Raw genomic sequence first — 272993 nt, 5'->3', positions numbered from 1 at the left:
TCCTCCATTAATGCGGGAGTCTAAACTGGAGTTTTTAATCTGGAATCTACTTTGCAGGATGGAGGTAGTGAGTCCTATATTTTACATAAAATTTTGTGTTTATATGTGTGTATGAATTCTTCTGGCAGAAAATGTACAATTTTTATCATTTTACTGGGGATGAGGCTGTTATTTCCCCAAAAGGGTGGAGTTTCCAGAGGCAAGAAATGACATGAGGTAAGGCATGAATTTTGGAAAGTATTGGTTGTACATTAGCAAAATATAGCAAGTAGTTAATTTTAAGTCCAAAGGGAATGTTTCTAGTTTTTATCATCAACTCCTTGCTCTAGGTTTTTGGTAAATCCTCATTATCAGATGAAGACAGTTTGCATGTATTCTTCATATGTTAAGATGTTATATCAAGGATGGATATTAAATATAATTAACTGTTTCGTATTGAGAAGATCATATGTATGTTTTATTTATTGTTGTAAGGGTCTGTTAACTGATTTAAGGCATTTAATTGTCAAATAGTATTATTCCAAGAATGCAAGGGTGGTTCAACATCAGAAAATTTATCCAATATAACTTATATTGACAATTTATAGGAGAAAGGATATGATTTTTCAATAGGTTCCAAAAGGTCGTTTAATAAAACTTAGCCACTGTTGTTAATAAAAATCTTAAGTAAGTACTTTTGGCAAAATGTCTGACTAAGCAACTACATTCATAGTGGGTGTCCTTCTAGTAGAACCAGCAAGCATTTCTCTAAAATATAACCAAAGAACAATTTTAATATATAACTAATGTTAAAAAGAATAATATGGAAATCTTCAGGTAAACCAAATTGAGAAATCAAAGCTATAGTGGTAAGTGTAGACTGATAACAAAGACTGGTTGAAGAGATTTAAGACCAAGATGTAGATCTCAAACTGCTAGAGAGTTGATCCCTGACAGTCTAGCTGGGAGAGATCTCAGTTAAAAGCAAAAGAAGAAAGAAAAGGCATGAGGAGAGTGAAGAGATGTAGCAAACAGAATCTGTACTCCAAGAACTGGAAATAATGGATGAATCAAAAAAAAAGAAAAAAAAACCATTTGAATATATTTATTTTAAGAAAGAACTCATACTGCAAGGGTAGATAAATTGATGCACTGATAAATAAATTGATTTATTGAACAGAAATCACTTTGTTATTCATAGTAAAATTCTACATGACCAAATTTATATCCATTCTTACCTAGGGAAACTTTTGCACATGTGCAAGAATGTCCATAGCAGCATTGTTTATAATCTTCCCAGATTGAAACAACTAAAATGTCTAACAGCAGTACAGTTTACTGACATACAACACTGAAAATGAATACTTGTCACCTACATGCAGTAACATAAATAAATTTTAGAAACATACTGAGGAAAAAGCAAGTCAGAAAAATACCTATAGCATTATTCTAACTATATAAAATTCAAAACAAGCAAAACTGAGTTATTTTGAGATAGATGACACTGGTGACACTTGAAAGAAGAACAAGGGCATAATTAACATGAAATTCTGGATAACGGTTGCATCTTGGAGAGGTGGGTTTAGGCAGAGAGATGTGGTCGGGGAGGAAGGAGCACAGAGGGAGTGTCTAAGATTCTGGTAATTTTTATTTCTTAAACAGAATGGTATGTACATGTGTGTTTATTTTGTTAGGCTCATACCATTCACTTTAAATTTTAAGTTGTATTGCATATTTCAAAATAAAATGTTTTAAAAGAGGAAAAAACCCTCAAAATAAAATAGTAATATAAGGAAATTAGCTAAACATGATAAAGGTTTTATAACAATGGACAGATATCTAATACATAGTAAAACACTAACACCATTGCATTAAATTAGGAAAAGGTTAAATTTACCCTCCATCACCACAACTATTTGTTTGGTTTTTAAAGTTTTAGGTAAGTCTAATACAAGAAAAATAATTAGTATAAATCTGAAAGAAGAATAAGCAACAATTTCATTATTTGCAGATAATCTGGCTGTATACTCCAGAGACTTCCCTAAAAATCTTACAACATCAATATTTGATTGGTTACACAATAAACATACAAAAATCAAAAGCTTTTCTCCAATGTAGTAATATCCAGTTAGCATTTGAAACAAAAATTTCTTTAAATTCCCGTATAATAGTGACAAAATTTATAAAATGCTTTGAAATAAATTTAATAAGAAAGGTACCGGCAAACCATTATTAAACTACAAGAATCAATCTTGAATGATCATAGGGACTTATATATCCTAGATGGGAATATCTAATATTTAAAATAATTTTTCCCAAATTAATAAGTAAATCTACTGCATTTCCATTTAGAATGTTGTCTATTTTTTTAACCCCTTCTCTATTTTTTTCCTAACAGGATAAAATGATCTATTCTCAGGTGCGAATAGATACCTGAGACTAGCCAAAACTCTTTTCCAAATTAGTGAGGGAAGACTTGCCTTGTAAATATTGATGCTTAATTAAACCCACTTAGTATTGCAATGGTAATAATCAGCTAGATTAGTAAACCATATAAAATTCCAGAAAAATGATGAGAGTATTATGAGAAACTAATAAATGATAAAAGTACCATTTCAATTTGTTGGCTAAAGGGTAATTTATTTATGAATATGCTGACATAATGAGCTATCCATCTGGAAGAGAACAAAGTTATATTCATAGCTGATACCATTTTGAAAATTCAGTTTTAAAATATAAAAGTATAAAATATAGAATAAAATTTAGGAAAATATTTGTGTAGCCTTGGTATATTGGAAAAACCCAGAAGCTAAAACATCAAGATAGACATGTTTCACTTCATAAGATAAATTGTTTTTATATGGCAAAAAATTCTATATACTTAAACGATTTTAAAAAACAGCAAAAACAATTTTCCATGTAATATGGCAAAGGGCATATATCTCAAAAATACAAAGACAACTTATAAATTAGTTTGTAGGGAAAGAACCAACAAAATTCCTGGGGAATAAGGAGGAACGAGGTCTTTTATAATGTATTTTTATTATAATTTTAAAATTTTTCAGCATAATATTTAGGGTCAGAATAAGGCTACCTGGGCTCGAATTTCAGCTTCACCTCTTGGTAACTAAGTGACTTTGGATAGGTTGCTTAACCTCTTTTTATATCAGTTTTGTCTATAAAATGGAAGTAATTATAGTACCTTCCTCATAGGTTTATTGTGAAAATTTCACATACAACTAGTAACTGATACTCAGCTAGCAGTTAATAAATTATTACTATTATAATTTTAAAAAATGAATTGGGGATGATACTAATAATGGTCCCTTATATCTTTGGAAACTATGCGAAGTGAAAAAGATGATCTATGTAAAGCACTTATGGATCTTCACATACTGGTATGTAGTAATAATGTTAATTATTATTAAGGTTTATTACAATAAGAATAAAATTATTTTTATTATAAGTGTTAATTAGTATTCTTATTGTTAAAAATTCAAAGTGGCATAATTAAAACATTATGGTACTAGCATCAAAACTAATGAATAGAATAGAAAGTTCAGAAAGAGACAATATATAAGAATTTAGTTTATAACAAAGGTTTTACTTCAAATCATTAAGGAAAGGCAAAACTATAGTATTGATGAGTGATGCTCGGACAACTAGCCAAATCTCTGGGGAGAAACAGATTCATAGGTCTCATCAAATACCAGGATAAATCTAGATAGACTAAAATTTGTAATGTAAACCCTAAAAATATCAGAAAGAAATAAAGGTGAACGTTTATAAAGTTTCAGAAAGCTTTTCTAAGGATGGTGTCAAAGGCAGTAAGTAAAAAAAAAAAAAAAAGATATCTTTGAATATACAAAATAGAGAACTTTGATATATTTTTGAAAATATATAAACATATTTCAATTGATACTGGTTACCCAGAAACTTAAAATTGGTTGGGAAAGGAATAAGATTTAGGTTTTCTTTGTACAGACCTATATATTTCTTATAATTAAAAAACTCATTAAATAAGGAGAGCTTTAAAGTCTCCTAAAATAAGGTTAAAAGGCAAGCAAAGAGCTGGAAAATATTTATAACATCCGTAACAGTCAAAGTGAAATATCATACCTTTAATACACAATGGCATTGTACCATCAAGATGTAAATATCAAGATGAATGGACAATTAACAGGCAATTCATTAAGAATGACCAATGAATATATGAAAAGATACTAAACACTACTAAACAAGCAAATACAAATATAAAGCAAGATGTTATTTCAAAAATCAGATAGGCAGATATTAAAAAGAATGATGCAGTATTGTCACGAGTATGTGGAAACAGGTGCTTTTATGGAATGCTTATGCTATGAGCTTTCTGGTGCATAGTTCCAGCAGAATCTTTAAACAAAACAAACATATCCTTTGATACAGTCAATGTCCTGGAAATTGATCCTAAGAAAATAGGTAAATGGGTATAGTTGTATTACAGAATTGTCAATACCAAAATGTTTTATGTCCTTTAATAGGGAATTGGTTATGTAAGTTGTGATACATTCATGCAATGAAATCTACATAGCCATTAAAATGATATTATAGGTATAGATTTATAGACATGGAAAGATGTTACCTATTGTGATATAAAGAAAACATGTTGGCCAGGCTTGGTGGCTCACGCCTGTAATCCTAGCACTCTGGGAGGCCGAGGTGGGTGGATCGTTCAAGGTCAGGAGTTCGAGATCAGCTTGAGCAAGAGCGAGACCTCGTCTCTACTAAAAATAGAAAGAAATTATCTGGCCAACTAAAATATATATAGGAAAAATTAGCCGGGCATGGTGGCACATGCCTGTAGTCCCAGCTACTCGGGAGGCTGAGGCGGTAGGATCGCTTAAGCCTAGGAGTTTGAGGTTGCTGTGAGCTAGGCTGATGCCACGGCACTCACTCTAGCCCGGGCAACAAAGCGAGACTCTGTCTCAAAAAAAAAAAGAAAACATGGATTGCTAGAAGTAAAGCATATGGATAAGAAAAAGTCTAGAGGGAGACACACCAAAATATTAACAGTTGTTCTCTAGGGTTGGGACCAAGGGTGATTTTTCAAAAAACCTTTCTTTTTTTCTCTATTATTTGAATTTAAAAATAATGAACAAGTGCTCTATTTATCTATTATCTATCTATCCATCTAATTTTCTCCAGTGGGAGAGCAGAAGATCCTGTCATTGTTTCTGCCTCTCTTATTCTTACCTCAATTACTCTGTAATCCACAGCTATTTGGCTTCTGCACCCACTTCTCCACTCAAACTAGTTTGCCAAGGTCACCAATGACTTCCTGTATGTCAAATCATTTCTTATCTATTGGCCCTCTCTGGTTCTCTCTTGTAAACCGTTCTTTCCTTTTTAAAACTTTTTCCTCCTTTGGATCCTTTGTGTGATGGTTAATTTTAGGTGTCAACTTGACTGGATTAAGAAATACCTAGAGAACTAGTAAAGCATTATTTTGGGGAGGGTTGAGGGTGTTTCCAGAGATCAGTATTTGAGTCAGTGAACTGAGTGGGGAAGATCCCCCCTCAATGTGGGCAGGAACCATCCATTTGGCTGAGGGCCTGGATAGAACAAAAAAGAGAGGAAAGAATTTCATTTCTGTCTCTTGGAGCTGGTACACATGCTTCTCCTTCCCTTGGTCATCAGAACTCCAGCTTCAGACTTACACCAATACCTTTCCTTCCCCCTCGCCCATCGTTCTCCGGTTCTTGGGCTGAGAATTTCCATCGGCTTCCCTGATTCTAAGGCTGTAGGACTGAGACTGAGCCACGCTAGTGGCATTCCGGCATCTCTAGTTTGCAGATTGCCAAATCCCCTAATAAATACCCTCTCATTTATCTATCTATCTGTCTACATACCTTTCTATCTATCCATCCATCCATCCATCCATCCATCCATCCTATTGGTGGTCTCTCTGGAGAACTCTGACTAATCAACTGTGTCACTACTTTTTTCCTACCTATTGAGCTGTATCTTCGTGTATTTTACTGAGTCCTCTCTACACATCCCTTACATGCAGATGTTTCCCAAATGTTCATCTTTGGTCCTCATTTCTTTGCATTTTCCATACATTATATGCATATGTGTACACATATATAAAAGTGCCAGGGACAACATCCCCTTGATTTAAAACTACCTCACAATTTGCATGTTCAAAGATCCACATACCCTATAAAAGACTTGTATCTAAAATATGTAAAGAATTCCTACAAATCAATTAAAAAAGACAAACACCTTTCCTTCACCCCTCCAATACTATTCTCCTTTTACTGTATGTTTTTCCATGAACGGTATCACCATCCACCCTACCACCTGAGACAGACTCCTGGAGAATCATCCTAGGCCTAAGCTTCTCTCTCTTCCTTATTCCTTGTGGCCAGGCTATTGATCCCACATCTTTAAGATCTTGTGAATGAATAATCCATTCCCTTGTCTTTGTTCCCATTCCCGTGCTTTATTTCAGGCACACAAGACTTTCTCCTGGATTTTTTGTGGTAACCTTCAGTCTTAACCTAGGTTCCCCAAAAGCAGAATCTGGAGCCAAAAGGTGTGTTCAGGTTTATTTGGGTAGTTCATCCTGGGGAGTAGGAGTGGAGAAACAGAGAAGGAGGGAAAGCCAACACAGTTTGCTGTATCAGGTTGGCCACTACCACAGACGACTGTTGCTCAGTCCCGTGAGAACTTTTTGTCTGGCACGTGAAAGGGAGAAGCATTGATCTCTCAGCTTCTAGCCCCAGTTGTTCAAGAGCAGGTCCATGATATTAAGTCCCTGGCAATGCCAGGTTGCACTTGCATGAATGCCCAGCAGTTTTGATACCTCAAAGCCTCAGAAATCCCTGGGGTAGGAGATGAGTGGTGGTGGCACATCCTCCAGCAATGGCTTCACTAAGAAGAGGGACTGGGAGGATTTAAAGTAGCTTGTATGAAGAGTCTGATTTACCTTCTAACTGATCTTCCTGTCCTCCTTCTGCTATCCATCCTGTATAGCTAGAGTAATCGTCCTAAAACAAAACAATAATTTTCCTGCTTAAAATGTTTCAGTGTCCCTCCTAGAGACCTTCAGAAAAATATCCGCTCCTTAGCATATTATAAAGGCCCTCCCTTTATTGTCTGGCCTTTTCCTGCCTCCCTAGGGCCATCACTCACCACTTGCCCCCATGAACACTTCCCAGAACATGCCCTACTCTTATTCTAGCTCTTTATTTGTACTGCATCCTCTCCCTAGAATGCCCTTCCTCTCCTTTTTTGCTCTCCTTCAAGAAGCCTTGATGCTCTGCTCTTCCCAGGCTGAGTGAGTTCCCTCCTATATGTTTTGGCAGCACCTTGTGTTTACCTTCATCATATAATTTGTTATATTCTGTTGTTGCATTTTTGTCTGATGTATCTGTTAAACTAGATTATCAACTCCTAATATAGAACCTAACAGATAATAGGTGCTCAATAACTTGAAATTGTTCCAGTCTCTATGGGAAAGCTGTATATGGGGAAAACAAACCAACTATATCACTAAAATGAAGACTAACTAGATTGAGTGGATGCCTAAATAACATGGGTGTTTTAGTTCCCCTTAAAAGGTGTTACTCTATCATGTTCCTCTAAGATGTGCTTTAGGAAGAATGCATATTTTAATCATTGTGTGGAGGAGTGTTAGGCAAAGAGATGAGACAGGTGGGAGCTCTGAGAGACTAGAAGGGTCCAAAGAGCTGTCTTAATTGCTACAGGTGGTAACAGCCCTTCACAGATCACCTGCCTGCAAACACTGTGACAACTGATAACCTGTGTGGCCATTTCTTAGAGAGAGTGTTTCAGCCCTCCGCACAACTTGCCCCCACAAGCTGGAGCTGGAAAAGCAGCCACATGAGCCTGCATGAAATTGGGCTGAAGGCCAGTGGAATTTTTGTACAGTTTGAAATTGTGACATATGGCACTAATATTATACGTCCCCAAGGTTTGAGTCTTGCTGCCAAGAGGTGTGGCATTGCTATTACCCTGGAAAGTGTGGCAAAGACTTGGGAAAATATTGTAGGCTGAGAGATTATTTTTCACTTCCAACTAAATCTGGCAGGCTGAATTCATTTGCGAAAGAATACATTCAGCTTGATTTGTTTGGCTTTTGAAGTTTCAGCTTGCATAGAATTAATTTTTGCCAAATCTATTATAACTTTATTTTTAAAGAATAATTGTATACTTTATTTGATTAGAAAATGATAAATGCTTATGACTATTTCTAGTTTTAGTGTTTCTAATAGTTACCTCCCCAACTCTAAATAAATAATATAAACACTACTATTTCTTCAACTGTCAGTTTTAGACATTATTTATTAGCTGAACTTCTGAGGAAGCTAAAAAGTATTTAGTCTATTTAAGCTATGCCTCTTCCTCTCCCCGCCCACCCCCCCCCGATTTAAAACAATTGTTATTTTTGTTGTATTTTTTATTCTACTAAGTGAGGCGGCATCTCACAGCTACTAATGGTGTTAGATAATATTAAACATTTGAGTGCTTACGGTGTGCCAGGCACTGTTCTAAACATTTTACACATGTTAATTCATGTTAACGTTACATCAGAACTATGAAATAGATTATTATCCTCACTTTTCAGACATGGAAACTGAGGTACAGAGCAGTTACATGACTTGTTCAAGGTTACCAGTTAATAAGTGGTAGAGCTGGGATGGCTGTATTATGCTCTGCTGTTCCCTGTGGAATAGGCTATCAAAGCCCCTAGCCTTTTCAACCTTGCTACCAGTCAAAGCCAGGTGATCCTTGCATCCAGTTCCAATGAATTTTCATTTCTTATCATCAATTCTTCCTTCTACTGCTCAAGATCATACTACATTTTAATTTCCATGGTTTTTGGACATGACTTTCTTGTACAGTTCTTTCTTCTAGTATTTCTTTTTTTTTTTTTTTTACCCCGCCCCCACTTCTAGTATTCTTACTGTCTTCCTCCCTAATTAATCCCTTCCTTTCAGATCTCCATTTTCCTGCCCTCCTCCCTACCTCTGACGCTGAACTTGGATTGTCTCTGTGGTTCTGCAATCAAGGCTAACAGTTTCTTTTTTTTTTTTTTTTTGCTGCTTTTCGTCCTTCTGTGAATTTTGGGTCCTTGTTTCCTCATTTGGTTTTATCTTTCAATAGGCTTCCATCTTCTTTCCATCTCAGAAATGTGCTCAAACCTCTTGTCTAGATTGTTTCTTCACTCTTTATTGGAATTATTGGGTAATCATTTGTGTTTAAACTGCATTTTGAATTAGAAATCCCACTTGGTCCACATTCTCAATAATCAAAGCAACACACACACACACACACACACACACACACACACATATAATCTTAAATGTGTACAAATAGCATTGCCAGGTAAAAACAGCATTTGTTTCTTTAAAACTAAATGGCTTTGACCTGGGCCCAGTGGCTCACAATTGTAATCCTAGCACTCTGGTCGCCTGAGGTGGGAGGATTGTTTGAGCTCAGGCATGAGCAAGAGCGAGACCTTGTCTCCACTAAAAATAGAAAAATTAGCCAAGTGTGGTGGCATGTGTCTATAGTCCCAGCTACTCGGGAGGCTGAGGCAGGAGGATCGCTTGAGCCCAGGAGTTTGACGTTGCTGTGAGCTGTGATGACACCCACTGTACTCTAGCTGGGGCAACAGAGCAAGATTCTGTCTCAAAAAACAAAACAAAACAACAAAACTAAATGGCTTAGATATAGATGAATATTTACTTGAAATACCTAAAAATTGGAGAAGATAATTTCAGAACATCATTCTCCACTTCCTAACCACCCCAGGCTGATAACACAGAGAAAACTTTGTTATCTGATCCACCATTAATTAGACTCCTCTATCAGCTTAATCACACTTATAGCACAATAATAACTGATGCTCACATGGATGTCCTTAAAGCAATACAAGACCTCAAAGCACCTTCACAATTATTAGAAAAAAGTTAAATTATGTTTAAGATTAATTTTAGTGCAAGCTATTTTAAGCTAGGTCTCTAGGCATTTGTGATCAATGTGTTTATTGCCCTGCCACAATACAGAAGGAATTTGAGGTGGCTTACATAAATACATACTACATAAGACAATAAAATAAAACAATGGGGGAAAGAGTAGGAACAGTAAGATGAAGCTAGGATTGAGGTTGGGACTCAAAGTGACTGCAGAGGGTGGCTGGTGCATATGTGAGAAATGCACCACACATTTTATTCTGAGCTTCTAACAGCTGACCAAGAACCAGTTCCACAGCCAGCAGGACCAGTTCTTTGATTCACAGTGCCCATAATACAAAAACAGTTTGCTGTGGAGAACTATTGCGGGGGAGGGGGGAGAAAGAGCGGGACAAATTATTTCCTGTGGGCTGTGGTAAAGAAGATATATTTACTGTAGAGAATGATGTACTCCACAACTTCATTACAGTAAATACAGCAATATGATGCATTTGGGAGCTTTGGTAATACGAACAAGCAGAACTCCATAGGGTAGAATTATAAGTGACTACTCTCCTGCTCCCCACACCACAATCGCTAACCATTTAATGCCTGTTGACTTCCCCACCCCTCATGTAACCCTTTGGGTTTCATTATTCTCAGAAAGCAAAACGTTTCTGTTCATTTTTAGTCACTGGAATAGTCCCCTTTCTGTCATTGTTATGTTCAGTGCACGGAGATAATCAAGACTCTGAACTTCATTTGAAGTTAAACCTTTTCCTCCCACAGGTTGGGTTGGACGTCTGTGGTGGTAAGGGAAGGACAGGTTATGCATCTTGCTTCTTTCCAGGTCTTAAAATTTTCTTTCTATGCTTTGCTAAATTCTTGCCTTCTACTCCTATGTCCTGGATTCCTCTGATTTGGGGAAGACAGAAGTCAGGGCCAGGAAATATCTTACTTGACTGGTGGTGTTGTGCCTCTCTATTGATTGATGCAAGTGTAGTGAGAGTCCTGGGTTCTTTCTGGATTCTTCTACCTTAGGTGGTAGATCCTTCAGGGTATGTCAGAACCCGTCCACTGTGCCCTTACATCCAGAAAACCCATATCAAGCCCCCTAAATGATCAAGCTCTTACCCTATGCTTGAGGTAAGAGGGAAACATTTTTCTTCTTCCACAGTGGAGGAGGGAAGGAAAATGTCACAGCACTGCAAAATACATTCTGACATTTTTTTTCCTCCCTCCCTCCCTCCCTCCCTCCCTCCCTCCCTCCCTTCCTTCCTTCCTTCCTCCCTCTCTCCCTCGTACCCTCCCTTGCTCCTTTTCTTCTTTTCAGAGACCAGTATCACTATATTGCCCACGCTGGGCTGGTCTTGAATTCCTGGTCTCAGTCTATCATCTCTCCTCAGCCTCCTAAGTAGCTGGGACTACACGCACAAGCCACCTAGCCAGGCTCCGGATTGTCTTTCTTTGCCTCTTCTACAAAACCTTTTTGTACCCTTGACATGGTGTTGAGCTAAAGGTTGAAAAATTAGTGTTCTGACACCTCCTTTGCAAGTCTCCTTTTCCTTCTGAAACAGATGCAAAACAGTCACATTTTAATATCCTGTTAATCTTTGATAAATTCTTGCAGTGTAAGTGTATAGAAAATATTGTTGAAGTACCTTTCTGCTTTGAGGCCCAAAATAATGTGGTTTAAGTGTGAAATATTCCACTAGTCCAGACAGATGGCATTTTATTCCATTGATTTATCTATTAATATTTGTCCCATTTAAATTATAACATTGATAACCTATTCCTTTCAGATAGATTAGAAGCATTTGTGAACCCAAAGAAAAATTATTAAAATTACTGTGTCCCATCTTTTGGGGATAATTACTATTAACCTTGATTCATATCCTTTTATATTTTTCTTATGCTATAATGGACATCCCTTGCCAGCACAATCTCACTATCTGACTATTTGTTTTAAGGATTTATAAAAGTTTTTCCTAAAATTCACAAATGGACAGAAAACTTGTTATATCAAATCCACGTTGCCACAACAGTAAAACTTCGATTTGCACACAAATTCAAGGGAGAAAATAGAGTGTGCTGCAGTAGATTTTCAGCTCATCTTTTGATAATCCTGAATCTTGTGCTTGCACAGTTTCAACATGTGCATTATCTCATCAGATTTCTCACATTATTCTATGAAAATGTCTTCTAAGAATGCTGAAAAGACTGAGGAAAGTACATGATCCCATGAATTGCAGAAAACGATTGACAAAGGTGATTGAACTGCACAGCAAATTTTTAATGTTGATGAAATTGGGCTGTTTTGAAAACAAATGCCATCTTGTATGTTCGTTTCAGAAAAGGAGACAAAAGTGCCAGAACATAAAACATCCAAAATAGGCTTACAGTGCTTTTCAGTGAATGTGAAGTTAAGCTAAAACCTCGGCTGTTGTATCATTTCAAAAACCCCAGTGCCGTTCAGGGACTCTACAAGAGTGAATTGCCTGCTGTGTGGTATTCAGCTCAGAGGTTGGGTGACCAAGTGATTACATGAGGAGTTAACTGTCTCTATTCATCAAAGAGTACACAAGGATGGAAAACTTGCAAACAAGGCTCTTTTGATAATAGACTAAGCTCCCAGATGTCCTTCTAGTGTTGACAATTATGGAGATAATATCACAATGGGCTTTTTGCCTTTCGGCATTATGTCATTATTGTAGCCTCTGCACCTGAGTCACTGCAGCCTTCAAGGCATATTGTTTGCAGATGGTGATGCAGTATGTGGCACTTATATGCTGATATATGGTCTGAGGATGCAGGCAACACTGCTTCAGCCAAGAATTTATGGAGGAGATTTGACATTGAGAAGGTCTTCAAATTTATCAACTGGGTTTGGCATGTATCATAACAAACAATGAATGGACTATGGGAGAAACTAGTACCGCAATTTGTTGCTGACTTCCAAGGTTTCAAGGAAGTGATTAACGCAAAGCAAAAAATCCTAAATCTTGTGAAGAAGGCTAGCTTTAGTGAAGTGGATGGTACAAAGAACTTATGACCAAGGAACTTGCTCAACTTGATGCTCATTCTGTAAAGATCCCAGGAAGAGAAAGAAGAAGCGCCATAAATACCCACTGCCAGATCTTTAGAAAACTTAGAATTAATGCAGAGAAAATGATTGGTCTTGCAAGTTTTGTTTTGATGTGGTCCATGGCTTTATCTACCATTTCAGATAATGGTTCATAGCCATCCACTTCTAGTGTCTCACGTGCCTAAAAGTGATGACTGTCCAAGATCCTTGGGCTTGAACACAAGTGAACCGCAGGCATTTGCTGTTTCACTCACTCTCTGCCAGCTCGTTCCCACTCCCATCTACCCATCTCTGAGCAGCACCAATGTCTACCTGACTGCACCCTCCATCCTCCTCTCCCTAAACCACTCCTTATTTGGTTAATAATCATTTTTTAAAATTTTCATGTTTGCTTATTTTAACTGTTATTTGTATTTATTACATAACTTTAAAACAGTAGTTTTTACTTTACATTAAAGATCATGCTTGTGGAATTACACAGGAAAACTAATTTCTTTTGGATAGTGTATTATATTGTTGCATATTACATGGAAACATACCCACTAAAAAGCCCATTAAGGACCAGCACTGCCTGTAGTCCTAGCTACTCGGGAGGCTGAGGCAGGAGGATTGCTTGAGCCTAGGAGTTGGAGACCAGCCTGGGCAACCTAGTGAGACCCTGTCTTTAAAAAAAAAAGCCCATTTAGTATTAAATAATTATGCAGTTGATATTTTATGTAATGCATTTATACAGAAATCCTTGGGTATTACTATATAGGTGTTTAAGAGGGTTTAGTTAAATTTTGGAATATTGGTTGGGGTTTGTGGATGGGCTTAAAACAGAGTGTTTTTTTCCCATTTAACATAACAGAATATATAGCTTATCCTCTCACTGCCTCCAGATTTGTTATCCAACTGTCAAACCAGGAAATGATTAGATTCAAATAACAAGCAATGCCTGCATATAAATTATTATTATTATTACAAAAAAAATGGCATACAACCATTGATTTGAACCTGTTTTTCACAATGATGTATTGTGACTGTATCTATATGTAAATAAATATGCCTTCAATACCCATAGCTCCTTTCTGAAGGCTTTCTGTCCATGGCTTTCTGCTGAGGGAGCAGAACCTTATTGTTTCTTATAAATAGGGAGTTGCTTCTTATTAACTGACTTTACCATTCTAGTCACAAATGATTGAAGGACAGAAGGTTCTTACTTAATTCAGGATTTGCAAACTCAAGGGCCAGTAAAGGCCAGGCAAGTAACAACTGAGGTAAGCAGGCGGATGTAAGAGACAATGTTGGATACTGCAAAGAGCTAGAGCGAACGTGACCAATCTTAAAGGGCAGGCCAATACTTAGCTTTTGCCAACCTTTGTCATCAGGAATAAAAAAGAGTAAGTGTTGCCAGATCTTTGGATTTTTAAGAAAACCTGAAAATTCCTATTTTTAAATGAAATTTTCTGCTCTCCTGTGTGGGCCAACAAAGTGCAGGACAAACAAATCATGTCTATGATTCACATGTGTCTTGTTTTCAACTTCTGACCTTTCTAAGGGTAGTTAATGTGTGAAAGTTCCAGTGATCTGTATGACCTATGAAATGACTTGTCACAAAAGCTTGCCCAATCAGGGATGATGACAATGAATACAATCAATCACATTTTTTTGAGAATTTACACAATATATACAAGGATGTAGTCAGGATAATGGGAGTAGAAGGTAGAAGACCCTCATGGAAGAGATTGGTAGGAGGAAAATAAAGCAGTAAATGCCAAGAGTAAGAGAAATTTATTATTATTAGAAGCTAAATAATACAGAGTAGAGGCAGAGGTAGTTGGTTAGTAGGAATAGTAGAAACAATTAGAAGCAGATGCAGTCAGGATTGATAAATTCAGAGTGATGACAGGAGGACAAATACTCTGATTTTCTAAGCTACTGGAGCCTGAATAACTCTCTAATTCTTTTAATTCCATTGTAGTCTGTAGTAGGTCTTAATGGATGGTTGCACTTGAACTTCCTCTGAGGATTTGTTTTTTGGTTCCATTGAAGCATGACCATGTAGATAAGATTCTCAACTTCCTTTTGTGCCATTTATATTTTCAATAATTATTCACTTCCTGGAAGCAAATTGGAATGTCTCTCTTTTTTATAACCCAAAATTTTTGACAGTATTGATGTACAATAATTTATTTAATTAATTCCTCATCGCTGAATATTAAGATTTCCAACTTCTAATTTATATATAATTTTTATTACAAAAGCCTTTGTACATTCATTATAGTGTACTTGATATTCCTTAGGATAAATTCTTGGAGATGAAATTTCTCAAAGAATATGTGGGCATTCTAAAACTTTTGATACATATTGCTAAGTTGCCATCTAAAAAATTTTTATGAATTTATACTCTGCATTCGCAATTTACAAGAGTGCCAGATCTTTATCCCTTTTCAGTACTGGGCATTATTTTTCATTTTAACCTTTATCAACATTTTGGGTGAAAAATGCTGACTTGCTTCATTCCTGATACACTTTATTGCTAGTGTTATTGAACATAATTTTTTTGGATATTAATTGTCCAATTGTATTTCTTTTGTGAATTACTCTTTCATGTTCTTTGTTCATTTTCCCAAGAGTATAATTTTTTTGGCTTGTTAATAGTAATAGCTATTATTAATTTAGAGTTATGTGCCATAAATTATGCTAAGAACTCTATAAACTTTATCTCATTTAAACCTCACAACAACCTTTGCGGTAATTTATTATTCACACATGAGAGAAATGGAAACTGGATTCAGAGAGTGCTATCGTCTGAATGTGGCCCCCAAATTCATATATTGAAATTTAATCACCATTGTGACAGTATTAATTGGTGGGATCTTTAGGCAGTGATTAAGTCAGGAAGGTAGAGCCATAGTGAGCGGGATTAATGCTCTTACAAAAGAGGTGCGAGGGAGCTGCCTCCCTCCTTTCGCTCCTCCGATCCCGCCCACCACGTGGGGGCGCCGCCCTTCTCGGCTCAGGACGGGGCAGCAACCAGGAGCCATCTCGGGAGCAGTTAGCAGCCCTCCTCAGACACCAAACCTGCCAGTGCCTTGATTTCAAACTTCACAGCTTCCAGAAATGTGAGAAATAAATTTGTGTTCTTCATAAATTACCCAGTTTAAGGTATTTTGTTGTATCAGCACAAATGGACTAAGACAGGTTTATTATGATCAAACGGTAAGCAGCGTGATTTGTACCTAGGTTTTCCTGAGTCAGGTCATGAGGTTAGTGTGCTTTCATAGTCCCTGAGCAGGGTCGCTGTCTATGGCTGTGAAGATTATGCCGCAGTTGGCTCCCGGGGAGAGTAGGGAGTGAAATACAGCCTTTACTTGTCAAGCTGCACACTCTGGCACGGGGCTACATCAGGCTGCAGGAAAGCAAACCGGTTTGTAATTTCTTAGACTGTATTTCTCATAATTTTCACAAAGGCATAGTGTGTTCTAGTGAGGAGGCACCGATTGCCTAATGAGGATTGGATTTATTTAGTGGTGGGAATATGGCTCTCCTTACCGCCCCCAGACCCACACAGCTGCGTCATCTGAGGACGAAGCCTTTCCCAAATTTCTTCAGGGAACTCACAATCCCATCCTCAGGAATTAGATTGGCTGTAAATTGGTATAGCAAGAGAACCAATCTCTATTACTTATATCAGTGTATTACATCCCGTAAGGATGTTGGGACCAAAAAAAGAAAAAGAAACTAATGCCAAGGGCCGGCGCGGTGGCTCACACCTGTAATCCTAACACTCTGGGAGACCGAGGCTGGAGGATTGCTTGAGCTCAGGAGTTCAAGACCAGCCTGAGCAAGAGTGAGACACCTCTGTCTCTATTAAAAAAATAGAAAGAAAGAAAGAATGTAAATAAAATTTAAAAAGAAATTAATGTAGAGTATGGCAATAGTGATTTTAGCTTTAAACATTGTTCTTTTGTCAGATATTTAAAAATTACCCACAATGTTTTCATCCCCAGACGTTCCAGGTCATGGTGCAATTGTGGCACATCCTTCAGAGAGCCCCTATGAGCTGCAACCTCCCAGGGCTGCCTTTTTTAGGGAGTGATATCATTTATTGCTCCTCTCCTTATGACAGTTGAGTTCGCTTTTGTCTAATCCAGAAGCACGGTATTTCCAAAACAATGAATACAGATGCATGCTCATTTTGTGAGTTACATAATTTAAAATGTTGGAATTAACTTGAATTAAGATGAAACATATCATTGCTGGTGAATGTTCTATGTATTGGAAAGAACATGCACCTCTTATTATTATCCTGGATGGAGCTGGAGCCCATTCTGTTAAGTGAAGTATCACAAGAATGGAAAAACAAGCACCACATGTACTCACCATCAAATTGGTATTAACTGATCAACACTTAAGTGTACATATAGTAACTAATAACATTCATTGGGTGTTGGGCAGATGGGAGGGGGGAAGAAGGGATGGGTATATACACACCTAATGGGTGCAGTGCGCACCATCTGAAGGCTGGACACGCTTAATGCTCTGACTTGGGTGAGGCAAAGGCAATATATGTAACCTAAACATTTGTAGTCCCTTAATATGTTGAAATAAAAAAGCAATGAAAAAAAAAAAAGATTCAAAAGATCTGGATTTAAACCCCAGCTCTGCCACCTACTGGCTGTGATATCTTTGGTAATTTTCTTCTGTGCCTATACTGGTAAAATGGGGATCACAATGTTCTTTTGGTTGTTGCCAGGATCAAGTAAAATTTTGCATGCAAAGATGACATCCTCGAAATGTTAATTGTATTCTCTCATAGGTATAATAAATGTGTCAATACCTTCAAATGGTGAACAACCTATGGAAGCCTCATTAGTTAGGATCATCAATGTGATCCACCAGAAATAAAAATAAGGAACCTCAAAAGAACAGTAGGTTCTTGCACCCTGTTTTCATTTTTATTAAAATTCTCATTCAAGTTATAGCAGTGTAACCTCTAATAATTTGCCTGACTAGCCATATGTAATTATTTTTTTTTTCTAAGAAGTAAAAACTTCTCAGATCTTTCATTCTCATCAAGCACCTAGGGCAAAAGGCATGGAGTAGGCCAGAGGACTCATTTTACAGATGAGGAAATTACTTGTTCTCTCTAAGCCTCGATATTTCCTCCTGGGAATAAGAGAGCTAATAGAAAGTATGTTTCCCCACTTTCTTTTCTCCAAGGGAAATAGTTGGATGATTAATGAGATAATGAATGTGAAGAGAACTCCCTGGAGGAAAGACATTTTATAAACATTAAGTGAAGACTGGCTGACTCACTCACCCAACAGCTCAGAGGTATGGATAAATCTTTTGGTATGAATCCTAGCTACTTAGTCTACCTACCTCATGCACATCTTAAAAGCTGGATTCTGGAGCATTTCCTAAATGTCAAACTGATCCTACTTATGACAAAATTTATCATCCAGTTTGTAATTAACACCAAGTGTTTATGAAATTAGATGATTCATCTCTCAATGCTTTTTCAGGGTGGGAGGCAGAGAAGTGCTCAGGACTAACTTGGAATTGAATAGCTTATATAATGTAGCCAGGAGCTGCTTTGCTTGGCTTTTCATGGTCTTTCAAAATAAAAAGTCCTATTCCAGAACCACTCCCTTTAAAACAAATTGATGTTTTTATATATGAAGCTTTTCTAGGAGAATGGAAATGAATTGGTAAAATTTTAAAAAGCCAAAAGCAAAAGATAAAAACTCACAGCTGGAAGAATTGAATGAATACCATACCCAGCCGTTTTCTAAGGTCCTAAAGTATGTCAGGGATGTCAAGATGTTACTGTAGATGTGGCTGGAAGCTCTGTGTTATGCCTCTGACTCTGTGGGTTGAAATGGAAAACAATTCCAGAAGAACAAATAAAGAAGTGATTTTCCAACCCAAATCTTGTGTTAAATGAGAGTCATAGCATTTTTGTTAGATTAGAAAACCAGTCAAGAGACATGCTGCAGTTAATATACATTTAAGATTGCTATGTATTCTTGGTAAATTGGCTTTTTTTCGGTCATTATAAAATATCCCTCTTATACATGTATTCTAGGGCATGGCTCCCTTGCTCATCTTTATTTGTCAATACTCCTCTACTGCATTTGCTTTCTGTAATACAACTTTTTTGGACATTTCTTGTATGCTGATGGTTCTCATAATTGTTGTAGATTTAAAAATTAGTTTATTAAATGGCATCTCTGATCATTGGGATAAATTTGGACTTTTTAGTACATGGTGTTGGACAAATGGGTGGCCATTTGGAAAGAGAGAAAAAAATCAGATTCATATCTCATACCTTATACAAGAATAACTCCAGAAGGGTTAGGGGATTTAAATGTGAAAAATGAAAGCATATAAGTATGTGAAGAAAACATGGGTAAAATCCTCTTTAACCTTGTCAAAGGTATAGGGAAGGACTCTCTAACCATGACTCAAAATCTAAGGTCACTAAAAGTAAAGATTGAGAAATATGACTATACAAAATTTTTAAAAACATCTTTCATGACAAAAAAATACACATCCTAAACAAAAGACACCTCACAAACTAGGAGACACCTCACAAACTAGGAGAAAATATTCATGACATACATGTAATATTACAGAGACGTATACAGAGTTTGCAGAAATTGAGAGACAAAAGACCAAGACCTAATGGGAAAATGGGGCCAAAAGCCATGAACAGACACAAAATGTTTAATATACCTCAAATATGCGAGAAAAAAGTTCAAATAGACTTATAATTATATAAAAATACTGAGGTACAATTTCTCACTATCAGACAGGTAAAAATTAAAAAAGCATATCAGCACATTCTGCTAGTGAGGCTGTGAAGACACAGATACTGCCTCATAAATTGCTGGTGAGAACATGCACTGGAAGGCAAGTTGGTAATACCTCACAAAACTACATATGTACTTGCTTTTTGACCCAAAAGTCCCACTTCTAGGAATCTACCCTGGAGATAAACTTTCCCAAAATACAAAAATACACATCAAGGCTATTTATTATAACACTGTACTTCCAAAATATTGGAAGCAAGGCAAATTTTAACACATAGGAGAGTGGTTAAATAAATTATGGTACATCTACACAATGGAGTGCTGTTCTGTAAAGTAGAATGAAGAAGCTATCTCTATGAACAGATAGAGTGATTTCCAGGACATACCCCTAAGTGACAAGGAAAAGTACAAAAGGATATATATAGCATGTTACCCTTCATGTGTGAGACACTAGGATATAAAGACATAAAAAATACATATATATCTGCACATTTATACAAAAGAAATACAAGAAAGCTAATGAGAAACTAAAGAGATTGGTTACTCACAGTAAAGGTATAGGAAAGGTATCAGAAGAAGGAATGAATGGGGACAGGCTAGTAGAGATAAAGAGGAGGAAACCCTTTTCTGAATATACTTTTTACATAGGTTTAACTCTTAGAACCATACTGATGTTTCACCTACATAACTTTCCCCTAATAAATAGTTAAAATCAACCAGGACATGGGAGAAACCCAAAATGGAATGTAATCAGTAACACATGAACCTAACCATATGACAAATGACTGTCACAATTGCATTGGAGTGAATGAAGAATAAAAGAACTAACCTAAATAACTTTGGAAAACAATATTTTGGGCCGGGCGCGGTGGCTCACGCCTGTAATCCTAGCTCTCTGGGAGGCCGAGGTGGGCGGATCGTTTGAGCTCAGGAGTTCGAGACCAGCCTGAGCAAGAGCGAGACCCCATCTCTACTAAAAATAGAAAGAATTATATGGACAGCTAAAAATATATATAGAAAAAATTAGCCGGGCATGGTGGTGCATGCCTGTAGTCCCAGCTACTCAGGAGGCTGAGACAGGAGGATCGCTTGAGCCCAGGAGTTTGAGGTTGCTGTGAGCTGGGCTGACGCCACAGCACTCACTCTAGCCCGGGCAATAGAGTGAGACTCTGTCTCAAAAAAAAAAAAAAAAAGAAAACAATATTTTGATTGGATGCTGTGAGACTAAAGAGGAAGAGAACTATATAAAATTTGGTATCTAGGTAGTAAACTTGTTCCTCTTATGTATAGATTAGCAACTGTGTAACTACTTTTGTGTATACTAGTATTAAACAAATAAGTGAGTATATTGCAGATAATGAAAGCAGGGTCTCTCGCTGTTGGAGAAAGAAGTTACAGATAAATAAAAGGGGAAGAGTATAATGAACCTCATGGTGTTTGGATTGGAATCAGAGGTATCAATATGGACTCATGATGTGTAACATATATACAGATAGATAGGTGTAAAAATAAATACAGGCATGTGTATGTGTAGGTTAGCTTTCATACATATATTTCCTAGCTTTGTCCACTGAGAGGGTCTATGAGTAATGATACCACAGTAACATGAGCACTCCAAGTAGCAAAATTTTGGTTTGTAAATACTATCCTCCAATGAAAGGAACCAGACCTCCTTGGTTGGACAAGTGGTTGATTCCAGATTGGGGGAAGAGAAAATAAAAGATTAGACTGGAAAATCTTGTAGTGGCAGACAATAATGAAGTGCTAAAAAGAGAAGGATGAGGCTATGTCATAAGGATACAGGAGCTCCTGATAGCCAAAAAATGGAACAATTTGAGCAATAAAATATTCAATGATAATGTTGGATTATAACAAGTAGAATACAATATATATCCTTGATTCCATACTGTTACAAATAATACAGATAAGTAAATAAATACATAAGGGAGAAGGGGCAGCTCTTCCCTATAGAAAAATTCCAATTAACAAATGTAGAAGATATGAAGGAAATACAAAATTATTCCTAAATAATGATAAAATCATTGGGCAAAAGTTTGAGGATGTGAGCACAGTCTCAAACTATCTCTATTAATTACAAAGGGAAATAATAGTAACTTTGGAGAAGAAAAACCTTGTAAATTCCACCTTAACCAATGATCTGGGCTAACATCACCAGTAATAAGGCATGACTTCATTTACCCTCTGATACACACTGAGAAAGACAAAACATTACTTATGTAGTATTCTTGCTCAAAATGCATAGTGTCATAATCATGAGAAAACATGAGACAGATCAACATTGAAGAACATTCTACAAAACTGACCAGTACTCTGTCAAGAACGTGAAAGACAAGGAAAGAATGAAGACCACTGCAGATTATATGAAGAACAAGGAGGCAATGTGGAATACCTGATTAGATCCTAGAGCAGAAAAAGGGCATAGGAGGAAAACTGATGATGGAATTGGAACAAGGTCTGTAGTTTAGTTAATAGTATTGTTACAATGTTAATGATCTGGTTTTGATAATTAAACTAAGATGTTATTAACTCACTAAAGGTAACTGACTAAGGGGTATACATGAACTCTGAACTATTTTCAAATTTTTTGTAAGTCAAAAATTGCTTCAAAATAAAAAATTAAAACAATTTCTTTAAAATTTTAATCTAGATTCAGAAAGGAGAATACATAAATATATGTGTGTAGTTTGCCATTTTGAAATGAAAAAGTGTACATTGACTTTATGATTAATTTTTTTATTATGGTAAAAAACATATAACATAAAATTTGCCATCTAAACCATTTTTAAGTGTACAGTTAAGTAGTGTTAAGTATATTCACATTGCTGTGAAACAAGCTCCAGAGCTTTTTCATCTTGTAGAACCAAACCTCTCTATCTATTAAACAACTTCCCTTTACCCCCTCGCTTCAGCCCTGGTAAGCACCATCATCCTACTTCCCATATCTATGAATCTGACTGCTTTAAATACGTCATATAAGTGGACTTGTATAGTATTTGTCCTTTTATGACTGACTTATTTCACTTAGCATAATATCATCAAGGATTTTCCATGCCGTAGTGGATAGCAGGATTTCCTTCCTTTTCAAGGCTAATATTCCATTGTATGTACGTACCACATTTTGCTTCTCCATTCATCTGTCAATGGACATCTGAGTTTCTTCTACCTCTTGGCTATTGTGAATAGTGCTGCTATGAACATGAAAGTGCAAATATCCTCCTGGAGACCCTGCCTTCAGTTCTTTTAGATATACACTCAGAAGAGGGATTGCTGGATCATATGGTTTACATTCACTTTTACTTTTCATAGTGAAATGTATCACATACACAAAGAGTACGTTATACGTATACATACAAATACAAATGTGATGATTACTTTTATGTGTCAACTTGACTGGGCCATGAGATGCCCAGATATCTAGTTAAAACATTATTTCTGGGTATGTCTGTGAAGGTGTTTCTAGAAGAGGTTAGCATTTGCATTGGTGGACTCAGGAAAGTATATTGCCCTCCCCAGTGTAGGTGGTCATCACCCAACCTGCTGAGGGGTCCAAATAGAACAGTAAGGTAGAGGAAGGTTGAATTTCTTCTCTCTGCCCCACTGCTTGAGCTGAAACATCGGTCTTCTCCTGCCCTTGGACTGAGACTTACACCATCGGCTACTTTGGTTCTCAGGCTTTTGTACTCATACCAGAGCTTCTCCTCTGACTGTCCTTCATCTCCAGCTTGCCAATGGCAGGTCATGGGCTTCTCAGTCTCCGTGAGAAATTGTAAGCCAATTCCTTATAACATGCGTTCTCTCTCTCACCACCCCCCCATATATATAACATAAATTTATTTCTCTGTTTATATATATAGACATATATATAGATATAGCCAATATATGTACCTCCTAGTGGTTCTGTTTCTCTAGAGGGGCCTGAGTAACACAATACAGTATGGATGAAATTTAAAGAATAGTAGTAAAACAAGCATTCATTTCTCACTATCAAGCTTAAGTAGTACCAATACCTTGAAATTCCCTGTGAGCCCTTTTTTGATTTTACCACCCATACCTCCTACCAAAGTAACCACTATTCCCAATATTGTGTTAATCATTTCTCTCTTTTCTTTATGGTTTCATCATATGTGGTCTTTTTTTCCTGAATAATGTATTGTTTAATCTATGAAACAGTGAATTTCTATGGTGTATAAGCTAGATAAAACTCTGTAAGGCTATAATCAAGGTGTTTGTAGCTGAGCCATCTCAAGGCTCAACTGGGAGAGAATCTGCTCAGTCCCATGGCTGCTGGCAGGGTTTAGGCACTTGCTGGGTGTTGTCTGGTGACATCAGTTCTTGGTCATAGGAGCCTCTCTATGCAGCAGTTTATAGCATGGCATCTGGCTTCCCCCAGAGTGACTGAGGAAGGCAGGAAGAGAGAACAAGCAAGAAGGAAGTCAGTGTCTTTTTTTGTAACCTAATTTTGGAAGTGACATATTGCTGTATTCTATTGTTAGAAGCAAGTCACTAGGTCCAGCCCACACTCGAGGGGAGGAGATTACACAAGGGCGTAAGCACTGGAAGGTGGCGTGTCATTGGGGGTTCCCTCAGAGGCTGCCTACCACAAACAACCAACAGCAACCGGGAGGTCAAGAGAAAGCAGGGTTGGAACTCAGGGAAGGACAATCACTTCTATTTTAGACATATTGACTCTAAAATGCTGATGACTATTTAGGTGGAGATGTCTTTCTAGAAATTAGATGTTGAGCCTGAGGCTCAGGTACTAGATCAGACCAAGAGGTGGAGATTTATGTATCTTCAGCCTGTCAGTGGCAGTTCAAATCATAAGGATAGAAGCAAATATCACTCAAAGAAAATGTGCAAGCTGAAGTGGGGAGCACCAATATTTAATACACATGCATTTAAATTTAGTCCACAAAAGAGATTTAATTGGGATGACAGAGGCAGAAGGAAAATCAAGAGTGAAAATCACAGAAACCAAGAAGGAGAGGGTTTCAAGAAGAGGGGAGTCATCAGTGTCAACAACTACAGGGAGGTCTGCTAAGATGAGTATTGGAAAGTATTCACTGAATTGGAAATTAAGCACTGGTAGCTTTGACAGGGCTGGTTTTCATGGACTGATGGTAATAAAAGGCAGATGCTTTGATTGAGGACTGAATACCAGCTAAGGAAGTGGAAACACTGAATGAGTTTAGACTATCCTTTTGAAAAGGCTAGAAGCATGTTATACACCATTTCTGGTTTGAGTGTAGTGGTACACTCACATGGCTATTTGAGAGTGATGAAAAGTTGGCATTCAATAAAAAGGCTGAATTTTAAAATATTTCCTGTTAACTCTCTCTATATAAAAGATGATTCTAAATTTCTTGAGCATGTATTTGTTCCTGTGCTCTTTAAAAATGGAAAATATTTCCACAGTTGCTGACCATATGAAATGCATTTCCCATCACCAATCTCATAAATATTCAGCTATTGTACCTTTCCCCAAACATCCAGAGATTTATTCATTATATTGAATTGCAATCTCACCCTTCCTTTCTGCTCCTTTGTAAAGAGAAAGATAATATTTCGGCAGTTTTTGCAGTGCCTCAGTCTTGAGGGAATGTAAATATAAGCATAATTGATTTTCTGAACTTGCTTTTCCCCGCTATGTTCCAGTGCTTTATGCATTATAGGTGGAATGACTGACAAATCAGCCCTGATTGCTAATTAGAATGCAGAATATATATAGAAAGCATAGCACATATATCCAGTTTGCTCTCAGTGCAAACCTTGGAAATGCGAAACCTCTCAGCACTCTAGAGTTTGTTGTCTATTTTCCTGCTCTTTTGCTTTGATTCAACCATTGAGGGATTACACTAGCTCTGTCTGCCAGGTCAGGGGTGATTGTTAATTAAATGGTGGAGTTCACTTTCCCCCACCTTGAGTCATCTTTCTCTCCTCTGCCCCCTCCGAAGTGACACTCTTTCCTCAAAAAGCATTTCTTCCCCTCCTGGTGTTGGCTGGATAATGAAGGCAGGTGCTCTTATCCCTGTTTGAAGCCCAAATCTTCAAGGTAATTTTACTTCAAGGTTTGGCGAAATAGGAATTCTCTCCTCTCCCCTTTCTAACTCCTGGAATAAAGAGGTCTTTTTGTGTCAGTGTGGGTAATGGCAAGGCAAGATCCCTGGGGTTCCCATTCTTCCACGTATCACCTCAGCAATCAGCCCTTGCCCTGAAAGGAGAGGCCATCTTTGCCTTTGTGTTTGAAATGAGAGTTCACTATTCACACCAGGAAATCTGTGAGCACCTGCAGGCTGAAAAGTCAAGATTGATTTCCTTTCACCCTCTCACTAATCTGAATGTCACCTCAGAAGCTCCCAAGATTTAATTGGTCTGTGACAGCTTCATGGTAAACACAGCCCTCTATTGAATGATTAAGAATATTAATGAGGGGGGGGACACGGGCAACTCTGAGGGGCAGGGATCTTCTCCTCCTCCTGGGACCTTGTCATTAAACATTTGAATGGAACTTGATTCTTGTAAGTGTTTTAAACTGATTTCTCTTTGTTTATTTGAAGGTGGCATGGAAGCATCATAGCAGATTGAACTATATGAAATTGCCAATATTTGTATGTTTTTGAACTTTAAAGATGGTAATTTCATAAGGTTCAGCTACTGTCGGAGAAATGGAGATTGAAGCCTGTAGAAATGAAATGAATTCTGAGTTCCCATCAAGAGTCTTTGTCCTTATAACCAATGGATTAGGAAAGTCATATATTTTTTCATTAACAAAACATTTGTTTCATATCCATTCTTCGCTGCTTAAATACCCAGTAGGCAGATCAGCTATGCATGTAGGGACCCGCAGAATAGGGCATTATGTTTTCTCTGATTTAGTTAAAAATCATTTAGCATAGAAAGTATAATATATATATATATGTGTGTGTTTAGTTAGTTTAACTTACCTCCAGGGGCAGCTTGCTAATATTTGAAGTACCCTAATCAGAAATACACACTCACAGGGAGGTTAGTTAGCATTTGAAAGACTCTAATCAGGTAGCTACTGTAAATGTTTAACTCTCAGCCATCTCAATTAGCACTAGAGGGTCTATTAACTAGCCTGAGGGATGCTAGCAATAATTTTAAATTAGTGAAATAAGTACTCTTCAAGATAAGTATATTGGCTAGAAATAGGGCATAGGCACTACTGCCCTTGCATGAACAGAGTATAAAAATCTAGGGTGCACTTGACCCAGGGCTCTGATTCCCATTAGAAGGTTGGCTGAATCCTGTTACAGGGATATGGATGCATTTGCCTTTAGTGAGTCTTTCTTCAAAAGTGCCTGTTTCAAGTGCTTACAAGGACACACAAAGGGGAATTCATGGTGCTTATAATACTGGATATATTGTTGTATGTGATTGGGTTTGTCTTCAGAAAAAAACATTCTGACAGCAGGATAGAGGATGCATTGGGGTGTTCAGGAGCTGGAGAGAGAGTGAAGAGCGTGAGCCTAGATTGAAGGCTCTGGTAGTTACATAGCAAGCCCTGAACTAAGGTTGTGGCAGCATGAGTGGATGGAATAGACAGGATAGATTAGAAAGATTTGCAAGAGAAAAAGAAATGAATTCAGTGAGTAATTGGACATTGAAAGAGGGCATGTAGGTGAAGAGGAAGCTATAAAGATAGCTTCCAGGGTGTCTGATTTTCATGGTACCATTTACTAAAATATAGAAACAAAGGTAAGAAAGAGGTAGGGGCATCACTTGAGACTAAGCTATTTTTGAATAAGATAAATGTGAGATGTCTATAGAACAGCCAGGTGGAGTAGTCCAATAGGTAGATATATAACATGTATACACACAGGTACACATATCCATACTTGCTGTCTGGAGTTCAGAAGGGAGACCTGGGCTGGAGATAGATATTTAATGCAGTCAGCAAACATGTATTAGTCATTGTCTATACTCCAAACCAAGGTTGGGGTGATCCTTGCCCTCATTATGATTTTGGTATTTGACAGATACCAAAATAATGGGGGTACATTTGAAGTCTTGAGAATGAGATCACCTAGGGAGAGTGTGGAGCTAAAAGTGCAGAAGCAGGAATCTGTGGGTGATTAACATTAAAGATGCAGGAGGAAAAAGGACAAATGAATATAACTGAAAATGGGAAGAATTGGCCAAATAAATAAATAGGAAAATAGGAAGAGAATGAACCAAGGAAATAAAGGATAACAAAGTTTCAAGAAAGGAATGGTATCAAATATCGTAGAGACCAACTATAAAAAGGGATTAAAACATCCATTCACTTTGACATGGAGGTGCATGAAGGAGAACGTTTTCTTGTAGTGGACTGGAGGCTGAGGACTGAGGAGAGAATGAGAAGAAACAGAGTGGAAATGAGTCTTTAAAAAGCTTGACCAGAGAGGGATAGCAGAGATTACTGGGCAGGCCATTCTGGAGAGAGAGGGTGGCCAGAACTCTGCTTCCTACTCTATATGATACGGGGGCAGAACTCTATGAAAGTGACTTTTAGGGAAATGAAGCAGGGTGAAATAATCCAAAACCAAAATGCTAAATAGTAAAGGAGATACTAAAATAAATTATTGATTTAAAACCTTGTCATTTTAAAGAAAACAGATGCCCCAGTAGCTTTATATTTTAGGATACAACTTGAGAAGCGTTGGCTTCCCTAACACAGACCTATCATGGAAGCCTTAAGTAGACAGAAGGTGTCCCATGAACGTGCTTACTGCGGTGGCGGGCTGGAGGAGAGGCGCCATGACCAGAGAGGCCCTTTCATCTCTGCTAGAGCTTTGACAGGCCACTTTATGTGGGACATGGTTCCAGGAATGACATGCCATTACAAGTGAGTCAGCATTTCTGGGACTGTCACAGTTTTACTGGAAGTACCACCTTATCTTCCTGAACAATTACTTTCAGGAAATATGATGGAAAAAAATTTCAAAGCTCTGACCTCTCCAAATTTACTATATTATTTTTTCAAATCCTCTGTAGAGTTGTTCAGAATTAAGAATTGTTTTCATTAGAAAGTACGTGTGGAGTCTATTGGCTGTTAAAGGCAGCCAAATCCAGCCTCAGGACCAAAGGTGAGACATTACCTAGTCTGGAACTAAAAACATAGCTTTTGAGGTCAGATGGGCTTGGGCATAAGTCCTAATTCTAATTCATTAGCTGTATGACCTTGGACAAGTTACTTAGCCTCTCTGAGACTCAGTTTCCACAGCTGTATAATCAGAGATAATAAAAACAACATTACAGGAATGTTGTGAAATAATATACATGAAGTGTTTTGGAAGAAGTAGTTTGTTCAGTCACTAATAATTGCTATGCTTTTTTTTTTTTGTATATGAATTTGCTTGACTTGATTGGTTACATTGAGTAGTATTTGTTCAGCATCTATGGTGGGCAAAATACTCTGTTTACATATGAGGCAAAAAGATAAGAAATAGCCAGTATAAATGATGTAAGTAACTCTTCTTCATTTACACCAATAGGTCAAGAAAGAGTGGAGTGAGATTGTTGCAGGAGGAATTTAGACTAAAGTGCAGCAGAATACAATTTCAAACCACAGTAGAATGCCATCATGCCATTATATAGGGAGTCAATAAGAAATCTTCAGTGGTGATTTAAAAGAAAAGGATAGTAATTGTTATTTTGAGATGATTTAAATGCTAGAAAATGATGATGCTATTCCTACGGTTTCATGTTATCTTTATTGTTTTATACTCTTAGAGAGGCCTGGGCCACTTCCACATTTTGAAGCACCTAGAATATTTATTTTCAAACAGAGAAATGTCAAAACAGGGTTAAAAATTGTGGTCCGTTTAAAAATATGTTTATATATATGTATATATATCTATTGTCTATGATCAATTAATTGTTTTAACACAAAAATACAGCATAGTATAAATAAGCTTTTCATAAGATGGTCACAAGATTTATAAAAACCTATTTCAAAGTATACCATAGGCACTATGAAGAACATCTTTCAATCTTGTCACTGTATCCATCATAAGCATACTTTGGATGGTACCACATTAGCCCTTTCTGCATGTGAGGTCCAGGCCAGTGGCCTTCCTGCTACAAACCCTTGGGATGGACTCTGACCAGTACCTCTGAAAGCACAATCCTTAGCATATCATAGGTGCTCAAGAAAAGTTTGTTGAATTAATCAATGAATTCCCATGCCCTGATTACCACTTAGAAAGCTTGCTGAAGATCTTTAAAACTAGTGTGCAGCTAGATTTGGGTAACAGCTTGAGATTCCATTTATTTTACAAAAGAGAAGAACACGTTTCCTTTGTTGGGCTTTTGCACTCTTTATCTGGGTGACTGTCTTTTAATCAGAGTGCTCGGTGCTGAGCAGAAGAGGAGAAGTGGTAGATGATGAGGGACATGGACAAAGGAGGTCCTTCAGGTTCAGTTTGCATGGGTTGTTGACTATTCAGAGTGCTTGAGGTTTTGGGGTTTTTGTAATGCACAAATGACACAGCATCAACTCTGCAGTATACAAATAGGAGAAGTCAATTCTATCAGCAGTAGCATTTGAGCATTTTTAATTTCCCTAGAAATTAAGAGAAACCCATCTGTTTTTTTTTTATTTTTATTCTTTCTTTCTTTCTTTATTTTAACAGGCTTAATTTCACTTTATTTTTCTTGTATAAAAATGCTATGTTGTAGCCACAGCTGGAGCCTGGGTCCTCTGCACAGAGACTCTGGTGTGGGTCTTGACAAGATGGTCAGTGAACTCCTGGTAGGGAGACTTGGTGAATACTGTCTCTTTCCAGAGATCAGGAGTCAGATAGCTATAGGTCTTGGAGATGGTATCAAAGGTGGCCTTTGCGAAGTTTGCCCAGGGTGGCAGTGCAGCCCCTGGCTGAAGTGTAGCAGTCATCAATACCAGTCATCATCAGCAGCTTCTTGGGCACAGGGGCTGAGAAGTACCAGCACAGAGCCGCAGCGGCCTGTCACCTTGCAAGGTACAGTGTGGGGCTTGCCACGGGAACGATGGAGAGCTTGGCCAGGATGATGGCCCCTCAGATAGCAGTGGCTACCTCCTTGGAGCACTTTACACCTAGACCGACGTGGCCATTGTAGTCCCCGATGGCAACAAACGCCTTGAACCTGGCGCGCTGGCCAGCGCGGGTCTGCTTTTGCACCGGCATGATCTTCAAAACCTCATCTTTGAGAGATGCCCCCAGGAAAAAATCAATGATCTCAGACTCCTTAATGGCAAGGAAAAGAGATAGATCTTCTCCAGGGATTTGATTTTCATGTCCTTAACCAGGCGATCCAGCTTGGTGATGGGCATCCACTCCTTGGCCTCGGCCTTGCCTCCGCGAGCTCCGTGGCCCCGGCCCAGACCACGGCCGCCACCTCGGCCCTGAATGCGGCTGCCGAAGCCTCCACGGAAGCCGCCGCGCCTCCCATTCCAGGGCCCCCGGGGCCTCCGGGGCCTCCGGGCCCCTCAGCTGCACCGGCGTCATCCGCCATCTGGTGTTTTCTCGGAGAAGAAGCCCATCTGTTTTTAAATGCAGGGCTTTTCTCTAATGCATAATCCCTATTTGTACTGATAATTCAAAGTGCGCTAACACCAGAGACACAACCGCCATCTTTAGACTTCGTGTATCTAGGATAGATTATGCCAACTAACCTCATGCAAGATGCTTGCTGTCATCGCCAGACGTCCTTCTCATCTCAATATGATTCACCATTGACAGAGGAAAAAGCAGGGGAAGGCATTTAAATCCTCCTTAAATTGATGAGGCTTAGCAGGCTCAGCTCTGAAGCCCTCTGGGTCCCGAGGGCCTGGTTTTGCCATTCTAGATGGAATAATGCTTCTGTTCGTTCCCTCAGAGTAGGTAATTAATTCCTGGTAGTGTCCTGGAGAGAAGACGAAGGCAGGTTGCTTTAGTTTTGAGTCTTTAAAAGACTCTGGTCTCTGTTGCCCATGGGATCTTTAAGCATTCTAGTATAGAAGAGGTAGAAATAGCAGCAGCAGTAGTAGTAATAATAAACCCATTATACTCTTGAAGTTAGAAGTTACTCATGTACAGAAACTTGTGGAATCTTTTAAAAGTGTGACTCATCTACACATCATCCTCCCTAAAAGTGAAAGAAGAAAGCAGATTCATTTCACGGAGGAAATTCAATTTAGTGACCATTTATTGAATGTTCAGTATGTGCTTGATTCTCTATTAGGCATTTTGGCTGGCAGAATATAAAGACGATTCTAGACTATGGTCTTTGTATTTAAGCTCAAAGTCTAAACATGGGGGCAGAAATGCGCCCAAGGAAAGGAGCCTGGCATGTCTCAGTCTCAAAGCCCTGTGCCCTGTCATCGTGCTGCAGTCTCCTGTGTCCTTCCTTCCCTCCCTCCTTTTCACCAGCATTTACTGAGTGTTTATTTTGTGTCAGGCCAGAGGCTAAGTGCTAGGGACATGGACATGAATAAAATACTGGGAATGTTCTCCACAAGTTCACAGTCTCAAAGGGGAGCCTCTCACTTCAAGGTAGCAAGAGGCCCAAGAGCCAGGGCTTGGGAGAAAGCCACTAGGAGTGTCCCTGTGTGTGGCCGGGAGCCTCAAAACCTTCAGCCTCCACATCTTCCTCTGACTCTCTTCCCAAACACTTCCACTGAGGAGAAAAAGAGGAGTGGGGTCTCAGAGGAGACCCTCCAAAGGTTCTTGGTAAGTTGTCTGAATTATTAGCTTCCCTTTCTTTTGCTTAATAACTATTATGGGCTGAATTATCCACCCCCCCCCCCCCAAATTCACATGTTAAAATCCTAACCCCTAGTATTTCAGAATGTGATGATTAACATTTAAGATGCAGGAGGAAAAAGGACGAATGATATATGAGTGAAAATGGGAAGAATTGGCCCCCCATAGTATCAATAAGCTGAGCTTTAAGTAAGAGCTTCATAAATACTTGATGGATGACTGTTCACTTCATCCTGAGCATTCTGACTCCCAAGTCTGTTATGGGCACAACCATTCCTGTTAGGTGGTTAAATCTTGTTTTATATAGATGATTGCATGTGTGTAGAGTATATGTTTGTGTGCATGTACCTGGAGTAAAAGAGGTAGGAAAAGAGGGAAATAAAAAATAAGAGTGGTTTTCTTAAATCCATTTGGAATGATTAAATCCAGAAACAGAACAAGAGGTGTTTTTCTGCTCCACTCTGAGGGTTAGGCACATACTCTTCAGTGTCTGACAGGAGCCAAATCCTTCTGAGGAGACAATAAAAGAGACGGTCAATTGGGGCAACATTTAGAGCTGCTCTGTGGATTTGCCTGGCATCCTCTCATTCGGCCTGAGACGAATTTCTGTGCCAGACATAGGGGATCTAGAGAGAAGACATTAAAGCCTGATTAATTTATAGACCTGCACATGACTGTGTATCTTCTGGACTCTGAACCAAGGATAGAGGAGGAAGTGCTGGGCCTCAACACCCAGCTTCATGAGGAACAGCTAAATCAAAGGGCTGCACACTGAGTGGGAAGTCTGACGCAAGAGGCATCATATTTAAAATACCACTTGGCTCTCTGGAGCCTATTTCATAAATGGAAGTTTGTTAAAAGCCCAAGGATAAAGTGGGTGAAAACATACTCATGTCTCAAATCCAGCCATAATGTCTTCTTAATATCTGTGTGTGAGGTAGAAAAAGGTGCCCCTTCCTCAAGAGACTTTACTGCTATTTGTCTGGAAATTTTCATAAGGAATGGTCATATCTATGATCAATAGAATCTGAGTATCTCCCCCTGGAGTAGTTTAGTGCATAATCTACACGACCACGTGCTACGGCCCTACAGGAATTGTCCAGAGTTTGTAAAAATATGGTGGTGTGGAGGACAGAGGAGTGAATAGGTAGAAATATAAATTTAGTTGAATTAAAAAGGGATTCTTATCCAGAATCTGTAATAAGATGTAACATTTATGTAATCGCCATCATATTCTGAGTGGCATGAAAATGTTAAAATCTAATTAACCTTTAATGCACTCATCTGGAGATTGTGATGTCAATTTTAAATGGATCAAAGTGAAGGAAGGAGAGCAAGTGCCTGGTGTAAGACTGTTGGGTGAATGACACGGCTAAGGTTTAAATGTGACTTTCTCCAGGTCTCTGTTAGAAGGGCTTGCTTTTTCTCATTTTTCCCTGGCCACTTAGATGAGACTTAAGCCAAACTTTAAGATACAAGTGAAAAGTGGAAAAGCCTGAACACATAAATAGTTTTGGAGATGGTTTATGTAAATTCATAGATGACAGATATGTCACAGTAACCAAGAGAGATAAGGATGCCCGAGGAACATCCCTGACTATTATATGTAGAGGTAGCAACCAAGGATGGCTCCTGAGGGGGCCACTGGCAGAGTTAGAGAACTATGTCTAGGGCAGCTGTATGTGTGTGTGTGTGTGTGTGTGTGTGTGTGTTTCCTATCACCCTGGGCCACCCTAAAGTTCTTATTAATGGTCTCCCTCCCTTTCTCCATCCCTCCTGCCCTCTCTATTCCCTTCTTTCTTCCCTCTCTCCCTTCCTTCCTGTTTTCATTATGAATTTTACAATTTCCTGCAGACATAGACTATTGCTGAAAAAGAACAAACACAACTGGCACTTTATTTCCAATTGCTTCAGAACCATGGAATGTTCAATGCAAAGCCCTCCTCTTATCTATTTCTTGGAACATCTGTGATGATCCTTGCTCTTACAATTGAGGCCTCCTTATTGGCTAGTGAAAGTAGAAGGGGCAGCCCTACTTAAATACTAGTTTCAATGTTAGATTCCAAATTTTTCTTCCCTCATTGATTCATTGCTTTATTGATTGAGTCTTTCATTAAACAGAAGTAGCAAACAGCTTTTGTGTGTGAAATATTTGACTAGGGTCTCTAGAGATGGATAAATCATGGTTCCCAATCTCGAAGAGTTATATACTAATAATGATGATGATGACAGGTTAATAAAATGATAATAACAATAAAAAATAACATATATGGAGGGCTTACTATGTGTGAGGCACTGAGCTAATTACATTATGCCTCAAGGCCACATGTGGCCTTCTGGATCCTTGAGTGCAGCCTTTTGACTGAATCCAAATTTTACGGGACAAATCCTTTTAAAAAAGGAATTTGTTCTGTGAAGTTTGGATTTGGTTGAGAGGCCACACTTGGGGATCTGGAGAGCCACATGTGGCCTTGAGGCCACAGGTTCCCCACCCTGGAGTGAGCTTAGGCTTCAAAATGATGTCTGTACTGGGCTTGAAGGATGGGCAGAGTTTTGGTGGGTACAAAATGAGCATTCCAGGTGGAGATACATGTCATAGATATTTGCTGATTTGGTTGCTCTGCCTCTATTATTTGTTCTTTTGATACCCAACATTGTGATTTATTTTTGAGGGAATTCACTGGATAAAGTTGGCAAAATTATTGACAAAGGTGTTTTGATTTTCTCTGGCCAAAGGAGGGTCAACTGAATACTCTCTGAAACTGGAATCTAAGCTGAGTGGGGAAAAAAATCTGGGCCTCATTTCTCATATATTCATTCTGATGGTGCCCTGAAGCGATTGTTCAACAGTTCCTGCTACTCTGTGACCCCCTTCCCTGAACTGGTCTGGTCTCTGCCCTTTCTGAGCCTAACTTTTCAGCTTCTGTGAAGTTCCACACATCCTTCCAGTGTATCTTCCTTTTTCCTAAGGTAGCCAGTTCTGGTTTTTATGGCTTGCAACCAAGAACTCTAAGTGGCAAAAGTAAAGGCATGTGTGGGGCACCCTGCAGAGTGCCGAACCATCCGGATTGTCGGCAGTGCAGAATGCATGAAGAAGAGTGGTGAGAGATACATTTGGGAAGGTAATTTGGGGCCAGACCGTATGAGGTTGAATGGCAGGTAAAGGAGATTGAACTTCACTTGGTGAAAAATGGAGAAGTATTGAAATATCTAAGCTGGGTGATATGATTGTGTCTCTCTTTCAAGAGATATGATTGTGTCTCACCTTAATCTGGCAGCAGTGTGGATATAAAAATAGGAGAATGGATATTGGAGATAGGGAGACCAGTTAGGAACCTATTATAATGGTCCCGCGGGGCTCACAAAGGCTTGGACTCAGGGTGTGGAAGTGGCAGCGAGAAGGTGTGCATGGATGAAAGAGCTTCTTGTTCTTCTGTACGGGAGCCAAAGGCAGAGAATGCTGATTTGTAACAGAGCCAGTGGGGAGCACATCCCATAGGCACACAGAGCTGATGAATTCTGCTGCATTGCACCTTAAGCGCCCCAGAGAAGGAGGCTGGGGCTCGTAAAGAGGAATGCAGCAACTCGGTCTGGAAAGAAAATCGGTTGGATTTGGACCAAATTAATATCTTGAGTTGTTGATGCTGAAATTTTGACCACTCCCTTGACAAATAATTTTTGGTTGAGGTAGCAGGCAAGGGAGAAGTTCCCATTTGGAAGATTTGGTATTTCTGTGGTTTCTTCTCCTAAAAAAATTAAAACATAAGCCCCATTTTTTAGTGGTTCATAAAAAGTTACAAAAGGAAAAAACATTATTGAGCAATAAAAGGTGTGTTTATGTGTATTCATAAGAAGTGGGCTAGAGGCCAATTCCCATAAATGCATTCAACTTGTACCTCAGTGCTGAACAATTGCAAGAACCCTGGAGGCTCCTAATTCACTTAGAAAATGTAATAGAGGCAGCTTCTGCAACCTTTCCAGGCTAATAAACTTGATGCAGACTGAATTTGGGGCGCCTACCCCTTTAAGTGTTGACAGTAAGCAAAATTGGAACATAGCAAAAATGGTATTTGAAGTCCAATTCTTTCTAATCTCCTCCCTGGTGTGGCAAATACCTGTGTCTCCATGTGTCCCCTTGTGTTTCTAGCCAGTATTATTGGCTCTTACTTAGCCTATCTCAATTGCAATATCCTCTGCTTATCAGGTGTGGGGACACCACTTTTAACTGACATTTTGTCATCCAGGCACTATAGCAAGTCATTTTCCATTGTGAAAACTAGACCCTTGATATCCACAAATATAAGACTTCCTTAGAGGAAGCAGGGATGGTGCCCTACTCAATGGGCTGTAATATTACTTCCCCGTTCTCAGAGCCCAGAGTAGGGAACTGGGAGGGACACTGTTGGGGAAGTAAGTTGGGGGGAACCTTATCCTTCCCCATGAAAATCGCACAACAGAGGCAACTGCTCATTTCACACAAGAACAAAGCTAGCTCTACCTTCCAGAATAGGTGTTCCCTAGAACATACAAGGGCTTCGGAGGCCAAAGATTTTGCCTTATGGTTGCTTGACTCCTACTCAGTCACATAGAAACCTTCTGGTCAAACAGGATGTAAGGCCCTCTTGCAGGCAGAACCTATCAGGGAGAAAATGCCTCAAATACTAAATTTTCCTTCCTTTTAAGTATGTCTTAGATAGTTGAATGCTTTAGTTTTTTATTGCTTCTGTAACAAATGTCTATAAATTCAGTGGCTTAAAACAACATACATTTATTATCTTATAGTTCTGGAAGTAAGAACTGAGCTAAAAGCAAGGAATTGGCAGGGCTGCATCCTTCTCTGGAGGCTCCGGGGCATGATCTGTTTTCTTGCCTTTTTCGCCTTCTAGAGGCCATGTGTGTGACTTCGTGGCCTAGCATCACTCTGGTGCTAACGCTTCTGCTTCTTCATTTCACTTTTGAGGACCCTTCTGATTACATTGAATCCACTCGGATAATCTCCCTGTTTTAAGGTCAGCTGATTAGCAATCTTGATTCATCTGCAATATTTATTCTCCCTTACCATGTAACGGAATATTTTCACAGGTTCTGGGGATCGGGACTTGGACATCTTTGGGGGGCTGTTATTCTGCCTGTCACAGTGAGGAAGGATTAAAAAAATCTGCCCCCTTCTCTTCTGTGTTCTGGTTATTCTTAAAACCTTTAAAAATTCTTAAAATGTATTCAAACTAGTTCACAGACGTTAAAAGTAGCACACAGAAAAATACTTTTCAAATGACTTCAGGGTGCAAGGCCCTGTGGAAGGAGCTACTGGAAGTACAAAAAAGATCATGTGGGATAACACTGCCTTTGAGGAATTTTTACACACAACTTGAGCGGATGAGGTGCACACACGCAGAGAGCAGAGTAGAACAAGACTTGACAAATGCCATGGACTAGTTCAGCTAATTTGTGCCATGAGAGTTCAGAAGAGGGAGCATCAATCTGAATCCCATTGACTGAATGTTTCCCCTTCTGACCTACAGTCACTCCTTCCGGTGGAGCATTTCAATAAGGCTTCATGGGAGCAAATCTCTACTTTTTTTTTTTTTTTTTTTACTGTAGGTATCCTCCAGCCTGGGGGCTGGGAGTGGAGGAGCACAAATGCCAAGTCTCCTCACCAGCTGGCCCTGGACAGCTAGAACTGACATGATCCTCCCTCTATGCTTCCCAACGCTGGGGAGATTTTTTTCCCCTTTCCCTCTAAAGCAGCCAATTCTGAAGCTGCATTTCAGACTGATAATAAGAGTTGGCAGAAGTCTGAGAGCAAGAGAGCAGTTCATTGGCGCAGCAGCCGTGGTAAACAAGGAAGAAGAGAATCATTTTATGAGGATGGGAGGGAAAGAAGGAGGATTTACTTAAAACCTGTGAGCATTTTCAATTGTGACTGCTGGAAAGAAGTAAACAGCAGCTAGAAATGATTTCTACCCCAAATGGTTTGGGGTCTTTTCAGCTGCCTTTACCTTTGTTTTTTTTTTTTTTTTTTTTTTTTTTTGAGACAGAGTCTCACTCTGTTGCCCGGGCTAGAGTGAGTGCGTGGCGTCAGTCTAGCTCACAGCAACCTCAAACTCCTGGGCTTAAGCGATCCTACTGCCTCAGCCTCCCGAGTAGCTGGGACTACAGGCATGCGCCACCATGCCCGGCTAATTTTTTGTATATATATATTTTAGTTGTCCATATAATTTCTTTCTATTTTTAGTAGAGATGGGGTCTCACTCTTGCTCAGGCTGGTCTCGAACTCCTGACCTCGAGCGATCCACCCGCCTCGGCCTCCCAGAGTGCTAGGATTACAGGCGTGAGCCACCGCGCCCGGCCTGAGCTGCCTTTACCTTTGAGCAGCTTCTGAGACTTGACATATTTGGCAAGGAGACGCTTGAAGAGGGATGGAATGGATGTAAGTGTCTTTGGGGGTAGCTCATATATACACTTTAAAATGGAGTCTTTGGGATTTGCTCCTGTGCCTCCACGATTTGTGGAAAAATGTACCACCTAGTAATACCAGAAATTTGCTATGGTGACTGCTGAAGAGGCAGTCTCAGCGGCAGCTTCCTTCTCCATCATGACCACCCAGCCTCATAAAGAACAACAAAGGCTGAAGGGCTGCCCCATGATTAATACCAGCAGTTAAGACGGAGAGCTTGGTTTTAAGTCTGCTGGGAAATGCAGTCAGCGGCGAGTCAGGTACTGTCCCCTTGGCTTCCTTTGAATCGATTGTAACTTCTTCCTGTGATAGTGGCCTGGTGATACTTAAAGCCACAAATTTATTTCCTTCATTATTTAGAGTGGCAGTAAACTGTATTTAGGAACTCAGGTGCATTACCTAAACCATGGTTGTATAGGGAAATGACTTCCTTTTCTCCAACTAGCAAGGCAGCCCATAATAGGGCTGTCAGTCAAAGACAAATGAGGGAATATGACTTGTTTTTGTCATAGAAAAGCAGGTCTGTAACACAGACCTGCCCAGAGGGAAGGAACTTTAAAGGTTACCATTCTCCCTTTTCAAGAATGTATTGCTTCCACATCCTGGATAGATACTTCCTATAATGGGAATCTCACAACCTCATTAATAGAGCAGGGGTCAGCAAACTTGTTTAGTAAAGGACCAGATAGTAAATATTTTAGGCTTTGAAGACCCTAGAGTTTTTGTGGCAACTATTCAGCTCTGCCCGTGTGGTGTGAAAGCAGCTATGGACAACATGTAAATAAGTGGGTGTCGCTGTGTTACAATAAAATTTTATTTACAAACACAGGTGGTGAGCTGGATTTGGCATAATTTGCTTGCCCCTGAGATAGACTATTCTTTTGTAGGACAGTTGTTAGTAGCTCTACCTTGAGCCAAAATCCACCTCCCTTTAAATTAGTGAAAACCTTTTATATCCTATGTCATATATTACTTTGCTTAAAAAAAATTTGGTTGATTAGCCACAATTCTGCCTTCTGTATCTAAATTATTCATAACCCATAAATTCTCCAATGTGCATGATTTTGTTCTGAAGTCAATGTGATTAATTGATTGTTTCATTCATTCATCCACTTCTTAATCACTTATTGAGTACTTGAGTAGGCGTTGGGGATATAAACATAGAACCTCTTTGCCCACTCGGAGTCTTGTGAGAGAAGGTAAGTAAGTAGAAGGAAAAGCTATGGTGGATATATTCATAGGGGTCCAGGGGAGCACAGAGGGGCAGCACCCACCCAGAGGGGCGGTGCATGGGGAGGTGGGGAGGGCTTCCTCAAGGAAGTTGCACTTGAGCTGAGTTTTAGGGAATTGTTCAGGTAGAAATTGGCAGTGAATTCTGGAAATCATATGTGAAAAGGTATACAACTAAGAGAGAATGTACCTCTGTATTTCAAGAACCACAGGTAATTTGCTATGACTTCAGTGCTGTGTACTTGAGTATGAGTGTCAGGTGGAGAAGAAGGTGGAGGTAAAGCTGGAGATATAGGCCAAGGCAGATCTTGAGGAACCTGCTGGTCATCTTAAGGCCAAAGAGGGTCAGAGTACGTGTAACTCTGTGCTACTGAACCTAAAGTACTTTAGCAAAGAGTTCTCTGAGTTGACACAAAAATTCTATTTTATAACCAAGACATCCTGGCCTCAAGCCAGCAGTCCGTGGTTTTTGGAAAAGCTGAATTTGAACAACTACGATGGTTCTTTATAGTCATATCCAGCATATACATTTGCAGTATGAATTATAGGATTTTTAGGCTTGTTCTAGAATGTTGATTAACAGACATCTTTCCTGTCTAAAAACAAGTTGCAGGGATTTGCCTGGAATTTATTGAAAGATTCTAAACCAAGTGGATACGTTCAACACAGATAGGCAATGTTTCTGAACTTATTCTCTGACACTCCTGGAACTTCCTCATTATTGATTTTACTTTTGAGTTGTGTAGAATGGTGCCTTGGGTCTTTGCACATGCTCCTTTTTCTTTCATGCATGTTTTCTCCTCCACTTTACAACTGTTGGACTAAACTTTCACTAGTCCTGTGAGTGAATGATTTTCCAGCTCCCTTCTCTCTCCTGCTCATTCCTTGACTTTCCTCTGCGCTCCATGGCTCCCTGTGCAAGCACTGTCAAAGAATTCAAGGCATTGTATTATTAATATTATTGTTTTACTTGTTTCTCCTCAGCTAGATTGTGAAAGCAGAGACCAAGCCTTATTTCATTTTGTGTTCCTACAGGACACACATAACTTGACGTGTAGTAATAGTTGCTGAAACAATGTTGTTAAGTGATTAAATGAATGCATGAGAGAACAAAGGAGATTTACCATAAGTCCAGAGTCTTGATTAACACTGGCTAATCCTTTGGTTATTTGTAGATTACTACCAATGCAGAGTGGTGCAGGGAAGGGAGGAACACAGATAGTTGCTGTGACATAGAGCTGTACTGTTTGATACCAAAGTCCCTAGATACATATGGCTATTGGGGCCCTTGGAATGTGGCCAGATGTACTATAAATGAAAAATATATACTGGATGTTAAAGACTTAATTAAACAAAAGTAAAATATACCATTAATTCTTTAAAAATATTATTTACATTTTGGATAGATTAGGTTAAATAAAATACATTATCAAAATTAATTTTACCTTTTTTTTTACTTTCTTAATGTAGCTATAAGAAAATTTAAAATTACAGATGTGGTTCATATTGTGGATCATATTATATTTTTATTGGACAGCAGTGGTATCTTAGTTAGTTTTCTGCTGGTATAACAGAATACCACAGACTGGGTAATTTATGAGTAGATGTTTATTTGGCTTATGGTCCTGAAGGCTGGGAAGTCCAAGAGCATGGTGCCAACATCTAGCAAGGCCGAAGGCAGAAGGTAGAAGCAAGCACACAGAGGGGAAAAGGAGGCTGAACTCCCTAGGTAACTAACTAACCCACTCTCATGATAATGGCATTAATCCATTCCTGAGGGCAGAGCTCTCATGGCTTAATCACTTTTTTTTTTGACATTTAAAAGATTTTTAATGCCTCCTTAGAATAATTGAATTGAGATGCAAAGATTCTTTCATCTATCCATTTATCTAGTAAGGATTTACTGAGCACTGATGTGCCAAGTTAGGGATGAAACCATCCATAAGTGATATTGTTTGCTGATGGCAGACAGCTACGTGTCCACCAAGGATTTGTTCCTGTTCCAGGCCAAGACTTTTTTTTTCTGATAAACATTATTTTTAGAGCAGTCTTAGGTTCAAGCAAAATTGAGAGGACAGTACAGAGAATTCCCATATGCCCCCTGCTCCTCGCATACACAGCCTCCTCCACTATCAACATCCACCACTGGAATGGTACATTTCTGACCATCAATTAATCACTTCTTAAATCTCCCACTTCTTAAAAATGTCAGTGGCAATCAAATTTCAACATGAGTGTTGGAGACATTCAAACCGTAGCAACTGGTATAGAGAGTAGACTCTCCTTGGGGAAATGGGTGCTGTACTCTTCCATCTTAGAAGTTTTCCCGATGTTCTTGCATTCAAATTGTCAGCACACCCCAAGGGCCATTCAGACTATAACGCTAGGCCAGCTAAAGGGAAGCCATTTTGCTTCCCATATGCTTCAGCTTGTTCTGTCTTAAAAGTTTAGAATTAACCTGCTGCCTGCTTACACAGCTGCTGGGCACAAGATTTGAAAATGACTTTGAGGAAAAACAGATCAAGTGTCCAGAACAGGCCAACCACAGACTGCTGATGACAAGATCCACTAGATGACCTGTTGTTTGCTGGTAACCATTGAACAAGTCATGATGACTTGCACAAAGATTATTTTCTGCCATGAACCCCCTCACCCTCCACCCTTTACCCCTTCCCCTTATAAGTTGCTCAGTAGGCAGAGGAGATGAGATGGTCTTTGAGATGATTGTCTACCATCTCCTCAGGCTGCTGACACTTGAATAAACTACCTTTCCTTCACCAACACTCGCCTCTTGTGTTTGGTTCTCAAGTGGCAGGCAATCACCAGGTCCTGGTACCAGACCATGTGTTTTCATGTTGTGCTTAGAAAATATGATCCTCACACAGCTTCATTGCTAAGGCAATAATAAACTTCTTGAGAAGTTGCTCTGTTCTACAACCCCGTGGCAAAACCCCACTGGAGATGTTCATAAGACCTAAGAAGGCAGGAGCCATTTGCTCAGCCAGTTCCTGCAATACAGACACAAAGCCAGATGCTGTAGCCTGAAATCTGGTTGGCCCCCTTGAAAACTTTGTATGCTCTGGTACAAACATCTATTACAAGTCTCAATAGGCCTTAGTTAGTTGGCAATACTCAAGAAGTTTGGTTTGATTATTTCTTAAGACCCATGAGATCAGCAGAGATAATGGTGTGAGAAGAATGGTAGCCAAGTTAGTTGCTGTTTTTGTGGTTGTTAGTAACAAAATCTTATCTTCGTTCATATCACTAGAGAGGATATGAAGCAAAGTTCCAAATTATTAGCACTGGAGTTTTGCCAATGTTATGTGACTTAGGTAAGAAAATAGGGTGGCAATGGAAAGTAGATTTCCTTTACTTAATTATGTTTCGCTTAGGCCAGAACTAAAATTGCATTTCCTCTGTACACATCTCTTTTGCTCTTTCCTCAATCAGGGATGTCCTTTGAGCTTCCTCCATTTGGAAATGTACTACTTGTTCTTCAAAATCCAACTCAAATAACATCTCCTCTGTTACACTTGCCTGCTTGGGTCTCTTGACGTAGAATTTTACTTGTATCTGAATTCCACCATTAACAAAACAAATAGTATTTGTAATTTGTCCATTTATATTTCTCTCCCCATTTGACCACATGCTCCTTGAAGATAGGGACTATCTCCTCATCATTTTTGTATATCACATGCCTGTTACTCTCTCACACTGCCTAGTGCATAGTAGATGTTCAGTAAATGTTTGTGGAATAAATACGTAGATGAATGAATGAGTTAATCTATTGTCTGAGAACAGTAGTAATTATAAAAGCACTGGGTGACAAGACTGTTTTCTTTCAAATGCTGCTTGCCAAATCTACATGCAAATGATGGAGAGCAGAGTGCACATTTTGTTTACATTTGTATAATGACCACAATTAAAATAACAAACAACAAGAGGCTGTTTATACCAACTGGAATTCCTGAGTCTACCACATCCATCATAAAGCACTGTATGGAAATGCTCTGATGCTACACATGATATGATTTACCCCAACCTTTGCCGCCTCCAAGGGCAAACTCCTCCTATGTTCCAAATGTCACCTGTGTATAAAGCCACCCCAGGGCAGATGGAGTATAAGTGATGGAGATAGGAGTGCAATTCTATAATCAGGTCAGCTGTGGGCATGCTACCAATTTCTGATGCTCTCTATATTTTCTACGCTATGAAAGAATAGGCAATACAGCTGGACCAAGAGTAAAAAAAAAAAAAAAAAGTCAGCAAAGAGAAGAAAAAGTTAGCCTGCTTTTTAATTTAGAAATTACTGGATTTTTATGTCATCCTTGCAGTTACCCAACTGTGGGATTTGAATAATACCTGAAAAATGTAACATAATCCATGTCTTTTTTTCATATTTTTGCATTGGTGCGGCTCCAGTTTTCCAGATGGTGGCATATATATAGCACAATAATACAGGTAAGTGCACACTGTTATGCCCCTACTTTAGGCCATACAGTTAATAGCCAGACTAGAGCCCAGAGGCAAAGGATCATTTACATTTGTTTCTTTACATATGAGCTTTGATACCCTCACACCACATTTCTGTGATCAGTGAATTTCTAGAAAAATCAAGAATTTTGTTTGTTATAACAGTCCTTATCAATTTTATAGAAGTTCCTTTAATACAAATGAAAACAGATTGAGCTGAAAAAAAAAAAGTCCTTACTAAGGTATAAAGGACATTCTATTGTCTTAGGGTGTTGTAGGAAAGGGAGGGTAGAAATTTCCCCCAGGTTTATTGACATATAAACTGATATGACCAGAAATCATTAGAATATGAATGACATTTTAAAATAATTCAGGAAGAGCCTTGCTTTGTGCCATTTCTTATGATTATAGGTTGGGAAGCTGGAATAAGATATCAGAATTTAAAGCCTGAGCTTGTTTATGAAAAGCACTAAGCAGCAGGCTTTTCGGCTTTAACCTTTTTAATATTCTGGAAGCTAATTGTCCAGACCATCTCACCCTTCCAGGTTAATGAAGTGACTAACAGGCCACAATAGAAAATGACCACGCGATCAAATTATGACAAACAAGTGAAAACAGAAAACAAAAACAAAACAAATGGAAAGGTTGGAAGTTACATAGGCTTTTATTGTCTTTCAAAGAATGTACAGCAACATTACCATTCCTTTGTCTGCTTGTGATGGATTGCAAAAAGAATCAGAAAAGGCACAACATGAATCTGCTCTTAGGACAATGATTGTAATCAAAATAGGAAATGGTACAAATGTAAGCCATTCTCCTTGCAGTTTAAAGATTATAAATCCCTTATTCATCTGTTATGATCCAGGGGCCTACTTGTGATTTTTATGGTTCTTTACATGCTTGGAATTTTAAAACTGTAATGTGAAGGGGCTACAGCTGTTCTCTTTTTGATTTTGATGTTTAATCCCCGCTTGGAGCATTGCACCCTGGTCTCTCCCTCTGCCCATCTGCAGCCTGAGCCTGCTGCCAACACCTCTCACAAGAGAAATTCTGCCCATTCTGGTCTCTTCCCCTCCAAGTATTAAAACACATCACCTACTCCTCTAATGGGCTCAGGAAAAATTTAGGATCGCTTGCCCAAGCGTTTTGCTCTTTCTAGGAGAACTGAACTATTCTCATGATCATTATGCAACATAAAAAGAAGTGGGAGACACAGTAGGTTTGGACCCTGAAGACCTGGACTTGTATCCTCAATGTGCCTCTTTCTAGGAGTATAACCTTCCTTCTCTGAGCTTTTGTTTTCTCATTAGGAAAATAACTGCCCTACCCTACTGCATGGGGCTCCTCTGAAGATCAAAGGAGCTAATGCATGTGAAGTGCTTTGGGAACTGGGGCCAGCTTTTCAAAGGTAAGATGTTGTCAGTATTGATATCTGGCAGCAAGGTGAAAAAGCCAAGTGGGACATGGTAGTAATAGTGATTTGTAGCCTGTAGATTTCCTAAGTACATCGAATGCTTTGAGCTAGAGCTAGATTTTTCCTGTTTATAAAAGACTTTTAACAGTGACTCTTAACCTCATGGTCCCTTGGGAGGCCCAGTTCTTCTAGTACATTTGGGAGACTTTGGATATAAAAGAAGTTATTTTCTTAGCTGTTTCTGAGGGAACAGTAGAGATGATGCATGCTCCAAGGTGCTCAACTTATTCCGTGAAGAATCTTGTTTATTGAGTCTTTTGTTCTCATAAACATTTTTCATTTTTTTCTTTTCATATTGAGAGTCTTCAGTGATGGTCAAGATAAATATTCGCATCCCAAAGTATTTACAGTGAATGAAGTTTTATGTTTATTTTTTCCTGATATTCTGTTTTGTTAGGAATTTTAGTCAAATCAAATTTTCTAAGGTCTGCTATTCAAAGTTTAGCCACTCTTGTTAGGTAGGTAGTGAGGGGCCTCTGGCTCTCCCAGGGAAGGGGAAGGGGCAAGTGCCAGGCGGAAAGGTACTGCCAGTCAGGACTCAGTGCACTAACCACAAAAGCTGCTGGAGATTTCTTGGTCAGAAGAGTCTGGAAGATGACCAAAAGTAACCTCAGGCCAATTATCATGTCATTAGTGTAAATCCACATTGTGTTCCCCTCCACCCCCCAGCCCCATGGGCTTTCAGAGCGGCTCACGGGAAATCTGAATGCACAGTAAGACTTAGGTTATATAACTAACAGCTGTCCATCAAGGTGATGCATGAGCCACACTGCCCGGGAAGGTCCAACCCAGACAATATGAAATGAAACTTTAGTTAATAGCCAGCACTTCCTGTAATAACAGGGGCCTGTTTGCTGTCTGTGGCAAATGTATCTTGCTTTTGCTCAATTACCTTTGCCTCTTGCTTGCTTTGCTATCTGTGTGTCTTAACATTCTTCAGCAAAAGTGCACCAAGACCGAGAGCAGATTGCAGACTGACACTCTCACTAACCAAACTATTACTGGCCATATAGTCATTTAGATAAATGAGAAGGATCACAACTAATAAAATAGAACCTACCTTCTTGCACACTTGGGTGAGCAATTGAGGATGATGGCTTCATGGAAAGGTTTGGTAATGTTGGGGCTCAGAAACCAATATCCCAAAATATGGTGTTTTGACATGCTGGACTCAAGAAGCCTCAAAGTCTCTCTCACCTTTCCTCTGCACAAATTTTTCCCAGAGAAGCTGAAGTTCCTTTAGTTGCCTAAGATCCAGACCTACCAAGGAGAACAATTGCTTTTTATTCCCCTCCCTCTTATCTCATTATCCATTACTGGAAAGAAGAAACCACACCTGAACAGACTCTTTTACAGGACAATGTCTCATCTCTCAGACTCGTTCAGATTCTAGGGAAACTGTTTACTCAGTTTTATGCTTATCATCTCAACACTTCTTTAATTCACATGTTTTTTCTTCATCACCATACTCATATTTTGAGAATGACATCAAAGCTTGACTATTGATACAAATTTATCAGATACACCCTTTTCCTATTCTTTGATGAGCCCACTTTTCCCTGAAATAACTATCCTTTCAACTTTATTATACAATCTGCCTACTGAGACTCTTTCTCATAACATTTACTTTGTTGGCAAGTAATTAATGTTTTCAGCTATGCTGTGATGTCACAATTCTGTTTCCTAGTCACACATTACCCCTTCACTTGTGGTTGTGCCTTCCTGCAACCCTTTCTATTCATGAAACATTTCTCATTTCCCATGGTCACTGCTGAAGAAAACCCTAATACTCTTAACTATTGGCATCTTTGAGTTGGAAGTCTTTCCACATTTGGGTAACACCTTTCATTTTGTGGCTATTTTGGTTTTGCATTTTCTAATTTCATTCATGTCTAATTTCTTTCATTTCTAATTTCTATGGAGGGAAAAATAATATCAAGCCTGCCTTTTACCAGGTGGTCTCATGATTTTAAAGAATCTCCACACATTAAAATTCCATTTTTATGTAATATCATTTTAATAGAAATACTCGTTTTATGGAGGGAAAATTTATGATAAAAATTTGAATGATTCTTAGGAGCCTCTTATACCCTTTTTATTGCATTTTGATATGGCTTGATTCATTAACAAAGGTGGAAGAATTGGAATTGTGGCAAGTTTTATCTCCTATCATATTTATCAAAAGAGAATTTTTTTCAATAAAAATGTTAGAGAAAATTTCCAATTTTTGTTTTCTGAAAAATACATTTAAAAAAATCACATGACCTCAGACTCAATTCAAAATTGGAATTTTAAAGCTGCTCTTTCAATTCATTTACTCTCTTAAGAGTTCCAGGGAAATAAGATCTGATATCATTATTTCTATTTTGCAGATAGGAAATAGAGTGAGTGATTTTCAGAGAAACAATGTAGTTTGTCCGGCAACTTCCTTATAGGAACTAGGCTAAAAAACCAAGTCTTTCAGATTTTAAATTCAATTGCTCAACATTCTCCTACTCTTTTCTTCTCTTTCATCCTCCTTTTCTTTTCTATAAGTATTCATGGAGAATTCACTCTGTCTTAGAAATTGGAGAAGGCTTGGTGATAAAAAAAAAAAAAAATCCCTGTCCTCTAAAAGTCCACACTGTAATGGAGAAAAATAATGTGTATACAATTCATTCTTATATGACATGATATGACTAGATATATTCTGGTGGTATTCACAGTGTTTTGTGAATATTGAGACAAATATGATAAACTCTGCCTGGGTGCTGGAGAAGGGGGAAATGAGTAGATGAAGGTTTTATTAAATGAGTGGCATTTTGAACTGAAGCTTTAAAGATTCAGGAAGAAGGGAAAGGGTGTGGGATAGGGGAGATCATCAGGTGTGGTACCCGTAACCCATGAAATACGGGGTGCTGCAGGGCGGTGCTTCTTGAGAGATGCGGCAGGAAATTAGGTAGTGCTGTGTCTTAAAGTCTCAGTGCCTTCAAAGTGGTCTGGACTGTCCTACAGAAATGGGAGCTGCTGGTGGTGTGAAAGCAGTGTAGGAACCGGCACTTGTAGGATTTGGAAAGGTTGCTCTGGTCACAGTGTGGGAGAGGGATTGGAGTGAGGAGAAATTGGGAGGAATGAGGTCCATTACAAACTATGTGATGTGACCTCCCCAAATTCATATGCTGAAACCTGAACCTTCAATGAGATGGTACTAGGAGATGGGGTCTTTGGAAGGTAATTATGTCATGAGGGTGGAGCCTTAATGATGGGATTAGTGCCCTTCTAAGAAGAAACACAAGAGAGTTTGCTTCCTTTTTCTCTTCCCGCGCAGTGAGGATACGGCAGGAAAGCGTGCATCTATAGGCCAGGAAAAGGCCCTCACCAGACACTGGGTGTGCCAGCACCTGCGTCTTGGAATTCCCAGCCTCTAGACCTGTGACAAATAAATGTTTGCTGTGTAAGCCACCCAGTCTACGATGATTCGTTACAGCAGCTCGAACTGACTGAGGCAGGGCTCACCAGGAATAATAGCAGCTCACAGGAGATGCTAAAAAGCCTGAACTAAGGCAGTGGCAGTGGGAATTAAGGGGGCGGGTGGACACATTTAAGATTTTGATATAGAATAGAAAAAAAAATAAAGACTGCCTCATAAAGCATATGAAAGAAAGTGTATTTCTATTTTAAAAAGCTCTAGAATTCTGGTAAAACACAAACATTTAAAATTGTGATCATTTGGACCACAGCTCAGGAAATACCTCGAATAGTTGTTTTTTTTTCTATGTGAAAGGCAAATGACAAGAAAATGGGCAGAAAGCAATTTTATTTTCAAGGAAACCATTCCTCCTTTTTGTTCTGGGATCACTTCATATCAGTGCAATTCCTTATGTCTTCTGGGTCACAGTCATGCCCCTTCTGTGCTCTCAACATCCCCCTCCTGGCTGTCCTGCGCTCACACACCTACGCAGTGCCAGGGCTGCTCCTGCCTGCCGCTGCAGAAGGGCCAGTTGGACAGCACTGGCAGAGGGGCCTCCGGACAGCCCCTTCGGCTCGTGTTCACTCTTGCTGGGCAGGGACTTTTTACTTTTCTTCTATCTCAGAGGAAGGACGTTAATATTTAGAGTCACCACTATGTGTCACACACTGTCTAGGCAGTTAAAATACATGGTTAATTTAAGGCTCTCAACTCGGATGAGGACTATTACATTTCACGGCTTCAGTAACAGAGATCCAGAACACAAAATGAGAAAGCCAATGTTTTCTATATTGTTTCATATTACTGTCCTAATGTCCGTTCTATGTCCTGGCATATAGTTGGATGCTCTCATTTAATTAGCACTATAAGGAGGTGGATTTTCTCATCAATAGGTAATTCTCTGTCATACATGCTAGTGGGTAGGGATTCCTCTGTCTCTGGAATATAAAAATAGTATTGCATTGCAGCTTTTATTTTATTTTATTTTATTTTTTTGAGACAGAGTCTCACTCTGTTGCCCAGGCTAGAGTGCTGTGGCGCCAACCTATCTCATAGCAACCTCAGACTCCTGGGCTCAAGCAATCCTCCTGCCTCAGCCTCCTGAGTAGCTGGGACTATAGGCATGTGCCACCATGCCAGTCTAATTTTTTCTCTATATATTTCTAGTTGTCCATATAATTTCTTTCTATTTTTAGTAGAGACTGGGTCTTGCTCTTGCTCAGGCTGGTCTCGAACTCCTGAGCTCAAACGATCCACCCACCTCGGCCTCCCGGAGTGCTAGGATTACAGGCTTGAGCCACCGCGCCTGGCCTGCGTTCCAGCTTTATTCGGGGTTAAATGCAGTATGTGTGTTAGTTCAGGAACTTAACTTTGCTACCACTTATGTTTTTATGGGATAATGTGACTCTAGGGACTAACACTAGTTATAGATGTACCCAGTACATCCTTGGCTTCTGTGTTAAGTACACATGTGTCACATTAACAGTAAATCACAAATCTCAGTGCTCTTTAAGTATCTTACCTTCATACTAGGAGAAAGTTCAGTCTTTTCCTAGGATTAGTCTTTCCAAGTATTCCCAGGAGACTCTGTTGTGCAAAGTACGTCCTTTGGTGGTCACCATCTGTCTTAAACCAAGGCAAATTCTATAGTTCTGTGGATTAAAAATGCTTTTATTAGGGAAACAAAGCCAGGTTCAGCAGATGTACCTATCTCCATGTTGATCTTTCATCTTGTAGGAAAAATATCAAAGGGGATAGATACCAACGGACCAAAGGACTTTTATGGCCACTTGTCTGGGAAAGCCAATTGCCCTGTCCTTGGGGACACTGGGTCCATGGAAACTTACAGCCAAGGTGGAAAGGCTGAATTCCTGTTCAGCTCATCCTGGCAGGAAAAGGGGAGAGCTTGTAGTTCCAGCTGACTTATTGTCCAGACCCGTGCTATTCAACAGAAATATAATTTGAGTCACATATGTAATTTTGAATATTTTAATAACTTCAGTAAAAAAGCAAAAAGAAACATAAAATTAATTTTAATGATATGTTTTCTTATATCTAAAATATTATTCCAACATAAAATTGTTATTGAGATATTTTACGTTTTTTTATACCAGGTCTTTGAAATTAAATGCGTATTTTACACTTATAGTACATCTCAATGCAGATGCTAAATTTTCATTGGAGATACTTGATCTGTATTTAGATTTCATAAAATTTATAGTTAAAAAGTCAATTTTCATACACAAGTTATTCTAAAAATACTTCAAAGTTTTCTAATAACTGAATTGAGTTTTGGTTTTAAAACTTAAATTTAACCTTAAAAAGTTAAATTAAAAAGTTTAAGTTTAAATTAAAAAATTCAGTTCTTTGGTTGCACTAGCTGCATTTCAGGGGGTTGATAGTCTCATGTGACTGGTGGCTACGATACTGGACACAGATCTCTCAGGTTCATTTTTGGATAATCTTGGGCATGTGTAATACTAATGTTACTTGGGACCCACAAGTCCCTAAAAACAGTAATATAATTATAAAACACAGAGAGGTAGTATGTCAAGTCCCTATTCTAGAGTAAAACTATCTGGTTTGGATTTCAACTTTGCTACTTTTTAGCTGTAGGGGAGTTACTTCACCTCCTGGGCTTCAGGTTACCTATCTGTAAAAAGAAGACAGCATTTCCTCTCTCAGCTTTGTGATGAGGACTAAACCAGACAATGCCTGGCTTATAGCGAGTTGTCAATACAGGTACGGTATTATTGCTTCAGTGTATTTTGTATTTCATTATCTCATTTGCTCCTTACTAAAACCTTATTAAATAGGGAAAGAATTATTACTGTTTTTTTTCAACAGAGCTAGAACTTGAACACAGGTCTTCAAAATCTAAGCCTAATTTGCTTTTCATATGATGGTTACTATGTTATCAAGCTAACTTGAATTGAGTGGCACCTGTGAGAGGTGCTGTTCTTAGGGCCCTGTATTTAATAGCTGTACCACCCCAGTTTTCCTTTCTGGCTTTAAGGAAGTGAGGCAACTAATCATATCTGTAAACTTGTTGTACAAATCTTAGAGAAAGGACTGACTTGCTATCAATGTCAGGGATTCAGTCCTCTCATTTCTCACTAAATATTTATCTTCCACTTCTCCAAACATTTATTTAAGAAGGAAGTTAACGTCTTGATTATTAATGCATATTAATTCTGAACATTGCCTTAGATTGATTGAAGATCAAAACAAAAGCGCATATCCAGTGTTTAATTTTTCAAGGTCCCCTATCATTTATTACATAATGTACATGGAGAATGATTTTGAGCTCTGATTAGCTCCTGTGGTTTGGGTGTTTCTGGCTTCTTTTCATCAAAATACTATACAAGCAGGATATGCTTACATTATAACTTTTGGATGCTCTTTGGGTCTGTTTTATGATTTTCCTTCCCTTTGATGTCTTGTCAAAAATAGGCGCCTGCCTCCAGGTGTCATTACATTCCATCTTGACAATCTGCTGCTTGTCAAGACTGCACAATAGTTTTTTGTATCCATGTCCACGAGCCCAGGGCCTGCTGAGTGGATCAGGGAACTTGTGAAATATCTGATTGAACTTAGACTCCGTCACACCATCTCAATGAATCAAGCCACTGTAAATCACAGCTTTGCTCTGCCAGTGGCCTCTCAACTTTCAATGCATTTTGATTTAAGGGATGTTGGTCTGTGATCATGTCATATTTCATGAGATGATATACTGTGAGTACAGGAAAAGAATGAAACAAAATAATCAGAGGAGAAAGTTATGGGGAACACAAGCAAGAGAGATAAGGGACAATGCATATATCGTATTGTTGTTACTTGTAAGCACAGGTAAAATATTGTAATTGGTGTCCTGTGTAACAGACACTTAGTGACCATCTGCACTTCCTGTGCCAGGGTTGCTTAGTGGAGGTAGTCAGAAAAAAATTTTATGCCTCAAAGAATTCTTTAATAAAATGCTTCTTTTGGCCTTTGTCTATGTATTATAAGAGCCATTATTTGTGATGCAAGTATCAGAATATGTATAGTTTTTCTTATAAACAGAGAAAAGAAAAGCCGATCTGAACTAGTTCTTTCTCTGCAGAGTGATAATAAATAAGAGGATTTTTAAAAGATTATTTTCTTATTATCAAGAAACATTGCATAACATTAAGGAAAAGATAATAAAATCACCCATAATTGCTCCCACTAAAGATAATCATTCTTAATATCTTGTTCTATTTCTTTCCAATCTTTTATATGCATATATTTTATAACCTAGTTATAGTTACACTGTATATAGTTTTATATCTTACTTTTTTCTTTTAACATTATTAATTTTTAAAAAGTTTTATTTTATTTTTAATTGACAAATAATAATTGTATATATTTATGGGGTATAATGTGATATTTTCTTACATCTATACATTGTGGAATGATTAAATCAGGTTAATTAACAATCTGTCACCTCAGATATTTATCATTTCTTTGTGGCAAGAACATTTAAAATACTCCCTTTTAGCTATTTTGAAATATATTAATATATTGTTAGTAACCATAATCACTATGCTATGCAATAGATCACCAGAACTTATTTCTCTTGTAACTGTAACTTTGTATCCTTTGACCAACACCTCCCTTTTCCCTGTTTCTCCTCCCCCCTACTCCCAGCTTCTGGTAACCACCATTCTACTCTTCTGTGGATTCTACTTTTAAAAATTCCACATATGAGTGAGATCTTACAGTATTTGTCTCTGTGCCTGGCTTATGTCACTTAGCACAACGTCTTCTAGGTTCAGACATGTTGTTGCAAATGACAGAATTTCCTGCTTTTTAAAGGCTGAAGAGTATTTCATTGTGTATATATACCACATTATTTTAATCCATGAGTCCGTTGATAGTCATGTTGGTTGTTTCCATAGCTTTGCTGTTGTGAATAATTCTGTGATGAATGCAGGAGTGCAGATATCTCCTCAACATACTGATTTCAATTGCTTTGGATATCTATCCAGAAATGAGATTGCTGGATCAAATGGTAACTCTATTTTTTTGAGAAGTTTTACTGTATTATTTATTTTTAATAGACTACTGGAAACATGTAAAATATTTAAAGAATAATATAATGAACACCCACCAATCAGCTTAAAAATTCAAACTTTGCAAATGTCATTGAAGAAACCTGGTAGCCCTCTTTAATACTTTTTCTCTTTGTTCCTACCCACCTCCCAATGCAGAGGTAACCATTGCCTTGAATTTTGATGTTTATTTTCTTTTTTAATCGATACATAATATTTTACATATTTATAGGGTACATGTGATATTTTCCCCTGGTAATTCTATTTTTGCATTATGGAACCTCCATACTGTTTTCTATAGTGGCTGTAATAATTTATAATAACACCAACCATATACAAGTGATCCCTTTTTTCCACATCCTTGACAACACTTATTATCTATCATTTTTTTGATATCAGGTGTTGGGTGATATCTCATTGTGGTTTTAATCTGCATTTATCTGATGTTTAGAGATGTTGAGCATTTTCTCATATATCTGTTGTCCATTTGTATGTCTTCTTTTGAGAAATATCTATTCATGTCCTTTGTCCATTTTTAATAGGGTTATTTGTTTTCTTGAATTGACTTCCTTGTATATTTTGGACATTAGCCCTTTATCCAATGTATGATTTGCAAATATTTCCTCTCAATCTGTGGGTGGGTTGTCTCTTCACTCTTTTCTAGTAGCTTTATAGTTTCGGGTCTTATGTTTAAGTTTTTAATCCATTTTGAGTTGATTCTTGTATAAGGAGTGAGATAAGTGCCCATATTCATTCTTTTGCAGGTGGATATCCAGTTGTCTCAACATCCTTTATTCATGGGACTGTTCTTTCCCCATTGCATATTCTTGGCACTTTTGTCAAAAATCAATTAACCATAAATGTGTGGGTTTATTTTTGAGCTCTCTAGCCTATTCCATTGCTCAATATTTCTGTTTTTGTGCCAGTATCATGCTGTTTTGTTCATATAGCTTTGTAATATATTTTGAAATCCAGTAGTATGATGCCTCTAGCTTTAATAGTATAAAATTTTTATATATTATTAGGTTAAGTGTTAGAGAGACTGAAATAAGTTATTTAGTCTATTACCTATGTTCAGAAATTTTAAGTTCATTTTATTTTGTTTTTCAAAACAGCTATTTTAAGTCCTTTGAAATTTTATTAATGTACCCTGAAATCCGATTTATTTTTTCACTATTTTAAAATATTATATTTCTCTGTCTATTTTACTCTGTATTTGGGTTTCTCCTCCTTACTCTATTCTCAAATCTTGTTGGCATCATTTCAGATCTTGAATGATGGCTAGTGACTCACTACCTTGTCAAATATGTGCATTTGTGTAACATAGCTTAAGGGGCAAGGAAAATACAATGTAAAGGATTAAGAGGAAAGAGACAACTTAATGATACAACTTAACTGATGATATCAGCCATACCACACATGACTATCTCTATAAGGACTGAGAAAGTACATTATCAGTTTTACTTTTAAATTTGCATTTATGTGGTATTCCATATCTGTATGTGGCATGATGATTATAGGTGTATGTTATAAGCATGCTTGGGTAGATCTGCTATACCATAGTCAATTATGAAAGAACAAGGCAGGTGAAAGAGGCAGCAATGGTTATTTTATATGCTGTTTAACTAAACAAGACAAATTTGAACAAGAGTCAAATCAAACTTGCTGGGAACATTTATTGCTGCCAGTTGAGATTAATGAAGTATAGAATGTCTTTGCTAAAGATGAGCTGAGGGGAGTACAAGCTCGTGCCTTTAGTGACAGGTCTATGTTATCCAGCTGTCACAGTCAGACTGGGTGGATGCCCTTGCCTCTTCTTCTGGGACATCTTGGTGGTAGCGCCTGTTCCCTAATGACTAGCTTTGCTGCACAGTTTGAAGCCGTTTCATTTTTGTTTTTTGCCTTCGAGCAGTTCTCAGTTTTTTAGTTTTTAAGAAACTATCCTCTAATTGGTATAGAAAATCTTCAATTCGTCCAACCTACAAGAAATAAACAGATACAACAAGATTTGTTGTTAATTTCCTGGGCATATTCATGAAAACGATGAGGTATTTAAAATTAAATGGCACATATAAGTCCAGGTTGGAACAGAACTGGCAGAAACAGAAATGTTTAAACACAATAGCCTCCTTTTTTTCCATTTCAGGTTCCCATGTTTTACTAACATGAAACAGACATGTAGGAGTTTGCTTTATCACTTGGTCCAACATACTGAAAATGGAAAAGATGTTCATCACTATACTGTTTTTAATGGCCAGTAAGACCAGGGATTTCAAAAGGAAGTGCATAGTGAAAAATTAAGCTATGGCAAGCCCTTTCCCTACCTCCTTTATAAAAAAAAAAAAGAATGAAAAAGAAAACAAACTTACCCCCATCAAAGCCAGAGATTCTAGCATTTACGTGCCCCTAGCCAATATGGGAGAAAAATGAATATGTCACATTGTCTCAGCAAAAATCATTTCTCCTTTAAATGAAAAGGAAATTCTGAAAAACCACATTTTCTTAAAAAATGCTACACTCCAGGGAATAAGGTAAAATAGTGACATATATAACAATAATTATTGAAAAAAATATTAGTCTTTCTCCAAAGAAAACTTATTCAATGGCAGTTGGTAGAATGTATTATACTGTATCAGAAAAAATATAGAATAAAAGTTTACGTGTATGCTGAATTGGGCTCTCATGAAAGTCAGTAGATATAACAATTCATACTTAACCCTGATTCCTAGGACCTGCATTTATTATTAGCCTAACATTACTCACTGAGGAGCTCATTGTCATAAAGTTAGCTCAAAACCAGAGCACTTACTATTCAAGGTACATGAACATATCATCTACTTAAGATAAAAGCACTTACAACTTCAATTTTCCAATTTTGAGTTCTACTTTTAAATATCTTGATTTATTATTCAGAGTGATATCCAAAAGATAATTCAGATTGTCAAAAAGAGAATAATAAATGGTAGCACTCATCCATATGTTATGCTTAGGCCCTATATCCCTCACACCAGTGATATAAACTTTCCATTGGTTTCCTTAAGAAAATAAGATAACTTATTTATATGAAAACCATTCTTTTTGAAAACCTTTTTAAAACTACTTCAGGTAAATTTTTTCAAAAGCACATTGTTGTCCTTTATGATTTCCGATCATTGTAGGACACATGAAAATAATTTGGCAACTATCTTTGAATCCTTTCATGAAGTCAATGCCCTATTCTACACACACACGCATACACACACTCCAATTTTCAGCAAAATAATAAATTAAAAGATTAATAGAGTGCAATCAATGCAAATATAATGGATAGCACTTTACCATTACTTCAATAGTTTAGTTGATGACTAATTCATGTTATTTGCACTGACAATGTATCATTTAAATCAAAACTCTTTACAATTAGAATATTTGCAATTAGCCCAAATATAATTTAATGTTACAATTCTAATGCAGCAAAAACAGTTTCCTTCAATGAGACAGAAAAATAATTGTTTTTAAATATCCATTAGGTGGCTGCTGTCTTTTTTTTTTTTTAATTGTGTTTATTATGAGCAGTGTTGACTAACTGGGTTGCCTTTCATTAAAAAAAGACAAAGAAGAAACATAAGATATATCATTGGAATAAAGAGTTCTGCTGAATTAAGCCAGAAGGTCTAGAGCACACACCACGTGCATGCCATACCTGGCCCCTATGTTCGCCTCCCACGTAGTCTGTCTCCATGCTGTGCTTTCAATTCGTCTCATGACGATGCTGGAAAGATCTTTTAAAACATAATCTGATCCCATCTTTCCCTTGCTTACAGTACTTTAAATAGATTTCTAAACCCTTAACAGGGCCTATACAGATCTGGTTAATCTGGTTTAATTTGCTTCTCTAGCTCTAACATCGTTCCATCTGCTTTAGCCATGTGGTGCATCTCTCAGTTATCTGGGAACAATTGTGCTTTGTTCTGTACGCCCTGGATCTTCCTTCATGTTCTGCCCCCAATGGAACGCAGCAATCAGAACCCTTACATAGTCTCTAGACTTCAGGTTAGACATCAACGCTTCAGGGAAGTCTTCCTTTAGAACTCAGGTCATGTTGGATGTTTCAGTAACATATTCCCATAACAGCTCATTCATCTCTTTGGGTATCGTAATTTTTTACTTAATTGTTTATAATGATTTATGTAATATCTGTCTTCCCATCTGGACTTTAAGCTCCATAAGGCAGGAACTAGGTCCATGTTTTCCACTATTCCCAGAACTTAGGATATGGTAGACCGTCAATAGTCCTACTCTGATAAAAGTGTTGGAGAGATTCAGAAAGAAATGTGATTTTCCATACTCAAAAGTGATGCTTGGTATGGAGTATATCAGAAGGCTTTCTTTTCCCCTATACATTAAAAGCACTACTTTCCTATGCCACCAGTCTATTACAATTGCTTAGCTTTGGAACTGTCAAGGCAAGATAATAACAAGGTGTCATCTCCATACTTGAAATAGCCAGAGGTAGAAAGGGCACTGGATGAGGAATCAGCAGGATTGTTGAGCTCTGCTCTTGGCGTGGCTTATAACCCTGTTCTGTAACCCCAGGGAAGTTGCTTGGCCTCTCTGAGCTCCAGTTTTCATCAGCATTTTGTATTAGGAGAGGGTTGGCCTGGATAATCTCCAAGGGCACATGCAGTCATAAATTTCCATGACTTACATGCACATCAGACCTAAGTAGTCCAGTCCTAAAGATGAGTACTCACATTTTCAAATCAGAGGTTATTCCCTTAGATTACACCATTAGAGGAATGACACAATATGCAGTAAAGTAAGTCAATTTTAGCTTCTGTACTTACTGAAGTGTAGGAGAGCTGCAACATGTTTTTAGTAAAGCTGGTTCTTTATTTTCTTTTTTTAAGTCAAGGAAAGAAAAATGCTTGTTGAAGAGAAAATAGATTCATATAACTAGAAGAACAGATTGCAAATGATAGAAATTTCTATAAAGCCCTTAGGAAAATAAAACACAAAGAAATACGTAAATATGTAAGGAAGAAAATGAGCCAGTTTTTGGAGCAGAGGCTTTATTAGACTCTCTTTTTGGTACAGAATCTCCTTGCTTAGCTGCATCAGATAGGCAATGTGGTCATTCTGGGTCTAATTTTCCCATTGGTAAAATGCACAGATAACATTTTCTTGTGTACATATGCGCCAATGCTGAATTGGCATTACAGTGATATGGACATTAGACCAAAATCTTGCAGAGTATTTTGGGATGTCCAGTGATTGAGGGGAACCAAAGGTCTTGGTAGGAGAGCAGGTTCTGACTTTTAATATGGCTGTTGGTCATAATCCACATCAAAGAGTAAATGAATTGTCATCAACTAGTTTCTCAAGGTCTTTTAATTCATATTCAAACACTACTATTATGGGTTGAACTCTTCCCCCCTCAAATTTATATGTTAAAATCTTAACCCTCAGTACTTTAGAATGTGATCGTCTCTGGAGATAGTTTATTTACATAGGTAATCAAGTTAAAATGAGGTCATTGGGGTGGGCCTTAATCCAAAATGATTGGTGCCCCTATTAAACAGGGAAATTTGGAAACAGATGCGCACACAGGAAGTACACCATGTGAAAATGAAGGCAGAGACTGGGTGATATTCCTATAAGCAGATACCATAAAGATTGCCAGCAAACCACCAGAAACTAGCGGAGGGATGGAACAGAACCTTTTTCACAGCCCTCAGAAGGAACCAGACTTGAAGACACTGATCAGAGTCCTCTCTCCAGAATTGTGAAACGATATTTAAGCCCCTCAGTTTGTGGTACTTTGCTATGGAAGCTCTAGCAAATGAATATAACCTCTAAGCCATAAAATGAAAGGAAATGCAATTAGGTTATAATTTTCTGGTCAAACATGATTTTAATCCTTTCAAAAATTTGTTTCCCATTGATGCTCCCTACTTGGGTGGAGCGCCCCCCCCCCCCCCCCCCCCCCCCGTACAGGCTTAGCGTGTCTCTTGGGAGCCAGAGTGGGCTCTTGCCAGTAACAGCAGTGAGAAGAAGCTGATCTCAAATATGAAAGAACAATTATCCTGAGAAGGAAGATACTAAGCTTGAGTTTAGGGGTCTCTATTAAATTTCATGTAGTTTGAATCAAAGAGAGAGAATTAGGTATGTTTATAAGGGTTTGCTTGCACATGTTCATGCCTTAGGAATTGAGTGCTCAAAGGATTATTTTTTAAAAAAATAAAGCTTTAAAAGATGTTTTTTAGAAGCAAGAAAGTTGAGGAAATAAGAATCGAACTCTTCAGGAAAAAATGTCAGGTTTATATGTCTGTAGTGGTGGTTACAGAACGAGAATGCGTTTTCAGCGATTAGCAGTTCAGACCAAAATCTCTCGGCAAAACAGACATTCACCCCACCACAGTGAATTTGATAACAGTAGTTTCTTTGCTCTGTTCCAGTTTAATTTCCAGACCAAATGCTTTTAAATATTTATCACCCAAAATAGTTTGAATTTTAATTCTTATTAGAATTACAATTGTTTTCAAACAGGCTTGAAATTAATTTCTAAAATAAACTTAGTTGCTGAAATGGAGTTGTTTCTACCATTCGTAATATAGCAGGTTTTCTTTAGCTTTTGGCTAGTATTCAAACAGATAGACAAACCCCTATATTTGTCCTTTTCCATTTGGTGAATATGGTATGTTATTCAGTATTTTAGTCATAAGAGTACAACATGAAATCTGGGGTACTTAGCCCTGAGATTTTACAAAACATGAAAAAAAAAAAAGGCCAAACTGTATTACTAACTCTTGATCGAAAATGCCCATGCTGATAATACTTTTTATGTTTAACATAGAGTTAAAAAAACTATTATAAAACTTTGCCATCACTTGGCCCAGGAAATAATGTGCTATGGTGCAATGTCTATGTCCTCCTGTCCCCGAATTCATATGTTGAAATCTGAATCTGCCGGTGCCTTGATCTTGGATTTCCCAGCTTCTAGAATTGCGAGAAATAAATTTCTGTTGTTTATAAGCCATCCAGTCTATGGGATTTTGTTGTAGCTAGCCTGAGCAGACTAAGGCACCATATACCATGGTTTGTCAAAAATTCATTTTTCAATATTTAATGGTACAATTTATCTCAAGGTTTAAATATATTTTATTTTGAGGTAATTATAGATTCATATACATCAGTAAAAAGTAATACAGGAAGAACTTGTGTACTTTTTACCCAGTTTCTCTCAATATTAACATCTTGCAAAACTATAGAAAAATACCACAGTCAGGATATTGACGTGGAGACAGTCAAGATAAGGAACAGTTCCATCACCACAAAGATCTTTCATGTTACCTTTTCATAGCCACTTAATTTTCCCCCTGACTCCACCTTCTCCTTAACCCCTGGCAAACACTAATCAATTCTCCATTTTCATAATTTTGTCATTGCAAGAAGTTATTTAAATAGAATCATATAGTATATAACTCCATACTTCTCTAGAGATTTATTAAGATTGTTGTATCAATGGTTCCTTTCTTTTCACTGCTGAGTAGTATTCCATGCTATGAATGTACCACAGTTTGTTTAACCCCTTGAAGGATATCTAGATTATTTCCAGTTTTGGGCTATTACGAAAAAAGCTACTATAAACATTTGTGTACAGGTTTTTGTGTGAACATGAGTCTTTATTTCTCTGGAATAAAAGCCCGGAAATGCAGTTGCTAGGTTATATGGTAGCTGCATATTTAGGTTTTTTTCCCAAAGAAATTGCTAGATTGTTTTCCACAGTAGCTGTACCATTTACATTCTCATTTAGTGTTGCCACTATTTTTCATTTTAGCCATTTTGAGATATGTAGTGACATATTTTGGTTTTAATTTGCATTTCCCTAATGGCTAGTGATGTTGAACATATTTTAACATGCCTGCTTGTCATTCACTTTTGTAAAATGTGTGTTCTTATCTTTTGGCCATTTTCAAATTGGATTGACTACCTCTTTATTGTCAAATTCTGAGAGCTCTTTACATAATCTGTATATTAGTCTTGTGTTGGATGGAGGGTTTGCAAATATTTTCTCTCAGTCTGAACTTGTCTTTTCATCCTTTTTAACACAGTCTTTTATGAATAAAATTTTTAATGTTTATGAAATCTAATTTATCAATTAGACTTTTATGGATTGTGCTTTTGGTGTCAAGTCTAAGAACTCTGCATAGATCAAGATCCCAAAGATTTTCTATTTTTTCTAAATGTTTTATAGTTTCACATTTTACACTTAAGTCTGTGACCCATTTTGAGTTAATTTTTTTTTTTTTGAGACAGAGTCTCACTTTGTTGCCCAGGCTAGAGTGAGTGCCGTGATGTCAGCCTAGCTCACAGCAACCTCAAACTCCTGAGCTCAAGGGATCCTCCTGTCTCAGCCTCCCGAGCAGCTGGGACCACAGGCATGCACCACCAAGCCCGGCCAATTTTTTCTATATATATTTTTAGCTGTCTATATAATTTCTTTCCATTTTCAGTAGAGATGGGGTCTCGCTCTTGCTCAGGCTGGTCTCGAACTCTTGAGCTCAAACGATCCGCCCACCTCGGCCTCCCAGAGTGCTAGGATTACAGGCGTGAGCCATCGCACCGGCCTTTGAGTTAATTTTTGTATAAAGTGTGAGGGTTGGGCCAAGGCTCCTCCCTCCTGCCCTCCATGGCTGTCCTTTCCTCTGCTCAATTGGTTTTTCACCTTTACAAAAAAAATCAGTTGAGTATATTTATGTGGGTTTATTTTTGGGTTCTCTATTTTGCTTCACTGAGCTATGTACCTATCCCTCCACCAATACTATAAAATCCTGATTCCTGTGGCAATATAAAAAGTCCTTAAATTGGGTAGACTGATTCCTTCCACTTCACTTTTTCCAAAGTGTTTTAAGTAGTCTGTTTGCTTTGCTTTTGCATCTCAATTTTAGAATAATCTTGGCTGTACCTATGAAAAATCTGGCTTGTATTTTAACAGGAATTATGTTAAACTTGTATATCAATTTTGATTGCTGACTATACTATGCCAAGCCTGTCAATCTATAAACACTGTATGTATATCTCTCCAATTATATAGATCTTTAATTCCTTTCAACACCAGTTTGTAGTTCTCAGCTTACAAATCCTGTATATGTTTTGCTAGATTCACACCACACTGAAGTATTTCATCTATTTGAGCAACTATAAATAATACTGTGCCTTAAATTTCGGTGTTCCTGATTACTGCTAATATACAGAAATACAATTGAGGTTGTTACATTTATCTTGCATTTTTACATCTTTGCTGAATTCACCTATTGTTTTGAGGGTTTTTTTTTTTGTATATTTATTGGGACTTCTACGTAGATATTTATTTATTTAACTTCAGCATATTACAGGGGTATGAATATTTAGGTTACATATATTGCCGTTGCCCCACCCTAGTCAGAGCTTCAAGCATGTCCATCCCCTAGATGGTGCTCACTGCACCCCTTAGGCGTGTATATATCCATTACTTTTATGTCATCTGCAAATAGGGGCAGTTTTATTTCTTCCTTTTTGCTGTACATGCCTTTTATTTCCTTTTCTTACCTTACCGCAGTGGCTAGAATTTCCAGCATCATGTTGAATAAAAGTAGTGGGAGCTGATATCCTTGCCTTATTCCTCATTTTAAGAGGGAAATAATTCGTTCTTTCACTAGTAAGTGTTATGGTAGCTGTAGAATTTTTGTAGTTGCTCTTTCACGATTCGAGGCGATTCTCCTGTATTCCTAGTTTTATGAGAATTTTTAAAAATCTTAAATGAGTATTGAATTTTGTCAAATCCTTTTTTTTTTGCATCAATTGATATGACCATGTAATTTTTCTTCTGTAGCTCAATATGGTAGATCACAATGATTTTCAAACATTCAAACATCCTTACATCTATAGAATAAACCCCACTTAGTTATGGTATATAATTCTTTTTAACCATTGCTGAATTCTGTTTACTAAAAATTTAAAGATATTTGCCTTATATTCATGAGAGATATTGTTTTTTTTTCATTTTTGTACTTTTTTAAAAAATCTGATTTGGTATTAGGATAATACTATTTCGAATTTCATAACAAATTGGAAAGTGTTTCCTACACTTGTATTCTCTGAAAGAAGTTGTGTAGAATTAATGTTAAATCTTCCTTAAGTGAATGGTAGAATTATCCAGTGAAACCAGCTGGGCTTAGAGATTTCCTTTTTGGGAGTTTATAATTATGGATAGTTATAGGGCTACTCAAATTATTTTACATTGGGTGAATTGTGGTAATTTGCATTTTTCAAGAAATTGGTACATTTCACCTAAGTTATCAAATTTATATATGTAGAATTATTTGAAGTATTCTTTTATTATCCTTTTAATATCAGCAGGATTTGTTGTGATATTCCATTTCATTCCTGATATTGGTGATTTGTGTCTTCTCTTTTTTTCCCTTCATTAGTCTTGCTAGCTGTTTTAAAATTTATTGATCTTTTCAAAGAATTAGCTCTTTGCTGCATTGCTTTTCTCTATTTTTCTGTTTCATTTCCATTGATTTCTAGTCTCATCTTTATTATTTTCTTCTTTCTGCTTGCTTTGTGTTCATTTTGCCCTTTTTTCTAGGTATTTGAAATAGGGCTTCAGTTATTGATTTGAGATTTTTCACTTTTTTAATGTATGCTTTTGATGCTGTAAGTTTCTCTCTCAGTGCTTTTTAGCTGTGTCCTTTAAATTTCGATATGTTGTATTTTCATTTTCATTCAGTTCCATATATTCTTTTACTTCCTTTGAGATTTCTTTTTTGATCCATGGACTATTCAAGTATTTGTAGATTTTCCTATTACCTTTCTGTTATTGGCTCCTAATTTGATTCCAATGCAGTTGTGAACACATTTTTTATGATTTTAGTTTCTAGAAATTTATTAAGGTTTGTTTATGATCCAGAATATGGTCTATTTTGGTACATGTTCCATGGCCACTTGAAAAAAATATGTATTCTGCTATTGGTGGGTGGATTGTTCTATAAATGTTGTTTAGATCCTGTTGGTTGATGGTGCTATTGAGTTCTTCTATATACTTGCTGATTTTCTATTTAGTTGTTCTATCAACTTGTTGAGAAAGGGGAGTTGAAATATCTAACTATAATTGTGGATGGGTCTCTTTTTCCTTTTAGTACTATCAGGTTTGCTTCATATATTTTGCAACCCCTGTTGTTTGTGCATATATGCATTTAGGATTGCTATGTCTTTTGGGTGGATTGACCCTTTTCTTGTTACAGAATGCCCCTCTCTGTCTCTGATAATTTTCATTGCTCTGGGGTTTATATTGTCTGATACTAATATAGCTACTACTGCTTTCATTTATTAATTTTTGCATGATATATCTTTTTCCATCCTTTGACTTTTTTTTTTTTTTTTGAGACAGAGTCTCGCTTTGTTGCTCGGGCTAGAGTGAGTGTCGTGGCGTCAGCCTAGCTCACAGCAACCTCAAACTCCTGGGTTTAAGCGATCCTACTGCCTCAGCCTCCCAAGTAGCTGGGACTACAGGCATGCACCACCATGCCCAGCTAATTTTTTCTGTATATATTTTAGTTGGCCAGATAATTTCTTTCTATTTTTTTAGTAGAGACGGGGTCTTGCTCTTGCTCAAGCTGGTCTCAAACTCCTGACCTTGAGCGATCCATCCTTTGACTTTTAACCTGCCTATGTCATCATATTTGAAGTGAGTTTGTATACAGCATATAAATTGTATCATATTTTTAAATCCATTTCGCCAATCTCGGTCTTTTAATTTGGTACATTTAGGCCATTTAAATTTAATGTAATTATTGCTATGTTAGCATTTAGTCTACCATTTTAGTTTTTGTTTTCCTTTGCTTTTGCCTTTGTTTTACTTCCCCCTACCTTCCCAAGGGTACTAAAACATTATTTAGAATTCCATTTTGATTTACCTAGAGTGTTTTGCATATATGTATACATGAAATAGGATCTCACACTGTTGCCCAGGCAGGAAGTACACTGGCATGATCACAGCTTACTGCAATCTCCAACTCCAGAGCTCAAGTGATCCTCCTGGCTCAGCCTCCCAAGTAGCTAGGACTACAGGTGTGTGCCACCATGCCTGGCTAATTTTTAGATTTTTTTGTAGAGATGGGGTTTTGCTATGTTTCCCAGACTTGTCTCAAACTCCTGGCTTTAAGGGATCCTCCTACCATGGCCTCCCAAAGTGCTGGGATTACAAGTGTGAACCACCATCTCCAGCCCACTTTTGTATAGCTTTTTTAGTAGTTGCTCTAGGTATTGTTTTATATATACATTCTTTTTATATATGTAATAATTTATTATAGTCCATTGGTATTTTCATTTTAAATTTGATTAAAATGTAGAATCATTATTTTCTTTAATGCCTCTTTATAATTATATTTATAATATGATTATATTAAATATTTTCTTTATATACATTTAGAACATTATACAGTGTTATTATTTTTGCTCCGCTCATCAATAATGAAGATGAGGACAGTCTATTGTTTTCACTAACATTTTTGCTTACTGTGTTTTCAGTCTTTTTGATGTTTCTAGATCTTTCTTTTATTGTTTTCTTTCTGTTGAGAGAACTTTCTTTAGCCATTATTTTTGGGTAGGTCTGCTGGTGATGAATTGTCTTGGTTTTCCTTTTTCTGAGAAAGTTTTGATTTCTTCTTCATTCCTAAAAGATATTTTCATTGGCTTTAATAATGCTGTGGGTTGATAATTCTTTTCTCTTAGTACTTGAAAAATATTGTACCACTTACTTTTGGCCTCCATATTTTATTATGAGAAAGCCACTGTCATCTGAATTATTTTTTCCTTATAGGTAGTGCATCATTTCTTTTTCACTGCTTTCAAAATTTTTTGTCCTTAGTTGTGAGAGGTTTGAGTATGATGTATCCTGGTGTGAATTTCTTTTGGTTTATTCTGTTTGGTATTCAACTCAACTTCTTGAATTTATAATTTTATGTCTTTTGGCCAAATTTGGAAAGTTTTCAGCCATTATTTTTTTTTGAGTACTTTTCCAGTCCTGCCCACTTTTACTCTCCTTCTGAAACTTTGATGACATCAATATTAGAGCTGTTGTTGTAATCTCACAGCACAGGTCCCAGAGACTCTGTTCATTTTTATGCCAGTTTATTTTCTCTTTGTTGTTAGGATTGGGTAATTTTTATCATCCTATTTTCCTTTCACTGATTCTTCCCTTTGTTTCTTCCATTCTGCTGTTGAGCCCATACAATGGTGTTTTGGTTTCAGTTATTTATTTTTCAGCTCTAAAATATCCCTTTGGTTTTTCTTTATATCTTCTATTTCTTTGCTGAGACTTTCTATTTATTTGTGGAGACTATTTTTTCATTTAAATGTGTTTATAATTGATCATTAAAACATTTTTATGATGGCTGCCTTAAACTATTTGTCAGATAATTCTAACAGGTCTGACATCTCCCTGTTGGCGTCGCTTGATTGTCTCTCTTCATTCAATTTGAGATTTTCCTAGTTCTTGGTATGACAAGTGATCTTTGATTAAAATCTGTACATTTTGGGCATTCTGTTATGAAACTCTTGCTCTTATTTAAACCTCTTTGTTTAGGTGGATTTTTTTTTTTTGACACTGATATAGCAGGAGAAGGGAGGGGCACTGCTTTGATACTTCCTGGATAGACATTCAGGTTCCTAACTCAGCCTCTGTGACACCTGAGAGAGGGGCTCCTCATGTTTTATGGGTGGGAGTAGGAGTTTAAGCTCCTCATTGATACCTCACTAGCTTGCAGGGGTAGAAGTACCTCATCACTGATCTCCATGTGGCCTTCACCAATACCACATTGTGGAGAAGACTCATTTCCATTGCTGGCTAGTAAAAATCCTGGCTCTCTACTGGTCTTCCTCTGACACCTTACTAGCAAGAGTTGGGGAGGAAAAGGGAGACCTACTGCTTGCTGGAGATAAAAATCCAGTCTCTTTACTTTGTCTTCACTGACACCCCCGTTAGGGTGGGAAAACTGGGACACCTTGTGGCCTGGTGAGGATAGAAGTCGAATCTCCTACGTGGCCTTTGCTGACATGGCTGGGGGTAGGACCAATATTTGTTTTGTGGTGTTTGGCTGGAGTAGAGAGGTTATTGTCTGAAAGGTTTCTGTTTTGACAGGTTGCCCTTTTCTTTGTACTTTGGCTAAAGAGAAAGGGCTCTGGTTGGGTTTCTTTTTTAGTCTGTACTTGCTGGTGTTTCTGGGTTATCAGTTTCTTCACCTTCAAATATGGGATGTATGAGGCAAAAAAAATAAAAAATAAAAAATTCCAGTGAACTCATTGCTGTGTCATTCCTTTGGTCCCCATGTCTCTTGCTTGTCTGCCTTTTTCATTCTACCTTTTAGATTGTTATGCTTGTTTTATTGTACATATAATGTCCAGGGTTTTTAGTTATATATAATGGGATGAATAGAGAAAAGCACATCTACTCCATATTATCAGAAGCGGAAGTACTCTATCATGGGTTTCTAAAAAATGATTTTTTTTTTACCCCTGTACCTCAAGAAGATGAGCTTTCATTTCTTGAATTGGTTTGCCTAGTTGCTTCTAAATATCTTTATCAATATGATAAAGTGAATCCCTCACTATAAAGCTAAAGGGGCCTTCTCTTTGTAGGAGGTTTGAGAAGTTAAAAGCCTCTCAAATTCCTCTTAAAAAGAGATGGGTCTAACTGTATCCTATCTCTAGGTTAGGATCTCTCCAACATATGCCCAGCAGTCATCTTTTCACCAGCCATTTCATGTTCCTCTCCAGAGTCTCTTTCCAGTAAAAAGCTATTTTAGCAGAGGACACCTTAGTTTTATACAGTTTTGATGATGCTGAGAGATATGAGTATATTTTTTCTTATGAAATTTGTGTGTATTAGATTACAGTCTTGCCTCCTCCTCCACGTGTACCCATTTTAAGAGTCACAATCACAAGGATAAATGACCCATACTTTCCTTTTAGAGCTGCATGTAAAGGCACTTTTATTTTTGCCCTTCTCCAAAAGATGAAAGGTGTAATGAGTACACTATAAATGACTGAATGAGCTACAAGTCAATTGCTCTGAACTCAGTATTAATCCCACTTTCAATACAGAATGGAGATGTCCTATGGTTCATTTAGTTACCAAGTGGTGTAAGCTGTTATTCTGTTATTCTCCAGAATTATAAAGGATTGCAAAACTTAATGTATAAAAGGCATGCAATAAAATGCTGGGCTGCCAAGCAAAGAAGACACTTTTGGTAATTTAAAGGAAGCAACTTGTAGAATGAACTGCAAACCTAACTCTTCAGTTCAAAATACAATTGAGAAATATGCTCCTCTCTCCCTCCCCAGAATATTACACTGAACCTTTTTAAACAGATGCATGTTGAAAAGCTTTTACAAAGATAAAAACACTAATAGGTTTGGAGTAATATGAGGATTTCCAATTTTTGTTTTAGTTACTTCCAATATTAGCTCATAAGTGGGTCAGGCAGGGAGAAAGCCCAGGAAGTGAAGGAGGTAAACTTTGTTCTGGTCCAGTCCTAGCCTCAAGGCTCTCTGTGTTGTGATGGTAAAACTTGGAAGGGTTATGGCAATATGTGTTCCAAACATTGTGTTTTCATTGAAAGCCTGGTGTATCTCGGAATGCTGATTTGGATAATTCACCAGAAAGTGACCTTCAGAGCAACAGTAAGTACGCTACAGAAATGACTAGATTTCTAAGCTGTTTTCTTGAAGTTCTGAAGTTACAGGAAGAGGGAAAATGGTGAATTGTCAAAGCAAACCTAAACATGGTATGTCTACAAAGGGAAGAATGGTGAGGGAGGACAGTAAGAGCAGCATGATTCAGGGAAGAGTAGTGGATGCCAAGGTTCAGATCTGGTCAGGCAGCCACCGTGAAGCAGTGCGGGCAAGGCTCCAGAGGGGCAGCCGGCTGTGACCTAGAGATGGACAAAGGTTGCCTACAGCTGCCTCTGATGCTTCTATCCCACTTACTGCCAAAAAGCAGACTCGAAGGTGGTCTTGTTCGCTGTCTTACAGAATCTGAACTTGGGTCAGGCATTGTGCCATTGACTTTTAGATGCTTCATTTGGTTTAACAGGAGTGTTCTAGCTAACGATTAAGAACAGAGCCTTTGACCTAAACACATCTGATTCAAAACCTAACCCTGTCACTGCAAACTTGGGCTTGTTTCTTGTTAATTCTACATAGTTATTTTTCTTCATCTTTCAAAGGAGAGGTAATGATGTTTCTCTTATAGGGCTGTCGCAAGCATTAAATGTGATAACGTGCTGAAGTGCTAAGAGATGAACAATAATCACTGATATTTGTCATCATCATTAACTTATTTATCTGAAATAAATTTTTCTATAGCTTGTTCCAATTGTGATAGTTATTCAAAAGCAAGCTTCAGACAGGCTCAAATAGTTTGGTAATTTGTCGAGTAGCGCAGTGTATTAGGTACATAGATGTGAATGATGGCAGATTAGTGTTGTCCGCCCCCTGATAAACTCCTGTTTAGAAATGACCAAGCTTCTGGATAGATGCTCCCTAAACGAGGACCATGCTAGGATTTGACTCCTACACAGAAATACTTCTGCAGCAGAATTTCCTGCCAAATCATCAAAGTTTTAGAAGACAGTATTTTCAGCCAACAAAGCATATAAAAGAGATGTTTCCAGTTTTGGAGCCAAGGCCAAGTGCAGGTGAGAAGTGGGTGATTAGCAAATGCAGCTGCTGAATATGCTAAACAAATTATCCCCATACTTTTTCCTTCAAGTTGGAGAAGGAAGATGTTGGTTTAAGTGATAATTGAAATTCACCATCTGGATTTGGAGCATTGCACTGTGGAGGGGAAGATGGCCAGACCAAAGTTTTCAGCTTTCTCCACTCCCTGAGTCAGCCCTGGGCTTTGCTGTATATAACAGGTGAGGATGAGTTCCTCTCTTCCAAGGTCTGATTGCCCCAGGAATCAGCCTCTGGCTACAATCATGGCGTTCTGCTAGGACTTTGGTTAAGGCTCCTCCACAACAACTGCCTGCCTAGATGCCCATTGATACAGATTCATTTATCCCAGAACCACAGTGATCCAGTCCCAGGAACCTGGCCTCCTCTTAGCCTCTTGGGTCTTGGTCCCCTCCCTGCTTGTCCTCAGAGCCTTTCCTACCCCCTCCAGCGTGATCAGCAATAAGAGCACTTAGGTTTCCCGGGATGATCTGAATTGCGTCTTGGACAGAACTGCTTAGCAGTGCTTGGTGCAGGCACTGTAAAGGAATTTGGGGATATGCTAATGAGGAAGCCCATAACCAAAAGGTAGAAGATTCACAATCAAATTGCAATAAATCTGTGGAGACTCCGTAAAGAACAAGATACACAGGAAAAACCTGATTGCTGGAAAAACTGCTTTGCAAATGAGAGTTACGGCTGCTGAATCTTTGAAAAGACGGCAGTGCTCTCAGAAGGACTAACCTAACCACATATTAGCCCAAATGTCTGGCTGATGAATGATAGTGCCGCATGTGCAATCTCTCTCAGAGGAGTTTCTGGAAGGATTCAGGTTTAAGTGCTGATGTGAAAAGTAAATAAAATGTTCCAATTTGTTCTTCACTTTCCCTCCTCAACCAACTGCCCCTGCCCCATCTCCCAAATTTGTATTCTCTCTTGTTTGTTTAGCCCAAATCAACAGTCTTGAACAGAGCAGAGTTGCTAAGTAACATACAATTCTACAACATTTTCATCTTAAAAGACCAAATTAGTACATCAATAAATGCCATTTCTGTATAATGACAATAAGTATGATTTATAAGTTAAGATTCTGAGGTAAAAAGGAACATAAAAAGCTAAATAATTGTGAATAAATTCATATGGATGCTTTAAAGATATCTATCTACTTATACTCCATTAGTTGGATTCATTGAAGCTTATGATGTACTATGTTATAATATTAGATGGAACTTTAAAGTAGCATTTCTCCTCATGAAAACTCACAGATCCATACTTATATGCTAGAATATCTCTCCTTACTTTTAAAATAACAAAGTTTTATTTTCCTCATTTAGTCTCAAATCAGTGATCCAGAGGCATATCTTTAAATCAGGACAATACTGTGTATTAGGTTAAATTCTGATCTTTGCAGTGTCAGATTTATGCTTTGTAAATGAAGAGCAAATAATGTTTTCTTCTGAGCTGCACACAGAGTATTTTTCACCTGTTTGATTCTCTGGGGAGAAGAAATGGCAATGTTGCAACTTAGGAGTTGGTACATTTTTTTCAAGACCCTTTTTTCTATTTATTTTCAAGGGTAGTTCATAAAGCTTTAGTGGACCTTAGGATTGAATGGTAACAGGAAATCACAGGATCTGAAAGTGGTAGGGGTATGACCACATTATGTTTCTCAGAAGGCCGTGCCCAAGGTCCCATGAGTGGGAGCTGAATTAATGGTTAAAGATTTTCAGATTTAGGCTCTGCATTCTTTCTGGTTATAGATGGAAAACTAAGGAACAGAGGAGGATCCTACACAAGTGGGTTAGAAAGGCAGACTAAACCAAAAATTCCTTAACAACTTCTTTGGTTTAGACTGAAAGAACTTTATTTTGAGAATTGAAGACAAACTGGGCTACTTTATGGCAAACTCCACTTTGGTTGGAGGTCACCTTAATTCCCCACTTGTCCTCATACCTGAATGCTCAGCTATGCAACAACAATGCTGGTCTCTCAGGTTTTTTCAGGGAGCTTGGGCTTCTAGCAAGAAAGAGTTTAGGCTTAGGATCAGATCAAGTCCTGGCTCTTCCACCTGCTGGCTTTATGACTTTAGGCAAACTGCTAAATGTCCGTGTTTAGTAAATTATACTTTTTACCTCACGTGAGAATTAGTGAGTTGGCATGTGCAAAGTAAATAGAAGAGTGTTGGCACATATTAAGGACTCAGTAAACTCTTGCCCTTTCATTTTGATGGTCTGGCTTTCAAAAGACTCATTCATCTAGAGCCAGAAGGGAACTTAGAATCTTCTAGTCCAATATCCTTATTTTACAGAGGAGAAAACTGAGGCCCAGGGAAAAGAAATGGCTTCTGACATAATTTGTAACAGATTACGTATCCAACTGGCTATTTCAGGGTGTGTGTATGTTTTTTTGTTTGTTTGTTTGTTTTTATTTTTACTATACTAGCCTCCTTGTAAGTAAGCATTTGCCCTTCTTCTGAACAGAAGAGATAATCTGACTACTTCTCACCTCCGATCACACCACCTGGGTTCAAGGTTCAAGCCATGATTACTCTTCTGAGTAACCGACTAACTAGTCTCTCTATTTCTACCCTTCTCCCCTTCGATCTGCTCTCAATTTATCAGCTCAGAGTGTTTCTTGGTAAAGAATTATGTCCTCTCTTACTTAATCTCTTATTAGACTTGTTCATTCTCCCCCTGTCACCCTGTCCTTCTTTCTGTTCTGTGTTCATGCTGGGCACACTGCAATCTCAGGGTTTAGCAAGTGCTGTTTCCTTTACTTGGAATGATTTTCACCAGATATTTCCATGATTTTCTTCCTCATCTGGCATTTTCCATTTTCCTATCGTGCTTCTTCCCCACATAGCATTTATTACTTTATAACATATTCTATATTTCATTAGGTAGTGTATTGCCTACCTTAGTAGAGTGCAAATGTTATGAGGACACTACTTTTTCATAGCTGTATCTCCAATGTCTAAAACAGTGTCTGAAACTGAGTAGGTGCCCAGTAAATGGTAAATGTGTGAATAAGCAGTGTGTCAACAAGACTTGTAGGATGTTCAAAAGGGTGTGTTTCCTCAGGTGTTTTTATCATAGGATAAAGCTACATAAAGTGTGATATCCTTAATTAAATATGCTGTGGCATGGGACTTTCCAACACAGAAAAATTCACTTTTTTTTTTTTTTTTTTTTTTTACATAATCTGCTTATTTTTGTATCTGCATAGCTAAACCAACAGGCACGTATCTTTCTTGAGTTAATTTCTGGAAAGGAAATATTCTGCAAAGCCAAAACAAAACAACCACTTTCCTAAAACTCTACATAGAATATATTTTAGTTCTGTTGAATCAGAAAAAACACATTTGTTTCATTCTCTCTCTTTCTGGGTTCCTAGAGAAACTTCAAAGAAAACAAAATGTAGACAGGAGGTCAGCAGTCATGAATCAGATTTCATCTTGATAGGCTTTTTATAGACCTATAACAAAGTAGAGCCCTGAAAATTGTGTTAGGTAATGGGGATTCTGACAGACCCCTTAACTATGTGGAACTAGAAGGTTCTGCTATAATTCTGCTGCTTCAGATGAAAATTTCAAGTGTTTTCATTAGGTACAACAGCTGTTTCTATTACAGATAACAGATCTCAGAGGTGGTGATGCTGATATCAACTTCTAGTGGGCTCAGAACACAGTGTAGCTTGTACAATTAGGTTTTTTTTTTTTTTAATTATTTTTTTCTGCACACGCAAATTAACTCTGTAGCAGTAAAAGGAAATTACTTACTTGCTACCGGAATTGTCTGAAAGTGATACGATCATCTTTTCTAGAATCACATTAACCAAATTAAAAGCCCTTGGGAAAAATTTGGCACCCTGTTCCTTCTCATTCACATCTTCCTAAAGACCTCTCAGGAGCTTCCATTTAGAAAGCTATGATCATTACCCCGACTTTTAATTTGGAAAGATTGGCTGCTCACCAGTGAGTCTTTCTAGACACCCAGTGGTGGAGGGACTCTGCTGTGTTACAGTCTTGGAGGCCTTGACTTTACTATCCTCTGCTTGCTTGAAGGTATGTTTTACAGCCTGAGACACAGAGCCACAGTCCTGCTACCAAACCTGTTTCCAGGATGTTCGCTATCATTTTATTCTCCACCTAGTGGAGTCTGGTCAACCCATAGAACTATGAGATAATATTGAATTGTTGTTTTAAACTGCTACATTTGGGGTGGTTGGTAACACAGCAATAGATAAGTGCAACAGAGACAGAGTAAGAAGCCACAGGAAAAGTGCTGCTATGAATGTGGGCATCAAAAGCACTAGCTTAGAATGAGGTGGAGTTAGTGGTTGTCTACAGGATATAGACAGATGTCAATCTCTCTTCCACCTTTTTAGCTGGTCCCTAAAATATAATAATTAAACTGTTGTTCTATTATCTTTTGGATTTATAAATATTTACTGTACAAATGCAAAATTTTGGGGAGGGATAATGCTTTAAACCAGAGTACAGAAAACTTGTTCTGTATAGGGCCAGTTAGTAAATATTTTAGGCTTTGTGAATTAGTCTAGTCTTTGCGCAACTATTCAACTCAGGCAAATTGACTTAGACAATATGTAAATGAATGGCATGGCTGTGTGAAATAAACTTTATTGACAAAAATAGGTGGTGTGCTGGATTTGACCTGCAGACCACAGTTTGCTGACCCCTGTTCTAAACAATTACCGCTATAGCCAACAGTGATGATTGCTTATATTGCTTGAATCTCATCAGCATGAGCTTTGGCTGACCTCTAGCTCCAATCTCACCTTTTTAGTCTCCGTTGTAGGCTTCTCCTCCCAAATGTACTCCTCAAGGTTCCCTTCTCTCTTTATACACTCTTTCTCAGCCATGTCACCCACTCAAATGATTTCAGCTAACATCAATTTGCCATTAAGAAATCTCTACCTTCATTCAGTCTTTTATCTAGAACTCCAGGCTCCTGTATTTCAGCTTGGATATCTTGCCAGCACCCTATGTTCAATGCACTCTTGTGTCAGTTATTAACCTATAGTCTCTCATTTCTTACTTCTGTCTGTTTGGGGGTTCCCAGGAACATCTCTTCAACAAACCTTCAATCCAGAAACACACGTACTTTTCTGTGGTAGCAGCTGAATCTGTTTTTTCCCAAAGTTGCAAATTACCTTTATTACCACACCCCCTCCCCATCACTTCCCACAGCACCAGTGGGTTGGTGCCCTCTCCTGAGAGGTCTGGGTCTCAGCCCTTCAGGCTTCTCCCCCAAGCTCAGAGACACTAATACTAGTTGAACAGCATCTTCTAGTGGAGAGTCTGAGTTTTGGCTTAGTAGGGTCCCTGATCCAAGTTTCTAAGTTTTACATTCCAACTTCTCTTTGATTCCACAGCCCTAAGAGGTGGTAGTTGCTTTAATTGCCTCTTCCATGATAACTTACTGTTCTCCTTTGCTTTTTTCAGTTACCTAGTTAACTTCTTAAGGCTGGCTAACCATTATTTATATTAAATTCCCATTCAAATATCTGGCATAGTTTCTCCCAACTGACCTCTAAAGGAGTTTGTATTCTCAGCCAAAAGCTGCTGCTGTGACAGTGTCTCCTTCCTTAGTAACTGGCACCAGCAAACCTTTCCCTATCCCCTGTCCAGTTTCTCAAGCAAATATCTGGGCATCATTCTTAGCTTAATTCTCTCAACTCCTATATCCCATCAGTGAACAAGGCCTATAGATTTGGCTTCCTGAATATTTCTTATATCTACCTGTTTTTCTCCTTCTCTATGCCCACCACCCTAGACCAATCCACCACCACGTCTCACCTAGATGAAGACCACCACCGTATAACTGGCCTCCCCACATTTCTGTAGTCCCTCAATCTGTTCTCCCCACCACAGCCCTAAAGATGTCTCAAAAAACATTTTCTAGCTAAATGCACTCTGAAACATTCCAAATCCCTAATTTATAAGTGTTCCATGATTTGACTTCTGTCTCTGCACTTCATTTGGAAATATCTTCTTTACTCTTTTGCTAGTTTTTGAATGTGCCATTCTTTCTTTGCATTCTTGGTGCAAACTGTTTCTTCTGTTTAGAAATATCCCTTTTCACCTGGATAACTATAACACATTCATTTAATGTTGTATAAATATCATTTTCTTAGAGATGGCTTTTCCAACCTCCCTGACCAGGCTATTCTCCTATTTATTTCCATAGATCATTGAACATGTCCTTTTCTCTGTAATATTCAGTAAGCTTGTAAGTAACTGTCTAGCCTATAAAAACCATATCGGCAGGGGCTATGTCTGTCTTGCCCAACACAATATTCCTAATACCTAGCATTCTTTCTAGCACAGGAGATACATATTCAATAACTATTTGCTGCTGTCAATTGATTTCTGTTTTATATATATACCACTGACTCTTGAGCAACATTTGAACTGCATGGATCCACTGATAGGTGGATTTTCTTCCAACTCTGCCACCCCTGAGACAACAAGACCAATGTCTCTCTCCTCTTCCTCCTTTTCCTGAGCCTACTCAACATGAAGACAATGAGGACCTTTATGATGATCCAATTCCACTTCTAGTAAGCATATTATCTCTTCCTTATGATTTTCTTGATAATATTTTCCTTTATTAGCTTACTTTATTGTAAGAATATATTATATAATACATATAACATGCAAAATATGTGTTATTCAACTGTTCACGTTATTGGTAAGACTTTTGGTCAACAGTAGGCTATTAGGAAAGTTTCTGGGGAGTCAAAAATTACATGAGGATTTTCTTCTGCACTCCTGACTCCTGCATTATTCAAGGGTCAAATGTATATCATAGGGCCTCTGAATTTATTACAGAAGACACATGTTTCCTCAGATGCACCAGAATCCCTGAGAGATGGCTGTTACCTTCTAAACTGAAGTTACTTTGGTTTGCTTGTCTCATTCATATCTCCTGTTACCAGTCTCCTTTTGTGGAGGAGATAGAATGGGGAGCAGATTGATCAGAATTTACTACTTTGAGCTGGACTGCACACTCAACATTACTGACTTTTCATTTTCAGATAGTCCTATATAGTGTCACACAAGTCTCCTGAGTACCTGGGGCCAGGTACATCTCAGTACTTAGGCATTTAAACTCCAGTAGCCAACTAAGGGATGCTGCTCTATTTCTAACAACCAGTATGTTACTCCTCCACCAAAAATATCAATGCGCTAGTTTCTTTGTAGTTCCCTGGCATGTAGCCATCATTCCTCAAGTGGCAAAAATGGGGGAAATAGTAGGGGAGTGGACTAAAACACTGATAAAAGAGCTTTAAAAATTATATTAATAACAACCAATAGTGAAAAAGCAGATAATGAAAATAGAATATGAAAATGAGCACGATAATGATGAAGAATCATGAAAGTGTATCACCACATTCAGTTGGAAAAGTAGAAGACCTGAGGGAACAGATTAAATAAATCCATATTTGATTTTGGTCACACTTCCAGAGCGAGAGAGAGACAGAGCGAGAGACAGAGAGAGAGAGAAAGAGCTGCATTAATTTAAAAAAGAAAACAAATGAAAAACAACCCAAAGAACTTTCATTTGTTTTTATCTTCTAAATAGATTTGACCCAAGATGGAAATTTCTTTGAGAATAACAAGCCTTTTTCCTTCAGCTCCAAGTTTTACCTTTTGGATTGTATTCCACACACGTTCTTTATCGTTTCTTCTTCCTTCAAGGGTGTCCATAGCATCTGCCATTAGTGACTGCAGCTGTGGCACCAAGATAAAAATTATCAGTGTGGAATTCACACAGAAATAACTTCTCTAAATACACAGATTAAAACCTAATTAAAAAATCATTTGTACGCTGATGATTTTATTACTCATCTTTCCTACAGTGAACATTGCCACCTCATCTCTGCCTGTCATTGCCGAGTATTATTGCATACATAAAATATTGAAACAATGAAAAGATTCTTCTTGAAAATTTGTAGAAAACATATAGATTTTAATGTAGTAAGTGTTGATGTTTTGTTAAAAACAGATTTGGGTTGTAAAGAATGAAGGCGGCAGTTAATTCTCTCAGGAAATGGCATGTCGTACATGAATGCGTTTTAGTATTTCCTCCTGAGGCTAATGTATCATAATTCTAGGCATCATGCAAAAGCTCACCAGAGGACAGTACTATATTTGTGCTGTTTTATTTCCTCTTAAAGAATCTAGCTCATTTAAATTCTTTTCTTTGTTGAAAATTTTGAAATAACCAAGTGTTTCTTTTTTAGGTCCCACGCAAAGACAAGTTTTAAACATTCTACCCTTTGCCCAAAATAGGGACCTGCCATATTCCGATTTAAAACAATCCCATACACACAGTGCATATGTGACTGCAAAGTAAAGCTGCATCAAAGCATGTGATATTCAAAGGTTTAAAAGAAAGTTCTCTAAAAGAAGAACAAATATCAGTTCAGTTCCCTGTGACATTAAAGTATGGACCCTTGGCTAATCTTTCTGTGGTTTAGATATTACAGAGCTTAAGTAGAAGGACAGAGAGTTGAGTCACTCAACAATCTTCTACTGAGCAGTCACTATTTAAATAGCACCATATAAGGTGTTACAAGGATTCATTTTCTAGGTTAGCTCATGCTTGGAAGTCGGAAAGTAAAATCTATTTCTTAAGGTGACAAAATCTTGCAAGATATATAATTTTTAAATATTTGGCACGCACATATACATAAACATATATTTAATTTTTTTCTGGTGGGCATGTAAATATGAAAATATCCCATGAAATCCCATTTTCCAAGGTTTCAGAGAGTGAAAATTACACGTTAGACAGGGATGTCAATAATGCTAGTTTGGTGTTCTTTGTGTATATTTTGAAAAATAACTATTTCCAGGAAAAAAAACCCATAGATGTGTGGTTAAGAAGACTTAAGTGCAGAGAACTCCCCTGTATTTTTCATTTAAATCTTGAATGTGTTTTTCAGGAAGACAGGATCAACATTTTGCTGGCTTCTTAAATTAACATTTTCTTTGCTTCCTCTTATCTCAGAGGAGCATTAATCATCTAAAATTGGCTATAATATGCACTTTGAAAGCTCCATACTTACTGCACTCCTGAATGCCTTATGAATGGCAGGATAAACACTTAGCCTTTTAGAAGGCGTTCTTCTGCACACAACCATAAAGGTTTATACAGTACTGTTGCCAGTTTTGACTTGGTAATTCCTTGATTAATAGACATTTCATAGTTTTCATTTTTAGTATGCATAGTTTTATTATTTGGTTAGTCAGACAATTTCATACACTTACTCTGAACATCAGTATTTATTTAACACTTTTAACTGGTTTAGATGAACATTATAAATGTTGGCAGCTCATTTCTTGATTACATCTTTAAAAGCTCAAAGAGGGAGGGTTCCTTTAGTTATCTGAAAATTACAGGTAATCAGTTTGGGCTGTTTTCATCCTTACTGTGTGAATTCCATTCAGGTCTGTAATTAGTTTTAGCTACTCTCAATTAAAGCTTCAAAGTAAAGAGCCCTTCCTCATAACACATTAGGGTCTCCAACCAGAGTAAGTTTTACCTTTCCTTATGGGCAGTACACTATTTAGTAATTTCTTTTCAGATGAGGTCCTATCATTTAGGATATTAATTATGGTTATAACATACACATCTGTTTGAAGATTGTTTCTGTGAGACATTGCTTCAACTGGTTTTTGACTGGGTCTGTGTAAGGATAAAATGTCTGGTTTTCTGAGCTAACTGCTTAATTCAGTTAGAAAACAGCATTTTGACTGACTACACTTCCGCTTCAGATAAACAACTAGTGTGTGTGTTGGTTGCCAATATACATCATAACACTAGCAGTGATTAAGAAAACTCTAAAGACTATTTTGTAGCGTCATTTTTCTACACAAAAATTACTGTTTTGTCCAATCATTTTTCCACAGATGAGTATCATACATTAACATATCTTTGAGTTTAAGAATTAACTTATTAAAATCTCATTTTACTCAAAACAAAATATCTGACACACAATACGAATAATCAGCCCTTTTCTATGTTTTCACACATCACAAAGTTCTTGCTATAAAAATGTGAGCTAGTCAGTGTGAGCAAATAAAAACGAGACACACACACCTTCCTACATGTTCCATTTTCATCATGAGAATGCTGTATGAGGGTTGGGGAGTTTGCCCTCAGACTACCTTTATTACCATAATTTTTTCCCAGACCATATCATTTTGGCTCAGGGCCCGTGAAAGCCTTAAACAAAGAAAAACAAATACTTACCAATTCTGCCTCTTGTTGACTGATGTCCTGTAGATAGGGAATGGTTGCTAGCTCTGCCATTGCTTGATTAATCACCTGGGACTGCTCCTTTACTCTTTGCAGCTGGCTGAGGAGGCTGGCGTATTGCAACTTCTCCATCACACCTGAGCATGCACGGAAACTCCCCTAGTCTCACAGTAAAAAGCAATGTTTTAGAACAAAACCACAGAAATAGACCTCTCTGTGGGGAAGGAAGTCAGGGCTTGTTATAATATATTTACATCTTTTGAAGCTATGGTATCTAGTACAAGTAAATGTTTCCTTCTGTCATTTTAGAGAATTGTCTTATATCCCCCTCTTTTTCAAGTAGGTGAGGGAGCCGTTTGCAGAACTGTTGAGATGGGTTTGCTGGTTGTCCTGCATTAGGGATCTAGGCTGAAGGGAAAAGAGGGGACTGAAATTGAACCTGCACTCCTCTCTCCCACAGGGCTGAGTCTGCCTAGAGAGGGTGCCTTTATGCCACCAAAACATCACAAGAGCTAAGAATTGCCTACTATCTTGTTTATATGAAAGAAAAATTTTTTATCAAAGTTAAATCCTGAAAAATGCTGTATAAGTTGAATTCTCTTTACCCCAAAGGCTGACGTTAAACCTCCAGCTCTGCTTTTATCCTCAGTGTTCCTTGGACGCCTTGTACACTGGCTTATCTCCTTGTAGGCTTTACTCTGTCCCGTAAGAACATCCCAACAATGGACATGATCCATCTTGAAACAGACTACTGGGCACATTTGTAGGGAACGCCAACCCATGAATCTATTGGGGGGCTTTCTTAACATGGGCACACTTGGAATCACTGTGGCCCCCTGATATGTTTGCAACCACCATCCACGAAAGAAGAGACATTACCTTCTCTAAAAAGTTTAATACAAATTGTAATGCTTATGATAGGAAAGACAAAGTTTACCATAATATTCTCATGTTTATCTTTAGGAAAAAGTACTTCTGACTTAAGGTGCATAAAAGGGTTAAAATAAAAGCCTTGGGTTTCTGCTGTGTTTAGAGTGTGAAAAGAAAGGAGAAGTCACAGGAGGACTTAGTTTGGCAATTGCACTCTACAACCTGGTGCTCAGAAGGGGAAGGCTGGGGGACCAAACACTCCCTTTATGGCAGGGCTTCTGCCAGACCACTTGGCACCAGAATCACTGGGCTTGTTTGTTAACTAGGCAGTTATTAATAGCAAACTGAGCTGGGCCTCACTCAGTGAATCACAATCTCTTGGTATGTGGCCCTAGAAATAGGAATTTCAACCAGGTGCCTCCCCAAATATCAAGTTTCTGTTTGAAAACAAACCACTACCTTAAAGCTTAGTATTTGAGTACGGACTATTTTAGTTGTGCATATTTATGAAATAGAATTTCTTACAGAAATTAGAGAAGGCAGACACGATTTCTTTTTCTTAAAAGAAAGTCTCTAAAGAGAAAAATTGTTAGAAAGAATATTACTAAAGAGGATCTGAACTTCAACTTGATATTAGAAAGCGGTTCTTTCTGAAATGTCATACTCATGTTTTGATTGACAACAACCTCTGACGGCTGGCATTTTTCTAGAATCTTGGAAATAAATAAAGGTTAGGTACTACTGCATTGTATTTTCTCTATTCCTCCCTGACACCTATCTATGCTGTTCAACTAATGTCTTTTTATTTATACTAATTTGTTCTTTCTGATTAATCATTTATCTGAAAATCTACAAACCTGTAAGTGTGATGATTGCAAATGGTGGATTTGGGGTCCCTTCCCTGAATTGATGAAAAAGCTAGCTTACCCATTCAATTTAAACATGTAGCTAAACAATGGCCTTCTGTCAAATACAGCAAAGCAAGTTGGAGGAAAAACAGTTTTCTTTCTGAAGAAAAATTGCTTTCTTTGTCCTTCTTTAGAATAAACAATGGAGCTAGTTGTAGGAAAGTGGTGCTGTGACTCAACTCCAAAGAGCAGAAACAACTGCAGCTTGCTTGGGAACATAATCTATCAGTGTAATTTTTCAAAACATCAGGAAAATGAAAATAGTGGAAGGCAACAGTGCTTTGTTAGCTTGATTGTTGGATGCATAGCAAAGCAGGAAGTGCTTTATATAAGTAAGATACTAGGGAGAGAATATAGTTAGCTGCTAATAGTCACCCATCCTCCCCTTTCCCCAAGGCAAATGCAGTTTTGGTTATCAGAAAACTACAGATTAACATTTTACCTATATAAGATAGAGGTTTCAGAAAGACAACGTGAAAAAGAAATAAAAATCAATATCTAATGCCAGCAGAACATTTTAATGCTGTTGCTTTAAGAAAATGAAGGAAATAATAAAAAAAAAAAGAAGGAATTAGCTTAAACATCTAATGCTAGCAAAGGCTAAATCTAAAGGGAGGTAGCCCTCCCAGTGGGACTGGAGGACGATCAAAGGGCTCCTTAGCTGCAGGAGAGAGTGTAATAAAGTGGCCACGATTGAAGCTAAAACCTCACATGGGTACCATGAAGGTTAGGTAAATAGCAAGTTCAAATGAAGGCTTCAGTCAGAGACTTGTCAAGATTTAATAGCAGTTATGGATAAACGTTTGGCAAATAAGTGGCACTATATAATACCGTTGAAAAGCAGAGTCCAAGTATTTAGCATGTATATCCATTTGGCATAACATATAGAAACATTAACTGCAAAAAAAGAGGTAGAAAATAATAATAATATTGTTCATTTCGAATGTGCATATGTAAACATTTTTTATGCTTCAGTTGGAAGAAATTAAAAGTAAAATTAATGAGGTATTAAAAACATGGTTAGGTCATTTTTTGGCAAGTCAGCCTGTGAAGAAGGCTTCATGCATGGCAAGAGATTTTATTATTTTAACTCTTTAACATTTAGCCCAGGAAGCACAGTACATAAGGTTTGAAACTGACAGCAGCCAATAAAGTTAATGAATGGAAAAGCATAGTGTCATCCGGCAGCGTGTGCAATAATTAGGACAAAAATTCAGAGAAGAAAAAGTACCATTAGGGCAGGGCTGCTGGCTGGATGGGGTTGATGATGTTCAGCAGAATTACCAGCCACCAGGAAGGTGGTAGCATATTGTAGATTATAACTCTCAAAATGCTAGAATCATCCTTGATGGGTCATGTGTTGGGAACTTAGTAGAGCAATCTATAAAGATAAGGAAACTGGTGTCAAAAGTGTAAAAAGAATCATTGTCTGAGAGATAGAAACCTCAGATCAGGAAAGTCATTCTTTACCAACTGCCTACTGCCTCATGGCAAGAGGTGAAAATTCATGTTCTCTAGGTAGTTTTTCACAGTTGATTTTCTGAGTCCAATTCATTTGTACACTTACATGTTCATTTTTTAAAAATTGAATCCAGCTATAGAGTCATTCCCATGTTGTTTTATGTATGTTTTGCCTCCAGCACAGATCATACTTTTAGTTCAAAGAGATGTAATATGTCTTAGTGAAAGAATACTGGAACGATATTCTGAAGCTCTGATTTTGAGTTCTAGCTCCTAATCCTCTAGCTGTGTGAACCTGAATAAATCACTATCCTGAATCACAGTTTCCTCATTAGTAAAATGAAGGTGACACAATGTCACCAAATTGTGAGGGTAAAATGGGATAACGTAAGGGAAAATGCTTTTTAAATTGCAGAGCACTATATTTGTGCTTCTCCTAAACCCTAGTCCCTAAGTGGAACTTTCTGCATGCGATCATCATATAGTTAATCATCAGAACTACTCTGTATATGTTTCCTAATATGTTTGAGTTAGGAAAATTTCTTAACCATAAGATATTTTGGGGATTTGAAAGCAAGAGTAATTTGTTAGCTGTAGAAATTTTTTTTTTTTACCTATTTTATACTTAAAATGCTTCTGTTGAAGGTAAATTGCTATACTATCTCTTCATATATAATTTGTGCAAAACAAAGACATGTACCTTTTATTTCAATGAAGGAAATTGAAAATTGGAACAACCAATAAAAAATTCCCTGTGCTACTATAATTTACTATATTGCCAGGTTAACTTTTTTCCTAATTAGATTTTAGGTAGATATTATAAACCTAATATTTATAAGGTAATTAAATATTCAATATGTTTATAGGATGGATCATGAGAATTCTTGGCATTATCTAAGCATTATTTAGAAATGGACGCATTTATCATCATTTATGTGACTTGATATAAATGTGGTAACACTTAAATATTGTGTAACTGATTCTGGTCATAGTATTATGTCAAGCACTAGTATTATCTTTTGGGTCTCCTGCTGTTATGAATGCTGAAGTTTGGATGCATTCTCTTTTCATATTCCAAATCCATTTCCATTGAGAAGCATTGTAAAAATGAATTAAAAATCTCTGAATATGTATGACACAATGTATGTTTGTGAGCCATTAGGCCTGGATGAAAATGTGGTTGTTTCAAACAGACAACTCTTTACCCTGGTAGAAAAGTAAAATTGAGTCTCAGTCACCAGTATTGAGAATAATTGAAAAATCTAAAATTCTTTAGGATAAATATGTTGTCCAAGACATTGGTCACTGTCTTCTGATGGAAGTGTATTGGATATTGGCTCTGCTCTACCAACACACATGAGGCTAATTAACTCATGGTCAGAGACTGCAGCCCTGAGTCCAGTCCATGGCTAGAGATGACATCTCCAATCCCACCAGAGAGAAGAGATCTGAGCAAATGAGTGATCTAAGGAAAGTGACTTAAGGAAAAGACTTCAAAATCCACAGGACACTAGCACAATCTTTGTATTAGAAGAAAAATATGTAATTTCAAAGTATACAGCTTGTCTAAAGAAAAAGAAAGGTCTATAAAACATTCTTCTTGTCAAAACAAACTGAAACCAATACAAATAATTAAAGCTAGAATTCTTAATACTTTACGAAGTGCTTCAACATAGATTACGTATTTATGGTCTCACAACAACTCTATGAGGTGGGCCTAGCAGATGTCAGTCTATTTTATGAATGAGAAAAAAAAACAGTTTAGAGGTTAGTGACTTGCTCTGGATTACAGAGTCAGAGCATAGCCTTGGGCAAAAGTCTTCATCTACAGGTGTCACAAACTAGGGTAACAAATAATAAGGACAGTGCAATTCCTAAATATTCAAGCGGATGGCATATGATATCTGAAGAAAAAACACACCTTGAAGGATCTTAAAAACACTTGAGAGCTTCTTGGGTCATAGTTAATGGTACCATGTAGGAATAATTTCTCATCTCTAACTCATTACTTGCTTCATTAAACTAGGTTACCTTTGCAGCCGGTTTTATACAATCCTGCTTTATGAAGCTGTGGCTGGGCAAATAATAAGATACCTAGAAGCCAATATTTAGATCTACTTGGGGTGCCTGGGAACTTTTGGGCTTATTCACTTCAATTTCATGACAACTCTTTGAGATAATCTTCCAGAAATTGTTATTTCCCATAGAAGGGAACATAGGAAAGTTGATGAAATTCCTTGCAGCTAGCAAAGTGGTACTGAGACTCAATCTAAAAATGACAGAGTTATTAACTAGATGCTAAGAATCTTGTTAATTATGGTTTTAAAATCTCCTTTATAGACACATAAAGATACATGCATGTACAAATTTCCAAGTGTCCAGAATACCCTTTCAAAGATGAGAAACAAATGAGTTAAGAACATCAAAAAAGTACATGAGGCCGAGATAGGCCCAACCTGTGTTCACACTCTGAGACCTGAACTGAGGACAGACGGTGTGGTCAGCTTCCTGCCAAGTCATAAGGTGAGGCAGGCATTGCCTCAAGAGTTGGGGTGCAGACAGAGCATCTCCACAACACCCGAGATGAAATAATGTTACACGGGGATGGCTCTCATCAGGGAAGCTGCCACTGCTTACAAGGGCCTGATGATGGCACTAATGATGTATGTGGGTCCCTAGGAGGGCATTTTGTTATGGTAGCCTGAGCCGACTAAAACAGAGATGGATTTCTTATTAATAGAAATATAGGGGAGATAATTGAGTGAAACATGGTTGTGGGGAGGGGGACGCTGTGTGGTAGGAAAATTAGCACAAATGTGCTTTTGTATTTGTAATGCATAGAATTACAAATCATGCAAATAGATTAGGTGTTTTATAGCTTTGCTAAAATGCTGAATAATGTTATTGAGCAGATAAACTGCTGAACAGATGTTAAGTAGCTGTTTGTGATGACACCTTTGGTTCCCTTTGTAAGGTAAGAATATCAAATCAATGAAGAAGCAAGAAAAAAATTCTTTAAAATTTCCAACTTACAGGCCTTCTGAAAAATATTAAAAGAGGAGAAATCTGTAGCCTTTATAGCCTGTTAATAAGAAGTTCTCTTTATGTACTTCCAGCACAATGGCTTAAATTTTATAAAATAGCACAGTAATTCAGGTCTTATTTTAGGCTTTTTAAGACTGAAAAGTAGAAAAGATATATTTTACCTGGATCATAGAAAGGATTTAGATAATTTTTTTTCCTTACAGCTATACAAAGATCAATTGCCAATGTTTAGAAAAGCATCCAATTCATCAGTGTGGTGTGGAGGCACTAGCTTGAAAAGCTCTGAATTCTTGTGTAGGTAACGAGATAGTTACATGCAATAGCTCAGTAAGTGAAACAGAGAAAACATTGTGCTTGCTAAAATTTTGTTATTGATTTGAAGGAAGAAATTCACTGCAAATTTAAATTAGATATGAGGAAGGCATAAAGAAAAGGCTCTTTAAAGAGATACTAGCTTAATAAATGCTTGGAATTACAAAGTGTAGCACTGTAATATGTTTTATAGTATAAAAGGAGTAAAACCATTAGCTAAAATTTGCTTGGTTTTACAAATGAGATTTGCTATGAATGTTTCTAAAATCCCCCAACACTTGCAATATTTGTACCATAAACTTTTTGTACTTCTAGAATTCTCTAATATTTGCACATTGGACAAATATAAAAGATACCTACATTCAATTGGGTGCTTCTAATAAAATCCAATATTGGCAAGATTCGCTTCCCCATTGTCTCCATGTGTCTCACTGTGTCTTCTCTGGTCAGCAGACCGAAAGGAGTTTTATGTTCTAAAAATTGTAACAATAAACTTTTATACTATTTTTTCCAGTCATCCACTTCAAAATGCTTTCTTTGGCAAGCTATAAACAGATATCTCAATGTTAATAGATATGAAATCTTTAGTATAGAAACTAGTCCCATCCGTAGACCATATGTATAACAATGAAAGATCTATGAGGAGACAGACAGAGGAGACATTGCCCTTTAGAGACTATCATTTATTCATTTTGTTGTGTTTCTTGATTGAGAGATCTCAGAGACAGCCTATAATAATTCAACTGCCTCTTCAGAGTATGTTTTTCCTGAGTTGTGGAAAAAATGTTGTCATAAATGTGTCTGATTCTTGTCTTGTTCCTCCCAGGTATTATTCAAGTGTGCAGATCCTATTGACTTTGAATGTAGCTCGAAGTTCAGATAAGCCTGAGAGTATACAGTGCCAGACAAAACACAAATTCTTAATTATGTGGTTAGAGCTGAAGAAATAAATTCAATCTGATCATGAATTCAGCCCATAAGTTTGAGATTTCAACTCCATGTGAATATTTTCTTGATTTTTAAAGTTTCAACTAGAATTACTAAAAACAATTTAACTGTAATACTCTTTAGAAAATCTAAGCTCTTGGCTAATTGCATGAGAAAAGAGGGGAACAGAAATCAACACAACAGCAGATAATTCAGGTGATTTAAGGTTGTCATTGGCTATATTTTTTATTTAATGTAATATTTTGTTGCATAGTTTTCTTCTACATTTGCTAATTGATGATGATGAAAGCTTGCATTCTTTAAGTGTCCCATGATTAGGTGATAGCAGTGGTCCGGGTGAAGTGGTTGGAGTGAGGGAGCGGGCACCCCAGGATTGTGTGTTCTTGGCGGGTAGCTTTCCTGGAACCAGAGTTCCAGATATTAACTAGCCCACAAAGAAGATTGGAAGGAGTTCATTTTAACCCAACAGACATTTTTGGGGGCCCAGGCCCAATTATACACTAGGCCCTGTGATGAGTAGGGCTTAATGAGTAATGCACAGTTACTGCTTTATAGCCATATTGCAAGACAATAGTAAGTCCAGATGATTTACCTGTAAATGTTGGCAGCTTCCTACTTGATACTTTTTCCAAAAATTTCCCATCTTCCTTGTTTTTGAACCCAAGAGTCAAGAGATACTGTTGGGGAGGAAAAGATGACCAGCCAACTGTCTGAGGCAACACGTGGAGTCCTTGAAGATCTGAAATACGACAGAAAAAGAACTAAGGGACTTCATTATGGTTTTATTTTCAGGGTATTTTTCTCCCTAAATTTCATGCATTATAACTGGAAAAATGATAAATGCAAGCATTAAAGGTATGAAGTAAAATTATATGCACCTAAAGGTCAAATAGATAGTACATAAAAATTATATTAATATTTCATTATTTATATTCTTCTCAGTAATCTAAACATACACAAAACACAGCAGTAAAATATGACTAGATTATGTGGTCATCTTTCCCCATCTTCAAAATAATAGATATTCGGGACCAGCTTGCAGGCTTAATATTTTTCTCTGTGATTCCTTTTAAGAGAATTTGATTTTTCTTTTCATAGTTTGAGATGTAACGAAATAATGTTATATGAAAGGAAAGAAAAATTACCAAGTGAGAATTAAAATATAAGGCTAATTTAGTTACCATCCTTTCTATAGTTGTAGACAGAAATTTAAAATGATAAATGCACTGACTATTGTAATTAGACTTGGAAATAATTTAAGTGTCATGAAAATGGTTCTATAGCAGCCTCAATTCTTAGAGATCCTAAGAACTAGTACTTATTTTCTACCTGTCCCTGTCTAAGAGTTTTGTGTGCATTGTCTTTTTAAATCTTCACAATAACTTTACAAGATTGGTGCTATTGTCCCCATTGGTGAAGAGTTGAGGGACACAGATGGGAAGTTATTAATACTTGCTCAAGAACACAGCCAGAAAGTGGGCAAAGCAGGGTTCACACCCAGGCAGTCTGATTCCAGACACCATAGGCTTAGACATTGCATCTGCTTCAGGATTGCTTGGCTCTGGATTATTTTGGAGGTAGGCATAAATGTCAACCATGGGATCTTGGAGGCAAGATTCACTTTACTCATTTCCATTTTGAGTAATAAGGCTTTGGTTTGGTATAATAGACTTCTCAAATGAAGGATGATGAATAGAGAGATTTAATAAGCTGTCCTTCTTTAACACTGCCAAAAAGAGGAAAAGGTGAAATCCCAAATATCCTTGAATTATGATTTAGTTAAGGTTAATTTTTAACATAGAAGAAGAACTCAACTGGTAGTGGTTCAAATATAGCTTTACTATTTATCTGTAATATTTCTTTAAAAAATAGGACAGTACACCATGAGTATTTTATCCACTAGCAGAACTGTAAGTGCAGAACCCTTTGTTCAAAGTAAAATTTGCTGATATACCCAACATTTAAAGCCAGTAAAGAGTAGAGATGTTCTGTTTGGATCCTGGAACACTGACCACCCAGCCTCGTTACTGTACCGTATTCTATGGCCCCACACACAATAGCCACCTTGAGCTTTTCCACAGAACCCTAATTTTTCAAAGCACAGTTTGTAAAACACTGCAGTAAGTTATTTGGCACAGTTTGGTTAAGTAAATAGTGTATATCTGTCAAACAGAGTTAAAATGTATGCTGAATATTTAAAGAATTAAAATATAACAAAATACCTTTTAAACACAAACACTGAACAAAAACATACTAAACGTGCTTTAGTTGTCTTTCTTTGGTGACTTAAGATTAGGCCACCCCTTAACGTTAATGAGAGTTAACACTTCTTCTGTGGCATGCACATTATGAGGAGGATCTTTGTCACTTGTGGGGGGCAGGGCATCTCATTAGGCCCACCTTACAGATAATACAAACTGGAGCTTCATTCAAGAAGTTACAAACTTGCCCAAGATCACACAGTGAGCAAACAGAGGGACCAGAATTGAAAGTCAGGCAGCTGTATGCCTAAGTAGGAAGGCTTACTTCTTGAAACTATCCCCATGACAATCTAGAAAAATCAATGGGAAACAAGTTACAGAAGCATGGAAATACCAGCAAATCTAGAGAGATGGTAAACTCTATCTAGAAGAGTACAGCAAACACTCAAGAGTTCTCAAAACGAACAGGGTAACTTTTAGCCACTTCAGTATGCAGATTGCAGTAATAGATGCTTCTTTAGTTTGTGTTTGTATTACAAAATACCTCTTTTTTAAAAAGATGGCTCATTTTTATAACCAAGGTAAAAATATGATTTCTGCTTTTTCAATCTCAAAAGTGCAGGAAGTTTCTTTGCTTTTGAAATCTGCAGCAGATAATCACAGACATACCCTCTGTTTGCAGGCTAATACTGTCTTCCTCAAGTATTCATAAGAGAAGAGTTTACTAATTTTACTGAAGTTGCCAGTAACCAGGTTGTGTGAAAACGCAACTGAGTAACCTTGAGATTTGGCATTTTTCTGGTGACGCACTATTGCCAAAACCAGCCAGATGTTTGAGGAGTCTATTGTACAGATGACATAGAAATTCTGTGTGGTTGACCTCTTCTTGCTCTTAAATATTTGGTGGGCAAAGAGGAGACCAATACTAATACTGTCAGGGGTTAGATAGACTAGGAACTAATGTTAGCACTATAGCTAATTTATTATAAAGTATACTTGCAAAAATATAAGTATTTTCTGTTCCTTTTGACCCTATATGTTTCATTCTCTGAGTATTGGATCCATTATTAACTTCCAGTTGAAGTTTTAAAATGTGGGAGGCCCCTACATACATACTGTTAAGTTTAGAATTTTTTTTCAAGTATCGTTTTCTCCCATTTGTATGCAGAGTAAATTGCTGTTATATGAACATTTAGCCTAGCAGGTGGTCTATGACCCAAAATGACGACACACTTACCAGATGTTGAATCTCATGTAACATTAATTTGAGTGCTAATTGTTCTCAATTTTGTGCTCATAAACCTCTACCTACGTCCGAAAAGCCCTGTGCCTCTGATGGATATGAAAGTTAACAAGATTATACTATCCTTTGGTAGGAAAGTGGAATTAATTAAAAAATGTCTTCTTTGCTCCTGTCATGTCAAAAGAAACTTGAGAGAAATAAATCCTTTAATGCATTCCTTTGCAATTGATCACAATTGGAGATGAAATTTAGATGACTATAACTGAATTTATTATTAAAAAATCAGTTTGCAGGTATGATGCACTTCCAAATTTTTATCATTAGGGAAGTGGATTCTTTAAGAAATAATATCAAAGGCAGATTATGCAGATTAAATTTCTTTTTTTTCTTTCTTTTTTTTTGGTGAGGGGAAGAGACAGAGTCTCGCTGTGTCGCCCTGGGTAGAGTGCAGTGGCATCACTGTAGCTCACAGCAACCTCAAACTCCTGGGCTCAAGCGATCCTCCTGCCTCAGCCTCCTGAGTAGAGTAGCTGCGACTACCAGTATGCACCACGATACCTAATTTTTCTATATTTAGGAGTGACGGGGTCTTGCTTTTGCTCAGGCTGGTCTCCAATTCCTGAGCTCAAGCAATCCTCTCATCTCGGCCTCCCAGAGTGCTAGGATTACAGGCATGAGACACCACTCTCGGCCTCAGATTAAATTTCTCAATCTTTCCATTCGTTTTCCCCCAGGTGAAAGATGTCTAACTTTGAGGAAAAGAGGTAAACAGTTTTTCTTTATCAGGAATATTTCCTTGTACCACGGAAGGGTGGAATTGACCAGTTTTCAAGTCCTCAAGCTATTCTAGCTTTTTGACGTCTCTGCAGTGTTGCCTCCTCCTTCTTAACATCACCTCCCTGGAATTCAGTGACTCTCGCTTTCCTACACACACGTATACATACTGGTTCTCTTTCTCCCTTTCTCCTCCTGCCTTCTCATTCAGTGCTTCTCAAGGTTGTTTCTGGCTCACTGATATTCTCTTTGTACATACACTGTAGGGAATTTCTCTAGTCTTGTGGCTTTAGCTATTATTTCTAACCAAAAAACTGGGGATCAAAGCTATAGTCTCATCTGCAAATTTTCATCAAATTCCAACACAGCATTTCCAAATATCTACGGGGACATTGCTATTTGCTCATCATTCCAAAAGTTACCTCAAGTAGAGCAAATACATTTCTCAAAAGTGATTTTTATGATCTCTACAACTTCCCTTTTCCCTGATTTTCACCAACATATTCTGAGGATAGCCATTATTCACCCAGTTATCCTGGCTTAAAATTTTGAAGCCATTGCTGACTTTCCTTTCCTCTCATTCCCTGCCATTTAGTGAGTCTCAAAAGCTAATTAAATCTGCCATTGCAATAATCCACATCAGCCCCTCTCTTTGCAGTATCATTGCTATTACCTTGGTCAAATTTCTCATCATTTAACATCTGGATTACAGAGTTTCTCAACTAGCCTCACTGCCACAAGTATCATTTCGTGCTAATACATCTACACACCACTGCCCAGTGAATATTTTTGAGACATTGCCTGCCTTTGTGATTGTGACTTTTCCTTCCTGGCATTCAAGCCTCTATACTGTGTTCATCTGCTTCACAATCTATACCTCTAGCATCAACCTTTATAATCAGTTTGGCTAATTTCCCTAAGTTGCACCAGCCTGTGCTTATCTTGCTTCTGAACTTTTGTTTTTGATTTTCCACTCAAAAACACCTACCACGTTTCCCCATTTTTCCTTTACTTAATCAATCACTATTTTCCAGATGTGTCTAATTTAAGTTCCACCTTGCCTGTGAAGGGTTTCCTGAATATTTCAGTATCTTCCCTTGAAACTCTTTTTTTTTTTTTTTGCAGAAAATTGTAAAATTTTATTGAGATAATTTTAAGTCAAACATCCAGTATAAGAGCAGCTTGCATTGTTTCACCTTGTCTTCGTTTAAACCTGTGGTTGCCCTTCACCTGCTTCTGGCACTTGAATGGGTTCTAGATTTGACACAATCTCCCCCCTTACGTCAGGACCATCTCCACATTTACCTCCAGTCTTTGTCTGAGAGAATTCCAGGAGAATAGCTTCTAAGTCAGGTTCTTCATTTTGAACCTCAGGTGCTCCTTCATCTTCTCTCTCCTGACCAGGTGCAATATCATGAGTTTCATTTGGGGGCTCCTCTTGTTGAGGTTGCTCCTCACTGGGCTGCTGGGCAACCACAGGCTCAACTGGCTGAGAAGATTCTTGTTCTTCATCTCTTCTCTCTCCAGATTTAGATGTTGAGCTTACTTGCTCACTCATATTTCACACTCTCTGGCTTCTTCTTACATCTCCAGCCTCATGTCTCATCACTGCTCTTTTCACACTATACTTCGACTCCACGGCCATTCTTCCCTTTCATGCATCCATTCATTTAGTCAATATTAAATAAGTCTTTACTGAGCACCCTCTGGTCGTGCTTCACCTCTCCTCTTTATCCCGGATCCTCTTCGCGGCTTTTCTGAGCCTGGGTCATTTTCTCTTTCCCTTGAAACTCTTAAAGAACATCTATACTATTCATCTAGAGTGAATCTCCTGTTTCATGGGGGGATGTCTTAAAACTTGACAAATTTTAATCCTCTTAAAGATCATATCTTCAAGTTGTGTTCATGTCCAAAGCATCTAGTAGGTGCTCAATCAATACTTGAATTGAATCTTTAAAAACAAACTTTTCCAAATCTTGAATTTTTAATTATCCAAATGAAAATAGAACTTCAAAAAATCAAAACTAATGAAATGTCCAAAGCCTCTGAAATATGATTTATTTTCTGTCAAACTTAGAAAAAAAAAATCACAGTCTTTAGTCTTCATTTTGCCTAAACCCCAGATGGGTTCTATTCATCTTATGAAGGGTGAGTGAGGTAAAATAATCTGTACCAGCTAACTCTGTGGAGTAGATGCCCAAAGGAACAGAGCAGCTCTGCCTGAATGAAAAAATTAGTTTCATAGTCAGTTTCTACAGCTTGTTCTCTGGGAAATATGGACTCTTAGTCACAAAAGAAGATTGGACTAATAGAGAGTTTGGCTTAGTGGAACAATTTACAGCACCAGAAAAGCATTTGCAAAAACATGAAATATTGATTGTGGATGAACAGACTCATCTATGTATGTGAGGGATAGCTGTATTTGTTATGCAGTTAAATACACATAAAATAAAATTTGAACTCTCTGAAAGTAAATTATGAAACATAGATACCATTATCATCTGTAATTTATGTTGGACACTTCATCCTAACCACAGCCAACAGATTGTGAATGAAAATTTCAAAGCAATCTCTTAAAAAGGAAAAATCATACAGATTTTAAAACTTTTTTAGAAATATGCAAATTTATTAGTGTTCTATCATTACTTTTCTATAAGTTTCATTTCCTTCTCTATTTTCTGGTGTCTGTGTCATTTCTCTGCCCTTTGTTCAGAACAAAATGCTCTGACATTTAGGTTAGAGCAAAATCTCATTTTTAAGGATCCCAGTTGTTCAATGTGAGATGGGACCGTGCAAGTTTTATATGGATTTTTTTTTTTTTTACTGATCTGTTTCAGACTTTAGCTACTATAGTACCTTCATAATACCAATACTTTGTCATTACTTCTTTCTCAATCATTTTCTGAGTTTTATCTTGTACTCCTTTTAATGCCAATACTTCTATCTTGGAAGTTATCCACAAATTCACATCAGCAAGAAAATAGCAAAAGGCAGCAACTTTGCAGGGAAGTTATCATTATTGCCCCCAATAAATAATATGGTTTCTACTTTTAAAAACATAGATAGCATTTTTTATTTTTGCATTTGATGTGTGAGAAAGCTGTATGTATAATGAATCTTTGTATAATAAATTATATTTTCCCTTTGACCTTTGTGATAATTTGAGAATTGTAGATATAAGTGGAAAAAATTGGTTTCCATTCCCAATGTTCCTAATTTCACTTCAGGCTGATGGTCTACTTCTCCAAGATCAACTTTTGTATATTTAAGTTTCCTCTCACAACTCATATAAAAACATATAAAAGCCAAATAATCTCACAGGATTTTTATATAGAGTTCATTTCTCTTTCATTTGGAATTCTTATTGATTCCAAAGTTTATGTTTAATCAGCTGTATTGGATCTTTATTCTGAGCTTTATTACATCGAAGTTCCTTAATTCCACCCTTACCAATGTAGATTAGAGATAATCCAAACATTAAAGGTACTGCTATTCCCTTCAATATTTAATAGACACACTATCAGTGAAATAATACAGTGTTATAATTCCAATAAACTGCTATCTTATTGCACTATATAAGTGTTGGAATGGTTATTGGTTGCTTGGCTACCTGGCAAGCATTTCTCTCCTCCCTACCTTTTTATCCATTAGGGAATTCTCTCACTCCCCTCCTACTCTAAAAGTGAGATCCAATTGACTAAGTCAATCAACCCATGATATTCTTTCAACCCCAGTTATTGGTTCAGTCATAAGCATGTGATGCAATTTGGGCCAATGCCAAAAAATGAGCTACAGGAAATGTGTGGAAGAGGCATTCCTGTTCCTTGGGATAGGGTAATTTGGGGTGTAATGGCATTTGAGAAATTTGCTATTATATTGAAGAACCTAGCACTTGGGGGCATGGTGTGGTAGTGGAACACCATGTAGATAGAACCTGAGTGAGCTGTTGGATCAAGCTGTGCTCAAAGGCAGTCCTACCTGTGGATTTTCAGTTTTGTAAATCAATGTGTTTCACTCTTCCTTCTGTCCCTTTAAAACTTAAATATACTGAGGTCAGTTTGAGCTGTGATTCCCACATCTTGAAACCAAAGATTTCTGATAGAGGGGTTTAGCTAGGAGTTCAATATATCTTAAAAATAACATAGGACCCTTATTACAATTAAGATGTAAGACAGTCATAAATCCTTTAAGTTGAACTTCTAGGAAGAATATTTTTCTTATTTATAAAAGATAACAGTTTGAGGATTTAGAATTATTAATTTTTATAGCTAGCACAAAGGTAAAAAATCAAATACATCTTGGTATTGCCATTATTATGATAACATTATTATAACATTATTACTGATAACTAGATTTAAATTTATGAGAATAATAAAAAATAATAAATATTTAACATAATTTTCTTGATCTGTATCATAATTATTATTTTTCAATTTTTGGTTAGATTCTACACCTCACAGAAAGTGACTCTTGGCTTGAATAGTTAAATAATGCACAATAAAAGTCTTATATAATCTCAAAGCCTTAATTTTCCTTACTACCCAGACTAGTAACCTATTTGTTTAGAATCTGGAAGGTGACTTAGGACAACCTCTGGCTAATTATAATGTCATAAGCTTAAATCTACGTTACTGTTCACCCCCTGAAATGGGCTTTCAGAGAGGTTCATGGAAGATCCACATGCACAGGAAGACTCAGGTCATATAACTCCCAACTGGCCATCAAAGTGGTTCCATGATGACATCTGAACCACGGGGAGGTCCCTATCCAGACATTATAAAACAAGACCCAGACCGTAACTAAGGTCTCTTTTTGCTACCACAAGGGGTCCGGTCATCATCTGTGGTGTATGTATCTTGCTTGCTTTGTAAACCTATATCTTGCTCTTGTTCTATAATCCTATCTTGCTCCCCTCAATAAATTTCATCTCGTGCTTTCCTTACTTTGGTATGTCTGGTCATTCCTTGGCCAAGAGCACAACAAGAACCGAAAACACAGAACGAGATTGCCAAACCCTACACTATGGTTGAAGGGATCTCTTTTGCACGGGCACTCCGTATAACTTAACTGTTGCACAATCAAGCAATAGTTCTTACCAATTTTTTTGTCTCACTCATGGGTACTATAGATGCTATAAAAACATTAGATTAATTAATAAGAAAATAAGGAGGGGCAGAGGTAAGAGTCAAGGGATTTATCCTAGTGGGATGGAAATTGTTAAATTGTTATTAACTAATAGGGTGAATAAAGCAAAAATTGATAGGAGTGAAACAAAGGAGAAAAAGGGGTGAGTCAAAGGACTCATCCTTTCAGGGCGGAAATCTTTAGATGGTTACTAAGAAATGGGGTAAATGCAATGTACATTGATGGGGTTGAAACAAAGATCTTAATACAGCATTACAGAAGGTTGAGTGGACCAAAGGGACCCTCTGCTAGTTCCTCAGTATTAAAGGGCCCCAAACAAGTCCTCTCTATTTATCCCAGTTTGGGGATTTTAAAAATCTAGAAGGCAAAGATTACAATAAGAAAACTGACCTGTAATCATTTGTGGCAATAATCGGCAGAGTAAGCAAGATAAAGATTGACAAAAGGGTCATGGTCCCTTAGCTTGATCCCCTGTTGGGAACCAAAAGCCTCATGCAAATGAGTAAATAAAATAGTCAGGGGGTGAAGAGAAGTTTCCAGAACTTCTTTATATGCGGGCATCATGCACTGTGGTCGCAAAACTTGTTGGTGAAGACCTAACACAGACTACAATTAGACTGAGAGAATATAGAAATGCAAGGGGTCATAGTAGTGTCCTTTTTTATATTATGTGGTCTTTGTCCCCAGTTCCTGACATAGCTTCTAAAATGCCTGGAATTTCCTGAGTGATGGGAGCATCTTTTGTTATTCATAAGCCCCTTTCAACCTTGCCTGAGATCATGCTAATGAGATGACTCTTGGTAGGCCCCTAGATGGCTTCAGGATGAGGGCAGGTTACCAGAGCAACCAACCATGTAATTTAGAGGCTTGGAACTTTCAGCCCCATTCTTCTTTGGGGAGAATGAATGAAACCTCCATAAAAACCCATAGACAACAGAGTTTGGAGACCTTCCACACTGGTGGACACATGGAAGTGCTGGAACAGTGGTGTACCCAAAGAGGGTGCACCCCACCTCCCCACCCCCAATACCTTGCCCTATGCATATCTTCCATTTGGCTGTTACTGAATTGTATCCTTTATAATCAACCAGAAAAAGTAAGTAAAGTGTTTTCCTGAGTTCAGTGAGCAAACTGTTGAACCTGAGCAGAGGGGTTGTTAGAACTGATGTATAGCTGGTTGATGAGAAGTACATTTGATCCCTCCAGGACTTGCAACTGATGTTGAAACCATCCTAATGAAAAGCAAATGTTAATCTCTAAGTAAAATATAGACTTTGAATAGAAACACAGCTAAGCATTAACCTGCTCGCCCTTTAACCCTCTTCCTCATAGTTAGCTACTGCCCACCCTTTAGCTCCCTTCCTTACAATTGCCTACTGCTTATAAATCACATAGACCCTGTCACAAGGTGCTAGCTCCCCTTAATTGTTTCTATAAGATAACATCTTTAACATTAAGAAATCTCAAGTCTCCACTTGAGATGTTTGCCAGGCCCTGGATTCTAATGGGTATGCTGCTGCCAGCCAGTCTGAAGACCCCTGGGAGGAACTGAATCAGCACAACAGATGTTTTCCAGATCCCAAAGGATCTGCTGATACCAGCCTGTCTGAAGATCCCTTCTAAGGAGCTGATTTAGCGCAAGAATGCTGTTTCCACAATTGGGATTCCACTACCCCAGCCCTAGCTAATCAGCAACCCGATCCCTCAGCCCTTTACCCATCAAAATTCCTTTAAAACTCCCAGCCTAAGACCTCTGAGGAAGGTAAATTTGGTGTTCCCTCTCACCTCTTGGCTTGGTGGCCAATCGATTATTAAAGTCTTTCTCTGCTGCAGCACCTGCTGTTTCAGTGTGTCGGTCTATTACCATGCAACCAGAAATTGAACCTGGCAAGCCTGTAACAGTATCTGAAATGGTTGCAGTTTTGTGGTACTGAACCCTTTAACTTGTGGGATCTGACATTAACTCCATATACATTGTTATCAGAATTGAATTGAATTGTTGTACACCTAGCTGGTGTTGGAGAATGGGAGAATTGGTTGGTTTCAGAGAAAACTCCCCAGAGATGGCAAAACAACAAATAGCAGAATTAGCTTTCCATGACCTTGAGAAATAGTACTATCAGATGCAAAAATATAAAATGTGTTTGAAGTACTAAAATATAATAAAAATCACGAGAAGAAAACTAGATTAAAAATGGCTTTGAAAAATATCTAAATAGAACTTCTAAGAGTGAAAAAACACACTTATTGAAATCTTGATGAATATATTAAAAAGAAATCTAGATAGAGCTAATGGAAGGATAAGAATGTAGATCTGAGAAAATTTCAAAATACAGCATAGACAAAAACACATGGAAAATTTAATAAGCATCTTCAGTGACGTGGAGGACAGAATGAGTAGAAGTAACAAATATTCAGCTAAAAATTTTAAATGAGAGAATACAAAGACTAAGGGAAGGGAGTATTCAAAAAGAAATGGATGACAGTTTTTCACAATTTATGAAAGACATGATTCCTTAGATTATGAACACAGTGACCAAGCAGGTTAAGAAAAAAAGTTTATACCTAGACACATCTTAGTTAAACTGTAAAACATCAAATAAAGATGTGATCTTAAAAGCATCAGAAATAAAAGAAGATTATCTACAAAAGAATAAGATCTGACTTCCCACCAGCAATGATACAAGTCAGAGGACAGTGAAATAATATCTTCAAAGTGCCAATTTTTTTGGCTTAGAAATTTAGACCTTGTTGAACTGTTACAAGAAGTAGAGTGAATTAGAGACATTTTAGACAATCAGAAATGATGAGAATTTACTTCCAACAGACTCTCACTTTGGGAACTTGCAAAGGATGTACTTTAGAAAGAAGGAAATAAAATTCAGAAGGACTGAAATGCAAGAAAAATTGGTAGATGTGTATATAAAATAAATATAGAGAAATGTTGACTATGGCCATAATAACTAATGGGGGGACAGGGAAAATATCAAGTTGGGATACAAATATGGGATCTATAACATTAGGGAGTGATTTTAGTTAAAGCATTCTAAGACCCTTATTAAATTTCATTTCTCAGAAGATAGCTATGTATATAAAATATCTATGATAACCTTATTAAATAAAAATGTAATTTATAATTTTCAAAACTGTAGAGGGGAAAAAACCTTGAAGAATATAAAAGATGGCAAGTTAGAAGGACAAAAAAAACAAAACAAAAAAACAAAAACCCCATGGAATAAAAGCCTGTAATATGACAACAATGAAACAAACAAAATCAACAAAGATCTATTTAGAATTTATACAATTTGTCAGGCAGTATTTAAACCAATGGGATATATCAGTGAACAAAATAGACAAAGATGTCCATATTTCAGGAACTTTTACTCTGGCAGAAAAACTCAAGAAACTCAGGAATTAAAAAAGCTCACTTGTTAAAAGACAGAGATTGACTATATAAATTAGTAAAATAAATAAATAAAAGTCAGCTATGTGTTATATTTAAGAGAATATTTTAACATAAAGGCACAAAATGTTGAAAGTAAGAGGAAGTGAAAATAAATACCAGAAAAATACTAGCCAGAATAAAACTAGTGTATTTATATTAATATCAGATAAAATAGGTTGTAATACAAAAATATTATTAATATTAAGGTAAAGAGTATAATTACATAATGATAGCATTCAATTTGTAATCTTAAAAGTATAGACATATTGATGCTGGAACATAAAAAGTAAAAATTGACAAAATTACAAGAATACATTGACAAGTCCACCACCTTAGTGGATTATTTTAACATTTTTTTCCCCATATACTGATGTTAAGCCGACAAAAAATTTGTAGCATCCAGAAGATATGGGCAATTTTCTAGCTTGATCTAATGGAAACACAAAAAACCCTGCATCCAAGAATGGGAAAAATATATTATCCTCATGCATAAATGGAATATTAAAGAAAGTTGACCATTAAGGCATAAATCAACCCTTAACAATTTCAGGAATTATCATAATTTAGATTATGTTTTTGAACATGATGCAATTGGGTTAAAAATAAATAACAAAGATAGCTAAACATTTCCATACATCCATATATTAAAAATTGCATATCTAAGTAAGCCATGGCTCAAACAAGATTTCATAATGGAGCTTAGAAAATATTTTAAGATGAAACATAATGAAAACATTTTTCAAAATTTATGAGACACAACCAAAATCATTCTTGGAGAGAAATTTATAGTCTTTACTAAAAAGGGGGGAAAAAGTTAAAAATTAAATGAGCTCAGAATCCAATGAAGAAAATTAAGCTATAAGATAATAAGTTCCCCAAACATGAAATTAAGAAAATCAAAAAAATGAGTAGAAAGTAATGAAATATAAGAAGAAAGATACGATAGAAAGGTTCAATGATGTCAAAACACCTAGCATAATACGAACAGATGGGAACTTCCTTAACTTGATAAACAATATTTATCAAAAATCTACAGTAAACATTATACTCAATGGTGGAGCTTTAAGAGTCTTTTAACTCTGAAACAACATGTGGATGCCCTCTGTCACTTCCTTTATTCAACACTGTGTTGTGGTCTTAGCCAGAACAGTAGAACAACAAAAAGAGTGAATGAATATCTGTATGTACTGGGGTAAAGATGGATTTCCTAAACAAGACACGAAACCACAAGTCATTAAAATTATAAAATGACATTAAAGTCTAAACTTTAGTTCACTAAAAGATACCATAGAAAAGACAAACCTTTTATTGGGATAAAATATAAAATACTTCAATAAATCAATAATAAAACTATCCATAAAACCCCAAATGAACAAAGAATAGAAACATGCAAATTGTAGGAATATATAAATAGTAAAAATACCATTTTTATGAATTTGAAACATTTTGGGAACAATTCTATATAACCTTTAAGGAAGTATAACCATAGGACAAATAATGACAACAATGATGTTCAACTTGATTAATGATCAAGGAAACTCAAATTAAAGCACACACATGCACAAACACACACACAATATTATTGTCCACTCACCGTGGAGAAAAGTTTTAAAAGTCTGACAGATTGATGATGACATGTCAATAGTACTCTTATACACTGGTATTTGGATGGTAAAATTGTAGAACCACTTTAGAGAGAAATTTGGTAATGTCTAACAGCTGAAGATACTTTTACAGGCATAGAAATTAATTCTACTCCTTAGTATATGCTTCATAGAATCTTGTGTACATGTGCAGAAGAAGACCATACAAAAATGTTCAAAATACCCTTATTTATACTGACAAAACATTGGAAACAACTTAAATGACCAGCAGTGTTAGATTCCATCTATAAATTTTGGTAAATTAAAACAAATATTGAAAACAAATTAATTAGAGCTTAATGTATAAACATGGATGAATCTTATAAGTATAATCTTGAACAGTAAAAGAAACTTGCAGAAATATGCAAACAGTAAAGATAATATATGAATTTGAAAAACTTGGAGGGTAAATCTACATATATTTTACAGATATATATTAACATATGTATATCCAAATGTGGATATAGTAAAAGCATAAACATATGCATAAGAATGATAAACACTGGAAATTAAAAAAACAATTCCACTTACAATAGCATCAAAAAGAATAGTACATTTAGAAATAAACTTAACCAAGCAGGCAAAAGACCTGTACAGTGAGAACTACACAATATTGCTAAAAGAAATTAAAGAAGAGACAAATAAATATTAGTGCAAAATTGGTGCAAAAGTAACTGCAGTCTTAGCATTGTTGAAATTTGCCGTTTGCTATTGGAATATATTCTTAAATTATATACATCATTTTAATGCACATTTATCACTTTATGTTTTTTTGGTAATGACCTATTATTTGCTGTTTATTTTATATTTATTTTAGACTATGGAAATGATGTTAGACAGAAAGCAAATTCGAGCGATTTTCTTATTTGAGTTCAAAATGGGTCGTAAAGCAGTAGAGACAACTCACAACATCAACAACACATGGCGGTTCAAGAAGTTTTGCAAAGGAGACGAGAGCCTTGAAGATGAGGAGCACAGTAACTGGCCAAGCAAATTGGAAAGGTGAAAAAGCTTGCTAAGTGGGTGCCACATAAGCTGACCGAAAATAAAAAAAATTGTCATTTTGATGTGTTGTCTTCTCTGCTTGTATGCAACAATGAACCTTTTCTCAATGGGATTGTGACGGGAGACAAAAAGTGGATTTTATATGCCAACCGTCAACAACCATCTCAGTGGTTGGACTGAGAAGAAGCTCCAAAGCACTTCCCAAAGCCAAACTTTCACCAAAAAAACGTAATACTTACTGTTTTTTGTTCATGGGATTGGAAGAAGATATTGTTAAGATATCAATAGTACTCAAAGCAATCTACAGATGCAATGAGATCAAAATCTCAATGAAGTTCTTTTGCAGAAATAGAAAAATTATCCTAAAATTAATACAGAATCTTAATGGACCACAAATAGCCAAACCAATCTTAAAGATGAACAAAATTGGAGTTCTCACATTTCCTGATTTCAAGACTTACTATAAAGCCACAGTAATAAAAACAGGGTGGTACTGGCATAAAGACAGACATATAGACCAAGGGAATAGAATAAAGAGATCAGAAATAAACTCTTGCTATATGGCTAAATGATTTTTGACAAGAGTGCCCAGACCATTCAATGGAGAAAGGGCAGTCTTTTCAACAAACGGTGTTTGGAAAACTGGATATCCCCAAGCAGAAGAATAAAGCTGGACCTTTACCTTAGATCATCACAAAAATTAACCCAAAATGTATCAAATAACATAAGAGCTAAAACCATAAAACTTTTAGAAGAATATGTGAGGAAAAAGCTTCATGACATTGGATTTGGCAATGATTTCTTAGACATAACATGAAAAGCACAGGCAGCAAAAGAAACAATAAATTGAACATCATCAAAACTGAAAAACTTCTGCGCCTCAAGGAACTTTATCAACAGAGTGAAAAAACAACCTATGGAATGGAAGAAAATATTTGCAAATCATATACCTGACAAAGGATTGATATCCAGAATATGTAAAGAACTCCTACAACTCAATAACAGTAATTAAAAACTCAATTAAAAATGAGAAAGGACTTGAAAAGACATTTCTTCAAAGAAAATATAAAAATGACTGATAAGCACATGAAAAGATACTCAACATCACTAAGGATGCAAATCAAAACCACAATGAGATACCACTTCATATCCATTAGACAGCCATTATCAAAAGAATGGAAAATAATAAGTATTGGCAAGGATGTGGTGAAATTAGAACATTTATGCACTTCTGGTGGGAATGTAAAATGGTGCAGACACCACAGAAAATGATATGGCAGTCCCTCAAAATATTAAAAAATACAATTACCATATGATCCAGCAATTCCACTTCTGGGTATATACCCCAAATAATTGAAAGCAGGGAAATATTTGTATATCCATGTTTATAGCAGCATTATTCACAGTAGCCAAAAGGTGGAAGCAACCAAGTTTCCACTGATGACTAAATGGGTAAACAAAATGTGTGTGTGTGTGTGTGTGTGTGTGTGTATGTATATATATATATATATATATGCACAATGAAATATTATTCAGCCTTAAAAAGGAAGGAAAATCTGACACAACATGGATGAAACTTGAAGACATTATGCTAAGTGAAATAAGCTACATACAAGTGGAAAAGTACTATATAATTCCACTTACATGGGGTACCTGGAGTAGTTAAATTCATAGAGACAGAAAGTAGAAAAATGTTTGCCAGGGGCTTGGGTAGAGAAGGGAATGGGAAGTTATTATTTAATGGGCAGAGTTTCAGTTTGGGAAGATGAAAAAGTTTTGCAGACGGATAGTGGTAATAGTTGCACAATGGTGCCAATGTACTTAATGCCACTGACCTGTATACTTATAAACAATAAATTCATGATAGTGGTTATCTCTGGAGGGGAGGAAGGCAATTGGGCTCAGGAAAATCTTGGAAGCTTCAACTATACAGCACTTTTTTCATACTTTACTTCTTAAATAAGGTGGTAATTATGAAGTGTTTATTATATTATTCTTTATATCTTTTAATAAATTTTGAATGACAAATAACTAAAAAATGGAAGCTGCTTCTTATAATCTCAGGATAGGCAATTTGGATCAACTCGCTTTCTGAAGACAACTAATACCCCTAGAAGAAATCTAAAAAATAGATCTTTCTAAAAACGTCAAGGAGGTAATAAGATGGTAAAGAATTATTTAGCAGAGATATGGGAAAGAGAGATATCTAAAGAGATATCTAAAGCATTTGGGTTGCTTTTATCCGGGGGTCATTTTCTGATGTTAATGAAGTGGCTCAGAAGTTGAATAGTGCTTTAGGGGAACAACACAGAGAGCAGTATTACTAGTGTCTGCACCCTAGGAATATAGGTGAGCCAGGAATAATTAAGCCAGTCTCATTATCAGTAATGGAGGTAAATTAAGCCATTTTCAGTAATTAAGATCAATTTCATGACCATAGATGCAACATCCTGAACAAAATACCTGTAATATTTTGTTTATGGGCAATTTGTAATAAGAATAACTGATCATAAACAATTTAGTTTATACCAGGATGACAAAGCTAGCATAAACCAAATTTTTGGTTTAAAAAATTTAAAAATAAGTCAGTGCAATTTATCACATTAATTTAATTTAAAATCAGTCAATGTATAATAACTTATCACATGAATTTAATTAAAAGACTAAAGGAGAAAAATCATATAATTATCTCTTATAGAGAGATAATTTTTTGTACTACTTATAGTACAAAAAAGTAAGGAAAAAGATGAAAAAATCTTAGAAAACTGGGAATTTCTTGCTAATTTATTAAAAGCATATCTACAAAAATCCTAAAGCAAATGTTATATTGGATAAAGTTAAAAGCTTTCCTTTATAATTAGAAACAAAAATAAGAATGCTTTCTAACACCTTTTCTTTGTATCAGTCCTATACAATGAAGAAAGTCAAAGAAAAATATAAAATATTTCAAAATTAGAAAGGAAGAAAATCCATAGATAATATGTAGAAAATTGAAGAGAATATATAGGTAAAAGACAAGAATTAATGAGTGTACCAGTTTACTGAATATAATAATATAAAAATTAATTGCATTTCAATGTACCAGCAATAAACAGAAAATGAAATAAAAATATCATCTACGATAGAGTAAAAATATGTTCATCTTTTTCTCTATTCAGAAAACTATAAGACATTATTGTGAGAAACATAAACATACAAGTAGGTGGAGAGATATACCATGTTCATTAATTGGAAGACTCAAAATTAAAAAGATGTCAATTTTCTCCAAATTGATCTATAGATTAAAATTGCAATTAAAACTCCAATGTTTTTTTTTTTTTTTTGGTGTGGTAGATCTCAATAATATGTTATACATTTTATATGGAAATGCAGAGGGCCAACAACAGCTAAGACACTCTTGAAGAGGAAAAACAAGGTAGAAAGACCTGCACTATGGGATAGCAAACAAATTATAAAATTATGGTAATTAAGACAATGTGGTTTTGTACTAGGGTAAACAAACGGAAAAATAAAAGTGTTAGAAACAGACCTAAACATATCCAATCATTTGTGACAGAAGTGACATTACAGAGCACTGGGTGACATGATGATCTTTTCAATTCAAATATGTTGGGGTACTTAAAAATTGGTATGGAAAAAATAAAACTTGATCTCATGCCTCACACCGTATGCAAAAATCTATTCCAAATGTATTATAGACCTAAATATGAAGAGCAAACCAATAAAGCTACTAGAAAGTAATATAGGAGAATATTTCCATGACCTTAGTTTAGGAAAAAATCTCTTAAAAAGTAAACCAAGTGCACTAGCCATGAAGGAGCATAATGATAAGTTAAAATTTAAGCATTCCTATTTATCAACAGATACTAGTAGGAGACAGAGTGAGAGAAGGTATTTGCAACACATATAACTCATATGCCTCTTATATAAAATGTATAAAGAACTCCAAATTAATAAGTAAAATGCTGACAACCCTTTAGAATAATGGGCAAGATACTTGAACAGGCATTTTATAAAACAGAAAATCTAAATATCTAATAAACATATGGAAAAGTGATCAATCTCATCAATAATCTTTTCTCTCTCTCTCTCTCTCTCTTTCTTTCTTTCTTTTTTTTTTGAGACAGAGTCTTCCTCTGTTGCCTGGGCTAGAGTGCTGTGGCATCAGCCTAGTTCACAGCAACCTCAAACTCCTAAGCTCAGACAATCCTCCTGCCTCAGCCTCCCAATTAGCTGGGACTACAGGCACGCCACCATGCCCAGCTAATTTTTTCCATTTTTAGTAGAGAGAGACAGTGTCTCACTCTTGCTCAGGCTGGTCTCGAACTCCTGACCTCAACTGATCCTCACACCTTGCCTCCCACAGTGCTAGGATTACAGGCGTGAGCCACCATGCCTGGCCATCAATAATCAAGGCATTGTAAATTGAACTCATACTGAGATAGCATATTGTAAGTATAATTATTAGGTAGATAGTGAGGGATTCCAGGTCTCCTAGGGACAATAGTGAGTGCCGTTGCAGTTCACCCTGCAAAATGGGCTTTCAGAGAGGCTCACGAGAGATCTGCATGTAAGTAAGACTCAGGTCATATAACTGCCAACTGTCCAGTGAAAGTGGTTCTATAGTGACATCTGAGCCACAGGGAGGTCTCTATCTGGACACTACAAAACAAGACCCAGACCATAACCAAGGTATCTTTTTGCTACCACAAGGGGGCTGGTCGTCATCTGTGGCAAATGTATCTTGCTCTGTAAACCTATACCCTGCTCTTGTTCTGCAACCCTGTCTTTCTTCCCCTCAATAAATTTCACCTCATGCTTGCCTTACTTCGGTGTGTCTGGTCATTCTTTGGCCATGAGCACACCAAGAACTGAGAAAAAACAACAAGATTGCCAAATCTGACATAACAGCTGTAAAAATGACTAAAATTAATGAGTGAATATCATATGATAGTGAAATGTATGACACGGGGAAATTTAATACGACTGGGGAAGTTTAAATTGGTTTGTCTCTTTGAAAATGAGCATGACATAATCTACTAAAATTTGCTCCTATCTGTCTATCTATATCTCCTATACTGTATGACAAAGCAAGTCTGATCCTAGATATAATGCAACAGAAAACTTATATAAGAATGTTCATAAAAGCATTATTTGTAACTGCCACAAACTGGAAACAACCCAAATGTTTATCACCAGTAGAATACATATACAAACTCTGGGATATTCATAAATGGAATATTATATAGCAATGTAAATGAATAAACTAATGCTTTTTGCAACATGGATGAATTTCATAAAAAATTATTGAGCAAAAGATGCCAGATACAAAAGAGCATCTACTCTACTTTATATTTATAATGTGCCAAAGTAGGCAAATTAAAGTCTAAAATTTAGGAATGTATAGTTGGGTGGTAACGTTGTAAAGCGAAGTAAGGCAATAGTTAACTCTAAGTGTCAGGAGACTAGTTACATTGGTAGGCAGTAGGTAGTGGTTTAGGATTGAGAAGAGGCCATTGAAGGATATCTGGAGAACTGGTAATGTTTTGTTTTTTTTTTTGGATTGATGTTTATTCCATAATAAATTAGTAAGCTGTATATTTTTAAAAGCATTTTTTATATGTGTGTGATATTTCACAGTAAAAAACAAATAAAAGCAAGAAAAAAGTACAAATGGTTTGGATGGAGTTCTATTTTAGCTGTAAAACATAGTGATTATCTATGGATCACAAGATCATCAAGAAATGCTCGTGCCCATAAGGTGTGGTTAACTATGAGACAAGTATTCAAGGAGAAACAAATAGTTCTAGAATGCTGAACATGAAAAGCTAACTAAACAAACAAAAAAATAACGCTACAAAATAAAAAAATTTAATTCTGTGGAAAACTGACTTTAAAAATGAAAAAAAAAATGTTCTCAACTCGAAGTTATTTTATATGATTGAAAGTCCAATTTTTAGGGATTTTAATGCTCAGCTGCATGATTTATTAGATGGCAGTGCCTAATGATTAACTATAATATTACAGAGAGGCTAGATTAGACAGCATAAGTAAGTGATTCAGGAAGAATAGTGTTAATATTTGAGTATTTACCTCACCTGCTAAGATGAATTCCGCTTGTTCAGAAAAGGTCACGGAGCTTTCTCATGCAGATTGGGTTTCCTGGGTAAGAACTTGAGAAACTGGTAAGACTACCAAGATTGCTGGAAAGGGATTCATTGATTCGTAAGGGAATAAATTTGGGGAGTGTATCTGGAGAACTTAGAGTGGGAAAGGAAGTTTTGAGTGTTTTTTTTTTTTTTTTTTTTGAGGCAGAGTCTCACTCTCTTGCCGGAGCATCAGCCTAGCTCACAGCAACCTCAAACTCCTGGGCTTAAGCGATCCTCCTGCCTCAGCCTCCCTAGTAGCTGGGACTACAGGCACGTGCCACCATGCCCAGCTAATTTTTTCTATTTTTAGTTGTTTGACTAATTGCTTTTTATTTATAGTAGAGACGGGGGTCTTGCTCTTGCTCAGGCTGGTTTCGAACTCCTGAGCTCAAGCAATCCTCCCACCTCGGTCTCCCAGAGTGCTAGGATTACAGGTGTAAGCCACTGTGCCCGGCCTGCTTTGAGTGTTTGTGTTTATATATGTGTACATTTTACAAAGTTTTGCTGAGCATTGTGGTATATACTGCTATAGTTTGTATGTTGTCCCCCTCCAAATCCAATGTTGAAATTTAATCCCCAATGTTGGGGCCTAATGGGCTGTGTGTGGTTCATTGGGATGGATCCCTCATGAATAGATGAATTGGGGATGATGGTGAGCGAATTCTTGCTCTATTGGTTCCCAAAAGAGCTGATTGTTATTGAAAGAGCCTGGCACCTCCCCTTTTTCCTTGCTTCCTCTCTCTATGTGTGATTTCGGCTCATGCCAGCTCCCCTTTACTTTCCCCTATGAGTGGAAGAAGCCTGGGGCTTTCACCAGATGCCCCATCATCCAGTCTGCAGAACTGTGAGCCAAATAAACCTAGTTTCTTCATAAATTACCCAGCTTATGTTTATTCCTTTATAGTAACACAAATAGACTAAGACGAATACCTATAATACCTGTCTGCTTCCCGCCATGTCCATTCTCACTGCCCTATCCTGCTCCATCCTGTCCTATCTGCCCCAACTCATTGTCTTTTCTTGAGAGGCTGTAGTAAAAATTTATAGTGCTTCCACTTATTTTTGGATTGTTGACTGGTGTTTATTTAAATGCAACCCTGCCTGCCTTCTTTAATCAGATCCCCTAAGAAAACATACTAAGCAGGAGGCTTTATAGTTCCAGGTAGGCTCAGTTTCAGTGGATGATGGAGACCAGAGGCAAACAGTGCTATAACCTGCCACTGTAAAGGACAAGTGAACTGCTAGTGGAGAAATGCTTACTTCCATCAGGTAGAGCAATGCCAGAACACCACACTTGCCATTGGAAAGACCAACATTTTAATATATTAGGAACAGAGAATTTAGCTCCATATGTGAGGGATTTCTTTATTTTAGAACTGATTTTCTGATTCTAAGAAGAATTCTGTGGTTTCAATATGAGATGATTTATCTTCTTTATAACAAACCTGGCTGTAGCACTTTCATAAATATTGAGGATGTAGGCTCTTTAATTCTATAACTTTTTCTATTTGAAAAAGCTAGTTACAAAGAGGAAAATAGTCTTATCTTGAAAACTCTTGATCATGATAAAATTATAATAATTTAAAGAAGAAAGAATAAAATGAGAAATTTTAACTTCATGTTTTAGAGAACGTAACAATGTATTATCCTTACTGGTAAATGATGACTAAACAAGAACAAGGTTATAAATTTCAGTGAAAGCAATTTTTAAAGGTCTGTTTTAAAACCATATATTATTCCTCTGAACATACATATTTACTCTTGGGATTTAAATTACATTGGAAAGACAAAATATGACTCTATCCACCTAAATGTTAAAGTAATTGATATCTGATCCACAAAACTTTTCTATTAAACATTGCTAACCACAGATCCATTATTGAATATTTATTTATTTAGCAAATAAATCTTGATATTTTCATCAAGAGGAGACAGGATATGCTTATTGTATTACTTTATTATTATTAAAATACAACCATGCAAGAATAAGAACTATGAAGAATTGCATTATTTCATTGGAATATATGAATAAAATCTCAAGCAAAATCATTATAAATGAAAACATAATAATTCTGGGGCTGGTAAATTATTGTTTGTTTTATATACCCTGACTACTCTGCATGAATCAAACTGAATTTTTCCTTAAAAAAGAAAAATGGATAGCTACATTACCGAAAAAAAAAAAAATCAGTAATTTTTTTCTCCATGAAGGATAATACAATATTATGCTATTATAATATGAATTGAAGATTTGGGTGGGTATTACCATATCCCTGAGGTAGCAAAGGATGCACAGTAAGTTCCTGAGCAGGTATAAGCCTGGTTATCCTACAAGGCAGATTTGAATTTTAACCTACCCTCCTCAGGTTTATAGAAATTATAAGGGCAATATAATCCTACTATCTGCCACTGAAGGTGAATGGATCTTCTCAAGATAAATCACTGTAAAATGAATTTCTAATTTAGTTGGCTTATTCAATAAAAAATTTTAAAATACTTAGACTTAAATACATTTCAAAGTGAGTTTTAATTTTATAATTTTTCCCCCTTGCATCTGTTTTTCATGTGGAAATCCCTGACAAGGGTGCTGTGAATTGGGGGCTGGCTAGAGACAAGACACTGCCTGGAGGATCTCCATCATGAATATTCTCCCTGCTCATCGCCAGCACCTCTGCCAGCTTTTGCTGGGCTTACGGCACTATCACGTGATCAGGGAGTAATGAGCTCAACACTGTGTAGGCTTGATGAAGGTGACCTAGAATTGGGCAGAGTTTCTGAGTTGGAGGTTTGTTTGCCAGCCTCCACTGGGAGAATTAAATGTGTAAGTCTCCAAGTTTTAATGATAATAACTACTTCTCCAGCAAAACTTTGATAGGTACACTACTCATCCAAGATCTTCAAGATACAGATTGTATGACCTTCGTCTGTTGATTGTTTATTTAGATGAAGGCTATAATTTAGAAATTCTTACATTTAGCCTCCATTTCTCTTGCTGCAGTGAAAACTTCATAATTGTGTTTTATCTCCCATGGGGCATCAGTATCTTTCCTGAAATAGTATCTTCTTTCTGTGGGTGGGTACGAGCACATGCTTATGAGAGCATCTACCGATAGCTATCTGTGGAAGGGTGAGTGAGTGTAAGGTAGAATAATATACATATCTACAAACTCTGAGTGTTTTTGAGGATGCAGTTGATTGCATATGGAGGAGTGTTTATCCAATCACTGAGTTAGCAAAAATTTGTTCACACTGTAGATGGAGTAAGAAGCCGCCTACTTGTTATGATATAAGGCAGCTAAATGTATTAGAGGAAAGATACCAGATTTAACAAAGACCTCCCAAATCTCAGTGGTCAAAAGCAAGAGAATTACGGTTTTTGTTCATGTGGGTATTTAGTGGGTGACCTTACACATAGTCATTCAGGAATCCAGCTTCTTTTGTCTTGTGATTCCTTTAGTCCATGGTCCTCTCCCCTCAGCCAGTAGATGGGGAAAGAGAGTTTTGCATGGATGGGTTTTAGGGACTAGGCCTGGAAATGGCATATATTATTTATGTCTACATTCCATTGGCCATTCCACTCAGTCACACAACCTCTCCTAACTGTCAGGGAGGCTGGAAGTGGATTCTAGGTATGTGGCTAAACAACTAACCAGTCTTTGCTACATTCAGTGGCAAGAACTTCTATTTCCAAACTGCTCTCCATCTGTTTTTTCCTCCATCATTCCTTTAATTTGAGTCAGCCTTCCATTCCACAATTAGAGCTTTGGTTTTAGTTGAAAATATTCTCTAGGAGAGAAGAAAAATATAGCCCAATATTCACCCTGACATATAAGTTACAAAAGTCAGATGCTTCCATAGGAGCAGGTGTATTCTCAGCATCACCTAGAATAGTGTTCAGAATACCTCTGCTCAGTGAATGATTGCTGAATAAATGAATAGATGAACAAAACACCCATCTCTATTGTAGATCCTCTTCTTGTTCTAAGGATCCTAGGATTCTGGAGCATGGAGAAAGGGAGAAATGGCAGTGTAACGTAGCAAATTGGAGAATAAGCTGCAACTACTTCCAGTCTTCTGGGGAGTGGAGGGGATTTCTAGAGTAAGACTCATCAAATGGCTGGGTTCATAGCCAGCATTCCAGGAGGAAGAGGGAGTTTCCAAGAGTGGCTCTTGGTTGGGCCAACTGGGGTGGTGGGGGTGATTGGTGTACATGTGAAGAAGAAGCTACAGCAAGAGATAGCATGAGGAACCCCTATAGGTGCCTTGGATCATGTAATGTGCCACATAAATGAGCCCATCAGGTCCTGCTCAAGCCACTAGAGCTGATCTCAAGTGGCACTAGCCATGGGATCAGCAACTGTACCAGCTTGCTCCAGACTGGAAAGAGAGCTCCTGCCTCACATGTGCACTGACTGCTTTGGGCACTGGGTATGCTTGAGCTCTGTGAAAGCTGAAATCAGACCACAAGGAGAAGAAAAAACCATGAAAAGGGTAAGGAAGCTGGTCATTAGATAGTTCGTGAAGAGAGAATATGTTTTAGAAAGGACTGGATGGTACTAACTGCCCTGCGAAGGGACAGAATGTATTTCTGGCTCTGGGCAGAACAAAGAAAATAGGTAGGTAAAAAGTACAGAGTCTTGTGTTTGCACACATCTGCTGTGTGGTTGTCCAGTTACACTGGCTGCATGAATATTTGCTGAAATAAGTAACTAAATACATTTTTGTCAGGATAGAAGCTTCTTAAATTCTATCTACAAGGCTGACAAAAGGAGGAATCTGCTTTTTGGGAAGTGCCAAGAAAACAAAGTAGCTACTCTTCTAGGCCCCCTCTCCTTGTGTTACTCACTTTCTTGCTATTACCTTGGCTACTTATGCCTGCTCCAATCACGTCTCTGCACCTCCTGGTAGAGAAGTCTAGATGTTAAAAATAACACTTGATCTTCCCTCTCCCCATGCTCCGTACCCTCAGTCACCTTGGAATTGCCTGGGGGAAAAGAAACTCTCTCTCTACAAGTGTGCACATACAGCTAGTGACAGTTATTTCAACAATATCCCAGCAGTCGCTTTGGGTACAACCCTTTAATCATTTGCAGCAAAGGTAAATAGTATCACCAATGCAACAGCCTTGTTAGCCCAAAGCACAAGTTCCACAGAGCAAAGAACCCGTATCAGTCTCAACTAAATTTAAATTCTAGACTCCTTTCTCTACGTCACCAGTTCACTTCCAGAAGCCCTGTATTTCCTCTCTAGGTTTTCATATAACACTGTCACACTCTAGAAATTAGTAATTATAAAATAACAGAGACGATCATGAATAACATAATTATCTTCTCTTCTGAAGTGTAAGATCCTTTAGCATGAATTGTCTTGCCAACAGATCATAATTCATCTTGATAACAGGTTTGATGGAGTTACATGGGACATGAGTCTGGTTCATTAATGTTATTATTGTTTTTAAACTCTCAGTGGCGTAATACTACTTCCTAAGAATTAATCTTCATGACTTCTCTATGAAGTAGGTAAAATGTAACTAAACTTACTCTTCTAGAAGAAGAATTGGCAAACTGGTGATCTCCTCAATAACTCTCTCTTCATTACCAATGGGTCTGAGAGCAGCAATGGAAGTTGCTGAATCTGACTCATTTTTCCATGATGTTAAATAGATATGTATGACTTTTACATGCTACAAGTGCCACCCTCCAAAAACATACCCTTAAATATCCATAAAAATAATGAATAATTTATAACAATTAGCAAAATGTGTGAGTTCTGAGATATTTTTACCTACTTTCTTATGACATGCTCAAAGTAAGTAAATCATCATGAATGATCATTATAGTATGTATTGTTCTTTCTTCTCCCTTTCTCTGCCTTCAAATTTCCATTGTCCCTTGGGGATTTACTATTTGATCATCACTAGCTGGATTTACTTAATATCTTTCCTCTGAAGAGCTTGAGGCATTGTGGAGAAAAATAAGGAATCCATAGGACCTAAGTATAATGCTTCTGTCACATGGAAATAGTGTAGCTCAATGGCAAGTTCATGAATTCAAATCCTGCCACCACTGATTTGCTGTGCATTTTGGGGAAAGGTATTTATCTTCTCTGGTTACTGTTTTCTTGTTCCTAAATGGTAATCACCATACTTCTTAATTATGAGAAGAATAAGAAATAATGAATGTAGAGTATTTGGTACTTTCAAAGTGATCGATAATGGAGTACATTATTAATTTTATAAACCAGTGCCTCTTTCCCAAAGTTCCAAAAAAGCAATGAAGGGGACTTAATAGGAGGGTCTGATATCAAGTGTGTGAATTTAGAAATTTTGCTTAACATGGTAGTCACTGTTGAGTGGCTCCTAACAACAAAAATTCTCCTCTTAATCCAAAATAACACTTGATATATAGTAGATAGTAAAACATATTTTTTGAATGAATGAATAAAAGCAAATGACTTCCAAAGACAAAAAGAGGAAAGAAGGATAATACCAGTGTCATCTCCTCTATGGGACCCTTGGCTATCTAGATTTCATTTAGATACCAGTAATTCAAGAACATAAGGAAAGAGGGAGATTTGGGGTGTCAGATAGTGGAAGGAAGGTAGAAATAGAAGGTATTGAGAAAAAAATCCATCATCAGGAAAACACTATAATCACCTAGTTTACTGATGAAAGATATGGGGCAAGGCAACATTTTACCAAAGGTCATTCCTTCATGTTTTTAAGCCTCAGAGTTTCTAGGTTTTACTCCCTCTTAAAATATAGAAACAAGAAGGTACAAGAAATATTGTGCTAGACCTGTAAGGCTAGCCGTACTTTAAACCTTACAAATAACTTCCCAATTTCAACTCATCAAATTAAAACAGCATACTTCTAAAACAGAAACAATAAATAAACCAGAAAGTCCTTATATTTATTTTAATGGAAATAAAGTATCAGCTGATCACTTGAAGATATTAAACCGTACCTGTGTAGATGTACTCCACATACGCAGGATGAGTTTTTGTGAAAACTTCTTTTACTTTTTCTATTTTATCAGCTCTTATTTTTGTTGCAAATGGTGTGTACATAACTGAGAAAGATTCAGCTCTGGTGATGGCTTCTTCAATCATGGCCTGAGAGGAAACAACCCATTTGGCATCAATAACAATGTATGACTTTTTAAGAATGTAAAAAATATAATTACCTTTATGGATGATTTAAAAATCTATATACTGTACTGTGAAGATAACATATTTTGGTCTTGAATATTCATTAGAACGAAATTTTAATTAGTTCTGGAAATACTATTTCACATTAAGAAAACCAATTAAATGAAGAAAGTTTGTAAACAGGCACCTCTAAACTGAGCTTGTTTTAAGATAAAAATAAAAATTCTATTTTCTAAGGTCTCATTTTTTTTACTAGATTTTAAAAGTCAAATTCTTTTTAAAATTTTTATTATTTTTTAAATTGCAAAATATTAATTAAGGGGATACAAATGTTCTTCTGACTTGGATACCTAGCATAAAGCTTAACTCAGAGCTTTTGGTGTGCCCATCACCAGGATAGTGCTCATTGTACCCAATAGGTAAGTTTTTATTCCACTCCCAACCTCCATTTCTTGGTTTCTCATGTCCTTTATCTCACTTTGTGCCTGTGTATACTCATCTATTAGCTCCCACTTATTAGTGAGAACATACAGTGTTTGCTTTTCCATCCCTGATATACTTGTTAGGATAATGGTCTCCAGTTCCATCCATTTTGCTGCAAATGATATTATTTCACTCCTTTTGATGGCTGAGTAGTATAATACTCCATGGTGTGTGTGCGTGTGTGTGTATAGATACACATACCATATTTTCTTTATCCACTCATGTATCGATGGGCAGATAGGTTGATTACACACCTCTGCAATTGTGAATTGTGCTGTGATAAACATTCGAGTGCAGGTGTCTTTTTGACAGAATGACTTCATTTCCTTTTGGTAGATACCCAGCAGTGGGATTGCTGGATCGAATTGTAGCTCTACATTTATTTCTTTGAGGAATCTCCATACTGTTTCCATAGAGGCTGTACTAATTTACAGTCCCACCAATAGCATATAAGTGTTCCTTTCTCTCTGCATCCACACCAGCATCTATTGTTTTTTGACTTTTTAATAATAGCCATTCTGATAGGGGTAAGGTAGTATCTCATTGTAGTTATAATTCATTTTCCCTGATGATTAGTGATGTTGAACAATTTTCATATGTTTTTTGGCCATTTGACTATCATCTGTTGAAAAACTATTGTTCACATCTTTTGCCCACCTTTTGATGGGGTTGTCTGTTTTTTTCTTGCTGATTTGTTTCTTTGTAGATTCTGGATATTAGTCCTTTGTCAGATGTATGGTTTGCAAATATTTCCTGCCATTCTATATGTTGTCTATTCACTCTGTTGATTATTTCCCTTGCTGTGCAGAAACTTTTTAATTTAATTAAGTCCCATTTATTTGTTTTTGTTGTTGCTGTTTGCCTTTGGGGTCTTAGTCATAAATTCTTTGCCTAGGACAATGTCTAGAAGAGTTTTTCCTATGTTTTCTTCTAGAACTTTTATAGTTTCATGTCTTATATTTAAGTCTTTAATCCATCTTGAATTAATTTTTGTATATGGCTAGAGATAGGGGTCCTGTTTCATTCTTCTGCATATGGCTATGCAATATTCCCGGCACCATTTATTGAATAGGGCTTCCTTTCCCCACTGTATGTTGTTATCTTCTTCATCAAAGATCAGTTGGTTGTAGGCTGATGGTTTTATTTCTGGGTTCTCTGTTCTGTTCCATTGGTCTATGTCTCTATTTTTATATCAGTACCATGCTATTTTGATTACTATAGCTTTGTGGTATAATTTGAAGTCAGGTAATGTGAAGCCTCCAGATTTGTTCTTCCTGCGTAAAATTACTTTGGCTATTCAGGCTCTTTTTTGGTTTTAAATGAAGCATAGTATTATTTTTTCTAGATCTGTGAAATATGATGCTGGCATTTTCATGGGGATTACATTGAATCTGTAAATCACTCTGGATGGTATGGAAATTTTAACAATGTTGATTCTTTCAATCCATGAGCATGGGATGTTTTTCTATTTCTTTGTGTTATATATGATTCCTTTCATCAATATTTTATAGTTCTCCTTGTAGAGATCTTTCATCTCCTTGGTTAACTATATTCCCAGGTATTATATTTTCTTCGTAGCTATTGTGAATGGTATTGAGTCCTTGGTTTGACTCTTCACTTGTCTGTTATTAGTATATAGAAATGCTACTAATTTGTGCACATTGATTTTGTAACCTGAAACTTTGCTGAATTTGTTTATCAATTCCAGGAATATTTTGGTGGAGTCCTTAGAGTTTTCTAGATATAAGATCATATTGTTAGCTAACAGGGATAGTTTTAGGTCCTCTTACCCAATTTGGATACCCTTTATTTCTTCCTCTTGCCTGATTGCTCTGGCTAGGACTTTCAATACTGTGTTGAATAGAAGGGTGACTGACAGTGGCCACCCTGTCTTGTGCCAGTTCTGAGGAGGAATGCTTTCAACTTTTCCCCATTCAGTGTAATGTTGGCTGTTGGTTTGTCATATATAGCTTTATAATTTTGAGTTATGTTTCTTCTATGCCTCATTTTTTGAGGGGTTTTTGTTTTTACCATGACAGTGTGCTGGATTTTGTCAAATGTTCTTTCTGTATCTGTTGAGGTGATCATATGGTTATTGTTTTTGTTCCTGTTTATGTGGTGAATCACATTTATTGATTTGCATATGTTAAACCATCCTTGCATTCCTGGGATCAAATCCACTTGATCATGGTGGATTATCTTTTTGAAGTGTGTTAAATTCAGTTTGCTAGTATTTTGTTGAGGACTTTTGCATCCATATTAATAAAGGATATTGGTCTGTAGTTTTCTTTTTTGTTGTTGTGTCCTTTCCTGGCTTTGGTATCAGGGTACTGGCTCCACAGAATGAGTTAGGGAGGATTCCCTCCTACTTGATGTTATGGAATAGGTTCTTCATGGTAGGTCCAGTAGAATTTAGCTGTGAATCAGTATGGTGCAGGGCTTTTGTTTTGTTTTGTTTTTTGGGAGATGATTTTATTACTGCTTCAGTCTCACTGCTTATTATTGGTCAGTTCAGGAATTCTATTTCTTCCTGATTCAGGCTTGGGAGGTAGTGTGTTTCCAAGAATTTATCCATTTTCTCTAGTTTTTCTAGTTTGTTTATGTGGAAGTTTTCATAGTATTCATGGATAATATTTTGTATTTTGCAATATCAGTTATAATGCCTCCTTTTTAAATTCTGATTGAAGTTATTTGAATCTTTTCTCTTGTATTTTGGGATAATCTGGCTCGTGGTCTATCAGTTTTGTGTATCTCTTGAAGGAACTTTCTTTTTTCATTGATCCTTTGTATTTTTTTATTGTTTTGGTTTCCATTTCATTTAGTTCTGCTTTAAGCATTGTTATTCCTTTTCTTCTAGTGGATTGGGTTTGGTTTGTTCTTTTTCTAGTTCCTTGAGATGTGACATTAGGTTGCTAATTTATAGATCTTTCTGTCTTTTGGATGTAGGCATTTAAGTCTATGAACTGTGCCCTTAGGGCTTCATTTACTGTATCCCACAGATTTTTGAAAGCTTGTGTCCCCTTTGTCATTCCACTTGAGTAATCTTTTGATTTCCATCTTAATTTCATCATTAACTCAAGGATCATTCAACAGTAGATTGTTTAATTTCCATGACTTTGCGAAGATTTGAGTGTTTCTCTTGGAATTGATTTCTAGTTTTATTCCAGTGTGCTCTGAGAAGATATATGGTATGATTTTGATTTTTTTGAATTTGCTGAGACTTGTTTTGTGGCTTAAGATATGATCGATCTTGGAAAATGTCCCATGTGCTGATGAGAAAAATGTATATTCAGTAGTTTTTCAGTAGAATGTTCTGTAAATATCTGTTAGATTCATTTATTTTAGAGTCCTGTTCAAGTCCATCGTGTCTTTATTCATTTTGTGCTTTGATGATCTGTTCAGTTCTGTCAGTGGAGTGTTCAAGTCTCTGGCAATTAAGATGCTATTGTTTATTTCTTTGCTTAGATCTAGAAGAATTTGCTTTATGAGTCTGGGAGTGGCTGTCTTGGGTGCATATATATTTAGGATTGTTATTTCTTGTTTAATTGCTCCCTTTACAATTATATAATGATCATATTTGTCTTTTTTAACCACTGTTAATTTGAAGTCAATTTTATCTGATATGAGAATGGCTACAGCTGCTCGCTTTTGGTTCCATTTGTATGGAATATTTTTTCCATCCCATTACTTTGAGTCTGTATGAGTTCTTGTGGTTTAGATGTATTTCTTAGAGACAGCAAATACTTGGGTTGTGTTTTCAACCATTCAGCCAGTCTATGTCTTTTAAGTGGGGCATTCAGACTGTTCACATTGAGTGTTAATATTAATATGTGGGATGCTGTTCTGTTCAACATGTTGGATGATACCTTTGGCTATTAAATATGAAATGTCTGATTTCCTTAAGTATTGACAGTTGATATCGCTGACATTTAATTTTGACACTTCTTGTTTTATTTTTATTGTGAAGGTACATTCTCAGTCTTTCAAATGCATGTTTTGGCTTGTGATTATCTTTAAAAAAATTTTTTTAAATCAATTTTTGTCAAACCATGGATAGGTCAAAAATTTATGTTATTTTGATTATGGAACCAATGCAGCACAGACAGCTCAAAATATCAACAAAGTGTTTGGAAAGGATGTGGCTAATGAATGTATAGTACATTAATAGTTTGAGAAGTTCCATTCTGGTGATTTTAATCTTGAAAATGAGCCATGTGGGTGACCTGAGACCAAGGTGGATAATGATAAGCTCAAAGCTATAGTGGAAATGAATCCATCTCAACCTACATGTGAATTAGCAGCAAGGTTTGATGTTACTATTCCACCAATATTGGACCATTTGATACAAATGAACAAGGTAAAGAAGCTGGATAGATGGGTTCTGCATGAATTAAATGAGTGTCAGAAGAGAAATCATCTGGAAGCTTGTCATTCTTTTCTGTCACAACAAAAGGGTGAACCATTTCTACACCATATTGTTACATGTGATGAAAAATGGATTCCTTTTGACAGTCACAAGCATTTGGCACAATGGTTGGATAATGATGAAGTGCTAAAACATGGGTCAAAACCAAATATTCATCACAAAAAGCTAATGGTGTCTGTTTGGAGGTCCAGCACTGGTATTATCTACTACAGCTTCATGAAACCTGGTTAATTGATTACAGTGGATGTCTAATGCAACCAACTGGGCAAAATGATGAGGCTGTTTGTGATTAAGCAGCCAAGATTCATTAATAGAGACAGGACAATCTTCTTGAAAGACAATGCTCAACCACATATTGGACAAACAATGTTGCTCAAACTACAAAAGCTGGACTTGGGGATTCTCTGTCATCCGCTGTTTTCACCAAACCTTGCACCAACTGACTACCACTTCTCCTAGGCTTTGGACCACTTCTTGCAAGAAAAAATATTCAATTCTCAACAAGCTGTGGAAAACACCTTTCACAATTTCATTGCCAGTCGCTCTCCAGGATTCTTCACTGGTGGCGTAAACAAGCTACTGTTAAGATGGCAAAACCATGTCAATAGTTTAGGCACATACTTTGATTAACTGTACTCTTTCTTGTTTGAGATATAATAAACTACACTTTTGTTTCAAAATTGGACATTTCATATTTAATGACCTAAATATGTTGTTTTTCCTCTTGTACTATTATTTATAAGAGCTGTGAGCTAACACTTTTGGGTATTTTTACACTGGTGGGTATCTATTGTGCTATCGCATGTGTAATGCACTTTTGAGCATTTCTTGTAATGGAGGTGTAGTAGTGACAAATTCCCTTTAGTGTTTGCTTGTCTGAGAAAGACATTATTTTCTTCATCATTTATAAAACTTAATTTTGCAGTATTCAAAATTCTTGCCTGGCAGTTATTATGTTTAGGGAAACTAATAACAGGACTCCATTCCTTTTTGGCTTGTAAGATTTCTCTTGTGGAGTCTGCTATTACTCTGGTGGATTTTGCTTTGTAAGTTACTTGATATTTTTGCCTCACAACTTGTAGAAGTTCCTCCTTTGTGTTGACTTTGTCCAGTCTGATGACTTCATGCTTTGGTGATGCCCTTTTTGAAATGAATCTCCCAGCTGTTTGTTGAGATTCTTGTATGTGGATGTCTAAATCTCTAGCAAGACCATGAAAGTTTTCCCCCATTATTCTTCAAATAGGTTTTCCAGAACTTTTGCTTTTGCTTCGTTATCCTCATGGATGCCTATGATTCTTATATTTGGCCATTTTACATAATCTCATATTTCTTGTAGACTTTGTTCCTCTTGAGTCTTTGTTTATTTTTTACTCATTGGGTTAATTAAAAAAAGTTGTCTTTAAGCTCTGATATTCTTTCTTCTGCTTGGCTGAGTCTATTATTAAAAATTCCCACTGAGTTTTATATTTCCCTAAATGATTTTTTCTCATTTCCAGAAGATCTATTTGGTTTTATATATATATAATCTGTTTAGTAAATTTTTTATTAACTTCCTGAATTGTTTTTATGGTTTCTTTGCATTGGTTTTCCATTTTCTCTTGGATCTCATTGAGCTTCCTTATGATCCATATTTGGTATTCTTTATATGTCATTCCAGTATTTTCATTTTGGTTGGGATACATTGTTAGAGAGCTGATATGCTCCTTTGAGGGTGTCCTTTCACTCTTGAGTTTTTATACTTCTGTAGTTCTTGCACTGATTCCTTCTCATCTGGAGCTGCTGTGAGCTGCTGTGAGCTGTTTTTGCTTCTGGTTTTTGGATTTTCTTTTGTTTGGATGGGGCTTTTTCCCTCCATACAGTACCTCTCTGTAGCATATGTTGGCTAATGACCTTTGGCTTTGCTTGTGAGTACTTTGATGGGAGTCTAGGTCCTGAATGAACACCTTGGTTATAAATATCCTTAGTGTGGTGGTTTTCTCTGTTGCTAATTATTTGTAGGCTGTACCAGTGGTGTACTATGTGTGTGGGCAGAATTCATGTCTCTTGTTGACAAGGGGAGAGGGAGGTCTTTGAAATCCTTTCTCTTTCTCCAACCCTGTGGTCTTCTTAACAGTGAAAAATATATTGGGGCACCCAGTTTAATCTCTGAGACAGTAGGGGGTGCTTGTGGGTAAGAATCAGCCACACCCTGTATGATTAAGTCAGTAGAAGCCGTAAAGTGCTGTACTAGTAGTCCTCTCTGCCAGTAGGTGGCAGTTGCAGATAGAAACCTGCTGCAGTGGTGTTTTTTGGGACCTGTTGACTGGCTCTATTTGATCAGGAAAAGAACTTGGATGCCCCAGGTGGTGGGTGGGATCCTAGAGCTCCCAGCAGACTCCTTTTTCTCCACCACAGCTGAGGTGGGTGGAGGAGTGAGGCTGGGTGGGGCTGGGTCAGGTGAGCCTGCCCTCAGGCTCCTTAAAGGCAAGCACAAAAGCTATCTCAGCAGAGGTCAAGGGTCAGCTCCCAGGCCACTGGGGAAAGCCACCAGGGAAGGGCTGAAGCAGCGCCATGTAGCCAGTCTGCTTGTTGGGCAGAGGCCATCTGGGATTCACAGTCTTGTGGCAGGAGTGGGTTTTGCTGTTCTCTCTCTTCCCTTGCCCCATGTATCTCCTTCCAGTGCCTGGTTACAAGAAGCAGCCCAAACCAGGTGAGCTCACCAGCAATGGTGCCACAGGCTGGGAGCTTCCCAGCCCAGGATCCTGCCCCAGACTGAAAGTGACACTTTCCTGTCAGCAGGGAGAGGTGCTTCACAAGTGTGCTGTGGACCCTCACTGCATTCTCCTTTTAGTTCTGCCCATGTGGGCCTCCCAGGATTAGTTCATAAATCTCCCCTTCATGCCCCTGAGCAACACAATCTAGTCTGGGGGGTATACGATCCACCCTGCTGGCCTGTCCCCTGGTCCACCAAGTTTAATCCCTGACCATGCCAGGGAGAAGCATGCTGGTCCTGAGTTATCCACGGATTGCTTCAACAGGCTTAATGTCCCTCCACTTCAAGGTATGGCCTGCTCTGCTGGAGCAGCCTGGCAAGCAGAACCAGGGAGGGCCGGCAGGCAGGGAGTTCATATTCCTAGCACCCCTTGGTCCATTGTGGGGTCTTTAAGAGGAAAGGCATGAGCCCCACTCTGTATGGAAGCCTCAGTTTTGTAGGCACACTAACAGAAGGGAAGCAGCCAGTCCTGAGTGTCCTAGTTCAATCATATTTGGGGCACCTGTGCCAACTCACATGGGAACTACCACTTGGCAGCAGGGGGCTGGAGAAGGGAGGAGGAGAAGGGTCTGAATAGAGGAGAGCTGTCATTCTGGTCCTCTTTGTCCCTGTTCCTGCAAGGCACCCCACTCTGAACGTCCAAGCTCTGAGAATCACATAGTTCCCCTGGGACCCACTGGCCCCCACCATGGCCAGTGCAGGCTGGGCAGGAGTTGGGAAATGTTTGTGTGGGGACCAGTGACATGAAAACTGAAGGGCTGAAGCTCCCTGGGGAGGACAAAGGTGCACAATGGGTGGAGAAGCAGTATGGCGCTCACTGTCTTGGCTTGGGTCTGTGGTGAGAGGGAGTGACCCCGAGGGGGTTGGCAGTCTGGTGCTCTGTTTTCAAGAAGCTCCCAGTTCAATGGCAGCAGCCGCTTTTGGGTTTGCGAGGGCAGAGAAGCTCTCTAGCAGCTTGGAAGCCTGCAGTCTGCCACAGGTGTGAAGCAGGAGAAACAAAACCCCACCTATCCTTTCCATGGAGCTTCAATTCTCGAGGGGTTGATCTCTGCTGACATCTTGCTCCTTCCTGTTCTGCTCTACAACTTCTTCCCATGGAATCTCTGGTAGGTTCTGGCACTTATCCCTCAGAATTACATCTGACCTATTTTCTTTTCATCTAAAACTTTTCCTTCTTTCTGAGACTATCTGGCAATCGATGTCTCTAGTCAGCCATCTTGCCCCACCCTCCTCACTTAAAAGTCAAATTCTTAAATCTAACATTATAATTAACTTACTCTTGAACAGACATTGGTGAGCAATTTGTACAAAGAGAGATTTTCTTAAAAGACTAAATGAAATAGATCTAAGTATTTTCTATAAATAATATGGCAAACTAGATAGAAAACCTTTTTTTTCTTCTTACAATGCCTTGGAAAGACTTTTGAAATAGAGAAACCTTTCTCAAATTCCTCCCAGCAAAGCTTCCCTTCCCTCCAGATCACAAGAGGCATTTAAGATAGATTTGGCTATTTAAGAATTTCTTTAAATTATTTTTGCTCATGTAGCATTCTTGATAAAGTCTTGCCATCACCCTGAGCTTCCTGTTTTAAATAGGTCCTTACTATTTGTAACAGACCCCAAAAAAAAGTTATGTGAAGTTTTAAAAGGAATTTATTCCTTTCTTACAACTTTTCTTCTAACAAGGCTTGAAATGTTAAATAAAAAGTGGAGGTGTCTATAGTTATCTCACTTTTTGTAAAATGGCACAAAAGCATATTATTAAAAAAATCATATTTATTTATGAGAATAAGACTTTTCCTGACAACCAAGGGTGCCAACAACCAATAAGGAGAAATAATAGATATAAACTTTCCAGCAGAGAAAAACCCATTTGACAAACAACAATTTATATTATTACCAGTATGCTATTTTATAAATAAGGTTTTTATTGACATTAAAAGCAATATGGAGTTGATTTTAAAGTGAGAATTCTAATGGAACTTGTTTACTGCCTACTCCATTCCTCAGTGACTTCAAATGACCTCTATAATCATCTACATTGTTTGTAAAAAGAGCAGCTTTGCAAGGATTTCCTGGATGCAAAGTGTCCTCCTTTCTCTGAGACTAGCTTTAAAAAATTACATAGAAATTTATGGTGGGTAAAGTTTTGAATGGAATTCAGCAAATTTCAGAATGACAGTGCCTATCACACTGTCATTTCCAAATTTAAGGAAATGAAAGAGGAATAAAGAATAGAGTTGTGAGGCCAAACCCAGAGCCAGCACTCAGACGGAGCTAGTGATGGATTGTGTGAGTACCTGACAAGGCCTGGATGCCAACTTTGGAAGCCTATCCAGGATAATACAGGTAACAAGTCTAGAATTCAGAGTTGAGGATTAAGAACTCAAACAAGGTGTTTAGGCAACAGGTACTCCAGCAAAAGTAACGATCCTTCATATTGAGAAGGAGAAATAGTTTCTCCAGCTTGGCGCTTACATACATGATCACTGCTGGAACCCATCCTGGGGTGCCCTGTCCAGACTAAGCAACTGCGCAGTCACACCTACGTGCGTGGAGAGCTGTGCGAAACTGGAAGGCTGTTCCAGACCTCAGTTCTCAGCCGCTGTTAGTTCCTGTATTAGTTTACTAGGGCTGCCGTAATAAGGTACCACAGACTGGGTGGCTTAAACAGCAGAAATTTTTCTCACAGTTCTGGAGACTAGAAGTCCAAGGTGGAGGTGTCAGCAAGAGTGGTTTTTTTCTGAAGGCGTCTCTCCTTGGCTTGTAGATGGCCACCTTCTCTCTTCACATGGTCATTCCTCTGTGTGTGTGTGTGTGTGTGTGTGTGTGTCCAAATCTCCTCTTCTTATAAGGACACAGTCGTATTGGATTCGAGCCCACCCTGAATACTTCATTTTAACTTAATTACCTCTTTAAATATTCTGCCTCCAAATACAATCTCGTTCTGCAGCACTGGGGAGCAGGATTCAACATATGAATTCTTGGGGGATACGATTCAGCCCATACTAGTTCCTAACACATAAGCAGCTTTTCTGATGGTCTCTCTGAATATCTTGGTGGAGGGTATTTTGCTTTAAATTCTGTACCAAAAAATTTAGTGAAGGTATCTAGTCCTCCGGTTTGCTTCCAGAAAGACGTGAGCAGTATCCTAGTCAGGCCAGGATAGAAGAAAATGCTCTTTCTACCCTATTTCTTTTCCAACTGTTGGCAGCCTAAGTGACTGCTGGCAGGGTATCTTTGCTAAGCCATCTCACAGTGGGGATGGTAAGACTTGTGCCCAAGAGCCTACACCAGCTTTTTTACAAGTGGCAGAAGTGTGGTTTTCATGTGGCAGCTTGATCTGCTCGTTGAAGGATCTGTATTCTTGGCTTAATGCTCAAGGCACTGCATTCGGGCCTTCATTCAGGAGGGCACGTGTTGGAGAGTGGCCTCCCTCTCCCCCTGCTGAGAACCAATGGAGATGGGTTCCCTCCTGGCTTCTGCTCTCCATCCTGAAGATGGGTAAGGAACTGGGTGAGAGAATACAGTGAGTATGTAATTTACAAATAAAAATTGAATTCTCCATGGAGATGCTTTCTGAAAGGAAATTATTATAGCCCCAGGAAAGAATATTGCAAAGTAGAGTAGAAATGAGAATACAGATTACCCTTGCACCAGATCCTGAAACAACCTTGCAGCGTTTTAATGGACTAATATGTTTTGTTCTTCTAGAGACAGACAATCTTGAGGCTTCAAACTGTCTCACATTGCTGTTGTAAAGGAATAAAGTAATATCATATGTGTATATACATATTTAGCATTGTTGGTACGTTATTGAATAACTCATTAGTGAAGCAATCTAGAAAAAAATTTAGCCTCTGTATCTTATTTAAATAGTGAGATTTTTTGACTATTGTGGTTTAGACACCAAAATATCAGATTTTCATTTTGTGATGGTAGTCATTGGGTAATTTAGAGTTGGACTTATACTTCATAAAGAATTTAATACATGAAAATTAAAAAATTATACTTAATAAAAAATTATACTTAAGGATTTTATAAAACTAGAATATTTTGAAATAGTTATAGACATTAAAACATAAAATACAGATATTAATTTGTTTTTATGATCAGTCAAATATTTTGCTTGATTTTGAAAATAAAGGAAGAGATCAGATGAGGAATTGCCGGTTGTAAAAAATAAGCTGTACTAAAAATGGAGGTGCATTTCAAATGATACTTCTTAATTTGACATAAATATCCTGCAATTGAATTATTCTTTTACAATGTGTGAATTTTTCTGATGTCAGTAAATGTTGCATGTGTGCAGAAAATGGGAAAAACAATCAGTCCATGTGCCCTGTTGTTAAATGTACGTTGCTGTTAATTATGCTTTCTCTGCTGCTACTCAAAAATAAGCTTTAAAATTAAGTGTTTACATCTGGGAGTTCTAATAACTCTCTATTGTTACTCTCACATTTATCAAGTTTTAAAGCTTATATTATAGTTACATAAGCCAAGAGTGTATGTGGGCAGCTCATTTTCTCTACAAACAGTAACTTATAATAATTTCTCTTTGTACTTTAGCTAAGTAAAAAGAACCGCTTGTTACCTTAGAAATCAACTTGCTCAGGATAATTGTACAACAAGAGAGACCATAGGAGAGAAAGGAGGAGAGATACTCCATCAGGAGTAAAGGAAAAGCAATAAAAGCAGAGGGAAACAGATGACTAGCAAAAAAGAAAGAGAATTCATCTCCCTGGTCTAAACTCAAGAGGGTTGATTCTTCCTGCTAAATTTTTAAGAGCACTCAAGGTGGCCAGAATAAAGCTGGCAGAAACTATAAACCTCAAACATTTTCAGGGTGATAGGATTATGTAATTTTTTTTTCTATTTTTTTGCTCAAGGACTTGGACAAATTGTAACTTTTTAACTATGTGCTTGGTGATAGTGGTTCAGTAAGTGGAAATCCTATCACTTCTAATTAGAAAATGTGATCAAATTATTATAGATTATTATCAAATTATTCCTCTCAATATTAGGGTTGGCCATAATTGCAGTAAATTGATTTACTTAGAAGATTAGATCTGGAAGGAAACTTAGGAATTTTCCAGCCCAATTCATTGAGGTTTGGAGAGGCTTAAGTGATTTTTCTAAGGATGTACAGCTTTTTACTTTTATAGAATTTAGAATTAGGGTGTCCAATATTATATTTCACTTTCTTTTTTGAAACTTTACCTCCTGGGTACATGGTGGGCATTTTCCAGACTCCCTTGCAGTAAATTATGGCTGAGTGTGGGCCAAAGGAATGAAGGCCAGAGTGATATTAAATTTTTCCAGGCCTGGCCCATAAAACTCTGTGTGGCATTATTCTCTATTTTCTTCTTCTGTCAGCTGCCTGAAGAAAGCAGACTCCCAGGGTATGGAGGAAGATGGTGCTCCACCGTGGAGGCAGTCTGGGTTCCCAAGCTGCTGCTTGGAGGAGAACCAATCAGAAACACCCATATTGGACTAGTGTGAGTGAGAAATCGGATTTTATCGTTTTAAGTTACTGAAATTTTGGGGTTTTTTGTTATAGCAGTTAGTCTACCCTAATACGCTAACAATAAGTGAAAATTGGAATCTCTCTCATAATCCATTTTTATCTACTGAGACTTATGTATTATTAAAAAAGTGAAGAAAAACTTGGCATTTTAAGAGATAAACAACCTTTCATTAAGCAGTGTGATAAATGCTTTTACATATGCTATTTCCTTTAATCCTCATAAAATCCATCTAGGTAGGTATTACTGGCAATTGAATATTATGGTTGTATTAGTTTATTTTCAGAGTTAACATTATTAAATTCAAAGGAAGCAGTGCTAAACTTGCAAGCTGCAAATGATTGAGATGAGTACCTTCAGTCTTTAGTGGCTAATATAGCTCTTTGTTATTACATTAATAATGATGCAGTTTTAAGTGGCAATAAGTTTTTATAAAATGGAAAAATAAACTTTTGTGAGCAATAATTTTCAAACTTAATGTCTGTAAATATATATTGGTTTAATTTGGAAGATTTCAATTTTCTTGAAATTTATAAAACTTTAAGAACAGATTTTCCTAAATATCTTATCTTGAGACTTCCCTACAAATCCACTCTCACTGTACGATTTACACAATAGCCAGGATTTATATTTTTATGATGATTTTATTAACATGATGGTATGTCAGAATAAAATACCTAGTAATTCATTGTTCACCCCTGCCTTAATGATCAACATTTTGATGCTGAAATATTACTCTGGATTTATGGGAGTTATTTTATGAAACAAAATTCACTATAAGTTCCACATTTTTCTAATATAAGAGAATATTTGGCAGCTTTGTTGTTACCCCTGTCAGCCCAGTGATGTGAAAGTTATGTAATAAATATTTCATGCAGTTTAAATCAAGATATTTAAGTTTTATTTGCATTGTCTGAAAATCACTAAAGATTGTATGAACAGATTACTTGTACCAAGGTAAATAGATTTTTACATAGCTTTTTTGAATTCTCTACTTTGCAGCCTTTCCTTTTAAAAACAGTCATAATAAATACAGTTTTAAATCCTAAAGTATTTAATTTACTTTAGTTTTGCAGTGCATTTGTGTGATACAGGATTTTAGAACATATATATGTATATATATGTGTCTGTGTAAATGTATAATATATATATGAGTAAATATACATACTGCTGTCTACTAGTCAGTCTGGTTAGGATCAGGGTTAGTAATATTTCAGCATCAACATTTATATATGATGCCTCCATTAACTGAATAACTTCAATACTTAATGACTAAAATTTACCCTGCATTAATTTTTAATCATTTCTATTTCATACAAAAATTTCATTTCCATGTTCCTTCAACATAAAACTAAAGAAACAGAGGGATCTAAGATATTATTTTATAATCACTGGAATTTATAACCAAGGCAACTAAGGTTTGGTGAGTTCTGGTGATTCATCTGAGGTTACAAAATTCAAGATAGAAGCAAGATGAGAGCTCACATCCCCTAAGCCAATGCTTTCTCCTACACAGGGCGACTTTTCATCCTTCTGATTAGATTGTAAATTCCTGGAACTTTCCTTTTTCTTTTTCTATTACTATCTTATTCCTGTCTCCAAGGACAGGTAGAATTTGACTCTAATACTAACAAAAGTAACAAATGGACCATATCAAACTATAACTAGATCAAGATTCTCTTCATAGCGATCCTAACAAAAATATTCATCACTCACTGGCCACAGGTAAGACTGTTTGTCCATTGGCCTCTCAATAGATTTAGGATATGTTATCAACTAGCATGCCCATCTCAAAGAGAAACATTTACAAAAATTAAATGAAAATCTTCTTGATAGGGGAGCTTAAATAATAATGTGGTTAGATTGGTCTAGGTTATTTAATGGCAAAGCATATATAATTTATAAATAGAATTTAAAGTATGTTCTTGTTCTAAAGACCCTGGATAATTTTCTGCTTGCACTTTAGAGAAACACCAGCTGATAGAAACTCAGAGTTACAAGTGTGGGTTTCAGCAGCCTCCAGACTCTTTAGGATGCCACAGAACTTTTATTCTTGATGCTTAAAATGAATCACCAAAAGGTATCATAGGAGTCAATAGCTACATTACCTGCAATTATTTCATAATGACAACTGGGTATTACTAATGAGCTTTAGCCTCTGTGTTCAGTGGTAAATGTCAATACAATTTGGGATGTTTTTTGTCATCATATATTTCCTCTCTGTATTACATTTAGTCATACAAAGGTAGGTAGTCCTATCCCTAAATGTATGTTGTTTTTTGATTGTATTTCTTGACTGCTATTTTTAGATTGGGGTATGCCTTGTGGATGCATGCAACTAATTAATGGCAGGGTTGGGACAAGGACCTGGTGACCTGGTTCTCAAACTTTTACTGCTTTTTCTACCTGGCATTTGTTTTATCTTTTGGGTTACTATGTGAGAGGAAAGTTCAGGGATAGCCTTGCAAAAGTATACATTGGAGAAGTTGAAAAGATTCAAGGATGTTTACTCCAAAGACAAGATTTAGGTTGCAGGGACTAACTTTCTGTCATCAGATAACAATGTGTTCTTGAATGTGCCTATGTGGGCTTCATTTAGCTCATTGATAAAGCTGTCAAACTCATTTATTAATTGAATGAGTGAGGATTCACCACGCATTGGCTAAGTGCTATAGATAAATTATTCTGTTAATGTGTTAAAACAATTTGAGAAGCAGGCAATATCACCCCATTTTACAGATAAGGAAAACTCAGTCTTTAGAGAGATTCTATAACAAGGTGTATTCACACAGCTTACTTCATGGCAGAGCTGGGATTCAAATCAGTTTTATTTTAGCCAGAGCCTCTTACTCTGAGCCATTATGTTGTGCTGACTTGTAAATGAGGTTTATAGCCCTGTCCAGCATTGAGACAGGATTCCAAATATGTGAAAGATTCTTGCATAGAGCTCCAGAGGGCAGAAGTGGGATCCTCAGGAGGAAGGAGAAAGCTCTAACAGTCTTCTAACAGGGGACTTGCTCCTCTTGAAAGCTAGGGGTTCCACGACCTTGGTGGTGTGCAGACCAAGAGGGATGACAGTCTATCTGGAATCCAGTAAAAGGGACGATTGTGCCGCACAGATATTTCTCACAATTTGTCTTTGATGTTCTTACCCTCCCATAATTTATTTTCTTCCTCAAGTTTCACCTTTGCTTGGCAACCAGACATTTCTTCTTCTTTTTCTTATTTCTCTCATTTGTCTGCAATTAATCTCTTCCAGGCTGTGGCCCCTCCCAGAGGACTTTATGTTTTAAAGGGCAGCAGATTGTAGGAGGATGATTTTATGGGGCAGGTGGCCTTGTATACATGACTTCCCATCTCATCCTAACATCAAGATGATTCAGAGGGGGGATAATTGCACCTGTGAGAAATGCAATGAATTTGTCAAAATATATGTATGTGTATATGTCTATGTGTGTGTGTTCTGTGAGAGCAAGAACAAATCACCACTTCAGGTGATATTAAATGAAATGAAACAAAGAGCTAACTTCAAGAGAGCTGCCACTATACTTCCAAATTTCCTGTGGTTGTATCTCCTATTTGCATCTTCTATACAAATCTTACAGCAGGCCAACCTCCACCTGATGAAGAATGAAGGGTAAATGAAATGGACAGTTGCCATGCTAATTAAGATGTTTTCCATCCCTTTAGGTTTGGGCTTGAAATAGTCCTCCCAGGATTTTCTGGGTTTTTTTTTGTCCCTCATAGGTTGTTGGCTCCTGGTTTAGGCTGTACTAAATATAATAGCACCTATGCTTTCTTGGATAAAAATAGGTTAGCTTAACAGTGACTTTATAATCCTGAGAAAAACTAAATCATGCCACATGTTAAAGGTTGACATTTGAAATGCCAAGTTCTCATTATTTGGAAGAGGGGAAATTATCATGAAAAAGAAAATGATTCAATGCAGGTACAGATAGAGTAGGCAGTCTTCAAAAATTAGTGAGTAGCAGTATGCAGAAATTAGTGAGGAAAATACAATCATAGGAATTCAAGAAAAGAGGAGAATTTATTTTTAATTGGCATGCAATACTGCCAAATGGTGGTTGCCTATAAATAAAAACATTAACAACTTTGAGCTTTACAGATTATCTTATACCTGGGTGAACACAGCTTAAAAAATTTTGTGATTTCATGGAATAGTTATTCCACATCTCCACTTGCTAAAAAAAAGTGACCTCAATTTTGCTGCAAGCTTGTAAATCAATAACCCATAAAAATCTATGAGAAATATAAAAGATGACCATAAAACCCTCTGAATTTGGTTTTGCTCATAATAATTTTTGATTTTCAGATGCAAACAAAGACAAAGAAAGAAGCAACATGTTTGCAAATTTACACAGGAAGGCAAAGTCTCTATGAAAATCCAATAACTTCATGGCAACCTAGCAGAATAGCCACAGAACTCCTGGGAATAAATAGCTAGATCTAATTTTTTTTTTCAAGTAAAAGGAGGCCTGAGTTGTTTTAAATTTCAAAACCCATATCATTCTGAAATGAGAGAAAATGAAATGAAATTTAGAAGTTACTTTTTTTCTCCCTTAAGAACTGTCAGAAACCCAAGAAGCTTTTTAGGAGGCAAAAAAAGAAAAGGAAGAACTGATTTTATTTAAATGGGACGGCTTCCTCCATCACATACTGATAATATTACAAAACCAAACCAGCAACATTAAAAAAAAACCCAGATATTTCTTTTTTTTTTTTTTTTTTTTTTTTTTTTTTTTTGTTGAGACAGAGTCTCACTCTGTTGCCCAGGCTAGAGTGAGTGCCGTGGCGTCAGCTTAGCTCACAGCAACCTCAAACTCCTCGGCTTAAGCGATCCTACTGCCTCAGCCTCCCGAGTAGCTGGGACTACAGGCATGCGCCACTATGCCCGGCTAATTTTTTCTATATAGATTTTTAGTTGTCCATATAATGTCTTTCTATTTTTAGTAGAGACGAGGTCTCGCTCAGGCTGGTCTCGAACTCCTGACCTTGAGCAATCCACCCGCCTCGGCCTCCCAGAGTGCTAGGATTACAGGCGTGAGCCACCGCGCCCGGCCAAAAAACCCAGATATTTCTAAAGAAGATACAAAGTAAATATTGCTCAGGAGTGAATGAGGATTAATTTTTTTGCTTGATATGATGCCTACATTTTCTAGTTTATTTGTTTATTTATTTATACTTTTTTTTTTTTTTTTTAAGAGATGGAGTCTTGCTTTGTTGCCCAGGCTAGAGTGCAGTGGCTATGAGCATTACAGCCTCAAACCACTCCTGGGCTCAAATGATCCTCCTGCCTCAGACTCCTGGGTAGCAGGGACTACAGGCATGTGCCACTGTGCCTGGCTCTGTTGCCTGAATTTTCTAACAAGCCTGAATTATGAACGTTCAGAGAGGGCTAATGTGAATGAAGTATGCTGCCCCCTGCAGGGCACATTCTGAGGCACTGGCAGGGATTCCTGCACCCATATTCTTGTATGGTCTGAATGCCTGAGATTGCTTTAGCAGTAGGGGACAAAGCTGATTATTTCCCAGTGAGAGTCAGTGCTTCAAAGGCAAAAAACAAAAACAAAAACAAAAACAAACAACTCTAGAGAGGTGGTACTGAAATTCACACTGAGGTGAAGTAATTGAAGATTTGAGCCATTTTTGGAAGAAGGCTTTGGCTCTTGGCATGTACATGTAGAGTTGAGGAGGAGGGTAGTGTGAGGAGGAGGAGAGATAGATGGGGCCTGAGAAAAGCAACCTTACCTACTTGACAGTCTGGCTAAATCAATGCTACCTATATATATATATAATGGTACTGAGGCATAAACATAAATTTATATATGTGTATGGTTCAGCTTCTTCACTTTGTCCCTCTGTCCCTCCTCCCTTCTTCCCTATTTTCCTCCCTTCCTAATGCCTGTGACCCTCACGGAACATCAATAGAAGAACTCCACAAAACTACACAACCAGCAAATAATGTCACGGTCACTTATTCTTCATGGGAACACTCAACCTTGGATCAAATATATGCCTCAATTACATCTTTCATTTAAAAGTGAACTTCTACTGGTATACTACCTCAAATAGCATCAAAGCAAAATGAAACACAGGCAGCATTTAACAACGCTGGTAACCATGGAAACATATCATTAAAGAATATATAAACAGGAATGAATAATTAGGTGATGAGGAATTCATTTCTACATTTATCTTTTTCCAAGACCCAGGAAATGAAGCTCTCTTTTGCCTCTTACCTCAATTTGGACACTTCCTCTTTAGCATGTCTTCTAATTGAAAAAATATGAGAATTCATAAAATGGGAATTTTAATATTGTCTAGCTTAATAGACAAATTTCTTTGTAGGCAAGTGACTAAAAAATATTGCAATGCCCATTATTATCTAGATGTAGCACTGAATGCAGCAAACGATACTGAAGCAGCCAAGCAGTTTGCTTTGTGGGTGGGCAGAAAAATCTGACTTACATCATGGTGGGAAGGGACAGCAGTTATTAACCATTAACAATGGGAATTACAAGTTGCCTAACTTACTGGGACGTTAGGCATAGTGGGAAGACAGAAGGAGGGAGGATCTGAGTCCTAGGGATCCTCTCAGTTGCATTGTCAGGTAGGCAGCATCACCTGTGCAGGCCACCCAGTGTCCTACCTTTGCACATAGGGCAGCCCCAGATAAACTGTATGATAGGCTTAGTTAGTCATTAACTCAAAAAATTGGAAATGGCCTTAGAGACCAGCCTCAGGATTTGTGCATCAGAATCACCTGGTTGGGGAGGATACAAAAATACAGTTTTCAGGACCCCACCCAACTCTGGAAAACTAGTATTTTAAATGTTTCCTCAAGTGACTCTAACACAGATAATTACTAGACCAATGTTTAAAAACCATTGACCTAGGCCAACTTCCTCATTATACAGGAACAGAAACTAAGGCCTAGAGCAGTTGTGCTAGACTGAGTTGTTGGTCTCAAATTTTCCACCTCCTGCAGCAATGTCATATCCACATCTTTCTCATGGCTTTGCAGTAGGCAGAAGAATCTACCCTTTGCTCTTGGGCTAGATCATGTGGTTTGCTTTGGCTAATGCGATGTGAGCAAGCCTGGTATGAGCATAGGCTTGAAATGTGCTTCCATGGTTTGGCTTTTTCTCTTGGGATCCTGAATTTTGCCATTAGAAGAACATATGTCAGGTAACCATTGGCCAAAGGAGGGTGAAAGACATGCGGAGCACATTTAGACCTCTCTGCAGCTTGGAGCTGAACTTAGCCAAGCCCAACCAAGACCTTGACTGGTTGAGTCTGAGCCAACCTGCTTATTGTTGTAAACCACTGAGTTTTGGAGTGGTTTGTTGTACAGTATTATTGCACCAATAGCTGACTAATACAGAAACAAAGTCACTTATCCAAATTTGAATTCTAAGCATTGGAATTAGAAGTTACATTTCCTGAATCTTGGGCCTGAATTTTTTCTACTGCTCCATGCTGCCTCTTTTCTTTTGCTTCCTTTCCTTCACAGAATTAAGCACAGATATTCCTTGCCTTCATAAGGTCCTTCTGCTTGGCCCACATTCCCTATGTTCCCGGACATTCTGTCAACTTTCCTCATCAGAGCTTACCTTTCCCTCCATCTTGTTTTCTCAGGATTCTGTTTTCACCTTTCAAAGGAGATTAAGAAATTTCAATTAAACTAATTTCCTAATTGTATTCAGAGGTTCCCCTTTATGAATTTAAACACTTTCAGATAAATTTTTTTTCTTTCTTTTTTTTTGCTTTTTTTGCATGTGACCCAGGGCTGACTAGAGACTCAGTGCCAAGTAGTGGCAATTGATAGGAGAAATATTTTTGGGTACATGGCTTTAGTGCTTCTCAAATTGTATCTAATCTAAATACTACAGGGCCTGGGCTGCTTTCAGATACTCCTCGTCTAAATATTTTATAAACTCTCTGATTGATAGGGCCATATAAATAAATAGACTGTAAATACAGACCATTAAGAGAAATATTAATATGGTATCTCTATTTTGTTCCTTTCTGTGCAAGAATTTTTCACAAGGAAGCAAATCTTTAGAGAAAACACATTTCCCTTCTCCAGAAAATGTAAATATTTTGTTAAAGATAAAAAATGTTTTTGGTTCCTTGACCTTATTTTGCTTGTAATTTCATGTTGAAGGTTTTATTTTTCTATTTGAGATTTGAGATATCATAAATTTTTACCATGGAAATGACTAATTTTTGGATGATTTGCAACAAGGAGAAAAAGGATACAAGAGAAAAAACATTAGTCTTCATTTTTAGTGTAAAACAACTTATGTTCAACTTAACTTACCCTACATCATTCTCTGGTCAGTGCACAGAAATCTATTAGCTTACTGCTGCCTTGACTGCCGTGTTTGAAAAAACTAATAACCAAGACGTTGGGACTTGCATGGGGACACCTGTGAGCATAGAAACCGATGAACCAAAAGACTCTATTGGAAATCTACAACTTTCTCTAAAAATTCTGATCGATCTCAAACTCAACTGAAGCACAAACATTGTTCACAATTCTGAACTTAAAACACATGCACACACATAGAAAAATGTTCACTGAATTCATAATCACTGAGTTTTTAAATTATAAAAAAGTATCCCAAAATATTCTCATGTCAGACGTTATTGGTTTGAGCTTCAAATCAAACCAATATTTAATTTGGCTGATTGATTTAACAAATATTTATTGAGCTACTTTTTGCAGTGCACTTTGATGGCACCACAGAAGAAAAACAGATTAACAAAAAGTGATGTGTAACTTAAGTACCTTACAGTCCAGTAGCTATTCCTGGTAAATATTTTGTGCTGGAATATATGTTCCTTGAAGACAGGGAAATGTCTGTTTTTTCCACTGCTGTATCTCTAACACATAGCATAGTGCCTTACATACAGTCACTAAATAAATATTTGTTGAATGAGAATGGAAGACAAATGCAATTTGAGAGTAAAGAATGGTATCCACTAACTTAACAAGAGTCTGGACACACTGGATTGGAAAGGTTTCAAGCTTGAATGATTACGGTGTAGTTTATGGAGGTGCTATATGACAATAACATTTTGGGTGATATTTTTTTGCTTTGAGTGTTGGATGTCGTAAATGTCTCCTGCTAGGCCCAATACTAAAGAGAAAAGGGGTTGTTGCAATAGTGAGGATCATGTGAAGAAAAGGAGTAGTGTAGGGGTCTTAACCTGTAGTCTATGAACCCCTGAAGTCCATGGGAAAGCTTTGGGGGGCCCACAGACAATGTACCATCTTCTTTGAGCAAACAGCAGGGGAAAATCTTTTGTTCAGACAGCTCCTGGTTGTGTTCCTTGAGAGCAGGACTAATCACACCAAAGAAATACTTCTTTTTGGTAAGCTGCCTTCAGAAACCATATTAGGCCATTGATAGCTTCGAGATGGGGAACATTTCAATGCCAAATGCAACTTGAATTGGATGGGAAGTCTTGGTGTTCTCTGCACAGATGGAGGACCTGTGAAGCTGGCACTGACTCAGCCTTTGCTGCTTCACTGCAGAAAGATGCTCCACATGTCAGGCTTCCTACACGGGTCTGTGTTGGTATCAACAGCTCTTCCAACAATCTCAAAAGAGGTCTTTCTACTGCTGTGAAAGTCTTCAACTTCCTCAGAGCCAAGAGGAATCGGTGCCTTTTCAGGAGATCTTTGTCACGATACAAGAGCACACCATGAGGTTCTTTCCTTTTAGAGAAGTTTGTTGATAATCCAGAGAAGAGGTTTAGGTATGATTTAGTTTGGATAATTCTTTACAATTTTTTAAGAGAAAAGAAAACCCCTTCTTACAACAATTTGATGGTGAGAAATTTCTTGACTAGCTTTATAATGGCTGATATCGTAGCCATATAAATAAAGCAATTCTTTTGATTGAGTATACTGAAATTACTATTAGAGGTGCTGCTGAAAAACTATGAGGTTTTTTTTTTGTTTGTTTTTGCCAAGCAGCTATGCTAAAGGAGGGATCTGGAGTCAAATAGCATTATGGATTTTCCAACTCTAGAGGTGAGACTGCAAATCTTGAGAATTTCTTGAGACAAAATCTACAGACACTTGGCAAATGGCTTACCTCTTATCACAGTCACATTTCTTTTCCCAACAGCCTTAAAATTGCCAACATAGATAGCCTATATGATATAGACCTAACAGAGATGACCTAATTGACTTGAGGACAAAGGAAATGATGTAATATGAATTCAAGTTGAAAATTTTGGTATTTCTTGATGCATATTGAACCATCTGAGATACTGTGAGCTACAGGGGCTCTGACTACATTTGCTATTAGAGACTTTGCAAATCAGGGTTTTATTTCTTATTGCCATTAAAATGAAACATTGTAATTGATGCAATGTCAAATATTTCAATTTATTATTGTAGAAAAACTACAACCACCTTCTCACAAGATGAGAAAACCAAATTCTATGTAAATGTTGCTTTGGTATTCTGACTCTGTATAGGAGATCTATTTCCAACGCAATGAGATAAATAGTAAGCATATTTTGTGTGTGTGTATGTGTTTGTGAATATTGTTCTAAGTGAATGCTTGTATTATATATTGAATTAAATTTTCAGAGAGGTCTGTAACTCAAAAAAAAAAAATAAAGAAAAAAAGAACCATTAAGGTGATGAATGAGCTGATCAGGCAACTTGCCTGTGTTTAGTAGGATTCCCCTGCACTCATTTTGAGGGAGTTCTGCAACAAAATCTACTGCTACCACCTTTTCTCACTCCACTTGGCTGAGCAGTGCAGACCAGGGTTGGCTTTGTTACTCACATTACAGGAGGTGAAGCCACATACAAGACAACCTTCGTGGCTTACAACATGGCTGAAAGTCCATGTGGGAGAACAGGACAGGGGAGTGAAAGAAGAGGGAATTTTGTTTGTTATTTTCTTTATCCTATTAAAGCTAGCCCTGGATCTAAGGAGCAGGCGGTTTGGGAGGTGGACTATAGTTTACTATACAGTTCTTCTTATAATAATATTACCTTAGGACCAATATGTAAATACCATAGGGTAACTGCTTCAAGAAGAACTAATTGTCAGCAAAACTTTATATTTTGCTAATCAGTCCAGAATTGTGGTGAAGTCTAGGAGGTGTTCTCAAAGAGAATGGCTGATACCAGAAGACTGGGTGCCAGTTGCAGAGGCATTGTGTGCAAGTACAGTACTGATAAGTTATTTTTAACCCTCACTAGCTCTGAAAAGTGATGCTATTATAGAATAACATGTGCAAACACTTGTTCAGAGTGATATATCCCAGTGTGAGCTATAATATAGTGTAGGGCTTTATGCCTTTTTTTTCCTTGTTAGGTTGATGATGTAAAAAAATGCTTCTAATACAATTGAAAGATATTCTTGAGTTCAACAAAGCAGAGATCTGTTGTTTTGCATCTAAGAGTTTGTAAGTCAGCAATCTCTGAGATTAGATGTAGACTGGTTCTCAAATTTTTACATTCTGAAAAAATTTCCATTTTTTAAAGACCTCTAAGAAGAATAACCAACTAGAGTGGTAGGAATTTTATGTGGTTAAAAAGGAAGATACACTGTATAGTAACTTCTTACAAAGGTGGTGCAAATAGTGCCTGTCTATTTGTCTACAAATGTGCATACAGGTACAATCTCTAGTCTGTGATGTTTGGGGACATTCTTAAAGTCATCAGTTTAATTGCTAGGGTGGATTTGGTAGTGGGGCATCCATGTCTTTAAAGATGGCATGGACTAAGCACTCCCTGTACAGGTTCAAAAGAACAGAACAAGGTTTAGGAAAGAAGACATATACATTTGAATTAAAACAAGAAGAAGCTGGTTATTAGAAGGAAGGATCTGACTGGTGATGTGCCGATGTTGGGGCTTGATAGAGGGCATTAGTTTATAGGATTTATCTGTAGGGTGCGAATTCTATTATATTGCTTCATTTTTCCTTAAAATTTGTGACATCATTTTTGGATATGCGTAAAATTTTGGATGAGATTTTAGTGCTAAAACCGACATCAAGAATAGACCTTCTCAAACACTTTATTCCAGTCATGCTTACTTTCTAGTTGGAGATCCTCTAGAGACTAACTCGCCCTGGGTCCGATCACTAGTTGGTATTAGAACTTGTACTGAATCAGACCTGACATCTGGACAAGAACTCTTTTCCACTATACCAAGTTACTTTCAATTAAAGGAGAAGAAAAGAATACAAAGTGAATCATGTTTTTCTTATCTTTTATTAATGAGGAATAGTAAAATAAAGTATTTGTTTTATTTCAATTTTATATTGCAAACATGCATGTATTGCTAAGTGGAGATTATTTTCTTAGTTTGAGGTAAATAAAGTTTGGATATTAATGTTCTTTGAAAGCTAAAGGAAATGAGATTTTTTTTTTCACATCAGATGGGTAATGTGCCAATGCTGTAATAAGGCTTGAGGGAGGTACATCTCACACATGAGTGTGAAAACCCAATCTTCATGCTATGAACACAAAAATAATCAGAAAAAGATTTTATTCACAAAAATTCCAAACTCTTAATTTATCTTCAATTATACCAATGTTGGCTCTATTTTTTTCCTAGTTCAATGTAGAAAACACAATAGGTACTCAATATATGTTTGTTTAATGAATAAATAAATTAACATGCATAGAGGACCCAGGGTAGGGTAGGCCTTCTGAATATTATCCAATCTGCAAGATTCAACTCCTTTCTCATCTCTCTCAAGAAGCTTCTGAAATCCTTTAATTAAAAAGTCTTCTTCCTTTTATATATCTATACCCCATATTATTTGCTTATTTTTTACAACTAGCAATTCTTTACAACTATTTAGTTATGTGCCTGTAAGCAACTACTAATGTTTGTATGTTCCAGAGTCCCTTAGAAAAATTCTAAAATTTTCCTAAGAAAAATTTTCTAAGAAAAATAGTAATTTCTTTAGATTAAAATTTTGTCTGAAGATCAACTTTTTTTAATTTTTAAAATAATCACAGATCTGAAGTAAAGTAGAACTAATTTAAATTTTTATTTTTTTAATAGTAGGTAAATTGAGCTCCAAATATTTAGATGGAAATGCATAAATTACTGGGAATTGTATATGGTAAACCAAATAATTTACTGTCTAATAAAGATAACATAATATACAGAGATAAAAAACTTAAAGGCCAAGACATAATAGTGAAAATGTGGGAAAAAAATCAGGAAGCATCAAAAGGCTGTTGATGATTATTTGTTACTTTCCAATTAGTGGTTTAGCAGATCTTATTCTAGTTGGTCCAAAAGGTTCATATTCAATTAAATTAAACCATCTTAAAATACAAGGAAAAATGCCCACACTGTCTGGAGAAGGGAAGCTATAGAGGAGGGAGTTGGCTTTTATAGTTGATTTTCAGATATTTGAAAAAAAATTCATCTGGAAATGAGTTCCCATTTGGTTAATGTGTCCCCACTGGAAACCACTGGATGGAAGTTTTAAGGAAGTAGAAATCCACTTTAAATGAGGAAAACAGTTTAATAATTAGCAAATTGGATTTTTTTTTTTTTGTGGGAGGGTAAATGAGCTCATTTTGGATATATTTTAGTAGAAACTTATTGACAACTCGTAGGGGAAGGATAAAGCAAGAACAAATTCGTATGTTGTAAAGGAGACTGAACAAGTACATTCAAAATTCTCCTTATATTTCCAAGAAGTTATGGCTATCTTCTTGACATCTAATTGACCTTCGATATGACTTCTTTCAGTTAATAGCCAAACGTGCTAACCAATTGTGCCACAGGGACATACTGGTATGACTTCTTGCTGCCATTTTTAATAATAAATGAAAAAGAAGACCTGCAGTTTGCCATTGGTTAAGTGTTACCAATAGTAAATACTACTCAACAAATACATCTTATCTTTACATTTTCTTTTATTATGTAATTAATATTTACTTCTAGCATCTAGATCAACAAGAATCTGTGAAAATACAAAGGTCATATTTTAAAGAATCATATCATTATAGCAGCATGCCTGAAAAAATAGTCCCTGGGATCTCTAAAATTTATATTGGATTGTAAAACTGAAGTACAGGCCAAGGGTTAACAACCTTGAATTTTGCCCTTAAAATTAGTCTCAGAAAATCTACTTCATTATAAATACATTACTACTTGGTAGTGTCCTTCTGATTGATATGCCCAGAGGTACCTTTTTCAGCAGTCTTTTAAGCACCAATCCTTTATTTTGGTTCTAAAAATGAGATGGGCTTCTCCTCCCTAGTTGGGACATCAATTTTTACCTGCCAATACAGTTTGATGAGCTTGCTTACACACTGTTCACTTCCTCCACCGAGCCAGAACATGTAGTCAGCAATCATGGCACTCCTAAGAATAAGGATAGATTAAAAACAAAAATTACAGGACAGAAGGAAAACCTTGACAGGCAATATATAAAAATGCTGAGGAAGATGATTTTGTAATGTATAAATTTGACTAGACTAATATTAAGCAAAACATAAAGCCCATTTAGAATGTTGAAAGTAGGATTTTTTTGGGGGGTAGCTAAACTAAAACTAGAAGAGAGAAGCAACATGCCATTTGTTTTCTAGATATTTTTTATTTGTACAATATAAGAATATTTAAAGATTATGAGGGAATGCTTTGTTTTCATTGCTTTGTATTAAGCTTCAAAACATTTATAGAGTAACACAGATTTTATGGACTTTTAGATGCCTTCAAACCCAGCATCCATATATAGCTAACTATTAGAGTGGTATTCAAGCATATCTCAGACTTTACCCAAGTTAAAGATTAGTCACTTTTGATTAAATTAGCCTTCTTAAAATTGACAATATTGTAAAAAATCTCCAAGACAACAAAAAATCTCTTCTCCCACACTTTGTGTCTAATTGAACTGGTTTCAGTATCTAGTATGTACAACCACTGCATCAGTCTTATTAAGATGAGAGAATATTAAAAACTATTGTGCAATGGATATTAATTCATTACTTAGCATCCTTTGGAAAAACAGTTTACTTTTATGACTGTTTCCCTACTAGGTCTCTCTATTTCTTTTCTACAGAGATTCCAAATCCAATTAAATGTGACTAGAAGTAATTCCAAATTGTCACGTTAGCCAATTAAACATATAATAATCCTGTGTACCTAATCACTAGCACCAAAAGTTTATTTATTTAAGTAGAGCTATCACTGTGTGCCCCTGAATGTTTTTCTTATCTTTGCCTGCAGAAACGTGTTGTTTCTTGACATCATTGTAAATTGAATTAGAAATTTTCCTTCCCTAAATATAGGTTGTCTAAAGCACAGCAGCTATAAACTTACTCTGTTGGAAGAATTTAAATGTTTAGATTCTTGCTCAGGACAGACAAAAATTAGAACTTTAAAAATTAACAGTGGAAACAAATTCCACCAATTGGAGGATCATTCAGCTCAATATTTTTCTTTTTACACATGTGTTGTTGGAAAGAAGCTGCCTGCTAACATTTCAAAATAAATGACAATGATTTAAGAATAACTAATCTTTTAAGGATCCCTTTATATTTTTCAAATCCTTAATGATAACATAAAGAGAAGTAGAAGGTTTTGATGTTGTGTGGATATGAATGGGGCAGAAACAAGTTATAAAAATCATAGACTGTAGAGGAGCAAAAGTGCATCTCAAACATTTGCATTCTGGTAGAAGCACTTGGAAAAATTTTCTTCTCATGACAACCTAAAAAGGAAGTTTATTGGACATGTAGATGCCTGTTACTATTACTAATTTATTTGATAAATTCTGAATTGAAGAAATCAATAGGAAATATAAAAATTTTACTCTCAAGGATAACACGTACAGTAATTAATATTTCTATGAGTTGGGTACTCTTGGGTGACAATTTGGTCTTCACTGATTCCTTCTACCATTAGCATTTGGATTTGCTAATATGGTTCAACAAACATTGCTTAACAAGTACACCAGCCATTAGTTAAACCAGGAGTGGGCAAAATTTTCCTGTAAAGGGTCAGATAGTAAATATTTTAGGCTTTGTGGACCATGTGGTCTCACCACTACTCAATTTTGCCTTGCAGAAGCAGCTGTAGACAAATAAGTGTGGCTGTCTTCCAGTAAGACTTTATTTACAAAAAAACCATGTAGTGGGCCAGATTTGGGTAGTTGCCCAACTCTAAGATAAACAAACTATTAGGTTGATCATCCCATGGTGGGCATTGGTATAATACAGGGACAACATAACATATTGCACTAAAATTACTGAGCAGAGTTCAGGAACTAAGTTTTACAATTTTGAAACATGCAAAAAAATTGTAAAAGATAATCCTGGATCATAGAAACAGTGGTTTGAATTAAGTGAAGCTGAATTGATAGAGTTTTTATAATGTTAGTGATTGTCATCCTTGGGTTAGAATAATTGTGAGAGTGAAGGAGGTGGATCACTACAGTGGGTTTCTAGGGCTTTCCCACAGTTTTAATGCTTTTGGTGATTTGGTTTTGTATTCCCCATTGTAGGATTAGGATATTTATTAATGTTTTCTGAAGGTGTCTTTTTCTGTAATGATGTATTGTCAAATTGTTTGCTACATTCTAAAGTGTGTTTTTATTACACCTGGGGGCTCAAGTCTTTTTCCAAAAGAAAACAGCTCCAAATTTATATTGAAACAAGTGAAGAATTAAGATGCATTTAAATTTGTTATCTACCATACCCCAGTGAAGAACAATTATTATACAAGCAAAAGGTTATTAGTATTAAATAACAAAACGTGGTTTCCTACAGCTCTATTTTTGCTGAGATATATTTCATAAGTACGATGTATTTCTTCCAATATTTGGCCTAGAGCTATGTTCATAATTCAGATTGTAGTTAGTCCAATCCCTTTTTCTTCCTAGTGGAAATGGCAGCTGTTCTGCCACCCCCTTTCCTTTCTCTGGTTTCCTATCGTAGCCCTGCCCTATAGCTTAGTCTTCGTGAATTGGTTTCCCTGATCATCACCTAAGTGCACATTTGGAAATAACACCAATTGGGTATCAGACTGAGGTGGGGGGTGAGGGGAGGGGATGGGTGTGTACCTACATGATGAGTGTGATGCACACTGTCTGGGGAATGGACACGCTTGAAACTCTGACTTGGGGGGGATGGGAGGGACATGGGCAATATATATAACCTGAACTTTTGTACTCCCATAATAAGCTGAAATAAATAATATAAAAAAAAAATCAATGGAAGAATATGAAAAGAGCATGGAAATAACGTTATGCCCTCAAAAGTTGTGAGGCAAGAGACATAGGTTTTTCATCACCCTGAATTTATAAAGGGCAAAGACAATTAATTAATCAACCCAATGAGCATCTATAAGGAGTCAAGTACCATGTGGGATCCTGGTTCCAGCAAACTCACCCCATGAATCAAATGTAAACAGTAACACATCATTCTTCCTCCTCTCCTTCAGGTATCTGTTTGCCATTAGACCAATACCCTAGGTCCTAGTCAATGTGATTCATTGTTGCTTCTGATTGTCTTCATTTCATTGTCATGATTCTATTCATCTTACTTTCATTATCTACTGAATGTTGTACCTGCACTGGAATTATAAGATCATATTAACCAAACCCCCTTAATTGACAACTGGTGGTTTAATATCTGTCAGTTTTGAGCATTTATGAAACAATAAGCACCATGCTGAGCACTTTACGGAGCAGAGTGTAAACCTGACCCACCTACTTCTGCACTAGATCTCATCCAATTGTGCCTACATGGAAACTGCTCCACCAGGTCACTCATTCTTCTAGTTTCTTTCCTTTTTTTCAATTTTCCCTTTTGTTTTGGAGATTTTCTGCCAGCATACACAAATGCTAATGTTTCTCCTATCTTAAAACAAAACACCAAAAAAGCCTCTCTTTCTCTACTTCCCTCCTCCAATTATTATCTTAATTCTTTCCTCTGCTATTATAAAAGAGCCCCTTGAAAAATCTGTGTGCACTCCCTGTCTGTAATTTCTCTCTTCCTTTTGTCTCTGAGACTCCCTCCAGCAGGGCACTCATGCCTACCACTGCTCTGAAACTGCTCTTGTCAATTCTGCTCATGGTCTCCAGGTTGCTAAATGCAATGGTTCAGTTCTCAGTCTCTATTTTCTATGCGCTTTCAGGTGCAAATGATGTAATTGCCCCCTCCCTCCTCCAGCATACACTTTTCCACTTGGCCTTCACAGCTCCACTCTTTCTGATTTTTCTCCTATTTATCTGGTTGATCTTTTCAGTCTCCTTTTGCTGATATGTCTTCATCTCCCTGGATCTCTAACTTTGGAGTGCACTAGGTGCAATGCTTGGACCTCTTCTTTTTCTTTCTATACTCGCTCCCTTGGTGAACTTATCAGTTTTAAATACCATCTTATATGTTGAAAACTCTTAGATTTATACCTTGAGTATAAACCTCTTCCTTATTACCCAGAATCTTGTAGAAGCCACATTGTCGACATCTCTACTCAGATATCTAATAGGTGTCAAACTTACCATAATCATACTGGAGACTCTGATCCTTCCTATTTCTCCTTCCCAACCTCCATCCAGTTTCTCATACAAAATAATCTTAGTGTCACCATTGACTCCCCTCTTTCTCTCACATTCCCTCTTCAATCCAAGACAGAATCCTGGTCAGGCTAACTTTAACCTATGTCAGAATCCTGCCACTTCTCACCACCCTCCAGCATTATCATCTGGTCCATAATTTCTCACCTGGATTATTGCAACAGCTTCCAAACCTGGTTCCCTGTTCCCCCATTTGTTTATTCTTAACATAATAGTCTGACTGATTCCGTTAAAATTAGGGTGGCAGAACAGGTCACTCCTGTGCTTAAAACTACAAAGTTTCCTATCTCTCTCAGAGTAAAAACCAAAGACTTTATAATGACATTTGAATCCTTTGTCATACAGTCACATGTTGCTTCTCTGATCTCATCCTACTACCATCTCCAACTGTGCTCCAGACAAACTGTCCATCTTGCTATTCCTCAAAAAGAACAGGCACGCTATTGCCTACAGGATTTTGCACTTGGCAGTCCCTCTCCTGAAATATTCTTTCCCTAGACCTCCTTGTGACTCCTGCTCACCTCTTTCAGGTCTTCATAGGTATCATTTTTTTGGTGAGGACTATCCTGACCACATTCCAACACTATCCATACCTGGGGTGGTTTTACTTTTTCCATGGTTCTTATCACCATTCAACATAATGTTTATTTTATTTTTATTAGTTTTGATGGTGTTTATTGCTGTCTTTCTTTACTGCAGGGGTCAGCAGACTATGGTCTGTGAGTCAAATCTGACTCATCACTTGTGTTTATAAATAAAGTTTTAACAGAACACAGCAATGCCCATTCATTTCTGCATTGTTTACATATTGTTTATGACTGCTCTTTTGCCACAATGGCAGAGTTGAATAATTGCAGCAGAGATTCTATGCTCCTCAAAGCCCATGTACTATCTAGCTCATTTACTATCTTTACTGGGATATAAACTCCTCAAAGGCAGGGATTTTTGTCTGTTTTATTCATTGCTAAATCCTCAGTGCCTAGAACAGTGCCTGGCATGGTAGTTGCACAATAAATATTTGTTGAATTAACAACTACATATTTCTTTCTTTATTTATTTAACTAAAAATAAATTCCCTGTTACAAAGACCCGGAGACTAATAGAGTCACATGGCTTACTAGAATTCTAACACAAGCAGTCTGGGCCTAGAGCTATCTCATTGTCCATATTTAAGAAAATGCTTTTGCAGTGGCATGGTAATGGAGCCACAGTGTGGGCTTTGTCAATCTAATTTGTCCAATATAGAATCCAACACAACATTTAGCTCATATGAAAGCTTAATAAATGCTAATAGATGCTGATGTATTTATGGCAATGGCATAAATTGAAGAGGAAAGGTACCAGGAAACACATTGGCTTAATGTGTTGTATCTAAAATTGTTTTTAACACGATGCCTTAAGTCATTATGTCAATAATTATTGCTTCCCTGCAAGCAAATCTTCACGTTTTATTTACTTAATTAAAAGTAAAAGGGCTAGAATCTAGTTTTTAAATATATATACATATACAATAAAAGGTTTTAATGTCATGAACTCAGCTTATTATGAATCAAATCCTGTTCCTATAGAATGGCAAATTCACAATAAAAGAATCTGACACATTATTATTAACAAAATAGGTACCAGTTTCATTTCCCAAATTAAAATCACAAAAAGATCAGCAATATAAGCACATTCATGTTAGGTGCTTTTACAGATTGGATATTTCTAAACAGATTGTGAGATTCTAAGAGTTTGAGAATACACTATTGACATTTTTCAGAGCCTGTGTTCAGATTCAAAATTTATAACATTTTTACTCAGTGTGGCCACATGGTGGTGTAAAACAATAAGATATGGGTAAACAAAAGAAAATCACAGCCCACAATCAACTGTGTGGTCTCACTGGGCTGACTGGCTGAGACCTTGAAAAGTCATTCCGTTCATCACCTTGCCTTTAGGCAGGATCACACTTAAACCTTTCAAATGAGACTGATGAGAATCTATTCTGTTTTAAAGACCTCCACAGAAGGACATTGCTCTGCTTTCCTCACTGATTCCAGAGTTTCACAGCCATAAATAGCAGCTTCTGCAGTTTTGTCTGCTGGTTTTAGTTCTCTCTCCAGTGTTATTGCAGCCCAACTACAACCTATTCTCTGAATAGCAGTTTTAAATACTGTCACAATAATTTGTTAACCTTTTTCCCTCTATGTTAATTAATTAGCCCCAGTTGCTTTCATCTTTCTCCATGAGTCTTCTTTTCTTGCCATTAGTCAGTCACTCGTTCCTCCTTTTCTTCCTTCTACAACTGGAAACTGACCTGTCTCAAGAGTCTAAGAATAGTCTTATGGTCTTTGTATGCACCTATTTCGTTTATGTAACTGGTAAAAGTACTTAGAAGTGTGTATGACTACAGAATCCTTTCGTATTTTCAAGACACTTAGGAGGTTGTTCCCTTTCTCCTATACTTAAAAAAGCTCAAGAACATATGTATATATATGTCATTAATTTTAGATGCATTAATATTGATTCAAAGTGTATTTTCCTTTTGAATATAAATACACGCTAATATGAAAGAGCTGATATTCTGATGGGGAGAAGAGCTGCACTAATAAATGCATTCAAACAAACACACACACACATACACAAAGGAAACGTCTTTTTGCAGGCTCACATATTTCCACACAGCAGCCAGTCATAGCATTCTTCCAAAAAATGTAAAGGTAAATTACCTCAAATAAAATCCATGCTCCTATGGTGGCCTACAATTCTTCACAGGCTGTTTTCCTCTTCAGCACATTTTCCATCTCCCTCCCATCAAGTTCTCCTGTTCTACCACGTCGTAACCGGAACCTTATCCTTTTCTTAAATAAGCTTCACATTTTGTAATTACTTGTTGGTTTACTTGTTTATTACTTTCTTTCTCTAGACCTGTGCTGTCTAATATGGGAGCAAGTAGCCATATGTAGCTGTTTCTATTATATTAATATTTAACTGAATTAAAATTAAAATTTAAAATTCAGTTTCTCAGGTACACAGGCACATTTCAGGTACTCAGAAGCTGCGTGTGGCTAGTACTGACTAGTACTGAACATGCCCATTATCCCTGCAAGTTCTGCTGGGACAGTGCTGATGGAGACTGTAAGCTACAGGCACCCACCATTACAATGCCTCATACAACTGGTAAATAGTATGTGCTCAATAATTTTTAACAAAAATTTTATCTACTTAGATTCTCAATCATTTATATCTGCTTGTGTTTGGGCCTTTCCCTGGCTATCTCTCTTTCTTCCCCTGCTCCCTATGCCTAGTCATTTGATGTTCATCAGGAGGCTCAGCCCTTGTAGTGCTCTGGGTTCATGTGCTTCAGTAGTTGATGAGCATTGAAGAAGTTACTGTTTGGTCTTTGGACCTTCCTAATTGCCTAATTCTAATAGCTGGAAGTTGTTTCTGAGACAAAGTCTTTACCTTTTGCAGCCCAAATCTAGTTAATAGGTGCCTGCCTTTATTGTAGTTGCAGATTCTGATTATTACTAGGATTCTAAACATGCTTGCTCCTGCAAGACTGTCCAGTAATGGATGAGAGTTATTCTTGAAGTTCACTGCCTGCCTACTAGTCTGGAATTTGAAATATTGCCTGTTCCTAGGTTCCCAATTAGTAACAACAAACAACAACAATAGAACTACTATTATCATTTGGAACAGCAACCAATCTTTGCTGAATGCTAACCATGTACATAGCAAGTGCTTTTAAATCTCTTTTAATTCTTACAACCAAACTATGAATTGAGGAAACTGAGATTTAGGAAGGTTAATTTTCCAAAAAGTAGATGGCAGGGTAAGGATTCAACCAGGTATATTGGGCACATATTGCTAATTTCATGTCAAACTGTTGACTGCTGGTGTACTCTCTAAAAACCATATTCCTTGTGGTTGATTAAACAGTGTGGTAATATTAGTGCCTGTTGATGCCTGGTCCTCCTTTCTTATCCCCCTCCCATGCTTGTTTCCCTAGCAGACATGGCTTCTTCTTAGTTCTGATTTATTAATCTGACATAGTGAATTTTTCCTTTCCTGGCTGTGTCAAGAGAGGCATTATTACTTCTATAGAAAATATATGTCTGGTTGAAAAAGACTGGATAAATTGAAGTCATTTCAGAGTAGGTATGAAGGTTTGGTGTTTATTTTTATACATAACAATTTATTTATTTTCTTATTTTAGAATATTAAAGGGGTACAAACACTTTGGTTACCTATATTGCCTTTGCACCACCCAAGTGAGAGCTACAAGCGTGCCCAATCTCCAGACATCACGTACCATACCCATTAGGTGTGAATATACCCATCCCCTCCCCCCCCACCTGCCCAACGCTCTATGAATGTCACTTCCATATGTGCACAGAAGCGTTGATCATTTAGTACCAATTTAATGGTGAGTACATGTGATACTTGTTTTTCCATTCTTTTTATACTTCACTAAGAAGAACAAGCTCCAGCTCCATTCAGGTTAGTACAAGGGGTATTAGTTTATCATTTTTTTATGGCTGAGTAGTATTCTATGGTATACATATACCACATTTTATTGATTCATTCATGTATTGATGGATACTAGGGTTATTTCCACATCTCTGAAATTGTGAATTGTGCTGCTATGAATATCTGAGTGCAGATTTTTTTTTATAGAATGTCTTTTTTTCCTTTGGGTAAATATCTAGTAGTGTAATTGCTGGATCAAATGGCAGTTCTACTTTGAGTTCTTTGAGATATCTCCATATTAATTTTCATAGATGTTGTACTAGTTTGCAGTCCCACCAGCAGTGTAAGAGTGTTCCCATCTCTCTGCATCTACGCTAACATTTGTTGTTTGGGGAATTTTTTATAAAAGTCATTCTCACTGGAGTTAAGTGCTATTGCACTGTGGCTTTGATTTGCATTTCCCGGATGATTAAGGATGCTGAGCATTTTTTCATGTTTGTTGGCCATTAGTCTGTCTTCTTCTGAAAGGTTACTGTTCATGTCCTTTGACAACTTTTTAACAGGGTTGTTTGATTTTTTCTTGTTGATTTTCCTGAGTTCTATATAGAGTCTAGTTATCAGCCCTTTATTGGGTATGTAGCATGCAAATATTTTTTCCCATTCTTTAGGTTGTCTGCTCTCATGATAGTTTCCTTGGCTGTGCAGAAGCTTTTTAATTTTATCAGGTCCCATTTATTTATTATTGTTGTTGTTGTGAATGCCTTTCGGGTTTTCTGCCTAAATTCTTTGCCTAGGCCAATGTCTATAAGAGTTTTTCCAACATTTTCTTCTAGAATTCTTATAGTTTCATGCCTTAGGTTTAAGTCTATTATCCATTGTGAGTTGTTTTTTGTGAGAGGTGAGAGGTGCAGATCCTGTTTCAGTCTTCTCCATATGGCTGTCCAATTTTCCCAGGACCATTTATTGAATAAGGATTCTTTTCCCCAGGGCATGTTTTTGTCTGCTTTGTCAAAGATCAGATGGCTATATGAGGATGGTTTTGTATCTGAGTTCTCAGTTCTGTTCCATTCGTTTATGTCTCTGTTCTTGTGCCAGTACCATGCTGTTTTGGTTACTGTAGCCTTGTAGTATAGCTTGAAGTCTGGTAAATTGATGCCTCCCAATTTTTTCTTTTTGCTTAAGGTTGCTTTTGCTATATGGGGTGTTCTCTGGTTCCATACGAAGCATAGATTTTTTTTTTTTTGGACCAATGAAAAATGATGTTGGTATTTTAATCAGGCTTTCATAGAATCTATAGATCACTTTGGGTAGTATAGACATTTTAACAATGTTGATTATGCCCATCCATGAGCATGATATGCTTTTCCTTCTGTTTACATCCTCTGCTGTTTTCTTCCTCAGTGTTTCGTAGTTCTCCCTGTAGAGGTCTTTCACCTCCTTAGTTAAATATATTCCTAGGTATTTTACTTTCTTTATTGCTATTGTGAAAGATATTGAGTCCTTGAAGGCTTGGTTTTATTTTTGATTTGTTTTTTCCTATGTGGAATCCCCAAATCAGCAAATGTTTATTAGTTTATTATAATAGGCAAGATTTGAAGTCATGGCAATGTGCCAAATTATATGGACATGATGCTGACCTTTGTGAGCTTTCAATTTGACTATCAACAAGGTATCCATATTTGGAAAAAATAACCAAAATATAAAGTATTTTATAGCCATAAAGAACAATGCATATGTTGAATACATTATGTTAACTAAGAAGTACAGATCATAAGTGCTATAGAATTTTAGAGAGGGAAATGATTACTTTTTACTGTAATGGAATGATTGAATCCTGAGACCTGAAGAATAGCTAACATTATTTTTAAGTAGTCATGAACACAAAAGCAGAATTTTTTTTTTTTTTTTGTCCAGGGACATATCACATGAAGGTAGAAAGTATTAATGCAGGATCTGAGGAGAAGCAGAGGGTTTGTATAGAGGAAAGAGGGACAAAAGCCCCGAAAATTATGTTGGGGACAGATTATGGTAAATGTTGGACTCCAGGCAGGTGAATTTGAACTTTGTTCTATTGGTGCCAGGGAAGAATTGAAGAATTTTTGGCAGAGAGAGTAGCACAGATACTTCTAGTTTTAAAATCTCAGCTACTGCTGGTCTGGATTCCATGATGGGAAGGAGGTCTTACCCAGCTGGGACCTCTAAGGCTTGTGTTTAACAGAGGCAGTGACAGCCTCTAGTCATACTGGGAATGGTCCAGGGGTATTTCTGCTCTGCTTTTTAGGCATGGGTTTATAAATAGTGTCCCTTGATATCTGGATGCCACTTACTCTCTGGGATGAAGAGGATGGTCTGGGAAGCCAGGGTCCTTATTGGGCTATATGTATATAGGATGGGATCAGGGTACTAACTTGTACTGGACTCATATTTACATAACTCATGAATTCATCCATTCCACAGAGATGGAGATTCTAAGATGAATAAGACATTCCTATCGTTAAGGTCTAATGAGAGTCAAATATAATTATATCACAATGAATAAAGTAGAATAATCGACATATACACTAATGCAGTAAGAGGGCTGGTGGTGTTCAGGGATGGGGACCTGGGTCAGCTTAAAATGATAAGTAGGAGTTAGCCAACCAAGCAAAGGGAGGCTAAGGCTGAGAAGGTATTCTAGGTTTAGGGTATAGCTGGAACACAGGTTAGAAGTAGGAGGAGGAGCAGGAAACGCCAACACTATCATCTTGCTGAGTTTAGAGCAGGGGAGGAAGGCAGTGGGAGGCATGAGGGAGCCTGGACTGTAATCCTGTGGGTAATGAGGAAACATGGTAGGGTTTTAAGTAGAAAGTAGCATGGGCAGTTCTGTGGTTTATAGAGAGAAACTTGGCACCTCTTTAGAAGATGCATTTGAGGGAGAGAAGACTGGAGGAGGGAAGTGATTGTAGGAGTTCTTCTGAGAGACAACAGACAAGCCTAAACTAGGGCAGTGACTATAGGAAAATAGGAAATTGAAATACTGGCACCATTACTAATGACAAAGCCAAATAATAAGGCATTAGGATATGGCATTTAAAACCTTAAATGTGGTACATTCCAGGCCCCATGTGATTGGGTCTCAGGCTAGGGGCAGTTTCCGTAGAGGACAGGGCATTGAAGAAGTTATTGTTCCTATTGATATTCCTATAAATCTTGTAAGGAAAGGAAAACCTAAAACTGGCTACTTTTCTTTTCCAGATGAATGAACTAATATCTGATGCTCAAGGAAACCATAAATAATGACAAAACAATAATGGGCTTGGCCTGCAGCCAACAGTGTAACTCTTCAGTGGAGACTGACTGGTATCACAGGCCAGCAATCCAATTAAATAATCTGTTGCCCTGACTTTCTGGGGTGTTGGTGGAGCCTGGTAAACCACAGAGAAGCTTCCTTAGCACTCGTTCTTAAAGAGATCCTTCTGGAGATTCTCCCAGGAAACGTTCCTCCCAGGGACCTGTGTCCTGCCCCACCATGTCCCAGGTCACTCTCCCATGATGGGGAGTTGAGCAGCCATTTTTGGAACATTTCCTCACCAGCAGAGGGTACCCTCACCTTTTGGTACGAATGAAAATCCAGAATGTACATTTCTCTAATTTCAAACATGATCCTAAAGTTTTATTCAACTTCTTGTGGAATCAAAGGAAGGACAATGATTAGGAAAAAATGAAGAATATCATAGTAGGTCATTCTGAAAGGGGACAAGAGCTAGAGGAGAGTCTGGCTGCACAAAAACAGGCAATCCTGAGTTTAATTTTGCTCTCAGTAGTTTCCACCAGCAGCTTCTGGAGCCAAAATAAAATGTAAAGCAGTTGGAAATAAGAGTACTTAGAGCAGAAAATAAACCCATTCACAGCAGAGGAACAGCTTACAGAGAAAGTAGCCAGAACTGTCTTGTTACTCTCTAGAAGTAAAGAAATCAAAGCAGTTCTTGAAACTTGTGGCAAGTCAAGGGTGATGCTTGCCACACCATCTCCTGATCTCTGGGTAGGAAAACAATCCATCCCTCAGACTATATGGATTATACAGTCTGATAAAATATCTTAATTATTTAGCAAACTATGCAACTAAACCAGTCAGAAACCCAGCTGCCTGCTTCTCAAGAGCTTGAGACCTGCAGGCAAAGAGGGGGAGAGTGAGGAAAAGAGTGATTAGCAGCATAGACAGGCCCCAGTATGGTAAGCTGTTTCTTTGAAACTTGGAATCCATTTTCAAGTAGAAGCAAAGAATAATATTCACTGCAGTGAGGTTGTCAAGGCAGCCTACAGACACCTGTTTAAACCAAAGTTTACTGAAAATGATACACATTTAACAGTTATGCAATGTTTTACGGATGAAATAAAACCAAATGAAAGAGTAAAGTGACTTAATGCTTCTGAATATTTTTAACTGAGTAGAAAGGGATTTCTTTTAGTGTTTCTCAACAGTGGTCACTCTTGGCCATGTTAGCTTGTGGGCCTGTCCTGTGCATTGCGGGAATCTCAGCAGTCCTGAGCACCCCTCCCTATATGTGGATAGCGCTTGCCAGTTACACTGACAACCCAAACACCCTCATTTACTTTCCGGGATGGGAAGGGGCTGAGAGCCGCTTGGAGATGAAATGTTTACGGAAATTATGAGAGGAAGACACTTTAAAGGTTGACAGAACAGATTTTTAATTTTTCAAAGTTGAGTTTACTTTCTAACATTTCTTAGTGGGAATCATATTATCAAAAGCACTGGTCTCATCAGTCTTGAACAAGACAATTTTTTGGCTCCCAAATGAAATAAAAAAGACAGGCCAGAAAAAAACTGCTTGGTACTGGAAGAGCATGTATACTTTAGAAAAGGTTTCCTGAGATAGAATAACCTAAGCACCAAAATAGTGAGAGAGAAAAGGAAAGGAGAAAGCATCGTTGGCCTGGTTCTATGTAAAGGCTGAACCCAGGCAATGGAGCCATGCCTCCTACTGTTTCATGACATGCTTGACCTTGGCCAAGTCACTTAATCCAAGCCTTTGTCCTAACATTAACCGGCCATTGCTAGAATGAAGATGTGATAATATTTGTATTCTGGAGGTGTATGTGTATGTAACTAATAATATCTATAAAGCAATTTGAAGTCCATAAAGTCTATAAATTTTAGATTGATACCATTATTGTAAATATTATTGTTGTCAATTCGAGGGTGAATGTGGAGATGGGAGGGTCGGAAGTTAAACAGATGTTCCTACCTCAGGAAAGATTAGTTTCTGTACTGAAAAGATAAAAATAGTATGAAGAACAGTCACAAGGAGTTGGATGTGTACCTGGAGAGAGGTAGCTCGCATGTAGGAAATATTTTTTTATATTAATATGGTCAAAATTATTACATAGGACACTTGTGACTCAAATAAAATGAATCTTTAAGACAATTTAATATGTAGCATTCTGAATTTAACCCAACTAGGAGAACCACACCACAACCACTACCACTGCCACCACCAAAATCTCTCTGTGGAAATACCACGAAGATAAAACAAAGACTCAGTTCTCCAAATGTTAACAGGTCACTGGTGGGGGCCTGGTGCACTCTTCCAAGATAGCAGAGGAAGGTAACCTATAAGCATTTGCTGATTTAAATGAGTGATATATATTCCAAGTGGACATTAGGCAAAATTATGATGTACTCGGACTTGCTTTCAGCACTTTTCTAGACCCCTTTGAATAGTCCATGCCTCTGCTCTGGCATTTTCTTTCTTTCTTTCCAGTGTGCTCTGCTTATATTCTGGCCACTAAAGATCTCACATGGTGAAACTCACATACACCTGGGCTTACAACAGTATTATAGGATTCAACCTTTTCTTTTCTCAAAACCTACATTCGAGCATATCCATTCTGCATCTGATTTTTTCAGGGCAACAGTATATCTAGAGATAAGTAGATAATTTGAGGAGCATCAGAAAATATCCTGCCCCACAAATGTCTCCCTCAATGACTTAACTGCTGTAAGATGACAAATTAGTTACTTCTTTCATGCTACTTCACATTTGTGTTTTCTTGGAAGGTGAAAGCATTAATTATCACTCATTACTAACTTTGAATAAATCATTTTTCATCAGATGAACAGAGAGGCAATACACCACAGGAGCTGAAAACTCTGACTTGGGAGCTAGACTGCCTTTGTTTGAATCCCAACTCTGTCATTTGCTAGCTGTGTGGCTTTGGACAAGCTACTTAAACCTCTTTGTGCCTCAGTTTTCCCATATTCTAATATAGATAATAAGAGTTGCCAACCTCGTAGGATTGTCAGGAGGATTAAATGCTCTGTTATATATAATGCTTATAGAGCAGTGCCTGATACTAGGGAAACACTCAATAAGTGTTAGTTTGCCAATTAGTATTCTGTCCAGGTGTTAACACTGATGGTTAGGAAAATGAAATACACATTGCTTCACTGAGAAGCTTCTACTCAAACAGGCTTATTTAGACTGCTTCAAAAGTATATTGATTTTCTCATTGTCTTTAAAGTTTTTTATTCCACTTACAAAACTTATAGAAGCTTACAACTAATATAGATAGTGTAGGTTTGTGAGCCTACAATGAGAATGCCACTTCTTTGGTACAGCCTTCTTTCACCCGTACTATACTTGGATATCGGGTCTTCCACTCTGTCATAACACTTTGCTTATATTTTCTCTTAGAGCCCATTAACTTTCTCTTGTAGATTAGTTATTGGTATTCTTTAAAGGCATCTTCAACAGAGTATAATTTTTTGGAGGTCAGGAATCACATTTCACTCATTATGAATTCACGAGAGACTTGCAGAGTATAGGCACTTGTTATGTGATTATCAAATGAATGAATAATTGTAGCCTCCATAAAGGCAGGAATTTTTGAAGTCTTGCCCATTGCTGTATTTATCCCTAAATATCTAGAATGGTGATTGGCACAAAGTAGGTGAATAGATGTTTGTTGAATTATTTTATTAAATGAAGGGAGGTACAAATGTGCTTTTGAAGTGAAAATGGGATGCTGTGTATCAAACCAAAACTTTCACTGATTACATTAAATAATTTGAGATACATTCCTCAAGAAAAAAGTGTCCATTAGGGTAGGGAAACATAGGCTAGGACATTTGCTTGCTCTTTGGAAAGATATTTCTTTGAGGTAGGGGAGGGTAGTGATAGTTGGTATCCATAAGCTGTTTTCTCCTGTGCCTAACCATAAGTACTGCCTTACTGTTTCAACCAAAAGCTATTGACCACTTGCTTCACGAAGGGCACCAGGGCTGATGATGGGTGGCATCAGACAGGAAAGATATACAAAGATGTTGATCACAGAGCTTATGTCTGAATAGCTGGAATAAAGTGTAACGCTCTTGCCAATTGCGAATAAAGTGTTGATGGTCTCAACCAGTCCACTTCTAAGTGAAACTGCTTTGCTCATGCCTCTGATGAAGAAGCAGGTCTAGGTGATCTTGTTCTCTTTTTCTGTTTGGACAGGGTGGGCTATTGAGTTTTAGAGACTAATGGTTCACCTAGTCCAAAAATCTTCATTAAAACATGCATGACTAGCAATGCAGATTTATGAACTAGGACATTCAAAAGACAAACAGTCAGCAGCAGGAGGAAAAGGGAAAAGAAAAACAAAGCAATCTCCATTCTCTCTAGGTCTCCTCTCCTTTATCTTCCTGTTAGGTTTAGGCTGCCTGGATGGATAAATACCTCAAGGATATGTTTGTTGGTGTTGTTCTGTGCAGGAGTAAACCTCAGGGGAGAGTGAGCATCACTGTGACGCCCTTGCTGAGGGTAACCATACACCTAGGTTTTCCCAAGACAGTCCTGGTCTACCTCTGTTGCCCTATGGTAATAGGGCCTCTTTCACTAAATGGGGATTACGTATAATGATTTAGGTGATAACTTTGTGGACTCCTATTGTTCTCTCAGGGAAGATGTTTTAGAACATGGATACATGTTGCAGAGCCACCCTCCATGGTTAAATATGCCTGTATAATACTCTGGAAAGAGAATCATATATCCTTTCTGTAGTAGGACTGTAAGCTCTTCAAGGACAGAAATCTTATTTTCTGCTTCTTCTATTCCTTCTTTCTAGCGAAAGCTGATTATATAGTAGGCTGCAGTAGATTCTTAGAAAATTGTATTGAACTTTTCCCCTGACTTAAGAGTCTATGGAATAGTACTAACATTCATCAGGTGTCGGGCGGGTGGGAGGGGGAGGAGGAGATGGGTATATTCACACCTAATGGGTGCGGTGCACACCCTCTGGGGGATGGACATGCTTGAAGCTCTGACTTGGGTGGGGCAAAGGCAATATATGTAACCTAAACATTTGTATCCCCCATAATATGCTAAAATAAAAGAAGAGTCTATGGAAAATGCATATACATATACACCTCTTTTCTCCTGTAAGATATACATTTTTCAGAGGTAACAGGTATTTATCTTCAGTCAGCTGAACTTGCTGTATGACTCTCTTGTAGGATTTATCAGATATAATTCATAGGGACCCTGATTTTTTATGCTTAAATTGTACTTTGTAAACTAACATTTATAGCTTTTAATTTATAAATTTGAACCAGAAAACCTGGCTAATAAACACTCAGATGTATTTCCACAACTTCACAGATTATTCAACACACATAAGTACACTGATAACAGAAAAAAAAGTTATATACTCTGTTCCTTAGATAAAAAAAGAAAACAAGCAAGGCTGAAGAAAAACAAAGAGGGATTCCAGATATGGTGACCAGTGTAAGCAAAGTGATAGAGTTGGGAAATAAAATGGTATGCATGTTGAAAGCAAACAACTGTTTATTTATTGAGTGCTCATTATATGTCAGGTATAAGTAGTATTTATATTATTGAGCTTTTGAGACAAAATACACGGAAGAACTTAGAAACTGGATGCCAGATTCTAGCACCACTGTTGTTGAATTTACAAGGCAATCACCCCTTTCCTCTTAGGCAGAAGATTTTGCATCCTTGAACTGGTTCGTGGTACTGATTTTAGGAAAATTCTACATTCCTTTAGTGGTGCAGTACATAGCCATCTGCTTAATCTAGAGGTTTGCTTGAAGGGGGTTTAATGCAGGCAGAGTTGATGCTCTTTTTTTTTTTAAACCACAGTTTACAAAATATATATTTTTTAAATTGTGTTTTTAATTTTGCAAATGCACCCAGAGGCGTTAAGTAACGGTAGCATATTTATAAATTAAAATATAAATAAATAATTTTGGAAAGCAATAGCAGCTGGCAAGTATTTTTTCATGTGAGTTATTTTTAAGGAAGGAAATAAACAGTTCTTTGGGCATGACGAAACAAACCATATCAGTTCACAGAAGAGTAGACAGTGCAGCAAGAGCCTCTTAATGAAATTCTAAATTTCAGGAAGACTTGAAAAGAATAAGAGTATTTCTTGAAGGAAGGTAGAGGGCCCAGGGTGTTGGTGGGCTGGGAGTTTAGATAAATTATAAGGAAACATATTCATGATGAGTATACAGGAGACCCTGCTTCTATTGCACTCATATAATCCACTTGATTCTGGGTAGAAAAGATTTAATAGTGACCCTGTTAATGTACTTCTAGTGGCCACTACTGCCCTGGGGATGATCAAAGGTGAACATAAGAAGTCTCAAGGCTGTCCAAACGGGATTCATTTCAGCTCTTCCTGATGCAGAAAATGACTCCTTCCATAAAAGGGTTGGGGCTCACATCCCTGAAGAGACAATGCAGTCATCTGTGCTTGGGGAAGAGGCAGAGATTTAAGAATCTACTGTCATGGCTAGGATTTGACAGAATTTATTTTAGGAAAGCAAAGTTTTTCACAGAAATCAGTTGATAGAGACAGTTCAAAAACAATCTTTTGCACGATTGCACTTAAAACATAACAAACCTAGGAAAAGAATATGTGGGATCCCTAAGAGAGTATTCAGACTACACTAGCAGAGAGAGAATTCCCTTAGCCCCAGAGGTTGGGGCTTATCTAACCAGAATCCAGAGGCTTATGCAACCAGGAATGCAGAGGCTGAAGACTGATAGGAAAACCAGGGAAGAGGTTACATTATACGTGCATTTAATCTAGATGGATTCCAAAATATTGGTGAAAAAAAAAATGGGAAGATGAACATTTAAATAATGACAAGTGCCAGCTTGCCATTCTATTCAGGAAACTTAAGCCCAAGAGCAATGAATAGAATTCGTCAAATTAGCAACAATCATTGCAAGTTTAAAACCTATTTTGAAAATATAAGAAAGATGTTAAGTGTTTTGCTGATCAATGGCAAAGAAATCAAACATCTTTCAGGCAAGTGGGTGGTCCTCTAGGCCCCCTAGGGATAAAAAATAATTAACTGAGGGCCCAGGAAGAGTTAGTTGGACAGATAAAATCCTCCATGGAAGATGGAGTGAGGATGATGAACATGAAAGGCCAAGAGGATAGACCCTTCATTAATTTGTTAAAGTATTCCAAGCAGAGAAATCTTTGAGTGACAATTTCTGAATATAATCTCCCTGTGGAATTTTATACTGAAAATTAAAATAAACAGTAAATGTGTGAGGGTATTTGTATAGATGTTGTATACACAAAACCATGCACATGGCAGTGGATGACACAAAAAACTTTTAAGGGCATGTCTGATGTTACTTTTTTTTTTCTTTAGATACTGACATTAGAAACTAACCTCTCCATACCATGCTTTTCCACTCTGTCTTTGTCTGGAGTGCATGTTAGCCTGCCCCCAGGAATGTCAGAAGTCGGTTGAGGGGTGGGGTGAAGTCTTGTATTATGCTGGTGGAGATACAAGCTAGTATATTGAGTTGTTATTATGATTTGACTTGTGTGCATAGGTTGATAAAGCCTGGGGAAATTCAAGTCATGTAAGATGAGAATAAAAATCATAAAGTTTTCATTACAGGGTCTGGGTTACATCATTCCCAATAAAATTTTCGCTGATTTTTATAAAGATCTGGAATAAGGAGCTCCCCTTTCATTCTGTATTTTTATACACAGACACTTGTTTTTAAAAGATCTTACCAACTCTACTATTGGATTCAAGATTTAGATACCCAGAGTGCGTTAATCCAAGTAAGAAACCCGCTTTTGAAGAGTTTGTTCTTCATAATGCTGACTTAAAATGTCAGTATGTTATTCCAGGAATGTAAATAGCAATGATACTATCTTTCATTTCAGAACACTCTTTCTGTGGTATATCAAACACTTTCATCTACCCTCTAATTTCAGTTCCACAAATATTTATACTGTGACTAATGCGATTGAGTCATGAAGACAGGTACTGAGGGTAAGAATGGTAAATGGGTCAGTTCTCCACCTCAAGAAACCCATGGGTTTTTTTTTTTTTAAGATAAATTGGCATTTAAGAAAATAACTGTGGCATAGAGTATGCACTAGTATCTATATAGATAAGGCACATAGTATAAAAATAATAGTAATTAATTCTGTTAGAGAAAGTGGAGTCAGAGAAACCTTCCCAGAGCAGGTGGGACCTAAGAAGGGTTTCAGAGGTGACCAAACAAGGAAAAGATATTCTGAGCAGAGAAGATGGCACAGGCAAATGTGTGGAAGCATGTGCATGCTGTGCTTGGGCAGTATTTCAGTACTCAAAAGTGTGTGTGTGAGAGAGAGAGAGAGAGAGAGGAGAGGAGGCCAGAGAGACAAACAGGTCTTAATTACAGGAAAGTTAAACATTTTTTTTTTTTTTTTGCCAGGAATTGTTTTGTACATTATGGAGAGCCATTTAAGGTAATTAGTCTGGAGAAAAATGTGTTCAAATTTGTACTGTAAATAAAGCATACTACACATATTGTTGTTTAACCTGCTTTTTAAAATTAATAATATGGTGAAGATATCTTCCACATTAGTAAATATTCATTTACAGAATTAATTAAAATGATTTCATTGTATTCCATGCATATTTTCACTATTTAATTAATCAATCTCTTATGTCAGACAATTAAGATATGGGAGTTAAGTTTTTGAGAGCAATAAAGAGCTCAGTTTAGAGAGTGTTTAGCTTGAGATGATTATAATAAGCCAAATGGGGATATTTGCATTGTGCTTCAATATATAAATGTGGAGATTGTGGGGAAATATCTGAGAATGTAGGTGTAAATTTGGGAGTCATTTCAATAATCAAGTATGTTGATTACTTAAAGTCAGGAGAAGGGACTTAATGGCCAAGGAAAAGTAAATGAAAAATTTTTTTAAAAAAAAGACTACAGGGGATAGAAACTTTGGAAAGACTGATGTTTAAGAAGTGAGTTGAGGAATAAGAAAATGGGAAGGAAAAGTCAAGGGGATAGGAAAAAATCCAGAGAGTATGATGTAAGGGAATCCAGGGGAAAAGAGAGAGTTGATTCTCACAACTTTTGGAAAGGCGAGACTAGATGCTACTATTATTCTTATTCCCATTCCACAAAGTCTAAATGTCTTGCTGAGGCTAACACAATTGTAAGTGATAAAACTGGACTGCTAATCCTGATCTTCTCACTTCAGTTTTAACAGAAATGGATTTTATGATTCAGGTAATTAAAGAAGGAGACTATAAAAGAATAGCAGAATAAGCTTCAGAAGCTAAAATTAAGTTGGAATCTGTAGGAGATATAATATATAGAAAAAGAACATGTTCTTAAATTATAGTAGGCAAAGAAGGATATCCCAAAATAGGTTAGGAGAGAAAGCTGATAAAAATGTCTTGAAAATGTTAAGGCTTGGCTTTCAAATTTGAGAATATGGTGGATAAGATGATCAGAGAAACTCTTCCTAGTACAGCTGATACACTTAAACATAATGGACTGAAAACAAACATAAAAAACACATTTTTTTAAAAAAACTTTTTATTTTGAAAGAATTTTAAATTTATAGAAAAGTTGCAAAAACAGTATAGTGTTAACATATATCCTTCCACCCAGATTCCCCAGCTTCATCTAATTTTAATAACTTACATAATCATAGTACTGTATAATTAACAAAACCAGGAAATTAATATTGGTACATTAATATTAACTACACTACAGACTTTTTCAGATTCCACCAATTTTCCCATACCGTCCTTTTGTTGTTCCAGTATCCAATCTAGTTGTGTCTCCTTAATCTCTACAATCTTTGACATTTCCTCATTTTTCCATGTTCATGAAATTGACACTTTTAATGAGTTCTGACTGATTATTATTCAAAATGTCTACAAAATTGATTTTGTCTGATGTTTTCTCATTATTAGATTAAAATTGTGTTTTATAGATGAGAATACCATAAAAGTGATGTTGTATCTCCACTGCATACCATCAGGGGTACATGACGTTGATGTCTTATTACTGGGATATTAACTTTGATTGCTTGATCACTTATTATTGTTATCAAATGGCAAATATTACTTGAGTAAGGTGGTACCTGCTGGGTTTCTTCACCATAAAAATTACTAGTTTTTTTTGGTTATTGATAAATAATTGGAGGAGATATTTTGAGACCATGCTAATATCAGATTTCTTAGACTTTTGCCTACTGATTTTAGCATACATTAGTGGATGTTTTTTAAAATTGTATTTATTTATTTATTTTAAATTAATAAATAATTTTTTTAGACCAGTTTTAGGTTCAAAGCAAAATTGAGTGGAAAGTACAGAGTTCCCTTATGCTCCCTGAGCTCCCTCCCCCACAACCTTCCCTACTATCAACATCCCACACCACATTGGTACATTTGTTTTAATCAATAAATCTGTATTTACACATCATAATCACCCAAACTCTATAATTTATTATTACATTAGGGTTCACTCTTGGTGTTGTCCATTCTATGGGATTTGACAAATGTATGATATTTATCCACCATTTTGGTACCATAAATATTATAATAGTTTCACTACCCTGAAAATCCTCTGTGTCTGCCTATTCATTCTTTCCTCCCTCTTAACACCTGGCAACCACTGATCTTTTTACATGGTTTTGTCTTTTCCAGAATGTCATATAGTTGGAATCATACAGTATGCAGCCTTTCAGACTGGCTTTTTTCACTTGCTAATATGCATGTAAGTTTTTTTTCATGTCTTTTCATGGCTTTATAGCTCATTTCTTTTTAGTGCTGCATAACACTCTATTGTCTGGATGTACCATGATTTATCCATTCTCATACTGAAGGACATCTTGGTTGCTTTCAAGTTTTTGCAATTATGTATAAAGCTGCTATAAGCATCTGTTTACAGGTTTTTGTGTGGACATAAGCTTTTAACTCCTTTGGGTAAATATCAATTAACATGGTTGCTAGACTGTATGGTAAGAGTATGTTTAGTGTAGTAAGAAACCTCCAAATTGTCTTTCAAAGTGGCTGTACCATTTGCATTCCCTCCAGCACTGAATGAGAGTTCTTGTTGTTCCACATCCTCGCCAGTATTTGGTGCTGTCAGTGTTGTGGATTTTGGCCATTCTACTAGGTATATAGAGGTAGCTCATTGTTTAAAATTGCATTTCCCTGATGACATATGATATATAGCATCTTTTCCTTTGCTTATTTGACAATGGTATATTTTTTTTGCTGAGGTGTCTGTTAAGGTCATTAGCCCATTTTAAAATCAGGTTGTTTGTCTTCTTATTGTTGAATTTTAATAGTTTTTTATATATTTTGGATAATAGTCCTTTATTAGATGTGACTTTTGAAAATATTTTTTCCCAGCCTGTCTTCCCTTTTTATTCTCTTGACAGTGTCTTTTGCAGAGCAGAAAAATTTAATTTTAATAAAGTCAAGCTTATCATTTATTTCATGGATTATGCCTTCAGTATTGTATCAAAGAAGTCATTGTTATACCCAAGATTTTGTTCTATGTTATCTTCTAGGATTTTGATAGTTTTGGATTTTACACTTAGTTCTGTGATCCATTTGAGTTAGTTTTTGTAAAAAGTTTTAAGGTCTGTGTTTAGAGTCACTATTTTTGCACGTGTGTGTCCAGTGGTTTCAGCACTATTTGTTGAGATGACTATGTTTGTTCTCTTGTATTGCTTTGGCTCCTTTGTCAAAGATCAGTTGATTATATTTATGTGAGTTCATTTCTAGGCTCTCTATTCTGTGGTATTGATCTATTTGTCTATTCTTTCATCAATACTGCATTGTCTTGATTATAGTAGCTTTATAGTAAGTCTTGAAGTAAGGTCATGTCAGCCCTGACATTTGTTCTTCTCCATTCTCAGTCTTTTACCTTTGTATATACAGTTCAGAGTCATTTTGTTGATATATACAAAATAACACTGGAATTTGGACTTGGATTGTGTTGAATCTATAGATCAAGTTTGAAAGAGGTAACAACCTGACAATATCGAGTATTCCCTATGCATGAACATGGAATATCCCTTCATTTAAAAATTTCTTCTTTGATTTCTTTCAACAGAGTTTTGTAGTTTTCCTCATGTAGATCTTGTATATATTTTGTTAGATTTATATCTAAGTGTTTCATTTTTTTGTGCTATTTTAAGTGGTAACATGTTTTTAATCTCAAATTCCACTTACTTACTGCTGGTATATAGGAAAGTGATTGCCATGTATCCTGAAATCTTGGTATAATCACTTATTAGTTTCAGAATTTTTTTTTTTGTTGATTCTTTTGGATTTTCTATGTTGATGATTATGTCATCTACAAACAAAGACAATTTTATTTCTTCCTTACAAATATGTATGCTTTTTATTTACTTTTCTTGTTTTATTGTATTATCTAGGACTTCCAGTAACATATTGAAAAGCAGTGGTGAGAGGTAACATCCCTGCCTTATTCTTGATCTTAGTGAGAAAGTTTCAAGTTTTTCACCATTAAATGTTATATTAACTGTAGGTTTTTGTAGTTTTTTTAAAAATCGAGTTAGAGAAGTTCCTTTCTATTCCTAGTTTGCTGAGAGTTGGTATCATGAGTATTTGTTGGATTGTGTCAAATGCTTTTTCTGCATCTGTTGATAGCAATCATGTCATTTTTATTCTTTAGCCTATTGATATGATGGATGGCATCCACTGATTTTCAAATATCTAATTAACTTTGCCCACCTGCAGTAAATCTCACTTGATTATGGAGTATAATTCTTTTTATATATTGTTGGGTTCAGTTTGCTAATATTTTATTGAGGATTTTTGCACCTATATTCATGAGAGATATTGGTCTATAGTTTTCTTTTCTTGTAATGTCTTTTCCTGGTTGTTGTATTAGGGTATTCTAGCCTCACAAAATGAATTAGGAAGTATTCCCTTGCTTTTATCTTCTGGAAGAGATTGTAGAGAGTTAATATAATTTCTTCCTTAATTGTTTGGTAGAATTCACCAGTGAACCCATTTGGGCCTGACGCTTTCTGTTTTAGAAGGTTTAGTTTTATTGACTTTCTGTATTAATTTCCTATTTTCAATTTCATCAATTTCTGCTCTAATTTTTGACAGTGCTGTGAATGTTGAGTTTAAGTATATCCTTACTGAATTTCTGCCTGCTGGACCTGTCCATTTCTGATAGAGAAGTGTTGAAGTCTCCAGCTATAATAATGGATTCATATTAAAACCTAATTCTCAATGTAATGGTATTAAAAGATGGGGCCTTTTGGAAAATGATTAAGTCATGTGGGGTCCACCCTCCTGAATGGGATTAGTGCCCTTATAAAAGGGCTTGAAGGAGTGAGTTTGTCCTGTTTTTGCCCTTTCTACTTTGTGAGGACACAGAAGGTGCCATCTAAGAGATACTGAATCTATATTTCTCATAGATACTGAATCTGCTGACACCTTGATCTTGGACTTCTCAGCCTCCAGAACTGTGAGAAATAAATTTCTGCTGTTTATAAAACACTCATTCTAAGATATTGTTATAGTAACCCAATTAGACTAAGACAGTAATTTTTTTTCTCTCAATACATGTTTTACTCTGCTCTGTTCTTGCTTGCATGGTTTCTAAGAAGTTGGATGTAATTCTTATCTTTGTTCCTCTATAGTTAAGGTGTTTTTCCCTCTGACTTCTTTAAAGATTTTTTTCTTTATCTTTGATTTAGTTTTTTTTTTGTGTGTGTCATTTATCTAGCTTTTTCTCTGAGCTTTCTGGATCTGTGTTTTGGTGTTTGACATTAATTTGGGGGAAATTCTCAGTTGCTTCAAATATTGCTTCTATTCCCTTCTTTCTTTTTTTCCTTTTGGTATTCCCATTATACATGTGCTACATCTTCTGTGGTTGTCCCACAGTTCTTGGATATTCTGTTCTGCTTTTTCTTTTAAGTCTCTTTTCCCTTTGATGTTTAGGTTTGGAAGTTTTTGTTGGCATATTCTCAAGCTCAGAGATTTTTTCTTTGGCCATGTTCAGTCTACTAATGAGCCCATCAAAGGCATTTTTCATTTCTGCTACAGTGTTTTGATCTCTAGAATTTCTTTTTGATTCTTTCTTAGAATTTCCATTTCTCTGCTTATATTATTTACCTGTTCCTGCATGTTGTCTACTGCAGTAGATAGGCCTTTAGTCATGCAGGGAGAAGGTGTGGGGGGAGGGTAAGTGTTCTGCAGTCCTATAACTAACTAGGTCTCAGTCTTTTAGTGAGCCTGTGACTCTCGACTATGAACTTCATCAATGCTTGTCAGTTGGTTATTTTTTCACCTCTAGGTGCAATAGGATGGATAGAGTGGGCTGGAGTTGGGTATTTCTCTTCTTTCAGAAAAATTAGGTTCTGATAAAACCCAGCAGGTTAGGCTCTGGTTAGTTTCTCCTGAGGGAAGGCCTTGTTAAGAAGAACAGAATGCTCCTGGGTATTTCAAAATAGTTTCTTTTCTTTTCCCTCTGCCAGAAGCATAAGGGGATTTTTCTCTGGTTTTCACTGTGAGGACCTCGTAGAGCTCCTGGGGATAAAACAAAAATGTTAGGGCCTCCTGCCCATGATTTGGTCCCCTGGGAGTTTTTAACTCTCAGACTTGTCCACATTGAGCTTCTAGCAATTTATCAATTATATTTCAGATTTTTGTACCTGGCACTGTTTCCTGATGAGGTTTTCACTCAAGGTTTTCTCCTCTGACAAGTTGTGATACTCTGTACCTGGGATGGTTTCAAGATGATTCAAGCACATTACATTTTGTGTGCAGTCAAACCTTTCTCCTAATGATAATCTATATTTGCAGCTGCTCCCCAGTGCTAACATTATTGCCTCAGCTCCACCTCAGATCATCAGGCATTAGATCCTCATAAGGAGCATGCAACCTAGATCCCTTGCATGTGCAGTTTACAGTAGGGTTCCAGCTCCTATGAGAATCTAATGCTGTCACTGATCTGACAGGAGGCGGAGTTTAGGCAGTGATGTGAGCAATGGGGAGCCACTGTAAATACAGATGAAGTTTCCCTCACTTGCCTGCAGTTCACCTCCTGCTGTGCAGCCTGGTTCCTAACAGGCCACAGACCAGTACCTGTCCACAGCCCAAGGATTGGGGACTGCAGCTCTATAGAATAGTGTGGTTTTGGCAGTACAATAGACAAATAGATGTATGAGTAGAATAGCGATTATAAACAACATATTCATATATGGAAAACTGATATGGACAGAGCTAATACTGAAGAGCAACAGCAAAAAGAATCAATAAGATGATGTCAAGATAACTGTTTCTCCACCAAGGTGAAAACATAACAGATTCCTACCTCACATAATACATAGAAATCAATTACCATTGAGTCAAAACTTTAAAGGCAAGAGAAAACTTTAAAACTTTCATAGACAATATAGAAGACTACCTTAATGAGCTTGGAATAGAAGAGGATTTTTAAAAACTCAAACATTGCAAATCATAAAGGAAATTGATTGTATTTGACTATATTTAAACCAAGTTCTTAGGCATATTTTCATCACAAGATATGCCAAGTATCTTTTCAAAAATTGGAAGAAATTACCTATAACACATTACCAAAAATTGTTACTACCCAAAATATATAAAGAACCCTAAGATTTGATGATAAAAGGACAATGTAATACAAAATGAGCAAAAGACAAAGATACAAATAAGCATTTCACAGAGAGGAAAAAAGATTAGCTAATGAATATACAAAAATGCACAATAAATACATTAATAATAAACATTAGTAATTAAGAAAAAGAAAATGAGAACCACATGAGACAATGCCATTTCAAATACAACCAAAACAGCAAATATGAAGAATTCTGACAGTACCAATTGCATCCTATCATGCAAGGGTCCAGCTCTTGACTAAAATAAAGCTTGAATTCCAGATGTGCTACTATCAGCTGTTTGATCTTTGATAAGTCATTTAAACTCTAGCTTCAGTTTCCTCACCAAGAAAATGCAGAATACAACTTATTTTCAGAGTTATGAGGAACAAAGACAATGTACTCCAAGCAACTGACATAAACCTTGGCATATAGCAGATAATCACAGATGATTGCTACTCAAAGTGAAATAAATTGGGATGATAGTCTAAGACTATAATGTTTATACCAAAGTTTCATTCAATAGAATTAATTCATAGTGAATGTATGTAGGTTTTAAATACCATTCTTCAAAACTTGTAACAACAGCAGTAGCAGCAGCAGCAACAATTAGGAGAGGGCTTACTATATGCCAGGAACTGAGTTTAGTATTTTATATTTATTATTTCATTTAATCCTTATGATTATTTTGTAACATAGTATTATTATCTCCATTTTATAGGTGACGAAATTGAAAGTCAAAGAGCTTAATTAACCTGCCCAGTGTCACATATAACTAGTCACTTGTAGCTCTGAGGGTAGAACACAGATCTATCTGGCTTGACTATAATTCTCTAGTATAGACAATTCCTCTTTAGCAGACAGATCCAGAAACAGAACTTCTATGAGCAATTTTCATGATTAGTGGCATCTAGATTAATTTATGTGCATAACAGTGTGATGAATGATGCCAGTATTAAAAAAAAATAAGAATTTCAGTCAGAGTTTTTGGCAGTGTGATATTAGGATTTCCAACCTAGTCTTTTGTCAGAGTGTTGCTGTTTTTGACAGAAATGAAGGAAAGGATAAAAAGGGGAATTGGAATTACGACCAGCTGACCCAAACACTTTTCTATGTAATTCAAAGTTTTACCTGCCCATCTCGGGAACACCACACTCTTAACTTCCTTCAGGAATAATTGAAATATCACTCAGAAAGAAATCGGATGTTGAAATTAATGACACATGCACACACAAAATGTAAAAAACAACAGTCAGAGCCTTGCTCTTTCCAACTCCTCAAACCAGCTAGAATCTTGACCCTTCATCCTCTATGTTAATAGAGAGATCTCCAAAAATGTAGACTCTCGGAGTAAGACAAGATTTAATAGTCTTGTGGGTGATATCCCAGCTAGGTGATAGCTCAACATGTTCTGGTTTCAATGTTGAGAAACTCACTGTCTCTTGAGGTAGCTTCATCTGTATTCAAAGAGCTCTAAGTGTTTATAATCGCAAAAACAATAGTTCATATTTTAAATTGAGAGTTTATGTGCCAAGTACTGTGCTAAGTGCTATATATAAATTGTCTCATTTAATCCTCTTAATAACCTCTGTGACATAGATGCTATTATCTCCAATTTACAGATTAAAAACACAGAAGTTTAGATTTATTTATCATAATTTTAGTATCTGCAGACTAAATGAATTCATTTGGCAATGCTTAGATACTAGAAAATAGCACAGAACTCTCCAATTTAAAGCTCAGCTTCTCTGGGTTTAACACTTCTACGTTTAATTGGTTCTCTACATTACATTTATGTAGAAAAGGTGGAATCAGGTGGACATTTGATTCAAGGGGAGAAGGCAGGAAATAGATCTTTATTTCTTCACATTTAAAATGTGACATCCTGAGGAGAAGCCAAGATGGCTGAGTAGAGACATCATTTGTCAGACTGCCCCAGCTGGAAGGTAGGGTATTGGACTGAGCAGAGCAGAGTTGAGTTGCAGCACAGGTATGAATCACAGGGAGAGTTGACAAAGATGACTGGGGACCCCACAGAGGAAAGCTGTGAAGCTGAGAAAGAAGAGGGGGCAAAGGAGAAGACAGCAGCCTGGATCAAACCCAGAGAAGCTTGGAGCCCAGAGAAAGTGTAAGGTGACTTTCCCTTCCCCCACTTATGTGCCTTCAGTGAACAGTGGGACACAAAGTATACTGAAGGCTTTTCCACTCACTACAAGCCCAGGCACAATGGCTAACTAGGAATAGCAGAGTGAACCAGTGAGCCCCAGGAGTTTGGTTGTCCACAGGGGCACCTTGTGGGAGAGTGCCATGAGGGACTGGAGTGCTGGCTTTCTTACAGCTAGACACCTCCTCCTCTGCACCTAGCATTCTGAGACTGGGAGCCATGGCCCTCCCCACCCATTGCAACTGTGACAGTATCTTGAGTCAAGAAGCTCACGAATGGCTGCTTCTCCATGGCGGGTGTGCACTCCAGACTGAGCTCGTCACAGAGAATGGGGCCTGCCACAATTTGGGAGTTACCTGCCCTTCCACGTTTTGTGGGATTGTGGGCTGGTGGCTCAGATATGTGGGCCAGTCCTCGTGCCCCCTGGACATGAGAGCAGTGCAGGCAGACACAGGGGAGAGGTTTCGGTCCTGGATTCAGATGGTGAGGAAGCGCTTGCAGACATATCCCATGTGAGAGTGTGGTGCGGTGCTGAGGAATGGGGATCTGTAAACACGCCCAACCCCCCATCACAGGAGAGCCACCAGATTGGATAGGGATGTGGCATTCAGAAAGAAATAGCCTAGCTCCCATTTCCATGGCAAGCAAATGCCACAGGCTCACTGGCTGAACAGGAGCTGTGGCCCCTGCCCCCAGTCATTATAATAGGGAGTGCAGCTCAAGCCAAGAAACCCACGAATAGCTGCTTCTCTCTGGCTGGAGAGTGTCCCTGGCTGCCGTCCAACTACTCTACCTTTGGGGACTTGTGGCAGAAGAGTGGTGCACAAATCGGGAACCCTCTGCCCATGAACATTTCACAGAGACACACACTAGTGGATCAGATACACAGACTGGGGGAAGTTAGAGAGCTGGACTTGGGTGGTGAGGGAATTCATGTGGACTGATCCGATGAGAGAGTGCAGTAGAGTCCCAGGGAGTGGTGATTTAGAAGGGCACTGACCCCTCCCTACAGAGAAACTGTGCTAGTGGACAAGGGCAGAAAGAGCTCAGCCCAGGGCCTTAGCACTCTAGCATGTAGGCCACTCCCTCGGGAATAGCCTTCCCAGTTTGGAGAGCTTGTCCTGAACCTCATTCCAGTGGCTACCCCAGCCGCCAGAAGAGAAATTTCTGAGCCCTGCCAAGGCTTTGAAAAGCCTTTCATGCTCTCACTAGCCACAGTCTGCTTTGCTCCTCCTCTGACTTCAGTGGGAAAGAGATCAAGCAACCCCCTGCGAGATACAGGGTGGCTCCTAAAGCTTGGGGCACTCATGTGCCCCAAGGAAATTGAGGAAAACTTCCCTGGTCTTCCTAGAAATTTAGATATCTAGATACAAGAAACTCAACAAACTCCTAGTAAATTCACCACAGAGGCAGTCACTATGATACATGGTCATCAGACTGGCCAAAGTTAACATAAAAAAGGAACTGCTGTGAGCCATAAGGAAAAAAAATCAGGTAACTTACAAAGGAAAACCCATCAGGCTAACTGCAGAATTCTCAACTGAGACCTTACAAACCAGAAGGGATTTATACTCATTATTCTCAAACAGAATAATGGCCAGCCTAGAATTGTGTATCCTGACAAACTAAGTTTCTTATAAGAGGGAGAAATAAAGACTTTCTCAGACAAACAAAGACTGAGGGAATTTGTCAAGACCAGACCTGCCCTACATGAAGTATTCAGACTTGAATTATACATTGATCAGCACAACAGGCACCCACCAGTGTAAGATCACCAAAATCTGAAGTTCAGAGCCCATGTACCATAATGTCTTAAGAGGTAAAACAAAGCAATAAGGTTCTACCCAACAGAATGAACAGGACTCCACCCCACCTATCAATTCTTTCAATAAATGTCAATGTCTTGAATTCCCCACTCAAGAAACATAGGCTGGCTGAATGGTTAAAAAAAATAAAAGCCTATATGTTCTGTCTCCAGGAAACATATCTAACCCACAAAGATTCATTCAAATGCAAGGTGAAGCAATAGAGAAAAATATTCCATGCAAACAGAAAGCAAAAGAAAGTTGGTGTAGCCATTCTCATATTAGATAATGTAGACTTCAAATAAACAATAGTAAAGAAAGACAAAGAGGGTAATTATATAATGGTAAAGGGATAAATTCAACAAGAAGACATAACAATCCTAAATATTTATGCAACTAACACAGATGCACCCAAATTCATAAAGCAAACCCTACTAGATCTAAACGAAGTGGTAAACAGCAGTATTATAATAGCTAGGGATGTAAACACCCCACTGACAGAACTGGACAGATCCTTCAAGCAGAAAATAAGCAAAGAAACACTGGATTTAAATGGGACTCTAGAACAAATAGGCCCATCAGATATTTACCGAACATTCTACCCCAAACTGGTGAATATACATTCTTTTCATCAGTGGATAGAACATTCTGTAAGATTGATCACATCTTAGGCCACAAGACATAACTCAACAAATTAAAAAAATAAAAATTATACCATGTATCTTCTCAGACCACAGTGGAATAAAATTAGAAATTAATACCATAGAAACACTCAACTCTACACAAAGTCATAGAAATTAAGCAACCTACTGCTGAATGATTATTGGGGCAAGGAGGAAATTAAGATGGCAATCAAAAGATTCCTCGAATTAAATGACAAAGGGGATACAAGTTATCAAAATCTGTGGCATTCAGCAAAAGCAATCCTAAGAAGAAAATTCATAGCCTTAAGTGCCTACTTGAAAAAGAAAGATCACAAATCAACAATCTAATGAATTCTCTCAAGGAATTAGAAAAGGAAGGAACAAACCAATCCCAAACTCAGTAGAAGAAAAGAAATAACTATGGTCAGAGCAGAGCTAAATGAAATCAATAACAAAAGAAATATAAAGAAGATTAATGAAACAAAAAGTTGGTTCTTTGAAAAAATAAACAAAATTGATAGACCACTCACTAGAGTAACCAGAAATAGAAAAGAAAGGACACAAAATAAGCTCAATTAGAAATGAAAAAGGAGAAGTTACAACTGATAACACAGAAATATAAAATATTGTCTCTGAATAGTATAAAAATCTATGCACATAAATTTGAATCATTGAGGAAATGAATAAATTCTTGGAAACATAAAACCTCCCAAAGCTCAATCAGGAAGAAATAGAACTCCTGAACAGACCAATAATGAGCAAAAAAATTGAAGCAACAATAAAAAATCTTCCAACAAAAAAAGGTCCCGGACAAGATGGTTTCACAGCTAAAGTTTATCAGGCCTACAAAGAACAATTGGTACTCAAAGTGCATAAATTATTTCATAACATTGAGAAGAAAGAAATCCTCCTCAACTCATTCTATGAAGCCAGTATCACCTTGATACAAAAGCCAGGAAAGAACCCAACAACAAAAAAGAAAACTATAGACCAATATTCCTGATGAATATAGATGTAAAAATTCTCAATAAAATTCTAGCAAACTGAATTTAGCAGCACATCAAAAAAATTATCTACCATGACCAAGTGGGCTTTACCCCAGGGATGGAAGAAGGATGGTTCAATATATGTAAATCCATAAATGTGATCCACCACATAAACATATGCAAAAACAAAGATCATATGATCCTGTCAATAGATGCATAAAAAATATTTGACAAAATCCAGCACCCATTGATAAGAACTCTAATAAAATAGGCATAGATGAAACATATATCAAAATTATAAAAGCAATATATGACAAACCCTCAGCCAACATCATATTAAATAGGGAATAATTGAAAGCATTTCCACTTAGAACTGGAACTAGACAAGGTTGCCCACTGTCACCACTTTTATTCAACATAGTGCTGGAAGTCCTAGCCAGACCAATCAGGCAAGTGAAAGAAATCAAGTGTATCCAGATGGGGAAAAAAGAGGTCAACCTATCATTCTTTGCTGATGATATGATCACATATCTCGAAAACTGCAAAGATTCTGCCAAGAGCCTTGTGGAATTAAGAAATAAATTCAGCAAAGTCTCAGGTTATAGAATCAATGTACATAAATCAGTAGCATTTCTACACACCAACAGTCAAACTGAGAATCAAAGCAAAGACTCAATATCTTTCACAATAGCTACAAATAAGATAATGCACCTAGGAATATATTTAATCAAGGGGGGGAAAGACCTCTACAAGGACAACTATGGATCACTGAGGAAGGAAATAGCAGAGGTTGTACATGAATGGAAAAACAGCATGCTTATGGATTGGCAGAATCATCATTGTTTAAATGCGTATACCAACCAAAGTGATTTACAGATTCAAAGAAATCCCAATAAAAATACTGATATCATTTTTCACAAATCTAGAAAAAATAATTCTATGCTTCCTATGGAATCAGAAATGAGCCCAAATGGCCAAAGCAACCTTAAGCAAAGGATCACATTGGGAGGCATCACTTTAACAGACATCAAACTATACTACAAGGCTATAGTAACCAAAACAGCATGGTACTGGCACAAAAACAGAGATACAGACCAATGGAACAGAACTGAGAACCCAAATATAAAACTATCCTTATATTGCCATGTGATCCTTGACAAAGTAGACAACAATATACACTGGGGAAAAGAATCCTATTCAATAAGTAGTGCTGGGAAAATTAGATAGCCACATGTAGAAGATTGAAACAGAAACCTTACCTCTCACCACTCATGAAAATCAACTCAAGATGTATAATAGACTTAAACCTAAGACATGAAACTATAAAAATTCTAGAAGAAAGTGTTGGAAAAACTCTTACAGATATTAGCTTACACAAAGAATTTATGAGGAAGACTCCAAAGGCAATCACAGCAACAACAAAAATTCATAAATGGGGCTTGATAAAATTAAAAAGCCTCTGCACAGCCAAGGAAACAATCAATAGAGCAAATAGACAACCTACAGAATGGGAAAAAAATATTTGCATGCTATATATCTGTTAAAGGGCTAATAATGAGTATCTATAAAGAGCTCAAGCAAATCATCAAGAAAAAATTAAACAACCTGATTAAAAAGTTGGCTAAAGACATGCACAGAAACTTCTGAAAAGAAGACGGACTAATGGCCAATAAACATATGAAAAATGCTCAACATCACAAATTATTAGGGAAATGCAAATCAAAACCACAACAAGATATCACCTTACTCCAGTGAGAAAGTCCCAAAACAACAGATGCTGGCATGGATGCAGAGAGAAAGGAACACTTATGCACTGTTGGTGGGACTGCAAACTAGTACAATCTCTATGGAAAGTAATATGGAGATTCCTCAAAGAACTAAAGGTAGACCTACTATTTGATCCAGCAATACCACTACTGAGTATTTATCCAAAGGAAAAAAAGCCATTTTACCAAAGACACTAGGAGTTGAATGTTTATTGTAGTGCAATTCACTACTGCAAAGGTGTGGGATCAACACAAGTGTCCATCAGTTCATGAGTCAATTAATAAAATGTGGTATCTGTATACCATGGAGTACTACTCAACCATAAAAGATGATGAGTTAATACCTTTTGTAACAATCTGGATAGAACTGGAGACCATTATCATAGGTGAAGTATTGCAAGAATGGAAAAACTGACACCACATGTACTCACTATTGAATTGGAACTAATCCTTTAGCACTCTTATACAACATGGAAGTAAAACTCAATAATAATCAAGCAGGTGGGAAGGGTGAGGACCGGATGATTGAAATCATATCTAACAGGTACAAGGTACTCAGTTTGGGTGATAGGCACACTTATTACTTTGACTTAAACTGTACAAAAGCAATTCACGTAACCAAATCTTTATACCCCCATAGTATTCTGAAATAATAATAAAAAAAAAGTTACCTCTTGTGGCTTCTCTCTGTTCCCTCTTATGCAGTTTCTTTGCTCCCACCCACTTTTCTTAAGATGCAAGACTAGATCTATAGCTAAGAAAATTTTTTTTTTTGCTGTACTCTGCCACAAGTTTTCTAGACCAATATTTGCAGAAAGTGCACACAGTCCAAGAAGTTGGCATTTCTAAATTATTTTAGAAATGTTTAGAGATAATGCAAATGCTTGGCATATTATTCAAAAGAAAAAAGGGAGAAAAATAATCATGATGATAAACAACAATGGAGCATGGAGAAATTCATACAGTCAATCAATGGTTGGTTTTCACTAATGAATTTTGGGATGCCTTTATTAATAGCCTGAGTTTTTAAAAAGTGTTTTTCTATACTTTTATTGAAAAGGTTACGTATTCTTGCCATTATTTAATTTTAATTTGGAACATGTTCAAAAGAACAGCTGTTCTTAAGGACACCTACTTTTCTTTAACCACCTTCTGTCACTGCAAACTTAAAATTAATATTATTGTTATAAGATTATATATTTATAATTTTAAATCCTTAAGACAAAGAGATGGCTATGAACTTGAGGCTTTACTATATTTTCCTTCACTCTTTTCCTTGAAATTACAAACACTATTCCTATACTACTTACATTGGATGAGCTCTCGTCTTAATGTCAGATATTTGTACTAAGTCATGGCAGAAGACAAAATCTAAATCTGCCTTTGCTAATGACCGTTTTAGACACCTTGTACCAAGATGTAACATTTTTACAATGCTTAGGGTTTATATAGCTTTATGATATCGAGGGAATGGGAAAGTCACTTAATGGTGGAATTCTCATGTCCGTTTTCCAACATACAAATGTGTGTTACATGTGACTAATGCCAGATTACACTAAAGCTGCTCTGGCAATGGCGATGTCCCTCCAATAAGGGGGAAGAAAGCCCTTCAGGCAGATAGCCAGTTTAAGAATAAAAATTAGCCTACAGGCTTCATTTAATCTGTTTGTAGTCATAAATGAGAACTTACTTTAACCAAAAAATATCTGTGATATATTTTCAGAATCTCGCATGGTGCATGAATGGATTTTACACTTCTGATTGAATCAGCACTAAGTTAAAATAAACTCCCAACACTACTATCATCTCTTTAGAATCACTTGTCTTGAGTCTGTCAGAATATTCTCCTCCCTTGCAAGATACATAATAATCTCATTTAAAATCATAGAGTTCCATGACACCAAATAATTGACAGTTTCTTCCTGCTTACTGGTGTAGTACTCCTGAGTGATTACTTACGTACAGCAATGCCACTGTTTTATGTTACTAGATTTCTGAACACCTCAATTTATTTTTGGATCACTCTTTTCTTTTAGCAGATTGTGATTTATATATACCTTATTTCCAGCAGGATTAAGTTTTGCAAGTGTAAAAAGAAAAAAAGTGAATAAAAGAAGAAGGAAAAACTATTTCCCAACTCCTTTGCTGGCTCTTCTGAAGATACCCGCCTACTCCCACCTCTATTAACCTGTACTACTCAGCTGGTCAGTGAGGCTGTCCATGAATGAATGCATCTTAAAGTATTGTGACTTGATTTGGCTTAATAGAAACATGCTACTTGGCAAAAAAAAAAAAAAAAAATAAGAACAACTCTGTGATATCTTGATGTTTATATATAGCCCAAACTCTAAATACTAATTCTCATTCAAAAATTGATATTCTAATGTGTCAGTTATCTTAGGTATAGCTGATCATTTATTTCCAAAAGAATCTATTTTTCAAGGCATCTGTCTTTTGAGGTTTTCACTGTACACTCATCCAGAAAGCAGATTCAAGAAAATTCAAATATCTCAAGTAGTCTTAAATGCAGAGTGTCAAAATGAAATAAAACAAAAGCAGGTGTAATCACTGATCACTTAAAACAACAGCAATCACCAAGGAGGGCCAAGGGCTTATAGAATGCATGAGATGCATTGAGAATGGTTTATTAATAGACCAGAAGACAGGGAATGCTCACATTGGAGAATTGTGCTAATCTCTGTGGGGTGTATCCTGAGAAGGGAGGAAGAAATTTTGGAAAAAGAGGAAAGAGGCATAAAATAAGAAGAAAGACAAGCGCGGAGAAGAAAGATAAGAGTAGCAGAGAGCCAAAAATGGTAAAATAGGAGTAAACAAAAACACTGTCAGAGGCCAAGAGTGAGAAAGGCAAGCCAAGAATTAGCTCTAAGGGAGAAAATTTATCTTAGTGTAGCAATAAGCAATTGGTACAGTTTAGTGGCATTTTACCAATTTGTTTTTTAATCCTGAAAGGTACGTGTAATATAAAACAGCTCTGAAATCCAATGTCATTTATTTTAAAAAGGGCAAACATAAGAAAATTTTAGATTACCTACTTTATTATTTCTCAAAATATTACATGTTACATTATAGTATATAATAGTATTAATAATACAAAATAAAAGGGAGGCAGATCAGATTTGTTGCAGATAATGAATTTCTTTAAAGCTCTTGACTTAAACAAGAATATATCTTGTTCTAATGGCGAGGACTGCTGGTTTTAGACCAAAATATTTCCTCCAATGATTTAACACAAAATTTGACGTGTGAAGGAATCCTCTTACTGGTGTGAGAAAGCTCAGCCGTTACCCTTAAGCCTTTATAATGTTTAGGGTAACTGAAATAATTGTCAGCATTCAAAAGTCAAGAGATTTCCTGACCACATGGCCAGTGTGCTTGTGACAGTCCTGGTTTATGCCTCTGTTTTCTTGATGTGATTTTGAATAGTGTCCTCTTTCACTATCACAAGTGTCTAGTTTCAAAGATAAATTATATGGTCATTCTAGGTATTGGTCTCCAGTTCACTGTACTTCAGAGAACACTCTTTTGTCTTATAATCGGCTTACTACACATGTCATCTTCTTGGGCTTTGTAAACATTTTTGTGTGTTATTTCTGTTCCAATATTCCCTGTCTAGTTCATGTATACAGAAATACATAGCTAATTCTTCATCAGTGATGGATAAAGAGGCTTTGTTGTGTTTTCTCCTTTAGCTTTGCCTTCTGTTTGCCTCTTCTTACACAGTGTGGTTTTAACTAACATCCTGTGTGGTATAATGTATATTTTGTCTCATCAATCTTTACTATGGAAGACATCATGCTATTACATGATCTTAACTACTATGTGCACACTCTCATATTTATCTTTCAAGAAAGGTTCTACTAACAATTTCATGTAATACCTTATTGATAGCTGAATAGTTTTCAGTTACATACCACCATAGACTCAAAAACTAGCTAATTTAATTCACAACCCCTCTAACTGGTGCTTGGTATGTTTTAGACCCTGTGCTAGTCATTGAGTACACAGAGATGAAAGATACCATGTCATTTATATTGTCAATAGTCATTTGCTCTCTTCATAGGACAGTCAGTCTTTGCTTTTGTCTTATGTATTTGAATATTTTTCCTCATATTATTATTATTTCATTAAACTTTGTTTCAATGGATCTCAAAATTCTGTGACAGATTTTTGGTCAAGTTGTTTCCATTAAAAAGTACTGATTTTAAAAACTAATAAAACTGCCACACAAAAAGAAACAAAAATGGTCCACAAAACATTCTCCTTTTCTTCTGGAGGTTTTACGAAGCATTGTTATTAACAACTGGTCTTTTATTATTAAATTTAAATGGCCAATTGAAACAAAAACTTCTGAGACCGTCCTTCCACCACTGATTAAGAATGGGGTGGCATGTATTAGTGATAATATTCATTTAGCCTCTGAGCTTTCTGGGCAGATTTGGTGACTGTGCCAGCTCCAGCAGCCTGCTTGTCCACTGCTTTGATGACACCCACAGCCACTGTCTGTCTCATATCATGAACAGCACAACGACCCAGAGGAGGATAGTCGAGAAGCTCTTGACACACATGAGCTTTCCAGGAACCATATCAACGATGGCAGCATCACCAGATTTCAAGACTTTAGGGCCATCCTCCAGCTTCTTTTCAGAGCGGCGATCAATCTTTTCCTTCAGCTCAGCAAACTTGCAGGCAATATGACCTGTGTGATGATCCAGTAGAGGAGCATAGCCAGCATTAATTTGGCCTGGAAGGTTCAGGATAATCACCTGAGCCAGATGCTTCCACTGGTGGGTCATTTTTGCTGTCACCAGCAATGTTGCCATGACAAACATCTTTGACAGACACATTCTTGACGTCAAAGCCCACGTTGTCCCCTGGAAGAGCTCCACTCAAAGCTTCATGGTGCATTTCAACAGACTTTATTTCAGTTGTAACATTGACTGGAGCTAAAGTGACCACCATGCTGGGTTTGAGAACACCAGTCTCCACTCAGCCCACAGGGACAGTACCAATACCACCAATTTTGTAGACATCCTGGAGAGGCAGATGCAAAGGCTTGTCAGTTGGACAAGTTGATGGCAGGATGCAATCCAGAGCTTCAGGCAGCATGGTTCCACTGTCATTGCCATCTTTCTGGGTGACTTTCCATCCCTTGAACCAAGGCATGTTGGCACTTGGCTCCAACATGTTGTTACCATTCCAACCAGAAATTGGCACAAATGCTACTGTGTCAGGGTTGTAGCCAATTTTCTTAATGTAAGTGCTGATTTCTTTAACAATTTCCTCATATCTCTTCTGGCTGTAGGGCGGCTCAGTGGAATCCATTTTGTTAACACCAACAATCAGTTGTTTCACACCCAGTGTGTAAGCCAGAAGGGCATGCTCACGGGTCTGCCCATTCTTTGAGAGACCAGCTTCAAATTCACCAACACCAGCAGCAACAAGCAGGACAGCACAGTCAGCCTGAGATGTGCCTGTAATCATGTTTTTGATAAAGTCTCTTTGTCCTGGGGCATCAATAATAGTCACATAATATTTGCTGGTCTTAAATTTCCACAGGCAGATATCAATGGTGATACCATGGTCATGCTCAGCTTTCAGTTTATCCAAGACCCAGGCATACTTGAAGGAGCCCTTTCCCATTTCAGTGGCCTCCTTCTCAAATTTTTCGATGGTTCTTTTGTTGATCTCACCCCATTTGTAGAGCAGATGGCCAGTAGTGTTGGGCTTGCCCAAATCCACGTGTCCAATGACGACAATGTTGATGTGAGTCTTTTCCTTCCCTATTTCAGCTTTTATGGGTGGTTTTAGCAGCACCTGTGTTCTGGTGGCAAACCCGTTGCAAAAAAGCTGTATTATTTTTTCTCATGAAAGTAGTGTCAAATGGTGTATGTGTGTGCTGTGTTCATAAGTGTGAGTGTTGCGGGAGGAGGGGCAGATCTGAGCAAAGATATTCTGCATCAATATGCATACAAACAGAGAGATGTTAAAGAGCTAGACTACTTGCTATTTCAGCTTAAGGCTTCAGAGGGTGGCTAGTTCTTGGGGGTGGGACATTATAGCAATCTTAATTTAGTTTTGTGGTCTGAAAATTTGATTTTATCAATTTAACCAGTGCTTAGCTGTCCCCTCATGAGTGACAGCAACCTTGAAGAGCCCAAACCATAATAAAATATCTTTATTTTTATTTAATTTCTACCATTTATGTATTTCTGTTCTTTCTTATAGAATGTTACTTAAAGGGTATTGAGCCATAAAAGGATCTGCCCATTGCTGAAAACTTCATACCTTTCGTGTAACCACAGGGAATAGCATTTCCTCCAGCCTCTCTGATTGAGAGCCTAGGCTTTTAGAAACTGTCCAGAGAATCTTTCTGGCCTGTTTAATAGCAACCCCTTCCTGGGTGGAGATGGTTAGGCTCAGAAAACCTGAGGCATTTCAATTTTCAGGGAGTATTTATGAATATCTTGGACAAGATATGGGCTGATCCTCTTCACCGGGAATCATGATTTTAGGATCTCCTAAGTCACATAGTAGTGAAATTCTTTTGTATTTGATAGGTGCCACTCAGTTTCAGAAACATGACTGCTTGGCATCCTAGAGAAAATAACCTTGATGGGTTGGCTTTAGCAATGAGCTTTTTTTTTTTTTTTTTTTTTTTTGAGACAGAGTCTCACTCTGTTGCCCAGGCTAGAGTGAGTGCCGTGGCTTCAGCCTAGCTCACAGCAACCTCAAACTCCTGGGCTCAAGCGATCCTACTGCCTCAGCCTCCCGAGTAGCTGGGACTACAGGCATGCACCACCATGCCCGGCTAATTTTTTGTATATATATATTTTAGTTGTCCATATAATTTCTTTCTATTTTTAGTAGAGACGGGGTCTCACTCTTGCTCAGGCTGGTCTCGAACTCCTGACCTCGAGCGATCCACCCGCCTCAGCCTCCCAGAGTGCTAGGATTACAGGTGTGAGCCACCGCGCCCGGCCAGCAATGAGTTTTAATATAAAATACTTGTAAGAGGCCTGAACCAAACTACCCAAATTTCCAAGAGATTTATGCTTATATATATAAATTAATGTGCATATATATATACATTATATATATGCTATATATATACATTAATGCTATATATATATAAATTTGTATTTATTGATTTACATTAGAAATATAGTAGCTAAAATACACTAAGATATTTATGTTCACGGTGCATAGCATTATTTATCTGGTGGGGAGGGATGACCCTATACTGCATATTGAGGGCTACAATTGCCAAGAAAACCAAGATGAAAAATATTTGTATCTGATAGTAATGATATCTGCTTCTCTGTTGGAAAGTCCGCAGCAAAAAACATCAGAAATTTTCTCAAGAATCATTGTCAGGTAAGTCATCAAATGATGTTAAACAGATATACCTATTGCACTGCAGGGATATACATGACAATGGCAAGGAAATATTCAGTGCCAATTTTAAATGGCCAATACTGACAACTTCCTAACGTTCAAGTTCTTATTGTTTGTTTGTTTTAGGACCCATAAAAAATTTATGTCACCACTTTGGCTCAGATAGTCTTGATACAATTATGTTATAGCCAATGGTATATTGGTAACCTGGCTTTTCCAAAAGCAAAAAATCCTGGATTTCTAGAACTTGCCAATTTCTGTAGTGTAAATTCTCCCAGTATTGCTAATTTCTCCTACCATTTAACAACTGCCTTCTTCCAAATTCCTGAATATTTAATAATCTTATTTTTAGAGTCTATCCAAGCACACCACTAGCAGTTTTTTACTAGTTGCAATCTAATTCTGAAGTTGTATCTCACCATCTATTAATCTTTTTTTTTTGACACAGAGTCTCGCTCTGTTGCCCGGGCTAGAGTGCCATGGTGTCAGCCTAGCTCACAGCAACCTCAAACTCCTGGGTTCAAGCAATCCTTCTGCCTCAGCCTCCCGAGTAGCTGGGACTACAGGCATGTGCCACCATGCCCGGCTAATTTTTTCCTATATATATTTTTAGCTGTCCAGATCATTTCTTTCTATTTTTTTTTTTTTAGTAGAGACAGGGTCTCGCTCTTGCTCAGGCTGGTCTTGAACTCCTGACCTCGAGCGATCCTCCAGCCTTGGCATCCCAGAGTGCTAGGATTACAGGCGTGAGCCACCGCGCCCGGCCTCTATTAATCTTTTGATTGGATTCAAGACACATTAATAAACTACCTTGTAAGGCTGTTTTGCAGATAGCTGTTATCTGTTTATGCTGAACCTATTAGCTTCATTTATAGCTAGTGGTCTTTATTAAAACTCCTTGCATTAAGTGTGGGACAGATGGACACCTTATCATCTCTTAAATTCTTTCTCATTTACATAATTAGGAAAAGTGTGTAGGCAGAAAGTAAGCCACAGGGACACTTCAGTGGAGAAAATAAAAAGTAGGAAGAAGTCATATATGAATATATTAGATAAAACATATTGGAGAAATAGTACAGGGAAAATGTTATGAAGAAAAGATAGTGATAAAGATCTTTTTTTAATAGTTCAAATTGGACATTAACATACAGGTAAATGATGCTGTGGCATATTGGTTGTTATTTGACAGCAAAGTGAGAGTGGCAGAGATTAACTTTGCCTTCCATATCCATTTGTTTGAGTTCACACAACTCCTGGAAACATCTTACAGAAACATAATTCATGTTAACTCCATAGTGTCAATTTTGTAAAATCATTTTATTATCCACTCAAATTCTTGATTCTAATTTCAAAGGAGTGTTATTTACAAATGTTCTAGAGACAGCAGCCACCTGCAACTTTTGCAACCCATCTCTATTACTACAGATTTATTCTTAGGAATTGTGCTTGGAGGAAATCTAGAATCACACATTCTTGCTACATTCCTGGGATGCTAAAGTGGATAAGTAAGAAATGTGGGTACCTCTCCATTGGGAAATGGGGAAAATTCTTTGAAAGAATTCATCAAAGGGAAGAGGAATCTGATAGATGAGCTTGACCCAGGAAGAAAATTCCTTGTCATAGGTGAAAAAGAATGTTGAGTGTAGGATTGAAGCTATTGCACAACTCTTGCAATTCTTTGCCATAAGTCTAGGTTCTGGGGATGAGAATATTAGGGACTGCTTCACTATGTTTTAAAAACACATTGGGGTCCAGGAAAAAAATACTTTGGAATATCTCTAACAACCTGTGGTGTTCTCTAACTGATGCCATCCTCTCTAGAAATGGACTTCTGGATCCTTTTCATGTGATTGGATTTCATCTCCAGAACTTGAGAAAGAAAAAGTCACAGAATTATGTCATTACAACCCACACCAGGAATGTCTTCAAGAGCAAGAGGTCAAGTGCATTTCTATTATCCTATGGAAATTTTCCCATCATTATCAGTGACCTCATGGCTGGAAAGTTTGAATTTTCAAAGCTAAGAGCTATGAACATGGAATAGCCTTAATTAAAGAAAAAGATAGTCAATAATTGTTGGTTTGATGTTTATAGACAATAATTTGGATAGACTTATATTCCATGACAGAAATGGAAAGTTCTATTATGCTTTTACCCAGAATCTGAGAATAAAATTAATTTAACTTGAGATAAATCTTCACAAAAGTTATAACAAATTTACCGGGCAGCTTCTGAATATCTCTCCAGACATCTAAATACTGTTGCTTGACGAAGATGATTTCGGAAATAGGCTGGGTTTAAAAGGATGCTCCTGTAAAAAGATAAAAGAAATGCAAGTGTTATTAGGTTTTTAAAAGACAATTACCAGAAGTGTATAGGAATGAAATCACAGGCATTCAGTTTTTTACATTATCTGTTTTAAAGGATACTAATGAAGGAAGCCCTTTTCCCCCTGTAATTGTCAGTTGAGACAGATAAACAAGCCTTATTGAAAAACTAAGTTTGTATTATAAATACAATTTTATTTATAGGACTGTATATTTTCATAGATATGACAACGGCATAGAATTTGAGTTCCACTTATATTACTGTAAGATGTGGTGCTATTGCATATGCTTATGTTAATAAATCAGGCAAAAATCACAGGTTATTTATGGTATGTCTACTTTTAATAAAGGAGGAGGTTGTTAATTACTGGATTTAGTTAAAAGAAAGGAACTGGAATTTGGGTGACATGCGCATTTGAATTCCATAATTAGGTTCTGTGTCTTCCAGCAGGACAATGTAGCAGCACGGAAAGAGCCCTGTATCATTGGATAAGGGGTCCAGTCTTGGCCTGACCACTTTTGGTAAAGCCTTTCCTTACTTTGGGCCTCTTTTCTCTTGACTGAAATTATAAAGCTTGAGTTGTAGATAAGATGACCTATCTGTCTTTACCTGCTGACTCTTCCATCATCTCATAGGGTTCTGGAGTCTCAAACCAAATCCATATGAGAAGATGATCATTTCCCAGCTGCCTTCTTCTCCTAGGGATAAACTGGCAGACATTTTTCTTCCTTGCTTCATTGAGAGCCTACGATGGCTAGGCACTGTTCAAGGTGTTTGATATAAGCAAGCAAGACAGACCCAGTCCATGCCACATCAGGAATGAGAGCCAGCCATTAGTAAAAGTTTGAAATGTCGCTTCTACTATATATTGATCAATGTGGGATATAAAATGTTACAGAATCAATACAGAATTATTAAGCAACATTTTGTGAGCTTGTTTTTACAAGTTGATGAGAATCATTTGGAATTAGTTCATTATTGACGTAAGTTGTTTTTTTGTTTTTTTGTCCTCCACCCATTGAAAAACTCAGTCTATGAAATGAGTGGTTCTTAACCTTTTTTAAAAGAGGTTCACAGAGCTTTTTGAGAATCAGATGAAAGCTATGAATCTCTGTCCAGAAAAATGTGCGTAATCATAATTGCCCTAATTTAGGGAACTCATGTGACTCCTCAGGGCTACTCATAAACTCCAAATTAAAAACATGCAGACTGAAATAATTCCATTCCCAGAAACATTGCTTATGGAAAGAATAAAGTGGAAAAATATCTATCTGGCCTGAGTTATATGGTGATTCGATGGAAGGATTGTATAATGTAGCTCACTTTAAACACAAATGAACAAAAACCAGAGGTTAAGAGAACTTTCTAAAATCATAGAAATCTAGTCAGTTGAACAGCTGTCTAAAGATTCCTGTGTTTCTTATCTCTAGCCACATAGCTTAGTGTTATACCTTATTGCCTCTCCTAGGATGATTTCTGAATTAGAGGGGTCTGAGTTAATAAGATTTTACTATACTCTATGACTAATGGTTTGTGAAAATGAATACATTAATTCCCTGAGAGGACAGATCATTTTTTTGTTGAGTTATAATTAAAATGTTGGAAATTTTAAAACTATCACATGGGTTCACTTGATATCAAGAGAAAACTAATATCTACCACTAATACTTTTTATTACTTCAGAAGAAGAATATGTTTACAAAGCATATTTATATATTTATTCCTATAAAAACAATCTTATAAAGGCAAGTCAGAGTGGCTAAGAGCAGAGCTCTGTCTAGAGACTGGGTTTTCTGATTCTGCTCTATTACTTTATAATCATTCATTCACTTATGCATATTTAGTGAGCACCTACACATGTGATGAGACAAAATCCTTACTGAATGAACGTTTCTAGCCTTTGTCTTTCACGTAGTGTTCTGGCTTTGCTCAGCCATTCTCCAAGAACCTTGTTCTACCAGGTCTAAGTTCTTTTGACCAAAGTAGATTAGATCGGAGAGAGGGATGAGATGCAGCAGGCAGGAGTCATGAGATAAAGGTTTAACAAAAGAGAGGGAGAAGGCAGAGGGGGAGGTATCAAAATGGCTTTGGATGTAGGTTGAGGAGAAGATTTTATGGGTAGTCAGGGTTGGTTATGTAGACACTATGCGACGATTTCCATGTGTTTTTTTTTTAAAAAGGATAGAATTTTTAAAAAATTGCTTGTATTTACACGTCCTCTTTCTTGTGATGAAGAAATACAAGTACAGGACATGAGTTTGGAAATCCCCATTGCTAGACTGGGTTAGGTTTTTTCAACCATAACACCATTCTGCCCTGAACCACATGAGTCACAGCTTCCTAAGAAGGGCTCAGAGAAGACCCAGACTCAGTCTCTACTCTAAAGGCATAATTATAAAAGAATGTTTAGAATTTTGGGATGAATATTATATTTGGCAGTCTTTTATTTTTAACTCTCATAATTATTGCGGTATTCACTGTGTGCTTATAATGTGCCCCTATTAGATGTTTGGCAGAGAAATGCTAGTGGTAGCTTTAAAGCCTAGTTCTTATACTTTCATTAATTTATTGATGCTTTCTAAAATGACATACCCTTTTTAAAACTATATTTTATGTTGTGTGCAACTTGTAGAGGAAATGATGATTTATCCTTTAAAAAGTTCTTAATCATTTGTCATATGATGCCATATGCGAAGCTGCAGGAGGCAGCCTATGACCAAGATGAACAATCTCACTGGAGTGACAGTGAAAAAACCTGCAATTGTAATCAGAGAGAAAGAGAGAGATCCCTGTGCTGATTGGTCTGATTTTATCACAGAGGAAATAACTGATTTGGCTTTGTTGATAGCACTTTTGGTGAAAAACAAGGACCGTGTTAGAGAGAATAGCTGAATGTTAGAAGTCATTGAGTTTTTGTCAGAAGAATGTAGTTAGTAACGGGCAATGATTGCTCACTCCATTGATTAGCCCCATTCTAAGAGAATGGGAATCATGTAAGTCAATAAATATTACAATAGATAAAGTTTATGTTTTTAAATCAATTTTTTGCCTGTGATATATCTTGTGCTTTTTATGATTTCTATTTGTGGATGCTTCAAAATGTATCTTTTGTATCAAAATTCCCATAATTTGATGTGTGTGTGAGATTATTTTATTAAGTCCTGAATTTGTAAAGTGATGAGGTCAGAATATGTCTATTTCAGTAATTATCCCAGGTTTCCCAATTCACTTGTCAAATAATCCATCCTTCTCTCAGTGATTTCATATGGGACCTTTATTGTATAAAAAGTTAATATGCACACTTGGGTCTATGGCTGGACTTCGTATCCCATGCTTTTGATCTGTCTGATTCTTTGACAGAAAATGTTTTAATTATTGTTTTTTTTTTTTTTTTTTGTTTTTTTGAGACAGCGTCTCACTCTGTTGCCCAGACTAGAGTGCCGTGGCGTCAGCCTCGCTCACAGCAACCTCAAACTCCTGGGCTCAAGCGATCCTCCTGCCTCAGCCTCCCGAGTAGCTGGGACTACAGGCATGCGCCACCATGCCCGGCTAATTTTTTCTGTATATATTTTTAGTTGTCCATATAATTTCTTTCTATTTTGAGTAGAGACAGGGTCTTGCTCTTGCTCAGGCTGGTCTTGAACTCCTGAGCTCAAACGATCCACCCGCCTCGGCCTCCCAGAGTGCTAGGATTACAGGCGTGAGCCATATTGTTATTTTATAATACCTTTTAATTTCCAGAAAGAAAAGAACTGCCTAATTCCCTCCTTGTTACTAATATGGCATATTTATTCTTCCTGATGAACTTTATGATATTTATTTCTTTAAGCTATAAAAACATCGTTTGGTGGTTTTTGTTGGTGTTAAACTAAAGGCATTAGATTAAATTTTCAGAAGAATAGACATTTTTATACTATTGTTTTCTCACCCAGAACATGATATTTCTCTTCTGTATTCAAATATTCTTTTGTGTCTCCCAGTAATATTTTAACCTTTTACTTTTTAAAAATAGAAGTTTTACTAATATCCTGTTAATTCTTAAGTTTTAAAATCATACATGAGAATATATATGTATTCGTATATATGTAAAAATCAGGAAAAGAACTGAACAATCATGAAAATAAGTTTTTTAAATCATACTGTGATTTTTATAAAATATTGTAGTACTATTGAGTTGCCAGAGGTTTTTTTTTTTGTTTGTCTTTTCAATTGAATGAATCTTTGATTTAGCTATTGTATTGCTATGTTTTTGAATTCATTCATTTCAATTTTCATACTTATTAATCAATTTCTGTCCTCTCTGGAGTTTATTTTATTATTTCTCTTATTCTTAACATATGGAAAATTTATATTTTCTTTCTTAAAGCATTAGGAGGTTTGATTTTTTTTTTTCTGATTTTAGCTTTGGCCATATCCTTAAGAATGATAGAGTGTATTTTATTCCCATTATAGTTTTTCCCCAAATAGTCTCTAATTATAGATTTTAATTCCGCTTTGATGGAAGATTCATTTAGCATAGCATTGTTCAATTTCCAAAGGGTAGTTATTTCTTATAACTTTTATTGCTAATTTTTCATTTTGTTACAATGTAAATAGAGAATATCTTGTGTGATTTCTGTTTTTGATACATATTAAGATTATAAATAACCGAGAGTTGAAAATATTTAATGCTTTTTATAATAGAGGAAATAATATATTCTTCATTTGTAAGGTATTGTTAATCAGAAATCACTGGCAGTGAACTTATAAGATTTTCAATGATTTAAATAAAACTGCTAAATAGATACATTTATTTCACTCAAATCCCTTGGGAATATTTCTAGAACTAAATTTTAATGGTGATTATTATCATTTCAAACTTCAGCTTGTTTAAAGGCAACATTAATTTCACGTTCTTTGTTCTCATTGTTTATATTCATTCTCTGCTTTTCAGAAAATTAACTTCTTTTTCTAACATTTTTAGAGGTATAATTTATATACAGTTTTATATTTTAAAAGTAAATTAGTTCGTTTTTCCTTTGGGTAAACAGTAATGGGATTGCTGGATCAAATGGTAGGTCTACTTTTAGTTCTTTGAGGAATCTCCATATTACTTTCCATAGAGATTGTACTAGTTGCAGTCCCATCAACAGTGTATAAGTGTTCCTTTCTCTCTGCATCCACACCAGCATCTGTTGTTTCAGGACTTTTTGATAAAAGCCATTCTCACTGGAGTAAGGTGATATCTTGTTGTGGCTTCAGTTTGCATTTCCCTAATAATTTGTGATGTTGAGCATTTTTCATATGTTTATTGGCCATTAGTCCGTCGTCTTTTCAGAAGCTTCTGTGCATGTCTTTTGCCAACATTTTAATGGGGTTGTTTAATTTTTTCTTGATGCTTTGCTTGAGCTCTTTGTAGATACTCATTATTAGCCCTTTAACAGATGTATAGCATGCAAATATTTTTTCCCATTCTGTAGGTTGTCTATTTGCTCTATTGATTTTGTCCTTGGCTATCTAGAAGCTTTTTAATTTGATCAGGTCCCATTTATTTATTTTTGTTGTTGCTGTGATTGCTTTTGGGGTCTTCCTCATAAATTCTTTGCCAACGCCAATGTCTAAAAGAGTTTTTCCAATATTTTTTACGGAATTCTTATAGTTTCATGCCTTAGGTTAAATCTGTTATCCATTGTGAATTAATTTTTGAGAGATGTACGGATCCTCTTTCAGGCTTCTACATGTGGCTATCCAATTTTCACAGCAACATTTGTTGAATAGAGATTCTTTTCCCCAGTGTATGTTTTTGTTTTCTTTGTCAAAGACCAGATGGCAATATGAGGATGGATTCATATCTGTGTTATCTGTTCTGATTCATAGATCTATGTCTCTGTTTTTATGCCAGTACCATGCTGTTTTGGTTATGATAGCTTTGTAGTATAGCTTCAAGTCTGGTAAAGTAATGCCTCCTGATTTGTTCTTACTACGTTAGATTGCATTAGCTATTTGGGGGTCTTTTCTGGTTCCATACAAAATGTAGAACTACTTTTTCAAGGTCTGCAAAAAATTATGATGGTATTTAATGAGGATTACATTGAACCTGTAGATCACTTTGGGTATTATAGATATTCTAACATTGATTCTATTGATTCATGAGCATAATGTTTTTCCATCTGTTTACATCCTCTTCAGTTTCTTTCCTCAGTGTTTCATAGTTCTCCCTATAGAGGTCTTTCACCTCCCTAGAATACATAAAAAAGACACTTGCATTCAAATATTTATAGCAGGACAATTCACAGTTGCAAATATGTGGAAACAACCCAAATGCCCATTAATACGAGTGGATTAATAAAATGTGCTGTATGTATACCATGGAGCAGTACTCAGCTATAAAAAAAATGGTAATCTAGTATCTTTTATAACAACCTGCATGGAACTGGAGGCCATTCTTCTTAGCAAAGTATCACAAGAATGGAAAAATAATTTTTAGCTACTGGGATAGGTGTATAGTGGTATCTCATTGTGGCTTTAGTTTGCATTTCCCTAGTGACTCATAATGTTGAGGATCTTTTCATATGGTTATTGGCCATTTGTATATGTTCTTTTGTAAAGTTCCTATGAAATCTTTTGCCAATTTAAAAAAATTGGGTGGTTTGTTTTCTAATTATGTTGTAAGAGTTTTTTTTATGTATTATGGATGCAAATCCCTTATAAGATATATATCTACATATATATAGATATCTGTTATCTATAGTTATAGCTATCTATATAGCTATATATTAATATCAATATATGGAGAGGAAATATTTCTGTCTGGGTCTGTGGCTTGTCTTTTAATCTTGTCAATAGTTTCCTGTGAAGAGCAGAAGATTTCTGATGATGTCCAATTTATCAATGGTTTTTCTTTTATGGTTTGTGCTTTTAAAATATACTATTTAAGAAAACTTTGCCTATCCCAAGGTAATACAGAATTTCTTTTATGTTTTCTTTAAAAAGTTGGATGGTTTTAGATTTTTACCTTTATGTTTATAAACTATTTGAGTTGAATTTGTTTATGGTGTGAGGTAAAGATAAAGACACTTTATTTTTGCTTATGGATCTATAATTTTTCCAGTACCACTTATTGAAAAGATTATTCTTTCTCTATTGAATTATCTTGACACCTTTATCAAAAAATCAATTGAATATATATGTGTGGGCCAATTTTTAGACTGAGTATTCTGTCCTTTTGATTTGTATGTTTATCCTTATGCCAATATCACAGTCTTGAGTGCTATAGATTTATAATAAATGTTTAAATCAGGTAGTTTATGTCCTCCCAACTTTGTTCTTTTTTCCTAAAATTGTTTGGGCTTTTAAAATTCTTTATTTTTCCATTTAAGTTTTAGAAAATAGTTTGTCAACTGCTAAAATTGTCTGCTGGGATTTTCATAAGTCTACAGATAAAAGTAGGGAGTATTGACATCTTAACAATATTGAGTCATCTGATTATTAAAATATGCTAAAATTCTCCATAATTTAAGCTTTACTTAATTTTCTATCATCCATGTTTTATAGTTTTCACCATGAAAATCTTATACAAATTTTGTTAGATCTCAAACTATTTGATATTTTTTGTTGTTATTATAATTGGTGATAATTTTTAAATTTCAGTTTCTAATTGCTAGTTCATTGCCAGCTTATAAAAACATAATTGGTTTTTATATGTTGATCTTATAGTCTGCTACATATTAGTAAGCTCAATTCTTTGTTCCAAAAGCTTTTCCAAAGGTACATGGGGATTTTCTATGTAGATGATTACACTTCTTCAAATAAAGATGGCGGCTTTCTTTCTTTCTTTCTTTCCAATCTATGGCCTTTATATCTTTTCTTTGCCTTATTGCATTGTTTAGAACCTCCATACCATTTTTTGTTGTTGCTATTTTGTTTTGTTTTTATTCTCTTAGAGTTCTCTGAGCTTCTTTGACTTGAATTTTGTTGTTTTTCTCTTTAACTTTGGAAAATTCTTGCTTATTACCTCTGTCTCTGTCCTATTCTCCCACTCCCCATCCCTCTCTTCCTCCTTCTCTCTCTCCCTTTTCCTTGCCCTTCCTTTTTTTTTCTCTCTCTCCTCCTTCTCTTCCTTTTCCTGGGACTCTTCCCTATAGCAGCCAATCTTTGCTTTGAACACGTGGTTGGTCTCATGTTAGAGCATATTTTCTGCTCCTTGTCTAGTGGAAACAGAATTCTTCTCTGTATCTTTTCTGGGCTGAAGGAGGCTCCAATCTCTTCCCCAGGGGCAGAGGGTTTATGCTTTACCCTTCTTCAGTAGCAATGAGGGCAAGAGAAGTTTCTGCTTCTTCCCCAGAGACAGATGTGTTTTGCTTCTACTTCTGTATCAGAAGCTATGGTTTTTGCCTGGGGTCTGTGAAGGAGAATGTTTGCTATTACCACAACAGGCATTTATGTCTTTAGCTTTATATGAGATTAAGGATCAGGGAAACAATTTCTTATTTAGGCAAAGATGCCTGTCCGGTACCCTTTACCTTGTTTAATCATTAGCAATGTAGAGATTGTTTCATCCTCCTGACCACATCCCTCTTATTCATCTAATAAAGTGCTGACATTTTTTAAAAGAAATAGGTGGTAGATCTAGAGAATTCCAGGAACATGGAATATTTTCATTTCAGCAAATCATGATGGATATGATGGTGACATTTTTGGTGGATCATAGCATTATTCAGTAGATTATACTAGTTGAGTAACTGATTAATACTATTGAAGTATAGTCAGTGTTATATTGAAGGAAGGAATTTAATGGCTTTTCCTTAGCCCTTTTTGTGGACACTATTTCCATTAGTGACTAAAATTAATAAATTGAAAGAATGTCTATAAAATTTTCAGATGGCATAAATTTTACCTAATCAGGAACTAATATTACTGACAGAAGCAAAATTCAAAATGATATGAACTGTTTAAAAATAAAAAGCTTATGTTATGAATCATTATAAAAATCAGTTTTACAAATATAATCATTGCTTGAGTTTGATCATATAAAAAAGTCTGAATATTTTAACTAACTACAAGCTAAATGTGATATGACAATATAATGGAGCTACAAAAATTGCTCACAACATTTTGTGTTACATCAAAAGAAAGCATTGTTTCCAAATAACAAGTGATGTTTTCACTGAATTATGCCTTAGCCATATAGTCTCTTGAATTTGTCTGTAGTTCTGAGCATCTGTGAGGATCACTGCCATATTGGAGGGTGTCTACAGTGAGTGATCTGGAAAGCATAATATGTGAAGAATATGGAATGAAATCAATATGTTTACCGAGTAAAATAGTATCAGTCAGAGACTCAGTAAGTATGTTCAAATACCCAAAGGCCTTCCATGTGGAAAAAAGAATAATTATTCAATGTAATATCAGATGAGGCCAGGCAAAAACCAGTATTATAAAGTTACTAATAGCTCAGTTCAGTCTAATGAGGGACTTAATGACCAATGATGCAACAGGCTTTGAGAAGAGTTTCCTTTTATTGGAAACATTTAAGTGATATTTAGAATGCCATCCATCAGGACATGTAGAAGAAATTCCTTGCTGAGTGTGGGATTAGGCTAAATGACTTTCAAGTATATTCAAAAAATTATAATACATTATCTGTCATTCTGAAGCATCTGGGACTTTTCCCTACTTGCAAGCTAACAAGTTAGCCTGAAATAGTTTCATGGATGCTGATAGAAGACATGAACCTCCAGGGTACGAGATAAGGGACATTTTATCACTACTGGCAATAACAGTAACCAGAGTATGTCTTTTCTTATACTGGATCCCTGTGCCACAATTCCCAGATGGTGATGCATGGAAGGCCAGCTGACATCCTCACATGCAATAGGTTTTATTACAGGAGAGAAATCTGAGTTAGGAGATGTGAGTCTTTTATAATGGGCTGTAAGCATGCCTGTTTTTAGCTTTAGAGGAAAACATTATCTCCACCTTCTGAGGCTGTAAGCAGACTTGCCTTTTCGTCTGAGGCTATTTGCTATATGACCATCTTTGAAAAGAGAGTCTAATGCAAAGGTCAGTGAGTACCTTGGTCACAAGACATGCAGAAATGCAGGAGATGAATGGGAAATTGTCTTCCTACATAGATAACTTTTGTTCCAATGTGTAAGCACTATTTGTTATATTCATGCCATTAATATACAAGAAAGAGTTCATAATAAGGAAAAAATTAAGATATTATAGGAAGGTGTCAAGATGCCTAATATTGAAGAGAGAGTTGTTACATTACCAACCATTTATATTTTTACCTAGGAAGAGTTTTAGGCAGCTTATAACATACTTGTGAGATTAAATCAAAGTTAAAATAACTCACAAGGAACAAATAAAAATAGAAAAATTGGCCTACATCAAAATTGGTTTCACTGATCATCACCTAAGAGTACATTTAGGAATAACATTAATTGGGTGTCAGGCAGATGTGGGGGGGGGAGGGGACAGGTGTATACATACATAATGAATGTGATGCGTCTATTGGATGGACACGCTTGAAGCTCTGATTTGGGGCCGGGGGGGGGGGTAGCCAAGGGCAATATACGTAACCTAAACTTTTGTACCTCCATAATATGCTGAAATAAACAAAATTAAAAACATTTGCTAATCAAAGGGCACTATCAAAAGAGTGAAAAGGCAACCCATAGAATGGGAAAAAATATTAATACTTGCAAAACATATATCTGATAAGGGGTTAATATATCCACAATAAATAAAGAACTCCTATGACTCAACAACAATAAAAAAACTCAAGCAAAAATGGTCAAAGAACTTTAACAGATTTCTTCAAAGTGACATACAAGTGGCCAATAAGTACATGAAAAGATGTTCAACATCACTAATCACTAGGGAAATTCAAATAAAAACCACAATGATACCATCTCATACCCATTAGAATAGTTACTGTCAAAAAATCAGAAAATAACAAGTTTTGACAAGGATATGTAGAAATTGGAACCCTTGTGCACTGTTAATGGGAATGTAAAATGATGCAGCTGCTATGAAAAAAAAATAGGCAATTCCTCAAAAAGTTAAAAATAGAATTACCATATGATTCATCAATTCTACTTCTGGGTATATACCTTAAAGAATTAAAAGCCAGGTCTCAAATAAATATTTTTATCCTCATGTTCAAAGCAGCATTGTTCATAATAGTCAAAAAGTGGAAGCAACCCAAGAGTCCATTGAGGTATGAATGGATAAACAAATTGTGGTATATACCTAAAATGGAATATTATTCAGCCTTAAAAAGCAAGGAAATTCTGATGCACGCTACACCATGGATGAGTTATAGGATATTATACTAAGTAAAATTAGCTAGACACAAAAAGACAAATGTTGTATGATTACACTTGTATGAGGTACCTGGATTAGTCAAATTAATAAAGACAGAAAGAATGATGATTGTCAGGCACTGGGGGGAGAAGGGAGTGAGGAGTTGTTTAATGGGTATAGACTTTTAGTTTTGCAAGATGAAAAGATTTTGGATATTGATTGTACAACAATGTGAATGCACTTAACACTATTGAACTGTACACCTAAAATTGGGTAAGGTGGTAATTTTTATGTTATGTGTATTTTACCACAATTAAAACAAACAAACAAAAAATTACTGAATGAGGAAAGCAAGATTAAAAGTGGGAAGTTAAGATGAAGCCTGAATGACGTTAGTGCACAAATAATATGTCTTATGATCTTAAAAGTTTGGTTGAGATGAACTACACATGTTCTTCTAGATTTTCTGGTGGTTAATAAAAAGAGGGACACAGTCTGTGTTAAACAAGCCAATTTGCTCAATTCAAATATTTCTTGTAGTACAATCAGAAAGATCAGCTCTGCAATGCTCTATAATGTAACAATCTGTGTCCCAGTAAGAGATTTACAGAAAAATCAGCAACTGTTCCATATTGTTGCTTCTCAGAGCCTCTTTCAATGTGGACTATTGGCATAGTACTTAATTTCAAACTGGTAACTTAAATTCTCAGGTAGGTGGAAGAAATGAGAATACAAAGAAAACTTGAACAATAGTTACATCACTACACAGGGATTTAATAAAATTTTAGTAATTGTGTCTTATCTGGTCATTTGGTTTGCTACAAAAAATTGATAATTAGAATCAAAAATAAAGTATAATGGCCCTCCACTTACTGAGAAGAATTGAAAAGTTTATGTACTTAGTTTAAATATGTTCCATAGACCGTCAAGACAGAAAAATGGAATAACAATTGAATTTACATTGGAGAAATGGAACTATTTTTTAAAGTATTAGAGCATAAAATTAGAAATAAAGTCAATGGTTTTTAAAATAAGAAAATTACAGTAGATCATTGTCAAATAAAGCATATAGCTCTGCCAAAACAGTGGCAGAGGATGCTTTTGCAAAAGCATGAAAGTAAAACCTAACTTTAGAGAAACAACAACAAGAAATCATTCTCAAATATTTCTTGAGATCTCAGCATGTGCATGGCACAGGAGAAGAAAATGAGTTTTAGAGAAGATGACAAACAGGAGAGTAACTCAAATATTGCTCATGTTTTACCCCCCAAATTACAATTAATTATTCAACAAATTAAATGTGGAAAATATTAAATTATGAAATTATCTCAAGTGAGCAGCAAATACTTTATTTCTTGATATGTTGAAGAGTTTATGGAATAATTACTTAAAGAATTTGCTATTAATATATTGTCACAAGATTAAAAATATATATGGCCAGAAAGGAAATGTTATATTGCCTATCTTCTTTATAGAGCTAGTAATGAACAAACATTAAAGAATGATGAGGATTTGTGTTTAAGTATACTTTATTTTAGAATTTGAGTATGAGATTGCCTTGTTTACAAGACAAAATGAGGATTAAGGAATTCAAATCACAAATTTAATGGGTCATCAATACCAGGAAATAGGAACCTATAGAAGCTTTCCTAGGGCTTCCAGTCTCCCATATTCTTCATCCAAATGAGTATCACTAATTAACATGCATCAAATAAACATCAAAAATAAGTGTGATACTTTGCTGGATCTTTAGAAGGGTGCAGTGAAAAGTCGTCTTGAGCAACGGAGAACATTTCCTTTCCTCTCCATTTCTTTGACTCTTTTTTTTTTTTTCTCGGTTGATTACTCTTTATCCACTGGAGACTTCTCCATAATGGAAAGTAATGCTCACCACTATTATTCATCTTACATAGATGGCACCTAATGAATGCCTGGCACATGACCGGCACATAAGGAGTTTTAGAGTAAAGCAATGTTAATGAAGTGGCTGAACAACACTCTTCAGGAGCCCCCAGAGAACCTAGTCTTATCTAAGATTCACCCATGAGATCTACATCTTTTGTGACCTGAATATACCAAGAATCACTCTCTACTGACTTTTGTGCCTAGATACCAGTTGAACATCAAATGTACATAATCTTACAATTTCTACCTGCAGGCAGATGTGATCAAGAATGAAAGGCAGTTAATACAATAACAAGATAATAGAGTAGAGACAGATAAGTAGGGCATTTGAAAAAAATTCTCCATACAAAATTATTTTTTATAATTTGAAAAAACCTGTCATTTTTGTAGACTGTAATTGCCTCTTTCTTTTTTCCCCTCCATCTGTCAAATGCCTGGATAGAATAAACATGAAATAGATTCCCATTTATTTTTCATCTACATTGTAATCCAAAGACTGTCTGGTAAAAGCTGTTAGTAAATCACTTGGTCAGTTCTCCCAACAAAATAGTCTTTAAATAATACAGTATATCAACCCATTTTTGACATTTTCACTTTTTGTTCTTGACATTTCCTCTTAAAAAATAATACAGTATTGGCCCTATTATCTTTTCTTCAATATTTGTGAATCAAATATCAGCTATCAGTGCTCGTGCAGAAAAGCTATGAAGGTTCAGAAACTAAGGATGTATTAATAGCTATAAGGCCCTATTCATTTGTCTGTGTAATACTGAGGGGAAGAGGGTAGAGTAGTGGTGGTGGTCCTTCAAGAAGAGTGTGTCACATTTCACAATTTTTTTTCCTATTCTGTGTGTCACTTGGGTGGAATGCATTTTAGAATGATTACTTTGAAAAGTACAATTAACAAATTCTCCTCTGTTCTAATTACCAGAAATTATGATTCATTTAGCAATAATTATTGAGTGTAAACCATGTTCTAGACACTGTACAGGTTCTAAAGAAGGAGACAAGAGGGGTACATACATATTTAAAATATTTTGAGTAGCTTTATTGTATGGAAATAAATATCAGCCTACATTATACAATTTTTAATGCTGCCTTCAAATAGCAAATTATGCAAGAATCTTTAAACTGAAATATATTATAGTGGATTCTACTATATTATTTTACAGGATAATGAAATGGGATGCTTATTTCTTTAAGAATCTGAAAAATAGAAAGATTTTTGACTTTACAATCAGAGAATGAGAGGAATTTTTGATAGAAAAATCAAAGCCATTAATATACCATGTATTAAAAGTACTCCTTTAACAATATAATTTTTTGGTTTGTGGACTAATAAATTACACACAGATAACAATATTTTACACACTATAAAGTTCTTTGTAGCCCTTCTGCCAAAAGAGAAATATTGAATGTAACTCCTGTGCTTTATGAACTATTAGGACTTCTGACAATTGTCTGTAATTTTCCTTTGTTAAATTAACAAAATTAGTGAGAATTCCACAATGGGCATTGTGTTTATGTATATGCTGTCCATAAATCCCATTACATATTATCGTTTGCAAACTTAAAGCCAAAATTTGAATTAGATATAGACTTTGATATGGGAAAAACTCTCAATGTTGGATGAAATGTTTAGTTGTAGATCAAATTATCATTACTCAAAGTGATTCCAGTTAGGGAAGTCTACTAATTACTAATATTATAAATGAGAATATTAATGGTTTCTCTTTGAAATACATACTCTTTTCTTTATTAGCAAAGATGGCCAAACCTCCCATTTGATGTTCTAACTTCTTTGGCTCAACGTATTGAGCCTCAACCTGTTGTGACTTGTACCAAGTAGAGCGTCATAGCACATTACTTTGTAAAGAACGTATTTTCCAGATATTTTTAGAAGTGCTGCCATTTCTTTGAATAGAATGACAACAATATATATTATTTTTAAAAATATATACTAAGTGACTAGCCCTCAAATAAAAACATTAACCTAATTGTGAAAAATTGTAAAAATATATACCTAACTAGGAATAAAGAAACCGTAACTTGAAACAGTTAAATTGTAGGATACAAACAAAGGAAATGGAAAAAAACAAAAGGTTTAGGAAGGGGATTTGCAATGATAGGAAAATTTAAAACTTGAAAAGGCATAATCTGGAAAGAAATCAGAAGGAAGTTCAGTTTTGATCTGCATTTAAAATAGTCACATTTCAGGAAGAAAGGTAAAAAATCCGAATTGGGAGAGTGCCCCCAAAATGGCTTGGTGATAGAGGATGGTAAGCCATATGAAAAACTGCCAAGTAAATTTGCTTGGCTGAAGAAATAAATTGATCACAGGGAAGATGGGAGTCTATTAAGGGGTTGTTCATTAGTGAAAGCATTTTTAATTTTATGAAATAAATTACCACTGCTTCAGGGATTAATAAGGAAGCACATGATGGAAACACTTTTAAAAAAGACAATCATTGTAACTATTCGGAAGAAAGATGAAAAATTAAAAAGCTGAGAAGACACTAAGGATACTGTGAACTCGTATAGTGGTTCTAAAAGTGTGGCTTGCAGATCCCCAAGGCTTCCTAGACACTTTCAGGGCACTTACAAGGTCAAACTATTTTATAATAATATTAATATATTATTTTCTTTTCCACCGTGTTGACATTTGCATTGATGTTACAAAAGCCACGGTGGGGAAAACTGTTGGCTTCTTTGCAGGAATCAAACCAGTAATACCAAATTGTTCTAGTAGTCATTGAGTGTATTCTTCACCATTATGTGCATGCACCCCCCCTAATTTTTTATAAATCTCAATTTTTGAGTACATGTCTCTTTTTTTATATTTAGTATGACAAGGTAGGAAATAGGCATCAAACACTTCTGCATACCAAAATATGATGGCTGTCTCGAGGAAAAGTACTTTTGCACTTGTGCCATTGTTTACATCTGTGAGCTGATTTAGCTACTGTTTCTGTGGAACACCATGTTTTACTTGGAAGAACAAATTATGATTATCAGACTTGGAATTTGGCAGACATTTTCTTGAAAATGAAATGTGTGCCTGTCACTTAAAGGAACACAAGTGACAGTATTTATTGCCAGTGGTAAAAATTTGAGCTTTCAAGTAAAAATTAGAATTTTAGAAAACTTACATCTGTCACTGTGAGTTTGACAGCCACCCAATGCTTAAAGGTTTTTCTAATAAGATTGGTGATGCTAACAAACGTGATTTTTAAATGTGCTATTGCATATTGAAATGTGTCAACATTTGGAAATCTGCATATTATTTTCCAAATGACCAATGCTTATGCATAGATAAACAATGCACTCAAAGTACAAGATAGACTAATGGTTTCAATGTTACAGGGTACAAAAGCTGATTGATATAGTTTCAGAATCCATATTGCAATTAATCTTTAAGAAACTACCACTTGTCAAGTCTTGGTGTAGTATCATAGAATATTCAAGATTATCTGAAAAGGCTACTAAAATTATTTTTTCCTTTCCTAACTATCTACCTCGTATGACACTGGATTTTGTTCATATAATTCAACCATATTGTAACAGATTGAATGCAGAATCAGATATGAGAACTCAGCTTTCTTTTTTAAATTTTTTTTTCTCAGCTTTCTTTTATGACACCAGACATCACATAGATTTCCCAAAATGTAACACAATGCTATTGCTCTCATGTGTGTTTTTTTAAAAAAAACATATTATTATTTTTCATAAAATATACATCTATGTTAACATGTAATGGGGTTATTGTCATTTTTAAATGAATTAGTAAATAAATATTTTTAACTTTCTAAGTTGTGATTTCTACATGGTAAGTATTTATAGGTAAGACCCACATATGCAAAAACTCTTTGGAATCCTCAATGATGTTTGAAAATGGAATGGGGTCATAAGCCAAAGTTTGAGGACAACTATATAAGTAAATAGTCAAAATTTGGATGAAGGCTCTAACTATAACATTGAAGATGAAGAGATACATGGAACATACTTGTTTGATAATTTGCATTATATTACACCATCCTTTTGCCCTCTTTCCTGAGACTAAAATACCCTTCCCACCCTTTTTTGGATACATACATATGACTTCCCAATGCTATTCTCACATTATTTTCTTTTCACAAAAATCAAGAACTACTTTTCTCAGAGCCTGTGTGTGTTGAACAGGTTCCACAAAGAAAGCTTATAGGAGCTAGAAGTCTAAAAAAAGCACATTGATGAAGTTAAATGTAGCATGAAGTTCTATATTAGACTTTTTCATCTGCTAATCTCTTACTGTTAAACACTCAAAAATCAAACACTACTGTGAATTCAACTGACTACTGTGTCAAAGTCATATTTGTTAACAAATGCTTAATAACTGGTAATATCACAAGAACATTTATATTCAATTACAAAATTACTTTGCCCAGGTGAACTATGAAAGGCACATGGTCTGCATTTTCTTCAGTGAGGAAGATTCATAAGAAAGGTACATGCCACAGGTTATTAGTTGTGAGCAAAGTTATAGGTCGTGCCACCAACAAGACATTTCTTCTCAAGCTAAAGGTGTTATAACTTAACATATGGCTGCTCTTCAGACTTCTACAAAAAATGAGAAAAAGTCACAAGCCCAAGAGAGGATGAATATGAGGAATTTTTGCCATAGCAACAGAAGAGGAAATGAGGGAGAGTTTAAGGAAATATAGCAGTAACAGTATAACCACAGGATTTGCAAAATGCTTGTTACAGCTAAGACTATGTTGTCAATAATGTAAATTATCAATGTAATATCCATGAAAATATCCATATATATGAAATATACATTCTTGAATTATGAAAAATCAAAAGGATAGCAGAGTGATATCTATAAAGGTTGTCAGCTCTTCTAAGGTAAACTATTACAGTGAGAGCAAATTGGGCATGCCCAATAGATTTCTATCTGGAAAGGAAGTGAAGAGAAAAATTTAAATATCTAACACAGGCTGGCAAGCGCTACGCGATGTTTAAGGGTTGGCATCTGAGCTATGTTTTTCATCTGCTCCTATAAAAACTGGTTTGATACAAGTTAGTCTCTTGCTACTTGTAACCCTATATGTAATAGCTTATATGGTGACTTCTCCATGCCAAGTGTCTCAGAAAAGACCCTTAGGACTGAGAGGGTGTGTAAACACTGAGGGAAGTTGCCTTGAGAATAAGACATAAACATCACTTCTATAGTTTAGCCTGAGTGAGGCAGATACAGTGGGAATGAGCTTTAGTCCCTTAAAATGTGTTGGTTAAAATTGGAAATGTGGGTAGTCTTCCAGCTTTCCTCTAAATTAATCTTTTTTTAACGTTTTTGAACATCCAGTATTCGTCAGCTCTTTGTGTTTCCCTTGACTTCCTCAGTTTTAGTGTTGGTCCTTACTTATTCTAGTTTGTAACTCATTGTCTGGAAATCTTTTTTGTGTGTAGAGGCAACAAGCAAACAATGTCCCTATAGAGATTATCAAAATAATTTTCTCCTTGTTGGTATTAGATAAACAGACCATTCACTGTGTTAGCCAGAGCAATTGTGCTCCTGAAAAGAATTTAAGAATTCTAGACTCTTGTAAAATTTTAGGATGGTCACCTGAAATGTTTGAAATGCCACAACAGTGATGTTAAGCTAAGATTTGAATAGTTTTTCATTTGCAAAATATTTTCACATGGATAATATCATTTGACTCCTTTCACAAGTGCTGAGGAAGATATTGTGATTACCCTTCGTTTAGAGTTGAAGAAACTGAGGCAAAGGGAAATTATGTGACTTGTGAAAGTCAAGACCAGCCACCAATGTTGTAGGGATTCGAATCTAGGCCGTTGGTTGCTGAAGCTTGTTTCCCTACAATACAAGGAAACTTACAGCTTTTCTCTTTATTTGTCAGAATTAATACTTGACAGTCCAGAACCTGTTTTTTCTTTTCTGTTTTATCTTTCAGGAAGTAGAAACAAAAATATCTCTTCTGTTCTCATTATGCACAGTTACCTCAGGCCACACCACTCACATGTTTTAGAACATTTCAAAATCTTAAGTACAAGAATGCTTTTAATACCCCAGTGAGAATTTACAGAGGAAGAGGTTGCAGAAAGGCTAAGTGACTTATTCAATCCAGCAGAATGGATTTTAGAGCTGGTATATTAGAAAGTGGGAAACAAATATAAAAGAATCATCTTAAGACAACGTCTGAATAAACGTGTCCACAAGGAGTATCTGTGCAGCCTTCCTGCCAGCTTCAAGTATCAAAATGAACAATATCTTCTGAAGTCGATACTCAGAACGGGAACTGTGCATTAAAATGGGATCTCCCTAATCGGTTTTCCAAGAACCACATGGAAATCAAAGGCAGGGAACAAATCAATAGCTATTAATAGTAAACCCACAATCTAAAGAGAGGCCCTGAATGACAGATGTATTGTTGCATAACGATACCACTCCATCACATTCATATACTGCTTCCTCATTTATGAACCATTTTCTTATCTATGAGTAAATGGAAAAGAAAGATAAAAGCTAAATGGACACTGACCTGAGAGTTAAGACTAGGCTAAATTGTTAGAAGAGAAAGAGTGAAAGCTAGGATAAGAAACAAAACATCAGGCAAGACGATTGTAAACTAAAATGCAGTCGACTTGAATATGAGGGTAGAAGATGAAATGTTTGGGTAAAGAGCCAGGGGAGGGACAGCAAAGGGCAATGGAGGTAATACAGCAGTGCTGCAGGCAGAGAGATTTTAATTTATTGCAAGCTCTGTTATAATGAAAAAAATATAAATATAAGCATTTGAAAGGTGGTAAATGTATTTAATAAAAATAGAGTTTGATCCCTTTATCGCATCTTTTGCAACTTGGACAGGTGTGGCCAGGCCTACTGAGATTTTAGTACCCTGGCATTTTTTTAAATGATCGAAATAATGTAAAATTTGACTTGGCCTTTGTGTGCTTGCACATGTTAATGGCTCTCTTCCTGCCCAGCACCCCTTGTTCTCACAGTAATTATTAACTGCTGATGTACCATTTCTTTGTCAAGCAGGAGGAGGAGACAACTCCTGGGTCATAAGGAAACTCTAAGAGTTTGTTTTGCAGAAGAAAGGAATGCCCTTGAGAAAGCTGTGACTAGCTGCTGACACCCAGAAGTCTGGTTACCCAAAGTGTTATCTGGGATTAAAGCAACACAGACTTTCCCCTTAGCTTCCCTGAAACTCCTCCTTCCTCCCTAGCCTCATAAAATCTGCCTACTTCATCCTTTTGTCAAGATGGATCTGAGAAATCTTGCTTCCCCATCTTGCTTTGGCCAAAAAGAATGAACATTTCTTGTCTCTAAGCACCTGTGTCACAGCGTTTGGCTTTAGCTGCACATCAGGTACATGAGCCTGGATTTGGGGTTTGACAACACAAGCTCCTCAAGGAATCTGATCCAACTTCAGAAACTATTATTAAAAGTTCAAGGGGGCCCCAATCTGTTTTTATTCTGCCTTTGTTGTCTTCAAATTTTCCTCTCTTATTAGACATAGTGATTGTTGTCTTTCTCTTCCTCCTCCTCCTCTTCTTTAAAAAAGAAACTTACAAGATGTCTGAGCCATCTGGATCCTGTTTCTTGTCTTCTTACTAAGATAAACAAATGATGACCCTTAGACACTTAGCCATTTTTATTCTTTGGATAATATAGGGCCATGTTTAGCTATTTTCTGGCATTTATTTACTTTAATCTTGATTATCTTTTCCTTTAATTTTTATTTACACATATAAGGCTGTGTGTTTACCGTGCAAAGCTATTTCATTAATTCATGTGATAATCACAAAGAAGAGGTGGGGCTTCGGGTATAAGGGAGGGAAGGAGAGTGGTGATGATATATATTAGAAACTTGTGATTTAAAAGTTGTGCTGCATCAATATTGTAAAGTAGACTTGCTAAATGTTATTATTCACAAATCATACATGAGGAAAGCAAGGCTTTTCAACACAATGAGTGAAGCTGAATCACGTTTTTATGATTTCAAGGTCAATGTCTCCTACATCCCAGCGCTACCCAAACTTGTAAGGAAACTCCTCCAGATATTGAAGATGGTATGAGTTTCATCATTTTCAGGATGAAGTGAAATGGCAGGCATAATTTTTAGGAGAAAGAATAATGACTGTGATATCATAGGTTTCCTGCAATGTTGTTTCTTCAACTATAAAACGGTAATAAGAAAACCTTCTCAGGAAGTTATCAGAAGGACTAAGGGAGATACTACAGGAAGGGTCTAATTCACACCTGCCACATGGTAGATGTTCAATAAATGCTTGTTCTTGTTCATGCTTGAGAATTATTTCTTAATGTGGTTGACCTTGCACTGCAGAAAGGTATTGTGGTTGCTTCCTGCAGTATGGTAAAGTGAAAACAGTCTTTGCCCTTCCACAGAAATTGGCATGTTATATACATATTTTTCTAGGGGTTAAAAGAAAACTTGGAGTGTTTGATATGATGTGCAGGGGAAGAATCATTTTCTTGGGGGAGGAAGGTCCCACTCTGTCACCCAAGCTGGAATGCAATGGTGCAATCACAGCTCACTGCAACCTCAAACTCCTGGGCTCAGGTGATCCTCCTGGGCTCAGGTGATCCTCCTGGCTCAGCCTACCAAGAAGCTAGGACTATAGGCATGCACCACCATGACCAGCTATTTTTTTTTTTTTTTTTTTAATTTTTGTAGAGATGGGAGTCTTTCTATTTTGCCCAGGCTGGTCTTGAACTCCTGGCCTCAAGTGATCCTCCTGTCTCAGCCTCCCAAAGTGCTGTGATTACAGGCATGAGCCACCACACCTGGCTGGAAGCATCTTTTTATAAGTGGGTTTATTTTCATGGGGATACAGTAGCATGAGATATAAAGGTACTAATGAGCCATATAGCATTTTAATATGCATAACTCCTTAAAGAGGCAAAGTGCCTAAATTGCAGACAGTTCAACCAGACATTTTTAAAATAGCAATGCGATGATTTCTTTTTTTCTCCACACATGCAAGTTCATACAAACATGAACACATGGACACACAAACATGTATAGATTGTGTTAATTTCATTGAATTGAAAGGAACAATCAGTAATTTAGGAATCACAGAAAGAGAAGAAACAGGGATTTTCTAACTTGAGCCTTTTCTTTAAGAGTTGATGAAAATGAGTATGGATAATGTAATGTCTTTTGGAAATGAATGTCAATATTATCAAAACAGCCACTCATACATTTTCCCAAAGCAAGGCACTGTGAGGCATCCAGGATTATGTATACATACAGGTAAGATTCACATCCTTTTCTTTTGTGTTCCCAATTATCATGATAAGCAGTATCAATACTGATACTTAATGGCCTATGCATTTGTTCATATCAAGAAACTGACACCAACAATGTTCCCTTTTGTTTTGCTATAGTATTGTAGTTTTAAATTCATCTAAGAGTGTGAGAATTATTTCATCTAATGCTACAGATGTGTTGATTTTAATTGTGAAATTTTAAACTTGTAGTTATGGTAAATGAGAGCATTGTCTTTAAAATATTTCACTTGAGGTCTGGAAGAAACTTGTAAAATTCCTATTATTTCTACTGTGAATCAATTCATTCTAAAACTCATGAATATCTGTAATGCTTTAAGCTGATGTCACTTCTGAACATAATTAACCTCCAAAATGTGGACAATGACACCCCAAAATTTGTATGTTCATAGAAGTTTCCAAATTGTCTACTTTACTATCTGTTGTTGCTCCATTGTATTTTGGCATCCATAGTTTCTGAATAAAAGCCACCTGTTACATGTATCATTATTGCACTGTATGTAATGTGTTCTTTTTCTTTGATTGCCTTTAATATTTTCTCTTCGTCTGGGATTTTCAACAGCTTGATTATGATGTTTCTAGATGTGGTTTTCTTTGTATTTATTCTAGCTGAGACTCACTGGGTCTTTCTTTCTTTCTAACCAAATCTGGGAAATTTCCAAGAATTATTTTCTATGTTCCATTCTCTCTTTCCTCTCTCTGAGACTTCAATTACATGTATTTTAGATTGCTTGTTATTATCTCTGAAAATAGGTCACTGAAGCATTGGTTAATTTTTTTAAATATCTTTTTTTCTCTCTTCTTTATATGAGGTAATTTCTATTGATTTGCCCTCAAGTTCACTAACCCTTTCTTTAGCATTCTACAATTTGATGTTAAGGTAAATCAATACATTTTTTATTTCAGATATTTTATTAATCTATGTAAATTTCCATTTGGTTCTTCCTATAGTTTCTGTTTCTTTGTTGGGATTCTTTGTTGGGATTCTTTACTCATTATGTCCAGTTTTTATCTTCAGTTCCTTGAACATATTTGCATAACATTGTTGAAATCCTTGTCTGTCAGTTCCAACAGCCGAGTCATCTTGGGGTCTATTTCTATGAACTGCTTATTTTCTCAGTCTTATTTTACTGCTTCTTTGCATGTGTGGTAATTTTTAATTTTATGCTGGACATTTTGGGTGAGATATTGTAAAGAATCTGAATTATGACATCTTCCCTGAAAACATGTTAAGGTTGCTTTTTTTTTTTTTTTTTTTCTCTCAGAGATTCAAATGACAAATACTCTTGTTTTTATCAAGTTTGGTTTTAGTCTTTTTTTAGGACACACCTATTTTGGTTTTGAGTTTAATCCTAAGGTGTGGTTCTTTTGGTAGGTCACTGTCCTTACTCTTAAGGACCCCCCCCTTTTGGGGTGTCACCTGAATGCCTGAAGTGCTCAGTGAGGTCTCTTCGCCCTCTAGCATCTCTCAGAACTGCAAGGTATCTAGTATTTCCATTTAACACCTAGTTCTGTAGCAGGCAATCTCTGCTGTGCGGAATCTCTTTCCTTACAAGCATGGCTCAGATCTTGGCTAAAAACCTGAAGTAAATCCTCATGCAGACTTCTGTCCCCTAACCTTCTCAAACAGCTAACTTTTCTTTAGTCACTATCCTGCAATTATAGCTTTTTTTGTTAGCCTGGTATTCTAATCTCGGCTCTTCTGTTCAGTGAGACTGAGTCCAACTTGGTTTTCATGTCCCTGAGTGAGGGCAGAAAAATAAACCCAGCAAAAATCTGAGAACACACCATGTGCATTTTCCTCCTCTCAAGGATCATGGTCCTGCTTTTACCATTTTCCAATGCTTGAAGGAAGTTTGCTCATATTTTGTCCAGTTTTATAGCTGTTGACAGCAAGAAGGCAGGCCCAGTACCAGTAACTCTGTCATGGCTAGAATAAAAAGAAATCCATGCACTTATATTTAATTTTCACAAACCTTATGAGATAGTATTTGTGAGATAGGTACTATTATTATAGCCAATTTTTATAGAGAATTAAATTCAGCCTAATTAAATTCACTAAGTGGAGGAGTCATAATTTGAACCTAGGCAGAGTCTGGACTCTGTGCTCTGACTCAATAAACTATGCTGCCTCTGCAGCATAAAATTATATTTATTTCTTTCACAGCATTTATCACATTCTATTTATCTCATATATTTACTAATGATTATTTATTTTTATACTTTGTTTGCTATTTCTACTGGTATATAAGCATCACATATTTCCTGTTTATAACTGTCTCTTCACTGCCTAGCACAGAAACAGGCTCTTGGTGGGCATTCAATAAATATTTGTTGAATGAAAGAATAAATGTAGATGCTACCATTATAAAACAATTTCAAAAACAGGATATTTTCCCACATATTTGGTACTTTAGACCTCATCTTGTTTGCGACCTGTGACAACAAAATTCTGCAAGAAAAATAAACAAAAAAAAACCTAAAGGGGGGACTATATAAAAAAGTGGTATGCACCATTAAAATCTTTACAATTATGTACATGAAAATATAATTATATGAAAGGAAAAGAATTATAGCATGATTTCTACTCTTGATAAGATAGCAGTAATTAGAAATCAGTCTTTAGAAAAGTGTTCAAAATACCTACTGATAAACAGTGGCATTAGTGTGATGAAGTGAACAGAGAATCCATGTGTTTGATTGGTGAGTGCAAGCATTACTTTTGGTTGAAGTAAAAAGTGATATCCATATTTGCCACTTTGGATATGTTATATAAAAAAAGGAAAGCCATTTTGCAAATAGTTGTTTTTGCAGACTTTGTATCACTTATTATTATTTAAATGTCAACGCTTAGCTGATTAATTTCAAATGTAACTTTGTTGATCTTAAATCATAAAGTTATAGTTCTTACAGTCTTCTGTATGACAAAACAATATGCATTTATTTTTATCAGAAGCAAACTACATGATGATTTTAAAGCTGATTTTTGTGTTAACAAGTCTAAACATATGCAGTAGACTTCACATTTACATAAAATTAAAGATGCTTCAGCAAATGCAAATAAATGCAAAAAAGGAATATTTTAATTTTGATCCGTGATTAGTATAAACTATCACAATGTGATAATAATACAAAAGCAGAATTCTGCATTCAGTGTGTAACTAATGGCTGTGAGCTATTTATAGACTAAATATCCTGATTAATTCATTTTTTCAAAATATATTTATTGATTATACTTCAGATTCTGTTTTCAAATCTAGGATCTTTAAAAATGTCTTAATATTAAAATCATATCCACTGACTTTTGCAGTTCTGTGCTATGACAAGAGCAACAAAATGATTTATTTCATTTGGTGCATTATTAATTGTATGAATTGACTGTTTAACCTCTATCGATTTGCATTTCCTACTTAATGTTCAACTTAGAAACAGAAGCAAAAATTATTTTATAGTAGAAAAAATGTACAAAGTTAATTCTAACATAATAGGGAAAATCATTTACTATTCATCATATCTATTCCCCTCAGTAATTTTCAAGGTCTTGCTTGAAAGAGCACTCTTGGTTTTAAAACACAAATTTCCTAATTCTAGATAGTGATCTCATTGAAGCTGATTCTTGCATCCTCAGGAATTGTAGCATCTTATTCTCATACTTGGATTTTTATGGAATTTTTGATACTTTATTCCCATTACTTGTTTTTGATAACACTGAATTGAATTTTGACATATCCATACTATTTGGAACACTTTTATTATTATTGAATATGATTCAAAAGCCCATCAAACCATTCTATTAATAATATCCAGAAAATATTTTCTTTGAAATATAGGCCATGATGGTGGCCCTCTTTATGTGTATTGAAAGCCATGGAGAAGGTAATATATGATTACTTTCAGTGCATCTCAATTTGTTGTTTACCTATGTCTATAAATTTTCTGAGCTAGCCCCAATTTCAAATATTTTTCCCATTGTGCTCACAAGTCACCCAAGTAACCCAGAAATTCTAATATTTTGACATACTGAAATACACATTACCTATCCAATATTATTTCTTTCAAATGGAAATGGAACAAAATTCTTTGACAGACCATATATCTTGATATTGGGTTTGGAACCTATGGTTGCATAAAATGTTTCCAGATAATATAGAGAGGTTTTTTTTTTTTTTTTGTGTGTGTGTGTATGTGTCAAAGGGAATCTCTTTTTAGTTTCTGTAGTTTACTTAAGCAGGAGAATTTCTTTCAAGCAGGTCATCTTGTGAATTTCAAAGTGACTTAGTTGTCTGTAAGTCCTTGAGGTCAAGTGTAAACCCACTATTGGGGCTGTGAAAAACCTTGGGTAGAAAGAACTTTTACATCCTAGTGGATGTGGGTTTGTAAATGGCTTTTACCATATTGACAAATCTCTCACTTACATATGGGTCTTAATATAACTGATTATTATGTTTCCTGGTGGTTATGAACAAAGAGGGAATTATGCTTTCATGTTGATATTAGTATTTCTAAAAGAAATACAAGATGTGAGACCATAAAATGAATAACCCAGAAGTTCTAGGTAAATTGCTCTAAGTCAGGCAGGGAGGGATAAAGGCATCACAATTTCAAGGAAAGAGTTATTTGAAAGGCATAACATAATCACTTTATCTTTGCTGCAGATTAAAACTGATTGTTACCCATGGGAGCAAGACCTTTAGAAAATAAAACACAGGAGAGGTACATTTTTATAGAAGAAAAGATAGGCCTGGGTAACTGTGGGGATTCTAGGAAGTCACATGGTAATGTAATGATACAGACTTCTAAAGAAGAATAGAAATATAAAAAAGAAATTTTTAAGGACATAGATAAAAAGTGTATCACACCTTCAGAAAGCTGTCCAAAGGATGCTAGCTAGCATCCTTTGAATCTGCCATTCTATCACCAAATAAGCCACATGCTTTCAAGTCTTGGGTCATCTTCACAGTCAGAATTCCTTTTCACCATGTCCCATCTCTTCTGCAATTTTGGAAATCCTTCTTACACTTCAATACCACCTTCCTTCTGTACCTTATTCTCTCCCTCCTTACTTCCTGAAGCACTTTGCTGCTATAGTTGACTGCCTTTTTATTTTGCCCTGCATTATGAATAGTTCCTTATGTGTCTATTTCTTCCATTAGGTTTTGAGATTCCCTTTGTGGTCTCCATGATATTTTACTCTACATAAATCAAGCAGTAAATAAATATTTTTTTGTTTCATCCTTAAATTGAAATGAAATGGAAGGTGATCAGACAAGCTCAGATACTATCCTCTGCTAGCATGAGTAGCACTTGAGTTGCAGTTATTAGTATTTCATTTTACCTGTGTGCATGATTCAGGGCAAGGTCAGGTTTTCTCATCCGTAGATAGCAGGTAACAAGCTTTGTCTCAATGAAACTTGCCACACTTGCTATATCTTCAGCAGATGCTTCGAAGGGTTTTCCAAGAGCTGCCCCTTTGCTGCAAAGCTTTAAAAAATACAATGCTTTTAATTTCCTAATAAACTTTTCATATAATTTATCTTTTAAATAATCAAAGCATATATATACACACACATACTTTTTCCAAACTACAAGTAAAATATTAATATTTTGATTGTAAATTAAATAAATTGTTCCTGTTCACTATTATGTGTTTATAATATAATATGAGGGACACATTTTACTATAAAATGCTTCCTGTAAAATATTTTAAAAGTATGATAGATTTTAAAGGAGTGCCACTTGCTAAGAATGTCTGTTTTAAAAATAAAGCACACAATAAGCAAAGATATTAACAGAAAGCCAGGCATAAATCATATTAAATACCAGTGCTTTTATGAAAACCCAGCTGAGCAATGATCTAGCACACTATCAAGTTTGATTTAATATAATAAGGGGTATCGGAAGTAAACTCCTAGGAGCCATTAACAGGATCGGTGATTAATTTGAGTCTGAATCATATTCTCTAGGATGTTATTGAAAGAAAAGAAGTGAAAATTTATTAGAATTTATTGGCAGAAGCTACAGTATCTGAAAAAGATGGCAAGAATGTGGAATTCTTAATAAAAATTCCAGGAAGGCAATGGTTTCTGGGCATCAAAGATAAACGGTAGAGGAAGAAAATAATTAATTTTGGGGGAGAACCCCAAACATTAAGAAGTGTCAATAATAGGACAAGGGTACATCAGCACTTTTTTTTTTCTTTAGAGTTTTTTTTTTTACTGTTCATTGGAATTAAGGCTGATGGAAAAGAAGAAACCCCACCTGCTGGTCAGTGACCTTATGCGGGATAGCTCCTTCTTCGCTCTCTTCTACCTCCATATGTGCATATGCCAGGAACAATAGTCTCACCAGAGATAGTAATATTTTGAATTGACACTGATTTATATACACCTTAATATAAAATTTCTTTTATTCTAAATCCTGTTTGTTTGAGTGATATAGTTTAAAATAATTATGTTATAGATCAACTCTTGAGACTGGCTTGCCATTTACATTAACTATTATCAATTATTTTCTTAAAAGTGCAATTTGTTTATTTGAGTGTGGCTATATTCTGTTCTAAAATGTATCTCCCTTCTTAATTTTATCCAAAAACCATAAGCTAAAAAAGAATATGGAATCTAGATGTTCAATATTTGTAGTTTGAACGGGTAGTTACCTGCTGCTATTATCTTTTATGTGGATATGCTGTACATTCTGGAGAGTCATATTATTTTTAAAACCCTTTGCTAGCTGGATGAGTGAAAAATAGTACTTCATTCATTCATTCAATAAATATTTATTGGGCATCTACTACTATTTGCCAGAAGAATTGCTGCCTCCACATTTTAATTTGAATTAAAATTTCCATAAATTTTGGCTATTTTTAGCTCTATGTAAATTCCCATTTCCTATTCTTTATCTATTTCCATTGGAGTGCCAATCTTTTTCTTGTTAATTATAATAGCTATTTATATCTATAAGCTATTATCCATTTTGTGATAATAACTATACATATGTGATCAAATGCAGGGTTTTTGCCTCCAAATCATCCTTCAGGAAAGTGTTAACTTTTATTCATGTTTTTATAAAGGCTCTCAGAGTAAATATCATAAAACACTTCTCTCTATTATTTTGAGAAAAAAAAGCAAAGACTATTTGTGGAAGATATACTGGAAACTACCTCAGTCAATGCTAAGTTTACGTGTTTCATAAAGATCACCCAATAACTTTGGTAACAAAAGAGATCAAATACTAAACAGATTTAGTAATTAATCTTGAGAATCAGGCATCAGAAATTTGTCAATGTGGTTGTAAACAAACCTTAAAATATAATTTTAGAAAGCACTATAGTTTGAACATGGTAGCTTAAGACATCTTTCCTCTTCTACCAATCTCATCTCACAGCATCCAGAAATACCTAAATAGAAAGTTCTCCAGAAAAAAAACATTTTTGCATGGCATGACTATAAAGCACAAATCAATGGAAACAAAATTAGTAATTATGTAGTTTTATTTATTAATATCTAAATTTTATCTTTTAAATGAAATCAACTTTGTTTCTCAAGTTTTAAATATGCCAAACTCCTCTTCCCACAAAATCTTAAACAAACAAAAAAGAAATAAGCCACACATTGTATGTTCTTTGTTCCTTTTTATCCATGTTACTCTCTAATGTGATGGTATGGAACAGTATCTTTCTTCTGCACACTTTTTGTGAGATGAATGCAGAGGCCATTCAGAGAATAGTCAAGGAATAGTTCCATGAGGCCATTCAGATCCTTCATGGTAGGAGGCCGCTAACCTTCAGATTTCATAATATTAAAGGCTTTGTCTATAAACCCTGAGAGAGAGTGAACAATAACTGCCTAATCTTCTAACATCTGCAAAAGTCTCTGTTTGTATAAGATTCAAGGCCAGAAAAGGAATAAAAATGATCACTCTTAACACATTAATGAGAATACTTCATGAAACCACACACATAACACAGCAGTGAAAGACAAGGATAAAGTTTTTTATATACATATATGTATATATAGATACACACACATATATTTATTATTTCATATATTATGGGGGTACAAATGTTTTGGTTACATGGATCACTTTTGTTATTCATGAGTCTGGGTTGTTAATGCGCCCATCACCCAGATAGTATTCATTGTACCCATTAGGTAGGTTTTCACTCATCCTCCCCTGTCTCCTCCCCACTACTTGATTTCCACTGACTTTTCCCTCTGTGCTCATGTGTCCTCATCGGTTAGTTCCCATTTAATAGTGAGTGTGTGGTGTTTTTTTTTTCATTCGTTAGATAACTCACTTAGGGTAATGGTCTGCAGCTCCACCCAAATTGTTACAAAAGGCCTTAATTCATCTTTCTTCATAGCTTCGAGTATTACATAGTATACATACACCACATTTTGTTAATCCACTCATGAATTAATGGGCACTTGGGTTGTTTCCACATCTTTGTAATTGTGAATTGTGCTGCTACAAACATTCAAGTGCAAGCATCTTTTTCATAAAATGTCTTTTTTCCTTTGAGTAAATACCCAGTAGTGGAATTGCTGAATCAAATGGTAGGTCTACTTTTAGTTCTTTGAAGTATCTCAATACTACTTTCCATACAGGTTGTATTAGTTTGCAGTCCCACCAACAGTGTATAAGTGTTCTGATGCCTATGTATCTTTGTGATTGCCTCTTTGTAATGAGTCTCCCAGGTGTTCTTGTACCTTGATATCTAAATCTCTAGCAAGACCAGGGAAGTTTCCTAAATTATTCCCCCAAATGGATTTTCCAGCCCTTGTGTGTTTTCTTTACCCCTAGTATGCCTATGATTCTTACATTTGGCCATTTTACATAATCCCATATTTCTCGTAGGTTTTGTTCATTCCTCTTAATTCTCTGCTCTTTATTTCTGACTGAGTTAATTCAAAAGAGTTGTCTTCAGCCTCTGAGAGTCTGTCTTCTGCCTGGTCTAGTCTAGTCTTAAAATTTTCCACTGTGTTTGTATTTCCTTAAATGAATTTTTCATTTCCAGACATTCTATTTGTTTTTTGTTAATATGTTGATCTCTTTAGTAAATTTTTCATTCATTTCCTGAATTGTTTTTCTGATTTCTTTGATTTGGTTTTCCATTTTCTCTTGGATTTCATTGAGCCTCCTTAAAATCCATATTTGGAAATCTTTATCTGTCATTTCAAACTTTTCCTTTTAGTTGGTATCAATTACTAGAGAGCTGGAGTTCCCTTTTGGGGTGTCCTTTTGCTCTGATTTTTCATACCCCTGGATTTCTTGCACTGATTCCTTCTCAACTGGGCAGCTGTCACTTCTTAGTTTTGGATTTTCTTTTGTTTAGATGGGGCTTCCCCCCCCACACACACACACCACTAGTAAGGGTGTGTCTGTAGCATGTGGTGGCTAAGAACCTTTGGCTTTGCTTGTGAGTGCTTTGATGGTGATCTACGTTCTGGATGGATGCCTTGGCTATCCTTAGTGTGGTGGTTTTCTCACTTGCTAGATGTTTGTAGCCTGTAGCAGCTGTGAGCTATGTGTATGGGCAGATTCCCTGTGTCTCTTTGATGAGGGAGTACAAAGGAGGTCTTTGAAATCCTTTCTCTTTCCCCAGCCCTGTGGTCTTCTTAACAGTGTGATTTATATTGGGAGGCCCAGTTTATCTCTGAGACAGTAGGTGGTGCTTGTGGGTAAGAATCAACCACACCCTGTATAACTGATTCAGTAAATGCTCTAAAGGACATGCAAATTGACCTCCCTGGCAATAGATGTACTTGCCAGAAGAAACAAGCTACAGTGTTGTTTATGGGTCCTCTGAAAGGCTCTAACCCTCAGGGAAAGCACTCAGATGCCCCAGGTTGTGGGTGGGGCCCTGGAACTTCCAGATGAGTCCTTATTTTCCACCATAGCAGAGGCAGGTGGGGGAGTGAGGCTAGGTGGGGGCTGGGTTTGGTGAGCCTGCCCTCAGACTCCACAAAAGTAGTTGTTTTGGCAGGGGTCAAAGGTCTTCTCTCCTTTTTTCCTTTTGGGGAAAGCCACCTTGGAGAGGTTGAAGTGGCCCTACCCAGCCAAAAAGTCTACTTGTGGAGGCCGGGCCATCTGAGATTCACAGTCAGACTGTGTGGAGCGGGTTTCACTCTTCTCTCCACTGCCCTGCTATGTGGTCTCTCTCTGGCATCTGCTGGCATGCAGGAGCGCAAACTAGCTGAGCTGCCCCATGATGGTGCTGCAGGCTGGGAGCTTCCCTGTCCAGGATCCCACCTTGAGCTGACAGCACAGACTTCCTGTGGGGGTGGTGGGGGTGGGGGTGGGGAGCTTCATGAGTGCGCTGTGGCTGGGACCCATGCTGCACTCTTCTCTCAGTTGTACACACATGGGCTCCCTCACCTCCCAAGATTAGTTCACAAATCTCCCCTCCATGTCCCCTAGCAACATGATTGAGTCCTGGGAGTACAGCATCTGGCCTGTGGGCCTATCCCCGGTCCCTGAAGCTCAATCCTGGACCATGCCAGGGAAAAATGTGCTGATCTCAAGTTGCCTATGGGGTGCTGAAGCAGGTTTTATGTTCCTCTGCTTCAAGGTGAGCCTTGCTCTGATGGAGCAGCTAGGCAAGCAGCACCAGAGAAGGCTGGTGAGCAGGGAGCTCACAGTTTGAGCATCCCTTAGTCCTCTGTATGTCTTTGAGAGAAAATGTTGGAGCCCTACTCTCTGTGGAAGCCTCAGTGTCGTGGATGCACCAACAGATGAAAAGCAACAGATCCTGAGAACCCTGGTTCTCTTGGCAGCCATAGGTGGGACAGGGGAAGGGGAGGAAAAGAGTCTGAGTGGAAGAAAGCTAGTGCTCTTGTTGTCTCTGTCCCTCTTTTGGGAAGGCAGCCCACCTGGAATGTCCAGGCTCTAGGGTCATTAAGATCCCCTGGGACCCACTAGTCCCCTGTGGCTCCTACAGTCTGGGCTGCAGTTGGGAAATGTTTGTGTAGGAAAGGACAATATGAAAACTGAAGGGCTGAAGCCCCTTGGGGAGGACAAAAGTGCATGGTGGGTGGAGAAGCAATATGGTGCCTGCTGTCTCGGCTCGGGTCTGTGGTGGTGGGAAGTGCCCCAAGGGGGCTGACGGCCTGGTGCTTTGTCCTCAAGAAGCTCCCAATTCACTGGTGGCAGCTGCTTTTGGGCTTGTGAAGGTAGAAGGGCTTTCCAGCAGCTCAGGAACCTCCTGACTGCCAGAGATGTGAGGGAGGGATAAACAAACAGCTCCACCTACCCTTTTTGCTGGACTCCAAGCCTCTCAGGGGTTGACCTCTGCTGGTATCTTGCTCCTTCTTGTTCTGCTTCACAACTTCTTTTCATGGAATCTCTTGTAGGTTCTGGCAGTTTTCCCTTGGAATTACACCCGATCTATGATTATTCATTTGTTTGCTTTTTCTTTTTCAACCACATCTTTTCCTTTTTTCTGAGGTGATCTGGCAGCTGGTGTCTCTGGTCAGCCATCTTGTCTCCTCTGACAAGGATAATTTTTTAATTCATGTTAAAATTGGAACACAGGCAGCCTGCTGAGTAGGCTTTATGTTTATTTGCGGTAATCTTGCTTTATCAATCCAGTATTGTAAGATTGAGAACTTTATAGATTTTATCAAAAATTGCTTTATTTATCCTCTTCCAAAGTAGCACATCTTCAAAATAAACTTTGCAATAAGGAAAACTGTTAAAAAATATGTTGATGTTAAAGGTAGAATTATAGGTATATGTAGACAAAATTCTGGCATCAGGAGCATGAGAAACATTTCACATATTTTACAGAATTAAAAAATTTCCATGTAGAAATTTGTACAGACTGAGAAGGTAATCTTCCAGAAGATCAAGAACTTTAATATGATCTGAATTTGTTTGAATGTAGGAAGGGTGATTTTGTTTAACTTATATTTATCTAAAACTATATACTTTAAATCTTTGATGAAATAAGGCATGCAGATAAGGAATAAAAACTTTTAAACTGCCTGAACTAGTATATCAGCAAGAAGACTTTTAATTAGGAAAAATAAATATTAGGTGTTAATTTTTTATTTCAAAATGGAACCTTAAAATATTTTTGAATGCAGTATGGACAAATTAAAAGCATAATATTTAAGGAAAAATGCAGTAAAAACTCTTATGAATATCGCTGTTGTTTTGATGATAAGCTGAGATTTCAGTGCTAAATTAGAATCATAAGCTCATATTATATTTTAACAAGAAAATATGTACTTTACAAAAAATTTTGATAATTTTCTGAAAACAGTATGATAATTATGCTTTGGTGTTACAAAACAGTTTTTGGGTTTCTCAGATTCTTTTAAGAAATAAATATCTAACTTATATTAAGAAATTGGGCACAAAGGGATTTCAAGGGATTTTTAAAGGGATTTTAAAAACAGATAAAAATGTTTAAAAGCACATTAATAGAAATAGCTAATACTAAATGTTATATTGTGGGTCACTTTCTTTAAATTGTAACCACACATTTTTCTTTAATTAGGGTCATCATTAGCAAGATTGATATTGCTAAATAGGTTCTCTTATTAAATATTGTATGAAGATTGTTTGCTTACTATATTCCTTGCACATAATTTTGAGCAATTGCGGACAATTTAAAAGAGAAGAATAAATCTTTAAAAACATGGCATTATTTAAGTTACCAAATGTCTACAAGTAAGGATATATACCATCATCTGACCAGTAATTTTTAAGGTTTTTATATTGTTTTTGGAAATTATAAAAAAACTAAAGATCGGGTTAAAGTTATCCATAATTCCATCATCATATACAATTGCAATTAATTTTTGGCATATTTTTCTATACTTTTTGTGTTTTTGTATCATAATGGAGGATAAACTATGTATAATTTTTATACTGCCTTTTCATGTGCTGTCCTTTTACTGTTTTTATTTGGAAGACTAAGACATGTTAATTAAAACATACTCATGTTATAAATATAGTTGAAAATTTCAATTCCTCCTTTGCAAATGACAGAAATACTAGAAAGAAATCAGCAAAGATATAGATCTGAACAACACAATAAACCAACAGAATGTAATTGACATATATATGTAAAAAATATGTATATATCTTTGTATAAAGATATTATGTCTATTATCATATATAATGTTACATATTATATATATTTTTAGATTATGTATTTTATGTCTTTTATATATAAATATATATAATATGTGTATAAAACATATATAAAAAAATTCTACCAAACAACAGCAGAATGTACATTCTTCTTGTGTGCCCATGAGAAAGTCACTACTACAGGTCATATCATGGGCCATAAAAGAAACCTCAACACATTGAAAAAATTGAAATCATTCAGAACATGTTCTCTGACCATAATGGAATTAAAACTCAACTGTAAAAATAAACCCCACGATAATTCAATTTGTAAGTGAACAAAAGACATGAACAGAGGTTTCAGTGAAGAGGATATATAGATGGCAAATAAACTCATACAAAGATGCTTGTCATCATTAGTCATCAGAGAAATGCAAATTACAACTAAACTGACATATCACTACATACCTATCAGAGTTACTAAAATTAAAAATAGTGACAGCACCAAAACCTGAGAATGCTGAGAAAATGGATCACTCAGATATTACTGATAGGAATATAAAATTGTACAGCCACTGGGGAAAACAATATGGCAGTTTCTTTAAAAATATGCCGCTAATGAAGTATCTCAGGATTGGAAAAACAAATACCACACGTTCTCACTTATAAGTAGGAGTTAAGTGCAGGGTATATATGGTCATAAAGTGGTGTAATGGACATTGAAAACTAAGAAAGGGGGAGGGTGGGAGGCTGGAAGGAAGGTGAGGTATTTAATATAAAAATGCACCTATTGGATGCATTGTACACTACTCTGGTGTCCAGTACACTGGAAACCCTGTCTTCAGCATTATATAATTCATTCACGTAACAAAAAACACCTGTACCCCCTAAATCTGTTGAAATGCAAAAAGAAAGAGAGAGAGAGAGAGAGAGAGAGAGAAATACAAGCCAATGCACTCCTGGGCATTTATTTCAGACAAATTAAGATTTACATTTACACAAAAATCCATATAAGAGTGTTTATAGCAACTAAATTCATAATAGCCCCAAACTGAAGTGATCTAAATGTCCTTCAGTGGGTGAATGATTAAACCAAATGTGGTGGATCCATACTATGAATGCTGCTCAGCAAGAAGAAGTAACAAACTAGTGATACATGAAATGACTTACATGAATCTTTGGGGACAGTGCTAGATGAAAAAAGCCAATTCCAAAAAGTTATATACAGTATAATTACATGACAAAATTATAGGAGTGGAGAATAGATTAGTGACTATGAGGAAACAGAGACTGGATAGGAGTTGTGGTTATGAAAGGCCAACAGGAAGGAACCCTGTAACGATGGAACTGTAGCGTATCTTGACTTTGGTGGGTGGATATGCAGATTTACATGCCATAAAATTGCACAGAAGTAATACACACACACACACACACACACATGAGTGCAAGTAAAACTGGAGAAATTTTAAGATTGGTGGATTGTATCAATGTTAATAATCTAGTTGTTATCCTTTGCTATAGTTTTACAAGATGTCGCCACTGGAAGAAACTGCGTAAATGGTACATGGGGTTTCTCTGTATTACAACTGCATATGAGGCTACAATTTTCTCAAAGTAAAATTTAATTTAAAAATAATCATGTTAAGATTCAGGTGTCTGTCATTTTATCTGTTCCATTTTTTTTTTTTTTAGGACAATTGTAATCATGTTTAACTGGGGTTTGGAATGAGAAAGTAAATCATATCTAATGAAAGAGTTTTCCGTAAGGTTTTTCTGTGTCAAATTATAGATTGATTCCTACAACGAGAGGTAGAAACTCATAATGAGGTTTGTTTGGAAGTTTCACTCATTATAAGCCATTACAAAAGGATACATCAGTCTCTCTATTAATGCATTCTCATTATTGTGGTCTGTTGTTTTAGGACATTTGCCATGAGATGAACCTTGTACTTAGTGATATCCCCGAAGGAAAACTGGCAAGTCCTTTTGTATAATGACTTAATCATTTTTGTTTTTATTTGTTTTTTTTTTCTTAATGATCTTTCAGTTTGTTAGCACCCACTTCCAAGTAATTGTTTCAAAAAAGGTCTATATAGCTGGTAACTTTTCTGAGCTCTTAAATAGCTGAGAATGTATTTTTGCTGACATATAAGTAATGTGGTTGAGTATACAGTTCTTAAGATATAACCATTTTCTCTGTAAATACATAGTTCTACATTTACATTCTGGTATTTAGCATACAGAGAAAAAATAATATTTTTTGATGAAGTCAAAAATAATTTAAAATAATTTCTTATGTTGATTTTTTTCTTTTCACCCAAGTGTATAGTATTTTTTTTTCTTCTTGTAATTCAAAATTATTGTACCATGAGTCCAGATATGTTCTATTTTCACGTATTTTGCCTGGAAAGAGGTAACATCTTTGTTTGCATATTCATGAATTTTTTTCCAACTTAGATAAGTTTTCTTTAGTTATATCTCTGATTGGTCACAATCTAACTTCAGTGTCTTCTTTATTAAGAAAATAATTCTTATGTTGCATCTTTCACCTCTATTCTTTATATCTATTAGGCTATCTGATTTTCTTCACCTCTGCAGTTTAGGAGAGTGTTTCAAGATTGTTGGCTGCATCATTGAATTTATTTTCATTATTTATACAACATTCCTTTTTATAAAAGCAATACTAGTGATAATAAATGTAAATATTTAAATAGTGCTATGTTTATAACTATGAAGTAATGAATACCTATTATATCACTTAATAATCACTGTAGGTAGGAAGTACTATTTTCATGCCCATTTTACAGATGAGAAAACTGAAGTTTGGAGAACTTAAGTAGCCTGCTCAGGCCACAGAGCTACTATTAGTATTTTCCCCAAACTTCTGGCTCTAGAGTCTGTAATCACTGCACCGGTGCTACACAGTGCCATTCCATGAATTCCTAATCCATGATGAGATAAGTACAGAAACATAGAGTAAGCATTTATAAAGTTTTATATCAATTCAACAAAGAAATATTACCACTGTTAAGTCTCATAATAAAAAATCAGGTTTTCTATTTTTAATTTAGGTCATTAAATATGAAATGTCCGATTTAGAATCAAAAGTGTAGTTTATATCTCAAACAAGAAGTAGTACAATTAATCAAAGTATGTGCCTAAACTATTGGCACAGGTTTGCCATCTTAATGGTAACTTGTTTATGCCAGCAGTGAAGAAGCCTGGAGAGTGCATGGTGATGAAATTGCAAAAGTAGTTTCCCATAGTTTATTGAGAATTGAATATTTTTCCTTGAAAGAAGTTGTTCAAAGCCTAGAAGAAGTGGTAGTTGGTGCAAGGTCTGGTGAATATGGTAGATGTCAGATAGTTTCCAAGTCCAGCTTCTGTAGTTTGAGCAGCACTGTTTGTGTGACATGCGGTTGAGCGTTGTCTTGCAAGAGGATTGGCCCGTCTCTATTGCTGCTTAATTACAAGCATTCTCATCATTTCATCCAACTGGTTGCAGTAGACATCCGCTGTAATCAGTTAACCAGGTTTCATGAAGCTGTAGTGGGTAATACTAGCGGTGAACCACCAAACAGACACAATTAACATTTTTGATGAATATTCAGTTTTGGACTGTGTTTTGGCACTTCTTTATCCAACCATTGTGCCAAATGCTTGCGATTGTCAAAAAGAATCCATTTTTCATCACACATACTATGGTGTCGAAATGGTTCACCTTTATGTGGTGACAGCAAAGAAAGGCAAGCTTCGAGATGATTTCTTTTCTGATGCTCGTTTAATACATGTGGAACCCATCTATCCAGCTTCTTTACCTTGCCTATTTGTTTCAAATGGTCCAATATTGTTGCAATAGTAACATCAACCTTGCTGCTAATTCACGCGTAGGTTGAGATGGATTCTCTTCCACTATAGCTTTCAGCTCATCATTATCCACCTTGGTCTCAAGTCACCCATGTGGTTCATTTTCAAGATTAAAATCACCAGAATGGAACTTCTGAAATCATCTATCTACTCTGTATTCATTAACCACATCCTTCCCAAACACTTTGTTGATATTTTAAACTGTCTGTGCTGTATTGGTTCCATGACAGAACTCATATTCGAAAATAACACAGATTTTTTACTCATCCATGGTTTCACAAAAATTGCTCTAAAAAATATTTGAAAGATAATCACAAGACAAACCATGCCTTTGAAAGACTGAGGATGTGTCTTCACAATAAAAATAAAACAAGAAATGTCAAAGTTAATGTCAGAGATATCAACTGTCAAACTTAGTACTTAAGGAAATCAGACATTTCATACTTAATAACCTTAATACGTATTATTTTTCCTAGTAATTCATTTTTACTGTATTTAATAAAGTATTGGTCTACAACAGATTGAGACAAAAATACAAACAGAACTGGTTATTCACCACAGATAGAGAAAAGAACTCTAGCAAACTGTTAGGAATTTAGATAATTCAGAAATTAGGAAGAACAAAATTCACAATTCTATTATTAAAAAGTGTTTACTGTTAGATATTAATGTGGATATATTTATACGTATATCTGTATCTATCTATAGTGTGGATATGTCTATATGGATGTCTCCATCCATTTACAAAAATAGTACAATTATTGTTATCCATACTCTTAAGTAATCTCCTCTGAATATATCATGAACATTTTCATGTTAATAAATATAGATATATATATCATTATTTTAAATGGATGCATAATTTTATTAGATCCCCATTGAATGCATTCTATAGTGAGAAATTTCTCTAGTGACATTGAAAGTTTTCAATGTCATAGATAATGTACATTGACTAGCCTTGTATATACATCCTTGCCCATATGTTTGATCATTTTCAAATTGTTATATGCTATGTTATAATGTATTCTTACATATTGGAATTGCTTAGTCAGGGGTATACAATCTAATCAAGAAATCCTTTAGAATATACATCATGAAAGTGCTCTCCAGAAAAGTTTTACACTTTTACCAACAAGGTATTAAGGTTCTTGTTTTTGTATACCAACATTCACACTAGATATTAGCAATGTTTTAATCTATTTATTTTTTGATAATCAGATGGGCAAAAATGACACTTTACCTTAAGTTGATTGTTAGCTCAGTCTCTTACATTTATTGGCCATGTGCATGGACATACTGTTTGCTCATGAGTTTTATTCCTTTTAAATTAGGCTGTTGTTCTAATTTTTATTAACTTGTTTTCATGTAATAAATATATAATTTGTTTTTTTAAAATATGTAATTTAGTATGAGTTTATCATGTTTTGGTATCAGGCTTATGCTAGCTTTAGAAAACAGACTGGAAAGATTCTCATTTTTTTCAATACTCTGGAGCATTTTGATATAAATACTTGAAAAAAATCTGAGCCTAGCTCCCTCACCTCTTTTTTTGTTCTCACTTGATTATTGTTCTGTTCAGATTTTCCACTCTTTGCATCAATTTTGTTAATTTATATTTTCCTAGAAAATCATCAACTTCATCCAAATCTTAAAATCTGTCATTACAGTGGAGAACATTATCTTCTTAGAACATTTTAAATGCCTGTGTGCAAGTGGTGTCATTTCTTGGCTCAGTTTCAATATTAAATAATTTTGTTTACTCTCTTTATTTCTTAACTAGAATTGCCAGTGGTTTGATTGTTGTCTTTTGGCTAAAAACAACAAACTCTTAGATTAATTTATTCTCTTACTCTGCCTTCTAATTCATTAATTTTGGCTTTTATCATGGCTTTGTTATTCTTATCTCTTTTGCTTTCCTTAGGCTTTTTTTTTTTTTTTTTTTTTTTTAGTTCTTTTACTAATGTCTTCAATTGAATGCATAGTTCATTTATTTTAGTTTTTCTTATATAAAATTTGTTGTATTGCTTCTGTGTTTTACTTAGGAAAAAAATTCATAGCTTTTATTTCCATTTCTTTTACCAAGAGCTAGTTTGAAAAGTGTGGGCTTATTAGTCTGCAAAACTTTACCACCTACTTTATAAGACTAGACCTTTTTTTTTTTTTTTTTGCATATATGTTAGTCATTTATATTTCATCATTTATGGATTATCTGCTCAGTTCCTTTACTTTTTTATGTTTTTACTATATTTTTTGTGATTGCTAATTTCTGTGAGTTCAGTCATGGAAGCATGGGATTTTGACATGTTCTGCATTTGTTCTCTAGAATTTCTCCAGAGAAATGCCTCTTTCCCATGTGGTAGGCTTTTCCAGGGTACAGATGTTATGCCTGGACAGAAGCCCAGCTTTGAGGGATCCTTCTTTGTTATGTGGGACGAAGATCTGTCTGAGAATTAAGCCACTGTAGAAGGAACAGAACCAAAGATGGAGAAGCATGGAAGTCCAACACTGAATCCTGAAGATGTTTTCTTGAATCAAACCATGAAAGATAATTTTGAAAGCCAGTATTCTTTGGGTTATTTTGAAAAAGTAATTGAAATTAGGGAATTGGAGGAAATAATGAAAATCACAAAGAGTTAAAATTAAGTTACAGAATAAATTTTAAACTAGAAGCAATAAGCAATCAATATGGAATAAAATCAAATTAGAAATGTGGGGAATGAGGTGAAGTATACCACTGCTTGTCCATTTCCACCTAGGACATGATTAACCTTTATGCATGGATACAAAGAGAGGGGTGTTAATAATGGAATTAGGAGGTGAAATAGCAGACAGGAGCCCCAGAAATGAATCCTTGAGTAGAAAGGTGAGACTGTTTGCATTCTAGTTGCAAAAGGTCCTGTGTCTCTGAATTGGGCATGCAACAGGTATAAGTAACAATCTACTTTTTATCAGCTGTTCTTCCTTGGGGCTTTGTTTTTTTGAAAATTCCAACTGTTGTCTGATAAATTTTTGCAGTTATCCTATTTTATAAAAAGTCTCTTTATGTAGGTTAGTGTACTTGGAGAGATGATAAGCACAACTATCAGGTTCCAGCCTAACCTACAAATTCCTCAATAAGATCTTTAAAATTTGTTTTCGGATACCAAACTAAAAGTTCAAGACTCAAAGTTGCAAATAATAGTATTCAATTTCAATAAATATCTTTTCATACTCCCTTAACAGAGCGTAAAGAAGCTCTACACTATAGAATAACAACCATTGGTTTTAAATTTTCTATCATTTTGTTACATGAAAGAGGAATGAATCAGAGAGATCGTCACTTGTAACTTTCCACATGGTGCCACATAGATCTACTAAAGTGTCTCCCTGGGAGAGACAGAGTATGTAGGGCTAAGAGATGCAGAGAATTATGTTCACACATCAGTGGACTTAAAAGTACCATCAGGGTTTCAGGAGCAATGCTTTTCAGCCAAGTAGGCCACAATGTGACCTCTATTAAATTTATGGGAAATGAGGTTACTCCCTGGGTGACAAGCTGTTGAATGACAGTAAAAAGTAATTAATCACTTCTATTATTTTTTTTAAAATAGCTTTACTTCAGTCTTTTTTTTTTCCCCCCAGTTAGCCTTAAAATAGAGGTGTGGCCACAATGGGTTCATTGTACTGTGTTTCACCTTGATCTGCCCAGTTAGTGATTTGCTTATGCTCTGAAGCATGTAGATGATATACATTAACCTTCAGTGTTTTTTTTCAGGGATACCCCCTAAATTCCATCTAATGTGTAAAGCAGATCAGAAACATGGCAGAGTGAGATGAATTAATAAAATAATTCTTCCTTTTTTCTTGCCCCTGCATTTTAACTCATAGTGATAATGACTTTAAAGTGAAGATGATGTTAACAGCATACTTATTTTAAGGTAGTTATTAGTATTGTAAGGTAAATATATTAGCACATACAAATTCAGATCTTGTACAATAACTAGGATTTATTGAGTGTTGTGTTTGGCTTTGTGGTTAAGTCCTATATATCCTATTAAATATTATTCTTTATAAGTGGTATCCTAATAAATATTATTACTCTAAATTTTTTGATGAGGAAATTGGGCTTAAATGAGGGTAATACTTACCAGACAGTATATGCTAGAGATATGATTGAAATCCAGGTCTGCTGTCTCATCTAGATCCTATGTCCTTTAGGTAATATGCAATACTGCTTCTCAACTCAAATTCTAGAGGGACCAATATGAATCCCAATAGCTATCACTAACCATGCTTTCTTAATTTATGGTCAATTCATCTATATCTATATCTATATCTGTATCTATCTATATATCACGGGACTACCATTAAGGAAATAGTACTGTAGACAAGAAAAGAGATAGGTCACCATCTATGGAGAAACCAGGTAAGGCACTTTGACATGCATTAATTGCTTTATTCCTACAATCATCTTTTTTATAGATGGAGTAGACAGTTGACTAATTCAGGAAGCAGAGGAAGCTAAAACATGTAGAAGTGGAAAGAAGAAGGATCACATGGTAGATAAATGTGAGAAAAAGAAGAGATGGTGGAAGGGCTATAAGGAGAAAACAAGCACAGGTCTTATCGAGATCACAGGGATCCTTGTTTCCTTGTCTGGGGTCCAGTGGTGACAGCCTTGGCTAGTAGCAGTGAACAGCCTGGTAAGCCAATGGCTGCCATGCCAGAGCCATGGCACCCTAGACAGCAGAGTTTCTAGTCTATTCCTTCATCCCCTCTGTTGAATGAAAATTAGTAAAATGAAAATTAATATTTTGAGGACATTTAATGATAATTGAAATTTTGTGGGATCCTTTGCATTAATATATAAACTGCAGATTTACTGCTTTTCCAATTTGTATTCCTATTAATTAAATTTTTTTCATTACCTCATTTTGTTTAAGTGGGAAAAATTGGGCTGTTTGGAAGGGTATATTTTCCTTAGAAATGTTGGAATAACCATATTAATACAAGCAAGATATCAAAAATTGTATGCTTTTAACAGCATAATTTTTAAGAACTTAAGAATTCAGGGAATTAAAAAAGCCAGTAATCTACAAATTCAGTGCTTTATGATACATCACTTGATTTTACTCCCATCTTCTCTTTGTCATCATGGACATTTATAGCAGTATTAATTATTCTAGAGCAAACTTCCTATATAGCAGTAAATGAGTTAGCAATTGCCGTGAAATCACTGCAAAACAAACCACTCCAAAACTCATTGACATCCAACAATATGCAATCTTGTTCACACATCTGCAGCTTGGCTAAGGTTAGCCAATCTAGGCTGTGTTCAGCTAGGCTTAGCTCTAAGATGTTAGTTAACTCCAAGTCAACTAGGACTTGTGACAGCAGACGTGTGTTTTCCATGAGACACGTTCTTCTCATGGAAAGTCAGGAGTGCAAAAGGGTAAGACAGCTGTGCAAGCACATTTAAAGCTTTGCTTGCTTCAGGTCCACTAACATCCCCTTGGTCCTGGCCAGGCCCAATGTCAAGGCCTGAGAGCATGGCCAGGGGTTGGATGTGTAGAGTGCTACGACTTGATAGGAAGGGGAATGGTGAAGAATTGGGACCAATAGTTTAGTCTATTACAGGCAGAGAAATAGATCTATTTTTCTAAAAATTTCTTTTCCAAATTCCTCACCCACACAACCCCCTGTGAAGGTGTATGGTGTCAGTTACGACTCACGATAAAAGTCTGGGTCTCCATAATAACTGTTCTTCCTTTTTTCCTAGTACCACAGGTTCCTTCAGGACAGACAAATTTCTGAAATAGTCTGTTATACAGGATGTTAAGGAGTTGTTATATCAAAAATGTTTCTCAAATCAAATAAACTTGTGATATGCTTCATTGTAGGGCTACTAAAACTACTTATCATACTAATGCATATTACAAATATCTAAGAGGAAGATATGGTATACAATATTACACAAACTTATTTGACCATAGGATCCCACTCCTGCAACAAACTAATGTTTTGTTTTTTTTTTAAAGAACATCTTGAGGGCCTAGAGTTTTATGGAATTCATGCTGGGAAATACTGCCCTAAGGCAACTTCCATCTCTCTTGCTTCTTCCTTCAAATGGGATTGGCATCTGGTGAATACTTCAATTTTGAGATCAATGTTTCTAAAAAGAATGTGTGGTGAGGAAAAAGCAGGTTTAGCATATCTGATCACAGGGCACTGTAAGTATATTACTGATGTGAGCTAGTACACTGTGTTTCGGTTTATATGTTACCCACATAACTTCTAAGTTAGTCAAATCCAGGCATGTCCCACTATCTTTTAAAATTCCCTTTTTAGCATTTCAGAGGTGTTTGTATGCATATATAAAGAATACTAACAATTAATGTGTGTGGTTGTCAAGAGATTTCTATTTCTAGGCCCAGGAAGAATAGAGTTCTGACGTCATTTAATCTATGCTGTCACAGATGACATCACAGATTGTACATGAGGTGTGAAATCCTGGTTAGTGTAAGATTTTTTAAAAAGTCAGCAATACCAATGTGTATTTTCCCTTCCAGGATGCATGTTTAAATTAACACCTTGATGCTATGCTATGGGGAATAACACTTTTTTTTTTTTTAAACATTCATGAGGCTGGAACAGTTTGGGCTCAGTAGAAAATATTTTTCACACCTAAAATTTTTATGGAATGGTATAAATCTGAAAAAAATCATGTTAAACATCTGAGATTTTATAGACACTCTGGGATAATAAAAAGTTTGAAGAAGATATTATATTATGTAGATGAGGGGAATATATTAGTCAATATTGTGACTTTTTAAAGAGTTTGCCCTTAAAAGTAGGATAAAGAAAAATTATTCACTAATCTTTCAGGCAAAGTGTCAGTATGTTTTTGCATAATCCCTTTCTGATCACTATATACTAAAGTGGAAAGATAGACTGCCGGGTTTATGATGGTCTGGCTGTAGTGAACTCCAATCGCTCCAACACGGCCAGGCAGTACATGGTCCCGGATTATAAAAGGCAGCAAATCTTCAGAACCTTTAGAGAGTGTCTGAAGAGCAGGTGAACTATTAATCATGTACTACTAAAAATATGTGGATGGAGCTTTGGAATTTCTATAACACTTCTACAGGCATTCTCTTATTTCCTGAGGCTCTACGAGGCAAGGCAGGTTGGGTGAGCAGACTCCCATTTTGTGGGTAATAAAATTAGATTTACAGAGATCTAATGATCTGGCCAAGGTCACACAGTTCATAAAAAGCCAAGGAAGAAACTAAAAATAATTTTTCTGATTTCAAATTTAGTGCTTTCCCCATATCTTTGTACATTTCTTTCTGAGATATTTTGTTCACGAGGTTTGTTTTCTGATCCCAAGTATATATAGTTCATTTTATAAATTAGACTTCATCCCCCTCTCATGACTGTAGTTGGAAAATGGTAGAAGGGAGTTGGAGTTTAGGAAAAAAACTATTGTTTTCAAATAAAATACTTTATGAGAAAAAGAGGCATAAAAGCAATAATAAGAGGATCTGAACTCCTGAAAGGGAATTAAGCAATAGTTCTGGATCCATGCAGAAAAAAACTAAGTTTCTATAGTACGTACAAGTCGTTCCTCCATAGGAGGATAAAACTTTATTTAAAGCACAACTTTTGAAATTTCAGTGTAAAAGCAGGCCTGCTGTTTCCCAGAACTGGTGGTGAGACATAACAGAAAGGAGTACGTTTGCTAGAGAACTAATCAGGATTTCAAGGGATGTGAGAACAGGTGATAACTTACTTTCATGGCTCAGTCCAAGTGCACAAAGAAGAGAACAATTACTTTCTCTCTCACCAACTAATACTTTCACATCAGAGTCTTCTAAAGGCTCTGTGAAAATGTTTTCCATTTCTGAAAGAAAGGGAAAGATTCACCCAGACATATAGGAAGTAAGTTTCTATACTGACCTTGCTTAGAAAATATAGGTTAACATGGAGGCATAACTTCCAACCTCCTGTTTGCTTATTTGCCACTGACAGTGGCAGCCCTGGGAGAAAATGTCTGAATGAGAAAAATAGGTCTACCTTAATATTTTGGCTAGTGTTATGTAAGGGAAAAAACACTGAGGACATTTGGTAAATGTAACACTTTTGTAGTGAATCATACTATAATATTAAGTTAATATGAATACTTTTATAGTAATGATAATTGCAATTATTTATTGAATATTTATGTGTGCCATGAATTGTGCTAAGCTCTTGGTTTGTATTACCATGTGAAATGGGTACTAGTCCTATTTTCATTTTATAGATGATAACACTTAGGTTTAGGCAGTTTAAATAACTTCATCAAGGTCACAAAGCTATAGTAAATAACTGAGATTGGACTCAAACTCATACAGCTCAGAGCCCCGAAGATATGCTCTTAACTACTGCATTCTTAATTAGCCAGTATTGAATTACTGACTACTGTAGTACTGGTACTGCAATACTGACTCTCAGATAGGAAATATGTATTAATACATCTCTCTGTAGGAATCTACCTCTTATCAATCATAGCAAAGGTAAAAAACACATGTACTGAAAACTAAGAGTTAAAAGCATCATATTTTTAGGATGGAGAACTCCTTGACTGAAAACACACCAGTTGCTTAAATATAGTCAAAGACTGAAGCAAATAGGAATATGCATTGATTCTGATTTTACTTGCTGCCATGTCATGTTTACTGTGGGCCATATCTGAGCAATTCAAACCATACAAAATCCTTTTCAACACTGAAAATAATATTCAAAATACCACAGGCAGTAGGTGACCAGAAAGGAGAGATATTGTCAAGTATCCACTCTAACTCATTGACTTCCCAATTGTCAAATTTGCACATTGTCCTAGTCTCTTTTTACTGCCAAGTAGTGATATCAGAACAAGTCAGATGAATGAGAATTGTTTTTTTTTTCCCTAATTAGTATTGCAGATCTTCCTTCAGCTCTTTGTGAACCCCAATGCCATGTCACTTTCCAAAAACATCCAATGAGCGGATGCAGCCTCTTTCCCATTGCCCAACCTTTATGACTTTTCCACACCAGTCTTTGGTAATGAGGAATAGAAAAAAAAAATGGGTCTGCAGATGAGTAGAGGGAAATCTTCATGCTATTACTTTCCATCCATTATTTACACTGATTATAAGGACTTGGAAAAGTTTGCCGTACAAACCCGTTTTTGTAACCTTGTCTGCGTGTTATTTCAAAAAATGTCTTTATTGTTAATGTCATCCATCAAGTCACCCTGAAAATGTTTTAGTTTGTTAAGGAATTTCTCTAGGTGCCCAAATTTATAAAGTTACTGTGTGAAATATGATACTGTCCAAAGACTGACAGTGAGTTGATATAGATAGGGCAGTTGTTCAGGTGCAATTCTCTGTATTTCTTGTGAGCTTGACAAGTCACAAATATCTTATATGCAGTCCTCATTAAGACTTGAAATCACTTCTAGGTTCAAGGAGTGCATTGTTGACAATATTATGTGAACATAAATAAGAAAAACCATGGCCAAGATGAGATCTTCAGTTAAAATAAGCCAAAAAAAAAAAAAATTAGTAGAATGAAACAACATACAATCTCCTTCCAAAACACAAAACCCTATGATTATTGTTAAAATAACACTCTTTCTATATAGAGGATTATAAAAATTCCATTTCTCACATTTTCTCAATGCAGTAGGGAAGTAAAAGTAGTATTATATCTTTCTCATGTGTACTTACTCTATTTCCTCTTTGCAAGATTTTAATCTGATAACTTTATCTTTTATTTAAATAAAAATATTCTATCATCACTTAGTACTCAGAGTGAACTGAAATAATTTGTAGGTACTGATTAACCAGTTAGTACTCATTGAAGATTTAACTCTCAATCTACGACACAAAAATATAAACTAAAATCACTGTAATTTTCTTCATTAACATAATACTAATCAATTAAGGAAAGAGACAAAATTTTCCATCAGTGCATGTGTGGAAAAATGTTATCAATTTCCTGAGCAAAATTATTTCTGAAATGCTATTTTACTGCTTCTTTATTTTTAAAAATGTGAGATTATTAGTGAGAGTATATAAAAAGGAAAACCAGCCTGTCAAGATAAGAGCTGTAATACAGTTGCCAGATTTAGCAAATAAAAATACACAATGCCTAGTTAAAATTGAATTTTAGATAAATAATGAATAATTGTTTAGATGCTGGGCAAAGCCATCTCAGTGCTCTTCACCTACCCCTGGGTTGTTCTTTCTGAGACTTAGAGCTGTGAGTGTGACGGGGATGGGGAGGAAAGCAGGGACAAGGGCGATGGGGGACGGGGGGGGGGGGGGGGGGGGGCAGAAGTCCAGGGGAGCCACTGTCGGGGAGTTTGTGGACAAAGTTATCTCAGAGATCCTTTTTGCTGTGAAAATTATATTTGATGACTAATGGAAGGAACAGGTTTAGCAATTTCTGATCCTGTCAAGCCTTTGGGTTTAAGTGAATAGGGCACCACTAGATAAATTCTGAATGGATTCCCTGATTTACGGACTTAGAAAATGCAGGGAGGACCAAAAGCACACATTTGAAAATCCTGCCTTCTATTTAATGTAGGAGAGTTCTGCATAAATATGCTTGATTTCCAAAAAATTATTGCAAGTCCTAAGTTGTTGGAAGAGAAAAGAATGATATCCTATTCAAGCTTGGAATGAGATATGTTCTCTGAAAACGTATTGTGAGAACAGGCAGCATCCCAGTCCTCAAGTGTTCTATTGTAAAACATGAAAGGGAGCCAGAAAGCAACACCAAACTGCTGTTTCAGAAAAGATGGGCTGTTTTTCCCTGGTCATGGTTTAATAGCAACCCTTTGAACCCTAATATCAAAATATCAAAATCTCATATGAAAATTTCTAGTTTAAAAATATGAGGGGGGTTGGAGAGAGAGAGAGAATCTGCAAACACAGTAGCTAACAGATGCCTGGCAGTGACCAGGCAAACAACTTTAAAATAGACTTGTATTCTTACTGAAATTAAAAATGCCATATGACTTGTTTATATTACATTAACTGCTTGTTCCTTATAGTCAGCCAGGCCAGTACTTCCACCACCAATTTCTCGTCCTATGCCAAGTTCCTGATTATGTGTTTACACTGGAGGGTGTGGGGCATGCTATTTGGCTCCAGCTGATGCAGATTAAAAGCTGAGACACAGGGGCCATTTGGGAGAACAAGGAGTCACTTCCTGGTCTAAGCACCAGCTTCAGGCAATGGTTGACCACACAAATACAGAATTATAAAGAGCAACACTGAAGCTTCCATTGAATCTTAAAGGAGGGAAATTTGTGATAAATAAAAGTGTGTTTTAACAAGTGGGGCAATTTTATGGAACACCTGTCTTAAAAAGGGAGTATAGACAAGAAACAATAAGGATGACAGACCAGAATAAGGTAAAGGACTTTTTAAAAAGTGGTGGAGTAATGAAAACACAGGTCTTTGCACTTAAAACTGTTCATCAAATCACCAGAAAAGGAAAAAGAAATTAACATCAGCTAAAATGAACTGGCTAGAAATTTAAGATCCATATTAAATAATTGGAAGATAGTGGCATCCTTGTCTTTGGTTAAATTTAAAGGAACCTGCTAGTATTTACCATTTAGGTCTGATGCCAGTATTTAGTCTCATATGGACACCATTTATTATGGTAAATATGTTGGTATTCTAGAATATTAAGTTACTTTGAATGCAACTATTTCTTGAATTTCACCAAATGCACTTTTGACATTTATTAAAACAAGTATGACTTTTCCATCTTTAGACTACAAATGTGGTAGATTACATAAGTAGAATATCCTGTGGCTGCGCCTACTCTGTGGAACCTGACTTACTGTGAGAGGCCTTCTGTGACTCCCTCATGTAAGTTTAGATCTGCCTGTTAGGTGTCCCCATAGCACCGAGGACAGGGCCTACCTCAGCGTTCACAGGGCCTAGGGCAAGAATACAAGTGAAGGCCCACATCCCATATGTCTAAATATTTTAAAACTATAAATCAAGCTAACAAACTATTACATAAACTATGTTCCATCCTCCTACCTTGACAAATATATCCTCAAAACCACCTGGAAAACCAGGTTCAACTTAGAATTCTCAGAATCCTCGGAGTTCTGTGCAGGAACATGACTGCCAGGAGAAGTGGCCCCCAGCCCCTTGTCGTCAGTTTGTGGTCCCTCATTGTACCCTTCCCATTCCTGCCTCCATCCAGAGCTTCCAGGAGGGGCTTCTCCTGCATGCGTTTGGACAACTCAGACCACACATGTAAACTCTGTTCACAGTCTCCCCTGAACAGTCATCCATTGGTGGGCATATAAACAAGGTCCATCTCCAAGATGGTGGACCTAGAAAAGTTTGTTCTGGCCCTGGAAGTCGATCTGAACTGCTTAAGCAGGGAATTCTGTATCCCTGGTACCTAGAGGTGGGTCTAGTGGGGGTTGTGGGCTCCAGATGGGCATGCCCAGGATGCCCCACAGATACCCTCCTGTCTTTTTGCCTAGTGAAGAGGGACATAGCTCAGGGAAGGCCAGCAGAGTGTTCTCTTAAACCTGGAGCCAAGAGCAAGGGGCCCTTTTTTGCCTGGATCTAAGGAAGTAGTGCCTTGGACTGTCCAATCGTAACACTCATCACAATTTATTTGCATCTATTTACTCCTAGCTATACCTTACACCCCATAGAGGCAAGGAAGGATCTACTTGTTCATTTTTGTGTCACCAGTTCCTAGCACAGTGTTTGGCATCAATTAGGTATTTATAAATATTCATGAAATAAAAGAAATGCTAGCCATTTTAAAATGGGATGGTATCTTTTAAAGTATACATATGACATTTATAAAAATTATAATGTTTTAGGGATTAATGAATAATTTTAATTAAAAGTCAAAGTTTTATAGGCTTCCTTTTACTACACTGATATAAAATTGGAAATAAATAGCATACATATAAACAAAACTCATCCACACTGAAAATGAAAAATCCTTTTAAATGATAATAGAGAGAAGGGAAGATTTAAAAATATGGCAAGATATTTAGGAAAAAATCTATATGTATATTAATATTCCTAACAACATTTTCTATAAGAGAGAAAACTAGAAACATTTTAAACCACCAATAATTAGGAAATAGTTACATCAAACTGATGGAGTACTATTAAGCCAATGAAATTATAATAAAGATTAATGATAACATAAAAAGTATGTACAATATAATTTCAAGCAAAAAAAATATAATGTACAAGATAGACCATATACTTACAATAACTTAAAGTTATTTTTATACGTGGACAAGAGGGGGGAAAAAAGAAAAATGTTAACAGCTGCAGTAGGGTGTAGAATTGTGGTTCAAATTTTTCTTTTATAAATAGTTTAGTGATATTAGAGACTCTGTGCAAAATTAAAAATTTAAAAATACTAAAGAAAACCACCTTGCTGTGAGCAAATTTGCAGAGTGCCAAAGTATATTTTTTATGAGTTAATGAGACTGCTCTTAATTAGTTTTTGTTTACTCGGTGCTTTATACTTTGATGTAGTTTTATTTAGAAAAATAGATTATCTGAATTTGATACACACATATGTGATTATATACAATTGTGTATATCAAATGTATATTTGATTTTCTTTAATTTTTTTCCCAGATAAATTTAGAATGCTGGAGGGGATCATAGGAAAGGAACTGCACAGGTACTAAATTGAAACTTCCTTATGAGAAATGAACAAAGGAGCTAAGTACGTCCCGCCTGGAGGAGACTCAGATTATGCTTCATAGATGTCCTAGCTATGAAGCGCTGTCCTGTAGAAGAGAAGACAACATTAACTCCTTCACTCATTCATTCATTCAACAAACGTTTCTTAGGAGCCGACTGTGCTGTAGGAGCACGTGGCAGGGGGCGGAGAAGCAGTGACAGTGGTAACCGACCACAGAAGCTGTTGTGGCATCCTGACAGCAGGAAGCAGAACCAGAAAATGGAGCGTTCTGGAAGGCAGAGTTCAGTGAATTCAGGTTAAACATTTCTCCGGGTCAGAGCTGTTCACAAGGATGGACGGACCACCCTGGAATGAAGTGAATTCTTTTTCAGGCTGAATGACCTACCGTCGGCCACGGTACTTTAAAAAGTAGGTGTGTAGTTAGATCGAGTGACTTTTGAACTTTGAAGCTCCCTGTTTCTAGGAGTACCTAAATAACCTAAATATGCCCTAAATATGCCTAAGTAACAGGTGAGTTCTCTGGTGAAGATCAAAGGGGAAAACTACAGCTCAAAATACAGCAGCACAGAATGGTTTGTACATGAAGGAAGAACTTTCGGAGTAATAATTCACTTCCAGCTGTGAATGGAAAACAGAGGAAATACTGAGGCGAAGGCGTGCGTCTCGGGGCACACTCTCTCCTCCTCCAGAGGCAGCGGCCACATCAGATGGCCTCAGCAAGTTTATCTCAGCTTCACTATCGAAATCTTCTTATCTGTGGGTGGCTGAGGAAATTAGTACCTGAAAAGAAACTTCAGGAAAGAACTGGGAGGTAGACAGGTAGTGACTTGGAGTTAACAGCTGAGATGGAGCTTGTGATCGCCTGTCTCGGTGACAGCAGTCAGTGAAGAAAGGACAGGGGCCCATTAGCTGCTGCAGGGAAATGAGCAGAGTCGGTGGAGGCTCTGATGAGGGGAGTCTCTGACTGGAGGGGACTTGAGCACGTGGTGGTGGCAGTTTGTGTCAGGTACATGACAGGCAAGGGCGAAAAGCTGTCACAGTCGGGGGAATGCTATGGTGAGCTCTGTTGAGATGGGGAGTGAGAAAGGCACTTAATGGGAAATAACGAGTAAGAGGCAAAGGACTGGGACACGAGGCAGGAGGAAATGGGAAGGTGCCAGTAAATTGCAGAAGCACGGCTCTTGCGGGACTCACTGCGTTCCACCCTTCCCGGAAGGCAGGCCCTGAAGTAGGGCTGGGATTGGGAGACCTCAAAGATTTCTGACTTGAACGGGTTGTAAATTGTGGATCATAATCACACCCCTTGTTTCTCAACTGGATACTATCTGCTTTTAACAGGTGCTGAAGAACTCCCTCAAAGAAAATTCTGAAACAAAATAAAAGAAAGAAGATGAAGTTTTGGGGAAAAAAGGCCTTGCACTTAGGAGTTTGGTACTTCCACAAGCACTATATCACTTAACCCTGAGATCAGAGCTAGGGCAACACATCGTTTCTTTGTAGATGAGCAAATTGAAGCTTCAAGCTCACACAGATCAGATGCGAGGAGCCAGACTGAAAATGCAGGTTTTCTGATGGCAACTCCGAAATGCCTTCCTCTGAATTGCTGTAGCATTTTACCTGTCAGGGAAAGCTGCTGCCGTTCGTCATATTCCTTGGCAACTCCTAAGTGCTTCTTCTGTCAGGACGTTCAAACTGATATATTTAACATAGGATCAATCATCTATTACAGCACAAGGGTATGGTAAAAGTAGGGACGGTGCTTTACTTCAGTTTTTCCAAACTGTTAAGGGGAACAAATAACAAGATTGTATGTAATCAGTACACATGTAGAGTATAAATACAACTTAGTTGGCTTCTGAGAAGCTCTCTGCTTTGAATAAAGACTGCCAACTTTCCCTTGGTCTGACATCTTAATGTTGGTCTCAGGACCATTAGGTGGGAGGACATTGACAACCACCTTACATATCACAGCTTCTGGAGGAAAAGTTGCTCAAAGAATGTGTCTTATTGATACATACCTACTACCATCACTTCTGCACAAAGAAGATAGGACATTTCTTTTTTCTTTTTACCTCACTCCTTTAAATCATTGGATAGCTTAATATTTTTCTTATAACCTTCTTTGCCCTTAAAACTAAAAACATATGTAATCAGTCGCTTTAACTTATCAGAATGTCAGTAAAAAGAGGGAATATACCCACTAGCAAATTCATAAATGTTGATACTTTTAATGTCAAATTAATCACTTATTTATTTGACTGGGTCTTTTAAACTTGTTTTAGCCATTATTTCCTCTTCCAGTAGGTTTAGGTTTAACATGTAGAAATGATTTTGTTTGCTTTCCATTTCTTAGTGACATTTCACATCAAAGTAATATTGGCACCTGGTTTTGCTTCATAATTATCTGTTTGTATCAGGACCCTAATTAGTAAATTTGCTAACATTTGCTTCCTTCTTGTGAACTGTGGTCAAGCTGTCTTTTGCATTAGTCATTTGTTTATTAAATTAGCCAAAAAGTCAACATGTTTTCATACAGAATTAACTATATATCAAATGTATATTTGATTTTCTTTAATTCTTAATGTTATATAAGAGAGTAACAAGAAACAGTAACAAGAAAGCACCTAGATAAATAAATGTTTAAGTAAAATTTGTAAATAAATGGGAGTTGAATTGAACAAGTAAAGAAGCTGAAAAAATAATATTTGAAAAGAAGAAATCAAGTTTTTAAATTTAAAGCCAACAGCTTTTCAAATGATTTTCAAAGAATTAGCCCCCACATTTAAGAAACTGTAGACCAGGTTACTTATAAGATGGAAATGCAGCATAATTTTCCATGGATTTCTAGCATTTTTGCATGTCTTGCCAGCAAGGCAGTAACCACTCCTTGATCTGGATTATCTCTTTAAGGATGTTTACCTAGAGAATAGCCTTAGAAGAGACAGGTAGTGTCTCCCTCTGGAAAAAAGGGCAGGTGTGTTTACTGCCCATTATGAAATATTCACGCTCCCTAAGCTTGAAGTTCCCCTCCTGTAACACCATCCTCCTCCATGTGGTGTGCACAGGCATTCATCTGTATCACCCTGGGGGGATTTGGGGAGGAGGGGAATTGATGCAAATTTGCTGATGCTCATGCTATTCGCTGTGCCATCAGTAATGAAGTCCTTTGCGAGTCTGGAGTCTCATGTCCTTTACTGCCATCTATGAACTCTCATAAGCTACCTTGTTAGGTTGCAAGTAAAGTAATATACTCTTCTCAGTTCTTGACAAGCCAGTAGTTGAGTAGGAAGCAATTTGGCACACGGTGTTCTTCATTAGTCAGAGGGTGTGGTTGGCAGAATAATGGCTCCCCAGAGATGTCTACATCTTGCTCCCTGGAACCTGTGACTGTGTTATGCAACATGCAAGGGAGAATTAAAGTTGCAGATGGAATTAAGGTTGCTAATCAGCTGACTTTACGATAATGAGACTGTCCTAGATTATATGAATGGGCTGAATGTAATCACAAGAGTTCTTCGACTGTGGAAGAGCAAGACAGAAGAGTCAGTGACAAACTCAGGGGGAGAGTTGAAAATGGGATACTGCTGGCTTTGAGGATGAAGGGAGAGGCCAGGAGCCAGGGAATGTAGGTGGTCTCTAGAGGCTGAAGAAAGGAAACAGATTCTCCCCTAGAACCCATCCAAAACATTCAACCTTGTAGACAGCTCGATTTTAGTCCAGTGGGACCTATTTTGAACTATAGGATAATGAATTGTGTTGTATAAGCCACAAAGTTTGTGGTAATTTGTTACAACCACCATAGAAAACTAATACAGAGGAGAAAGTGTTCAACATTTCAGATAAAGAAGGTTTTGTCTATTTCTTGTTGCCTGTCTGGTTTATGTGCATGCTTTGAACTTGAGCTTAAATATTCTGTCTTTTCTGAGGAGAGTTCCTGTCCTCTCTTTCTGAAGTAGTCCCCTCCTACTATTTTCTATCATTGCACTATATTTGCTTTTGTAGCACTTTCCATAAACTTCAATTAAAATGAGGTTTTGTTGTAATTTTTCTGCACTTAAAACTGATGACAGTTATCTTTTTGTCTTTTTGGGTGAAAACCTGCCCCTCATTCCAAGACTATGTTCTTCTTACATTTTTAATTTAAAATGTCCTTTAAATGAAATGATGTTGTTAGAAGATAGTAATTCCTTTTTTAAAACTTGTCTTTTCTTTGATAATAAAATGTTGACAACCTATGTTGATTCCCATTTTAAAAAACTGTACTGACTAATGAAATAAAAAATTCGGAAACCACAGCTCCAGAGTCTGTCAGATGCCACATACTGTCATAGCACCTTGTTCTTCCTTTGCTGGAACACACGTCTTATTTTATTTTCATTGCATTCCTCTTTCTGAACTTTATTTCCTCAGGAAGTGAGAGAACATGACTGTTTTGGATTATATCCTCAGAGCCCAACACAGTGCCTGGCACAGAATAGGTAGACAATAAAAAAATTTTGAATGCCATTGATTTAAGGAATAAAAATTTCCAAGAGATTATTATGTACCTGATGATACTATAAGGATTAAAATCATACTCATCATGCAAACACCCCAAGAACTTGTAAGATGAACTTGCAGAAGTTATGCATTTGAGACGAAAATGGAGCCATCGCTTTTGTATATAGCATGCTCTTAAAGTTATATTTATAGCTCAAAATAGATAACCTCAAAAGACCCTGATACTGCCACTCTGTGTACAATTCTTACATAAAAAATTCTTTTAGAGCTCAGTAGTAATAAAAGACTATCTCTTCTCATAGATCAGTATTCTTTTAAATTAGTAAATGGGAGCTAGCTAAATAAATTCCATTTCTCTTTCTGCCTTAGCTCCTAGTAAGCACAGAATCCCACTTTGTGTTCATTGGAAGTGCCAAGGAGCACAGAATAGTTTTTCTGATTTACTGTATTTTCTTCTTTCCTGTCCTGCTCTCTCTGCCCCTTCTCTAGTCAATTCCTTTTTTTCTTGTGTTCCTTTAACTCTCATCTTAGTTATGTTTATTTTGTATAGTCAGCCACCACAAGTACATCCTGAAAAAAATTGAAGTTTTATCTGGCTCAATCACTGATGAATCGAAGCCCAAATATGAAAGTTTTCACAATTGCTAGGCTTGTTTTACACCCTTTCCTCTACACTTTGTCTGATTTTCTCACTGTCAGAACAATATCCAAAGGTCATCTTCCCACTATGTAGTTTGCCTGGTAACTATTTAAATAAACGAATTGTAAATGTTTAAAGGCAAATCCTTTTTTGGACATTACACTGTTTATATAATGCTTTAAATGGAAAAGTAATTTTGAGCTTAATGTGAATTTCAAAGCATATAGCTGTGAACATTCAGTAAATGACCACAAAGGACAGACATATATTTCCCAGTAGGTGTACGCTAAAATGTACAAGAAGAGATTTCCCTATGAAATGATACCAGAAAACTTAGAATTAAGTCAAGTCTAGTCAAAAGATATTTTAAAAGGCTTTAGATTAATGTATATCTTTATCTCCAGGTATTCATGAAGAATACGACTATGAGGCATGTAAGCACTTCTATTACATTATGGATTAATACAAATTATATGAGGCCTTATGAGAGTTTTATTTTATTTTTTTGCTATCAAACACTAGATTCTGTGGCTTGAGGGCTTGAAGGGGAAATGGGCATGGACGAAACTTCTTCCAAAAGGGCGTGATGGTCAGGCCACAAGGGTAAGCCCTGGGCCTTCCAACCAGCCTTTGGGCAGTTCCATTTTATCTTTTTAAATTTATTGAGCCTTTATTCAGCAGTTGGTTGTAGGCATCTGTTCAGATTAGTGTGTGCCCTTTTTATGATTGTTCAGTGATTTGGCTGTGTTGATTATAAAATAGTTTGAAAATCATTCATGGTATTATGTAAGATTTTATTTGAAAAAGGCTCCATTGCTAAATAGGCAGTATTGCACAATGGTTATCGTTACTATGTGTTTGAAACCAGACAGGCCTACGTCCAAGCTCTAGCTCTGCTGCTTACTGGTAGGATGATCTTAAGCAAGTTATTTGACTTCCCAGAGCCTTAGTTTCCTCATCTGCAAAATGGGGCTAATGATCATCCTGTACCTTTGATTTGTAAGAATTGAAGAAGGTATAGGAAGCAAAGTGCTGGCATACACTGAACACTTAACGCTGACAAGGGTACAAAAATGAAAGAAAGCCAGAGTCAAAACCATACCTCTATGCATCTGAATAAAAGCAATTTCTGGACAATAGTAGAAAATTATTAATTTTTCTCTTAACTACTATCTCATTGTTTTTTGAAAATATAAACATGCACTTCATTCTAGAGACAGTTACCTCACACTATAAGAAATGGGCACTCAGGTCAGAACTGGTACTATGAAAGGATGGTATTAATTTTTTGTATGAAAGTGAAGAAAAGTTTATAGTCTTCTTTACCTCTTAGAGATGAAGAATAAATAAAAATAATTTAAAATGAAAGACCTATGTATCTGTCATCTATCTATAAATTTCAAAAATTTTTAAACAATATTACTGGTGGCAATAAGCACTTAAAGTTCATCACTGTTCTGATGTCACAGAAGAGACATCCCTTCTATAGGTCATCTCCCCAGAGAGAATTCCCAGTTGGGCATGATGTTTGACTGAGCCATTATTGACAGTATTTATATTTCTTGTTCTAGAATAAATACGCAGTAGGAGGAATCACATTATTTTCCTATTTGAAATTAACGGTTTATACCAGAGACTAATTAAAATATAATACTTTCAACAAAATTTAACAAGGAAACATTCACCCAGAATTAATAGAACTGTGCAACCACATGCTACTCATAAAATGCATTATTAGATGAATATTCCAGGTGAAATTTAACTTTATGTAGCTATTAAGTTCTACTATATTTATTTTTCCTCTAAGAATTTTCTAGTAGACATGACAACATTAGACTTGGTGCATGAGAAACAATATCAAGATCTAAAATGTAAAATCTCTAGTAAAAAACAATTCCTAAATTGCCAAAGTAGCCCTTGTAGATTTTACAGTCTCCCAATATAAAAGAAATAATGCTTTTATACAAGAATCTTACTACTAATAAAGAGCTTTCTGATTTTTATAGACTAAAAATATTTTTTTATACATGTTATTACTTAACTACTATCCCATTTCTTGAAAATATGAACATGCATTTCATTTTGGAGACAGTTACCTCACACTGTAAGAAATAGGTGCTTGGGTCAGCACTGGCACTGCTAAAGGATGGTAATTGGGTTCTAAGGTAAGTTTGTAACTGAACACAAAGGGGGAAGTCCTTTCCTCCTACTCCACAGACAATTACCAGAATTATATAGGGGAAAACTTATTTGTCTAAAAGGGACTTTCCGAACTTGCTTTGAACTAAAATCACTGTATTCCTGAGACATACACCAACAATTCATTTGAAAATTGGAGTGAAATATAGACACAGAAATGGGAACACACAGAAAAGCAAAGGCAAATGACTCTTAAACATAGGAAAAGATGTTTAACTCATATATGAGAAATGCAAATGTGTCATGTACTCTGATATTTTGTAACGTATTATTTTGGAAAAGATAAAAAATTTGGTAACATGCTGGTTTGAGGAGGATGAAGGGAAATAGGTCTTTTCATATATAACTGATGAGGGTATAATTTGGCAATATTTATTAAAATTTCAAATGTGCAAACTCTTGGGCTCTAATTCAAGCAATGTATCTTACTGATATATCTGCATTAATGCAAAATGACATGTACACAATGTTATTTATTGCAGCACTATTCTAGGAGCAAAACACTGGAAACAACCCAAATGTTTATCAATAGGGAATATACATCTTTAATGGAATATTACATGATCATAAAAAGGAGAAAATATATTATATATTGATATCAAATGGCCCCTAAGATTTATTTTTAAGTAAAAAAATCAGATTATAGAAAGACTATTCTATACAGTAGTCCCCCTTTGTCTGGTTTTGAGGTTTCAGTTACTGCAGTCCAAAAATACTACATGGAAAATTCCAGATATAAACAATTCATAAGTATTAAATTGCATGCTGTTCTGAGTAGCATAATGAAATCTCACGTGGTCCTGCCCCACCCCACCTGGGACATGAATCCCTTTGTCCACCATATCCACGCAATAGATGCTACCTGCCCGTTAGTCAGTTAGTAGTGTTCTTGGTTTATCAGATCAATTGTCCAGGTATCACAGTGCTTGTGTTCAAATAACCTTTATTTTACTTAATAATTACACCAAAGTGCAAATGTAGTGATACTGGCAATTCAGATATGCCAAAGAGAAACTGTGAAGTGCATCCTTTAAGTGAAAGGTAGAAGTTCTCCACTTAATGAGGAAAGGAAAAGAATCGTATGCTGAGGTTGCCAAGATCTATGATAAGAACAAATCTTCTATCTGTGAAATTGTGAAGAAGGAAAAAGAAATTCCTGCTAGTTTTGCTGTCACACCTCAAACTGCAAAAGCTATGGCCACAGTGCATGGTAAGTACTTAGTTAAAATGGAAAAGGCATCACATTTATGGATGGAAGACATGGACAGAAAACGTGCTCCGATTGATAGCAACTTGCTGTGCCAGAAAGCATTGAGCCCATGAAAAGACTGCAGTAAGGGATTCCCTGAAACTGGTGACACCAAGCCATTTACTGCAAGTAAGGAATGGTTACATAGATTTTGGAATATGTCTGGACTGAAAAATATAAAAATTACCGAAGAAGTTGCCGCCACATTTCTGGCAGAGTTGAAGGAGTTGATTAAGGAGAAAGGATATCATCTGGCCGGGCGAGGTGGCCCACGCCTGTAATCCTAGCACTCTGGGAGGCCGAGGCGGGTGGATCGCTCGAGGTCAGGAGTTCAAGACCAGCCTGAATAAGAGTGAGACCCTGTCTCTACTAAAAATAGAAAGAAATTATATGGACAACTAAAATATATATATACAAAAAAACAATTAGCCAGGCATGGTGGCGCAGCCTGTAGTCCCAGCTACTTGGGAGGCTGAGGCAGGAGGATCGCTTAAGCCCAGGAGTTTGAGGTTGCTGTGAGCTAGGCTGACGCCACGGCACTCACTCTAGCCCGGGCAACAGAGTGAGACTCTGTCTCAAAAAAAAAAAAAAAAAAAAATGGATATCATCTGAAGTGAGTCTTCAATTGTTATAAAACCTGGTCTTTTGGAAGATGGTTCCCAATAGAGCCTACATTCATAAAGGTGCAAAGGAGGCACCAAGGCATAAAACATAGAAGGACAGATTAACTCTGCTACTATGTAGCAATGCTACAGGGCATACAATAAAGCCAGGCATAGTACACAGAGTGCAGAACCCACATGTTCTCAAAAACAAAAACAAAAATTGTCTGTGTTCTGGCAGCATAAACAGAAAGTGTAGGTGACAGTCATACTCTTTATCAAACAGTTCCACCAGTGCTCCATCCCAGAAGTGAAAAAATACTTATAAGTGGAAGAGTTGGGATTTACAGTCCTGTTAGTAATAGACAATGCACTTAGCCATTCTGAATCTGTTCACTACTGAAATGAAAATGTCAAAGTTGTATTTTTACCTCCAAATACCAACCCCATTGCTTCACTCCCTTTACCAGGGCATCATTCCGTTTGTCAAGACAAGGCCACATGCGCTCGCCTGTTTGGTCACATTCCATCAGCACTTGATGCAGATCCTAATCTGGACATAATGCCGTTCTGGAAATCATTCACTGTTGCTGACACAATAGCATTTATCAAATCTGCAATGGATGAATTAAAACCAGAAACTGTAAGTGTCTTCTGGAAGAACGTGTGAAGTTGTGCAGGCTTCCTGGGGATTGATGGAGAAGTGAGCAAAATCATTTATGCAGCAAGGCAAGGTGGTGGAGAAGGATTTGCCTACTGGCTTGATGAAGAAGTGGAGGAACATATTGAAAGTCATCAAGAAGTGTTAACAACTGAGAAATGGGAAGAACTTGTTGAGTCATCTACACAGGGAGAGGAAGACAAAGAAGAAAATGAAGCAGATCCAGCAATGTGGATAGTGCCAAAATTTGTCATGGTGTTTCCAATTACACATACATTAAAGGACAAAAGTGTGGACTACTATCTTCTGATGGAACGCAGCATTAAAGTCACCTATATGCTTACTGAACGATTACAACCCCTGCAGCAACACTGATGAGATAAAAAGAAAGAGACAACAAATTTTGATTATAATGTTCTAAAAGTTTTCATCAAAATAATCTTCAGTTATGGAGGATCACCAACCATTAACACCATCTGCTCCTGACAGCCAACCATTGACATCATCATGGCTCAGTGACCCAGGATCACCCAAGGCAGATGATTCTCCTTTTGACATATCATCAGAAGGTCAATAGTAGCCTGATGATGATACATCACAATGCCTAGGTTGTTCACCTCACTTCATCTCATCACATAGGCATTTTATCATCTCACAACATCTGAAGAAGAAGGGTGAGTATGGTCCAATGAGATTTTTTGAGAGAGAGAAAACATTCACATAACTTTTATTACCGTATATTGTTATAATTGTTCTACTTTATTAGTTATTGCTGTTAATCTCTTATTGTGCCTAATTTATAAATTAAACTTTATCATAGGTATTCACATATAGGAAAAAACATAATATATATAGGGTAGTATCCATAGTTTCAGGCATCCACTGGGGGTCTTGTGTCATATCTCCCACTGATCTGGGGTGAGTACTATACTACCATATTATTTATATTTATTAACTTAAAAGATGAGCAATGGTTGCTCATTTGGAGGGTAAGTTGATGGCTGGAGGATGGGGCAGAAAGAAGTCTTTACTGCTTACTCTTCTCTACCTCTTGAATTTTGAACTGTGTGAATATATTACCTATTCAAAAAAATAAATGAGTAATTTAAAATAAATAAAACAGAAGCGGTGAGTGGCCCACACACCTCCTCCCCATGATCGTCATGCTGTGTGTGGGTGAGCTGACGATTTACCCGAGAATCCCACCGTGCTTGTGACCATCATCAGGGTGCACTTACGCAGAGGTCAATAATCTACCATTGGCAGCTACACCTTCTAGCTTCAGCTAAGCCTTTTGGGAGTCATTTTCCTTCTTTCATATTTCTCCTATCACAGCCTAAATTAACAAGTGGCAGTGGCAGCAACTGTGTGATTCCTTAAATGGATGCCCCACCTCTTAGATGGTGTTCTCTGAATGCTTCCTCATAGAAGAGCTGTGCCTAAATTATCAGTCTATAAACACTTAGCAGTGTGGGGCCTGCTTTAGAATGCGCCGCCAGTGTTCATGCCACTAAAGATGAGAGAAATATACAATAACTCAATTTTAAAGTATTACTATCTGTGATGACCATTCTCTATGGGAGCCAGAAATGCTGAGCAGGCCCTTAGTGTCAGTGGTGGTTTCCTATACTCTAAGATGATATATGCTCCAGGTGTTAGAGAGTATAATATTTTACTTGCTTCTTTTGCTTAAGTGGATACTTGGTTGCTGTTTCCATAACCCATGTAAATGATAGGACATTCAGCTCATTTCTACTTTGAGGTTAGTTTCAGGGCTGAGCTATTTTAAAGTAGTTTGTGTATTTCTTTTGGTCCATTGCTGAATGAAGTTTTAAAGTTATAAAATAATTAAAAGAAAAACTAAAGAACCAACTGGTGTGAAACTACCAGCTTTCAACATTCACACCTTATGACGGCATCGGAAAGTGTGAATATTGATTGTTTCATTAGTCTTCATTTTTTATCATTCTACTCAGTATTTAAAAATATTTATTTGTGTGTTTAAAACTTTACATGCCAACAAATATCATCCTTACCTCAAAGCCAGTGTTCTAGGAAACATACAAAATAGAGTATACTAAAAGCAAAGAGCACATAAACAGCAAACACACACACAGAGTATGTTAGTAAAGCCACTGAGAATTCTTGTTTTTCAATATTTTAAAACAATTTTTTAAAATCTCACAGTAAATAAGGGTGACTACTTTATTAAAAAGATGTGCTTACCACTCTATGTACTGGTATGTTTCCTCCTGAGTAGTCATAAACAATTATTCAGTAATATTTCAAATATCAAAAATAAGAGGAAAATTCAATAAATATAAATGAACATGTCAAAATATACAAACAACCTTACTGACTAACTTTAAAGGTGTATTATAAAAGCAATTTATCATAGTAGTGGCTTATGTAATTCTAATAGCCCTTACTGTTTTTCTATTAGTGCTGCATGTACATAGGAAAAAAGGACACAGGAGAGGTACAAATAACAAGAAGAAAATTATCCTTATACTTGACTGGGTGTGAAAGTCCCCTTTCTTCTTTTCCTTCAGACTAGGGCTTGCTGATCTTTCCAAGAAGATGGTTTCAGCACAGGTGGATTAGATACTGACCTCCACCATGGATCAGCTGGAACTTGGGAGGGGATAACACTTGCTGCCCCAAGCATGTTTCACCCCCTTTTTGAATAAGATACCGTAAAACAGTGGTCCCCAGCCTTTTTGGCACCAGGGATCGGTTTCATGGAAGACAATTTTTCCATGGACTGGTGGAGGGGGAGTAGGGTGTCATGGGTGTGTGGGGGGTGCAGGACTCAGGCGGTGATGCGTGGCCCTGTTTCCTGACAGGCCAAGGCCTGGGGGGTTGCAGACCGCAGCTCTAAAAGGCTCATTCCAATTGGGGTCAAAATCTTTCACTGCTGCTCATCCTTATGTATTGGTCCATTGTAAATAAATCACCCCACAGCCTTAATCAAAAGGTTGAATATTCTCTCCACCTTCTTCAGCTTAAGCTGGGTCCTCTGAGGAGCCCACAGCCCCTATAGTCTCTGCCATATGGAAGTCTCTGTCTTTCCTGTCCCTTAGCACAATACTGTAGAACACTGTGTCATCTAGGAATGCCACCCTTTCTAATGCTTTCATCTACCAGACTCTTGATTATTTTCCCACATTTACTAAGACTTGACACTTGGATTATGGTTCCTCTTTGCTCTTAGTCCCAACACCATCCTGAGTGAGTTCAGATATCCAGCTGTGGATGAACTTTCTAATTTCTTGGCCTCTCATGTTTTCAACTGCTCAACTACTCTCTAATTTACCAACCCAATCCCATGGAATTGCTTAGCCGCTCAAATCTTGTACTCCAGACCCCAGAGTACTGCTCCTTGGCCAAACCTCCTGGTCTTTCAGCTCTTTTACTCTCATATCCTCCAACGTCTTTCCTTTGACCTTCAGTCCCTGAACCACTATGTGCTCTCTTAACCACATAGCTCTCTTCTGTCCTTGTCTACCCGGCCCAGACCCACTCTCCATCACTATAACCACTCTCATCATTAATCGCAGTGGTTCTGCCCTCTCAATCTTCTCATCAAAACTTCAAATCTAAATCAACCAAAACTTTTGAATTCTCAGAGTCCCATTGGGAAATATCATACAACCTTGCAGTTTATTGTCATTATAGATTGATGGTGCCCCTCCTCAGAGAAGTTCTGAATCCTCCCCCTTTCTCCTACCCAGCGCCTATCTAATTTGTCTCTGTAGTTTGGCCAATCTTTGGTTTCAAGTCTCAAACTCCTCGATTGCTTTCAGTTGAATTAAAACAAAACTAAGCTAAGAATTCTCTCAACTTATCCTCTACCCATTAAAAACTCTTCCTGTCTCAATGCAACAGATTCCCATATGTTCAAATATAATCTTTCCACCTGTCTCCAGACCCCCATCCTTTTACACTTCCTTGGAGATTTCACACCTTCAATCATCTTTTCATTTATTTTCATTCTCTCTCTCTCTACAGGCTCTTACACTATAATAATTTTCAGTGTTCATATTCCTAAAACAATGTAAAAACCAGCCCATTGCTCTGCATTCCCCTTAAGCTACTCTCTCATCTCTTCTTTTCCCTTTGAGGCAAATTTATCGGATGCATTGTCTACTTCTCTTTCTAGACTCACCCCTGCTTCTGCAACTTGGCTTTGTTCAGAAAGCTGTGCCCTACAATCACAATTTGCCCTTGATTACAAGCAATAAAATCATCTTTTAGTTTCAGATGGTTGTTTATTCTTTCAACAGGGGTCATTGAGAATACATCATATGTTCTACTATATAATGAGTGGAAAGACTAATTTTGCCAATACATGAAATTTCAAAGTAAAAATTATGGCTGCTAGTTTTTAGTCTACACCTAAACACATGGTTTACATGGTTAGTCAAACTTTTCAGGTTCAAACTATTTTATCCCTAGGTTTGTTAAACTAGAGTATGTCCAGACCCATTCTTGAGAAAGAAGTCTTCCTGGCTGAGTTGGATTGATAACCACTAAAATTGTTTTCTCTTCTAGATATTGGCCTAGGCAAATAATTGATGACTAAGACCCCAAAGGAAATTACAACAACAACAAAAATAAATAAATGGGACTTGATTAAATTAAAAAGCTTCTGCACAGCAAAGGAAATAATCAACAGAGCAAACAGATAACCTACAGAATGGGAGAAAATATTCACAAACTGTACATCTGATAAAGGGCTAATATGCAGAATCTACAAAAAAATCAGCAAGGAAAAAACCAAACAACTCCATCAAAAAGTACGCAAAAGACATGAACAGAAGTTTTCCAAAAGATGAGACAAATGGCCTACAAACATATGAAAAAATGTTCAATGTCACTAATCATCAAGGAAATGCAAATTAAAACCACAATGAGGTATCACCTTACCCCAGTTAGAATGGCTTTTATTAAAAAGTCCAAAAACAATAGATCCATCTGGCATGGATGCAGAGAGAAAGGAATGCTTATACACTGTTGTTGGGACTGCAAATTAGTACAACCTATATGGAAAACAGTATGGAGATTTTGGAAAGAACTAAAAGTAGACAGACCTGCAATTTGATCCAGCAATCCCATTGCTAGATATCTACCCAAAGGAAGAGAAGTCATTTTATTAAAAAGGCCCTCCACTCAAATGTTTATTATAGCACAATTCACAATTGCAAAGATGTGGAATCAACCCAAGTACCCATCAATTCCTGAATGGATTAACAAAAGGTGGTATGTATATACCATGGAGTACAACTCAGCCATAAAAAGAAATGAATTAATGCCTTTTGCAGCAATTTGGATGGAAATGGAGACCATTATCCTAAGTGAAGTATCTCAAGAATGGAAAAACAAACATCACATGTACTCTCTAATAACTTGGAACTAATGGATGGGCATACATGGGCACAGAAAGAAGTAAAAACTGAAATCAAGAAGGGGAGAGGGGCAACAAGGGGAGGGGTAGAAACCTACCTAATAGGTACAATGAACACTATACAGGTGCTGAGTACACTTATAGCCTTGACTAAAGCATTATAAAAGGTATCCATGTAACAAAAACATTTGTATCCCCTTAATATTTTGGTTTTTTATTTTTTTTAATATTTAGAAATAAAAAAGAAATAAAATTGTTCTCTCCAAAGATCCTTGACAAACAGGTTATTATTCACTCTTAATGTGACTTTCTAGAAACTTTGTAATTAGTTTCCCAAAACCTCTAGTCCATAAGGAGTAACCTCTTGTAGTTCCCTCTTAATTAATTTTGTCTCTCCTTTCTAATTGTTCAAATTCCTCCAAAATTCTTTCCTCATCTTTCTATTCTTTTTTACAATTCAGATGGCATCAAGTACTGGCAACTCCTCAATGTCTATCTTTGGTTGTGAATTTTCCCCTGTGCTTCCTATACACGTCTAGCCAACAAATGTGCTGCTCCAATTGGGCTTGCCACCAGCCTTCACATGCAACACATCCAAAACTGCATTCATCAACTTTACCTCTAGATATGCTCTTTTACTGATTTGGTGGCACTTTGATTCTTACATAATGCTTCTTTGCTTCTCACCTGTCACTGAAGTCTTCCTCCCTCCCTCCCTTCCTTCCTTCTTCCTTCCTTCCTCTCTTCTTCCTTCTCTTTCTATCTATATTTCTACTTATAGATAGATACAGATATACCGGGATACGTAACAAAAACAAAATTTTTACAAAGTTAAAATTATTTCCAGTGTTCCATGAACTCTGATTTTTTTATTGTATTGTATTCTTATTCTATTCCATTCCATTGTAGGATTTCAATTAAACATAATGCTGGTCACAACCCATTGAACTGATTTCATAACCCAGTAATGGATCATAACCCAGAGACTACTATCTTTTCTCCATATATATATTGGAGTGATATAGCAAAAATAAAAATCAGACTTTACCATTCCCTACACTGATTCTTTTGGGAAGCCTCTTGTTGCCTACTGGACAATGTTCAAGATCTCAACAAGGTATGCATGACCCTTGGGAATGTGCCAGATTTTCCAGCTTCATTTTTCCCCATTCATTCTTCTCTGCACTTACTACCCCAGCGACATCAAATTCCTTCCTATTTTACCCTGGTGTTCTGTGTTCCCTCCGCCCCCCCCCCCGCCCCCAGTTCTCTCATACATTCCTATTTTTGGCTGTTTTCCCCTAAAATTAAGAGTTGGATTAAAATGTCTACCATGTGCAGAGTATATTTCAAATATAACTGAAGAATGGATGAAGAGCTGTAACTGTGGTGTTGAAATCTTTTGCTTCCCTGTAGCTCTTGTAGCAACCAGTATAGTGTTGATAATATAGTCACTACTCAATAAATTTTTTTGTGTGTCCTTTGCTGATTTCCAGTGAATCCTTTTTTACATCATTACTTCTCTGTCCAAGAATTCATTTATTGCCTTTAACACCAATCCCAATATTCTCTTCCTGGTTTTTAGGACCCTCCAGAATCTGCTTATAGCTTTCCACCTTTATTTCATAATCATGCCTTTCTCTGGTCCACCCATCTCTTTGCTGTCCTCTGTTTTATGCTTCTTTCTTCAAACCCTCCATCCTTCTGGTAATGTTTCTCTCATATATCATACTAATCTTCCATCCCTCTCCCACCCCACTTTTTCTCAGCTATTTATGTTCTGAGGTTCCATTCAAAATCCCATTATCTATTCCACGAGTCCTTGATATATATTTTTCTACTTATCCTTAATAGGGATAAGAGCATCCCACCCCCTGGGTTGTTGTGAGAATTAGATGATTTAATATAGATAAAGTGTCTGCCACATAGTTTGTGCTCCCAAATGCATATCCTAGACTCTACTGATTTTTCCCATCCTAAACCTTTGCTCTATACAGTCATTGCACATCACTGAACACTTGATGGATTTCTAATTGCCTTAAAATTATAACACTTCTGTCTAAAGCCTGACTCTAAATTCCTTGAGGACTAAAACCCTGCCATATAATGTCTTCTCACCCCAGTGTCATCCAGCAAGTTGATAAAAAGTAGTTACTTGTAGTGAGAAAGCAGTCATTTAATAATTTGTGGTTGATTTCTTGGTAAAACTTGCCCCACAAAACCACTGATCAATTATTTGTAAATGAGTAGCGTAATCATAATCATCATCATCAATCAAAACAGGTACTCCAGAAGTTATTTATTTCTGGATATAAAAATATTTTGGTAGTGGCATTTAAGTATGTATAAATTCAATATTCTAGGTATTCATAGCCATTTCTACCAAATAAGGAAACCACACTGAGACAGTACAATGAAAATCTGTCTGTTTCTCTTTTTTATTACTCCCTGCTTAACTACATCCTCTTCACTGATGGGAACACAATCATCTCCCAGGTGGAAATGAAGTCTTCTCCATTTTAATAAAGGTCAAATGAGGCAAAGAGAAGAGTTAAGTGAGTAGGAGTTGAAATCAAATGTTTCTTTTAATGTTTTTTAGATAATCTGAATCAAAAAGGTAACCATAACCTCACTCTGCATTCCATTTCTGTGAACAAATTTCAGTGGATCTCATCTACTCAGTACCTTCAGAGTCATTTGAATATCAAGCTCTATTGTGTATGAAGATTGGAATGGGGTGGAGGATAAAGGAAAGAGAGAAGAGTTTGCTCTTTGTAACTTTATCTGGCTTTGGTAGACCTGTAATAAACTTAGAAAGTTGGATAGTGGAAGAAATGTTTGGCAACATCATCCAATATTTATGTCAGAATCATCATTTTTGTGTGTGTGAACCCCAAAACAGAATCATCAAACTGATTACAATTTAGGGTTGTGTAAGACTTCATGACTGAATTGATTGGGTTTTGATTTACAACAATCACAGAGTTAACGATGTTTACTAATTTCATTAAATTTACTATTTGAATCAAACACATAGTGGCCACCTGTAAACTATGGAGATGATCCTGCTCATGAAAAAGATCTTCCTCAGCTTCCTACAGATTAATTGTTCCTTTTTAATGAGGTCTTCACTCATGGGATGAATTTAACATTTCAGAGACACATACTAACTAAACACTGGCCAGAGTTCAGTATGGATCTTTTTTTTTTTTTTTTAGTATTAATAATAATAGAAAAATATTCATTAAGTTAATTTGCTTTTTAAATGAATGTGAGAAGACTATTTTCAGTGTAAATTTCCAAAGGCAAATTTTCAGGACAATGGTGTTTACATTTTTCTGTAATGCTTTTAATAGCTTTTGAATGTTTATATATGACTTCTCTTATTTCCTTTAAAAAGCTACATATGGGTTAACACTTATTTTAGGTGATTTTAAAGAAGGAAGTGATGAGCATTTTCTATGCCGGTAGTTCTCAACCTTTAGCTGCTCAGTAATTGACCTGGAAACTTACAAATATCAATGTGTCAACCATGATCATTATCTAGACCCCAGATAATTGTATCAGACTCTCTGAGGGTGGGTTTGGATAACCATGTATATTTAATAGCTTCCCTGGTGATTGGAATTATACAGTCATGTGCTGCATATCAACATTTTGATCAACGACAGAACATATATATGACAATGATTCCACAAGATTATACTGGAGCTGCCCTATGCAAGTTTTACCATTTTTTATATTTTATACTATATTTTGACTGTATCTTTTCTATGTTTAGATACACAAATACTTACCATTGTGTTACAATTGCCTACAGTATTCAGTATGGTAACATGCTGTACAGGTTTGGAGCCTGAGAGCAATAGGTCATACCACATAGCCTAGAAGTGTAGTAGGCTATACCATCTAGCTTTCTGTAAGTACCCGCTATGATGTTCACACAACAACAAAATCACCTAACAATGCATTTCTCAGAACTGTATCCCTGTCGTTAAGCCACACAGGACTGTATTGAAAACCTATGAGGTTCATGATTTTTTTTACATGCAATGTGATTCTTCTTTCATTTGTAAAGTGATACAAATTACAGTATAGCCTTAGTTACTGAAAATTCTCCTACTTGCTCCCCCCCTTGCACACTCTGTCACCATCTTAGTAATGGGGAAACTCAACTCTCCCTGAGATAGCCAATGACTACCGCTCAACCCTCACTTGGCTGCTTTGTCCACTCTTCTTGTCCTTTTGATTTCCCCCACATCCTCCCTTACAAGCTCACCCACGTTACGGGTGCTGCAGACCAACAGGAATCGCTGCTCCCTGCTGTGTCAGACTCTGCTGTTGTGGTGGAGTTGGGGGCGAGGGGCTTGGCACGAGTCAGATGAGTCAGAGGGTGGGTGTGCAGCAGAGCCAGGGCCATCTGGATACAAAGCTTCAATAGTAACAGGGCCCATCAAATTGAGAAATTGCCTCAGATATCCCTCCTATTTCCTATCTCTTTTTAATAATATTCAGCCTGAAAAATATTTTGTCCCTTTAACCAATAGTCAACTCTGCTCTGTGTATCTTAAATCTTTATTTATTTGTTTTTAAATTTCACTGGGCTTGAGATAAATGACCACCAGAGGTAGTTAAATTACACTAAAATTTGTAGGAAAACTTTCTAAATGTCCACTTAAAGGTCACATTTAAAAAAAAATCTTTTGAAACATAAACAATAACACATTAAGCTAAAAATAAAAAATAAATAACCAAAAATTACAAATGAGTTCTTAGAACACAGGCATTAGGACCCTATTCCTGATCTCTGAATTCTGGCTCCCTGAGGCAGGGATTATGTTTTATTTGTATTTGCATTCCCAGCATCTAGCATTATGTCTGGCCAAAATAGCTGGTAAATATTAGTGGTATTTTTCTCATACTGGCAAATTCTAATGTTCTAGAGATTTGTCTTATTTAATCGGTGCTCAATCATAGGAATATATCTGATTTTATAATTTTATTTTTATGGTTAAGGGAGGTATTCATTTTGTATTTTCCCAGCATTTAAACTTGCCAGCATTTTTTCAAATATCTTTGATCATTAAATATTTATTAGTTATGATGTCTCTGGATGGAACAAAGATGGCAACAATCAAGTTAAAAACTGAAATGTCATCACCTAAGTGCACATTTGGGAATAACACCAATTGGGTGTCGGGCAGATGTGGGGGGGGGGGTATGGGTGTATACCTACATAATGAGCGCGAAGCGCACCATCTGGGGAATGGACGTGCTTGAAGCTCTGACTCCGGGAGGGTGGTGGGGCAAGGGCAATATACATAACCTAAACTTTTGTACCCCCATAATACGCTGAAATTAAAAAGAAATCAAAAACAAAAAAACTTTGAAATGTCTAATCCTGAACATATAGAATTGCAACAGTCAGTTTGTACCTGAAAACTAAGAAAAAATGGGCTATCTCTAGCATAACAATTCATACATTTAAGGGAAGGCTTATGTTTTTGTCAGTAGCAGTTAATAATAGTTCAAAATAATGTTTGATTTAAATCACTGCTTCTCAAAGGGAAATAAAGTAGGGAATAATGCATTACTTTGGCCCTTGATTTGAATTTTAAATATCATTAAAAGAAGACTATAAATTTTTAATGTTAATCAAAGGGGAAAAGGGCTAAGGATTAAAAAAATTATTGATAAACACAGAGTTGGGCAAACTCCTTTGGAGTGTTAAAGTTTTAAATTAAATACAAACTGAAGAGGGAAATGAGGTATTCGAGAAGCACAACGACAACTTGTACATGAATTTAGATGTCACGTTTTTCAATAAGCAGTTCTTGATATTCTGTGTGAAAGCACTGTATTATCATTACTACTTAACAGTGTCAGGGCTTAGGAAGTTGCTCAAAGTCGCATGGCAATTAGGTATCAGAAACAGCATCAAACATAGATAATCTGAGTTCAAATTCAATGCTGTGTCCATCACAGCTGTGGACCTGTGGCCACCTGCGAGCTGGATATATGGAAGTGCTTACTGCTAACTTGCTAGAGGGCAATGGTAGGCATTTGAGAAACTACTAGTGGTTTGGCATAAATCTTTGCTACTCAGAGTGGTCCCTGGACCAGCAGCATGGACATGATTGTGAAGTTATTTGAAATGTGGCATCTGGTGCCCCACCACAGACTTAGTACGTCAGAATCTGCATTTTAAATGAGATTCTTATGCAGTCTTTATGCATCTTCAAATATGAAAAGCAATAACGTAAAGAAGACTAGATGTGAAATCAGGGTATCTGAGCTCAGTCTCAGCCCTGTCACAAACTAGCTGTGGCATGTTAAGTAAGTCATTTAACTTTTTAGAGCATCAGTTTCTTCATCTGTAAGATGGGGATGATAATATCTATCTTAGAGGATTACTGCAATGATTATATGAATAAAAATGTCTGGAGCCCAGCAGGCATTTAAGAAATGCACGCTGAATTCATATGCAAGTGGACAGATATGTAATAAGATAGCTCAGACACTCAGAGAATTTGGTGAACTCCCAAATTCCATATTATGTTGCACCAAAGAAATATCTGTGTTGAAATCCATTTAAATTAAACTTTCTGGGATATCCACGTTTTTATGCCCTAGAGATTTGCTACAGAATTATTCTCAGCAGAGCAATTATAGGTGAGGCTGCCCTATAATGAGATATCTTTTCTACTTCATTAAATAAACCCCCTTGAATGGGCTCCAAAATGGACCTGCCTCATAGGAAATTCCATTATCCTGGAAATAATCTCATAAGAAGGCCCTGGTGAGGGTTCAATTGTTCAGGATACCTAATGCTTACCATCAAGGGAATGTGTTCTAGAACAGTGATTCCCAAAAGCTGCTTGTCAGACCAATGCTTTACTGATCCAAGGGGAAATAAAAAATAAAAACAACTTAGCTTTTCATAAAATTAAAAAAAAAAACAACCCTAATTTTAAAATTTCCTTCATTCTTGGAGCATGACCTTTCTATTTTCTTTCTACCTTTCTGGTGTTAAACTGCAAATTAATGGTGGTAATAGATGGCAATTTTTATGATGTTCTTGTACAATACAAATGCAGTGTCAACCCATTCCCCTCACTTACATGAAAAAAAAAAAATTATGAGTCCTTGCAATCCAAACATTCTGAACTATTGTTATAGAAACACCTGCTTAAAAGGAAATTCTTTCCTATGAAATTGGTGTTGGGCACAGAACATTTTAAATTATAAAATGTAGGGACCACGTTGCAAAGTGTTAACTGGAGGGCAAATCTGTTCTGTGTAGGCATATCACAGAATACAGTGCTTCTCAAACTGCAGTGTGCACAAGGACCATCTGGGATCTGTTAAAATGCAGATTCTGATTCTGCAGGTGTGGCAGGGTCTGGAATTCTGTATTTCCAACCAGCTGGAAAGCAAAGCAAAGACATCGGGGTTGAGCTGGTGAGCTCTGACGGCCTGAGTTCAGATCCTGACTCCACCACTTCTAGCTGTCAAACCTTGAGCAAGTTGCTTAACCTGTCTATCCCTCAGTTTTCTTATTAGTAACCACATAGTACTAGTCCTGTCTTATGGGATTGTTGTGAGAATAAAGTGGATTAATAAATATAAACATTCCCAGAATGCAAAATATAGTACCTGACACATAGAAAGAGCTCCATAAATGTGAGTTATTACTTTAACTTCACAGATCAGTGAGTGGAGCGTCAAGATATTAGAAAAGGATTAGCACCTCAAGGAGTTCCTTCGTGATGAAACCAGAAGAGTTCAGGTTGGTAAGGGATAAGGCTTGTGCTGTCTTCTTTGACTGATTCAGTGGGATTGTTTGAAGCTGTGACTCTTGAAAGGTGTGTGTAGATTTGTTCTAATTCAACAGGTGGAAGTCTCTTAATTACTAAGATCCTAGGATTAAGGTTGAAATGGTGGTATTGTTTAGGTTTCATGCCACAAACTTAGAAGACTATTTGACAATATCTTTGAGTGTTTTTCCTAAACATGGCAAGAAACATCTGATTACTACATCCCTCAACCTTTGCATTTTCCTAATTTATTAATTAATCTTTTCCTACTTTTTATTGACAGCCAAGCAATTTATTGAATAGTAAATAGTATGTATTGCTTAATATGTAAATACAACTACATGAGGCCAGTCTTATATTTTTTTCTTTTAGAAACTCTACTGTTTTTATAGTGGGTGAAGTTGAACAGGTAATCTTTTAAAAATTACAAGGAATAGCATCAAGGCATGAAAAAATGCTTTAGTATGAATTCATGTATTTATATTCAGCTTTTACTTTTTGTCCTATTGGTTTGGCTTCTGATATGAATACAAATACAAGAGCAAATGATGATTGATTTTAATGAATCTTGAGAAAGATTGATGAGTTGGTCATAGAGCTTAGGATTAATCTTACCTAAATAACTGGTTCAACTTTCTTTAGTAAAAAAAAAAAAAAAAAGCATACAAAAAGTTATTTCATCAGGCACATTTAAATAAATGCCTGCTATGTCATGAAATCCTAAAAGAGTAAAGTTGATTGTTTTTTGAAAGTTAAACTGTTGTCCTCTGAATCACTGCATACCATTTTATCTTAATTATTATAAAATATTATATTATAAATTTACTCATCTAGTTAATGACTATGCTATGAAAACAAAAGGAGTTAATATTTTATCAAGAGCACAAGGAAACCAACACGTAAACAGAATATCCCTAATGGGTTTATAAGGTACATTGGCAATTATTGTGTCAATCAATAAATAGTTACAAATCTCCAGGTCCTTTGTCCAGTTCTTACTTTTCTGTTCCTTTTTTGTGGTCTTACCTTTAACAACAACCCCTCCTTTGTACACTTCTGCAGTTGACTTCATACCAGCCATTTGGCAAGCATTTTATATGCTTCACAATACCTCCCAGATAATTAGCATCCTGTGGGAGAGATGCTAGTAGTATCTTTCACTATCTACTTTCACCTTCTGCCTCGGTAAGAGAACCTATGAATGGCCATCTGGAATAAAGACCATATTTCTCAGATACCCTTGCCAGGTACGTGTGGCCACATGACTAAATTCTGATCAATGGGGGAAAAAAAAGAAGGAAGTTGTGGCTACAACTTCTGTGAAGTGTGCTTATAGGGACACAGTGCGCCTCTCTCCTTCATCTTTTTCCCTTTTGGCTGGCCAGAATGTGTATGCCATGACAGCAGCAGGAGCAGTCACTTTGGATCATGAAGTCAAAGCCACTTTTTAAGGAACAAAATAGACTCTGGTACCCTGATTATCATACTGTACCAGCTCTTGACTACCAACATTTATGTGAGAGAGAAATAAACTTTCTCCCTTCAGACACTGTTATTTCAGGTTTCCTGTCATTTGCAGCCAAACCTAACCCTGACTTAAACACACCCACATTCTTGCCTACGTATCTACCTTTCAAGTGTGAGCGTTATGCCTGGTTTCTGTCATCCATTCTATGTTACTCAGTCTTACTGGGAGTTAAGGAAAAGGGAGAGGTGCACTAAATAATATCTGAGAACACTCAGTATTGAAGGAGTTAAATTTAGAAGTTAAATTCAGCAAAAGAAGGGTTAAAGAGGCTACAAATCTTTTCTATTCCCAGTAGTTTTGGTTTATTAAGAGACATTTTAGGTAAGATTTTAAAGTTAACTCCCACGATAATTAGACAAAAGCTAGGCCAGATGTCTAAGCTAAGTTTTGGCCTCAAAATAATTACCTTTGTTAATTACTAGTAATTAGTGTCAGCATCCAAAACTTTCCTAAAAACCCTGGGAGAGGGAGAGAGAGAGAGAGAAGCAGTGAGGGAAAGAGGAGAGGAGAAAAGAGGAGAGGAAAGGAGAGAAAAAGAGGGAGAAAACACAAGCACTTTCCAGTATAATTATATCTTGGGGTTAATAAAACCTGATTCAAATTTGAACACTGGATTTTATGAAAAACTGGCTATTTTCTTTCAGTTAATGCAGATATCTTTTGCTTCCACCTAGACCTAATTTGAAGCTTTTAGAGCATCTTTTCTTATTTTATGCTTTTCTTTTTTCGTTGCCAAAATGATTATTTTTCTTTATAAAATTATACCTTTAACCCTCCCCCAACTGGGAAGAAAAATTTCAATTGAAAATGGCCCTGGCAAAACTACCTCCAGTTCTTCAGGGAGTCTTTCGTTAGCATCCTTTTCTTAGAGGCTGCTGGGCTTTAGCTCAAAGGACAGCAGAGGATTCTCTTGGTGGTTTATAGATAATGTAGATTTTTCAGCACTAATTACATAGTACAGAAGTTTACATAGTGCATCATTCTTTGTGTGGATGAGCCTTTATGAGAACAGAAATATTTATAGATGAATCTATTTGTGTGCTAACTAACCGCTTCATATCTATCCAGACTTCCTTTTTGGTGCTTAGTTTCCTTTTAAATATCTAGGGGCACCATTGTCTGGTATTGCCCATTAATAATTCATTGTGTATGTAGTCATTTTAACAGGCTGGCAGGTGACAGTGGAAATGATACTTTACTCCTTAAATCTCAACCACAACATCTCACATTTGACTCCTGCCCACCCCCGCCCCCCATGGGGAATCAATTACTCCTTTATGGCATGTCTATTTAAACGTTTATGGGTTTGTCTCCCTCACCAGATGGTTAGAGGGAAGGAATCATGTCTTCACTGACTTTTTTTTTTATATCTCCAGTGCCAAGCAGGCATACATAGTATGCACTGAAATGTTTTTTTTTGTTTTTTTTGAAAGGTTTTTTGTAATTAATGAAATATGCAGTCACTAATACCAGGCCAATGGGACTCCTAGTTACATACTTTGGTCCTTCTATAAGTTCAGTGAGTCATGTGCTAGAGCAATTTTTCCCACTACCTATTTGTGTTTTAGTGGTGATTCTCAGGTTTATTTTAGTCCGTGGGCTTTTTCTTATGCCAAGATATTGACAAACTTAGCTGCTTACAAATAGAAAAATAATTATTTACAAAGCACACTAGAGTGAGAAAGAAAATAAAGTTTGATGGTAAAGTAAAATGGTGTTATTTTGTTTTTAATAAGTATCATGTATAAATTATCAGCCCATGCTTAAAAGTAAAGGTGGTTATGTTTAATCATGAAGACTACATATCAAAAGGGAACAATTCATATACTCATTAACTGCCTATTTTTAGAGAATCTATAGTCTACCCATCACCATTGTGCTAAAACTTTATGGCTTTTATAGTGGACATCTAAATTACAAAACTAACTGCATCTCTATACTTGTTACCATTCACTGCAGGGTTTGTTAACAGAGAAAAAGCGTGAGGTATGCTCTTGGGGTTATTTCTATATGTCAGGTGCACACAGGCATGTTAATTTTCAGGCACAGCTTATTTACTTTATGTAAACTGGGAACTGCATATTCCTGATATCATTAAACATCCTCACCCCATGATCATTGTCCATTACAGTATGGTCAGAACCACTCAATGTAATTGCAACTTTCCATTTCACAGCTTCCTGTCACCAATCTATATTTTCTTTAATCCCATACCTCAAGTGCTGTTCTGAACTGTCCTGCTGCCACAGCGTATTTCTTTTGTCTATAGCAAGAGCTGGCATCCTTTAAGGCTACCTGAAGCCATTTGTCAATCTGAGGCAGGAAGCTGAAATTAGGTACACTCAAAGGGTCTACTATTTCAGCAGCTCGGCATGTTGGCTGAATCCCAGTGGACGTGAAGGACTCTACAAACTCATAGCTCACGTCCTCTTCATCAATGTAGACCAACTTCATTTCCACATCCATTATGTTCTTTAAGGGGATGTGAGGCAGAGGCATGGTGATTAACTGATTGTCAAGTTCTATTATCTTTGCCTCTTTCTTTCCAGCTGGCTTTTCTTCACCTTCTGCCTTCCGTTTTAAGGCCACTTTCTCTAAATCATTGCTTTGTTTTTCTTTGATGCTCTTTGTCATTTTTATTCTTTCAACTGTGATTTCTAACTGTTTATCTCCACAGTTTTTCTTAATCTCTTGTGGCATTTCCAGGATGTTAGGTGGATTTGCTAAGGTGGACATTTTCTTGCTTGTGTTTGTCTTTGGAACAAGCTGATCGTGATGAATCCTATTCACTGCATTCTCCAAACTCCTGCTGCTTCCTGCATCCATCGCTCCTGCCCAAAACTCCTGGAGGGGTGAGAAGAGGGAAAATAATTAAAATAATGTTTTGAATTCTGGTTGTTTAGACTATAGCCAAATTCATTTAAAACACTATTTTATTCATTGTAGGGATTTGTTGCCTTGGAAGCACAATTGTATTTACATCATACGGTGACTGTTTCACTGGGGCAGTATATGTCTCAATCTCAAAACCCACTGAGATAAGAATTTGTTTAAAATACATCTAGGCATTGTCTTAAAAAATAATCATTTATAGCTGAACAACATTGAATGAATATTTTTATGGGGTGCCCAAACCCACTAAATAGGAAAATCTTATACATAGCCACTGAGGACAAAAAGGACCAAAAAAAAAAAAAAAAAATCTATCTTGATATTAATTTCCTCAGAAAGGCAGGTGGTCTAGAACTCATTACAAAATACACTACTAACCTGCATAATAGACTTGGGAGTCCAAAGAAACCACAGCTGTTTCCCCTGAAAAGCTTTCAAAAATCTTGTGGGCACAATGTTTCCTCAATTTCTTTCTTCTACTAATAATGAAAATCTCAACTTTAAACACCTTTAAAGACAACTATTGTTCAAAACAGACTTTAAAGCAGAAGAACATGATCTTCAACCTCACATTAATGTGAGCCACATATTCATCTTGAGTCTACTGTATTAATATTTTTGAAGCAATGGTATCAGCATTGTATATTATATAAAGATGAGGCATTTTTCCAAAAGCAGTATGCTCAAAATATATAGCTAATTGTCTTTTGGTTCCAAGGTTTCTGTATACTATATTTGCTTCTAGATTTGTTTTAAAATATAAAATGTCCTAAGATCTAATAATTATTTGGTATGGTTGGTTTTTATCATTTTGGATTCTTTCACCTATCACATTCTGTCCTAAAAACAACTTTGTGGGTAAGTAGGAATAAGGACATTTTGCAAAGAAACTAAGGGAGAGAGAGGCTGAGTTGCTTATCCAAGGTCATACTGCTGTTTGTTAACAGAACCTACACCCATTCCTCCCTGGGACTGCTACTCACTAGCTCCTAGCCTGGGGCACTTCCTCTATTGCATGCTGTTCTTTCGCATAGCTATTAATAACAGTAGACTTATATCAAACCACAAAGAAAGAGGAAAACAGCAAGAAAGAAGGGCTGACTATAATAATAAGATAACAATGAGACAAAAGCTAACATTTGCGCTTCTTTTCATCTATAAGGACAGTGCCTGACTCAAGATAAAGTCTTGAGTAGCTTCTCAAAGCTTATAATTTTGTTAATGTTGTTGATTATTTTCATTTGTTTGTCTGAAAGATAGCAGTTTGCCTATAAAGCACCTCTAAAACACCCTGAACTTTGACCCAGTAGATCCTCAAGGAAAGTGAAGGAGGAAATGAAACTGTGCTTCTGGCTCTAACCTTTGAGGTACTTTCCCCCTCCTTACCAGTGTACGTATGCATCATGAGAAAAAGTTCAAGGTCATATGTGGACATGTCAAAGAATCTCCCATGACTGTCTTTATTGTCCCATAAGAAAGATCACATTTCAATAATTCTAATATTAATAACAGCTATCTTGGATATTAATTTGCAAAAGTTAAATACGAAAATAACATTTCCCCAGTGATTTATTCTGACATACTAGAGTTGTGTTTCTATGGAGTGAAAACATTTAAAAGGTTGAAATTTTTGCCAGTCTGTGTGTAAGTGCACCGAAAGGGTCCTTCAGACTGTAACGCTAGGCTGGCTAAAGGGAAGCCATTTTGCTTCCAGTATGCTTTCAATTTGCTCTGTCTCAGAAGTTTAGAATTAACCTGTTACCTGCTTACACAGCTGCAGGGCATAAGATGAGAAAACTACTTTGAGGAAAAACAGATCAAGTACCTGGAACAGGCCAACAACAGACGGCTGGTGACAAGATCCACCAGGTGACCTATTGTTTGCTGATAACATGATGACTTGCACAAAGCTTGCTTTTTGCCACCAGCCCCCTTTACCCCTTC

At 36.6% G+C, this 272993-nt stretch overlaps 2 protein-coding genes, 1 non-coding gene and 2 pseudogenes across 3 annotated transcripts; all 5 read right to left on the bottom strand.

The window, feature by feature from the left end:
- Nucleotides 1–30490: 30490 nt before the first annotated feature.
- Nucleotides 30491–31346, bottom strand: LOC138386486 (small ribosomal subunit protein uS5 pseudogene; annotated as a pseudogene).
- Nucleotides 31347–56380: 25034 nt separating this feature from the next.
- On the bottom strand, nt 56381–271001 carry SPATA16 (spermatogenesis associated 16). Its single transcript, XM_069472925.1, has 10 exons — nt 270372–271001; nt 218218–218363; nt 190260–190349; nt 145554–145638; nt 117873–118020; nt 89895–90041; nt 88715–88827; nt 81753–81917; nt 79142–79225; nt 56381–56708 (listed from the first exon to the last, which is right to left on the bottom strand). Exons 1-10 carry the CDS (start codon nt 270981–270983, stop codon nt 56586–56588), a joined length of 1713 nt encoding a protein of 570 aa, XP_069329026.1. The 5' UTR covers nt 270984–271001; the 3' UTR covers nt 56381–56585.
- Nucleotides 94728–95078, bottom strand: LOC138387739 (P antigen family member 3-like). Its single transcript, XM_069474866.1, has one exon. It carries the CDS (start codon nt 95076–95078, stop codon nt 94728–94730), a length of 351 nt encoding a protein of 116 aa, XP_069330967.1.
- LOC138388629 (small nucleolar RNA U13) lies at nt 143678–143780 on the bottom strand. Its single transcript, XR_011234163.1, has one exon. It is a non-coding gene; the product is annotated as a small nucleolar RNA U13 (small nucleolar RNA).
- Nucleotides 185036–189568, bottom strand: LOC138387738 (elongation factor 1-alpha 1 pseudogene; annotated as a pseudogene).
- Nucleotides 271002–272993: the final 1992 nt, after the last annotated feature.

Source organism: Eulemur rufifrons, chromosome 7 (assembly GCF_041146395.1).
Source record: "Eulemur rufifrons isolate Redbay chromosome 7, OSU_ERuf_1, whole genome shotgun sequence".
In the NCBI taxonomy this organism is placed as follows: Eukaryota; Metazoa; Chordata; class Mammalia; order Primates; family Lemuridae; genus Eulemur; species Eulemur rufifrons.
This window is presented reverse-complemented; position numbering and strand designations above follow the sequence as displayed.

What these genes read in the sequence shown, in the direction of transcription:
- LOC138387739 (XM_069474866.1), bottom strand. Translation starts at nt 95,078, where the DNA reads ATGAGTGAGCAAGTAAGCTCAACATCTAAATCTGGAGAGAGAAGAGAT.
- SPATA16 (XM_069472925.1), bottom strand. Translation starts at nt 270,983, where the DNA reads ATGGATGCAGGAAGCAGCAGGAGTTTGGAGAATGCAGTGAATAGGATT. An exon ending in AGTTCAGAACAGCACTTGAG is followed by an intron (nt 218,364 to 270,371) that starts GTATGGGATTAA and finishes TATTTTTTAAAG; the next exon opens with CTTTGCAGCAAAGGGGCAGC. An exon ending in TTAGAAGCACCCAATTGAAT is followed by an intron (nt 81,918 to 88,714) that starts GTAGGTATCTTT and finishes CTGTGAGACTAG; the next exon opens with GGGAGTTTCCGTGCATGCTC.